The sequence below is a fragment of the Thunnus maccoyii genome, chromosome 19, assembly GCF_910596095.1.
Source record: "Thunnus maccoyii chromosome 19, fThuMac1.1, whole genome shotgun sequence".
NCBI classification, from domain to species: domain Eukaryota; kingdom Metazoa; phylum Chordata; class Actinopteri; order Scombriformes; family Scombridae; genus Thunnus; species Thunnus maccoyii.
The window spans coordinates 17,887,023-18,129,369 of NC_056551.1; the positions used below are offsets into that span (position 1 = coordinate 17,887,023).

The following is a 242,347-nucleotide window of genomic DNA, read 5'->3' on the forward strand; positions in this document are numbered from 1 at the left end:
GTTAGATACCCACAGTTTGGAGAGACGATAGTGTCCATTTAAAAATAAATATACTAAGCAAATATTTCTTTTTAAATGTGGGACTTAGGCATAAATCATTGATGCTCATTTAAGGGTAAATTAGATTTTTGTTGATCTTTAATTCAGCAGGTCAACCTCAGCATAAACACCCCCGTCTGATCTTCTTCTGCTGGCTGGATGCTCAGGGGATTATGTTTTTTAACGAGCTTCTCCTCATAGGAGGTAGATCATCCCTAATCAATATTTCAACGCATATATTAACATTATCCAAATTGATTAAGTGCCCTGGCATCCTTAAATGTTGTTTATCAAAGGAAAGGTCACTTGATGTATTTGGCTGTCCAACAGGGTATCTTCCTGAGGACTCCATAGGAAGACATGGTGTAATATTGATCAATGGTTTACAGTAGCTTAGCTTAGGTTTATCATCACTAATGACTCATAAGAAAATGTTTACACATCCCTTTAGAGAAACAATCCAAAAAAAAAAGGGAGTCTGTGTGTCTGCATGCGTGTGTGAGTCCAATTGGAAAAAGCAAATCAAGAAAGACAGTTAAATCATTATAACTGCTGTTATGCAAATCAAAGTTCACATCAATGAAAAAGCATCAAATTTATGTTCAGAGCTAGATGACTCATAGTTCACACTCTGCAAAATGTCTCACCCCTGCAGCTGTATTAATCCGCTTCTCTGTCTGTGCTGGTGTGGTGTTCTGCAGGGTTTTAGGTTTTAAAGCAGCGCAGTAAAACTAACTAAGACGTGTTGAGAGGAGCTCAGCGAAACACAACGTAAAAGATGAGACAGGCCTTTTGTCTGATTAAGAAGGAATTAACTTTTGATGCACTGATTGCAAAAATATGCTTGTTGCGACAATAAAAATGGAATATAGTTGTTGTAACTAAACAATGGATGGAAGTACTTCTCAACTGCAGGCTGATGTAAGTTCACTCGCTGAGTCCAGTTGATATGTAACATTTGATTCAGTTTAAGAACAGAGCATTAAATGATTCATTCTGGCAGGGATAGTGATTTTGAATGAACACGTAGTGATGTATGATGCCTGTCTAATGCTCCATTTGGCATGTAGGAGGAAGTAAGATGATGTTACACGGTGAAACGCAAGCATTTAAGATTTTTTATTACTTCAGAAGATAATAAAGAACCGAGGAGTCGTTTGAAGCTTATCAGCGCACTCCTCAGTCATTCTGCTTCTACATCGACAAGGGATCTCAAAAAGTGAGATAAACACTTTGCTAAAGGCAGAACAGAACTTTTATGAAAGATTCTATGGGAGAAATACAACTAAAAGGATTGTTTTGGGTTTATATGAATGTGCATGCATCAGCATGCTCAAGTGCAAACAGTTTTTGTTGCTGATCTAAGGTGCCCCTTTATCCTCAGATCAAAAACGTGGCCTCAGTGCACTCTTGTCTGGAAAATTCCCATCCTGAATGAGAGATGTAAGTGAATTCCTCAGATGTAGAAGATCATGCCAAATGAATAAGTATACTTTTGACCAGCTGATTATGATTGCTTCTTTGGCTTTCCAAGTGAGGGAAAAACCATCCAGTTTGCAATCCACAGCGCCAACATGGTCAACTGAGGACACGGACGCTTGTGATCATTCTCATCAAGCGCTGACTGAAGTGCCGTTAGAGCACTGACACAATCTGCGCCATCTGTGCAGGTTGTGTCAGCTGGCATGTGTGATTAAAGACATGTCATGTATTTTGATATCTAGCCATCAAGCTTTTCAGTTTTCTCATCGCCCTCTGTTCTCTGCAGTGTGATGGAAATACAATATTCTGCTATTATAGGGATGTTTGTTTCTCATAGAAGGTATTATTCTACTACGCAGTACATTGGTAGAATGCAAAGTATGCTGTCCATAAGCTGCTAAACATCCACATTCATATAATTTAATAGGTAAAAGGTAGAAAAAATAGTGTGTGTGAATTTTGATTTATCATAAAGATATATGATATTCCACAGTTTTCAAAAGAGGCCAACGTGTCATGATTTTCTTTGATAAATCATCATGTCAAATGTATTCCGAGATGTATTTCTTGTGAGCTTGTAAATGCCGAAATTCATGTCTCTGCGTCATACACTTAATCCCCATTTTAAAACATAGGCCAGATCTGAAGTCATCATAAGATTCACAAAGCACTAAACAACGCTTACAGCACAGTGGAGACAAAACTGTGTCGCAATCACATTCCACATTCTGAGCGAGGCTTTAAAATCCAACCCTCCCTGTCTTTCACAAACATTAACAGGCCTATGGTTTGTAGCTCATTCATGAATCTACAGTTCGTCTTTGGAGTTCCTGCTTGAAAGTGTAAGTCTACCAGTTCTGACTCAAAGCCAAGGGACGCCCTTTTTCCCTTTTCTCTGTCTCAGCTTTGAAACCATTCATGCCCTGTGGAGCGTGTGCTCCACCCAAACACTGGAGTATCTCCATGGTGACACACATACTGTACATATACCAACCTTTAAGGTGGGTGTCTGTGTGTCTTTTCTCTTTTTTTTCGTCTCTACCTAAGCAGCCTTTGAACCATGACAACGTTTGAACGACAACGTCAGCAGATAAGGGGTTTCCCTCTTCACGGCCTCCGGTCACCCAGGCAACATTCCTGAGTCGACAAACATTGGCCCAGACTTGAGCCTGCATACCAGAGGATCTCCCAGGAAGTCCAAAGGCTTTCCTTGCGTGTTGTTGTTGTTGTTGCTATAGTAGTGGCTGTCAGCCAGAGAGTGTGTACAGGTGAAAACAGGTACATATACTGTACCCGCTTCTACTTGTTAACTTCATTGAAAACCTTTGAAAGAAATATAACACCGTCTTTATATATAGACACTGACACACCTGAAAGGCGTCACATCTGACATGATGTTGCAGGCTTTCCCATAGGCAGAACATTGAAGTCTGACATGTTTGTATTTTAGATATTAACAACATAGCAACATGGAATCTGCATTAACTTCATACAGTAGTTTATGAAGAATAGTAACTGTGAAATATGTGAATTTGCATGTTTTATCATGTTCGCGGCCTCTTGATCAGCACACAGCTACAGCAGACATTTGGAGAGTTTTCTGACCCGACTCTTAAAAAGTCACTGCGTGGTCCTGGGTGTGTGTGTGTGTGTGTGTGTGTGTGCGTGCACATGGTTTGTCATAGCCACTATAGGGAGGCGAGAGGCTTGCAGCCGCTCAGTGCAAACACAAACCAGGGCCATCTGCATGCCTGGATCCCCTCCAACAGCAACACTAGCACACGCACAAACACATCCACACACACTATACATGATATCATGAACTGGGTTTCAGTGGCTGTAGCACCTCATCTGTCGACGTAAATGTATACAGCCTGGGGCCAAAGCAGATGTTCTGCATACTGTGATAACGTAAAGAAGTTTACAGCAACACTTTCTATCCAAATCTCTGAGATGTTGCACAATTAATGTTGTAAATTAGATTATTCTTATAAATGAAATAACAGCTCCTGCTGTGGTTGTTATTATTTTACGTCACACAGACTGTGATATGTTTCCAGATTGTAAGATATGTTTTGCCTTAGGTCTTAGTTTCGCTGTTGTTGGGTAATGTTGAGAAAACAAGTGAAGCATGTTGTTATGAAACAGTGACTGATGCTGTGTAGCAGCAGGCCAAAGTGAAAATGCCTCTTTCCCTGCCAAAGATTTGTATTGGAAACCACAGATTCATGGCACAGAACCACATAGGCCGTCCTCACTACACAGATCCAATTCCACAGGAACATTTGTGTAAGTGTGTGTGTGTGTGTGTGTGTGTGTGTGGTGGGATCAACATGCCTATGGGTCTAAAAAGGTTTCATTTGGTTTCAATCGTAACTGTAACCGAGCGGCTTGTTGATTTCACAGCAAGAAATCAAAAGCAAAGATAAAGGACCTGCAACAGGTTGCCATGCCACTTAATAGACATCTGATGAATTCACTGTCATGTTAAAATTTGTGAGCGAGCCTCGAGAAGCGCTTGGCTGACGCACAAAACTCCAGGTGAGCATAATTCAATTGGTCAACACAGGAAAAAGTTTGTCGATGGAATCTTCACATGCAAGCTGCTTTGGATTTCAGAAATTTAAAGGAATCTGCTATGGACAAAACAGCAACTTGAACTTGGTATCTCTCTCTACTATCCACATTTGTCTTCTCTCATCTTAAATGGAAATGTTTTGAAGTAGACATCCTTAACTAATTAGGACTTTGAGGTTGTCCTCTTGGTCCAAGTTGCTGGGATACTTCAAACAACAGCAGTGGATTCCCGGCTGTATATACTGTACGGTTAACCATCCATCAAGCTGGTCCCCTTCCCTCTGAAACGCCACAACTTCCCTTTGAACTTATCACTATGGACTGAGAAAGAAAAACATATTTGACAGACAAAGTGTGCGAGTGAATTTTCGTCATGACTCAAGACAGTCTGCTGTGTCCTCTTATCAGCCATGCAGACAGCTAATACATATGGATTATTAGTCACTGAGCGTCCAGATTGTGCCAGAGTCTCTTGAGCTGCACAGACTGTCATTTAGTGGAGAATTTTGTTTACAAAAGGCTTATTTGAAGCAAAGTTTCAATTTAACCAAGTTGACGGCAAAAGAAAACCAAAATGAAACATTTATTGCTCACTGAGAACAAAAGAAAAAAGGGTGGTGTGTGTTAAATGAGACACTGAACATTATGCTTTTCTTATGCTGATTCCTTTATCCACAAACTTCTTTAACAAACACAATATCTTATTTGAGCGACATACCTTCAGACACAAAGGAAGATATGTATATTGTAGGTATTTCTTTTTATCTTTAAATATACAGTAAGTGATTTGGGGGCAGCGGAAACAAACTGTAAATACAAAATGGACATATTAGCTATCACCTTTGGCGAACAGCTAACAGTTGCCTATTTACACATCCATTAGCAACATTAGTAACATTTATGTCACCTGGCAGAATATTCACTCTCCCTTTAGATCTGTTTTGGTCTCCACCACCTCCTGAGGAAAATATCTGGCTCTTTAGCTTCTAAATGCTACACTGTGTTCACTAGCTAGTCGCTAACTTTGTCTGTGTGCCATTTGGTGCTTGGCGGGTAGCGTACAGTTGTTTTTGAGAGCTTTTTCTTTGAGAACAGCTGCCTGCTGTGGCGGGAAACAAGTGAAACATGCTGAGAGTTAACCAAAACAGTAAAATTGCAGGGCGTAAAACCAAAACAACGAGCTAAAGACGTTTAAAAGCTCCATAGAAGCAGGAACTACAGTCAGGGGATAATTATTGGTGGGTTTGTCACTATGAACAACAGCTTTCACATTATACATGTCATTTGATCCATTGTTAATATGAAAAATACTCCTTGTTGCAGTTTTAACACAACATTAAGATTTCATTTAAGATGTGACTGAACAGGAAAATACTGGCATCACAAATGGTATTTAGTGCTTTCATGTTCAGAGTGATAGAACAACTTGCTGCAACACATAAGACACTGTGCCAACTACTATTAAATCTTCACAACATTAAGAGCCTAGTTCATTAGAAATCAAACACTAGAACAGTGAGGAATTTTTGTGTTGGTTGTTGTCTTATTTGTCATTATTGTGCTTAGTGTAAGAGCTGCTCCTGCTTATCATAGGCTCTGTACATAATATCCACACTTCACCAGGCCTTACATTCATGCCATTTGTTGATTTGTTGATTATTGTCATGCTATATTGTCAATTTTGTGTGTCTTCTTTGTCTCTATGTAGTGCAGGCTCTGTTTGTATCTGCATATTTTCATTGTTTTTATTGTTGTTTGTATTTCCAATGCTTTTATTCATAACATTTGTGCTTTCAACTATTTGCCTGCCCAGGGAGAACAGATGAAAATTAGCCTTTCTGGCTAACTCTTTCAGAAATGTTATTAATATACACTGCCCCTGTCAAATAAAATAATAAAATACAAAACACATCAGATTAAAACACATCTAACTCACAACTGTGAGAGTTATCGCTTCAATCTGACTGTCAGCAGTCCCTGTTTTTTCAGGTGGGTTTTTGGATGAGTCATCCAGAGGTTCTGCAGGTTCTGCTAGTTTTGTGTTTGGATTACAACAGATACACTAAATTGCTACCAGCATGTGCCATTCATCTGATATGACCTGTGGAGGAATCTTATCAGATGTACCGTATGACAATCCTTACTGAGGAAGGACTAAACATAGTTTTGTGCTTTATCATACATCCCAGTCACACTCTCACTTATTCCCTTCTCCGGTTACTGAGATGTTTTCATGTTACCAACCGTCATCTCAGTGGGCATGATACTGCTGATGCTTTCTCTTTATGTAGTGTTATATAAGAGCTACCATTTTGAGAATTTGGGTAATGTCCTCAGAGGCAAACAAGCATATTTATGACATTCGTTAAATTGAATCTTGATTTCCCAAATTTAGAGTAATTTAGACAAAACAACCCTGCATACTAGATTTTTTAGTATTTGTGAAATATCCCCAATTTGCCTGATTGTGTTAGGATCAGTCAACATTTGTACCATCTGTCCATTATTATAATTTGAATGGGAAAAGGAAGAAGTTAGATAATTTGATAAAATATCAGTAGCCTTAATATTTACTACATCATGGCATAAAAAAAAGGCAAAATCGCTGCCCCAGTTTGATCATTAGATCCTTTTTTCCACCTTTGTTGACCTAAGAATCCATCAGTTATACACCTTACTAGGTTTTGGAGATCTCTGTGTTCATCATATAGCTTTTCCTCCACTGGGAGTCCATGTTGGGCTCTCCCTTCTGTCTCTCCAACACTGTCATCAAAAGATATAAATTATATTAACCTTCCTCTGGTGTTCTGATGCTGAGGTTAAGCTGTATTCTTCTTCTTCTTCCCGAGGTGACATTTTTTTGTTAAATGCCTGCCAGCTACAGCAAGCTCCACACCACCTGCAAAGACCGCTAACAATCTCGGGGTGATTGTGGACAACAATTTGATGTGTCAGGCCGATATCACAGCTGCACAATTCAGTCATCTCTCCAAAGATCTCTTAAAGAAATATTCCATTTTTAGTACAACATCCCCCACTCTCATATCTCCTATCTTGAATATTTTCATTCTCTATTTGTGCTGTTTTCAAATGCACCTAACTTATAGCTTCTCTACATATATATAGGAACTGTTCAATCAGACTATAACAATTCTCTTCTGTTGCTTTAATTGTTATTATTTGCTCCAAAAAATAATGTAAGTTAAAGTGAACAAATGTAAGAGGATGTCATACAATAATTACAGATATGTGTCAAAACAAGCAAGTTCTTAATGCATGACACAGTCTGCTTTTTGGTATCTTGTAGTGCCATCTAGTGACAGTTCCTCTGTGTAAACTGTTGTCATTTGTCTGACCTGAAAGGAAAAAAAGTGGGCCACAGCCACAAAAACACACATCCTACTCCTACAATATACAGAGCCAACAGAGTCTTTTACTGTGAGAATGTCCAGGTGGGAAATGTCAGGCCTGTTCCTGGGAACTGTAACCCTAAAACTGGTCAGGCGTAACCATCTGGATCTCAGAATAATTGCATTAGATTTTCACCAGTGAAACCAGAATGTTTCAAACCGCTCCTGTGATTTAAAGATGGATTGTGTAAGAGTTGATCTGTAAAGTATCAACCCACCAGTTAAATTACCTGAGTCATAGTCGGTGAAAATTCATCAAGCCAACCACTACATCCTGAATGACTCACAGTAAATATATAAAGTTTGCTTCACTGACTTCATTTTAAATATCAAGTCAAGACAATTTCACATATATTGCCTTGAATCCCCAAAATGGCTTTACAAACTGGAAAAAATCCAAAAAAACAGGGGAAAAGGGGTGAATCCTTCTGCATAGATGGACAGATATGCAATATTAGCTTATGTTATGTACTGTATTAAGTATTATTCAAAATACCTCATATAATATTTGGTAAATATTAAGAATAAGATCATGAGTTTCAGGTAGAGTGTAAAAATGTTTGCTGTGAATATCTTAGTAAAGGAGCTTTCAGGCACTGTGAATAATTAAACAATGCAAAATGAGGTGTGAAACCACATTAAATGTAATAGAGCGCCATAGCTTTAAACAAATACATCGAGGAACTGGTGTATTAAGTATCAAAACACAGATGAAACCAGTAATCATACCTTTCAGCGCGATCGCAACAAGACCCTCTGTTGTGCATGTAAAGGAAATAATAGAAAATGCACAGAGGCAGTACAGATGATCACCTTTTCACCTCTTGCTGCTGCACCCACATTGTAACATGTACCAACGCCCAAGGAGTGACTAACTAACTAACACCGTCATCATTCCTCTGCGGTCTGCCAAGTGTCTGATGATTCAAAGCATGGACAATGTCCAGGCAAATGCAGTGAGAGTGAGAGTCAGTGAGCCATTATTGGGATGGATGTGTCACCAAAAGAAAAGAGAAAATGCTCCCATTGAGATAGGATTGAAGGAAAAAACCTAAAATATTCCGCCTTAAAACAAACAAATCAGACAGTGACTTATGAGGGAACATGTTATTTAATTTTGACAAATTAAACTAAGTCACAACAGATAAATGTCTGAAGAAGACTCAATTATACATGAAAATGCATGTAGTAGCATGTTTGTGTTTAAGTGTGTGTGTGTTTGCTTGAGTTTTGAAAGTCTAAATCTGTTGATCCTACTACTAGAATTATCATGTAATGTTATAATGTTTTTCACAGCAGCTCAAAATTTGCATGATGGACACCCATGCTCTAAATTTGAAGCCACAGAAAATATTTTCTGAGCAGCTGTTGATTGTTTTTTTTTTCTTCTTGGCAGTCTAAAAACCTTGGGATTTCATCATGAAAAAGCTCTAAATATTGGAGGGATTCATCACCCTAATATTCCCCCGCTGGTTCATCTACAGAGCAAAATGCTCCCGCAGCCAGAGGAAACAGAGTAATATGATAACAAGCATGTTGACCATATCTTTAGAAATGCTCTGGACCGGTCTGAAATGTACTCTTAAGACTTCCTTTACCAGCATAAATCAGCTTGATAATGTGACTGCTAAGACAATTAAATTGCAGTCAGAGTCACAGCTTTCTGTATCTGAGTAATCAATGCCTTTTATTAACTGTGGCTGTGCTCTTGTCCAGGTCAGTGGGTTCAAACAGCTATAGCACACATCCCACAGTAGGTGGCACTACACCACATGAAATAAATTCACTTTTCAACACACCTGAGCACCTATAAATAACATCCATGCAATAAATTCGACTTAAATTGAACTGATGATGGTATATTTTGGTGCTACATGCATTAAACTGTGTAATTATTGTCACATATCATTATTAATATTAACAGCAGTAGTGGGAGTGGTGCGGCTATTTTTATCCTAATAAAATAGGTTTTTGTTTTATTTCATTATCAGTATAATTTTCATTTTTCAGTCTCTACTTAGCTTTAGATCTCAGCCAGTCCATCTGTAATGAGGCCAGACTAGAGACATAATCAAAGTTTCACTGTGAAGTTCTGCTCGTATTTCATCTGGTTTGGATCTTCCATGCACACTCCCACACATACACACACACACACACACACCCGTGCACAAACACACACATGCATGCATGGAAAAAGAAAAAGATGAAGAGACACAGCAATAAGTGTGTGACCGCTGGTGACAGCAGGCCAGAGCTGCACAGTCATACTGAGATTTTGATCTGCCTTTATCCATTTAAGTCTCTTTATTCCTCGCTGGCCACCAGACTGTGTCTTCCTTCTCCTCGTGTACACACTGCAAAATCCTGATAGCGCTGCATTCAGCTCTAACATAAGAAGTAGAGGATTTCAAAACCTAAATCAATACTGCAAACAGTGTAATAGATGCACAAGGGATGGCAAAAGCAAGTCCTGTCAAATAAATCTGGATGTTACGAAAAACATATTGTGAGATTCTTTTTCCTAGCATGACTCATGTTATATAATATGCCTTAATTATGAATCATTGAAGACATTATGCTGCAGAGGGTGGTCATTTAGAAAGAAAAGAAACTGAGAGGAACAAAATAAAAAAAAATAAAAAAAATGTGTCTCTTTCTGTTCTTTATGATCATTTTGTCTTTTGAATAAAACAGAACAATTAATACTTTAATAGGTGTTTTTTTTTTAAAGTGGGCTCATTGTGACTAGAACTAGCAGCATGTTATTATGGACCGCTCGTTAGTGATTGACAATAGGTGATGAAAGAAACTGTACTTACATGACACACTTCTGTCTAAGCTGTTAAGTGAGGTTGTAATGTACTACTTTTATCTGAAACTCACTATTTTAGACCACTACTTCAGCGATTTACAATAACAAACCAATCATTCTTTATCATTACAATGATTTATGATGCTAGAGCATGTTGGAGAAAATGAGTCCACCGTAACGATCTGTAAGAGTCCAGATGACAGTAGGATAAATTACATTGCTTTACTGGCACTCCTGCCCTTCCTGCCCTAAAATGAAAAAAGAAAACTTGCCATTATCTCTAAGAAAGGCCACTGATTTCTGTAAAAAGTAAAAAAAAAAAAAAAGCAGCATTTACAGTATATGGGCTGTGGTGAACAGTGCTTTCTTAAATAAGGTGGAACAGGACATCACAGGTTCAGCTGATGAAATTCAAAACAAGAATCTAGCCAAATTTCAGCCAACAGTTGGTTTAATTTAAGATTAGTGAGTATTTTTACTATTTTCTCTACAGAAATTATAGATAGTAACGCATCATTTAAGTGAGACCCACCATTTACGGTTAATATCTAACAGTTAATATGCATGTGGGCAGCAAAAATGCATGAGGTGAGCCCAAAGTTAAGATGTGACTGCCTGGTTGAATAATTTAGTATAAAGATGAGACATCAATGTCAATTTAAATTATATTCCACAACTTTAAAATGTCTGATTTTAAAGCATCTATGATCAATATTTTTATAATAACATTCGATCACATGTCTCTGTATGTAAAAGATGTTGCTCGTAGTGACAAACCCAACGATAATTGTCACTTGACTCAACTCAACTTTATAGCATATTTCCGCTCATTGTTTTGGTTTTATGGGCTGCAGCCTTAATATATTGGCTCACTGGCTCTCACTGCTCTCGTAGCGTTATTTTTGGTCGCAGCTGTTTTCAGCGGAAACACTCTAAACACCCACTGTACGCTCCCTCCCCAGCACCAAAAAGCATACAGACATTAGCAACAGAACTTAGAGGTTAGCTGAAAAAGCCAGATATTTCCCTCAGTAATTGGTGGAGACCAAATCAAATGGAGAGTAACTATTAGACATTCATTAGTGGCCAGAAACCAGACTCCACACGAATGTTAATGTTTCTTCGTGTCTACTGGATGTATAAAGGCAACTGTTTGCCAACAAGTTAGCTATATCAACTGAAAAGGTGATCATATGTAAGTGTTGTGTTCACAGCTTGTTTCTTCTGCCCCCATGTGGCCAAAAAATCTCATTTAAGCCTTCACCTTCTCGTCTCTGCTCCACAACTTACTAATATTATTATCCCAGAGGGGAAATTTGAGTTGCAGCCAGGTGAAACATAGAACAAGCACACAGACAAAGGTATGTAAAACATGCACAAAAAAAAAGTAAATGCATGAAACATGTATATCAAGTGACAAAATTTGTGTGTGTGGTCAAATGCAGTCCCACAAGAGTTCATCAATATCAACAATGACAAAAATCATTATTCTCAGTAACAACAATATAAACTCCAATATACTGTATGGAAATTGTCAGTATAAAATGTAAAGCATGTGTGATTTGAACACTCATCCAGACCGAGGGAGGATTACAGGATTTCCACATACATTAGTCTGAAGAAAAGTCGATGTTACGTTGCTATTAGTGTGGAATCCATCAGGTCCTTTAATTGAGCCTGCGGGCTGCTGTGCTGCCGCCGCCTCATATTGAGCCTGGGGCTCACCAGCACAGACAGTAATGAGCCTGGCTTGTCCCCTGTAGCTAGTGATAAATGACATGGGGCCATAATGCTTCTGCTCTCTCGTGTCTGATTGACAGCACGGTGAAGCAGGACTCGACCCGGTGATACTGTGAGCGTTTGAACACATAATATGCATTGAATCTTCATATAAATGAGAAATATTGCTTTGACAGTGACAAGAAATGTGTGTAGTTAAACTGTTTAAACACTAAGATGTTGTGGAACATCCCTCTGATCATGTGCTGTCTTCCATGTAATTAGCAATCTATCTTTTTAATTGATCAATGACTTTCTCCCTGCAAATGATTGAAGTTATTTTTCATCTGAGGCTTCATGATGTGTAGGTGTTGTGCGGGTAATTCTTTGAATATCTGTCTTTAGCTAGCATTAGCTCAAATGCTTAAACTACAACATATCAGGAACACTGCAATATACCAAGCTACAAATAGAAAATCAATAAATGCTTTGCATACTTATAATAGCTCTACATACGTGGTGCACCATAGGTCATGTGCAGTACATTTATGCTCTAGTGTGTGCTGAAAAATGTTCCATTGTTCAGCTGATAGAGTTAACTATTTAAGCTCACAATACGATGAATATTAATCTTACAGTCTAATCCAAAACAGTTTAAAATTAGGTGCCTCTTATGGTTGTAATGTTAGAACTACATGGACCGACACTGTAACCACTGCTGTCTAATTAGAGTCAGAGTCAGTTTGACTGATGTGTTACAGCTAAACTCAACATGAACTACTACCACTGTGTGTTGTCAACGAATCAATGCAGCAGTGCCTTCACAATTTTAAATACTGTATGTATAAATCATACTTGTGAGTGTGTAAAATATAATTGTCCATTATAAATTGTTAAATAGATTTTCTGCATCAAGTAAATTGATATGTGTACAGGTCAATACAATATTGTTTATATCTGTAAAGTTAAAAGTCCATAAATGCACGGACTGTATTCTCTGTCAGTCGTTTTTCTAACACCCTCATACCACTCTCATTATTATTAATTGCTTCTATTGATAGATGTTTTTGCCCTGCTTTGGATGAAGATGTCAGCCAATCAGTAAAAGGTTTGCGAGATATCTTGGCAACTATATGGCCATATTGCCATAAACTATGCTGTGGATTTTCATGGTACCAAGAGGCTGAATATTACAGTGTTTTTTTGTGACTGCCTGACCTTTACTCTAGCCATCGTTTGGCCGAATTTTTGAAACCGCAAACAGCTAATGGGGAGATTGCAGTACATGGTTGTCTGGAAACCTCACTGTAATGACAAGATTCCAAGTTTCTGCTCCCTGCCAAGAAATAGACCCACATATAACCCCCAGTAAAACCACAAAATGTCAGTTTTACACTGTGATTACTGTAGAGATTAAACAAACAAAATATAATGTGTCCATTAGTGAGCTTTTGAGGTGCTTTCAGACAGATTTTGTTCCCCTCAGACTGATGGGCTAGCTAAGGTAACTGTCTCCTGGCTGTAGCTTGATATTCATCATACAGATATGAGTGATATTAATCTTCAAGAGAGCAAATCAGCATATTTCCCCAAAATGTCAAACTATATTTTTAATGGCTCATATAACTGTACTCCAAGGGATGTTCGGGGACTTGGAAATTTTCTTGGATCCATCCGCTGACTTGTGCTTTTAAGGCACCTTTTCATGGAGTGTTTCATTGTCTTCTTTGTTAGTGTCTAATTAATAAACTCCCCAACAACAACAACAACAAGATGGGTGCTACTGTTTTACTTGTATGACCATCAACACATCCACCTCATGTACATCACATCATCAAGGACATCTGATCGGTTATTCACTCGAGGCATGGAATACCACATTCATGGCGCAGGTTTTGACTGACTCGCCAAAATTGGTGGGCCGTCCAGATACAGGTGTATTTACACTGCAATTAACTGAATCCCTTGACTATGCACAGGTGAACTCCATTTAACAAATGATGTGACTTCTTAAACCAAATGGCTGCAGCAGAAATGATTACGGTGTAAATCCTTATGCAAACATCTATTTTGTATTTTATAATTAATTCAGATCTGTGACAGCCCCTTCCTAACCTACCTTAAGTATATTGGTAATGAGTTATTGTTATATATTCTTGTGTCCATAAAGGTATCTGGGAGAATATGGGTGTGGCAGGCAGCTGAATTCAGAGCACCTGTGTCTAATGCTGCCATAGGATAAAAGGCCAACTCCCAGTATTGTTCGAGCTCTCTTTCTCACCTTGACTCATCCCAGCAAGCAGCTGCAGGCTTTTGTTTTTCATTTGATTCTAGTTTTGTTTTTACTCCACGACACCATACACTTCATTGTTCACACATTCTCACCTACATTACTCATGCTACTGATTGACACACTCCATATTTGCAATTATTTCTTCAGTTGTTTACTTTATTATAATAAATATCTTTGATTTATTGCCATCCGTTGTGTCCGTTCCCACGTTTGTCATGGCCTAGGAACCGGGTTATGACAGATCACTTTGTAGAGATCAGTCTTTTTCTGTTGATAAGTGTAAAAAAAACCACATTACTTTGATTCAGTTTTGTAAAACAATACAACATGAAAACTGCCATGGGCCTCTTTTTATATGTGCTATATCTGGAAAAAAAAATCCATAACAGGTATATTACAATATAATTGCCATAAAAGCAGATTACACTAAACCACCTATTGCCATTTAATAAGTTTAATAATGCCATTAATAAGAACAAATTTGGGGTAAAAAAAAAAAAAAAAGAAGCTCACTGACAGGTTTTTATCCTTTCTTTATTGGTAATACTGCAGTTATAAATTGTTGTAAGTTTCTCATTGTCTAATAAGCAATCAAGTATGATGTTATAAATGTATGTTTATAAGTCATTAATGGAAAGTGTGCAGTTTTAAGTGTTAATAAATGGATTTTGGTCCAGATTCTCTGCAGCCCTTTTCTATAAACTGTGTTTGCAAAACATGGATACACAAACATTATAAATGCTTTATATCTGATCTGTTAATCATCATCAAGCATCAATAAAACCATTCATTACTAATCTATAAACCCTATATATAGGTACCATTATTAAAAAGTTGTACCACTGTCATGAATAATCAAAAAGTGTGTTTGTTTAATCAAAAAGTTGACCAACATTAGTGTAAAAAAACAACCTCAAAGTGAGTTTATTGATTGCTCACAGTTTGATTTATGAGTCGATTCCAACATAGCCTTAAAGGAAAAAAAAAAAACATCTTACTCACAGGTGGGAACACTAAACAGTCCACTAATGTTATCTTGCATAATTACACTGCTACTAATTGGTAGTTCAGCCGCAGATGCATTCAGCCGGCTGATGATTTTAAAGAGCCTGATACACGCTGTGGGCAACCCACGTACAGAAAAAGAGCTACGTAATCTTTGTGTGTGTGTGTGTGTGTGTGTGTGTGTGTGTGTGTGTGTGTGTGTGTGTGTGTGTGTGTGTGTGTGTGTGTGTGTGTGTCACAGACAGACAGAAAGACAGACAGAGGAGCATCTCTTCTCTCGCATCAGCATCACGGGGTTTAAATCGCTCTTTCTCCATCACTGAGGCGGAGGCGTCTCTCTCTCTCTCTCTTTCTCTTTCTCTCTCTCTCTTTCTCTCTCTCTCTCTGTCAGTCTGTCTGGAAGACACTACACATCGTCTTTGGAGTAGTAGTTGTAGTTTGGAGACAATAAACCGGTTGCACTGCTCTTTAGGGGAATCTCCGCTGTCATCCCGGAAGACTCACCACATTGTCGCCTCAAAGGAAGTTGAAGCAAACAGGTGCGTGAATCACAGCTGTATCTCTTGTTCTCTTTCTCCTAAAAAATATGTTAAAATCATTCATTTAAGAATACCAGCTTGTGTATTATTTTATCTTCCTTGTCGCTTTGCAATACAACAGCTCAGTTTTACCTTTTTTTATTGAAATTAATAGTAAATCCATTCATGGTTTCTCAGTTGGGCTGTAGCCAGTTCCTACAGGTGGGATTTTTTTCATCAGCCTCAGAGAGCAGGGCTGCTCGTACCATCTGCACAGATATTGTATTTTTTACATGGCGATACTGGCTTTTTCAAACCTGTCAGAGAAGAAAAAGTAGGGCGGTGGCATCGTTTTGTGTCTATAATACCGAGCGCTTCAAATCCGGGAGTGCCTTTTTCCCTCATTGCGCCTGTTTTCTAACATCTCCGCAGCTGCGTGTGCGTGTAATTTGGGAGCCAATCAAGCAGCCATGGACGCCTTAATGAAGGGCTTCTCTAAAGCCAAGGATGGGGTCGTGGCAGCGGCGGAGAAAACCAAGCAGGGAGTGACTGGAGCAGCTGAGATGACGAAAGATGGGGTTATGTTTGTCGGTGGGTGCTGGGAATTCATCTGATTAATGAGCTTTTTTTTATAACAGGATGCTGGTAAAAAAAAAAAAAATGGACAAAAAGCTTAAAAACGTTGTTCATTGTTAAAATATATATATTTAAAAATAATATTATCATTATAATTATTATTATTTTACACAACAATCACCTCTGAGCTTGAATGACACATATAACCTTGACAAGCCATCAGTTTTTAATTTTTTATTTATTTATTTATTTTATTTTACATGCTGACTAACTGAGCTTCACTTGGATTTTCTTTCAGGCACCAAAACGAAGGATGGAGTCACAACAGGTAACAGCATACATGAATGAAGGCTTAAACGCATCTGCTCCATTCCCTCCTCTCCTACACATTTTGCATTCAGCCCTTCTTGTTGACACTCGAGCGAGAGTTTTACTCCAAGTACATAAAAGCAAAAGTGGAAAATGATACCGGATCCTCAGGTGGTCAGTAAGAAAGATGTACTGTGTAAATCTGCAGGTGAGTAAGTGTCATATTTCACCGCCTAACTCAGGAAAACCTGTCGAACTCCCCATGGGCCATGCCTCGCCATCCCTCATACATAACAAGCAGGGAATCCAAGGGAGACCGCCTGCTATAGGCATCCAGGGAAATAGCTGTAAAGTAAAGCAATTAGCATTTCATAAACTGGGATTATAAGAGAAATTCGTGATGCTTGAATGTCTTATTAAAGCCTCTAAATGAGGGCGGAAGGAAAGGAGTAAAGCACCAGGATATCGTCTCTCCCAGTGGACCCAAGTGGCTGCACTAGACCTATGATCAGATAATCTGCTTTCAGGAGGTCCGCATAAGCAGAGATGATGACCTATAGCAAAGAGCAGCTGGGTCGTGATTAATTATTATGTGTAACACAGTTGGACTCCATCATGATACAGTGTGGAGGGCAAAGGAAGTGGACCGAGTGGCCTTTATGGCTTCAATCAAACACTTGTTTTAAATGCAGAGAATGTCCATGTTGATGACATTTTTAGCCTTAATTATAACAAGGAAGTCTCACTGGATTTGACATTTTTATTTGAAACTGCAGTTACACAAAGTTTACACATGAAAGTCTCAAGAAACACACATAAAAACCAGATGGACTGATATGCAAAACTACGAATGAGAAAGCAATGAGCTGAAACAGTAAAAGGCGGGGTGAAACTCGATCAGGCCTGTTGAAGGCTTTTGAAAGGAAAATGCCTCCAGGCTGTTCTGCTTGTGGTTTTTCAGTTCACCAAATGACACTAGAGGTGGTGATCCAGTTTTAGTAATGTAGGGTGTTCCAAGTAGAAGCAGCAGAGTATCAGTCTATAGTAATTAGTCTTTATTCAACTCTATAGACCTCAGGTAGCCCACAGTAAGGCAGGAAGTAGATTTCACCACATTTGAAAATACCGTTGCAAAAAAAGGAAGTAGCCAGGTAATGTGACAACAAAAGCTTTAGATCCTATTAAGATTGTTTTTAATTCTCATCCAGATTCATCTTTATTCAAGCAAAAGTGATATTTATTATAGAGAATATGGCATTTTTGAAACAAGAAACATCACAATATGTCCCAGTGTTCCCAATATTTCCAGATGTACTTTTACAAGGAAGTGGGGTTTATGTGATCACCACCATGAGTCTATTTGGGTTTTTTTGACTGTGATCACCATGTTGAAACCGCATCAATCGCATTAATTAATCATTTTTACTTTGCATATATGTTTTGGAAAGAAAGAACAATTCAGATTTTGGTGACCTTATGGTTGTTTTTAGCACCTCCGTCAGGTCAAACTTTGCTAGTAAAAATTCAGTCATTAACCCTTTATGTGTAAAAGTGTAAAAGCTATTAGACTTAGATTTATCTGCCATATATCGCTGATAACTAGAGAAACGTCACTAAAGAGCAGCTCCACTCACATTACATTTCCTTCCAGCTTTGAAATCCAGTATTGTGAGATCTGTATCGTGTTAATGTCTCTTTCTACATGCTGATCCTCAGAGGTATTGAGGCTCTATAGAGATACACCCTCCTCAGCTGCTCTTCTTCCATCCCTACAGTTGCAGGTAAAACTGTGTCTGGAGTGTCTCAGGTGGGTGGAGCCATGGTTACCGGGGTTACCGCTGTGGCCCAGAAAACTGTGGAGGGCGCAGGTAGTATTGCCGCTGCCACTGGACTGGTCAAGAAGGATCCAGCCAAACAAGTAAGAGAGATACCTGAAAATTGTTTTGTGCTAAGAAATCATATATATTGTATGTTGATGTGTAGGTGTTTGTTTTGACTTGCAGAAGAAATTTTACTTAATTTTCTATGGTAAAAGCGCCCCCTACGTTAATGCTCTCCACAGGCATGAATTTTTCCAACTGACAATGGAGATACTGTTTGATTGGTACCATATCTGTGTGGGCAGTCACTAATAATAGTTTATAATAACACTGACTTAATAGACCCTTTACACAGCAGACATTTTGACTTGTCAAAGCAGGAAAAAGCACAGGTGGAGTCAATAACATCAACGATGGCTGCATTCCATATAGGTGAGCCAGTTTCAGGGTCCTGGTATTGTGCATCCTTACTCACTGACTTACTGGGACAATCAATGGAATGTCGTTAATGTTATTATTTACACCACACATTTTTCCTGCTTTGACAGGTCAAAATGTCTGCCATGAAAAGGGCCCATTAGTCATGGTTGAGACTCCTCCCAAGAAAAACAACACTATAGGTCATAATGTCAGTTGGCCAAAACTGACCTATAGTTACGTTTGAGTGACAGATGCCATCTCACGGCCGTAGTTATTATGACCTGGAGAAGATGACATCTATATAAGCTGACAAATTTCTTCATTCAGAGGTGGCAGGTTGCAAAAAGTGGACTTTGGACTTTGCTGCAGGAGACTGTTTGTTTCCCGTTTCCAACCATGAGTCGGGACAGTTTTTAAAATTTTTTTAATTACAATCGTCCTTTAACCTTAACCCCATGGTGTTTACTGTTGCCATGACAACGAAGGTTGTCTAACTTTAAGGAAGTAGTAACTTTAACCCACACCACGTTTTTCAAACTTTAACAAAGTGATCATTTTAACCCAAACCATGATCTTTCCCTAAATCTAACCAAGTGGTTTTTGTGCCTAAACCTAACCAGACCTTAACCACAGCGTTTTCGCATCATAAAACATCTTTTTTTTTATTGTAACAGTTTTGGAAAGCACAGATAAATTATGTTGTGCTGCCAATTACTGCCAATAGAGGCACTATATTAGAAAATGCTCCAAAGTGACGCTCTGGAGTGTTTGGTCAAACAACGTATTTGGTCGCTTAAATTGGTGGACTTGTTGCATGGTTTGGGTCTTTTAGCACTTCATATGTTATAAAACTTGTTGCTAAATGTTTTGACAGTTTGGTCATTTGCCATCATCCCCAACTTGACCTATGAGAAAGAGACAGCTAACGCTAGCTAGACCCCCTATTTTTTTATAATAATAATTAGAAACAGTTTTTCTATAGCACAATTCATACATAAAATACAACACTAAGTGCTTTACATAAACATAAATAATTGTCACATTTAATATAAAACAATAAAAGAAGGATAAATCAGTAAAATAATGTACCTTTTCAAAAACTGCAGTGTTCAGGAGCTGGCAATGACTCAGCAGGTGTAAAGATTACATGGGCAAAAGCGAAAAAGTCTCATGAATCAGTTTCAAGCTAGGCTAACTAGCTTCCTCTAGCTCTCTAGGTTCCACTTTCCAAGTGGAAATTAGAAAGTAAACAAACTTAACAGTACAATGGGTCTTCCAAAACGCTGAATGTTGAAAAGGGACAGACTTCTTCAATTGCTAACAATACATGGCCTCATTGAAAAAAGGGGGAAAAAATGTCAGTAGGCCTCCAGTCTATAGCGCACAACTAGCCAAGCCATCCAGTAATCTGCTGCCACCCAGAGGCTTGAAGCTTAGACAGTTTCCACAAATATGTCAAACAAAAATATGCACAATAGCCGCAGTGTTAACTATCATAGTAGTGTCATAGTATATTATTGTTTCCTCACACAAGTGAGGAGAGCTGAAACTTCAAGTTGATTTTACTGCTTTGTGTGACCACACAAATGCGGGATGCCTCCACTTTTCGACAAAAATATGGATATAATGTTTATAGATTCAAATTTAAACACATATTTGAAGATTGTAGTTCGCAGCAGAGCACATTCCCTCCATTTCATGCCAGTGGCTGCGAGCCATAACTCTTCACTGTGTCAAAATGGCCTCCTGACCTTGAGTCATTTGTCATCACTTCTCATATCTGCTGGCTGTCTTTCTTGACTGAAATGAAAGCCATTACATATTGTTAGCTTTCCTGCATTGTTCATCAGTCAGTCTGGCCTTCGTTTGTCCAAAGGAGGAGGAGGAGGAGGTGAAGGCAGTTTACAAAAAAGTCAAATATGAAAAATGATTATCTTTCCTCTGTTTAATTTTATTCTTCAATCTCCGAATTTTTCTATTTCACTCTCTTCTTCTCTTTAGCAAGAATGTTGATAGCTGTTCATGTGGATTTTTGTAAAGAGTCAGACTAATTACCAGCAAGGTTATTTCTTTGGTATTTTGGGGGTTTTAGCAATGTAACTTTAGATTACTTTGATTAGATTAGCTACACAATGATTTGAGTATTTTTAGACTTAATATTGTATATTTAGCCTTACAAACAAAGAAAAATTGATAATATCATGTGAATCATGATATAATTTCACATTTCACATGATAAATTCACATGTGTTTTTGAGAAATTTCACATGTGACATGTAAGACAGCACATGTGAAAACATTTATTTCACATATAATATCACATGTGCAACACTGTTTCACATGTGCTGAATACACATGCAGATAAATGTAATCTATCACATGATGAATTCACATACACAGTAGGTACAGTATGAGATTTTTGGACATAAATTCATGAATTTCACATGTGATATTTTTTGTAAGGGTAAATTTGATCTCTTTTAGGCCAATAAAAATATATAAATAAATAAAAGATTGAGTATTTCTCCACCAGAAATGTAAATAGTAATTGACAGAAAACATAACTTAACATTTAACAGTTTAAATAAAACATTAAATTGCATTTGGATAACCTGAACTTCTACAATCCTGGTCACAGTCTAGGATTGTCTGTTCACATTTGGATTCAAAAGCCTTTGAGACCTATTTATACTGCACATTTAATTATTCCACTGTTATTTGAGATAATGCACTTTAATTACACCTTGCCCCCTAAATCTCTACATTTTCACTTTTACTTTACACTAATTCCTAAAAACAAACACGGAAACTCTTCAGCAGGCCCTCACGCTCAAATAATCACTGTTCTTCTTCTGTAGTCAGACCGTAGCAGCTACACTTCCCCATTCTGCCACTGGTTCATATCTGGATTAATAAGGTGTTAAAATCCTTAAGGAAGGACTAAATTTGCTTGTAATTACCCTCCTTGCTCATAACACTGCTGTGAGTAGCAGGAAATGATAAGCCAATCAAATATTTCCCAGGGCAATCCAAACACTTTGTTCAGTGTTTGTTGTGATGCTCAATCTCCCATTCCTTAATTAGCGATGGAACACAGGGGAACCCATAACAATAATTTAGACACCAATAGATAACAGCACACACGCACACACACACATACACACAGCTCTTTAGCTCTTCTTTAATTGGCTGTGATTAGTTAAAAGTACACTGTAAAAAGATAAGATACCAAAGAAATTATCAAGTTGTTTTCCTGCCGATGGCAACAACTGACACATGTTTTTCAGCGTGTTATTTTTGATTTTCATTGCCGGCAAAAAAGGCCTCTTACATTTGATTTCATTATCAAAGGATGCATGTGGTATTTCCCACAAACATCCAAGTCAAATCCTTTCATCTTCCTTAGTGGTTGAGTTATTAAGGCAGCTAGATAGCTAATCGTGCGTTTGCCCTGAGGGATAAAACACTGACGGAGCTCCACCTGGAATGTGATCCGACTGATTATGAGCAACCCTGACAAGCCAAACTGGCAGGCAGAACAGACAAACAGATGGACCAACAGCCACAGTAGAGTAGACTGACTGATGGAGATGGAGAGGTGGATGACTGGTTCGTTGGTGGACTTACTGACTGACTGACAGAGGCATAAACAGATTTTTAAAAATCCAGGTATTCCCAGCAAGAGATTGACATGCAGACAGCAGCAGATCGTCCTCATTAAGCCGTCATTCCCAGAGGGCTCAGTCATTAAACGTCATTTATATTGATTTCATTTTTTAAAAATTGATGCCAGGTTGAGAGAGCCCATCAAAAATTGTCTCCTGTGTCTGACACCCAGACACACACACACACACACCCACACTAGCAAACACAAGGTGGTGGGATGCTGAGTCTGCCGTTTGATTAATCTCCTCATCTGGCTGTTTCACCAATTCATCAGCTGCTGGTGACTCATATCAGGGCACACAAATGCCAGCAAGGTAGAGGAAGATGAAAATGGACTCAACAAACACATCTTATTGCTCAGATATTTTCAGCGGCATGCAATAAATTCTAGCTGAGGCTGCTGTATTCCCCCTTCCCAGGAGGCGATTTCTGCTCAGAAATTGCTATGAAACAATACAGTCATTGTAGGCGCGGTGTTAACTTTGATTTGCTTTGAAGATGAAGGTTTATAGTTGATATTTCAGGTTTGATTTGTTCTAAAAAATAGTGAACTTTTGGCCAAAGTTTGATCTGACCACAACAAATAGACAAGGTGGTGTTTATTGCTGTTGTCCAAGTATGTATGTGTGTTTGTGTGTGTGTGTGTGTGTGTGTGTGTGTGTATTTACACGAGCACATGTCTCTCTGGCTCGGCTGTGTGAACAGATGGAGGCTTGATGGGTGGTGTTAAATGCAACAGCAGGAGGAGAAGGTGCAATAACTGGTTTAAGGATATGTCAGCTGGCGAGCGCGTCACACACACACACACACACACACACACATATACACACACATACGTGCACACATCTCTGTGACCGCACCCCATTAAGGAAGGTCAGTTCAATGGCACGGTGTAATCAAGGCATCCTTTCAATGAGACAGGAGAGAAGTAACCCCTCCCTTTTCTTCATTAGCGCTTCATAGCTCGTCTCTTTCTCAGCAGCCTTCTCACTCAAAATGACCGCTAATCATTATAAACGTTATGAAACAAGAGTGTAAGTGGCTTTCAGTGTGTGCAGGGACAAGAGTGGGGTGAATTATGTGTGCTGTTTAGATATAAAAACATGTTTTCTTCTGTGGATTCATCAAAAGTTGTCCTTGGATAGACGTGCCTGAACAATCACTCGATCAGTGATTCTTTTTCTTATTTGAAATCTTACTTATTTCAATTTAAAGTGTCCGTGGCTCACCTGGCTTAAAGGAACTGCAATTACAAAGTGGTACAAAAAAGAACAGAAACTGCACATTACAGTCTATTCAATTACATTCTCAAGCTTTCAGTCATAAACGGTCTTATGTATATACACAGTAAATTCCAGTTTTTAGCCCCATTGCAAATATCTTTGTATCCCTTGTATATCAGGGTCAGGGTTTGTTATAATGGCCAAGGATGCATCCATACAAGGCTTGTGAAATGTTACAAAGAATATATGCACATACACGGAGATGATGAAAACTGTACGCATATGAGGAGGCATAAAGCCAAGGTTAATTTTAAAAAAAGAAAAAATATATAAACAACATCACACTTTCACAGTTGTTTAATATTATGTGTAAATATGTAGTATTGCACATATTTTATCATTTTGTTGGTATAACCACAGCCCTGTTCTTCATATGTGGATAAATAAGTTAGCTTGATTTAATTGTAGATGATTAGACACAAACCTGGATTTGATTTAAATGGATCTGGAGCTGTTGACAGGGCAATCTTGTTAGCTGTATTATGGTGATAAAGGCTGAAGCATGACAACTTCTTTTCAGATGCAGATGACTCTTTTAATTGAGTTTAGTTAGATACTATGAGCGAAAGGATTATGTTCAGGTAAAAGTTTTTTTTTTATGGGACTTTGTCATTTAAACTCTAAAATGTATGAAAATCTGAATCATAAATACAAATTGTATACAGTTGGATTGAGACCGTCTATCTTAGATAAATGTCTGCATGTTTCGTATGTTATAGGTAAAATTATAGCAATTACACGATTGATTTCTGAACTAAGTTTGCTGGAATTATTACAAATTAATCACAAAATCTAATCTGCTTTACGAGAGATTTTGGTAGGTTGCATTGCATAATTAGAATATGTTAAAGGTGCAGTGTGTTGTGTTTAGTGGCATCTAGCAGTGAGGTTGCAGATTTCAACAAACTGAATATCCTCCCTCCCCTTCCAAGCATGTTGGAGAACTTAAGGTGGCAGCGAAACTCAAAAAACACGAAATGCCCTCTCTAGAGCCAGTGTTCAGTTTGTCCGTTCTGGGCTACTGTAGAAACATGGTGGTGCAACATGGTGGGCTCCATGGAAGAGGACCCACTCCCTCTGTAGATATAAAGGGCTCATTTTAAGGTAACAAAAACACATCAATTCTTATTTTCAGGTGATTATACACTAATTAAAACATACTTATGAATATTATATTCCATCTCTGTTAAGTCTGTTCCACTAGATGCCACTAAATTCTACATGCTGCACCTTTAAAGGTGGTTCTTTAATACGTGCAGTAAAAATGTGTTGGCTGAAGCCACAGTTCCATGTTTGCCAATCATGAGTACAATCAATCATACTGTATGATTAGCACTCATCTTAAAAAATAAGATCACACTATTATTCAAGGTAACAAATCAAACCTCTAACTGTGTTTGAAAAGCTGATTGAGAATTAAAAGGATCATTCTAGCAGGTCATGTTAGACTGGATTAATAAAGCCTTAATAGGAGCCCAAATGTATCTATGTCCATTGCTTATTTGGCCATTAATCATACATAGATAACATAATGCAAGTTTGATCATATTCAGAGCAAAAAAGACAAAGTTTTCTTATTTTTTGTTTTCCAGAGTGACGACCCCTCAGCACCACAGAACATGGCAGAGTCACCGGTTGATACTGATACTGCTGATGTCACAGAGGTAAGACTCCTCTAGCAACTGGTGGACGCAAAACCACAGTCAGCAACATGAAGCATTATCTCAGTTTGATTGTTTTAGAGAGAATTATAACCTCAGTGAGAGTAAACAGAACGAATCATTGCAGTTCATGGATAACTATCGTATGTCTTACAACTGAGTCGGACTGGATTTAAGGGGAAATTTCTTCTCATTAGTCTTCCAATACAATTTGATAAATCAGCCGGAACAAAGATCACATAAAGCTGAAGGAGAAATGGGAATATCGGAAAATTCATTCCATGTATTTAGATTTTGAAGGTTTGTGTAATATATGACGTTGGGTGGAGACTTTCAATCATAACACTTAATTGATTGCATACATTTCAGTGTGGGTGGTTTCCCCAAACATTGATTGATGATGAATCTTTTACAATATTAGAAGCACATTAAGTCAGCGTTTCCTATGACAAATCCTTCTGAGGGCAATTAAAGACTAGCAGATTAGAGGTCTGTGGACTATGTGACCAGAGTAATAAATAAACCGTCCGTAATGGGTGTTGTAACATCATCTCAGCGATAAACAGGTGTAATATCATTATGCTGTATGTTGATGTTTTATTCAAGGATAAAATGGATCACATCACAGCAGTCATTTGTATGCAGGACGGTAAATTCACAGCTCACTTCTCATCCCTCTTCTCTCTCACAGGAGGACACCGATGACTAAGCTGATTGAGAGGCTTCACAATCAAAGATCAATGACCGAAAAACATTCCATGTCGCTCTGCCAAGTCCCATCGTGCCTCGTTTTGGTCCTTTATGAAGTCTGTGCCCAACGTCTGTGTGTGTGTCTGTGTGTGTGTGTATGCGTGTGTGTGTTTTTTTCTGTCTGTGCTGTTACGTATGTCCGTGCGGCAGTATCTGTGTAAATGTCGTAGTGAAAGAGAGGTGTTGTGTGATTGTGTGTATTCATGTATGTGTGCGTCTGCGTGTGCCTTTTGCACATCAGTGAAAGGGACCTCAGGTGTGTGTCGTACGTGTGCGACCGGCTGTCATTTACAGTGACTCCCTCCCACTGAGAATGCCACCTGGTCCATGTGTGTGTGTGTGTGTGTGTGAGTGTGTGTATGTGTGTTTTCTGTCAACTGTGTGACTATGTCAATAACTCAAACAAGGAAATATACCACAATTTACCACTTAAAGCACCTAAGTGTCTCTATACAAATGAACAATTTACAGTGATCTGTTTGAAATGGAAGCGTAATGATATTCTCTATTTTTGTCTGTATACTGTCGCTGTTTTTTGCGGTGGACTATAAAGTGCTGAGCTATTTGTGCATTCATATTGTATTTTTTAAGTTATCACTGCTAAAACAAATATATCTCATATTGAATGGACTTTTGAAAACCAAGAGCATGTAAAACAATTCAGCGTGACAGCTGTGATATGGATTTATTTGGATTTAAGTGTTGAATAAAATATGTAAAAAGTGTGTTTGTTGCTTAAGTGTTGTTCATTTATCTGTACTGTATGTTTACATGTGGGGTCAGTGATGTAAAATTATATATAATATAAACAAATAGTGAGTGTTTCGCTCGTCCATCAGATAAAAAGTTATAAATGCTTAGATCAGAGTCCCTGTACGATATTATAAAGATTATACAAATGTGTAAACATTCATCATAAGATATCAATGGGATTCAGAGATCTAATAATGTATCAAAGATAAAAATCTTCACAAATACAGAAGGATTTTTTTCCAGTCAAATAAGAATATATACAAAAACCATACACACCTTCCATGTATTTACTATTAATGCTCAATTATACACTTTCTAAACATAACATTGCCTTCATATGCAATTTATGATACAATTAAATCATTTGGTGCAAATCTTCAAATTGCTCATCATCTATAAACAGCATCAACAGTAATCACTAATCAGAATGAATTTGGCACCGGATACAATGACTTTTTCTTCCCCGTAACCGATACAAAATATTTTCCTGATTTCATCGTGTATTATCGAGAATTTACCTTGATCCTGTTGTTTATTTTATGTCCTGTGATGTATTTTAATGACACCATTTTTAAAATTGCTAACACATGTTTCTCAATTCTGAGTTTCAATTTTAGTCACTATGGACTAAACTGTGAATCACTTTTCACTGCTTTGAAACAGAATGCATTTAGTGACCACATCTTTTAACATTGATGAACTGTTTTCTCACTCAAACTCAACTACCACCAGTATTTACAGTCCATTTTACACATGCTTAAATACTATCATTATAACTGTTAAATTTACATTCAAAAGTGTAATATAACACCAAATCACTCTAAATTAAACAGCAATTTCTGCAAAACCTACATTAAAAAAGAAATCGAAAGAGGAATGCATAAACTCCTAATTGGGATATACAACACGGAGCAGAAGACAACGGTGAAACATAATGCTACCTGTTGTTTGTGTTTTTTTAGGTCATCGTGTAATGAGTGACAAAGTTTTCTTGTTATGAGTCAATGTTCTGGTGAAAGAGATGATCCTGAAATATGAAGTGTTTTGGTTGCATCAGTGCGTTTTGGACGTGAGATCATGCATTTTTGTAAACTGTGTTAAAAGACTGGAAAGTGATCTCAGCATAGAGAAATGTGTGTTAGCATTGTGAAAAACAAAACAAAACTGTAATATTACAAGTTGAACAACTCAAGAGGTTTACATGGTTAAAACAACTAAATTATTGCAAGTGTAGATTGAGAAAACATAAACACCGTGATGCATGAACTCAGCTAGATGTCAAGTCATTTATTCCATCTCATTATTTTTACCCTTTATGAGAAAGTAGGACAAATAACAGCCAGCAACAACCTCTGTGTGTGTGTGTCAGCTAGTTGGGAAACAATCACAGGGAGACAATGGAGAACAACATGTGCTCATGTGCACCAATAACAGGTTGCTGTTTTAAGGATTTCAATATCTGCCAAGGATTTTAGTGATTTCTGCCAAGGATGTATGATTAGATGATCTGTTATTATTGGTACATTTTCATCAGAGGAAAATATGTCTCCCAGCATTTGGTTTAAAGGGAGTAATAATCCTGCCTGTAGCCAGTGAACCAGTGTGTCATTACAATAAAGCGTGCTGGCCTTGACTGCGTGCTGTACCCAGCTGTCCAGCAGCAGCAGCAGCACACACAGGTATAGTGTGTGTTGTACGATAGAAAGAGGAGGTAAAACATGCTCTAACAAATGTCAGTCCTTGCAACCAACTGCTCCAAGATCTTTCCTCTGCGAGACAGTTCTGCTCCATTAACACCGAGAGCACCAAATGCATCAACAACCTATTGCTGATAAATGTCCCAATTTTAATCCCACAGCATCTCACCGCCTGTACTGTGATATTAGTTGTTCACATCCCTCTACAGCTGCAGTACATCTTCCTTGACTTTTTGTACTTGTGAGTTCTGAATCCTTGTCAGCAGGTGTGACACAAGACAAATCCTTGAAAAATGAACCACTTTTGCTAAGTAGGGGTACAAAAATCCTCTCCTCACAACATTTAGTTAAAGCTATATTACTTGCTGATATAGACAGGCCTTTATTAAGCCTGAATCACTTGAAAAATTATTCACATAAAAGTCAGTACTCCCAGGAAAACCGTGTGAGTCATTTAATTTGCTACCCTTTGTTTGTATTGCTTACTAATGAATCCCACAGAGAGGAATCAGCAGTTGTATGCCTCCAAACATTGTTTTCCATCCTCACTAGTTATCATCCATAGCTGTAAACTGCTGTTTCCTGGAACATCCCTGCAGTCTCAAAGTAGTCGATAACTCCTGGTTGGTTTTGTTTATTGAGGCTCCATGCAGAGAGTGACATGAGATTTAGGTTTTGTATATTTTTATTTATTCCATGAATGATAATTTGAAACTATGTGGAAAACTCCTGATGTAATTTGGAAAAAGATACTTGCATGTGTGGGAGATTTTAACCAGTTAAGTCCCAGCTCAACCAACACCTTCATGGCACTATTGATGGTTTTGACATTAATTTAATTCAATTTATTTAATTTTCTGCAGGAAAAACAGCAGAGCAATGTAAAACATCACCAGCTGTGGGCCCGACTCAGTTAAGAAACTGAAACTAACGATTGGTTTCCTGCTGTCCCACAGTGAGGACAAAGGCAACAAAATAGCATAAAAACAAGACAAACAAAGAATAAAAGTTGACAAGTTAGACAAAAAACAATCTTTATATATATAGTCTGAAAAAGATACTTATTTTAAGAGTGAATTCTCACTAAAAAGAATACAGCATTTGGCAAAAAATACCACGAAAGAGTTTAAAAAATTAATAAAAGATTGATTATTGAAACGTTAGACATTACAATTTTCATTCAGAAAATGCTTACAAATGCTTAAATTATAAAAAGGACTGCAGTATACAAACTGTGCACAGAAAAAGAGTCTTGAACCATAGTTATTGTTCACGTATGGGACATGTTTGCCAGTAAAACTGAGAGCAACAACCAACTCTTGGACTGTGTTAGCTGCACCTTTGTGGTGCAGGGAGAGTAATATCACACATTTTTACTTCAGAGATGAGTATCTTAAGAAGAATCAAAGTTTCATATTATCAAGTTTTGTCTGAGAGGTGAGAGAAAAGTAGCAACTTCCAATGTCACACCCTGGTACAAAAAGACCAAGGAGTAGACTCAATTACCAATGTCACATAATTGTGCCATGGCTCTCTAAAAAAACTGTCATGATCCACAATTAAAATGTGTATAAACCCTCAATTCTGTCTGAGACGCTCTTTGTGGCCCCATAAAACCCCTAAGAACTACACCGGCAGCAAAGAGAAGTAGGACATGCAGGACCTGAGTGTCAGGTTTGCAGGACAAATCCAGAAAGTCTAGGCACTACACCAGAGGAATGCTGCTCTACAAGCTGAGTTCAAAGCCCTGCAGAGCCACTACAAGGAAGCCCCTGCAGTCATCAGCAAGGACTATGAGCTGAAATTCAATCAGTGTAAGAAAGGAGCTGCTGATATCAAGTGAGGATACCTTGAAGAGGTTGAGGTAAGGACTTCAATGTATCTCACCAACCTCTATTTTCCATTTTTCAATCTGACTGCCTTGCTTGGCTTCTACAGAAGAAGAGGAGATGATCCTCAGATAATTTTCTCAAGATGTCGACAAGGCCACGATGTGAGACCCATCTGGACATGGCTTAACACATGCAGGAACCGCCAGGACCTCATCAAGCTGAAGCTGGATGCAGAGATTGCCACCTACAGGAAACAACCTGAGGGGGAGGAGAGGAGGTGTGGAATCATCACAGCAGCTGCAACAGGTAAGTAGAGTTAAAAGAAAAATACTTAAGTTAAAAAAAACCCTAAAAATAACCAGTACAATCAGTCTCTGCTTTTCTTCTAACCAACATAAATTGCACTCTTGTTCTGTTGCAGGTGAGTAAATGTCACTCCAGGCTGCAGAGACCTTTAAATCCAAGGTGGTGCTATTTTATTACCCTTTGCATAAGACATCAACAGAATTTATTGCTGTTTCTGTATCCCTGCACAGAATCACATATCTTTTAGCGCTGAAGTCCCAACCAAACTAACTTAAACCAGCTCTTCCTGCCAGACCAGTCAAACCATAACTCCTCTGTACCAACATACAACCCTTGAATGCTTGTTTGTGCTTGAATATCTGTGTTGATAATAAAATTAAACCACTGACATTTGCCTAATTTCTTTATTTCTGAAATAAACCCTTACAGTTGGATTAACCGTTACCCATTACCTGAATATCTAAATATTATTTATGATAATCACTTACTCTCAATACTTTGACATACAATTGTTTTCCCAAAAACAGAACCCAACAAATCCCACAAAAGACCAAAACCAACTACATTATCCTAATTTTAATCTATCCTATATGTGCAGCTAATGCCTGATAAAGCCTATTCCTGTGTACCATACACCTCCATTGTTGTGCAAACTATTAGTGCTGTAAATACTCTGCAAGCAATTATTAATCTGCAGCTAAAAATAGCCACAACTCCTGTTTGAGTTATGTTTTAAAGCTACAGTGAGCAGCTGTTACAAGAAATTACCTAGCCTTTAAAAAAAGATGCATTTGTGATCAGAAACCAATGGTTGTTGTCTTCTCCTGGGATTTGTTGACGATAAGGAAAATATAAAAAAACTGCCAAGTTTATCCTTTAAGCCACTTGGTAGAAAGTAGGTGGTAATCAACATGACTATTCTAATAAAATACTGATACTAATACTAAAAATAAAATAAAAAACTCTCTCAAGCCTGACTACACCCACTCCACTGAATGCCCTTGGCTAAAAAGTGAATCTGCAACACTTCTCTTACAGACCTTCTCCATATGACCACTACCATCTCCAAATTTAATTCAGTCCAAAATATATCCCAATTACCATCTTTCCTCCCACATCTCTGTTATCTTTCAACAGTCCTGTGGCTCCTGGCTTCACCCCCTGTAAAGACAGCTACAAGTAACCTTGCTCTTACTTTGCTGAGCTTACCTTGAAAAACATATTGTTAAGAGAAAATAAGAAAATAGAAAGGTAGTGTATTTTTGCACATTTTATTGATGGATTCTGTGGGGAAAAAAATGAGATTGCAAACAAAACATTCACCGCTGTGTAGACTGACACTTCTAACAACATTATCCGACTGTCAAACGCCTACATCAGAGTGTTTGACAACTTGGTGTGTGTCGCTGACAGCTATTTCTAAAACAGTATAAAATGTGTGTTGTGAGGAAGAAGGTTGAATTTATACTGTCTCATGATAAAAAATAAAGTACAAAACAGTTCCTGGTTCCACAAATTCTTATCCACAGCTGAACTGGAGAAGTCCATTTAACAGGGAACAGATGATGGAGAGAATCGAAGGAGACGTTTCTGTATTTCACTTCCTCTTCTTCCTCTTCAGAGCCTTCCACTCTCCCTCCTGAGTGGCCAAACTGCCGAAGAGCTCCTTCACTTTCCTCTTTCTCTCTGCATCTCTGAAACGCAGAATGTATCAAATGTTAGAGGCTTTTACAAACATGCAAATCATTGTGGCTCACTTCCACATGGACGCTGTGTTTTATCCGCACCTGTTCATGACCTCGTTGAGCTTCTCTCTGGCCAGGAAGCGTGAGTCCTTCCTGATCTCCCTCAGAGCTCCCTTGAACTCCTTCTTGTACTTGTGCTTCAATCGCTCCTTCTCTCTCTCTTCTCTGGTGCTGCCTCGCTTCTTTCCGTAGTCCAACCTGACAAAAAAAGATGCTAATTAGACACCGCCAGCAAATAGTTAAAAACAGCCTTCGCATTCATTGGGTCGCCACTTACACTTCAACAATCTTGGGTGTGAGCAGCTTCAGAGGAATGGGCTTCTTCTTCTCAAAAACTAACCGACTGCGGGTCACAGGAGCACTGCTGATGGCCTCTAGGATCTCACTGTGAAGCTCCTGCAGCAAAACAACAAACATTAAAATTAAGGAGAAATAGAAAATAAGACCATGAGGCAGAATATATGCACTTGGAGAGGGGTTTAAGTGTATCGAACCCTCTTTGGCACAAACCTTTAAAGGTTCAGGTAACGTTTGGGCTGAGAGATGTTTTGAAAGCAGCGTTCTGATTGGCTGGAAGATGTGCGTGAAGGATGTGAGGTCTTTGTAGAGAAGGCAGCATCGCTTCACTAGGTCCAGGCAGGTAGACAGACACATCAACCTGTGGAGAAATACAAACACACAGATGAACACCTCAAATGTTATAGTTTGCTATTTGTCCAATGGTTATTAGCCTTCCTACATCTGACTGTCATAGCAAGTATAATGTATGTAAGTATAAGTGGAGTTACATGTAGAGGCATGAAGTATACAAACCATGGAGACTATTTATTTTGTGTATCTAGGGCTTGTTTCACAAAAGGTATTTGCGAGCACTTACACAAAGAATGATGGCAGCATTATGGTTTCATAAATAATGGTTGCTTGCAAATTTCACATAAGAATATCATAACATAAGTCAGAACAATGCATGATTTAAAATATTTAAAGAATTGACTTTGCAAATGTTTCATGAGGAAGGAAATGGATTCAAAATATTTGTCAGACCCTACGGATACATACGATGTGTTTTGGTGAGTAACAGTCAATGTAAACATAACTTTTGTTTGTTGTAAGAGAAAACTCTACAGGGCACCTTTAACACAAGAGGAAATTATCTCATGTAGCAAATTGCAGCTTGCAAATTTCTATTTTTTTTTTAGTCTTGGATTAACTTTAGTATTCAGATTATTAGCACAGTATATCAATAGTGATGCAGTGACCAGCTCTGTGCTTTAACAACAACCAGATGATGAAGATAACAGTGTGTTTTGATTAGCGAGTGTTGCTTCATTGACTCGCACTCTCCCCATATAAATCTAGTTAGCATTTAGACATAGAAAAGTTTGCAGCAGCTGGCCAACATAATCATTTTGCTGCATCCATGTTGTAGAATCCATGACTATTTCATGTTGTTTTGTACCTAGTTATCTATAAAAAAAACTGACAACTAATTACTCTTCTAGTTCAAAGTTCTGTGTGCAAATACATATTTATTCCACTCTCATTTTTATGCAGTGTACACTCACTCGCGCCCTTCTCTACTGGACTACTCTGCAGCATCGCTGAGGTAGTAATTACCAAGGCTACGACACTCTTCACACACACAGCTGCTGGTGTGAATGTATCATTGTGAGGCCTGAAGGAAGGCAGAAATTAGAATATGACTGGACATCCAGGTGTGAGGAGCGGGCGTCACATGAAACGCTGCGTTCGTAACAGCGTGGAGGAGATCCGACTGCATTGGGCCCTCAAGGCCGAGCGTTTTAAAGATGATTTAACTAGGTGGGCGTTTAGGGTCGTCGCGAGACTGAGTCTGACTAATTATGAATTAACAGCTGTAAAAAAATAAAAGCTTTGAAATATTATATGACAACTGCAGCTTCCAAAAGAATAGATTAGATGAATATAAGACACATAAATGATTAAAATGGGGATAATATGTAAGTTTATTCTTCAGTTTCTCTCTAACATAACCACTTCTGAGTCTGAGTCACACTGTGTATGGCATGTTAGTAGCATTAATTTTAGTTGAGTACAAATGAAAATGTATATTCTCGCAAACTGTGTACAATCCTGATCCGCTGAAGCCTGTTTGCAAGCTTTGCTTTGTGCCCACACACCAGCTGCTGTGTGAAACCATGCTGGCGACTCATCAGAATCACATGAGTGTATGTATCAGCTCTGAGCCGCACAGTCTGTACAGGTAAACACCGTATGATGGTTTCTTAGGTTTCAATATGCGTACAGTGGCGGCCATTAATGAAGATGCTTATCACAAGTTGATTCTTTTAAAAGCAAAGCAACTGGTTAAAGGAGAGATCTGTACGAGTGTGTCTGTGTGCTTCCATTTTGTCGTCACAGTTTTATTTTTTGCAAAAGAACAAATTAGCTTGTCTTTTATTCACTTCAATAAAAGGTTATTAATCAGTCTCAGTTTTCATTTTTGGTGGACTTTTTCTTGTCCAAATTGAACTTTGAAGCTGTGTGAAGAAAAAACATTTTCTCACACTTTATTTCCCTTCTCCTATTCCTGCTGTGTCTATAATTGTCTCCAGGCAAAGGTCCACTCTTGTTATTACATGGTATTGTTATATACTTACTTCTGAATGGCCAATTAATGCATTCTGAGATTTTTCTTTCTGAAGACCAAGTCTCTGAGGGTAAACTGTATATACACAATATGTCTGGGGACACCTGTGGAGGGGTTTGGTTTATTTTTTAAATAATTTTGATACAGTGAACATATAAACCAAGTTTGAAATATCTAAAGCTAGCTAAATGCTGTATGAAGGTGGTGCTCACAGAAGTGGCAGTAATTCAATAAAGAAATTGACATTGAAAACATAAATGCTAAAATCCTTCTTGCTAGCTGCCTGGTTAACTAACGCTAGCTAGCATTAGCAAATAATCACTATGACAAACTCTTGTAAAATATTCAGATGTGTGTCGCACTTATGGAAAAAGAATAGTACAGGAAAAGTTCAGCATTGCTTTCTTGTCAAGACTTGGATGAGAAGATGGATACCACTCTCATGTGCTAAACTTGAAGCTACAACAAGGAGACAGTTAGCTTGGAGCTGAGCTAGCTGGAGGTAGAGGGGAAACAGCTAGCCGGGCTCACTAACTAACATGTTGCATGTTGTTGTTTTAATTTGTACAAAAACAAATTGTAAAAACATGGCTATTTCTTTACTGAGCTCAATGATTTCATGGAGTCATTAGTGAGTTTTAGAGGTGCTGGTAGGTGAATTTTGTTTTGTTGGAAAGAGCGAGGCTAGCTGTTTCCCCTTGGCTAAAAGTCTCCTGGCTGTAGCTTCATATTTCATAGACAGGTATGAGAAGTATCAATCTTCTCGTCCAACTCTCAATAAGAAAATTAATTAAAACAATCTTCTAATTCTTCTGAAATGTTCCTTAAACGTTGTACTAGACATCACTGCATTAAAAGTGAAACAAATGGTGATCTAGTGGCGGCTTCATGTGTCCTCTAACATTCATAGTTACACAATAATACAGCTGCAGCAAACCTAATGTGAAGAGAAGGGACAGATTTCGAAAACCTAATGTTATTTTAATGACTCAAACATCACTTATAAGAAAGGCGTTACTTCACTTGAGCTGTCAACTAGTCTGGACAGTAAATGTGCAGAATGCAGTTGTGGAGTTTCTAACAGAAATGCTGTTAGTGGCGGATTCAGCTGCTGTCTTTAGACCCATATTCTTATAAAGGTATGACAAATCATATGTGGCTCTGCAAAACTGCCCAATACAGTACCATTGTTTCACATTAAATCATGTAACTTTACTGTCTACCCTGTTTTCTAATCAAATTATTTTGGTAGCTTATGGCCAAAAGTTGTTGCTCCGAGGTCAATGATGATAGTCCTGTTGTTAATTGTATAAAAAGTGAAATAATGTAAGATCATTCTATTGTATTGGGGGGTTTTGACCAGCTTCTTTTCGCTCCTACCTGTGGTGATCTCTGTCGAGGTCATTTTTCAGGTCAAGGTGTTGGGTAGCAGACAGTGGCAGGCTCTTCTTGCTCCAGCTCTTGGAAGACTCTGAGTCTGACAACACCAGTAGATCACTGTACTTCCCTGATGCCCTAAAGGGTGGCACCACAGAGGAACCTGCAACAGAATATTAAAGTCTGTAGTCTAGTATTTGTTTCACCTTACGAATGCTGGCACCAGTACATGCATGATATGACCTGTGGAAATGTGTATGTTGTGCAGTTACCTAGAGAGGTCTTGTCCTGTACGGCCAGATGTAACGTTCCAGCCAGGAAGTTGATGAGCTCAGGCAGGAAGCGCTTTGAAAAAGAGACGTACTCCACTGCCAGACAGCACAGCATTAAACCTGATGTTACATCCTCTAATGATCTCACTGGACACTGCAAATAGTGCACAAAAATACAAACAATTAGGCAATAATTATGGCAGTGGTGCTAAAACCTGAACATCCATTTTTTCATTCTTCAGCTGAGTTTTCCTGCTCGTGTAGCTGTGCTGACAGTGCATACATGTACCAGGATGCATTGCACACAAGCTATTGACGCCCTTCCCCATACCCGCTTGAATCAATACGGCTGAATATCCGCGTCAGCCAAAGCAATGTAAAATGTATCCTCATCCTCTGCACTCATATTTTGGGATGCCATTTTTGCTGTTAGAAATGTAGCTAGTTTGCAATAAAAGCGAAGAGAACAAGGAAGTTTTGTTTTTGAGCAGCATCTAAAGCACGTGACCTGGCTACCCAGAGACGAAGACTAGAAATCCAAGATGAAACAGCCAAGATAGCTGGAGATAAGGTTGAAAATTGGAGAAACGGTCCTTTAAGAAGAGATTCATTTTAATATAAATGCCATGTCAATATGATTCAGCTGCAGTTCTGAAAAAGAAAACAACAGGACTGTTGTGATGTCAATGAATAATTGAGAATGTTTGAGGTGTATATATGTCAAGCCTCTTCTTATCCGGAGAAAACACAAGAAAGAATGATGATGAATAAGAGGATGAGGGATGGATTCAAACGAAATGAGGAGTCCATTTGTTCAAACAAAATGAGAGGCCCACAATGATTGTGTAACACACTGAAACACACACACATACAAAGGCAGGATCAGTCAAAACAGGGAAACACAGACAACAAACGCAGTGAAGGCTGTGTGTACCTTAGTGAGACCTTGGCTGATGTAAAGCAGCGCCGGAGTCGTGACTGGGTGTCTGAAGTCTGAGGTAGGAAACAGCAATGCCGTCACCTTCAGGTAAATAAGCTAAAAATACACAAGAAAGATGCGTCCTCGTTTAATGCCAAGAGCATCTGTAAAACTAAGCAAATTATAAAAGAAACAACATTTCAAGCTGAAGATAGAAGTGACACAGGCCTGTAAATTAACCCACACACAAATTTCTACACACCCTGGTGAATATTTTTTATGGCATTCACAGGAAATAATCCATACCATGTCTAGTGCTGGGAAAGCAGCATGCCCTTTGACCTCCAGCACCTCCTCCATGCTATGAGCGGCATCTCCGATGGTGCTCTGCATGGCCTTACAGGCCGCTTCTGGAAACATCTGACATAGAGTGTACAGCTCTCTACAGAATAAACAAATAAGTTTAGTTTCAAGGACTAAATATTCAAATCAGGGGACAAACTTGAAAAAGAAAAGCCATTTTTTCAACTCACGGTATGAGCTTATCTATGGTGGTGAGTTCAGGTGGACTCCTGGTGGCCAGCTCTCCTACGTACTCCAACAAGAAGCCAAACAGTTTCTGAGAAAAACAGAAATAAGATATTATCAGTTTGAACAGAACTAAACACAACCAAAGACAAACGTACGGCACTGATTTACAGAAGTGGTTCTTTATTGTACCTGCAGTTTGAGTTTATTGCCAACAGCCAAACTAGGATGGTTGCATTTCTGAGTCCTGGCCACGATGAGGCGCTGGTTGTCAGGGGTGTGTCCGTGGAGCAAATCTTTGAGATCGTCGTAGCACTCTGGAGCTACGAGAGGAAGACACAGAATATATAAGTAAAACAAATATGTCTCTATTTAAAATAAAACGCAAGCTCAACTAGAAAAAAGGCACGTTAAGTTTTTTTTAAAGTTCTGATCCTTATATCTTTATATTTGTGTGTCGTTACCAGTAAACGTGTACGGCAGCTCTGCTTTGGCTGCGTCCTGCTGAGCCTTCAACTCCTCTTTGGTCAGACTCTTCTTCACTTTGGCCTTGGTCTCTTTCTCTTCCTGTTTTCTCTCCTCATCCTCGCTTTCTTGCTCTGACTCCAGGTCCGAGTGACCATCTTCTTCTTCTTCTTCTTCTTCTTCACTGCCGCCCTCCTCCTCTTCCTCTTCCTCATCCCCTTCCTCCTCCTCCTCTTCTCCATCTCCATCTTCATCTTCCTCCTCTGCCTCTGATTCCTCCTCACCACTCTCTCCCTCTTCATCATCTTCATCTTCCTCAGAGCCCTCTTCAATGTTCCATTTTCCATCCTAGACGTATAAAAGAAAAGTGAATGAAACGAGTTCTGTATTCACATAAAAAACTACAAACAATGTGATGAATATTTCTGAGGAAAAAAATCTTTAACACACGGAGCGTCTACGCATCGTCTCGTACCTGATAAGACAGGGTCTTCTTGTCGTCCTTGTCCAGGATGAAGCCGTCATTGAGGTCATCAGCAGACATGTAGGTCTGTCTCTGTGCGCTGTCATCTACTTCATCTCCCATCATCCTCCTCAGACGGTCAGCCTGGAGAAACCACAGAGCACAAGAAATCTACTATCGCACAGAGGTTTCAAATATGTTAAAACAAAAATTGAATGTGACAAGATGCCGTCCGCCTCAAGATAAAAAGGCTCAACACCTACAAACAACAGGAGGCAAAGAGCCGCGCTGTGAACACACCTCAAGTTTCTGCAGCTTCTCCCTCTCCTCCCTGGCGAGCTCCTCTGGGGTTTTCATCTTCTCCGAAGGCTGAGCCTTCATCTCGAAGCCGAGCTCCCTGACCATCATGTCATATTCTTCCAGCTAGAACACATGGAGAGGAAGTAAAGAGAGATCAGGCTCCATCACTGATGAAAGAAAGCACCAAATGGAGGAACGACAACATTTCACTGATTGATTGGTCCATCCCTACCTTGGGTTTCTCCTCCTGTTTCTCGGCTTTGGGCGTCTTTTGCACCATCAGAGCCTGGATGCTCTTCCAGTCCTGATCCAGCTTCTCAGTCAGCTCCTGCGCCTCCTCTTTCTGCACCTGTCGTTCCCGCTGAGAAAGAACTCAAAAGTTAATCATCTGGACCACAAGCAACATCTCCTCTAGAACATCATTACAATCGTTTGTCAATAAAAAAACCAAAAGCCTTTATTACTAAGTAAAAATCCACAAGATAGACATTCACCTTCTCCTGCTTGGACTTCTGGATGAGCTCTTCAATGAGCTCCTGTCGGGACTTGGCCCTCTGGCTTCCCTCCTCCTCCTGCTGCTCCCCTGATGTCTTCTTTCTAAGGAGGCCCCCTCCTCCTCCGAAGTGGGCAGCCGTCAGCTCAGCTAGGTGAGAAAGCGGAATAGTGTCATTATTATGTACCAGCTCTGTCATCTATAGTATGACTTATAAAACCCTGATATGGGCTGGCATCATAAAACCACGACAAAAAAGCAACCGTGTTGAGGGGACACTGCATTTTGATATTATTACACTCACCCGACAAAAGACCTTTCTCTTCTGTTTCATCATCACTGTTCACAAGGTCATTGAATTTCTCCATTTCAGCCAGTGACTGGCCATAATGAGTCAGCTCCTCCTCCTCGTTCAGGTTGTACACATCCTTCTTATCATGGACGCGCTGAAAGGTAATGAAAATTAAGTAGAAGTTTGAAGTATGTCACATTTCAGGAGCCCAAAGCTACAGAACTGAGTCAAAGTAGGTCCAAACAGGGCTTTAGATGGTGAAATGAACTGATTGTAAGGTTGAAAGGTGATTGAAAGGTAATCTGAATGTCAGGTGATCTGATGTCCTGTATGTCCATCCAGGTAACTTCACTCACCTGCCTCTCCATCGCGAACCTCTGTAGAATTTTGTCTTCTGGTGCCATCTTGGTGTCATACTCTCCAAAGCGTCTGTCAATTAATTTGTTGGACTTGTTCTTGTGTTGGTATTCCTTCAGGAGGGTCTCTTTTCTCTACACATAAAACAAAAATCAAGAATTGCATATTATGTTTGTCCACCTCCTCTCGGGCAAACACACACACAACAGGCTACAAACATATTGGTTCTTTATTGGATTGGATTATTAGTCAAGACTGCTTCACTGACCAATCAATTTGATCTGATAAGCAGCAAAAAATATCATATGTATACATACACTACATACAAAATACATAAACGAGAAATAAAATGCAGTTTGCCACTATTTAGCTCGATTTGCAGATCCTTACAAAGCTCCCAATTCTTCCTGCAGAAACTCCCTCTGCTTCTCTCAGCATGATGCTGCGAGCACCAGCCTTCACAGCACAGATAGTGTTAAATTGATGATGAGCTGTGACCCATGACTGCCAGATACAGTGCTACAGCAGAAAAGTTTTTTTTTTTTTATTTCATAAGACCACAGAATCTTTTGTACTTTATTCTGAGAGTCTGTGTTCCTTTTCTTTATTCTGCCCACACTGGCATTTTCCACTTCTCTAGCTTCTATTTGCTGCAGTTCCGAGTGTTTGGTCAATTTTTGACGAAGAACCAGCAGGAGTAAGAATCTGGTTTGTTTTATTGTTTGTTTTTAATATATGTATGCAGGAGGACTCCCAAGAAAGCAGTCTTGATATTGAGGGGATTAAAATGGTGAAATAAAGTGAGCTGAATTGGTTAATTAACAGTTTCTTTATCCCAAATGATGAAGCCTACTGTGCCCTTATGAGCACTAAATGCTTTAAAACACTTCCCGAGATCTACGCCTCCTAATAACTTCTCTGCAATCTGTGTTCTGCAGCCATTAGGACTGAATTTACTGCACGTTTCAGCAACAACAAAAAAAAAACTCAATGAAAATGACAGTGAGCTTGAATACTTTCTGAAGGTGACAATATGAGACACACGTCTATACTGGCTAAGCTTTTGTCTTCTTACCTTATTGATGGCTTTGGATCGAGACACACCTGGCAGACCCACATCGTGCTTTGTTTTTCTCCCCAGAACATCAAATTTCTTCCTGTTGATTTTCACCTCAAAGGGGTTGTTCTTGATCTCAGTGGAGGTTTTGGTCTTGCGGACCTTGTCAGCAAGGCTCCTCTTTTTAGGTGCCTTCCCCATCTGTAACAGAGTAGTAGACTGATGAATATTCATCACTGAAGTCTGTTTTTCCAGACAATCTGTATCTGAGATATTGCATTAATCCTGTTATCTTTTGAAACTGTTGTAGGTAAAACAAAATATTTTTTAACTATTAAATCACATGTATTTATTAGGTATTTGGCTGCATCATATTCTGCTCTTCTATTTATGCAGACTTGTATTCTGGTCATTGATTTGTCTATCTATCTAGTTTCATCCTGAGCATCTGGTTAACATTAGTTAGCTTTTCAGGTGTTTTTATAAAGAAAACATTGTAATAAACAAATGTAATAAAAAGAAGGTTTATATGAAGAGAGGCAACATTAGGAGCAGACGGGTGAAAAATTAAAGGAAAAACCTGAATAAATGGAGAAACATCACAAGTGCAGATGCTTCCACACAGGTGCATTGCATGGTACAATTTAGAAATTAACATCCAATCTGTGGCACGTATAAAAATGCCACAGTCACAAAGACTGCTCAACTGGCTGGTGTTTCAAAAGGAACAGTGACTTAAGTGACATCTGCATTTACATCTATGGGAAAGACATCAGTAAGTCGGGTCAGACATTTGATAACCGTGATGCTCATGCATTAGTGTGATATGTAAGGAAAAAACAGAAGAGCAACTCTTCCTCAGTTGACTGAGAATATGAACACAGGACGTGATCAGATTGTCAGCAAGAACAGTCTGTTGATGATTACATAGAGAGAGATATTATAGTAGGGTAGCAGTGCATAAACCCCTCATTACAAAGATGAATGCACATTTGAGAGTTCAGTGGTGCAAAAATCATAGGCACTAGTTTACAGAGATGTGGAAAAAAGTGATATGGTCAAATGAGTCATCCTTCACCATATTCGTGAGCGAGAGCATATGTGGCGTTACACCGAGAGAACGGTACAGGTCTGAATGCTTGACCCCTACAGTGAGGGGATCTGGTGGCTGTTATGCTGTGGGGGGCATTTTGCTGGCATGGTTTGGGTCTACTTGTCCCCTTAGAGGGAAGAATCACTGCAAATCAATATAAAGTTGTTTTGAGTGATCACCTTTATCCTATGATGAAACATTTCTATCCTGATGGGGGTGGTCTCTTCCAGGATGACAATGCTCCCCTCCACAGGGCACGAGGGGTCCCTGAATGGTTTGATGAGTATGTAAATGATGTGGATCATATGCTATGGCCTTCACAGTCACCAGATCTCAACCTAATTGAACACCTATAGGAGATTTTGGACTGATGTGTTAGACAGCGCTCTCCACCACCATCATCAAAACACCAAATGAGGGAATATCTTTTTGAAGAATGGTGTTCATCCAGGGTGCAAATTAACCTTTTTGTCCACCGGCCGAGTGGATAGTAAACGTCACTGCCACTCAATAGATTACCTTTGTTTTTTTGGCTGGTGAGTGAAGCAAATCTACCAGCCACTTGCATATTTCACCAGCATTTGTCTGGTGACTGGTGCTAACTTTCTGCCCTGGTTTCATCCCTCCAGCAGAGTTCAGAGACTGTAGAAACAATGCCAAGGTGCATTGAAGCTGTTCTGGCGACCTTAGTAAGACACTTTATGTTGTTTTTTCCTTTAATTGGTCGTCCGTCTGTACCTAGATACACTGCTACTCGTTACCAGTTTGTAAACAAACCAACATTGGCGCACACCGGCAGCGTTTACCTTTGTTCCGGGTTGATGAGCCGAGTTATCAAATCCAGGCGGAAGAAAACATGGGAGAGTTACAGTCTGCCAACGCTGATTTTAACAAATAACGCTTTATTCTTTTACTGTCCACGTTGTTTCACTGAGGTACCATTTCCAGCGTGCACAGCCCGGTGTCAAAGTTCAAAACAAAGGAGCACACAGCGCTACTTCCGGTGTGTGTTTTCCTATGGCGCCCCCAGCGCTCAAACCCGGAAGTACACCCGCCATGAGGTCTGCAGGAGAGTAGCCTACAATTGCCAGGACAAATACATGAGGACTAAATTTATCTCAGATGAGCAAAGACTGGAGGACACTGATTGATTTATAGCCTTTAACCTTTTCCACTCCACCCCTATTTTGGAGCAAAAAAACAAAGATTCATTCCAAAATTATTACTGGCTGAACCGCAGCAGCCAGCTGCATAAATGAGGTCATTCCAGAAAGGAAACCTCCCAAAGTTTCCTGTGAAAGTGTCAAAAACATTCAGGGTGATAAAGATACAGAGCAGAAAGTCTTTGAAGGCAGGAAAAACTGAAACATTTTGTCCGCCTAAGATAAAAATGTCTTTTCAGTCCAAATAACAGCCCGTGTGTTTGTGTGTAAAGGTCAAGGACAGTATGGAGCTGTCAACTAAATACCAGTAAATACCTTCCTCATTTGAAGAGGATAGCACACAGTATGATACTTCTACAGAGTTTTTGTCATGAAAAGGTCCAAACGGATTTTAAAAAAGAACATTTGGAGACTGCTAATTTTGGTGGTCAAAGCTAACGCCACACTTAGCATGCAGCTAAACGAAAAAATCATGTTTCATACGAATACATTTTGAAAATTTAATCAAAAATTGTTTTCTTCATGTTTTTTGGGTGACAGGGTGGAAATGCTATGCATGACACAGAGGGTTTTGAAGGAAAAATGTGCCCAAAAAAGAAAATCAAAACTTCCCAGCATTTGATTTTTTTTTAACATAAGGATAATATACACACATTCAGGTAAACAATATCAGCACATACGAAACTTATGGACACACATAAATCATGGTATTTTAACCAAAATATGTTGTTGTTTTTTTAAATTGATTGACATATTTCCCACGAAGAGGGAAGCATTTATGCTCCTAAAAACAAAAAAGTCTGAGATTTATGCAATATTTATTCAGTTTTACCTCACATGAATGTGAGAAACATTTAAAAATATAAAAATTGTGATTTTATTTGACTTCAAGCTAATAAGCACACTTGAATTCATGTCTTCAGCCATTGAAAACAGTATTGGCAGTTCTATATTGCCTCATTTTCCCCATTAACGTGTTGGGGACCCAAACTTAACAGTTTTGAATGAGAATGACTCCATTATGCGTCTTCATCAGAGTCTAAACCAAACATCAGCCTGTTATTATTAAAGGCTGAAAATCAATCAGTGTGCTTCAGTCTTTTCTCACCTGATGCAGCTGCACATTGCTGGAAGATGCACAGAGAACCCCTTTAACTAATTTTATGTCTTATATAAGTAACATGAGAGAATAACTATACTTTTCATTATTATTAGACGTCACACAGACTATCTGAAATGAACAAAACACTTCCTAATAGATGTTCCTCTACAGTGTTATCTTGAAGGTCCAGAGTTCATGGTCATATCATAGCAGGCAAAACAATGACATTATTCTCTTAAATTTGGCACAGATCACCATTTATTCCCACAATAACTTAATCAAATCAAAGCTGCAGGAATGCAACAACCAAAGACATGATTTCTTTCATCTTTTACTGTGTTCATGCTCGTCTGTGTAGGTAAAATAGATGTTAGTAAATATAGCAAATATATCAGATTGTTATAATGTATTTGATGCCAAGACATTGGATTGACCAGTTTGATCTATTTCTTCCCCTTTTGTTGGTTTTATTGTTTATTTTCATCTGCACTCTAGTATTGGTTGCTGCAGAATTATTGCACAAGTACTTCTGGTGTGCATTTATACATTGTGTGTAAAATATTAAAAGTTAATACACATTCTCCTTAACCAACTAATGATTCACTGCCCATAACACTTATTTTGTTGCTGACATTTTTGATACATCTTCATCCTCCAGTGAGCAGTTATTCAGGATGATTCAAGCCACTAAACCTGAAGAAATACTGAACCTTTTAATATCGTCTCATATGTTATTGTTCCCTGACAAAGGAGATGGCTGAAATATGTGTGTTAATAGTCCATTGACTTAGAATAATTTAACTGCTATGGCAAATAAAAAAGCTTTTGTGCACCCTGGATTACAGTATATTCCTTCATTACTTGCAGTCAACATAAATGACAACAATCACAAAAAAACAGATTTTAAAGGTAGTGTTTTTTTTATTCATGGTTGTAAAAGAGGCAGAACCATGAGACAGGTGGAAGTATTAAGTCTGTAGATGGTACAATGATGAGACATTTAATTGGAAGTGGTTCAGACAGAATACAAATCAGCATAGCTGTGAGATAAAAAAAAAAATCTATGGTTGACTCGGATGAAAACTAAAATGGACTTTAGTATCGTTATCGGCACACTAGAGCTAAAATAAAATATACTTCAAATAAAAAAAGGGGTAGTTACAGTCATTTAAAAAGGACAGTACAAGCTCTAAGCACTCTAACACATGCAGTCCTCCAGGAGTCAGACATTCTCAGCTTGTATGTAACGCCGTACATACACCACCTGTGGTGAACAAAGGCCGAGGTTTACGAAGCATCTTGGATTTGGTGGTTTCCTGTTAGTTTTGCCTTTTAGTTCACCTTGAATTACATGGACTGGTCACCAACCTTTACTAGAAAAACAGGATGAATAAACACAAACTAGGAAGCAATGCACGGAATTGGCCTTAGTATCAATGCCCTGCAACCTGAAGCACAGCTCATCTGCAATCACACATCAGTGACATAAACATTAATAACAACAAAAAAAATAATCATTGCTTCTCCAGTGTACATTGTGTCTTTACTGCAACTGGAAACAAACAGGTATTCAGTGATAAAAAGTGGAGTTTTTACACAGGAAAATCCATGTTGAGAGTGTGGAAATATGACTTATTGATCATGCAGCTCTGTAACAGTGACGATGTCATTTACATGTTCTGCAACAACTGGATCTACTTCTATGATGCACTGTGATTATCTAAAAGTAATGTGTGTGGTATGAGTTCCCAAACAGTGGTTTTAAAAAAAAAAAACATAAGAGGAGGTTCACAGTGCTCTCTCACAGCAAGTAATCATGGCTCAATCTGCTTTGTGAGAAAAAGCGCAGGAGGTAAAAGAAAAAAAAACATAATCTTGAACAAAATGAAATATGTAATCTCACACAATATTCTGTCTTTCACAAATGCAGAGAGAAATCAAGGGGCAAATGCAAAACAAAGCTGAGCTCAAAAAAAAAAATTTGTTTTTATACATTCCTTCATACTAAAGACTTACAGCCAGTAGCAAATACATTATCAACCCTCGGAATAATCGACAAGCACAACGCTTGATGACGCTTCCCGGGGATGACTCACTCTTTGATGTGAACCGTACCCAACATCAGAGGCTCAGACAATACCATCTGCAGGTTTGCAGCAACGCAGATAAGATATTTTTCATGAATCTGCTTTGTGAATTATCCAACCAAACATCATAAGATCATCAAAAGAGCTAAAGCACTATTCAACATACCTGAAAGGCCGTGCCAAATGCTTGTGGGTAGAAGATTTTGAGGTTTAAAAAAAAAAAAAAAAGTCAACAAACATCCAGATGTGATTTAGCTTGTATGAGGCGGATTTAATCGACATATTGGATGACGGATACATTAATATGAGCTTTACATGACTGCATTTCCCACGGGTAAATAATTGAGTGAAAATATCCTTCTCCTGGCCTGCTAACATGTAATTACATGGATGCACATCTTCAGAGGTAAAATTAGCACTATGCAATTTGTAGTCGTCTCCGTCAGAATTAACCACCAGTTAAATGAGAGGGTACAAGCTTTTCTTTCTGCATTCACTGTTTTGTAAAAGACACTTTGACATATTTTTTTTTTGATACAATCCCAATACATTCTAGTGGTTACAACAGTTTAGTAATACTCTTCTTTTTAAAATTAAAAAAAAACATGAGGGCGATAAAACCCTAAAGACCTCACATCAAGCGTGTGGGCCTGTAGTAATAGACATGCATAAAAAGGCCAGATGGAGCGGACAAGACAGGATGCATCACTCACTCACAACTAAAAAAAAAAGCCTCTAATAATGAAAAAATCTTTATGCAATCAATCATTTTTACACTGTATATAAAATTGGCACACACTAACGAGGAAAAATAGGTTAATAAGCCAGCGACAAATGATATCAAAAACAACAAAAAGCATAACTGTGTGTAACTGTGGCTTGCTCGAAGGGTGCAATGATAGCAGACGAAAAAAAAAAAGCAAAAAAAAAAATGAAACGGAGACAGAGGTCAGCCTTCGGAGACTGATCCAACATTCTCCAAATCTAGGACTCTGTCTTTTTTTTGTTTTTCTTTAGGAAGGAAGGAGTGCGGAACTTCTTTTTCTTTTTGGAGGGTGATTTGCTGGGAGACTCGTCACCCTCCTGGTCGCCAGCGTCAGCAGCTTCCTCCCCCTCGGCTGCGTCTGCGGTGGCAGGGGCAGGGGCGGGGGCGGGGGCGGAGTCTTCGGCAGGAAGTGCTGGAGCGTCGGAGGGGTCGTCGGGTGTTAAATCTGGAAGGGTCTGTCTCAGGGTGGCTGCGTCGCTGTCGTCCTTATAGGTTTGCTCTGGCAAGGATTCTGGTGGGGGGGCGGGTGGGGGGAGGGGGAGGAAATGGAGAGTTATTGATCTCAAAGAGTAAACTGATGCATCTGCGCTGCTGAGCTTTCACACCACGGAAGCCGCTACGAATCAACCACTGGATAAGCTGGAAAATCCGTGTGACTTTCTACTTAAAAAGCATCAAACTGTCACAGCAAGAGTTCACACAAGCTGCCATCTTTAGTGAACAGCATCTATCAGACTAATGTATTTAAATCAGTTTAAGACATTATTGACTTTGAACTATACAGAGAATATGTGCTCCCCTGTTTATGAAAGCCTTTAAGGACAAAACTCTAACATTTCAACAAGCAAACTTCCCACTAAAAGCCAAAAGGGCCCTTCAGACACACACACACACTCTACTAAAATAATACACATCACACCAAAACTCACACCGTCACTCAGATCAAAAACCAAACAAAGATGCTCCGTTTCTCTTACATTACATATAGTAACCTCAAAGTTTTCTTTTTTATCTCTGAGAATGACAATAAGCAACAAAAAAATAAAATCCCAATAATTAATCAGGATTTTTTTTTTCTTTCTGACTCCTTTTATTCTCCTTATTTTGACTGGTGCGAGCTGGTACTCTTTATCTTTGTGTTACCTTCAATGAAACAGGGAAATCTTAATGAGTGCAGTTCCCTTGCTCATTTGCACCCTGTGTACAAACAAACAACAAGAAAAAACAAGAAAAGTCTACAACAACAAAAAATACAGCAATACTGTACTTTCAGAGGTTTTAATAAGAAAACCACACAAGAAGGATTAACGGGTCAGGTAACGAGTCAGGGGGATGAAGGTGAATTAATTCAAAACCTGAGAAGCTCTAAAAGTTAAAATTATTAACAGGAGTCAGAAAGTCTGAACCAGTGAGCATGAAACCAGTTGCTGGGAGTATAGACACTAGATGATCTTCATACTGAGAGCTAGAAGAGTGTTTGCATTTCTTTTCTAAGTTTCCAAATTACAATAAAGAAGTATACTGTCTGATCATTTCTCTCTCTGTCTTTATGTAGAGGTTGTTCTTGGAATGATATATCAAGGATTTAGTTTCTTTTTAAATTTTTTTTTCAAATGAATGAATAATCTTTTTCAGATAATCTACCTATAGCAGGAGAGTGATAGATCATTATCATAAAAGTGGAACATATTTGTTTGAATACACAAGCAATAAAGCATAAATCTAACCTTTGTGTTTGCCCAAGTATGTTTTCCTATAAAAAGCATCTAAACAGGGTTCTGTTGGAACAAAATACTGGTCTGATATTGAATTTTCCTCATCATATTATACTATAATACTAGGGCAAACAAGTCAAGCCATATGCTTAGTCTTTTTTGCATGTATGCAGCCGTCGAAACCCCTTTGTAGGTATTCAATTTTCATTATAGTCAACTTATGAGAGTAAAAAGTCAGAAGACACTTTGTAAAGCTTGACAGGCAACAGTAGCTAAGAGGGGCCAGGCTAACTAAACAGAAACAGCTTTTTTCATTAGTAAAATAGTCAAATATATTCAGAAATTTCTTATAAGTTTTGCTGTTTTTATTTTATGCAGAAATATCAGTGTTGATTTTGTTTGGCTTTTCTAGAAACTATCTTTTAAATGTTATTTAGGTGACTGTCTCTTCCTGTAAAAATACTCCCAGCGAAAACAGTTAAGAAGCACTAAGTGCTGACGCTGCATCGGCTTCAGTAAACTTCAGGGATCAGTGGCCCAAACAGCATCCAAACCGCTGCGTCAAGCTCACACTGTGCAGCCAGATGCAAACACAACCGCAGTACAGCTTTGTTCAGTTTTTAAAAAAGTTGCTCACATGCAACAGAGACCTTTTGTCAAGACCTGAGAAAACACTACACACCAGTCTTCATTTCAGATCTCTCATGTCTGTCAGGACAGAGATGAGGCCGAACACACCGACAGATAAAAATGGAGACTAAACACCACACAGCCAAGCTTTGTGCTTCAACCGTCTTTCAAGCTAAACCGACAGCGAGTCTCAGCAAAAGCCAACAGCAGGAAGTTTGCTTCCGAAGCCACACTTAAATAAAGCACTGATGTACCTGGTAAAGGACTCGTCTGCAAGACAAAACAACATTCAACACGTTTTTCGAAACATTACCTGATTTTTCCCATGAGACAGAAAATATACAGTGTCATATAACATTGATAGAATGTGCATATATGTGCAAGAGAGGTTGGTTAACTTGATAGTGAATCATTAGCAGGAAGAGAAGAAAAGTTATCTAATGTAAAAAGGTTTGGTAGGTTGTGAGGTTTACTTCAGGAACATCCTCCACTGGGCTTACTGTGATTTAAATGCATGATATTACTGCGATAAGTTTGTAAGGAAGATATCAAGATGCCGTCAGTGTTCAGGCCAGGATCGTTTTATTTTTTGGAGAGAGGGAGGAGCTCTGAAATAACCCCCAACAACACAACACAGAGAAAGAGATTCAGAGAACCGAGTTAAGACCGACTGAACAGTCACAAAACCCGGGCAAACAGGTTAGTTCAAACCACAAAACAGCTCTAAAACTGAAGCCATGCAGAGAAAAAAAAAAAGGGGGAAACACAAGCATGGAGGTGACGGGTATAGTAATTAAGAGGGTGGTGAGGTCAGGTGGAACAGTACGTACTTACTATGGCAACAGGTACTCTTTTGTATTTCCTTCTCCTGATTGTAATCGCAGCCACAAAGAAGAAAAAAAGCACAAGTAGAAACAAATGTCTATGCAGATCAAACCACAGGCACCGTGTTAAATTATAAAAGGAATTAAAAAATGTGAAAATAGAGAAAAAAAAAAAAAAATCAAACACCAGAAGAAAAAAAAAAATAAATAAAAAGAATGGTTGGGAACCATTCTTAGTAGACCCCAAAAAAGATGGAGAATGGAAGCGAAGGGGAAAAGGAGATCTTGTCCAGAGAGACATTTGTTATATAACAACATTTCAGGTATTAGATTACACCGGCATTAAAAGCTACTCATCCCCTTCCTCCCTCATGTTGACTTTAATTAACTCACACAATGAGGAAAACTTGTTGTGTATGACTGGAATAATGCCAATTATCATTTAATTAAAATGTATCAGATTATAACTTCCTGATTCTTTTTTTTTTAAAGAGCCAGAGCTGGTATCATTGTGGATGATACTGCTGACATACTGTAGGTGTAATCCAATAGTAATAAAGACCAAGAGGGAGAAAATAAAAAAGAAAAAACAAAAATAGTCTGCACTGGGGTCCATCAATTCATGCTAAAATACTTATTTTTCAAATATAATAATAATCTATTCAGTATATCTCACTGTTTTGTCTCTGGTATTAAACCTTGAGACTGCAGCAGATTATCTGGCCCTGTAATTTTCCATCTCTCATGGCATAAACCTAATTAAATAATCAAAACCTCTTGGCCTGTTATTACAGAAAACACAGCACAGCAGCACCTGTAGTAGTATTATTAAAAGACCACGACATGAACAGACCCCAAGACAGACAGGCAGATGGACAGGCAGGAGCCTCCGCATTCCCTCTTTAGAGCCTAGAAAAACCAAAACACCCAGCCACAGAGGACTGGGAAAAAACCCATGCTGAACCAGGCAGGACAAGGCCAGGCCAGGTAATACGTCAAGCCAACCTACCTTCCTCTGCTCTGATTGGGGTGCTGGGAGGCGTGGTGGTGGGTTTCTGGCCCATGGCCTCCTCCTCAGGCTCTTCTAGTTGTTCTGGTTCTGAAAGAAAATCCGCAGAAATAAAAACAGTGAAAAAAAACTATTTACCCCAAATAAATAAACAATATAAAAAAAAAAAATCAAGGAACCACTTAATAAATGTTAAATCGATCTACATTATTCAAAATACCTTTAAAAACGTATAAATTCTGACTAAAGCTTTGTCTCAGAGAATCTTGTGCAACATTGCAACACAAAGAAAAGGGAGGAACACAAAGAACCAAACCAGGGAGGAAGCGTTAATGAGGCGAACACTGCAAACCCTTTCAGATAAATCCCAGTAGAGTCAACTTTATTAAAATGTCCCAAAGAGCCAAACAAACCAAAACTACCATTAGTTTTAATCAGAGGCACAGGAGGGAGAGTGGACACCAACAGAGATATATCCAGGACAGGTTAGCAGGAAGAGAAGGAGGACACCATTATTCAAGTCCACACATGGGTTGCTCTGATTGGATGACTGAGCTCAAACATAGTTTCTGCAAAAGGGGAAAAAAAAAATAAAAAAAAAAAAAATCGCAAAATCGCTTTTAGACTTGAGGAGTGAGCGCGATGGGTTTAAACCTCAAGATGAGCTTGCTTTTAACTCTTAACAACCTCTCTTCTCAGCTCCTCGTCCAATCAAACGGCAGAAAGGTATTTGATCTGCCAGAGCTCTGATGCCTTTAGACAAGACATCAGAGAGATGGGATGGGGAGGGGAAAAAAAAAAAATCAAGCAAAGGCTTCAGAGATTGAACTGTGGGTAGGGAGGGTGCTTGGACAAAGTAAAACAACGGCAGCAGACTCAAAACCCCCAGAAAGAGGAGAGAACACAGCAGGCGGGGATTCCCAAAAGTCTCAGTGCAGTGGTATGTAGTGAGACGGGCCAGGGCTGAGCAGGGGGAGGAGGGAAGCGGAAGGCCAGAGTTTAGGCTGGACTCCGCTTCTTCTGGTGTACCTGGAGCCTGATCTCCCTCAGCTGCTTCTACTACCGTCGGCTCCTTGCTGAGGGCTAGCAGCACGGCGCAGTGGAACTCCTTGTGGGGGGAATCTGGTGCCGAAAAACACTCGTCCGCGGTCGAAAAAACTTCGTCTGTAACCGTCCCTGCGGAGCCCTGCTCAGAGGCCGGTGTAGCCGGGGTGGGAGCTGCGAGCGGAGCTTTCTCTAAGGTGGGCGAGTCATTCGCAGACTGTAGAGGTGTGGAGATAGAGGCTCGACCCCCTGGTACCATTTCAGGCTCTGGACAGGACTCACTGGAGGCCGATCCCTCCCTACAATCGTCTTGTCCCTGCACTGTGAATCCGTGTGTTTGGGTGTGTGTGGAGAGATAACATCACAGTCCGGCCAAACTGAAGATCATTCACCCCCCCCCCCCCCCCTTTATCACAAGTATGTTTTAAAAATACTTCCAATTTTATTATAACTATGTTTAAAATAAGTTTCCCATACACATTTCTTGAGGGACATTAAGGACACACACAAGAACACAATTCCCTCTTGTCCCTGCAACACAATGTTACCCTGAGAACTCAAACCTGCACTGATGGAAGTGCTACCTGCGTTAGTCATTATACAAAACAGTCAAATCATAACCCGAACTCATGACCATGGGAAAAAAACTGCAGATTTTTACACCTGAAACTTGGTAAAAGTGATAAAAGTGAGCCACACAGCTGTTCTTTGTCTTAATTGTGACTATTGTTCCATCCCCAGCACAATTTACATAACTCCAGATTCATTTTATCTTCTCAAGCTTCGTTCGTCACTTTTACCTTCGGGCCCTTTCTGTTTCTGCTCCACCTCCTTGCGGTATTCGTCCAGCTCTTGGTCGGTGAGTTTGGTGAAGGGGTTTGGACCCTGCTTGCTGACGATGACCTTGGGCTGGTACTCCTTTTCGATGATGGCCTTGGATGCGGTCACTAGCTCCCCCTTCAGGAGACAGACGAGAAAGAAAGAGGTGATCAAATATATGTTAGTCACTGCAGGTGGTTACACATTGCTGGCAGAAAATTTGTTGAAAATTAAAGTTAGATTTTTTTGAAAGGGATTATCAGATAAGAGGCGGTTAATTTCAATAACTTTTACGCAGCATGAGCAGAAATATCAGCCGTATTAGGTGAATGTAAAACATCAGAGCACATGTTAGAGCTAACAGGCCATTTCATAACGCAGGAAGCACCTGTGATGATGCCAAATAATAGCCTACTTCTTATTTATGGTGAATTATTCCATTCAAAAACATTTTTTATTAAATCCAACACTGACAGATTTGAGAAAGAGTCCAACATTACATCACCGGGTACAGAGAGAATGGCCGAGGTGAAGCCAAAAAAAAAAAAATGACTGCAGTAAACTAACAAACAGCAGTAGTTGTATTCTATAAAACAAAAACATTGACTCAGTTTTAACTTTACTTAATCTTTCGTGGACTTTATATTCTTTAAAATACATGCAGTCAACACCACCATCACTGAATAGAATACCTGCGCTCTTTACTTCCCACCTCAACTTGAAAATCTCTCCTGCAGACGGACTCGTAACAGCAAAATACATGTCTATCTTTGACCCAAATGATCCTAGCTGGCAGAAAGATACATTAATTTAACTGCATCCAAAGTTCTCAGGCTGTAGAAATGGTTAGGTCACATGACCATACAAACATAAAGGGAGAATGGCCTCATTCTAGCACCACTATTTGCTTTATATATACGGATATGTACAGGTGTAAAGTGCTTATCTGTGGGCTCGGGGGAACAGTTGGGAGGATGATGTGAAGTACAGGTGAGTAATATTTGTGACAGCAGCAAGTAAGTACCTTTCTAATTGATTTAGCAGGACTATAGGACCCCTCGGACACATCGAGGCCATCAATAGTGTCTGTACAGTCAGACAGAGGGGCGTCCTGCAATAGTAAACCCAGTGAGGTGGGGGCACAACCCAGCTCTTGAACACCAGCACATTCAAATTTGCAGTCTGTCAGGCAGGCGTGAATGTGTGCAGACATTCGCAAACATACCATCTTCCACACACGCAGAGGTGGAAAGTACTACGATATTCCCGCTAGATTAGAAATACTATTGCTTCCGTTTTATTACTCAAGTAGAGGTGAAGCTTCTTGTGTTGGAAACTGATCAAGTAAAAGATTAAAAATGACTTTTTTTAACACTACTTTGAGTAAAAGATGTATATGGTCAAAGTGAAACTGAGTCTTCCTGGTTGTACAACAACACAACTGCAGGCTAATCTGCAATTCTGCCTTGTTTTAAAAAGTAATTGTTCTCATTTATTTAATCAGAAACTCTGAAATCTTGGTAAAAGTAAGGTTACTTATTTCCAGCTGTCTTTGTGTTTAGTTGCTTTCCACCTCTGCATCCACACGTACCCTGACAAGAATACAGGAACATTGGAAAAGCATGCAAAGAGAGAGTGTTGTGGAAAGAGACATGGGGTGATGGAAAGCATAGCAGTGATGAGACAAATAGCCAGGACAGGATCATGCATTGTGAGGACAAACTATCCACACAAGGGGGTGCTGAACACTACGGTACAATGTACCGAGTCTTAAAACAACAACACATCAAGGCCTGCTTTGGTCTGCTACCTGATGTGCTGGGTGACGTTTTAAGTAAGCCATTTGATTAACACACTAGGAGAAATAATTAGCAGCTCTCTTTTAATATGCTCATCGTCCTGCTCCTCTGTGTGTCTGGGTTAAATGTTCAGGAAGCTTAGTCTCCAATGTGGAAAAACTGAGCTACCCGGCGTAGGAAGGGCAAACCATGCAAACTGTACTTATTTTTCCTCATGTTTTGCCTTTTTACCTCTTAAAAAGAGGATTAACAGTACATGCACAGGGAAAAAAAGGCATAATTATGGTTGATTGTAGTGGGGATTTTGTTGGAACATTTCATGGAACCAAAAAGACCAGCCTGCAAATGACAGATAACAGTCCTAACCGCAACGCAAAACAAATAAAAACCTCAAAGAAATGGAGGTTGGGAAAAAAACAAAAAAACAAAAAACCAACAACAACCAATGTATGAATACAGACACAACCTGAGCTGGCAGGTTTGGAGAGCAGAGTGAGGTTACCTCTCCCACATACTACTCACCTGCCAGATTGACAATCTCTGTGGTCAAAGAATAATGTCACAGTTATAAAGTCACCCCATGCTTGGGGACACAACATGGAGGACATGGTTTTTGCTCTCTGTTATTAGTGGTGAAGTTACTCCTTCAGAAACTGATGTCAAATCAGATTACAATGGGTGTAAAATTTTGATGGCAGCCAATTTTCTTTTATTAAAAAAGATCTTTAATTTAACTTTGCGCACAATATTCACACATTGCAGCATTTTGGTTTAGGGGTGACACCAGACCTGGACAGAATATATTCTTAAAATATTTTTTTTGGAAATTTGAAATGTATGTAGACTGAATAAAAAATAGACCAAACATGTGACTGTTTTCATTCATCTCCAGGTCAGGATGGCTGTAGCGGTGGGGTTTTTATGTGCCAGGTTGTTCACGGACTGACCTGGTTGAAGGAGCGCTCCACCACAGTGCCGGCACACAGAACCTGAGACTGGGGCCCTGCTGTCTTTATGTCCTGCAGGTTCTGCTCCCGGATCTATGAGAAAAACAAACAAAAAACAAACAAACAACATTTTAAATACAAAAAAAGAATATTAAACATACAATACATCCTGCTTAAGAAGCCTTCAAGTACATTAAGAGCTTTAAGTGGTCTAATAAAAGATAAGCCCCGATACCTTATTCCTCATTTCCAGGACTTCTTTCGGGTTGGTGTTCAACGGGATGAACTGATTGGCTGCCGCAGCCTGGCGGAGTCCGTCTTCTTTTGTCCACTGTAAACACCACATAACGTGTTAAGAAAACAAATAAAGCCAAGATATACAAAATGACATAAAAACCCAAGCACAAAAAAAAAATAGATTCAGACAAAATACTATGCAGGCTTCACAATACGAGAATCATGCTGAACTGAAATGGACAAAGTGAAATGACTGTAAAAATGTTTTAATGCAAAAAAGTGAACCAATGATGATGAAGCACATTTAGAAAATATGTGCAAGATTCATTTTTACTTTTATAAAAAGACTGAAGAAGTGTTGGTTTACTATGTGACTGTTTTACATCATTAACCTGCATTTCCTCCCTGATGCATTTCTCCAGTAATGTTATCATCTAACTGAATCTAGCATGTTTGATCTGTGCAGTGAAGTGCACAGACGCTGACCGGAGCAGGGACTCAATTCTCTAATCGAAAAGCATTAAGACGGTTTTGATATATGGTAGATTTTGCTTTTTTGTGTGTTTTTTTTTTAATGTGACATAAAATGTCACATGTGTCATAAAAGAGCTGAAATGACATTAAATGAATTAATGAGGAATTTGTCAAAAAATGCAAGAAAACTATTCTATAGATTACATTACTCATTTTACACTAAATAGCTAATGGCCGTCTTCCACTATCATTTTTTTGTTTTTGTTTTTTTACATTCATCCATAAGACTCAATGCTGAACTCTAGAAACTAGACGAACCAGAATTAGGCTGCTGGAGGCAATTAAGCACTTTAATACTAACAAGAAACCACATCTGACACTATGAAGGTTTCAGCAAGAGAAACATAATGTTTATGAACATACTGGAAATGAGAGGGAATTGTGGTTTATGATTTAATAGGCTGCTTGTACGACTGGTTTTAAGAGATAGTTATATGCTCCTTCGGGCGATGATTAGTCAGAAACTGCTAATAAGACAGTGTACTGAAAACCCATTTGTCATCATCATTGATATACCATTAGAATTAAAAAAAAAAATCAAAAAACAACAAAATCAACTGAAAACATCACAGAATGAGAATAAAAAAACAACAGAAAACGTGAAGGGGTAAGGGAGGGAGAAGTGAAGGGTGGTGGGTGGCGAGAAGTGAGGGAGTGTGAGGACAATGAGGCTGGCTTACGAAGCGAGAGTGGCAGTGAGGGGTGAGCTGGCATCACCAAAGTCATTTCCCAGGCTGATACACAACAACAAGGACGACAGAGATAAGAGAGAAACACACCCGAGGACATTCGCCCACGTTGGGACAAAAACAAAGCCATTGTCACAACGCTACACACTGAGACAAGAGTGTATCTTTCCAGCAGAGGATGAAACCTTTCATTGTTTAGTTAAATAAAAAATGTTCCTCTTAATGTGACAAACCCATCTCTTTTTTTTTTTTTTCCACAAACACGTTGTTTTTGTAAACCTGGTAATGCTCAGCATGATTGCAGGAACCCATTTCTTGCACCAAACTGAATGAGCAGCGGGTGAGTAATAGAAATCAAATCTTCAGCTTTCATGCAAAATGTTTTTTTTTTTTTTTTTTTTAATCATTTTTGAAACTAAGCATGTAATTCGCTGTGGAAAGCGGAAGCTCATGACTTCATTCCTGTATTTGCTCTGAGCTTGGCTGGTTAGCTGCCAAACTAGGGGGCTAGATGAAGAAGGGTTTCTTGATGGAGGTAGCTGGGTCGGGTTGGTTGAGTATGAGATGAACATGTAAACACGATATACTCACTGAGAAAGAGTCTCACAACACAACATTTCCTACTTTCCCAACAGGAGATAATTGATTTAAAAGTCAGGTCAAATTTGTTCAGTTTTGCTTTTTTTTTTTTTTTTTTTTGCTTTTAACAAATCCACTCATGCAGGCGATCACCTTGAGGTGTTCAAAACCAGAAGAAAACTAGAGAGAACAAAAACAAAAAAGGGGAAACGTACAACTGGGAGCAGTTGCAGGTATTTGAGGAAAATAAAAAAAATCAGAAAAGCAGGCTGCATAACTCTTTGCCGAGGAAATTTCATACTCAAGATTTCTGTTTTACTTTATTGTTTTTCTTTTAAAATGTCTGTCATATATCTGGCATTATTCAGGAAATTAAATTTTCTCAATTAAAGCCATGCCACCTCCCTTATTTATGCAAGCAATGTGTTAGAAGATGTATAATAAAGAAGCTCTGTGAGCAACCCACAAAGCAAACTGACACTAATGAGATTTTAGTTGATATAGCCTCAAATCTCGCTACACTCGCTTTATTTTTCCCACTGACTCATCTTTAAGCGACAAAGTAAGCTAACTAATAAAACCAAGAGTGCGTATTATGGTTAGCAGCAACATCACCGTGTCTTGCCATGTTTACCTGCCCACTTGAGGACTCATGCCACACCCCTGCTGCTCGCTCCTCTGGGAAAAACATCAACACCAACAATGCATTTCACTACTACACATGCAGTGGGGCATGCTGTGGGCAGATGGCCTGGCATCATGAAGCGTTAAGAGACCAGAAGGAAAAAAGGAAAAAAAACACCCAGCTAAGCTTAAGAAGTAATTAAAAGAGTAGAGGTAACTGCATCAGATAGGTGGGTTAATAGGACATCTTAAATTACAGTGAGTGAACCTAAAAAAAAGCTTAGCAGTGAAAAACAGGATTCTGTTTTTAGCCCTGCAATCATTTATGTAAAAAGAAAAAACAGCTTTGTGCTAAACTTTTACCCCTCACTGTCCCCGGAGCCTCAAGATGCCGACCACCTACCCGTTTCCACCAACAAGGTAGCTGTAAAATCTATACTATGAACAATAAGGTAGGCACAGACCAAGCAGTTGGTTATACAGCTTGGCACGCAGACACCGGACGAGAGAGACTGCAGCAAGGGTTTGACGTGATCGTGTGTTATGTTCGTCCACACCTTAGGCTTCGACTTGGGGCTGCTGCCGTCGGGCCCGTCCTCGTAGGGCTCGTCGGGCCGGCCGCCGGCATTGAGCCAGCGGGTCTTGTCACGCTGGCCGCGCTGGAAGCTGTGTTTCAGCGGGGAGCGAGCACCTGAGTCGCTGTCCTCCCCGTAGGAGTAACCACCGTGGGAGGAGGGAGCGTTCTCCACGTCACTGTACTTTTTAGCTTTGTCTCGCAATGCCGGGCAGCGGTAAGGATAGCCCGTCCTGTAGCCCTGGGAGACATGAGGACAAAGAGATAGAACAACAGCAGGGTTTAGAAAATGATTAATACAGTAACTATCAAAGTTTAAAGCGAGACTATTTACCTTTTAAAAGAAGAAATAACACATTCTTTTTCTTAAAAATGTTATTTATAAGCAATAAAACACACATTTGCTCAATGAAATCTTATCTACTTGTGTTACTCTTACGCAAAAGTTATTCAGCAGTTTGGAAGACTTCACAGATTAATTGTGGATGTCATCAAACAAGACATGTAATAATATATTCTCAGAACCTCCCACCTCTCCACTCTGCTGCAAAAAGTTTAAAGTTTCTCCCTTTTCTTTGTAGTTACCAAGTTGTCGAGCATTCTCATGAGAGCCTCAAACTCCTGCTCCCCGACTTGCCACTTGGGGTGTGTAGAGGACCCGTCGCCGGCTGGCTCAGGGACCCGTGGGCGAGACTTGTATTTCGCCGGGTCCAGCATCACCAGATTATCTGGCCCTCCAGCGCTGGCCAGTGTTCGCACCTGGCAGAAATGTTGGGGGAATACAGACAGACAAAAACACAGACAGATCCAGAGTACAGAAGGAAAAAAAAAAAAAAAAAAAGTGGACATGAGGACATACAAAGACACACAAACATCCAATAAAATAAACATGTACATGAAGAAATATGAACATATATATAGAGAAGTGGATAGACAAGGGACAAAGACAATTGTTATGAAAAATACAGACAAACATATGATACCAAATATCACAAAAACAAATGACAAACTCATACTCAAAGATATAGAAGTTATTTTACATAAATAAATGCCCTGGTGCTAGTCGCTATCGCCAACTCATATTACAAAGTGAATGTCCTTTACAGAGCTTAATGTGTGTCCTACCTGGATCTCACAGGCAGTGACCAGGTTGTGGATGTAATAGAAAGCTTCCTCCACTGTTTCACCTACAGACACCAAGCCATGGTTCCTTAGGATGAGCACCTGGAGGATAGGGAAAAATAAAAACAGAAAAAAAGTCTGTTGTTGCTCCAATTCTTCATGTTTTCATTTACACACACACACACACACACGGTGCCGTTACCTTGCTGTTAGGCCCCAGGTTCCTCTGTATGACAGCGGTTTCTTCATCATCCACCAGTATGCCGTGGTAGTCATGGTAGGCCACCTCACCCAGAGACAGCGCCTCAGGTGAGATGGGCAGCAGGCCGCATTTCATGGCCGACACCTGCGTCCAAAAAAACCAAAAAAAAAACAAGGTGACATAACATATAACTTACTATGATGTGTCCATTTCTGTTTGTGTATTGGGTATAATTACTACGTGTGCACTGTCACTTACCGCAGCACCCGCAGATGTGTGTACATGCACAATACACTTGACGTCAGGCCGTGCGGCGTAGATGGCGGAGTGTAGAGTGAAGCCGGCCTGGTTGACCCCGAGGTTGGTGCTTCCTCGGTCCACTACTTCACCTTGAAGGTTTATCTTCACCTGCAAAGGCGGGGCGGACGACAACAGATTTAATTTTCATGGTATCAGCTATGCATCTCAATCAGACTTCAAGCGGTTCATTTTTGTCAAATACCTCTGTGTTTTATTACATAAGAAATTAACTAATGGATCTAAAGAATCTCATCATTTACTGATAGAAAATTAGGAAAAAAACAAAAGTAAAGACATGCAGCATCAACAGAGATCAACACTGATTCTCACCAGACTGGACGCAGTGACTTCACTGTACAGGAGACCAAAAGGGACAATCAGGAAACGCTCCTGGTCTGAGTTCACCCTGACCTAGAGGACCAGATGACAGTCACATTAGATGATACTGTTCATAGAAAATGGTTCACATTTAGCTGAACTAATCAATCAATAAAGAACATTAGCCAGAACAAAGCTGATAAAGATAAATGGACGACAACTTTGTTAGTTTAATTTAACTTAAGTCACTGGATCTGTTGTATTATAAAGATTAAAATTTATCTTACTGTGAGATGGTTGTAGATGAGCTGGGACCAGCCGAACAAGTCGGTGAGGCGATAGAAAGCTGCCAGCTTGCAGCGAAGCAGCTTCTCGCCCTTGTCGTATGAGATAGAGTCTGAGCCACGCAAGTCATTCACTGGAGTCACCATACCCAAACCTGAAAGGTGAAGATGGGGTCAGATAGAGTTGACGTACAGTGAAGAGTTGACGGGGTTAATGGTGAGGAGCAAAGGACATTAGAACAGGCGAAAATGGATAAAATACATCGCTCTGTACAGAAGAAAAGACCCATTTGTGATTTCCTTGCCCGCAGGGAAGGAGAGAAAAAAAAAATCAGATGGATTCTTCTTACTGAAATCAAACTGGACTCTTTGTCCAGAAATGAATTCTGGCATGCAGTGTGTTAGTCATTGTGAGCAGAGACATAGCCGGGCTATGGAGGTCAAAAAGTCACACACACTCATTCACTTCTCTGCTTACTCATGTTGAGCGCTGCCATGCCTCCTTGTGGTGCAGCGGGATACATGGAAGGCATGCTGGTGGTCATGAAATCAGCGATCTGCTGCAGAGCCAACAGGCTCGTAGGCGTCTTCCCCTTCTTCAGCTGATCCTGGATCATCGTCTCCAGCTCATCGCAGAACGCCTGCCGGACATCGACGTAGACACACAGACAGAAGGAGACGAAAAGATCATAAGATCAAAAAGACGAAACACATAGAGGCATGGTGACATAAAAAGAAAACAGGTAGGGACACTAACACAAACAATAGGCTGGCTTGAGATTAAGATGAGCAATTTTGGAATTAAAGCAACATTTTGTCTTCCTTTCAGTCAGATATTTTAAATGTTTCTTCTTGTTGTGTTCTCTCCATGATATTAAAATGAATTTGCAGAATCTTGAACCTTTCTTGAGACAGATAATCCATCACGTGTCTGCTTCTACTGTTGTTAAGTGGAGATTCACTTGTAAAGTCTGAACTGTATTACGACAAAGCGATCATACAACCCTGACAAACACCGTTGTGACACCTTCACTGAGTTTCACATGTCAGCCAGTAAAACAAGGATACATAAAGTTGAGACAGAGAAAGGTCAAAGAAAAAAAAGGAAGCTCATATAAGCACCATTCTGGGCTCATTTTCAGGACTTTTCATACACACAATAAGCCTTTAAAAAAAAAAACAGTGTTGCATTCAGCTGGTCACACACACACACACACACACACTGTTTATGAGGGAATAAACTAGATCCATCATGTGATATTGAGAAGGCTGCTGACTTTACACTAACAGAGTCTATTCATGTTTAAAAACGCCTGCTGTGGTCGTGTGCATTGATCAACTGTGACCATATCATTTTGTCAGTTCATGTAGTTGTATGTGCCAGTAAATCTAGACATGTATTTTGTGATTTATGATGTTTCTGTTCCACTAACCGGGCTCTGTAGTATCATGGAGACCCTTTTCCTCTGCTCCATCATGTTGAAGTCCTGCCGCAGGTCGGGAGCCATGTTTCTCTCCCTCTGGTACTCCGGACTGCTTTCATCCACCCGGTCGAAGTACCGCTCCTTGTGGGGGGCTGTGGTGGGAGGGGGAGCCGTCACCACTCCGGCACCTGACTCGCCGTTCATCCTGGTTTGGCCTCCTGTAGATGTGCATAGAAAATATAATTATATTGCTGTAAAGTGGCCAATAATATAATATTTATTGACAGAAATTTCTAATTTAAGCAGCATTGAATATCAGGTGTTTTTCAAATGATAGCATGAGGATATTTTCTAGCAAAAGAAACATTAGCCCCTATGGCTCATTGGCCCAGAGGTTGACACAATAAAAATGTTTGTGTTACATTCAGGGCCATGATCTGTGTGTTTATATGACATGTCAACACATGAGCTCACAAACAGATGGGTCAGAAAAAGGATAAAGCTATTTCAACTGGCTCTAAACGTAGATTGATCAAAAATATTTGGCACCATTCGTAACAGTCAAAGCTTAATGTGTTGAGAGTCCAGATGTTAAACAACAACAACATATCAGTGTTGTTTTTGTAAAATTATGGATGGCTTGTTTCTTAAAAGGTGGGGAGGACTTTCTGAGAGGAGAAGAAATAAGAGTGAGAAAGATTATGAGATGCCGACAGAGGGACATATAAAGTTTTCCCCAGGTAAATGAGGAAATGAACGCTGCCTGTCATTAGACCTGAAAGCCAATCACAGTCAACACTCTACCCCACTTCCTGTCATGGCCACTGGACTCCTCTTCTCAGCTCGGAGAGGTTTTAATTGATTTTCACAATGTGTTTCCTGGCATCACAACACCACTCAACTGTCAAAAATAGGCAAATGAAAGTCAAACAAAAACTGGAAATACAGCCACAGGTCTATTTACCATTCAGCTTAAAAAAATATTTGATTAGAGGTGAACAAACTTCACCAAGAAGTCCTCAATTATCTCTCAGGAATCTCTAAAGCATTGTGGACGTAACTATTCTTGTATACTGTATGCTTGATAAACTATGCTCTCTTAACAAGCCCCCCAAAAATAAAAAACTGACAACAACAGGGAGGGGATTTCAAGACATAAAGAGAACAGAGAGACAGGTTTCCAATAGATCCACCTCCATCCAGCTGGCTGGGTGTATGCAGGGATAAAGAGCCTCCGCCTGACAGTCACAGCACAGACTACTCAAGCTCTGCCTCTGAAGGACACAGACAGACTTAAAAGCATAGGGAAGTGTGTGTGTGTCTGTGTGTGTAAGCATGCATGGGTAATGGGGGGTGCTCTGGCAGAAACTGATGCAGCCCATTAGTCTGCATCAATACAAATGTTCAGCCAAATCTACCATGACAACTGCAGACCAAACCCAAAGCATCCAGTACCACACTGAGCACCGACAGACCCTCTCTCTGTTTCTGCCCACTTTTATTGGTGTTCTGAGATTTTCCACAACATCAAACCCATCATTTTCACTAATCTCAGGTCACCTGTTTCAATCAAGGTTTTTGTGTTTTCATGCTGTTTGGCTAATTCTAGCCCAACAACGTTTTTGTCCAATTTAAGTTCATGAACACATTAAATAAAAAGAATTTAAATTATCTCAACATAACATTGTACATTGTAGATTGCTGCCCCGCAAAAGGCAGAAAGCAATAACACTTGTAATGTCTTTTTCAACTGGTTATTTTACAAAAAAAATCTTTGACACAGATACAGATAAGACCTAAAAACTGCACTCTACCTTCAAGAATAACTTCAGAGAATATTTGGGAAAAAAACACAGTATAATTGAACAAAATCTATTATTTCTTTCAGCTTCCCATCAACCATTTCTTAATAATTACCTTGAAACCAATATAATACATTAATTTAAAATGTAATACATTTAAATATAGTTAATTCCACTGGACTCACTAGGTGAGGCAGCAGTTAGCTATGACTACTCTGCTATGCTAGGCTAGTTACCTTTTAGCCGGACTAGCCAAACTCTTAATTTGCCATGACCGGATTTAACTTTTACCTTTATGTAATTTATGTGGGAAAACAAAGTAAATTACCAAGACATTGTTTCATCATCATTTATACATTTAAATTACACAAAACAGCTAGGGGGAACAAGTAAGCTAAGCAACTTTAGCTTTACCCAAGGCTAGCCGTCGCTATCTCATCAGCTAGCTTTAACTGATCTGGCTCTGGCAGTTTTGTTTGGTTTTAGCTGGTTTGTAGTACTGCAAATTTAAAAATTTTCTTTTAAATTATACATTTATACACACATAATAAATGACATAAAATATTTTAAAAATGTATGATAACAATTATACATAAAAAATGTATGTTAAAACAAATGTGAATAAGTTGTACTCTGGCCTACTAAATTTTAGTGTGTAATTTACTTAGCGTTACTGCGCTAAGTTACATTTTCAACATTATTAATTTAATAACGTTATTCAGTAATCCTACAATTATTGAGACAAATATTTAAAGCAAAAACTTAATACTTCCACCTTCCACGTGTAAAGAAACTCAGAAATGCGTCCAGCGAGGAGGTAGTTGGGGTTGACGTCCTCGCCTTTCTAACAAAAAACATTCACCCCTCATTATAAATCAAATCCTTCCACACTTTTCTTCTCGGTGTCTCCTCTCTGTTGTTTTCCTTCAATACTATCTTAAAACTACTACTATCTTAAAAAGAAAAAACAAATAAAAAGAGGAAAGCGAACAGCATTCTCTCTCTACAATCATTCAGGATGGAAAACTCACTAGGGTCTGTCGTGCTCGTGTGATTAGGACATCAGTTATTGACACAAGAATAAAGACATCAGCAATTAGTTCTGGTGCCAAATACACTCATTAGGGATAAAAGAGTGTGTCCCAGTCGCTGGCATGCTATTAATACAACTGTATCTTTTGTACAGCAAAAATATGCACAGAATCAGATTGGTTTGATGCGGGAAATTCAGCAACAAAAGTGAGATCCCCATCAAAACCTGTCAGTTAAACCACTTCAAAAATCTCTGCAACCCTTCCAAGACGGACTTGTGTCAACCTGGTTTACAGGAAGATGGTCTTAACGTTTCTCGACTGACAGTCAGATTCCCTTCGGTCTGATTTTCTTGTTGCAGTGTTTGCTGCTTGTTGTTCATGTTGGTGTTCATCGCTAGTGGCAACGAGACAAACCAACATGTCTGCTGACAAAGGGACAACTGAAAAAAAAAAAAAGACAAATCAAATCAAGGACAAAGCCCTGAGAGTTTAACATCCATGCAGTCCTTTCTACTGACCTTTTCTGCTTAGAGCGGAGAATACTACATTGTTCAGAGAACAGTCTGAGAACAGAATAAAGTCATCGGTATTTTAACTAATGTATCCATTTCTGCTACAAATTAAACCCCACAATGCCACAGAGCCCTCATCTGATGACATTTAAAAGAAAATTTTGTTGCACAATGTAAATACAGACTGTAAACTGGTATTTTATCATTTATTCCAGTCTAATGCCAGTTTTTGCTTAGAAATGAGAATATAAATTGTAACATTAACTCACAGCCAACACGCTTTATTTCACAATGTAAAAACACTTTGGGCATCATACACTTTCCCTCAATGTCCTAAAAAGACCATAATAACTTAAGAAATGCTTTTCTTGTATGTAATTTTTGTTTGAACTATTATTATCTAATGATGAGCCAATTCATTTTAGCTGTTTGATTATTAAATAGCCTCTAGGTTTACATAGTATGATATACCATTATGGCTGCTACTGCTGCTGAAACCATTTTTAAAAACTGAGCTATACTGACCTACTGAAGTTTCATCAAGAGCGCAGGATTTTATGTAAGCCCTAAAAATGGGAATTAAAGTTTTATTTGAATGCAAATCTTGCTTGCTCACAGTGGCCCATCTCTGAGCGCTGAGGCACTGCGGGAACTAACAGAGCTGTTGTGTAACAGGATCCTTTCAATCGTCTCCAGGCTGCCATCGGTCCAGACAGTGTCCAACACTGCAGTGCACACTAACACAAGATCTGCCAACACCTGCAACCATAGACTGAATGAGCCAGAAGTATCCATTAAGAGGTATCTCTAAAAACTACATGAAGGGTGAAAGAAAAAGGAGGAGCAGCAGGAGGAAGCCAGATGAAACGCAGACATCACCTCTGTAGCCTTCGTATATTCTCCTCTGTCAGTATTATCAACTTCATGCTGGAGTAAAGTAAAACTGGCGGAGGGTAAAGGGAATATAGATCATGTTGCGCAATATTACTAAAAGAAGTTCAACCGGGCCTCTTCCCCCGCCATCTCCGGGAGAAGTTTTTAAGTAAATTAATTTCCTGCTGCCGCAAATCTTAACTCAATCACTTCAGCTGTGCAATACTAGACACCGTTCCAGCAGGCACATCTCTAGTCCATCTATAAACTATGCTAAAACAAATAATCAAATCACAGAGCTCTTTATCTCTTGTGGACAAAGTAGCAATAACATTGGCTTTAGATGCAGGAAGCATTTCTCTTTCTACACAGAATGCTGTCATCTCACAACCACGGGCGCCCCCGCCTCGCCAGACCCCATGTTTCTCATCTCTCCTCAGAAATGTAGGTGCAGGGGCTCGGTGAGCCTCCGCTCCTGTTAAAGAGTGCAATCGCTATGGAAACCAAACACATTACCATGGAAACACAAGGACGGTCTTTAGAGATTACTGTTATGTAAGAAACAGCTGTAGGCCAACATCACACGGCAAGCCAGTCAGTGTCACAATGCGCACATCTTCAAGCTAACGTGTTACTCGTCTCACATTAGCTTCAAAACATCTCAGGGACTCGGCGGCTTCTTCGGTGACAGTAGGTCAGAAGTGAATGTGCATTTCTAGAGATACAATATCCGCTGGATTAAAAACGGCATGTTTGTTTTCAAGATAAAACCAAGTTGGGGATCAAATGCTTAATCTTAACCTGAAACATACATAACCTGGTTATAATCGCAACACAATGACTCTGATGTGCTGAGAAACTTAAGAAATTTCACTGTTTTATAAATGCACTTGTTCTGTATCAAGATGTTAACAGAAAACTCCACTCCGGAAATGTCGCCGTGCATCAGAAGCACCTGTCATCTTGTATCACAGGAAGGGTGGAGTTGCTGCCACAGTTGATTCAAATCAGGACAATAAGAAAGTGTTCATCGTCCACTTTAACTTTCTTTAAGAGACTGAATGTTTGAACATAATGTGGTGATAGCACAAGCGGTTACATCTTGTGACGGCCCGTCTCCCTAATGGCAGACTCACGCTCTTAACCACACCCGTTGGATGATCTGTATTGGAAAGTACATTGAACTCAGTAAGTGCAACCATGGGTGTGCCTGAAGCTGTAGCTCATACATCAAACTGATTGTCAGTATCTGGTCCTGGTACTGTACCGTCTGTCCTAACCAGCACTCTGTACTCTGCAGAAAAAGTATTTAAAAAAAGGGGTTTAAAGGGTACAACTTCTCCAAAGCTGCAAGAGAAACATGTTAAATGAGTGTTGATGTTAAAAAAAAAAATTAAATCCCTTTTCAAACACAGCCAATATTTATGGGTGTGACCAGTGCCCATAAAAAGATCACAGATTAGGGGGAATTCAAGAGAAATCTGAATCATCAGTTTTCTTTCATTAAACCCAGGAGACACACAATGACAAGTTAAAACCAGCCTGAAGGAGAAACCAGTCAGAAAAATGCAGACTTTGAGCATGTGAGCAGAGAAACCTGCTATAGGCTAGCTTTGGTACAGCTAGTATCAGACTTTCTCTCTATTATCTTTGACAAGATGAACTCATTTGAGCTCTTTTCTTCAGGCCTGCTAGGAAATACCAAAACAGTGAAGGTCACACTTGTGTACCGATGGCCACTGACAAGCAGAACATGTGACTGCTTATGCACATTAAAAGCTAATGTCGGTGCCTCCTTTTGCTCTCTGGATGTGGAAAACCCTTGGAATATATGCGTCCGAGGGTTTGCTCGTCTCTTAGCAACGAGAAAAGGTTGTGATGATGAATCAAGCCTCCTGCTTTTGTGTGAGAAATAAGAGAGATTTTGTTTTACTGTAAGAGTATATTTAAAACATACAAATGCTTCAAAAGTAATCAAAAAGGAAACAGCAGCTGACAACAACAGCCCTGTATATCTAGCAGACAATACTTCAAACCTTATCTTTACTACATGTGCTCATTAAGCAGGTTGTAAACTTGGTGGCCACAGACAGCCAGTGAAATGTCTTTACTTAGATCAAAAGGCTGCATTTACAAGAAACTATTGGCTTTAAAGTCAGGCACAGCCTACAGGTCACTTTCAGTAAACAGATATATGCATCTCCTTTTTCAAATTCACAATCAAGACATCCCTGATTATAAGAAAGACGTTTGGAGTCTTCTATCTATCAGTCCATCTATTTCACCAATATTTGAGGCTTTATTCCCATATGGAACAAAATGTGTAACATTGTAAGGGAATATTCTTATTCATACTAGAGAGTGGAAATGGGTGCTATGGACAGAATCTTCTGTGACAATATATACATTTCTATATTGTGAGATCAATACATATCCTAACATAGATTCTGGAAAAAATCAATTATGAAACTGTTTATGGATAAAAACAGCACCAAGAGTCACGCTAGCAGCTCTGTGAGGTTATACTTATGCACAAAGCTTTGAGCTAAATGCACACAATGACATGGCTCACATACTGATGTTTAACAGGTTTATGTTCACCATGTTAGTTTAACGCCTTAGCATAACATTTGCTAATTAGCGCTAAACACAAAGTATAACTGAGGCTGATGGGAATGACATTAATTTTGTACATATTGTTTGATCATAAACTAAAGTACTGGATAAAATAAAGTTTTGACCTGATGGTTGTGCTGGTAGACACAAAAGTTCATCTAAATCCATTTAATAGCTGCTGTTGTTGTTGCTGGAACTGTATTTCCATCTAGACCAATGACCAAAGCCCCATTCCTAACCACACAGGAACGTCCAGATTTGGTTATTCCAGTGAATTAAATACCTGACAAATAAAAGTTACTTCACCACATTCATGCAAAAAAAAAATCACACAAATCAAATATGGTCATAAAGCAGTCCTGCTCACTGATTTGCAATATTGCCCACAATGGCCTGATACACCCAGATAGGTACCTCAGTACTAACAGTATGGCAAAATATCTGACAGCAGACACATTTTTGTGGTATATATATATATGGTCATATTGCTCAAACGCACTAGAAAAGTCTATTGTCTCTTAAACTCTTGATCTGCGTGCCTACCGGGACGATGTCCATCTGTGCACCCGAAAAGGAAAATGAACAGGAAGCTGCTGCGTTAAAAACAGGTGATTGTGAAACAAACAGATGTGTTGAACTCGCTATGACACCACACAATACAGATGTTTCCAGCCTTGACAAAGGCTGCTATGAGGCAATGTTGAGTTAAAAAAAAAAGAAAAAAGGTAGAGATACTATATGAAGAGGAGTACCAGGCTCTCTGCTCTCCCTCAGTGCCTCGCTCTTTGTAAACTTTAAAAAAAACGCACCCGGGAGGAGATTGTACAGATTTCAATTTGATCATCTCTCTTTTGAGATGGCGGAAGCTTGCAGTGAAAACATCTTTTCAGCATGACTAAGCTCTCACCAAACGGAAAGCATTCTGTAAAAGATCCATTTAGTTCGGTCCAAAAATATGACAATCAAGCAATCACCAGTGAAAAGATCATTATGTGTGTATAAAAAAAAAAAAAAGCTGGCCTCAAACATTCACTGTAACAGTTTCAATGTATGTGTGTGTGTGTGTGTGTGTGTGTCCAGTTTGTGTTTCAAGCAGTTTTTAGACATTCAAGAGAGGCACTCAGACAAGGCTCTTTATATCTCTGAGCTGGATGCCTGTCATTACTGGTGACAACTGCTCTTTAGTGTGTGTGTGTGTGTGTGTGTGTGTGTCATGTGCATGTATGTGTGAGACCCTAACTACTGCAATGGTAGGAATGCATTAGGTGTCATTTCAGCATTGCTCCAAGTATGGTCTCGTGCCTTAGACAGTAACTGCGCCCCACACACAGAGAAGCTACAACATGAGCTAATTTCGGACAAATACAGTGTTAAGCAAAAAGAGGAGACAGCAGCAATACATGTGTTAGGTTCACTGACCTCACTGCTACTCAAACAAAACCTCATCACCCTAAGGAAAGAAAATTGGGTCTCATGTCATTTTAATATCCTAAATTCTTTTCCAACATCAAACATGTACAATTATTCTTGATTTCAGACTTTTCCCTCCTAAATTATTTGGGTTCATCCCACATTTTGGCGCATATTCAATCAACCAAGCAGGTCTTATTTAGCAATAAAATGTCTTCTTCCTACCAGAGTTTGTAGCAAGCATGGTATCTAGCTGTCCTCTCTTAAATTACTCCGTGTCTAGACAGCAAACGTAGCGTGAGCAGCACGTGAGCAGAGCAGCAGCGAGTGCTCCGTCTGTGTGTCTATACTGGAGGCGTTCAGGTGCGGTGTTGAGCGTGGGTCACCCGTGAGTTGGAAGAGCTCAGAGCCCGATACACGACTGTAATGACGTGAATAAAACAGAGGATGGAAGCATAAATCAATGCTTCAGGTGGCGGTTACGCCCGTGAGACGCGGCGAGCTCGCACGGAGCCGGTGCAGACAGCTGCATAGATTAAAATGAGAGCGTATCTGTCGCGTGTGACGTTCGCTGGGAAAAACACGTCTGACACGCTTGCTGCTGTCTAGACACGGGGTTATGGTAAAAAGGAGTAACTGGTGAATCAATTTCAAAAGACGTTTTATTGGCAAATGTTCTGTTGGGGTCATGTTGAAATGAGAGGAGGAAACACTATAGCAGAGGAAGAAAGAACAGCCAGCATCAACGCTGATGTTGGAATTACATTAGAAAGTCCTTTGGTGATATTTCACCATGACCCATGAATATGTTGAATATGTGAGTCACTTACATGCTGTGAACAAGTGAATGCAACCGCAGCTCATTATTTCACCTCACACTCATTTTAACTATTCAAAAAACTGGTCGATATCACCGTGCGAGTGTTTGTTTCCTCTTTGAAGTCAAATAGCGCCTTCATCATTGTGCCACCTCTGACATCACATCATCATCCACTCACTCACTATATTACATTACATTTAGTCTCTATCCATTATCCACTGTGTAATTATATCCCAGAATGCAGCTTCCATGTTTTTATGCTTAGTCAACTGATGCTAACCCTCTGAGAAAACAGTGGCACACATCAAAAGAACTAGGATCAAAAATTTAAAACAAATATTTCATATCATCACTGCTTTGGAAAATAACGTCCAGCTTCACCATCGATGGGACTACTGTATGCACAGGAAACATTATTATCTGTCGCTGACCGCCGAGGCCAGGCGAGATGCTATGTTGTGTTAGTGTGCAGAGTACAGTGGCTCGGGTTTATCTGGCTGTCGCATGTCTTATGGGACAGAGAGGCGGGAGATTGCTCTCTGACACAACACACCCCTCCCTGTACATGTTTCCCCTGTGTCACACTCTACCCTGTGCTATCAAGTGTACATCCTGTAATAGCATTCTGCCGGCTAAATATTAGACCCAAACATACTGTACATCGATATGATCCTTTGTGACCTCCGTGGTGTGAATGAAAGTTCAAGGATGACTGTTTTTACATCTCTAAACTTTAAAAAAAAAAAAAAAAGCCTCCTGAAACCCTGCTAAGTGATCACATATGGGGAGGAAGGAAGGAAAGAGAGAAATAGAGAGAATGGACTTGAAATGAGGAACACATTTTCAGCTGCACTGCAGTCAAGGGTGTGGGCGTGGGGAGTGGGAGTAAAACAAACACAGATCTCTGTATCTAGAGTGAGTGTGTATTCATGTGTGTAGTAGCGGTGTAGTGTGTGTCGAGGGTGGCAACATGGAGCCAGACTGACAGAGCTGAGCTCCGTCCTTGGGGAGTTTCACTCATTCTAACAGAATTACCAAATCCAGGGTGTTACCGTCCCCTAACACACACGCACTGAAAATGTATCTCGGCAGTTTGGCTTTGCTAATCCACATACAGTATGAGGGGGAAGGGACTTCACAGTGTACTTTAGAAAGGAGACAGCAACAGATTAGTGGTTATGTTGTTCAGTTTGGACCCAAAAACAAACAGCTGTCAAACAGCAAAGCATAGTAAACAATTAAAAAAGACTTACGCGCTGTGACACAAACTCACTGGGTATTATCACCTCTCGATCTTCTTTCTGATGCTATTAGTAGAGCTGGACAATTACAGCTGCATCTAACAATTATTTTCATTATTGCTTAATCTGTCTGTTGTTTTTTCTTTACTTTTAGCCTATAATTAGCAGGAATAAATTGTGAAAAATGGGCATTTCAAGCTCCCAGAGCCCAAGGTGACATTATTTGTCCTGTCTGGCCTACAGTCCAAAACCTGAAGATAATCAATTTACAATAATACAAAATGGTGAAAAGCAGCAAAATTCTCAAATTTGAGAAGCTTGAACCAGCAAATACTAGAAATTTTTCTCTGATGAAGGACTCAAAAGATTAACTGATGAATAAATACCATCATGTAGCTTTATTGCATTTATGACTTTCGCTTTATCAATACACAGTGTATTCATATGCACTATCATTGCATACTTTATATTTAGAGATGTGGTCCAAAGCTTATCTCAGTTTCTAGTTTAAAATGTTGGTTTGATGCATTTTATTTAGGATCGATAGGAGTTGGCTGCTTTAACAACACAATATGGAATTTAATAACGTAAATCTGATGCAGTGAGACATGGTGTTTCCTCTCATACTGTGAAAATACAGGTTAGCAAGTGAAGTGAAAAAAGTGCTTACAATTCAAATGTGATGTGCACAGTTATTATTATTATTATGCAGGATGTAGCGTCATATGACAAAAAGGAAACTGCTCCATCACCACACAACTGAATACAGCTAACAAACTGTCCTACACACAACAAACACACCCAGACTAGAAACAGACCCGGTGTTACATCGTGTTTGGTGACCCATCAGATTCTGTGATCTGCAGTGATGGAAGAAGTACTCAGATCCTTCACTTAAGTGAAAGTAGGGCTGGGCGATATATCAATATCGTGATATGAGACTAGATATTGTTATATTGTGATATGGCATAAGTGTTATCTCTTCCTGGTTTTAAAGGCTGCATTACAGTAATGTGATGTAACTTTCTGAACTCACCAGACTGTTCTAGTTGTTCTATTATTTGTCTTTATCCACTGAGGTCATTATATCCACATTACTGATGATTATTTATCAAAAATCTCATTGGGTAAATATTTTGTGAAAGCACTCATCCCTACAATATTGCTGTAATATCGATATTGAGGTATTTGGTCAAAAATATTGTGATATTTGCCCAGCCTTAAGTAAAAGTATCTGATATATTAAATACATTTGAGAAAGTACATCATTAATACTGATGAGTCAATGCATACGCAGCATTTCTGCAAAATTGGTACTTTTACTTTAGTACTTTAAGTAAATTTAGCTGGTAATACTTCTATACTTTTACTTAAGTATGATTTTAAATGCAGGATTTTTACATGGTGATATTGATAGGCTACTTTTACTTAAGGACCTGAGTACTTCTTCCAACACTGCAGGTCACAGAAATTGATGGGTCACCAAATACAGTGTAACATCGGTGCAGAACAACTACAGGAGGAAAACCTAGGCAGCACAAAAGCCCATATTTAAGAGCTACAGTAAGTGTGCGCCATGTGAAATGCAAAATAACGCAAACACAGGCCTGCTCGGGAAGCTGGCTAATGATACTCGGGGCAAAAACACACATTCAGTGTGGCCCAAGGCTGTTGTTTTTTTCTACACAGGAAAGCGTCCGAGCGAGAGGTGAATTCATTAAACCGTATTGAAACACACAAACAGTCGTTTACAGTATGAAAACGTGCCTCTCTGCAGACTCAACCGACCAGAGGCAACGTATTAGCAAAACAGTGAGAGCTCGCCACACCGAAACACAAGGAGACGACTGAGCCACAAACATATTAACACATGGACCGTGTCGCACCGGACAGACGCTGCAGGTGAAAATGCAAACCGTGTCGATTATTTTGGAGCTTACCCTCTGTTTGTTGAAGTGATGAGATATAAACAGTGGTCGGTGAAAGCGGGGCGGCGATTTTCACTATTTTTATCCCCCACCCTGGTGACTTCAGAGTGGGTTTATCGTCCCTGCGTCGCTCCGCCCATCCACCGTCATCCAATTTGGGTGCGCCGAATTTTTTTTTTTTCTAGGATAGCGAAGTCATGACCCGCCCTTCTCTGCCTCTGATTGGCTAATACTCGTTGCCTTCGTTGGTTGGATTGGTTAGGTTTAGGCACGAGGCGTGAGATTACGGAGCCGTATATAAGAGTAAACCAACCAGAGGCAGAGTAAGGCGGGTCATGACTTCGTCATCCTAGGGAAAAAAATATCGCCTTGGGTGCGGTAAACGAGTAATCTGCAGCCCAGCATTGGCCACCCGGAAACACCTGACCGCACCGGGGAGATTTGGTTGGAGCATGAGCATCTGGCCCGCCCCCCCTTGAAGGGGTTTTAGGTTTTCACTTTCTAGCTCAAGGTAGTAAAGCCATGCAGCTAAGGGGAGAGTAGGACGATGCCGGTCAGATTCATACACCTGTTTTATTGGTGGTAGTAATGCACCAATACATTGCAATGTTTCATAGCAACTGAAAAAACAAGGATTGTTGTGTGTATAAATTACAGCTGCAACAATTAGCCGATTAATCCATTAGTTGCCAACTATTGAATCTTCAGCCATCTTGATAATCGACAAATTGTTTTCTGAGACAAAAATGTCCAACTTCTCTGTTTCCAGCTCCTCAAATGTAAATATTTTCTGGTTTCTTTAGTCCTCTATGACTGTAAACTGAATATCTTTGGGTTGTGGACAAAACAAGACATTTGAAGACACCTTGGGCTTTTCACCATTTTCTGACATTTTATGGACCAAACAGCTGATCGATTAAACAAAAAAACAAAAAAAATCGACAGATTAATAGATAATTAAAAGTAATCATTAGTTGGAACTGTACACTGTGATGTAGTAAATTCATGTTGTTAATCTCCTACACAGAACAGAAACAATCTTTATCTGTTGCTCTATAAAGTTTGAATTATGAGCGCTCATAGTAATAGAAAATAACATCATTAGTTCATACAATTGAATTGTACTGCCTGAGAATTTCAAAAGACCCTTTAATGTTTGTCCTGTATTCAAGCAGTAATCATAACCATACCAAAAGTAAATCAGACTTGAATCCAAGCTCAGAGTTAGTTAGTTGGCTGAACAGGTGATGTGCAGTGTAAAAACACTGCAATCACTGCTACTATTGACTTCTAATGATTGTGAAACTGGAGATATTGCATTTTATTAATGCGTTGATCCTGCACGGTGATATCACTATGTGGAGAAAAAGTGTGAGATAATGACATATTTCACATGAAACCATATTGTACAATGTAGCCTATAGTCAGTGCAATACTGACAGTTAGTGAGTGCAATACTATTTAACCAAATTTTTAATTGGATATCTAATTTATGGCCTCCTTTGCACATCTGTATTTTTAAACATTTTTATTGTTTTTACTCTTTTAAATATGCTCTGCCACTTTACTGACCACTGGTCACTGTGTTCTGTTATTTTAGGAATAGTGTAAACTCTATGTACCAGGGGTACAATAGTGTATTTTGTATGTCTGTACATATGGAGATGATGTACCTATATTGCATGTACCTTTTATTTTTCTATAAGCAGCTGTATGCAACACTTTATATACAATAATATATATACCGTACACAATAATATCTTATCTTATACTAATATTGAGTTTGGACCTGTGGTAATGTTGTGGTTTCACACCAAAATTTAAAACATATATGGGGTCTGTGCATTCTTTGAAAGGTGATACAAAATGATAAAAGCATACATTGAATTTAATTGAATGATTTTGCTCAGATGCACTAGACGTGTGGTGTTATTTCTGAGATAACACAAACAACTTTGAATTTAGTTTAGCTAAATCATCGGAGCAATCAAACCCATTTTTAAGAGCATGTAGGGTTACACTTGAATCATTTAGGCCTCATCTCTTTATCCCTGTGCAAATGTCACATTATCCGTTTTATTTGTGCATCTTAGGTAACAAAATGCAGCTTCACCTTGATTTAAAGCCAAACTCAATACAGCTGTGGTGCTTATAATGACACAACTGTATTGCAGCACATGTTGACTTTATGGTGCAAGTCAGGCAAGCTATTTTAAAACCATGTTGATGGCACTCGGGGTCAATTACATCACACTGGACCCACAGCGAGTCTGCAAACATTGTACAGTAGAGCCTACTGTATGATGTACAACTGGGAAAATTTAGCCCACCCACCAGGGGGCGCAATAAACTGATTAGTCAGAGATTGGAGGCGGGACTTCCGGTGAAAACACTCCCCAATCGTCCCCAGTGTCCCCTCCCTCTCATAGGCTATTTATCTCCCAAATATATACCTCCATAGTCTTTGATGGAACAATTTGAGTTACTGCAGCACAGACAGCAAAGTGACTGCAGCAGAAAGAGGGCAACAAGGGGTAATTACATGATTTATGAGCGTGCAGTAACCTATAGAGCACAACATAAGGAAGGTATATTCACTATCCTAAACACTAGATGGTGCTGCTTTGCCACATTGGTGCAAGTCAATGTTTTGTTGCATTAATATGTTATTTCCTGGGGTCAATGAAGTACATGAAGTAACCAACCAGGCCAGAGTTTATATGTTTAACAGTATTATGAGTTAAGAGAAATAGGTCAGGTAATCATCAACTTGAAGGACATAAAAATATGTCTTGCATTTCATTGCACTGTAAATAACCAGGGGCCAATTTAGTGATGTGGGGGCCGCAGCTAAACGCTGTCTTGCTTCATTTTCACCATTTCTCTAACTGGGAATGTTGGTATTGGCAGTGGTAGGCTAGAATAAGTACTCATTATTAATACTGCACAGTAAAAACACTGTAAAAGTTAAAGTCCTGCATTCAAAGTTTTACTTAAAAGTGAAGAGTGAAAGAGAGGTATTATCAGCACGATGTACTTAGATTTACTTAACTAGTGTTCAAGGTGGAGCTTTTAATTCTTACATAATGCTGCATAGTTTAATCAATAATAATGTATCATATTTTATTTGTTATATTTTGTGAGTAAATGAATCTGCAGTATAACCAGTAACATTTATCTATGTATTGGTATAATGTTTTCTTCTGAAGTAGAAGTATGCAATTACATACTTTTTAAGTACTTTGGTGGACATTCTGTAAGGTATTTCAGGGTAAAATGAGTTAGAATCGTGACATAACTCAATATTTTTCATATCTAACCATCATAATAGCTGTTTGGGGCCCTTTTAGTTGGGGGCCCCAGGCAGTTACCTACCTTGCCTAATGGTAAAGTCTACCCCTGCACACAAGGAATGTGGGAGAGGAAACTTAAAAGAGAAGAGGAGAGGCCCAGCCACAGGCTACAACATAAGGTAGCTTATTATGACATTGCTGTTTGTTACATTTTCTTATTTCTTTAGTATACAGTGAACATGAAGTGTGAGTGAGAAACAGGACATTTTTGCTTCGTTATTCCGTTCCATTACAAACCAATATTTAAAGCTCAAGCTCATTTATTTGCATAAAAACATCACCAGTTATTTTTTTAACCCATAACTGCCAGGCCTTACTCCTTCATAACTGTATAATAAGAGTATCTTTTAAATTGTCGGGCAACAAAGTCAAAGTTTAGACTGTAACTAATGTAATAATAAACTCATATGGGGGATAATTTTCCACAAGACTCTGGGGTTTACAGCATATATCCGTTAATACGAGTAGACTATTGGCCCTGACCTCTGACTCTTGTGGTGTCAATCCTGTCCCGTACCAGTTGCCACACAAGCAGTCTCCCCTTGACTGATCTCAGACCAGTGCTAGCCATTCCAGTGTTGTGAATAATTGTGGTCTGCCTTGTAGCATGGATACACCAGCTAGGGACTCTAAATATATCCGAATGGTGTGTCTGAAGAGCTCAGGCATGGAGATCGTATACTTACACTGGAAATGCACCTTACTGTATTACTTTCTCAGCCATTGTGTGTGCATGTGAGCTTTTCTGACTTCCTGTCCCTGTTATATTTACATTTTGGGCTTTCGTCTGTTTATATCTGGATCAACAGTAAAATAAGGCTCACTGTGTGGTGCATGCGTGTCACTGTATCTGTCTCCTTTTTTACATTGATATGTCATGTATACACAGAGCAACTTTAAATCCACCATCAACAATGTCCACGAAGGAGGAAGGAGAACGAGAAAACACATAGAAAGGCTGATGAGAAAGACCCACGAGAACAGAGAAATTTATAAAATAGAAATCAAAAGAAAATATAGCCTATCTTTAAAAATGCAGATCTGCCTGAGCGGGCAACAAATCATTTGAGCTCAGCATTACGTTTGGGTTTCAGCACACATTCCTCGGTCACCTGTTTTCTCTTAGCTGCACATGTCACAGAGCGAGTGAAGATAAACCCAGCTGCTTTTCGTATTCATTTCAGGCAGCACTTATCGTCCCCTTTTAACTTCAGCCAGCCTTCAACCCTAAGCTCTCAAATCACTAGGGGTTGATATGAAAATAAACAATTTGTACTATAGCTGATGATGCCTGGGAGATGTATTGGCATATTAAGGGGTGCAGCCTAATTCTTCTTTGCTGAAGTGACAGGAGATTGTAGACTTGTGGCACTGGGAATGTTTTTTACAGATGAGTGCACCTCTCCAGCTCAAATAAGCAGGTAGATTTCTGAACACTTGTTATTCAATGAACCCACAAAGCAACCACAGAGGTAGACTGCAACGTTGTTCTGTCTTCCACCAGTAGCAATCTGTCTTTTTACTCAAAGATGGTATTGTATTCAGCCTGCAGTGCCATGGAAAGCCCCACTCCCTCCGCCTCTGCCCTGCACAATGAGACAAGGGTCAGCCTGTCTTTCCTTCACTGTGTTTTTGATTCACTTCTCCTTTAGGAAAATGTTGTATAACCTTTGACCCCCGACAGTGACCTTTTAAACCAACCGGCCCCACCTACAGAGTTCCTCGTCCAGGGTTTAAGGTTTAAGATTCTTCAACAGGCCCGTGACTAGCTGCCACAGAGGACACTGAGGTCATGTCCTCGGTCATATTTCTGGAAATTTGGGAGGTTATATGACATATAGAGGAGTTTACGATCACACATTGCACGTGTTGGGTTGCAAAGAAAGGTCACTGACAAAATAGACAAATGAAGAACCATTTTGCTATATAGTAAGTGTGTGCATTGTAGTAACCCTATAGCAGCTGTCTGTTAGGGTCTCAGCAGTGGTGGAAGAAGTATTCAGATCCTTTAGTTGAGTAAATGTAACGATACCACAATTTGAAAATACTACATTACAAGTAAAAGTCCACAAGTTTTAAGAGCAAAATGTACTTATAGTATTGTTAGTGAAAGTATTCCTTATGTCCTTATTCCTTAAGTGTTCAATTATTATTTATAATATTATTTTTGTAGATGTGAGAGAGTAGGAAAAACTCATTTTAACTCCTAACTTTAATGTAACATTTGGCAGTTTTCTCTAAAAATGCATCACATTTTATGATTTGATCATATATTTTGGATGAAAAGTTTACCTCTGTTGTCAAATAGTGGAGTAAAAAGAACAATATTTGCCTGTCAAATGTAGTGGAGTAGAAGCAAATATTCCTAAGTACATCACCATTGTACTCATGTACAGTACTCGAGTAAATGTACTCAGTTACTTTCCAACACTGGGTTTCCTATTGGAAATGGCCATTTTTATGAAATTATATTATGTAGGTCTATTTGTCATTAACTAATATGATAGAAATTCCTCATTCACTCTTGCACCATTTATAAATTCAGGCTGGTAACTTGTTACTTACTTTGATCAGTGAAAGAAAAAATACCAGTACCTATCTTTTGAAATACTCTGTTATGAGTAAAAGTTATGCATCTGAAAAAAAGCATTAGCATAACTCAAAATACAAAGTACCAAAAGTTCTCATTGTGCAGAATGGCCTATTGCAGAATGATTGAATTATAAATATTGATGCATTAATGTGTACGCTTCACAAAATTTTGCAGCTGGTAAATGTTGGGTTTATTTTAACTAATTTATATATTGCTGGGTATCTTAATCCCATGGTTCTCAAAGTGGGGTCCAGGGACCCTCTGGGGTCCTTGAGAGAGTTCCAGGGGGCCCCCAGAGAAAAGGGGGAATAATTTATTTTCACTATAATTGCATCCATAAGTAACACAACAAAAGAATATGTGACTATTTTGGTCATGGGTTTCATACGCCTTCTGCGATAAAACATTTAAAAGCAAAAATCTTATCAGATGGGAGACCCTGGGGCAAAATCCTATCAAATGGGGTCCAGGGTCTAATTTGTGTCAGTTTAGGGGTCCTTGACGTGAAAAAACGTTTGAGAACCACTGTCTTAATCTATAATACATCATCTAATTGTTGATTATTATGTATATTCATAATATAAATCTGCAAAATAACTAAAGTTGTCAAATGCAGTTGAGTAAAAAATGCAATTAAATAGAAGTAGCCTATAAAGGTTTACTCAAGAAAAGTACCACAAAATTGTAATTTAGTAAAGTACTTGAGTAAATATACTTATAAAATTTCCATCTATGGCTACAATGGTTGCTGAAAAGAAAAGAAAACGTCCAGGTTGAAGCTGCTTGTGGACTTTCTGAAGGATACCTCGGTTCCCCCACCACCACCACCACCACCACCTCCACCCTGTGTGCCCTCCCCCCTGTCTGTTGATATCACAGCCCGGAGAGGTTTGAATGCAGCCTCTGGCCCCCGCCGCCATGCTGCGCTGAGCTGAGAGAGAGAGAGAGCGAGCGACAAACCAAACTTTGTGACGCTGCTGCTGCACCGACACTCATCTCCTAACACACCGGGACAAAGAGGAAAACTTCCCCTCGGTGAGTACCAGCCGCTTTCGCTTCCGTGCAAAATGAAATTTGCGCCAACTAGCCGGTGAAAGCGACGCTGGCGGAACTTTTCTGTTTGAAATTTGCGAAGTAATTTCAGCCCCGCTGCTCGTACTCATGCGTGCTGTCGCGGACTTCCAGCTCAGCTGCACTTGTTGCACTGTAGCCGAAACCCCTGCTGAGACACAAAAGAAGAAAAAATTACATCTTTGCAATTCTCTATTTTGAGCTGTCCCGCGTTTTGACGGCGCAGAAAACTTATATATCACTTTCCCGCGACGTTTCTGGGCCGAATTGCAGAAAAATGAGATGTTACCAAGCGCTGTAGTTGGCTGACTGTTGCGTCCACGCAGTCGCTTGTCACTGTCCTTGAAGCGCTAAATAACTCCTGAATATAATATTACGTGTCCACCAGCAGTGGTCACACAAATCTTTTTAAAGATTAAACTCCCCTTGCAATTTTAAAATGCCATTCTGGCACCCAGAGGTCACTGAGAGGTTTCTAACCTTGGCATGCATAAATCAAGGGTGCTCTTTCATTGCAACAACAAAAGCCCTTTTATTGACAGCACTGAAGCACATATCCACGTTACCACAGTTTATATGTGGACTAGTTGGACCATCAAGTGAAAAAAATACCTGCAACACGTACTGGTTTGATTTCACATAGTTGACTTGCAGCCCCGCAGTCTCTCAAGACGTGTGTTTCTTTTTAGTTGTTTTTCTTCAGCCTTGAAGGCATCTTGTGCCAAGACAGGAGGGCAGTGCAGCTGGGGCTCATCAGCAGATGGTCATAAACCTTTCACCTGCATGCATGTCTAGTCTTAGTTGGAGCTGTGTGGACCGGAGGGAGTAATAAGAAGTTATGGAGCTGCTTTCTGTCTCACCATTTGCCCTCTGGCCTGGCTAACCCAAGTCCTGCGTCTCCATGACTCTCTTGGCTCGATGCAGTATAATTCAAACTGCACCATCACCACCCTGTTACTCCTCTTGACCTTTACCCCTTCGATAGAGTACATGCCTTCACAGGCTCAAGTTCTCTTATCTTGTGTATTACTGCTGATTAGAGCTGAAACAATCAATTGATTTATCTGATCAACAGAGAGTGAATTAGGAGATGTTTTGATCATCGTTTTAATGCTGTGAATACTTTCACTGTCGAGTAATGTGCCGATTATTTTCCCATCTTATTCATTTCTGGTCTATGAAATGTGAAAAATGCACATTGCTGTTTCCCTGAACCCAAGGTCACGTCTTCATATTTCATATGTTGTCCTATCGGAGATCCAGAAACCACAAGATATTGAGTCTAATACCATAGAAGACCAGTTATTTACATTTGAAGATGAATTTGTGGCAGTTTTGCTTTGAAAACTAATCAATTATCAAAATAGTTGCAGGTTTGTTTTCTGTCGATTAATCAACTGAACGTTTCAGCTCTAAATTGGAATTTTTCAAGCAAAAAATGGCAAACATTTGATGGTTCCAGCATCCTAATTTCTAGGATTTTATGCTTTTCTTTGAATATCTTTGGATTTCAAACTGCTGGGACACAAAAGTCTGACAATTTGAAGACGTCACCTTGGGCTCTGGGAAATCGTGACGGGTGTTTCTTCCAATATTTCGTGACATTTTACAGACCAAAAATTAATGTTGTTAATTGAGAAATAATTAGAAATTAATTGATAATTAAAATAATCATTAGTTGCAGCCCTATTCCTAATAAAAGAAGACTTTGTTAAATGGCAGCATTTGTCTTTTCTACATACTTGTTAACATTTCAGGCTCATAATGAATGAATGGATGCTCTTAACTTAAGAATAAATAATCCCCCTCACATTATATGGGAGGGTTACATTGCATAAGCACTGTGGAATTTTGAAACATGCCAGCTATTTAGTTGCTCACTAAATACAGCTGTTGTGCTTTCTAAATCTGTTTTCCACTGCTTCGTTAGTGACATTAACCGCCCCGCCTCAACCTCCTCTCCTCCCCGCTCAGCGTTTCGACAAATGCAGGGGCCATGACATCCCTTCCCTCACGGCCTCAATAAGTAATTCTTCTGCCTCATCGAGTTTGATTCCACAGGTCCTTGGCTGGGTCATATCAGGCATGGGGCAGCCACTCGGATCTTGTCAATATGATGGGGCTGGCTGGCGCTTCAGTGGCACCCGGGCAAGCCACAATCATGTCAGCCAGACCCTCAGGGGGGGCCCGAAGAACTAGCCAGAACAGGATATTGCTGTGTGATCATTCACCAGCAGCAGACAAATCATTAAACCAGTGGCTGCGTGCCACTGAGTGGTCTAGGCATTTCTGTCTGTCACACTGACTTTCCCTCAGGTTAGAAGTAGTGTTTGTGTTGTAAGGTTGTCATTGCTTCTTGCGGAAGGAACATTAAATCATGTAGATTTATTATTTTGTGTGAAACAAGGCAGGTTACAAGCATTGATACAATCATTTTTGATCCTCAGTCATTGCAGTGAAACTGTAGTCTTGATTTGTTTTGTAGATTTGAACCCGTGCTGTTTAACTTACCTGCTTTTTATGGGAGGTATCTTAAAGGATATGGCTGGCAATTTTCAATATTTTCAACAAATCTCATGTGCAGAGCCAAACCAACAATGAATTGGATGAATTCCTACTTGGAATTATTGTGTGTGTATCCAAAGCCTGATTATATCTTATTCTTCTGTGCTGTTGTTGTCCAAAAACTGTAAAAGACACGTCAATGGGCCACACTGTTGCACTGCGGTTACAGTGCTTTGCTAGCTTGTTGTGCTACATGTCACAACCGATTTTACAATGGGAAAATGTAGCACAAAGTCAAGAGGTTGTGATATGTAGCACAACAAGCTAGCAAAACACTGTTGCACTGTGTTTACAGTGCTTTGCTAGCTTGTTGTGCTACATGTCACAACCGATTTTACAATGGAAAATGTAGCACAAAGTCAAGAGGTTGTGATATGTAGCACAACAAGCTAGCAAAACACTGTCAAACGCAGCTGTGTTCCCGCGTATGCTAAGAGGTGTCTGCTGTACACAGAACTACTCTCCAGAGACTGAAAACATAGTTGCAGTTATTAGTCTTTGGAGCTGTTTCTAAACAAACTACCGTGCCCAAACTCCTCATAGCAAAGGAACATGTCACCAAGTGCAGCAGTTTGGCTCACTGACATGTTTTTAATAGGTTTTTTACTACAACGGAGGTGTACGGCACAGAGGAATAAGATATAGCAGGCTTTGGATACACACACACAAGACTTGTAAGCAGGATTAATTCATTATTGGTTTGGTTCTGCACATGAGATTTGTTGGCACTAAAAAAAACTGTAGAAAAATCGCCAGCCTTTCTGGGACTTCCCATATTGGGAAAGCTAATTGGTCTATTTTTAACATGTGTGTGTCTGTATTTGATTTGTTTGAATTCTGTTAGCGGAGAATCTGATCTATCTAGAAGTTATTCTTTGTCTTTTTACACACTCAGTGGAAGCACAGGATTCACATGTGCTAAATTAAATTACACAGACCGCCCTTGCTTGTTAATGATAACCATACTTGCGCACGCAAACCCATCTTTAGAGTCCTTTTTTTTTTTTTTTTTTCATCAATAATCAATTTAAAATGGGTGGGAAGTGGGAATCCAGTCAGGAGCTACATAGCTGAAAGAGATCTTTGTTTTAAACCTGAACTTTGTGCAGAAATGGCGCTTGTTTTGGATGTCAGGGGTTATTTACTTGGATGCCTTGTTTTGGGTTCAGACCAAACCCTGGCTGTTTGTCAAATTTCTCTCTTGTAAAAAAAAAAAAAAAAAAGTTGGAGCATTGAAATCGGTTCTTACTGGAGCGAATCCAGTGTTGCTTATAGGAGCGCACATTAAGCACACATGCTGCGTTTGTGTGCTACTCCTCAGACCCAAATGCAATTATTCAACCACCTCAACGGAGACCCAGTTTTAAGAGACGTCACTTTTCTTCACATGCCTACAGTGAGTGACTGTCAGGTAATTGAATAAACTCTAATGGGTTTGAGGGTCACCATTCATGAGCCGTCAGAGGCTTTCTTCACAGACCACTACTACACTCATCCCCTCTGCTGAGTTTGCTCGTCAGGCAGCCCCTCTGGTAGAATAATACCTGCAAATGGTCTGACAGTGTCTGGGCAGCAGCACTTCCCCCCCTGCTGTGAAGGTCACTGTAAAAGGTGCTACGTCTTCGACACGGACACACACGGCCCTTATTGTTCCCTCCTGCTCATTAGCAATCTAATTATCAGGATTCTCCCGCAGTCGAGTCAGCAACCCACTTTAATTTAAAATCATATGCACCGCATACTGAAAGAGGAACCAATGCGATTCAAATGACAACAGGGTGACCTTTTTTATACAAGCCAAATAGATGTCCTGGTATTAGGAAACAAGGTAGGAGAATTTGATGTATGAGTTGCAGCAACCTCATTGTTCTGGTCCTGCAGGAGTTAAAGGGTAGAGGTCAGGGGCCAAGTCTGTGGTGCTCTGATGTTGAGGTGTGCTGTGCTGGCTCTGAGAAACAGACATCTGGGGCAACCCCCACCTCCTTTTGAAACACACACACACACACACACACACACACATACACATACAAACCTCCCCTGCCACACCCTAGTACCCCAACACCCTCAGGCTGGAATAATTTCCTATTGGCAAATAGAGTAGCATCTGGCTGCATATCAGAAGCAGACAGCAGCATGTGTAGGCACTTTCTGTGTGTGCTTCCGTGTTACCGGCCATGCATAATGCATTGCCGCATTCCAGAGATGTCTCAGCAAAATTGTCTCATGATTGAATGGTAGTTTCAAATCAGCTGATGCAAAGATAAACACTGGATGTTTTTTGCATTTTAAGTATAATAAGTTGAAGAACAGTCCTCACCCTGCACGGCTCAGTCACTTTAGTTCTTTTCAGTGAGCAAAAGGAGTTATTGCATTAGGGAGCGCAGCACAGCAGCTGCTTGTTTGTTTGAAAATGCCGACAGTAATTGCATTAATGAAAACTGTGCAGGGAATCCAGGAAGATTCCCAAGACACTTCACCCACAGCCATGACTGACCACAGAGAGTGCAGGAATCTACTGATGCAAGGCTGCAGTGCTATTGACGGCCTACTTGATGTTTTGAAAAGGTTCCCAGCGTTGTGTTGCTGAGAGCAGGGAGCTGGAAGGGAATGGAGTGGGGAGCTAGCCTACATACAGTACATTCTGTTGCTGTGGTAGATATCACTGTCTGACACAGCTGAGAGGAGAAGGTGCTGTCTGTCTTTGTCCAACTTTTCATCTTTTAATGGGGTAGCATTTGTTTATAGGCGATAGTTTTGCCTAGGGAAAGGTCTCGCATGACAGAAAGTTAATTTGCAATCAGCAGATTTTAATCAGTTTTCTTTTTTATCAGCTTGTTGTTGATTTGTTTAGTGTTTGCATAATGAGATGTAGCCTTCAAATCCCGACGTCAGTGATCCATCGCCCGAGGATACAAACTGTCTTTACAGTTAACGCGTGTGTGTGTGTGTGTGTGTGTGTGTGTGTGTGTGTGCGCGCAGTCCACATCACCTAGGGCTAAATACAGTGCTGAGAGAGGGCAGCAGCTGGACCTGCAGTCCCCATTCATTCCTTTTTAAAAGAGAGAAAAAACGTCCCCATAACAATAGACACACTCCCACAGACACACATGCACACTACCCTAACCTCAGCCCCCTCCCCCTCTTCACCCGCCACCCCAAATTACCCCTCCCCCCCCCCTCTACACCCCCACCCCCCCTTCAGCAATTGTGTGCATTGACGCTTTCCAGAGGCGCGATCCAATGCGCTGTCGCTCCTCACTGGCGAGCAGCGTGTGACTGCTGTGACAGGGGGGGGAAAGGCAATCCTAGCCGTTTTGTTACACACTCAGACGGAGACAGTCTGCCACTCACATTCGTTAAAGTGAAACAGGCCTTTAATGCAAGCTCTCCACTGTTTACAGCCTCTCGTGCGCTTTTTTTTTTTTTTTTTTTTGAAAGTGTTTATCGCGCAAGATAGAGGGAGAGGCTGAGGGAGACCGAAGGAGGAGGGAGTGTGTGTGAAAGAGAAGAGGCACGACCGGGCAGTAGGGAGGAAGGAGGTGACAGACAAGTCGTGCCAGATGATCATATTCTATTTTTTTTTTTTCATCTGTCATGCAAACCATTGGTGACTTTTCCAGTAATAACAGTGTGACTGAGCCGAGTTGGAAGAGCGTCTCTCTCTCTCTCTCTCTCTCTCTCTTCCTCTCTCTCTCTCTCTCTCTCTGTCTACAGCATTCTTCTCTCTCAACCTGCAGGATCCTCCCACTCAGATTATGGTAAGATTCACCGCACAAACATCTTGTTGGAGCACCCGTCTTACAATGTCAACACCTTTTTCCTTTGCCTTTAGAAATCAGATGGTTTTTTTTTAAGCTGTGCAGTGGAGAGAGTGTCTTGTGCGGTGCATGCTATTTTTACCCAAATCATCAACTGGGAGGTAAATAATTCAGTGTTTTGGTGGATGGAAGGTCCTCATGATGCAGTGAATGGGACTCTAATGTGACTTATTTTGAGGAAATAGCCACACAGTTCACTTAGATAAACTGTTTTGTTGTTGGCTGCATGAGTTCAGATTGATAATGTTTACAGACAAGAGGCAGCATCTTTATTATTTTCACCTATATCTGTTGTTTTGTTTATAGTAAGGTGTGTAGAAGGAGTTGTTTTTTTTCCTGGCTGGCTGCTGTCAGGTCATAAATCTGCCTCGAGAGTCTTAAGGAGTGGCATTATCCTCCCAGCTCGGACATTTCAGATTTTCCCTTTCACCACGCCACAAGTTGTTCATCTAAACTGGGCATTGAAACACTTGGAGAAAGATATTGGTGTAATTGTTTGTGAGCGCTGGGTTCAGACAGATCAAAGCTAGCTAACATGTCTTTTCAAGTGCTGCTGCTTTTACTTCAAAGAGCACTGTTCTTCCAGCTCGAAGCAGGTCCCTATCTCCACTGTGAAACCACTCTATCTGTGTCATTCACCTGATCTTTTTTAGCCACCAGCTGCAAACCTATTGCAGGATGATTTTAACTGCTCTTTATCATTCACTGGTGTGTAGAGTTTCGAGCCAGGATCCACGCACTGTATCATTGTTTGCACAAGGAAGAGAAGGCAAGAGTTTAATTTTGGGTTTTGGGTAAGGAACTCTTTGCTTAGCAGCAAAACACTACATGCATCATCACCACAGTGAGCATGGGACATTTCTCATATGAAGCTCTCATACTCGGGTGGGACTTGCCACATTGTGCAAAAGCACAGACTTTTGCATATTTAAGCAATTTAGTTATTTCATTTGGAAATAGGCTTATTGTGTTTCTTCAGGAAAAGGCTGCAACATTTCATCCGTAACATTCTGGTGTAGCCTGCACTTTTGCAACAAAGACTGGAACAAGAACATTTGGGAGGCATTCGTTCAAACGTAGGCATTGTCCAAAGCCTTCTCGGAAGATGACCCTGATCTTTAAAAAAAAAAAATTTCCCATAAACACGGTGTGATGAGAGACCAGAGGAAATGGAACTAAACTGATTACCGGAAATGACTTGGGTGTATACAGCTAATGTCTGTCTCCGCATGGAAGACAGACACACAAGCAAAAGTTTAGTGAGCAGCTATTAGACAGGAAAATCAAAGTGACATACTGACAGGTAGGCAGATGCACCAGAGCATCAGGAAAGAGGGGAGGTCTTGATGTAGTCGTGTGAAATGGGGAAAGGAAAGCAGGAGGCACATCAGCCCGTTGAGCCATGACCCTCCACACACACAGACAGACTGCCACTGGCTGTCTCCGATGCTGGTGGCTGTCTGTCTGGGTTCGGGGGCTGATAACACTGGGCGGGGTCGAGACCCTACCTTCACTCCTCCGTCTCCCTCCAGCCCTATCAGCTGACCAGCGATAAAACCATTAATACCTCTTTGGTTAATCTGCGGTGGATTATTAACTGAAATCGACATGTTTTTGAGTGAGTGTGGTATAACATATGATTCAAACGCTCCCATTTTCTGCTTCAGGTCTTTTATAGATCCCTGACAGTGGAATAAATTGGTATCTACCTTTTTATCTGCTTATGGAACCTAAATCCCATTCTGGCAGGTCACAATCTGTGTTACACCAGCGGAACAGCAAATAATCTATAAATCTAAAGTGATGTTATTGTAATCTTTTAGTGGTAGATAAGCTGAAGAGTTAATGCCATGTTTTGGATATTGCTCATCATCAGCCAGCAGGATACAGGATGTGCCTGCTCTCATTGCCTCATTAAAATTTCAAAATCAAAATGCCGGCTGTAAACGTCTGCTGATTTATATGCATTCCCAAATAATGCATCATCAGCAGAGGTGTGTTTTTACATATGAATTTTGCATTTTTATGAATTTATTATTAGTGATAATTGGGGGATTATGCATGCTTTGATTCGCCTGATAACCAGCAGCATTGTTCCAAAATTGTCATCATTGCCTCTTTGTCACACAATCTATTCTTCATCTGTGATTGGATTCATACTGTCAGCTCGCTACCCGGAGGATTTCTTGGTGCACTCTATTTATACTAGCAAGCTGGCTGGTTGGCTGCCTTGGTAACTATGGTAACAGTATCCCCCAGAAAGTTGAAGAGACCAGTCCTTGCTAGGCTAATTGTGAGCAAGTGAAGCATGTCTGCAAAGTTAGACGTTAGTCCCAGCCCGGACAATGGCTTGTTGCAGTGGATTTTTTTTTTTTTGGTTTGTTGTCCTTAATGTCTTTTACAGACATGCATTATCCATCACAATAGAAGTGATTTGCTCAGAGCTTTTTGTTTTTATGAAGTATTTGAACACTGAATCATCTAGCTGCTTGACCTACATACACATAGAACAAAATAATGCACATAAAAAAAGGTGAAAAAAGGACTTTGAACTCAATCACCATTGCAAACAGTGTCACAAAGGTGGAGCATATAATGTTTCACACTTGTATTTATCAATATGCTGAATATATTTGGTGTATCATTGTTATAACTGTAAATAAGTTACTATAGTTTAAGTCATTTTCCGTAACAGGGTTTTTCCTGGATTTTTCTGAGACAAAGGTGGCAAAGGCACGTGTGGTGTTGTGTACACAGTTTGCACCTTCAGAGTGTTGTGCGCTTAAGTGAAAAATTAACGATTTGACAGACCAAAGTGTCCAAAGAGATTTAATTTTATACCAAGATGGAACAAAAAGCTGAAAAATAAGGGTTTTGACAAATGACAGTGTTTACTTTGTAGGCCTGGGACGATATGCTGATCTCCTGATACGATGCTATTATGATACTTGGGTGTTGATTTGATTCAGAACCGATTCTCAATGGAATGAATAGAAGAGGGGGCAATATTATCAGTAGGGATATTTTTTCCACCTAATTGCATTTTTTCCCCACTTAATTGCAGAGAACATTAAGTTGTATCTGTAGTGGAATTAACATATTATTATGCCAACTCTTATCGTGATGGCCCTCTGGCAATACAATGTTCTTCAAAATGTTCACATTCACTGTGCAAAACAAGAAAACTACTTCAACTTAGTTTATGTAAAACATGCCATATTTATTTTAATGTAACATTTTCTTCCAAACAAAACTGCAAGATTCATCCTACTTAAACAGGCTTGGATGAAACTCTCCCTGAGATAATCCTGGCAAAAGCCACAACCAGGGCAAATTTGACCTATTTCACAAGCTGCAAAGTAAATAAATGTAATCTCTGTCCACAGGGATCATGTGAAAGTAAGAGCGTTGTACAGCGTTTGGGCTTTATCAAAGGACAGGTTTTTTCGCCGGTGACTGTTTCTCTTTGTTTTTCACAAATTTGTCGTAATGATCAGGATGATGGTTCTTAAAATGGGCAAGTGTTGAAGAAATGCTCCTCCTCACATGACCGATGCTGAGCAATCATTGCAAATTTGCTTTCCGTGTTGGACACTTTTAAAAAAAAAAAAACCTCCACACTGCAGACATATTGTTGCACCTTCTTTGACGCTTGACGCAAGAAGACGTGATGATGTCGCGCTGCGTGCACACCTTTGCATCGGGGTCATGGCGTCGAGCATTTAGTCAAGCATTGAGCATGATCATATCAGCAGAAAAGTATATTTTGGGCTGATGCCGATATTTCATTTTAGAGGACCAGTGTGTAGGATTTAGTGGCATCTAGCAGTGAGGTTGCAGATTGAAACCAACCGAATATCCTCCCCCTCGCCTCACAAGCTTGTCAGAGAACCTATGGTGGCCACATAACTTGACATACACAAATGACCCTCTCTAGAGCCAGTGTTTGGTTTGTCCATTCTGGGCTACTGTAGAAACATGGCAGTGCAACATGGTGGGCTCCGTGGAAGAGGACCCGCTCCTTATGTAGATATAAAGGGCTCATTCTAAGCTAATGAAAACACAACCTTTCTTATTTTCAGGTGATTATACACCAATAATAACACACTTATGAATATTATATAATATTTCTGCCAAGTCCGTTCCGCTTGATGCCACTAAATTCTACACACTGCACCTTTTTAAAGCCTTTATTGGCTGATACGGATGATGTGCTGATATTATCATGCATACCTAATTTTCAGTCTCTTTCTCCAGTATACCGTGTGCCAAACCATTGACTGGTGTCCTCAGTCCACTGAAATACAATATGAAACATAACTGGCAGATAAGATAAATGGACCACAACCTTTTTATTTTAAAAAGTTTACTGCATTATTTAATGAATTTGAAAGCAACTTACAGTCTCCTGCCTGTAACAAAATGAGAGGGAGGCGGAGTGCTCCCCTGTTATTAACATTATATCTCCAGCAGTTGAAAGCAGCCTCTCTGCTGCACCATTAGCTTCAGGGAAAGCCATCGCTGTCAAAGATGCTGAACAGGCGCAGGGTCTTCTGAGGTGAAACAGACAGAGCACTGAGTTATTTTCTTCACCTCAGAGTCGGTTTAAGTTGTTAAAGTGCTACAAAGGCAGCTGCCAATAATACAAAGGCCTGGAGTTAGATTGGAAGGGAAAACCCCACATAAGATTTTCAACCTCCTGCAGGTGTGAATGAGTGATTTCCTCTAAACTAACTCGCATCGCTTTTCTATCTTTTGCAGACTGGCGTTGGGACGTTAGCCCTTGCCCTCACCCTCAACCATTTCTAACTGTGTGAAGAAAAGTGAAAAGAAGTTTTAATGAACCAGTATTCGCTAGCCGACGCCATGACAGACAAGTAAGTGATTTATCTTTTCTCAAGGGTGTGATTTGTGTATACCGCCTACTGTGCTCTTTGGCCTTTTTGTTTAGCTTGAAGTAAGAAGATGATGCACTGCTGTTGTGGTCACTTCTCTCGCTCTGTGCAAGATTGTCTGACTGGAAGTGTGAGAGTGTTTCAGTACAGAACTGGTGGAGAATCGGGGGGTGGGGGGTGGTGGTTGGGGGGGGGGGGGGGGGGGGTTGATAGCACAGAAAGAAGTGTGTTGTGGTTGGGGGTTGGTATAAAGACAGTCTGTTTTGCCCCTGAAGACGTATGACATTTGCATCAGGGCTGATTTGCATTCTTGTTCACTGTGCTGGTATGTCGCTGCTGCTGTTACTTCGTCTTTATTTCCCCGACAAAACACAGTCATTTAAAGGGCTTTGAGCATTTTGCTGTGTTACCTCTTCTTTTGCTCCTTCTCTTCTCTTTTTGCGGTTCCTTCATCTTTTTCCCTTCTCTTTTCATTTAGGACCAGTTCTCTATACTCTCTATCTCTTTTACTCTTTTTTTTTTTTGTTTCTTTTGTCAACTTTGCCTTTGTCTCTCAGTCCGGTATTTGTAGGATTTGATCTATATAGAGGATGGAGAATTTGGGTGCAGTAAGCAAAATAATCTGCTGTCAGTGTTCATAATAAGCGGAATAAGTGGTGCAGGCCAGTCAGCTGAAAGGGATAGGCGCAAACATAGTGAGGGCCAAACAAGGTCAGGCCTATTATGTGCTTGAGTTACAGAAAATGAAAGGGGCAGTTAAAAAAAAAAAAAAAAAGTTTGGCCCATAACAAAACCAAAAAAACAGGTTGTTTTTTAGAATACTTTGATGGCACAGATAAATCGTAGTGATAATGGAGGCTTCTGCAGGATTTAGTGAAGAGGCAGAATAAATGTATACGCAAAGAGCGAAGTTGGTGAATGAGATAGCGGTGGTTCAGTGTTTGTATGCACTTAGTCAACCCCCCAGTATCTCTCCACTTATTAGTTATGCACCTGTTCACCCTCTCAGAGAGAGAGAGAGAGAAAGACAGGGAAGGAGAGGGGGGGGGTGTCTGGTGAGTCACTCAGTCTTTCTGTGAAACAGGCCTCAGGGTAGTTCTCCTGGCCAGCACACTATAATGTCACAAGAAAATATTGTGCATCTAGCTGGTTAGTCAATCTGTATAATGCTGTATTTGCCCAGAGGGGAATTTCTCTTGCAAATTAGTAGGTTGTACAATTTCAGCCGTTCCCTCAAGGTTGCATTCCAGTTTTTTTACAGAGCTGGACATTCAGGCTCGGAAGTTTTTAAGAGTTTTGGACATAACATAAAATTTATTAAGGCTCTGCTGGACCAAATCAAAATGAAAGTGAAGATTGGGAGTTTCTAAGTAAGTGATGATGTTGTTGACAAGCTGTCCCGTTGGATGAAAGGTATCCCAGCAACCAGAAAGGGCACAAGAGGAGGGGGGGGGGGCGGTAGTTTATTGTGCGCTAGATGCTAGTCCATGTTGTAGGATGATTGTTCATCGGGGGAAGAATGATAAATGTTATGCCAAAAGGAAGTAAGGGGAAAAGTTGGAGGACGTGCCCCCCAACGGTGACGGCGAACAAAGCCTCCCTCCACATGGGACTACTTAAGATTCATACAAAGGCTGAAGAAGACGGCTACTTATTTTCCTTACTAACACACACATACACACGCACACACAGAGGCACGCACACAAATGCTCCGTTATTTTTCTCTAGCTCGCTCATGAGCAAACATTTACACAAAGCGGGATATCAGTCGACATTCCTTTTTAGATATGTGCATTCCAGTTGATATTCCCAGATACAAGCTGGCACGCGGACAAAACAAGAAGTGGAATAACATTTTACACCGTGACTGCCAAGTGCGCAATGTTCACATTGGGTTTGTTTAAAGAGCTTTGTATCTGTGTTTTCCACGCAGATGTTGCTGTTGATTCGGGGAGCTGATTTTATCTGCTCTTGCGTCCTCAAAAATGAACATGTTTCAGTTGCAGGATTTTAAGTTTAGCCTCCTATTGTACCAGGATGCCCTGGGATGAGGAAAGTTTCAAAAGCCAAATTTGCTCCGTAGTGCTTGTAGACAGGGATTCTTTCTGTTGAAATTCAAGCCTGCATAATCCTCTTCAACACACTGCTTTGTGTGTGTGTGTGTGTGTGTGTGTGTGTATGTGTGTGTGTATGTGTGCAAAAGTACAGAGTCCATGCACCCTCCATCCAGGATTTGAGTGAATAGGAATTTCATCTGGATTTTCTTTTTTTTTTTTTTTTTTTTTTTTCCCTTTCAGAAAGATTTTCACCAGGGTTTACTGTATTGCATCATTTATGAAAGACAATATCCCAAATGAACAGAGAGGATGTAGTCCAATGAAAATGTTGCTTTTAATGAATTAAAAAAATATGTTATTTTGTCTAAAGTGTTAAACTCTCAGTTAAGTTCACCGTTCTTTGGGGAAAAACACAAAAACAAAAGAAAGATGTAAAAAATGTGTTCCTTAAGCGCTCAAGCCACACTATCATATTTCTTTATGCAACTGTTCCATTCTTGTTTTCCATAAGGAGAATCTGCCTCCTACTCATTTCTCCTCGCTCTTCTTTGTCCTCGCTCTTCCTTCTCTTCAACCACTGTATGAATTTGCACGCTTGAATATCCTCTCTCATACCAAAGCCTGTTTTCTCCCTCTTCTTATGTCCTCTCTCGTTTTTCCTTCCCTCCCCCACCTGTGGTGGTGCACACTGACAGCCCTGTCAGAGGCTTGGGATGTTTATAGATGGACAGTAAGGATGGTTGCACAGATGAGAGTGTGTGTGTGTGTGTGTGAGATCGGATGGTGGTGTAGGGTTTTTTTTTTTTTTTTTTTTACAAGAATGACCACACGGTCATAGAGATGAGTGGCCTTTGTCAGTTTACTGGATGTCTGTGTGCTTTGTGTATCTGTACCAGTCAAAGTCCCACGTGTGAGTGTATTCATATCAGTCTCAGGGGAGCGAGGATCCAAAACCACTAATAGGAGCTTGTTAAGAGCTTTCTGTCAAGCAAAGCTTTGAAAACTGCAACACTTTGTCATTTGGGGCATTTTCACACCTATCTGGTCTGAATCAGTTGAGTTGGTTCTCCCCTTGGTCGGGTTTCTTTTCACACAGAGGAAAGTCCAAGCAAGCAAAAATGCAGCACCGCAAGCCACATGTTCACTGGCCAAATACAGCGTACTAGTCCAGGTCTTACCTCAATTCATTCTCTAGCTAGTTTCTAGCAGCATTATTTTTTTATCCCACTAGCATTCTGCGAAGACTCGCACCTACTTTGCCTCTGATCGGCTTTGACCCAGATATTTTTACCCTAACCATCTCACTCCTTATGCCCAAACCTAACCAACGAAAGCAACGACTACTAGCCAATCAAAGTGAGAGTGGGGAGGATCTTCCTGGGATGCAGGTGGGGAAAAAAAAATAAGGCTTGCTGACATCTGTTAAATTTGCTCATCTGCATCCCGCTATGTACAGCTCACCTGGCTACGGGAGCCGTTTTACTCAAACTTGCAGAGTACACCAAGTGTTCAGGGCGGATTGAGGATGGATCACGTTCCCACCACAAACAAACCGCCTCCTCTAAAGGGTCTTGGTGTGGTTATTGCACCCAAGTGCGATTACTAGGGTTGGGTAACAAACTTTTAAGGGTACCAACCAAATTACATTGGTATTACCTATTCACATTCAATCAATCAGTGCCAAATTCCAGTTACTTGCGGGACTGAGACTGCTTGCAGCCCCAATATAAGTTTTAAAACACACATTTACCAACCGAAGTATCTTACATCGAGGCTCCGACACTGACAGGAGCACCAACCTGTGGATACAGAGAGCCACAACTGATCCATTTTTACTAGCCCGCACAGTGGCTAGCAGCTAATTAGCATGGCTAGGATCATTAGCATAGCCGTACTGTGATGTGTGTAGCCCATAGACTGTATAAAAAAATAAGGTGTAGCTGAGGTGTTTGGGTTTAACAGCACTGTGCTGGGCAGGTGACAGGTGTGTTTACGCTGTTTGTGTGCTCTGAAAAACGTCACAGCGCTGATATCACTGTTAGCTTAGCATGCTAATCTTACATAAGCATATGATATCCATACATATCCATTTACATATGGTCTCTCTGTAATAACGAAGTATGTATTACTTTATTATTACACCCTAAGAAAGTTGCCAAACACCCAAGCTGTTTTTTTTGTCAGCTTAAACTGTCATGGTGTGACTTTCTGTTAAGTGACAAGGGGGGAAAAAAACTCCTGGAGCCAACCGGAGACTTTCGGTCAAATGATTTAAGGAGCGGTATTAAGGCATCGGTTTAATATACCTGAACCAGTGTTGTGTTACATAGGATACTGGTAAGAGGAAGGGAGTGGTGGTCATAAGATACTGACAAAAGCTCGAACTTGGACCTTTTTATCAGCACTTGGGAAAATCAGGTGTCACAGTGGAGAGGGCTCAATAGCCCATCCTGTCAATATGTTTACCATGGGCTGGGTTTCTGAAGAAGGGCCATTAATAAATTTGTTCTGGCTTGAAGGGTCCTCAAAAGGCCAGCTTTGGCCAGTCCTCATTCAAGTCCGCTCATCAATTAAGAAAACTCAGACCCGTGACATTTTCACTTCCTCTCTGTCCCCTCTCCAGACCGCTGTGTCACCAAAGGCGTGGTTTGGGGGGCACCGCAGAGCTCGCCCACAGGCCCGACACCCACTCAGCACATCTTGAATTAAGACATGCGAAGGCGTGGTGTCACTAATGTCATCGGGATTCGTGGGTGCATAGTAAAAACTCTGTATCAGCTGTCACAGGGTTTTGTGGGAGCCGAGGGAAGCCGAGTCAAAGTGCTTCCTAAGGATGTCGAGGGGGATGTAACCTTTGGCCTACGGCTCATCAATCTTACGCAACTGTCATCTTCTCCCAGTGCTGCATTGATGCTGTCAGAGGAGGCCGAGAGGCAGGGACTCGTTGTGTCGTGTATTTGTGCTTGCTTGCATACATGTTTTTTTTCTTTGTGTGTGTCTCTGAGTGAAGGAGTGACTGAAGAATGGGGAAAGTCTGGAGGAAAATGGAAAATCACAGGGTGATACTGTGCATATTGAAGGTCCGCATGGCTTTCTCATTACCGTCTTTTAAAAGTGGCTATTCACTGCAACCAGCAAGCTTGACCTTGATCTATGTGAATAGTCGTCTGTGGCTTCGGAAATCATGAAACTGATAGTAACCATGAAACTGATCTGAAGTAATGTGCTATCATTTATGGTCAGCTAAAATCTATACTCGATGACAGAAATGCAATAAAGCGATCTTAATACGGAAAAATATTCCTCACCGCAACCAACTTCATTACAGGATACTGTGGTCAACAAGCAGCGGAAAGACAGTAACATACCGTTATGGTCCCTGCACATCCAAAGCTTTCTTTGTCTTAATGTGATCAGTTGTAAGTGAAACTGCCCATGTCTGTTGTCTGGTGTGTATCATCTCTACTTAACATAATCTGATTATTCTTTTATACAGGAGAGCAGGGGGCGGTTGCATTACAGTAGCTTACCCCCACCAAGCAAATGCTAATGAATCTGCATATTTGGGTTGATTTGGGTGACCTGAATTCAGTTGTCTGGAAAAATTTGTCTACTTCTTCTCGGACAGTATCTGTTGCTTTGCCGGCGTCATCCATACTGACAGATTTAGTCTGCTATCTTGGGATTTTACCAACTTTTGCTATATAACTCATCTTTTTCTCATTTGTTTAAAGATGGATTGAAGATTGTTTGTGATTTAGTGATAATTAGACGTCGATTCTCTGTTTAAACTACCAGTGGAAATTGACCACGAGTCCCAAACTGAACTATAGTCAAGGCAAAGTAAATATGTAAGCCCATGTTTTCCACTCAAACAGAGTTGGACTGTAGTGGACTGTGGGAAATAAAGCTTGTGTACTTGTGCAAGGAGAATGTATTCAGCCTTGTTGTAAGAGTTTTCATTTAGCTCAGGGAAGCAGTCTAAGGGAACAGACTGGAAAGTGTTGTGAATGGAGGCCCAACCATCTGTCACAATGGCAGTAAGAAGATTTCAACTTACCCTCCCTTTTGAAATATACAGTCTTGTTTTCATGCACTAAAAAGTAAAGCAAAAGAATTTTTCCAGCTGACTGTTCTGTTGTGGCTTGATGCAGATTATTCCTCAAAGTCTTTTGTTCTCTTTTTGTTTCATTAGTGATGCACAACTCCAGTGCTGACGCAGAACAAAAATTTTAAAGGTCCTGAAATCCTATTCTCTCAATTACCTTCTTACTGTGAGGGATGTGGTCCTACGTGAACACAAAAAAATGTTAGACCAGCTTCGGTTATTTCAATTGAAAGATTTCTCCCTGTGCTCTTCACAGTGGATTAAGCAATGTTTAAATCAAAATTTATTGGCTTATGTGCTTATGTTACCAGCACTGTCTATCAAATGTGATCAAACACAACCACAGAGTCCTGATGCAGCAGAATAGCTAAGCTTTTGAGCGTTAAACTCAATAAATGAGTAATGATGTTTTTAGTCATGCTAGATATGTGGTTTTAGGGATGACGATTGGTCGGTTGCACAGTCAGTTATGGCATAGAGCTGCAGCAATTAGTTGTGATCGCACAAAATAATTGATTAATCGTTATTTTTCAAGCAAAAATGCCAAATATTCTCTGGTTTCAGCTTCTCAAATGTGAAGATTGGCTGCTTTTCTTTGTCATATATGACATTAAATTGAATATCTTTGGGCTTTTGGTTAGTCAGACAAAGAAAGCGAATTAAACACATCGCTGTGGGCTCAGACAATTATTTAAGATTTCATAGACTAAAGGATTAATTGAGAAAATAATCATTAGTTGCAGCTCTATTGTCGTGATTCCCAAAAGTCACCACAAGTTGAACTCGACACAAAATGTCACTGTTGTAAACGCTGGTGTGCTCAGGTCTTAAGCCTTGTTTCAGAGTGGTGTTGATGACAAGTGGTTTACCTGCAATAAGGGAAAAAACATGTAACATTTCTAAAAGCAAAGTATTAAAACAATTAAAACTGTGTATATGAGTCATTGCATTTCTCTGCTCTCCACTATTGATAATTTTATCAAACGTGATACTCGTTTTGACAATAGAAGTTGTGCTCGGCTGTGTCTGACCTCTCATAGTTGAATCTGTTGAATCATAGATGATTCAACAGCGTTGAAGGGAGAGTGCTTTCACTTTATTTACAACTGATCCATCTACAGACATGGCTGCCCACAGCCTTACATTTGTACTCCCCAGGCTGGAAAATGGTGTGAGGCCACAGCGAACAGCCAGTTCAAGACACTGAAGAGGAAATTAATATCGTGGTCACAGACCTCGGGTTCCTCTGATGGTATTCGTACAAAATAATGTTTATCATTTGGCTGCTCACCATTAATTTGTCCTTGGTTATAAAAAGTACACATGCTGTCCTGACAGACATAACAGTATATGATCTCACCAGCTTGGTGGTCAGAGGATATGTAGCTATGTAATTGTTTTGTCCTTCCCAGAACACTTATCTACCTCACACACTGTGTGTGTGTGTGTGTGTGTGTGTGTGTGTTTGTGTTTGTGTTTGCTTGTACGGGTGAAGCGGTGGTATTCTTTCCTGTGAATATATTATTGTGCAATGTGTGTTTTCATTGGTTCATCATTTTATTGTGCAGTGTGTGTGTTTTCATTGGTTCATCATTTTATCTGACCATGGTCTAGACAACTAACCACACATGCACACACTCAACACATCCACCCAAACTTCTTCCTCTTTCTCATAGGCACTCACACATACTACACAACTGTCTTGTCTGATCTTTCTGTCTTCTCCCCCCTCCCTTCCCTAGCTTGAGGATTTTATAATTCTCTCCGGAGGAAGAGCGTCGCATCTTGTAAGGATCCACAGGTCAGAAACTCTACTCCTTTCTCTCCTTCCCTTTTTTTTTTTGCTGTGCAGAGCGATACTGAGCTGCTGACGGGTCTGCATGCTTCAACACGAATGCTGCATGCTTCTCTGACTCCCCCCACCTGTAACCACCTTGGGGCTTTTCTCTGTTTTTTTTTTTTTTTAATTCCCCCGTGCATGACCACACCTGGGCAACCCAACTTTGATTCTGCTTTGCTTTGGTGCCTGTGGAGAAAAACTCCAAATTTGCATTTTTTTGGAATGATACTTTGCTTTTTTTTGTTAATCATTTTGACATTTGCATTCACTGTGTGATTTTGGGTTTCTTTTCCTCTTTTAAGTTGTGATTCTCTTGTTTTATATCTGCTTGAAAGCAACCTGATGGTCCATGTTGTGTTGATTATTATGTTGTGTACATTGTGTGCCTGCTTCCAGTGGGCTTTAGACAACCAGCTTACGCTTGGCTCTGTAGCTTTGCTCTGCAATTGACTATTTGTTAAACCTCTCTCCTGTCAAGCTTTGAATTACTCCAAATGCCAAGTGCATGCAGTGTTGCCAACTTAGCAACTTTCTTGCTGGATTTGGTGACTTTTAAGACCCTTATAGACTTTTTTTTTTTCTAAAAAAGTGACTAGCAACAAATCTAGCGACTTTTTGGGCAGATCTTAATACCTTTTTAATCGAAGAAATTCACACATTTTTCTTAGTGAATGTGCACTAATGTGGCTGTGGCTCTCTGGACTGACTGTGTTCAGAGAGCGGAGACAGAGCAACAGCACGTTCAGTCGACCAATCATCAGTCAGACAGAAACAGGAATAAGCTGTGAATGTACGTAACAAATGACTAATCACTGATCCCCATTGATTGTCCGGGGAACTCCTTCTTTGTTTTTATTCCAAATTATTAATCTTGACTGTCAAGACACACAGTGAGTTTACAAGAGTGAGTTTACTCCAATGTCCGGATCCTCTGTATTCACAACACTCAATTTACAGTCTATACAACAGCCTGCATACAAGTTTTTTGATATTAAAAGTCGATTTTAGATGCATTTAGATGAAACATTCTCAGCTGTAAAAAGCAACTCATGATTTAGCTAGTTAAGTTTAAAATGTTTTAAATCTTGATGTCATTTATGCGTAAATAGGCGTATTACATCATCTAGTGACATCTAGCGACTTTTTGAACAGGCTTTAGCTACTTTCCACTAAAATAGTTGACAACATTGTCTACATGGGGCTCTAGTAAGAGCAATACTCAGCATCTAGACAGATAGGAGGGTTTTTTTTTTATCATCTTCCCAAAGCCAAAAACAGGAGTAATTTTGTAAGGAATGGATTAAAGTGTGTTAGCTTGGCTGGCTAACCAGCTTTCCTACCTACAGTAGTAATGTAATGTTCCTCTCAGCTCCAAGGAGCATATCACTAGCTAAATATGTGGGGTGACAAGTCACCTTACAACATATTCATTATGTGGATCCCGAGATGCTACTATATCAAAGTTAGAGTAACATTAGCGCCTCCATCCTTTATTTGGATTGTTCATACTCCTGTTTTTCTTCAGTAAGCATGTTAGCTAATTGTATAATTATATAGTTTAACATTTTTATTTATGATACTGTACTATAATACCAGGGCTAACTAGCTCTACTCACAAGAAAAGCTGTTCATGTCTTCTGCATGCCTCATCAACTCATGAGGAAGTTGAGGTTTTGCCGGAAACATGTAGACGTAGCCTCAGTCTTTTTGTATTAAATCTTGCATACAGCCACCGCGTGCGTTTTTAAGACCTTTCTCCACGGTTCTTGTTTTAGACAAGTCAGCTGGAAACATTAAAAAGTCAGCTGGATATTGTTTTCAACCAACTCATGCAGTTTATTTGAGTTATCGAACAAGCTACGGCTAATAAAACCTGCTAGCAATAATCTTCATTTTAGCCCCACTAACTCAACTTTTATCTGAAAGAAATGAGAAGCCTGCTTTTGTTTACCCCTGTGTGAAACTGGGGAACCATTGTTTCAAAAATTACTAAAAATTTCGAGTAATAAATTTGCCACCGCCTCTGTAAACGTATGATGTGCCCTGCAAGCATAGAAAGCTTTTCATGTGTCGCAGCAGGAACCAAGGTGATTTACATTACTCTTAGACGGATTTAGATTTTTTTCAAGTATTTTTTCTACATAAGCTGCTTGAATTTTAAGTGTCCTAATTTTCCCAAATGGATTCAGTTATTTTCATTACCGTCAGGATGTAAGTGTGCTCTAAATGTGCTCACCAGATCACGAGAAATCTGCGTGATAACTGTTAAAAGATTGAGGCTTGGCTTTGTGTTCTTTATCCCTCTCTCTGCTGTGAAGGGAGTGGTAAAATTAGTGTTTTATCTTCTGGTATGCCAAGTTCAGGAGGACACACTGTTAGCGTTGTGTGGTGTTTCACACAGCACTCCAAAGGAGGTTTTTGTCTCTGCTAGCCAAAATTACCACCATGAAATCAGTGCCTGTTGAAGACTGCTGAGAGAAAAGCAGAGGAGAAAGGAGCCCTCCTTAGAGGCAGAAAGGAGAGGAGAAAATATAGCAGGGTGTTTAGTGATGTTTACAGCGCCTTCAAATGTCCCCTGACTGGTGGGAAAGCCTAGCAACTGTAATTTCAAAGATGGTTTGTTGTGTTTTCTTTATTTATCTCATCATGTTCTTTCACAACCTCACCAAAAATCTATAAAATGTTTGCCATGTTAATCAAATGAAGGGGCATCATCACAGTTTTATTTCACATCAGTTGAATTGAAACCCAGACCCAGAGATTTATTCCACTCTGGGAGCTGAAGTCACCTGCCCTTGGCTATTGCTGTTTTTAAAAAAAAAAAAAAAACCTACCACCAGTGCGACTACCATTCACCAGCTTGGGACCGCAAGACCTTCAGCTGGGCTTTCGCAGCTTCCCAAAATAGCCCCACATTATACGCCCCAAGGCCTGGCTGCCATCACAGTTGCCTCAAGGAAACTACATCAAATCTGTGAATGGTGGCTTCCATGTGACCCCCCGCATGGATCACCAGTTTGTCACCCCAAAATATGTGACATTTTCCTTTCAGTGACATTTGAAGTAAAACCACCTGTGTGCTCTTTATCATAGCAGCTCAGCATAGTTTTGGAAGCTTGAATTGTCAGGAAATATTGTTTTTATCCACTCAGAACGTGTGTGTATTGTTGATTAAAAAAAACATTTTGTTCCTAGAAAATTTATAATCTTGTGGCGACAGAGATACAGTGCTGTTTGACTACTGTCTACATTCGCTGTCTGAACACTATACTTGTGGATGATGACATAAAAGGTAATTTTCGGATGTGTAAATGTAGAAGTAGCTTCAGATTCTCCAAACTAAAGTTCCTCTATTGTTGTTTTTGCCATTGCAAATGTCAGTAGTAAAACTCCACTGTTTTCTCCTTTTTAATTAAAAGAAGTGCATGGTGATTATGTTTTCATGTTAGACTACAGAGGCACAGTTTGTGCTTAGAAGGGGAACGCCACACAGAGAGCCTTGTACCTCTAGTTAGCTTACTTCACTTGCCTGTATGTTTATAGGGAAGTTTTTCAGATCTTCCAGAACCATATGACTCAGGGAAAGGGCGTGTTGTTTTTAAAAAGCTTGCCATCGGCAGACTAAATATACCCTTTACTGGACCTGACCCCTCATTTGCCTTTGCTGTGGCCACTTTAGGTCGACATGCTAGCTCAGCAGGGGCCCTACAACCAGTAATTATATAGGAGGGCTTCAATTTTACATCCCTTGTATAGTGTTGCCTTCACACAAGCTCTTTTCCTCAATTTAGACATTTTGGTTGTCACTGATGGTTCACCTACGTTTTAATTCCACCTACTTCTTCTCAATAGAACCAGAAATAGTTTATTTCCAGCACGTTGTGCTTCATAAAGGAGTATCATGTGCTGCTTGTCATCACTCAGCCTCTAACTTAGTGTAGTTAATGTGTATTAATGCTGTGAAAGTAGTAGATTGTGTCCTCGATCTGGCTTTTTAAAAGTTGAACTTTTCCTCCCATCTGTCATCCATGGATGATTCTCCATATGACCAGCAGTCAGCTGTCCGGTGGCGGTCATACAGCTGTTCACTGGATTTAAGATGACTTTATGTTAACATGATGTGGCTTTGCACTTCACAGCTGAAGCCCTGATGTCTATCTTCAGTGAATTCCAGATGGTTTGGAAATGGATCAGAGCTGCAGACTGTTATGCGCTCTGAGAAATTGAGCGGATAAGACTGCTCTTGAAAGTAAAAGGAAAAACAGTATATTGTGGGTTTTTTACTATTCTTCTTAAGAGGTTTCTCAGGAGTGGCACATTACTGGAAGCCGCCTGAAATGCAGCTTCATTAATCAGATGGAAGCATGATAGTCAGCTGGAGTTGTCATGCCAATAGCTTAGCCCAGACCGAGAGACTGTAAAGCCCTGGCTGTCTACGTGAAATGTCAAAAACAGTTCATCAGCCTGTGGCGAAACACAACCCAAAACTCTGATGCAGCTGGCAGTATTTTAAGATGGGCTCGTGGTCCCTGTCTGGTCTTATAACAGGGATTTAATGCCCACAGTTGGCATTATCATGTACACATGTGTGCGTGCTCGAGTCTCTGCCGCATCTATAGCCAAACTCCATTAATCTGTAAATGACATTGGAGCAGACATCTGTCCCCATCAGTGTGTCATCCTTCGTGCTCTCAGTATTTTGTTTCAAGAGGAAGGCTCTCTCTCTCTCTCTCTCTCACTCTACTTTCTCACAGAGGCCTTCCTCCAAATAACCCACAATACCCCTGGAGAATATAAGTGCAAGCTGCTGTTGGAAGAAGAGGCAGCAGCTGTAGTTGGAGTCCTTCAGACACTGTATATTCTAAAGAAAGTTTGTGCGTACACTTTCTGACAAAGCATAGTCTAATCATTGACCTAAATTAAGAATGCAAATATGCATTATATTTAAATGTGGGGAATTCTGGAGGCATTTCTGTTTAATTAATGATAAAAAGAAAACATTTCAGGACAGATTGTCACAACGAAATCAATGTAAGTATGAATTATTAAGGACAAAATTAACATTAAGTCATTATAAACAAGATCTAGTGTCCTCGGTCATAAACTGGCTTTTTTTAAATAATGCATCCTGCGCTTCCACAGGATTATTATTACATTAGTACCAGTTATGATATGAAGCTATATGATCAGTCTATTAGACATCCGTCTGCAAAGCACCCTGATTATCACAAGCAGCTGATGCTGTGCTATCACCATTCCCACAGCTTGGGTGGGTACTTACAGATGGTCCTGATGATTAAGTCGGCAGTCGTACAACAAAAAAAATGTGCTGTATAGTTTGTTTTGGAGAAAGTAGAAAGACAAACTGTCATTGCTTGTCTCAGTTTATATGCACACAATATTCTGGTTTTCGCTCTTATTCGAAAAAAATGGCGGACTTCTTCGACCGTGCGAACACAGCCTCCCTCTTTCATTCGTTCAACCACCTTCTTGAAAAGGTCGACGTCGCGATATTTGGGTGTATCCCAAAAACCTGTTGATATCCAAGTCTTTCAAAATGTTTAAAAGTAGGTGTGTTTCTCCTTCTGACCAGAAATATGGGCTTTTTTTTGGGTGTGTATCTCTACCACAGCGTTGCAAACTGTTTGCTAGTTGGTTTGTTTACAACGTACAGAGCTGACCATAAACAGGCAAGAGGCTGTGTGTCGCAAACTGCGGTAGACGCATATTCTGAATGCTCTGTATACACATCCAAAGAATTCCCCTAAAACCTGAATAATATCCAACATCTTAATCAGAAAATGCTACATTTGGAATAAGGCCTAATTCGCAAATATCCAAACGGAATATCCTGTTTACATGACTTGTATCAAATTCGGACTATTGTCATATTTAGAATAATAGTTGAAACACTAAGTGCATTTAAACATGGTCATTGAGGCTCTTAGGGACAGCTGATGTGGATAAATGAATCATATGTGCAACATGAGAGGACAGAGGATTGGTTGGAATAAAAACAGGCATCATGGTTAGATTAATTGTGTCCTTTGTGTTTAAGGTTTCTCAAAAGGACAATTTCTCGTCATGAGGGCTGAATTTACTACTTTAACTGGAGGTGTGAATGGCGACATGAAAAAAGCAGAAGTTATTTTCAACAACTTGGTGTGCAGCACAGCATGGTAATGTCATATTGAACTGCCAAAAGAGACATTCTTTCCACAAAATTAGCTACTTAAAGCACATTTCCCGTTACAGTTTGTATGCACGCGGTTAGGCTCATTGGTATTATAGCAACAGATTGTGGGGGGAAAAAATGAGTAGCAGCCTCTTGGCTTACTGCCGCAAAAGGAAGAAGAGCATCTCTGTGAATTGATGCTGATGATGAGTGAGCACATGGAAAAGAGAGCAAGAAGGAGAAAGAAGTGAAGGGTTGCAGTTATTGGTAGGCACTGAATGTCCAACTCCCTCACATCGCCCTCCATTACACTCTGTATCCTCTCCGTTCTCTCCGCTCACAGGATGTGGAGCTTCTTGTCGGCACTCTGCTTTGGAAGTGAAGTGGCAAGTGGTGAAGCCGCTATCTGGTCCTACGTGACAAGTGCTATCATTTCATCAGGGAATCTAATTATCTAGAATGGCATGGTTTAGTGAATAAAGCTTGAGTCCACTCTTACTATGAACTTAGTATCTCTTTCTTTCCCTGTCTCCTGCCTTTATGCAAGCTGTAATACTTCATTTCCTGTGGACCGCTCTGGTGTCATTTAGTGCTCCCACACACACCAACACTGCCTCTGGGTCAATTTAGTTCCCCCAGTCTTATCCTTTGCACAGGGATTGACAATCACCACCAACAAAATCAAATGACTGTCAAACCAAACGGCAACTACCACAGCTTGAGACGGAAGCAGGTGCAGAAGCACCTTACAGTGAAATGCCACCGACGGCTCCTAGATGCTGGCTCCAAAAGATCCCTCGCCTCAGTTGAGTCCCATTCAATAAGAGTCAACTTCTCCGTCAATAATCTTTTTCAACTTGTCATTATGGTCTCAATCACTAAATTCAGGCCCTCTAATGAATATGATGGTGGTCATTTTGGAAAAATTGCTCTGTGAATAAGATTTGAAGAGCTTAACATGTCTGCCATGTGGGCGTTGAGTGACAATTTTCAGACTATTGTCACAATATACTACATGTCATAAGTTTAATGTTACTTGATTATGATAACTGCCCTGTTAGCACAATGTAGCAAAAGTAGCTAACGTGAGGCTAGGTGTGCACAGCTTGGTGTTCCCAGTAAGCTAACATTCACTTCTATCTGAGGTAGCAGGGCGTGTTCAGAACATGAAAAGTGACACCTCGCACTGTTACTGACCATAAGCAGAAACCCTGGGCTTCAAACACATGTCACACCTCACTACGTCCATCTTTATTTACACTCTGTGTCATATTCAGGGTAAAATTCCACTTTAATTCTGACACGCTTCTTTTTCACAAATTTAACAGCTGGTGTGGTTTTGTCGTCCATGTTTATTAGATACAAACAACCAGTAGATGTGTACAATTATTAATAGTTCAGATGTTTGCTGTAGCAACATGCCCCAGCTCTGTGTGGATACATGAGGGATGCACTGCTTTGATACACCAGATTGTACATCAGTATGAATACTGACCCTATTAAGCAGATTAAATATCATTAAAGACACAAGAGATCCACTTTAGATAGTTTCTTTGTCAGTGTCATTTAGTTACATTCAGTCAGTCATCGCAGGAAACAGACTTAGTTTTGAGTTGAGTGCCACAGCCAACCCTGACCTCATGTGACTTTGACATAAAATGGTCCCAATGATTTCCACCCAGTGAAGTGTACAGATTTCATATTTGGGTAAAATGAGTATCGGATCAGTTATTACATAGCAGGAGGGTGGACTAGACTGAAATACAGACTTCCTCCTCTAAACTCTGAAGAAATACTTTTTTTTTTTGAGTTATATCATCAACCTCCAGGGAGAGAGAGGCCCTAGGTGAGTGAGCAAATTAAAGTTGATCATGAGATGAGATTACAGGATCTGGCTGGCTCGGCTCAGGAGATGACACTGATTAAACTAACTTCATATCATATGTTTGCTTCATTGTAAGTAGTCAGAGCAGGGAACTGAAATGTTGGGGTGAAAAGAAAACGTTTGAAGTTTTTACGGGGAGGGAAATGTTAAGGTGCACACCTTAATCAGACACAATCAGGTTGGGATGTGTGAAACCAAGAAGGGTTATGGTTACAGCTCATACTTGATTATTGTTAAACATTTTCAGACTCTTCCAGAAAATCCTGTTTATTTGTCACAAGGCTCTCCCCATTTACAGTAAATGAACATTAAGGATAACTGCAAACTGTGAGCTCGGCCCCAACCTTGAGCCCAACACCTGCTTGGAATCAAGCCGGTGTTTTTTTTCTTTAATGCATCATGCAAATTTGTCGAGTTTCAACTTGACTGGATTCGTCCTCACCACTATTTTTGCTTTTAGGTTGGAGTGTGCACCTCTTTAACTCTTTTGAGTTAACTCCTCCTAATTTCACATAGTTTCTGCACTCACTAAGATTTTTTTTTTCTTTGGGTTTTCCCCATGGTTTATAATCCTACAGATATTTTTTTGTACGCCTGTTTGCTGTGAAGACTCGACACTCTGTATCTTATTTTGTCCTGAACAAAGACTCTGCCCTTCCCCCCAAATAAGAAGTGGAAAACAAACTTCCTTTTTCTCCCTTAATCTGGCAATGCTTTTCACAGAAATTGCGTGTAAAATAGCTTAATTAGCTTATCAATGTGAACTAAAGGAAATACAATGATCAACATGTATTTAGCTTTGAACCCCCCACCCAATGGGGACATCTGGTTATTCTTCCCTAAATTGTTAAAAGTACTTTCTAGCTAAAGTTGAGTTCTCTTTTTCCCTCTTTCATACACAGTAACACATTGAAGGTTATGGTGCACAGATAGGCAGAGCTCCACTTCCCCCCCCTCTCTGTCCCTTGTCCTCAGTGGGCAGCCTGCCAATATTTGTGCCCAGTTAACAGTGCAGTGCTGGGAACCCCAAGGCCCCAAGCAGGTGTCAACCTCCCTGCCCAGCCAAAGGAGCTGAGAGGGGAACACAAAGGGCTCAAAGAGACCTGCCAGCATGGTAACCGTCTTAAATATCCGAGGCCAGTATGGCCACTCCTCTAAATCTCTCAGCAGCATAGGGTAGCTGCCAGTCTGCTCTTTCTGCTACTGTAACACTGACTCTCAAAGGGGTTTGAAGCTTTTTTTAAGCTTTGCCCTAAATGGGGTTCGGAGTGGTAAGATTGATAGAGGGCATCAGGAGTGCACAGATAGAGGGATGAGTCTAGTTTGAAGCTTTTATTTGTGCAGTGCCCCCAATAGAGGGGTTTTTCAGAGGACAAAAAACCAAGAGAAATGTGGTCTGCTTGCGGTTTTCATCACAGATTGAGTATTGTTATCTCGTCCACTGACCTCTCTCTGTCTCTCCTCAACAGTCACAGTTTTTGCTGTTGTCATCGGACTTTTTTTGTGGATCGTCTTTACGGGACGCTTCCAGATCTCATGGGCTTGTGTGATCTTTGAAAATACTGGCTTGCCTCACAGCTAAGCTGTCCTGGCATTTAGATTGGCAAGACTGTAAAAGAACTGGATGAGAGGGAGAAGTGATGCCTTCGTCCTCTGTCCTCTCTCCTTTCTCTCTGTCTGTTCATTGTTTGCTACTCTGCAGTGATGATGTGGATGGGACTGGGTGGGGGGGGGAGTAGAGTGGAGGCTACCATCATCTTCAGTAAACAATAGGTCCTTGTGTATTTGACCCCCTCTCTAGTCGAGTAGTCCACGGTTGGAGCTGAAACTAGAATGGAATTCCATCTTTGCTAGATTTCGGTCGGTGGAAGCTCTCACGAAAAAACAATCTCAGTCGTACCTCTGGGTCCATTTGTTCTCATTTACAACCAAATCAATAATCAATTAGCATTTTCCCCCCTTTTTTCTCAAGCTGTGATGACCTCCATTGATTGTCCATGCATGCTGTGCCATATGATATATCTCCTCCCCCCCGGCTGTGTAACTAATTACTAGCCTATATGTTGGTGGGATGAGCCACAATGGGGCCACTAGGTCATTAAAAACTAGCTGACAATGATTTATTTGTTCTATGAGCATATAATGTGTTGTGTAATTTTGGTTAAAAAACCTAAAATGAGGACAAATGACGTGATGATAAAGCAGTTTATTGTTTTCCTCCTTTTTTATTTTACTGAAGTCCCTTTTTAATTGTGTGATTTCTCTTTTATATACACCTGGAAGTTTTTCTTTGGCCTCTTAAGAATAAAGTTTACTTCAAACAAGTCTTCATCTCGTTAGCTTGAATACAAATTAACTCCATATTGTTGGGACATTGTAGGACTTTAGTTTGTTCCTGTGAGTGAAAAGTTTTGTTATCTTAACCCTTGTCTTACAAGACATCCGATAACCCTTTATCCCCTCCTTTCGCGTGACCGGCCCACCCATTTTGCGGATGTGTGCTGCGGGTACTTCAGTTTCTTTTGAGGATGTTGTAGAAAACCAGAATAACCTGCTTTGTGTTGGATCCCTTTACTCTCACAGGAGGAGAGAAGTACACACAGCCACCTGAGAGGCCAGATCCACCCACTTTGTGCTTACTACAACATCAGCCGTTCAATGAATGCAACGCGCATATTTGTACGCACACATGCAGGCAGCACACATTATCAATCTAGAGTCGTCTCTAATATTGTCAAAGCCAACTATATCAGTGAGAAACCACAAAGATACACCCTCCCTCTCACATGATTGGATCAAGAGACAGGAAGCACTTCAGCCTTATAACCGAATTATATCAGTTAATCACTTTCTGACTTAATACCATTTCAGTGTTAATAATATTTAGTAAAAGAAGATAATCAGCCTTCCGTTCATGTCACAGTGAATTTGATCAGTCATGAAAATTGACCTGAAGATTATTTTACATCTACCCTGCGTCACAGTAAATTTGGCAAACATTGCATTTATTACAAGCCGGATTGAGAACAGATTTAGAGATTTATTTTAATATTTTACTTAAGCTTTAAAGCTTCCCCCCGGCTTTTCAACTGACCTAAAATAGGTGACTTGAAACACGGTTTGTTCAACCAGGAGATATTAAGTATTTTAGATAAAAATGAGTCAAACGAAATGACACAAAAATGTTATTAAAGTAACTGAATCATCTGTATTTGAGACATATTCAAAGAGGGTTTATACTCCCAAAATAGATACACAGCATTTCAAGATAAAACCATTTTATTGCAAGTCATGATTGGTAGTAAACCATTATAAACTTGCAACCATAACTTTCTTTAGTAAACACAGTTGGTTATCTCAGTATTTTGGAGTAATACATTTGATTTACCAGTGTACAGAAACTGCAGTGGCTGAGTGTCCCAGGAAAAAAAAACAACAACTTGTTTTAAACTTAACATTTTATTGAATATGACATCAATCTCCTGAGGTGGATCTGGATAAGTTTAGCTCTTGAGTGTGAAATAACACTGAGCAGCTTAATGGAGAGCTTATCAGGCACATCCTGAAGTGAACGAACCAGGAGAGAGCCGTTAAAAGGCAAAAAGATCAGGAACGCTCTGCGAATCGGCGAATGGAAAATGACACCCACATCTGATAGCTATCAGGGATGCTGTCATCATCACAGTCATTGTCATCTTCACCATCCGAGGCAAACGGATACGCCTTTTACTGTGTCGCAACAATGGTGTGAAGTGCAGAATAACAAGTTTTTAATAAAAGGGGGATTTTCTTAAGCCTGAGGTGTTATTGCATAACGCACATACCAACAGCAAACTGAAATGTCATACAGCGGTCACATTAACATTAACTGCACTGCTAATGGTCATCTGTTGCCAGAGTGTCATGCCAGCTGTGTATATGTGTGTGTATCTTCTCTGCTTGTTACAAATATAAGCGGATGGTTTTCTGCCACTTTCAGTCATGTTAGTTCAGGACCTCAACATGTACTGCATCCCCTCCCATCTCTCTCCTCCTTACTGCCCCCTCTCTCTCTCTCTCTCCGAGTCCCCAAGTGAAACTCCACATTCATCTGTTTTCCTGTTTGGTTATTTAACATTTCAGAAATAGATCCAAGTTCCAAAAGAAAACCAAGGTAGCCTTTTGTTGTGCGCTGGAGTGAAAGTACAGTACGGGGAGTGGAAATTGCAAATGTCAGAGTTGTTTCTGAACGTAGGCAAGAGTTTACTTCCCTTGTTTCGTGTTGTTTTATAACAATATGACTGCGGATTCATGAAGGTGAATGAGTAAGGACGTGAGTAGCACTAGTTCCTTATTTGTAAGCGGCTTTTGTAGAGCCCAGCTGGTTTAAAAACAAAAAAGCAGAGGAATAAAAAAAAAAAATCACAATTCATGTGATAAAAAATATTACAGAGAATATACAGAGGTCAGAACCTGTTTTATTTTTTTAAATATGTTTTCACATAAGAAATATCTGCATTTCATATGTGCTTTTATTATAAGAGAGATGTTTTTTTTTTTATTGTTCAGTGTCTGTCCAAAAGATATTTTTTCACTGATTTTATTCAAATGCACGTGACATGCTACACTAACCTTCTAAGCGATACAAAAGAGGATGAATCAGCCCTGCCAGCTTTCAGTATGAGGGAGGTGGATTTGATGTCCTGTCCCCTTTTAGCGCTTGTGCTCGCATGATAAAATCAGCCTGTGAGAAACTCGTTCATTTCTACATACTTGTGCAATCCCTTTTTTGGTGCATCAGGTTTCAGTGTGTGTGGCTTTACTTTTTGTTTTTTGTGTGTGTCTTACAGAGGAAACTTCACAGTTCCGAAGTTATCAGAGTCTAATATGGGATTCGGCGTGCTGGGAGTGTTTCTGGGGCTGCTCCTCGAGGTCTCCACCCATGGACCCCACGCTGTGCCTCGAACGTCCTGGAGACACCAAGGTAAGGTTTAAGTCATATGACGTAATTTACTCAAACTGTGTTTCTCAATCAACAGAGAAATTAATAGTTTACAGTTTGATAACTAATCATTCATTAGGTAGAAATACCAAGAATTTACTGATAATAGTGAATTGTATAAGTTTACCCATACTAGTAATATCATAGTAATAGTATAAACTTAAGCAAATTAAAGATGTCAATTTTGACTTGTAATTTCTAATTGCTATGTTATTTTTTTCACGTCTCATCAATTGATTTATGATTGTATCAAGTAATAAAATATTTTAAATATTAATGCTTTTTTGTTAAAATATCTTTATACTTCTGTGACCGTTTTACAGTAAATTCCATCCTAAGAAATGCAAACCATTTCTGGCAAATGTTCTTCAGAAACCACTATGCCGATTTAAACTGAAACTTCGAGTGTATAAATGCACTCAAATTGGGAAGTCGTGCTTGTTAATCTCAGTTGGTATTTATGGTCTTGCACAATCTCAGAAACAAGAAACAGGAGGCCCTAATGTAAAGTTCATTTGCTCCACTGGCAATGGATGGAAAACTGACTTTGCAGATTCCTGTGGTGGAAGTTTACATCCCAGTTAGCATTAAATTATGAGTTATGTAGTAAAACAAATAGAAAGCTTTATACAGGTTGAACCTTCAAGTTATACAGATCTGTATCATACACCAAAGCTCTCTTAAGCATCAAACTCTCTCAAGGCTCACAATAGATTTCTTAGTAACACCTATTTACTAAATGTATCTCATTAAATGTCCCCCAGTCTCACCACAAGCTCTCAAACTGGAACACTTTACTATCATGGGGAAGTTCTGTTTACATGCTGCTGTTTACATAAATAGCTCCAAGTAACCAAGTCGCTCTGTGAGAACCAGTACAGCTCACCCTTTAACAAAGTCGACTTTCTCAACTCACTGCGATACAGTCACAGCTTCAGTCACTCAGTGTGGGTATTTGCTTTCAACATTGTGGTGTTTATGTGCAGGCACCTGCAACCCGAACCCACTTGCACCTGGCACAACTAATGCCAGCCGGATACAAACACTCCACTAGGTTTGCCATCAATCACAACAACACACAGTATAACAACAGATGAACTCACATCATATTAATACATCGGACTGAGAGAAACATATCAGAATCTATGCTTGAAGGTTTCGCCTTTTTGTCACCTTTTGTTGATATTTACCTGTTTACAACATGATATTGATGATTTCAAGTGCATGTTTAACCTATGTTAACTGTTTGGTTTTTTCTGTTTGGTTTTTTTTTTGGCTACTTGGAGGCAGCGGAGTTTTTGGCAAACAATTGCTCAATTATACAACCAGAAAAAAGCATTCATTTGGAGCTCTGTTTTTGGCCACTTGATGAATATTTACTTTCCTTTTAGCTCTGATCTCATCTCCACCAACTCCTGGTGGAAATATGTCGCTATTTAGCAACTAAATGCTCCGCTTTGTTCACCACATAGTCGCTAACTTTGTCTGAACCAAAACAAGCTGAAAGACACTAAAACACTCCGTAGAGTTGAGAGTAACTGCAGAGTTTGGGGGAAATTATCTGTGGGTTTTGTCACTACAAGCACCCTGTTTCATATTACATTTAGTGATTTGATCCTTTGTTAATATAAAAATATTGATTATAGCAGCTTTAAAAGGTAAATTTTGCTATAAGTAAAACTGCATATTTAGTGTGTGGTCATTTTGGACGCTGAAGTAATGTGATCCAACACTTTTGTATTCAGATTTAGATCTGATGGAGTTTTCGGAGCCTGGGATCTTCAACTACTCCACATTGTTGCTGAGTGAGAAGAGGGATGTGCTGTATGTGGGAGCCAGGGAGGCGGTCTTTGAGCTCAGCAAGAAGAATGTGACCGTCAAAAACAACAAGGTATCAAAATACGATTGAAGATTTATGACTAAGGGAGGAAAAAAAATGCTCATACAAGTTTTAATTCTTATCTTCCTGTCAACAATTTAAGGTTCAGTGGACAGTTGCTGAACTCCCCATGATGATGTGCACGCTCAAAGGAAAATCAAAAGAGGTTTGTTTCATCATTGCTATTTTAATGTGGTTTTATCAGCCACTCTTTCAACTGCCATGTATGAACAGTCTGCAGCGTATTTCAAGTTGTTTATCGAATGTTGCTCTCCAGAGGGATTGTCTGAACTACATTCGAGTGCTCCAAGTCGTAGACGAAGAGCGTCTGTATGTCTGCGGAACACACGCCTTTCAACCTCAATGTGATTACTTGGTAGGTTATTGCTCGGTCTGCTTCCTTAACGCTGAACAGCACACTGCACAAATAAACATGTGTTTGAGCTCACCAATCAACACAGCGGCCTTTGAGCTGAAATATAATCTTGAACTCCTCACAGAATCTCGCTGACTTTTCGCTGAAGGGTCAACCCGAAGATGGCAGAGGAAAGTGCTCCTTTGACCCTTCACAAAGCTTTACTACTGTCATGGTTGGTGAGTTATGGCCCATTTTATCTAATTTCACAAAGAGCACTTTTGGTTGCCAGCTCTGCTGCAGTAAAAGGCATAATAATCCTCAATAATCTCTTTTTTTTTTTTGGGAGGGAAAATGGACTCGCTGGATAATAAATTGCCTCTTTTTTTGTTTGCTTTTCTATCAGATGGAGAGCTGTACTCAGGGACAGCTTATAACTTCTTAGGCAGTGAACCGATTATTTCCAGATACTCCCCATCCCAGTCTCTGCTGAGGACAGAGTACTCCACATCGTGGCTCAATGGTGAGTTGGGACAATATGGGACAAATATAGATTTCTTGAATCAATTGAAAGATTGTTGGGGTCGTCAGGACAGGAAAAAAATCATTAATCACAAAGGATGATGAAAGGTTTTGTGTCTTCTTTTTAGGGTTGAGAATAAGTTTCTAAAGATTTCTGATAAATTATGTAGAACCGCAGGAATACAAGAGGTTTATTTGCTTACTATGCTTTCCTTGCAGAGCCCAGTTTTGTTTTTGCCGACGTGATCAGGGAAGGGAAAAACAGAGCAGATGGTGAGGACGACAAAATCTACTACTTCTTCACCGAGGTGTCCGTGGAGTATGAATTCTTTGGCAAGCTTCTCATTCCCAGGGTGGCGCGCGTCTGTAAGGTCAGCATACGTCATGTACCATCTGCACATACCAGCAGCATCCCTCTTTAGCCCCGATCTTCCAGTTGTCAGTGTGTACATGTCTCTCTTTACCCCCTCTTCCATTTAACTTTTCTGTATCTAACCTGATCTCATATCGGAGTGCTATCACAGTACAATCATTAGACTTTACTGCTGTTGTATCATCAAAAATATTATCTTTTTTTTCCTTTAACCTCTTTCCTCTCTCAACACGGCCTAATGTGCTGATAAAGCTTTCTTCCATCTCCCACCACAGGGTGACCTCGGAGGTCAACGGACACTGCAGAAAAAATGGACGTCTTTCCTGAAAGCGAAGCTGGTGTGCTCCATGCCTGAACTCAACTTTGTTTTCAACGTAGTGCATGATGTCTTCATCCTTAAGGGGGCAGACTGGAGAGACACGGTTATCTATGGCGTCTTCACCTCCCAGTGGTCAGTGATTTGAAAATCTTGATCCCGTAATCCTGTAAATGCACTTTGAAATTCTGTTTTCTTCTTTTAACTCTCACCCATTTCCCTCTTGTTTTTCTTCTTCTGTTGCGATTCCCATGATCCTCCTCCTCCTCCCTCAGGGGTAATGTGGGATTGTCAGCAGTGTGCGCCTACAACATGACGGCTGTGGAAGAGGTTTTCTCCAAGGGCAAGTACATGCAGAAGGCCACAGTGGAGCAGTCCCACACCAAGTGGGTCCGGTACAACGGCATCACTCCGTCTCCACGTCCTGGAGCAGTAAGTACCTTAAACACACAAATTAGCCAGTTTTGCATAGAAGTTTGTGCAAACTTTATGTGATATTTTAGAGCTGAGAAATACTTTTGAGTATTTATAATACTGACCTGGAAAAAATACAATAAAAAGACGGAATAACATGTCTAAAATTACACTGTAAAATCAGTTTACTGTCTTACAATAAATCTCTTCTTCCTTCTCTACAAGTGTATCAACAACCTCATGCGGCAGCAGAACATTAGCAGTTCTCTCCACCTGCCAGACAAGACCCTGCAGTTTGTTAAGGACCACCCCCTGCTGGAGGATCCTGTCCTGCCCATCGGCAACGGGCCTCGCCTCATCACCAAAGACGTCAACTACACACAGATTGTGGTGGAGAGGGTCCGTGCGCTCGACAATAACATCTATGATGTCATTTTCACTGGAACAGGTAACAACACGGTTACGTGGCAATAGTTAACACTTATGTGATAAGAAAAAAAATGTTATAATTAGGGATGTCCATGCCCAGTTAATTAACCCTTGATACTGATTAGAGTCATTTGATACTAGTAGAGTGTCCCAATCTGATATACACCCAGGTTTCAGTTTATTAGGTACATGTAACTAAGACTAATGCAGTCTACAGAAGCCCTGCATGTTCATGAAGTTTATAATATTTTTAATATTTTATCCACCCATTTATATGAATGAGAGTAGTTCAGTTCAACAGCGCCACAAACTACAGCCTCTAAAATGACCATAATGTTTGTTCATGTGAAACACATCTCTAAATCTGATAACTTTCATGAAAGTAGAATTTGTTGCAGACTGCATTAGTCTTAGCTAGCTGTACTTAAAATTAAAACTGGCAACTTGTGTGCATGAATCTTTCTACATAATAAAGCAGTAAAATTCCCTACGCTAGTACAGTTAAGTAAAATTAAACTTATTAAGGTAAGATAAGACTCATTTTACAAGTGGAAAGTTCTTCATTATGAAAAAATACCCTGCACCACAGTTATACTTTATTGGATTTGATATATATCATGACATCCCCAATCACATTATTCTAAAAAGGTTAAACTCTGGCTTTTGGCTTGACTGAATGGTTGATATTTTTCCATTATCATCTTTAGATAAGGGAGTCCTGCACAAGTCAGTGGTGTTTGGCGGAGAGGTCCATATGGTGGAGGAGATCCAGCTCCTGAAGAACTCTGAGTCCATCAAGAACCTGCTGCTGTCTTCTGAGGTCAGTCTTTACTATGATAAGTAGTCAGTAGCTGCTAGTAACAGCACAAAGAGACGACTGCAGCACACAAGAAGTAGGAAATGTCTTCTGACCTCAGTGAATATAAACACCTAGATAGTGAGGATATGTGTTTATGTGTTGCTGTATATGTGCGTGTGTGTGTGTGTTCACACGTTTTTCTATCGTGCTTACTCTGCCTTGAAAAAAAACCTCACCAAAGGAAGTTACAAAGAAGATGGCATGATAGTTAAAAACAAAACCATCATTTCCTTTTAAATGAGTTGAGACTGCACATTTAGTGTGTGTTTGTGGTTGTCTGGTGTTCGCAAATAAAATTCTGCAGACTGTTGTTACTTTCGAAGATGCTTTTTAGAGTTGTCGAGTGTGTAGTTAAGTTCCAGAAAGCTCAATAAATTTTATTTGTAAAATGTTCTTTTTTATGTGAAAGTTTGTGCACTCTTTCTCTAAGATATTCATGCGAATGATCTTGTGCTTCCACAGACACGATCCCTGTACGCTGGTTCAGACTCGAGCGTAGTCCAGTCACCCACAGCCTCATGCGGCAGATATCTGTCCTGCGACGACTGCGTACTTGCACGAGACCCTTACTGCGCCTGGGACCCTCACACTGCTGCCTGCGTCAGCATCTTTGATGCCCCCAGCGAACGACTCAGGTAACTCGCCACGGACCTAGATTTGTTCACTTTCTATTTCTCCTTCTACACACCCGCATTATTGCACTGCTTAACAAAAGCAAAACTAACACTGAGAGAAATCTTTACTGATACTGTGCCATCCATCCAGTTGAACCTGCTTTACTCTCTGACTAGATACTGTGTGCATGTGCATGTTTTAGACTCATGAAAATAATGCTTTGTTTGTTTTTTCAGGGAGCTGATTCAGAGCCTGAATGGTGACGCAGACAAGTGTCCTTCAGGTAGAGTGCAACATGCACACACACAGCCTGATAAAGAAACTTTATAACAGTGATAGGGAGAATTAAAATGTGGGCATTATCAGCGCTTAGTCCCCTCCTGATGTTTTTTCCACTTATTACTCTAATTAATATAGATCAAAGTGTAGATAGGCTTAAATATCATAACTTGAATGTTGTGTTTTCATGCTCAAAACTTGCTGAGTGCCCAAAAGTCATCATCTCTCTCTGTTTTGCCTTGTAGTGTCAGGTGTGTCTGTGAAGGACTACCATCATGTTAAAGTGAAACGGGGGAGCTCCGCTGAGCTACCATGCATGGTACACTCCAACCACGCCCAGGTGATGTGGAAATCCAACGGCTCGGCTCTCACCGAGGCCTCTCGCTTCCACCTCATTGGAGAAAACGGTCTCCTCATTTACAGCGTGGCTCCAGAGGATCAAGGTCACTACGAGTGCTGGTCAGTGGAGTGGGCCCCCGCTGTCGGGAAGAACTTCAGCCGCCTCCTGGCTGGATACGTCCTGACTCTGGATCGCCCACCTCGACCCCCGCACCAGGCAGGCCACGTGACCACCACCCTCGTCAGCCAGGAGCCATCTAGCTCACATGCCGCTGAAGGTAATGGTAAGACAGACAGAGCCCCACTAACTTCGGCCCTTGCCCCTCCCAGCTTCACAGCCACAGTCCTCTTCACCACTCCACCCCAAACTGACGCATCACTAACCCCGCCCCCCAGCAGCACAATCAAGTTCCAGCCTAAGCAGCATCCCTCCAGCTCCCTCCCAGAGAACCGGGACCCATCAGCTGAGTATTTGCAGCACAACAACAGTACTGCCCTCCTCTTCCTCTTCCTGCTGTTTTTCCTCCTCTTCCTGGCTGCACTGGCGTACAACTGCTACATGCAGTATCTTCCTGCTCCCTGCCTGCGGATGCGAGCCGCTCTGCTGGGCAGTCACAAGAGCGCCCATCAGCCTGAGTATCGGGCCTGTGAAGCGGGTCTGATGGAAGCATCCGCGACAGACAAAATTAACATGACAGAGCAACCGACTCAGAACGGCAGCCAAACCACTCAAAATCTGCGGGCGCTCCGTGACACAGGGTACGAGACCGAGCCGGAGTGTGGCAACGGTAGGATCCCCTCTCACAGTTACGGAAACGACAGCCCATCCCAGGAGAAACCCTTCGATGTGGACTGTGATTCTCAGCCCATCCAGTTTGCAGATGCAGATGAAGCTTACTGATACTGCTTTTGTTTCTCTTTGCATAGAGACTATTTATAGGGGGAGGGGGGGGGGTGTCACCTTCTTGCTGCATCTTTCCACAACGCAAGTCTAAGTGGTGTCCTCTACATGGAAGTATGTTCAGCGCGCAGCATTTCATGAAGTTTAATCATTACAAGACTTAAGTCAGGCATCCCACTTTCCTGTAGGGATTGAACTCCTGCTGTATGAATTTAGGGCATACAGGAGTTACTCATGGAAGCTGCACCCTCTCAGCTTAGTCCAGCAAAAAAAGCTATTTCTTAAATTCCAAATTGGAAACACTGTTTACCAAATTGGTAAGTTACTGTGATGTTTTCCAAATTGGAGTTGTTGTTTTTTTGTTTTTTTTGTACAGCCTGGGTGGGAAATAATCTCTTGAAGCTTTTGCATCTTTTTTTTTTTTTTTTAAGCAACGTGTAGGCTATCTGACTTTGGGTAAATGCTTCAACATTATAGTCATTTCTCAGGGAAGATTTGCTCAGTACGTTATAGCCTAGATTTTGTTGTACAGCGTTGGCCATCTGCGGCACCTGGTATGTGGGCCTTAATCTCACCCAGTGAGGTGGCAACGTAGAGTTTAAAGAACAGAAAAAGAGACGACTTGCATGATAGAAAAATGCTGGAATAAATCAAACCACTGTCTTCTGAAGAGTTGTCCTGAGAGAGAATGTTTAGTCTCTATTTTATTCCCCTCCACCCCCCCAGTGAAGTCGACATTCCTACATGGATACAAGGTCAACTCTAATGATCCTGTGTATTAACCTCTACTAGTCATCTGTCCTTATGTGGTCTGTTAATAACATAAATATGTACAGTATGACATGATGCTTGATAATATCAATCATCAGTTCTTTTTTTTTTAAAAACTGGAAACCTGGAAACAATCTGAAGTTATTTTTGTATTTTTAATGAAGCCTTTGGTTTTAGAACCTTTTCAGAGAATTATTATTTAAAAGGAGTCACATCTGTGGTAATATCATTTTGTCCATTTGTTTTTAATTTATTGCAGCAGATTTAGTTTTTAGAGATCCTAGCCCTCATTCGTTAGTCTCCCCTTTGTCTTTTTTGCATGTCATCCCCTGTGTAGATTTCCTGTTTTCCTCAATACTATCTCTTTTTCCATCACTCCCTCCCTCACAGCTTCCTCTCCTGTCGGCACCTCATCTTCACTGTCCTTCTCTGGAAGTAGCACTCCCTCTGCCTTCCCTTCCCACTCCTCCTCCTCCTCTTCCTCTTCCTCCTCCTCTTCTTCCACCTCCTCCTCCACCAAGCCCCACAATGTGGAGGCTCGAGAGGCAGAGGTGAGACTGTTGCCTCCCCTGCTGAAGGACCAGGCCTGGGGGATTCATGCCCAAGAGGCCTTTCTGCTCTTCTGCCTGGCCTTGGGTGAGTGGTGCCTATGACAGCTCACACCCTGACACCCACTCTCACTTTCTAACCCCCCCCCCCCCTCCCTCCCCTCTTTTTGCTCTGGACCATAATTTTTTCCTCTCCTTTCTACACCTTGCATGTCACCATTTCCTCAACTTGAGCTCTAACCGCGAGTGTGTGTGTGTGTGTGTTTCTTAAAATAAGCCTGCCCTTTGCTTTATGGTGTCTGACTTGTGGAGATCCATTCATCTTTATCATAGGTGGTGTCTTGCAAGACCAATATAAGAAGCAAAATGTAGTTGAATGTTTAAAAAGACTGGGATTCTTCTTCTAGGAAGAAAACCTGAAATTCTTAAATAAAATGTCAACCTCACAGTGATCTGGTTGTCTCACAGTTCTCAGTTGTATGTCGATGAAGACTACAGTTTTGTGTATATTTTTGTAAAGCAGCAGTCTGACATGAAACATGTAAATGTTAGAAGTGGATCCTTCTTTCCACAGTGTTGAGAATCTCTCATCAGAACAAAAGAGTTATTGTAGGCTTGCTGTCTTTTTATTTCAATACTTCAACTGGATCTTTTTTTTTTGTGCCTGTAAACAAATGTAAATATATTTGTATATATGGAAAAATACCATTTGAAGATGTACATAAATCTACGGGACATTTTTGGGCTACAGCAGCTCATGGTAGGGAGGCTAAATAAACCTTGTCAAATGTTTTCAACTCTGGCTTGTTTTCTTAAATTTTTGACTTCAGTCATCACTTGTGTTTTTATATGGACTCATTAGTGAAGATAACAGCATATAGTGGTAGAGAAAACTACTGTATGTGGCTGAGATTAGGACCCTGTTGCATATATTGAAAATATATACATGTAATCTCACTAGTGGTGACGTAGCCTACAAAGTTTTATGCAAAACACAGTATGTACAGAATTGATTATCAGTGCTGAGATCAGCCATTGTACATATACAGTACCAGTCAAAAGTTTGGACACCCCTTCTCATTCATTTTGACTGATACTGTACATGCCACACATGTACTGTATATTCAGTCAAGAAGTGTTAATTGAAACTGAACACCTCAAATGGACCCACCAAAGGCAAGTATTCCCATTTCTTGTGTGTCTATGTGGAGTGTTAAGCATCTCGATCGTCACGGGTCAACATGAAGTTCGATTCTGTCCCTCAGGTCCCAGTGATGTCCACATTCACTGGCTAATAAATGGGCACAGTCTGGACACCCCCATTATGGAGTACCGCCGCCCGCTGGGTCAGAGCGAGGTACTCGTGAGCAGCTGGCTCCGAGAGGGGCCGCTGATCAAGGACGCCCGTTACCACTGCGTCGCTGAGGCCAGCACAGGAAATGACATGTCTGAGATCGACCTCCACCTCTCTATTGGAGGTATCCAGACCTGGTGGTGTATAACTACCTTTTAAGTGTGGAAAATTGTGGATCTTTCTATGTTTTTGAGTATTAAAACCTGTTACATCTCCAAAAAGTGAGATAGTGATCACAGTAATGCATGTACAGTGGTAGTAAAACACAATGAGAAGTCCAAACCCTAGTTTTGGTTGTCAGAAATGCTCTTTGCTATTTTTATTAGTCCAGAAATGGACATTTGTCATAGTTTATATCCATAAGAGATGTTGTTATTTGACAGATGAGGAGAGCATACCATCCAGGGATTTGAACCAATGGAGAGGTGCACTCACAGAGCATGAGCAACTGCTAAAAAGATGGGAAAAGGCCTGGGTAGGTTGTACGCTCTTGCATGTGAGTGTGTTTTCTCCCGATCTCACAAAAGTTGGTGTGCAGTTGCCCGGGTTGACTGACATCGTGTACCGGTTTTAACCTGATCTACATGTTTGGCTTTATGCGAGTGGCTTGAACTCAATGGCAGGTTGCGTAGTTTTCAGGATCATAAGGAAAGAGCAAAGTCCAGCTTCATTGTGCTATTGGCAAATAGTCAGGAACTCAAAGCCAAGTAACTTATATTATATGAAGCAAAAGTTTAAATGTGCAAATGCTCTTTATGCTACAATGTATTCAATAGTCTGAATAAGGTCTTTGTGAGCAGTGATATGCTTTAAAGAACACTAATTCAATTAGTAGCTGTGCCTGAAGCTTTTGGTTAACTGCTTTTAACCATTACATTTAACTACATTTCCTGTACCACATGATCTATTAACTGCATTCACCTAATCGTGTTGTAGATAACTAAATACTTACATGTTCATTTTGAAAGGATTCCTCCAGAAATACATGCAGTCATGTGACTTGTCAGTATAGATTTGATTTCACATTTCACCTATTTCTGCTTTTTTTTTATTGAGATCAACACATCTAGTTTCTTATTTAGTTTCAGTGCAGATGTGCTTTTTACTTGCACGTTAGTGTGACCAGAAAAACATGCAAATTTCCTTGTTGCAAAGCAGCGGTAAACCAGTTTAATAGGAGCCTGATAATCAGACCGAATCACCACTTTGTTTCACTTCATCGCTAATTCAAATCAGACGTCTGGAATGAGGCTAGTTTAACGTCTGTTATTAACTTGATGAATGTCTTTTTTTCCCCAAGTGGATTTAGTGAGATCTTTGTACATTAAACATCAATGTTTGCGTGCTCCTCTTCTTGTACAACTCTAGTTTTTCCCTCCACAGGAAAGCTGTGATGGCCACCGAACTCTGTGAAGACGTCACGTGCTTCGCTTGTGTTGGCTGACTCTGGTTGTGAACATGGTCCTCAGCCCGGGTGGACTGCACCTTTGACACTGAAACGATCATAAACAGATGGAATATGATGTCCCAGTGTCACTTCTTACAAAGGAGCTTGATGGACCGCGAAGCAAAGCTTTCACAACACCTGCCCCGTGCAGAGGCTCTGCTGGTTGTGATGATGGTTTGATGGTGACTCCTTCCAAAAACTGACATGGAGATGAGGCTCTTTGGTTGCCTCAGTCTGAGGACGTGTGGGCTGCCTTTCTACCAAATATGCATACATTTCTATTTTTATTGATGAAAATGAACATCCTGAAAGCAGTGCTTGTATGGAACATTAAAAATTTAAAGAAGGGTACAACTGGTTGTATATGAGGAGTGCTGATCTGTATTTGCTGCATCTGTGACAGTTCAGTCCTGTTTACAGTGTGGTTTATTTTGCAAATGCCACAGAGATGTTTGCACCTTCACTGCTTTCCAAAGCCTCGGTATGGTCCTTCACAGCTACCTTGCAGTTTGACATTTTCACTCGAGATTATCCTGTCTTTAATCTTTAATGGACATTTCTTTTTTCCTTCCAGAGCCCAAGCTTCCTCAGCAGGCTGCTGTGGGTCTTTTCAACCACAGTATGTTTGACATTAAGAAAGATTATATCATCAAAAGTGAAATTCAGATTTTAAAAAAACACCAGCATTCAAACATGGAATTTAATCCAAGGACAGCGTAGGTTGTTACAGACCTTCCAGCTTTTTGTCTTCACGTTTAAACTGTGGCTACTTATTTGCCTTTAAAGCAGAAATAAATGGGAGTTTGTTTTATCTGTCGCGTCACACGTTTTTGTCATGTCTGAATTAAGCTTGTTTATCACTTTTGATGTCAGATAAGTTAAATATTTAATGGCCTGTTTCAGCCATTTATAAACAGGTTATTATTCCTGAGTGGCATGATGACATGTCAGCCTTTTTTCCTGCAGGAGCACTTCCTACCTTCTGAATTATTAACCGACCTGCACCAAGCATTTATCCTTGGAAGCCAGTTATGATATTTTCAGATGATACAATAATGTCCTTGACTGGAAACTAATTTGACACAGAGAGGTAAATTGTAGACTAAATCTGAGAAGCTGATGCCTCACAGATTATAGACTGGAAATCTAATAACAATATAACCAGGAATAAACCAAAATAAACCATATTTTAAATAGCTTACGTCAAGTAATTAATGGATGAAAACAATGCTAACTGTTAAAACGGAGAAATCCTAAATATGGTGTTTATAGGCCTCACTTCTGTATCTCAGCATGACTGTGATGACTTCATATTTTGAGAGGATAGCATAGCACCATAGCACCCTCTTGTGTCCAAATCAAGGAGCACTAAGTGAAAAAAAAAAACATGGCGTGGATAGTTTATTGTCAAATCATTAATCAAACAGGTCATGACTGAATTGTCACAATTTTTTTCCTTAAATGTGACACAAATCTAAACATTGTGATGTAAATCAAATCCTCTCTTTCAGTGGACACTGTCTGACACTCAGAATCAAAAGGAAGAATAATAAATACAAGCCATGTAGATTTTTAAGTTAAAACATCTTGAAGAGAAAAAAAAAAGCAGCAGTAGTTCAACTCTGTATCACTCACAAATTCAGCTGATTGTCAACCTGCCAATTTTGGCACAAAATCACAAGATAGTTCTCTTCCTCCTGACTTTACAAAATCTATGTTAACTTGAACTAATGTAAACTTTTGTAACATATCATCAGACATAGATCAGAAACAATTTCAGTGCTATGTGATATCTTTTCTCAACAAGTTGATAAATCAGGTACTTTATAGTGTTTGTTTGGCAACCACAGGACTGGTAGGATTCCATAGAAATGGATCACATCTTTATACAAACTGAGCTCTTAAGGCTGAGAAAATACAGCTAATGCACAGCAGACGATAACTAGCAGAGCTAGAAAGTATTCACTCTTCCAGGTAAATAACCAGATGAATGAGTGGGATGATGTCAATGCTTTGGTAGAGGTCTTCTGAACAGGAGGATATGGGGCTCTGAAAAGTTAATGACAGACAAATGATAAACAAGTCACCACCCGAGGCTGTCATTCTTCTCACTACGTGCTTAAAGGCTGTTGACAGATGATTTGGGCAACAAAGCAGAAGAACAAAGAATTGCACAGTGTTTATAATGTACACCAGATTAAATTACTAATGTTGGGACCCAGTAAGAGTTATTACATACAGTACCTGGCTCGTGGATCATGTAGTGGATCCATCCTTGGGACTGCTGTACACCCAGTTGTCTCCACTCGTCTTCAGACATCAGGTGGGATCTTGGAATACATTTAGCCATTTCCCGAGGCAGAACAACATGTCTGGTGATTAGAGGGAAAAAAGTTTTTCTTAGTTATTGGTGATGACTGATTATGCTGTGAGGTTTGATGTATTTGTTAAAATGCAGCAAAATAACAAAAAATTTAACAGTTACATCAACTGAACCAAGTTAAAATATACATACATATGCATGCATATATGCACATGACAGTATTTGTACCATATCTTGTAAATTACAGAGCAATAAGGATTGTAAAAGACACTATCGTTATTCATATGTGCTCTGTAACTTACATTCCTCATTTTCTATTAGTTTAGTTTATTAGGTGCACCTGTGCTGTCTGATGCGCTCCAATACAATTCTGCAATAAATCCTGTGTTTTGTGGACACTGTCAGAAAGCTGTTGACTGATTATACAGATTGTAGTTAACCTTGTGATTGAGTTAAATTGATTGCTTTATTTTTTTAAAAGGTATTTCTAATGCTTTGTCAGTATTAGAAACGCGCTACAATCTCAATTTCTAGGAAAACAATAAAGACTTGTAGGTGCTAAATTAATACATTCAAGGTAGAGTCGGAAAAAAGCTCACAAACTATTATTGAAATTAACATTGGGCTACTGTTGCTAAGGCAACAGTGGAAAGAAATTAGCTTAGTTGGCTAGCTTCCAGGTTCGCGGTAGACGTTTCCGACGCTATAAATATCTTACCTGTACTCATAGTAGTCGTCATAGTACCTGTCTGAGTAGTAAATCTGATTGCGGGACATGTTTTCAGACAAGGTCTAGTTATTTAGATAACTTTTACACCAAATTACAAAGTGACAACAACTCACGGTCAGTTTACGGCTTTTAAAGTGCACGAAAGCTCTGATTGGATGATTTAAGTCATGTGACCAGATTCTACTATAAGTAAGCGTTCCATAAACTTTCACTCGCTCATCAAAACACAGGTGAGTTAAGTTTACAAACCATAATGTTTTCAAATAGGTTAGTCTGTCGCATCTATATGTTTAACTAGAGTTCATGGAGAAGTGACACCTGTCATGTTGTTTTGGGGATATGATTTCCGATAGTTTATTGCAGGTTTGCATAAAGATCTTCAAAGCTATTCCTCCTTAGAGGGCAGGACGGTTATGTGTCACATGTTCAAAGACCGTTTTTTTTGTCTGGCCTTTCCAAAACATTTTACCTCACTGAAATGAAGCAAGGGCGTTTTTTCTTCTTCTGGGGGTTGTAATTTTGTTTGAGCACCCATGCAATGTGGACCACTGAATCTTTAAGACAAGCGCAATGTGCTGAATGGTGCAGAAATTTTGGGGGCTGCACCCGCCTACATTCTAATGTTGCTGAGGACATTTATATTTAGCACTGTATATTTAGCAAAAAATGACAGCTGGTCAGAAATGCACTAATACATTTGACAGTGCAAAACGGTTCACACCCATAAACAAAGCTGGAGTACCAATCAGGCAAAGTGGACAAATGCCCAGGGGCCCCAGACACTTAGGGGGCCCAAAAGCCCCTTATAGGAGTACCCTAAGACTGTAACCAGCAATTATTTTCATCATCAATAGGTCTGACAATTATTTTTAATTTAATAATGGATTGATTGTTCAGTGTATAAAATGTCAGAAAATTGTGAAATATGAGAAATCATCATTTCCTGGAGTCCAAGTTAACATATTCAGATTACTTGTCTATTACTAGTCTGAACAACAGTCAAAAACCCAAAGATTTGGAGTTTAAACTAGTAAATATTCACATTTAAGAAGCTAGTACTAGTGAATTTTGGGCCTTTTTTTCCTTTAAATAATGACTTTAAGATTTAATCAGTTATCAGAAAAGTTGCCAATTAATTTTCTGTCCACTGACTAATCAAATAATCATCTAATCATTTCAGCTCTAGAGTTCTACCATGTATTGTGGGGGTCAACAGGGGCCCAACAACATATATTCGCCCCGTGGCCCCATAAGTATATGCTGTTATATAAAATATGGTTTAACTCAGGAGAGCCAGCACAAAATAGAATAGAACAAAGGATTAATTGACTATTTAGATAATCGAATGATCATTTTAATAAGTCTTTAAAAAAAAAAAAGTTTACTGGTTTCAGCTGCTCAAATGTGGTAATTTAATGTTTTTCTTTGTCATTCACTATAGTAAATTGATTATTTTGGGATTTGGACTATTGGTCAGGCAAAATAAGACATTTAAAGACTTCACCTTTGACTCTAGTAAATAATAACGTGCATTTTTCACTACTGACCTGACTATCTGACATTCTATAGAAAAACAAATCAACAAAACCATGAGCAGATTAATCCAAAACAAAAATGATTGTGAGTTGCAGCCCTAAATACATGGAATAGCTGTTGTACCTTTATGAATTTTGGTAGCTGTTGCCCCCCAAAAAAAGAATGAAAAAAAGAGAGAGAGATTCAAAAATATTGACTTGTCTCATGGTCACAGTTTGTATGTTATGAAACATTACCTCTATATCAAATGTGAAAGCAAAGAATTTTAAAACAACCAATTTTTGTGTGAATCTTGCACAACAGTAGCAATACACAGGTGTGCTGTATTCACTGAAGAGATTTACTAATTAATTTTTCTATAACCTGCTTTTAGTTAGTTGATTTACAGAGGTACCTTGGATGGCATACAGTATAAGGTTACTCTGTCTATAGGGCTACAGACACACACACACACACACACACACACACACACACACACATATGGTATCTGCTTGTGCTTCCGCCGCTTCTGTCACTCTTTTAATGAACCATTCACAGAAAGCTCAAATGATGCCCCAGATATGATTATGAAAATGAGCTCTCAAGGCTGTGGATGTAATTGTCCACACAGGAAATTCTTACATCACTCTGCTCCCCTTTAAGTAGGCTATCAATATTGCTTTTCTTTGCTATTCATTTTATTGTGCTCCATTCAGCCTTTAAAAAACATGACACGGGATTGTATAACCACAGGCAATAATGCTAATGAAATATGGTCACAAACAGGCTCATAATAGTCATGGATGTAGGGCGAGAATATGACACTACATTGAGATTCCATTCATGAAAACCAAATGTTGTGTAACTTTTATCTATATTTTAATCAGATGTATAGGTGTCCCTGGCCCATATTTTGTGTATGTGTGCGTATATGTGTGTGAAATATAGATAATAATTATCAAATATATACATTAAAGACTAAAGAGAGAGAGGGAGAGAGAGAGGTTTAATGACAAAACAATTATTTCATAATATTTTCAGCATATGGCTTATTTGTACATTTTAAACAAATTACAATTGAACCTGTGAATTAAAATAAATAATTTTAACATTAGTAACTTTTACTAATCAACTTCCAAAGCATAGGCTATATATTAAAAGTCAAATGTCACATTTCACCATACAATTAATGGTGCTGTTTCATTTCATATTTCACATTTGGGCTTCCCTTTGTTATTGTTTATTATTGTTATTTCTCATTTTAGCTACACATTGTCACTCTGTCACTTTTCAAATAGACAGTATATACAGCTTTTTGGGTTTTTTTTTGCTATCATTCATTAAATTTTAACAAAAGTGGTAGCTGGATGTAACCAACAGCCAAATAAATGGATGGCTGTGTTAGAAAGTTGCAGTGTTGGAATATTACAAAGAAGAAAATGATCAGCAAACAGTGGAAATGGACTGTTAAATAGTCCAGTCTAGACAGTCTATTAGTCTAGACTATTTTCAGTTTTATTGAAGATTGGGCGACAACACTGAAGTCTTATTTTAATTTTAAGATTTCAAAACTTTTTGAATTTTAAGGTATTCAGTCTTGTTCCTGTTTCTGCTTCTATCATGCATCAATTTTTCTCACTTAGTGCAGAAAACTGTCTTCTCAAGTAGATATTTCCTCCACATATTCCATTAAGATAGGTGAACAGGTAAAACTAAACAAGTGGGTTTGCTGTGAATACCTGGTAGCAGTTTTTGCTCAAAAATAATGACATTTTTGGGGACATAGAAACAAAGAATGTTGTTTTGTGGAAGCAGTAATGTTGCCGCCTGAAGCTCTGCCTAAAAGAAAGTAGCTATTTTTCATGGGAGCAACCCGGTGAAGGATACCAATTGTCAGGGAAGATGACAAGCTAAAGAGGTATTGGAGATTTTGGACAATCAGGGAAAAAATGCTGCAGCAGTTGTAGAAAGGAAATCTTGGGCATGGGGAAAATTTATGGAGAATGAAGTTCAGATGGCCTCAAAGAAAATAGTTGGGTTTTTTTTTATTTATATTTATATTTGACAGGACAAATAATTGCTACAATAATGTAGTCTGCCTTTAACTGAACAATATTGCTCATAGTCTATTGTCATCCGTACCTTATATTCATGTGTTATTATGAATGTTAAAAGACTCTCTGCAGACACTGCAAACTGAAATTACAAGCCATATCTCTTGTGATTTCACTGCTACTGGTGAATAATACGTTTTTTCATAATGGAAAAAAAAAACAACAACAACTGAACAAGTGGTCACAGTTTACCAGTTGAGTGTATCTGCCCTTTTCGTAACATTGGTTATTTTGCTTCAAGCTAGTCTGAAAATAACTCTTTCTTTTTTGAATGTTTTTGGTAACCGGGCAACAGTAGTCAAATGGAGAAGTGTCTGCTGCTTTCCTTGCCAGTGGATGCTCTTTTCCTCTGTCTTTCCTTTCTCATTCACTCTTAATGTTATGTCTTAAAGAACGAGATAGAAAGCTGTTATTAAATCACATGTTTAGTTGCAATGGAAGACATGTTCCAGTAGTTATTTTTACACTTCTCAAATGTTATGAACATGTCTGTATGACTTCATATGTAGCCTGTTTGTTTTGTGTATGTTTTTTTTAATGTAATGATCATGATTTCTAAATTAATGGAAGATACATTTATGTTTAAGTTGTCAGCACAGTCTTATTTTAAAGTTTTACCTGTCACTCACCTATGTTAAAGGAAAAACTTAAAGTCAATCCCTTTTTATGTTTGTGCTGCTTTATTTTTTATTTATTAGATGCTCTTTGACCTATCCACAGATGGGCCCCATCATACACTACAGGAAGTCCTACTCTGTGGTCTGCGCATCCTACTGCAGCCTCAACTCCTGCTGAGGGATGATCGGGTCCCTCAGCCTTTTCCGTGACAGCAGTCAATAAGCAGGAAACGCCCCCGAGTGACCAGCCATCGTCCTCCGTTCCAGCAGCAGTAGATATAACAGATATTCTCGCCCTTTCTTTTCAACTCTGCGCCCTCGTGTTAACTCTCCACAGTGGCAGGGAAACGGTGGGTGGGTCTTCAGTGCTTCAGGGTCTCTACCTTACTGCCCACCAGCTTACAGCACACCACAATGCCTGAGTAGAGCTTTGTGTGCTTCTGTCCTCATGGCTACACAGTATACTGAAGAACAGCTTTGTGGTCCAATTCAGCCGTGTGTCTGCGCCCTTCTCTCTGCAGACTGTCCTCACTTGCACATTTAAATTAAAGAGCGATTGCGTAGGAAAATAATCATGTTTTGGGTATTATACTGTATATGTGAATAACAGTGTATAGCAATAATTGATACATTGCCTTCCTATACTAAGGAATGCATAAGAGAGAAGGACATAAACACTGGTTTCTATTTCCCATGCTCCCTGGTTCCTAATTTAGTACATAACAGCTGTCTGCCATTGCCGTAGCTTCTTTATTGTTGGTATTGGGCCTTAGTTCAAATGGTGGCGACTATTCAATGTCCACTGCTTGACCTGCAAGTGGCTCTGATGTCTGAATCGGGGGGGGGTGTGTGCTTAGTAGAGGCTGAAGTCACAAATCACTTCACTGATTCAAATCACTTTGTTCAGCTGAGTTCAAAGATTTGTAGTCATTCATTGTGTAGTTCGTCAGTTAGCTTGCTGACGTTATAGCTCCGTGAGTTGGTTGAAAACGTTGTTTCTGGCTGACCAGGCATTTGTTCCTAACTAACCCCGATTGTGTGCTTATTATAGATACATTTATTTATTTATTTATTCATTAATTTATATATTTTCAAAGAATAAGTCTCACTTTTACTTTTATAAAAAGAGAAAAAAGCTTCCAGAATGAGGAATAACTGATGTGTTGTTTTTTTGTTGTTGTTGTTGTTGTTTTTTGAGGACCGACGTGTTTAGAAACACAACAATCCCCCGGGTAACGAGTTTGGCTGGGGTTGCTGGAGTGTAAACATCCCCAAATCCAGTTAAGAGCAGGACAGAGCCGCTTACATTAAACTCTGATGTAGTAACATCTGAGCCTGGCTCTGGATGTTCCAGTCATGAATTGGGATTTTTATAACATAATCTGTGACCTCACAAAATAATGTAGTTAGCTAATGATATGCACACTGGCATTAAATGTAATGCTACTTTACTACTAAAAGTATTGAGTTAGCTAGGCATGCTGGGCAGGTAGCTAGGCAGACTGTTCAATCCATTCCTTACACTTTTGCTCTTGTGTTTGTGGTTTAGAAAGGCAAAACAAAAAGACAGAAAAACACTACCCACCACACTCTTTGTATAGCAAAACTATTTACCGCCCACTTTTTTTACAATGTGTAGAAATCATGGCTTTATTATAAGCACTGGTTACAATATGGCGCCTATTTAAAGTGCATAAGCCAAAAAAGTTGTTCAGCTTCCAGGTTTACTTCTGCATCACACACATAACAATAGGCTCTGGGAAAGTTTTACAAATAGAAAATAATTGACCTTGTTTTTAGGTGGAGATGTCCTGTCAACAATTTTATCAATGTCTCTTTCATAATGGAGAAAAATGCTCCTTGGGGCTGCGGAGGATTTTTTTGTTGCAGTACCGCAGTTGGCCACAGGGACAAATTGGAGGCAACGCTGAGTAGCTGCACCATATCCAGCTGAGCCTAGTTATGGTTGCTAAGATACTATTGGATAATCGCTGTTAGGGGGAGAGGAGGTTAACAAACTGTCAACTGGACGTTATGTCCTGCACCTCTGATTTTTATCAGTGACTTTGACTGCAAACCTGCCAAATTCTGCCATTATTCAAAAAACACCAAACAATTTTATTTTTATTTCATATTAGCTAAAATCATTTTATATTTAGGTTTTTTAAGTTTAGATAACTGTCCATTTCATTATAAATATTGCAGAGTCATACAAAGTTATATAGTAGGTACACTGAAAACGATTTGGCAGTGTTGTTAGTAGTTTTAATTTTATTTTTTTCAATAGTGATGCATTTTTAAGAAATTGTAAAGTAAAAGTAAAAATGAATACTAGCAAATTTTGACATCCCTGAACTCCCATACCATACTGACTCAGCTTGCACTGTTTACAGCTTAGCATACAATCATACATTGTGTTTGGTTGAATGTTGAAGCCAGTTGATGCCAGTTTTTAGCAGTCTTCAAGTTAAGAAGAAACTACTTCACAAACAGCAGCAAATACATATATTTTAGTGTAGTCTTTCCTGGAATGTTTTTCATAGCAAGTTTAAATAAAAGTAGATGACCAATACAAGAAGTGTTTGCTGATAATTTAACTAGTGTATCAGCTGATAAATATCTGCTGGTGGAAAGAAAGATAATGATCACTGTCTGTCAGATGTGTGTCTTAGAGGGTGATAAAATTGCAAAAAGTGACAATTAGGACTTTTATGCAACAAAGATTTAGAATAAAAATCCCAACAAAAACATATAAACTATTCTAGCATACAGTATGTAATTCTAATGGTTAAATCAAAACCCAAATACAATGTAATATGCTAAATAATGTATTTTCAAAATACAAATGTTCACATATATGGCTAACCACATCTGTCAGCTCAAAGTATATGTGTTGTTCTAGTGCATTTGTACTATCTGCCTCATACTTATGAACTGTAAATTACTAATTAAATGTGTAGGTGGTAACTGTTCACATGAATGTGGAGAGAAAAAAAAAGCTGATAATGGTGACAATCAAAAACACAGGGGTGGCATTTTACTTCTGTTCTCTGGTCTAGGCATTTTTCTTGCTTTTTTATTCTTTTAAAAGAACATGATCTCATTAAATTATGCAAAACATCTCATATCTGATGATGTATGCAGCATTTTTAAAGGGCAGTTAAGAGAAAACAACATGTACACCTGCATTCGAAATGGTCTCTTCCACTATTCTGCAAGCCTCCCCTGAATGAGTCATCCAGCTGGCTCCTCATTGGATAAGACCATGCCATCCCTAGGGATTGCCTTGCAGAGGCAGAAAGGCCTTGCTTCCATTCACAGAAACATTGGTATGCCAGCCTGCTATTTCATTCACATAAAAGACTAAATATTGCATGCTTTTTTGTCCTCTGCTCTTTTTCTCCTTTGTCTTTTTGCCTCCTCTTTTGATTTGCGAGTGCCTGCCTTTTTCTTCTCTGCTTTTGTGTTTGCCTTTGTTTCTGAGGAGAGAAGGCAGACGTGCTGTCTTTTTTTTTTTTTTTTTTTTTTTTTTTCTATATTTGCCAGGCAGGAAAGAGAGATGTTGGGAGGGACTGCAGTGCGAAATCTGCAGCAGAGTGAGAGCGGAAGCTGCTTATGAATGAGTGTCAGTCTTTCAGCTTTGCTAGATGCTCCTGAGGACATTTTACATGAATGGTGTCTGGCTGTGTGCTTTCCGCTACCGGGGAGACAAAGATGCTTCATTGCTGCTGGTTTTAAGGAGACTCTTGGGCTTCTTCTGTTATCCTTTTGTTTTTGTTTTTCATTGACTCATCTGCCTGAGAAACATGTCGTTCATACTGTGTTTTTTTGAATCGTACCATTCATGTAGTTCAACCAGGACCAATTGCTGGGTATTTTAGACAGGCTGTGTATCTGTATCTGCTTCCTTGTTGTGGAATTGAAATTTTTTATTCCTTTGTTGCAGAATGCTTATAGAGAATTAGTGAGACACATTTAGACAAATGGTCTCAAAACAGAGATTTTATGGAAAATGGAAAATGTTCTTTTTTTCTTTATTGTATTAATGCCTGATGATTAATATTTTGTGCAGAAACAACAATAATATTAAGTAGTCATATGTTTTTGAAAGTAGAAAACCGGAGACCAGGAGTGATGTCTGCCCATATTCTGCAGCTGTTATAAATTAACATGGACAATGTATTAATGATGTTACGTTTTTCTAGTCATGCTAAAATCTCACTATATTGTTTCTTTCAATGATTCATAGAGATTTCTTTTATAACCTTTTAAGGAAAATTACATCTTTACGGTACATTTAAATAGAGGAAAAAAAGAAGCCTGTAATTTTTGTTAGAGAAGATTTTGGCAGGCCGCTCTGCTCATAACTGTCTATATCATGGATGCTAGTTTTCATTACTTATTTCACTTCATTTATTATTAACTCTGTGATTAATTTTAATCTGTGTACCATCCTTTTATCACAACTTTTATCAGTTCATCCATTTCGTTGGACGGTAATTGTGCTTAACATGAATTCAAGCAAACTATTAGGAATAATTATTTTACTGAGTTAAATAATCAAGCTACCTCTCATTCTTCATTTCCTTTTTCTCGGAAAAACAAATAAGAGGGTAAAAATTACCGAGAATAACTATCAGACTGGGGAATTTAAAAATTGATTGGTTCTAGTGTGCTGTAAGTGGGAGTTTTTTTTCTCTCCCTCCAACAGGAAGTGATTTGCAGTGTTCAGCAAGCCTTTTGTTGAGAAGGTTTTCTCAGATCAGTGAGTCATGCTTCAGCTCTGAGCCGGCAGGCAGGCAGGCAGCAGTCAGTAGAGAGTATTTGCTCTTCCCTCGCAGTATCCGTGATCATCGACAACATAGACCTTTCTCTGTTCTCTTACTTTTTGGATTTTTGAGGCTAGAAATAAGCAGCAGCAGCAGCAGCAGCAGCAGCAGCAGCAGCATCATCACAGCTGGAAACCAAACAAGCTGCACCACAACACTGGCAGCCTTTTAGAGACCTTTTTCCTCTCCATCCTCTTCTTCCTCTGCTTCAATGTTGTGTTTCCATGGATTGTGTCTGTATATTTCTCTCTGACGGACTGGATTGCAGCTCTGGATTTTACTGAAAGCAGATTGGACTTTGGCGACAGTAGCAGCAGCAGCTCAACACAACCACCACTGTAACCTCAATAGAGAAAATTACAGTCAGGTGGCCTGTGATTGCTAAAAGGCGTTTGCTGCCTGTACCGCTGCTGCTATGTTACAGGAGAGGGTAATCAGCACGGCTCAGCCACGTCTGCCAGCACACTTGTGAAAGAGACAGGCTGTGCGTGTCGGTTGGTGGAGAGAGGGGAGAGAGCAAGAGAGAGAAGGGTATGCTTCACCGTACCAAATACAACCGCTTCAGGAATGAGTCAGTAACATCCGTCGATGAGCTTCTCCACGGCCTGTCCATGAACCCCAAGGTCTCGGCCACCCCCCAGTCTGCTGCCGAGACATCTTACACACCCCCGACTGAGGTCCAGCCCTCCTCCACCACCAGTGCTTCCAGCACCCCCACCAGCCACGGCTCTGACCACCTGGAAGATGGAGGCACCACCCTCTGCACCCTCATCAACAAGGTGTCCAGCCTGAAATTCAGCAACTCAGGCAGCTTGCTGGGCATCAAGGGTCTGCCCTCGGCTGTCAAGGACCTGGCTGTGTCTAAGCTGCAGGGGGGTGGGGGATCGGGCTCAGGCAGCTCCAGTGGCTCGAGCCCCAGTGCGGCGACAGCAGCGGCAGCAGCCTCTGGTGTGGGCGGCTCTCTGTGCAGCTCGGCCTCCCATTCAACCCCCTGCTCACAGCTGGAGCCAGCCGTCAGCATGAGCAAGAAGAGCAGGCTGGATGAGCTCCAGCCTGGTGGAGAGGACTGGAATCCAGGTGGAGGTGGTGGACTGGTGAGCAAACCCTCTAGAGGATGGCTACACTCGAGTGAGAAGATCTCCGGTCCAGGAGTAACATACATTGTGAAGGTTGGTGGTCTTCCTGTCTCCTTCCTTCTGTCTCATTTCTGTTTTTCTCCTCTCTCTTCTTTTCACAGTCTTTGCCAATTGTCTCTTTTCTTTCAATGAATCAAGCTCAGCTACCTGCAAGGGGGGAAAAAGGAGAGATGTTTCACTTGCACATCACAACATGCCCTTGAGTGGGTGTATGTAGGTTGGCTACAGCAGAAAGAGCAGCGACCAGAAAATATAACATTGAATAATTCAGGAAATAGAGAAGGTCAGCATCGGGGGAAAAGTAAAAGAAAAGCTTGTGATAGCAAAATAAAAACAGCGTCATTTTGAGCATGTTGTAAACATTTCAATCTATACAGTATTTCTGTCTTGTGTATGTGAAGCCTCAGCGTTATGCTTTTGTAACCATGGTGATGTGTTATTTCTGTACATTGTGCATCTCTATGAGCTCTATGGCTGTTTTAGCTCGCAGATAAGTGAAATGGTGGAATCGGGGGGCAGGGGGGAGAAGAAAAAAAAGACATACAGTTCATGTTTATCTCATCACATCCATATCTCATGTTAATGTTGGTGATTTCAGCCATCATACATCATTTAAAGGAGCACAAGTTGGCGCACAACTACGAGAGCTGTGAATGTCATCATGCCGGCAATGAGTCACTAGCATGAGGAGTGATGATGCTGAGCCCTGGCTCTTCAAGGTGTGAAGTGAATAAGAAAAAAAATGGAATAAACCATTTTCACTGAAACCATAAAGTAACAGTTCATTCACCTGAAGGTTTAGTCTTTTTTATCTTCCTTTTATTCATGCAGCACATTAAAGAAAAAAAAAGAAAAAAGAATGAGTATACTGAACAGCATTGTCAGGAGAAATGTGTTGTATTCCAAATCAAGTTACACTGTATGATTGCAATCATATGACACCTACTACAACTTGTCCGAACAAAGCCTACAGTATCTGTGACCAGCGTGACATTCCATTAACGGCATTAAGGCCAAGAGCGCTTATTTGTCCGGTCAATGCTGCTGAAAGCATCCACACTGTGAGAGGGGAAATGGGTCTGGTCTGCGCTTCCCCAACCCCCTGCTTTTCCTGTGGTTTGGGTCCTGTGTGTATTGAGTTCAACGTGGTGTTCTGCTCACAGCGCTTTTAATTAGCGTCATGTGGTCACTCCTCACACATCATGCACCATTACTCTAAAGGGACGTTGATTGACAGTGACACTGTTTACACTTTTAGCCCATGGTAGCTGTTTTTGTTCCCATCACATCAGATAGGAAAAGTTTTGTCACTATTGCACTGTTTTGATTGAGGTTAGAGGTCAAAATTTGCAAGATATTGTTTCTCCAGGCTATCTAGAGACGTTATGTGACAAAACATTCACAAATTATTCAGATGTATGTTGCAGTTTCATAATAGCTAAATAACTGAATGGTGTAAAACCCTTTTTCATGAACTCTCTCAACAGTTTCTTGCAGTATACTGTGATTGTTTACTGCACGTTATAATCCGTGCCTGTTCATCATGCGTCTTTGGTGTAGATTTTTCATGTTATTCAGCATTTATTAATACTCATTTGATCGACTTATTTCATTTAACCTGTTCATTGATAAAAATGTTCTGCCCTCATGACCTGACATATTCTATCAAGACTGTACAGAACTGGACTGTATATATAATGTAATGTTGTCTAAAGTAACAGCCATACACATCACAGAACAACACGTTTTGTGACAACTTTAAAAATCTTTAACTTAATGATGTGAAAGCCGCTTTTTATATATTTAGATTAATGATTACAGTAAGCAAAAACTGTAGTCAGTGTGATATATGACTTCATGTTTTACAAGTCTTTACTAGTCTTCTTAGTGCATTTGAAGGACTACAGATGTAGCTATAAAGGTGATCACTCTGATGTTGTGTTGTTTACTGGGATCATTTATTGGTTCTTCAGAGCCGGCCTCCCATCGCTTTTCATAATTAATCTGGAGTTCAGTTTTACTGTGCAAGTCATGTACTTGTTTGTTGTACAGCTTGAGAGAAAGAAGTGTCCATGTTGTGCTCAGAATAGGTCTCTACCAATTTTAGAACTGTTTGATATATTTTTGGCCTTGCTGAACTGTTCAAACTCACTGTTCTAATAATAGATAACATCAAAAATTTGCAAACGTCATGTTGACAAAAAGGCGTTTGTTTGCTGGCGCTTGCAAAACTATCACCGGAGGGAAACGGCCTCATAATATGAAAGTTATGACCGTAATAACTAACTTCTTTATGAAAAGGAGTGGAAATAGAAACGTTAGACTGTGTGTTTTGTTTACAACCAGATTATGAATGTGATTCTTATAAGGATAGGAACTCGTCAGCACAAAATGTTCCCAGTCTGTGCAGTATTAATCAGAAGAGGTGTTGTAATGTGAGTAGGTGGCTGGCACTGAAGATGATTTTATGGGATAGGAGGACTACAGTCACCTTAGAGGCTCATGTGGCATAATAACACTGATGCAGATTCAAAATAAATTAATGGTGAACAAGCTATTGGTTTGTTTTTTTTTCCAACTTTGCATCAACTTTGTGCCAAACCTTAGCTTTATGAATTCCTAGGTGGTCTAGGTGGATGTTTCTATTTTTAGATAGAAATTAGACAACCAAGATACCAGCTGAGTGGGAAAATCAATCAGTACACAAGTTACTTAATGAAAACACATTTCCTAGTGTAAGATGGGTTTAACTTGACTCGCAACTCTTATTTAAGTGCACGAGAAGATGAAAATGGGATGAAAGGATAATTACTAAAATTACCAATTTAACATTCAGACACATTTCTTATATATTAATTATAAGATCAGTGTAATGCTCACAATCTAAGATTAAAGACATTGAAAAGGTCACTGGATATAGACATTTAACTGACAAGTTAAAAGAGACAAACAACAAATCTAGATGTTAGTATTTACAACATATGGAAGTGGTTGTTCAAAGCAGTTTTTTAATCATTACCAATCATGCAAAAAAGAAAAAGATTCTGGTTGTAAATCCAATATAACGATTCAGGATGTGCTTTTTCTGTACATGATGATGTGCTAGTCATGAGAACCTGAATGTAACTTTTTGCATCTTATTGAATATTTATTTCACACAGGCTTTTCATTGTTTCTTTCCAGTACCTGGGTTGTATAGAAGTCCTACGGTCGATGAGATCTCTGGATTTCACCACAAGATCACAGATAACAAGGTATGTTTACACTTGGTTTTCTAACTTTTTTTTAGGATTTACTAGATTTCCTTAACACTGGGATTTGTTCATTATTAAGACTCAACCTCATTTTTGTTAATGAAAAGCTAGAGACGGTTTAAATAAAAATTAGGATTTTTTTAACGCCCACTCACAGGTACATTTCTTGTGCCAGTAAAGTCACATAATACTTATTGTCTGGGTGTCACTGCAAAGAGTTTATCATGAAACACTTAACCGATATGTCAGATTCCCAATGTATATGTCTTATGTCATTGCTCATGTTTTATTCTGATGCAGAAAATATAGCAATAGACAGTGCAATACAAAAAAGTGGTATTGCTTGAAAGTAATTTTAAAAAACCTGTAGTAGTCTTGCAAATGAGCTATTTGCTTTTTAAGAAGTCTTAAAAAAATTCAATTCTCAAACCAATCTATATTATCCTAGGTTTAGCAAATGTAGGCACACACACTTTTGAAGACTGAATCTCATTTAAAATTGTTTTGAAATGTATCTTGTGTAAATGCTTCCCACTAGTGTATAAATACAACATCATCATCAAATTAATCAATACAACATCTACATCCCAAAAAGGATAATAGTAACTATTTGCTGCCCAATTACTATTTTTATCATAATCAACTCAATGGCATGTGGCTCTTATCCATCATGAAACATTATTTCTAAAAATAACTTGTTTGCTTCTAAAGGGCAGCCTGAGCTCAAGCCCACTTTCATTGATATATTTCATTAACTTTCTACTAACTTGTCACATTAATGGAGATTTGAACTTTCAACACACTAGTCAGGTGACACCTGTCCATCAAAAGCTATACTGCACTAGCCTCACATTACTAAACATTTAAAACATTACTAAACACTGCATTTAAAAGGGCATCATTTTAAACTTTATTCACAGCTCCTTGAACCTACAGACCAATTTCCAAACTCACATTATAGTAGGAAATAATATTTAATTTGCCATTTTCTGAATGAACTTCATGGAAAGCTTATTTTTACCATTAGCTACCATGCTAGCTACATGCTAACGTATGTTAGCGAGAAATAATGTAATTATAGGTAACTCAAGTTACTGTCACTAATTTAGAGTCAAGTTAGGAGACATAAAGCTTAACTTTTAACATGTAGGAAACTGAGATAAATTCAGGTTTTGTAATTGGCTAGTTGCTTAACAAGACGCTAACTGTACCATGCTCCTAACTGGGTTTGTGTTTGTTTTTAACTGCAGCAGACACTCAATGATGTTAGTGTTTCAGAGACTGACATTGAGTAGCAATGGGACTGGGAGCAGCAAGTGACAAGATGAAAAGAAGAGCAGCAGACAGAAAAAAATGTAGAACAAGGAGAGAAAGTTTCAACAGAAATAAGTAGAGAAACATTTTTGAATTTGACTTTGAAAAATTGGATCGTATCAGTTCAAATTTGTCTTCAATATGACCAAATGTTTTGGTTTCAACATTAAAAACATGTATCTGAAATGTTGTGCCCAAAGGTCTTATATCATAACTACTAAATACATTAATTTTGAGTTCTCATCTACAATCTAACCGTTCTAGAAAATTCAATTTAAAGATGTGAATGTGTTTTAATATAATATATTTAGAGTACATTTGGGGTACGGTGCTTGTTATTTTGACCAATAAAAAACAACAATTACTGCATGTCAGTTTTGCTACTTAGTATATCTCAACTTTGAACCTCAATATCTCAAAACCTCTCAGATCGCAGATATAATCTTATAATTTCAAGGTCATGATTTGTTTACATGGAATTTTCTGTGAGTCCATCTCCTATCTTTGAAATCATTGACCAATGTGCAGTGAGCCAAAGGACAACAGTGAATCGGTTTGTGTCATGTCCACTTTTCTGCTTGACTTCCTGAAGTCAGTCCAGTGTTGACGTTAGCTAGCAAGGCCACACAGTTGTAGCCTCTCTCTCTCTCTCTTTCTGGCTCGCTGTTTGTTTCCTTTTCTCTCTAATAAAGAGAGTGATAGTGAAGAAGAGATAGAGACAGAGAGAGAAAGCATTTGTCTTGTGCCATTTCTATTATTAGATTTCTCCTTAGGATACAGAAATTAACATTTCTGTTTCTTTCATGAAACCAATATTAACTTCTGAATCAAAGCAGCTGTATCTTTAGCCACAGTTTTATTCACATATTATTGTCTTTTACATAAAAAATGTTAGCATGGTGATGGCTGCTACAGATAAAACTCTGTGTCTTAAAGAGTTTTGAATGTCACTCTATGATGTATAGCAATGAACACATACCAGATACAGTTGTATGAGTTCAATTGGTGCAGGGCATTCACTTTTGACCAATGCATTTTCATTCTGCCAGTAACAACCTGCAGAGTTCAGGGACACTATCAATACTATCTTTTTTTGTTCAGAGTATTTAGTTATTGATGTTTATTCATGGATAAGTCATATTTTATCCTCTGTATGTTAATAGACACAATATGAAAACAGACTGTAGCACCAGCAAATTAATCAATACAACTCTGATCCAATTCTAGCCCACACAAAAACATACATAAATAAATATACAATAAATAAAATGTACATCTTAGTGACAAGCTAAATACAAATAAAGCAACTAAGTAACTAAGTAAAACAGTAACAACAGGTACATTAAAAACAAGGCATTCAAACATTTCAAATTTGAGAAAAAAGGTGTCAGAAAAGCCCAGCAACTCTCAGATCATCCCCATGCAAAGACTAACAGTAAGATCTATAAATAATTGAAGGGTAAAAATCAAAATATCGAATTATTAGATATTACCTAAAGATTAGAAGCAGCCACAACACCCGTGTACCCTAAAATTAAATCTACCTGACAGTTCAACGCCCTCTCTACAAATGAGTGAAACTATAAGTCCTCACTTAAAAGTGAAACTGTCAAAATATGAAATTTTGGGGCCCCAGAATATATAAAACACATTCCCACTATTTTTCTTTTCTTTATTTAACTCCAATATAGAAAAATATATTTATTTGCAAAGAAATCATCTCGATTAATGACTTTAAATACAGTCTGACTTAATGCCAAAATAACTGTGATTCTGTGGTTGTCTATGGTCACCATATTGGCTTCACCCTCCTCTCTCCTTCCCTCTAGGGAAGCCATCAGTCTGGTTTGTGAGGCTGTTCCAGGGACCAAAGGAGCTCTGCGGAAGAGAAAGGTACATGGGTGGACAGAGAGGGAAGGAGGGAGGGAGGGAGGGATAGAAAGATGGAGTGATCACAGGCGAAACGATGCCCACACTGAGAGAGCAGAGAAAATGAATGTTAGTGAAAGGTACAGTAGACAGAAAAAGAGGAAACAGCATTAGATATTCATTTACCATTCCACGTTCTATATATAGTATTGCCTCTGTAAGTTCTTTTTCTCACATCCTTCCTTCATGTAAAAAGAAAGAAAACAGAGACAGATAGAGAGAGGAAGAAATGATGAGAGAGAGAGAGATTGTACTTGGGAGAAGAGAGCGGCTGAGGAGAGAGGAAAGAGATGAAGAGGTATGGGACTGTATGTGCGTGGGCGTAGCTCCAGCCCACGATGCATTGCACACCGCGCACAGTGCTTAGTGACTCATGTAGTGCACAATATCTGTGATCAGGAGGCTGAGCTAGTGTGTGTGTGTGCACGCGTGTTTGTGTGAATGTCTGTCTTCTGTGTGTGTGTGTGTGTGTGTGTGTGTGCATGTGCATGAACATGTTGTGTGTCCACAGCGTGTGAGGAGACTGTGTCTTAATGTGGGGTGTGAAATGAAGCATTACTCTGCTCTCTAGAGCTTGTTCAAATGTCAGGGAAGAGTATATAACACAAAATCAGCGCCGACTAATTTCCCTCTGGGAATAGATAATATAAGATATAAGCTAATGTTATTTTGGTTGTGTGACAGATGCACTATGGCGACATCAGCTTGATACTGAGAATTATGAATTGGTTTGGCTAATTTTACCTGGCCTCTCTGCCTCCTCTATTCATCAAAATCACCATTAACAACAGTATTTAAAGTATCCAACACTTGTGTGTCCCAGACTATAATCAATACAAATTGTTCAGTATTCATTCTGTAGTGGTGAATGTAAAATACTGTACAGAATTATTGGTAAAAACACACTTTAACACTGTGATTTATTTTATTTTTGTCTCTCTGTGTCCTCCTCTGATCCTCTCAGCCACCGTCCAAAGCTCTGTCCAGTATCCTGGGAAAGAGCAACCTGCAGTTTGCTGGCATGTCCATCAACCTAAATATCTCCACCAGTAGCCTCAACCTGATGACCCCTGACTGCAAACAGGTAGGTTTGCAACCTTTGTAAACAATAATAAGACTATATTAAGCCAAATACATGTAGTAAAAAGGTTACTACTAGTAGTACGTGTAAAAGAAATAGTAGCACCATTGTAAAAGAGGCTCTGTCACAAACCACATAGTGTATGGTAGTGTCTAGACATAGTGTGTAGACCACGTGTAAGTAGGCCTTACGTCTTAGAATATTTACCACACGTTTTCCCCAAGAATGAATCTCAATGCTCAACTGAAGAAAGATTGTTTTGCTGTGGGAAAAAAGTGATCAGTAGACATTTGTTTCCAAATTTAGGTTACTGCCATAGAGGAAATCTATTTTTAGCTGTTGCTAAGGTGATAAGATGTATTTTAAAATTCAGGATGTTTTCTTGGGGGAGGGGAGGTGGGGGGAGCATGTAATAAAAGAGGAAGAGAAGCAAGAGTATATGACATTTCCAGATGTCCACAATGTAACTTTCTCTATGCACTATATATGACTATATTTAGTCAGTTATTTGGATAATAGAATAGTTTCCTTTCTGGCAGGGCTGGTCAGTGGTAGTGTCATGTATTTCCGTGTCCTTCTTGTTACTATCAGCAGATGGTGCCAGAGTGAAAAATAACCCAAATCCTACACATAGTAACTCAGACCAGACACAGTAACATTTCTGATATCTTAAGAAAGCCGAAGACACGTCGCTGACAAAGCATCAGAACTGAGGACTGACCCTGATTCTCCGTAACCCCTCTCTCTCTGATCCCAACCTCTGAATTGTAGCTTCAGAAAAGTTGCACTAGTTAAGATAAACATGCAGCTGTTTTTTTTGTTGTTTTTTTTACCTTTGTTGGCTCTCATCGGGCTGAATTGATAAAGCAGCTGATAATGTAAACTTGCAGTGTTCTTCTAGATATTGTAGCTGCTGCATTTTTTCTAGATAATCTGTAAATAGCATTGAAACAGAAAGTTATTTATATGTATCGGAAGTTAAACTATCACTATCTAATCAACTATACTGGTTTCATTCTTTTGAGATAAAGTCAGTCTATCAAACCCAAACTTTTTGCTTTTACATTTCCGTTCAGATTAAACAAACAAGATACAAAGTGCTAACTACTGTATGAGCTTTAGAGGTTTTGACAGGCATATTTTTGTACTTTGGACAGAACCAGGCTAGCTGTTTCCTCCCTGCTTCCAGTCTTTACGCTAAGCTAAGATAATTGCCTCCTGGCTCCAGCTCCATACTTAACGAACAGACATGAGAGTGGTATAGATCCTCTCATGTTACTCTCAGCAAGAAAGCAAATATTTCCCAAAATGTCGAACTACACCTGAAAACTTCTGATATGGCTGCCTCACAGATACAGGGTGATAGTCTGTTGTTGAAGTAGTAGTGGGTAAAAGAAATTAACCATATTCTGATACACATTTTAACACATATACAGTATGTGTATAAAATGTGTGTACAATGAATGCATGTGCATCTGTGTGTATGTAGAAGCATTGGTTAATATGTATCATATGCACTGAATTACTTGTATAATTTGTCTCCTGACAGATCATAGCCAACCATCATATGCAGTCCATCTCGTTTGCATCAGGTGGAGACCCTGTAAGTAACTCAATGCCCTGTGTTTTGCTATAATGAAAAACTATCTCATGGCAAAAAGATGTAATTTACTAATGATTTCTTTCATATATTTTAGTCTAGATTTAATTACTTTGAATGACATACTGTTCAATGTTCACCATAGCCCTGTTCCATAAGAAGTTTATCTTTAAACATGACAACAAGGTTAATATCCAAATGGTATTACATTATTAGTAAGTTATTCCATTTTTATAAAGTACAAATTTCAAACTTCTTGTTGTTGTTATCAAAAACACTGTGTAATAGCTGTGACTTGACAGGAAAGTGGTGGTATTAACTTTTAAAATATTGTATAATATAATATAATGTGTATTTTTTTCAGGACACGACAGATTACGTTGCCTATGTAGCAAAGGACCCTGTTAACAGAAGAGGTAGGTGTTCATTCCCTTAATACCCTTTAGGGTGTTTCATATCTTGCATGCAACGTGCTCATTTAAATGTGTTGTTCTGACCCTCATCAGCGTGCCACATCCTGGAGTGCTCTGACGGTCTGGCCCAGGATGTCATCAGCACCATCGGCCAAGCCTTTGACCTTCGCTTCCAGCAGTACCTGCAGTGTCCCTCAAGCAAGCTGTCCTCCACACATGACAGGTGAGGTGTCTATTGTAAATCTAGTAAACACCCAAGACACAAAGCACAAACAGACAGTATTTAGTTTCATGGTCAAAACATGTTTTTCTCAGGGTATTAAACATGGAGGAGTTAGCATGGACTGAGGAAGAGGAGGAGTCAGCAGAGCACCCTTACTATAACAACATCCCCGGAAAGATGCCACCCCCTGGCGGCTTCATCGACACCCGGCTGACCAATCAGAATGCAGCAGATGGATGTCAGGTAGAGGAACCTGAACAGAGTAACGTTTGCTCCCATGTGGACACATTCTGGACATTTGAGATTATATAATAAATATTTCTGAAATATGAGCTCATAATTCCCCATTTCTTAATTCAGAAATATCTTAAACATCCACTATGTGTGTCTGTCTGTCATCAGATGGGCCCAGGCTCAGTCGATCAGACATATTATCAGGGGCGGCACTGTGGAGAAAACTGGGGAGATGAGAGAAAGCCCATCTTCATACAACAGGGTAAGAAGATCCATACAGTTCACTACATAAATATATATATATACATATTTAATTTAACATTTCATCAATTCATTATTATGATTGTTTCTCCACATGTCTAGGATCATTTGATATAAGCAGTCTACCCGAGAGTAAAAGTCAGGCACCAAAAACAGGAGAGATGCCCACATATGTGAACACCCAGCAGATTGATGCTCAGGTGCTGGCAGCACTCCAGGCAGAGGCAGAAAATGTGACAAAGGGCATGGCAGCTGCAGCCAAAGAGAGCCCACAGAAGGACCTGTTTGACATGAGTAAGTCTTGGTTGGAGTGCATTGAAGTTTCTGTTGGGCATGTGGTTTGAATAGAGGATTTAGAAGCAGTTATTGATTTAAAATGATTTGGAAGATTACCTGTTGAAGCATCAGAAAGTTTCTGAGCAGAATCTGTGCGTTGCCTTTTAGAATAACATCATCATAAGATGACTTTCCAATCAGAGTTCTTAATTATAGAGGTTTCCTAGCTTCCGTTCCTCAGTGACTTTGGTGTGGAAAGACAGTATAATAACATCGTGTCAGCATGAAGACAATAGGAGGACAGTGTTACCGTCAATGAACAGCTTTATTCTTTCCTCCTTCAACTTCGAACTAAGCTTTGCTATTTTTATACATGAAAGATTAGTTTCATAATGATGTGTGTAACCATGTACGGAGAATCCATGACACAAATTACATGTGAGCAGTGAATTAAACCTTTTAAAACTGAACTGTTCTTACATGAAATTTAAGCAGCCCTGAATAATAATTGTGGGTAGAGAAAGTGGATGAATGGACATAGAGAATAAATCATAAATCATTCAGGCTTACACATACAACACAGTGTCATCAGCATATCATTGCCTCACTTTACAAATGATATACAATGACATATGATGTAAATAGATATCTATATCTGTACATACAGATATGCACACACATTTTTAAGGTACTCCACTAATGAGACTACTCTGAGGATGAGAAGTTATTTCCATGAATAACGTCCTCTTTAGTTTGAACAATAAATCTTTGTGTACTTTATGTATACAACAATTGTTTTTTTTTTTCAAATTATTGCAGGTATTTTTGTGTGTTAGGAAAATGTTGCATGTGCACATTTATCAGTGGATTTGTTAAATAAAACTAAATGGCTAAAAGAGGTCATATCAGTTGTACCACAACAGAAAATGATATTCATTAGATGCCATAGTTTTGTGTATCCTCTAGATGACAGCAGGGTATTTTGAAAATCTGAGTGTCTGATATTGATATCCTGATCTGGAAATACTGCTGTCAGGTGCCCCGAGTCAGAGAAACAATGCATTTTCATTAAAGCACAAATTTAAGTATACTTATATATTCAACACATCATCTTCTTTTGCTTGGTTTTAGGTAAATCCCTCCTTCTGAAGCTGATAAGCTAATGGCACAGAAATTTCACTTTTTCCTTTCTTTCAAACATGGATCTTATATAATGATGTTCTAGCACCATTACAATTTTTGCATGCTTTATCCCATTTGGTTTAAACACTAATGAGTGCCAAATAAAAAGGATCTTGAGGATCTTGACTTCTTTAATGTGATGTATTTCCTGTTGAAACGATGTTGGTGCAGGATATTACATTACACAGGATCAATTTAGACTGTAAATCAAAGGGATATCAGTAAGGGGGTCACCAGATTCCCTGTTTCCTTGGAAGTGACAGTTTTCCAGGAGGTTAAAGTGCCCACTTCATGGGAAATAAAGGTCCCTAGCCAGATTCAAATCTCAGATGCTGCGTCTACTGAATGTGGCATGTCTCTCTTCCTGTAGAATCTAGTCCTCAACAGCAGTCTTTTTCTTGGAGGACAACATTTACTAAATTCACATTATCCTTCTGACAATTACAATATTTTTTTTACCATTATAAAGAAATGAGGACACTGTTCTCAAGCAAAAGAAATGGTTAACAACCATGTAGTTTTGAGACATGTTTAGATTTTTATACCAACAATTATAGCTGAATTTTATTGATTAGCACACCTTATATGTTAAAAATTCAGTTTTCTGTTGTACATACCCTTCCTCTCATAATTCATCATTTCGGCACCTATACCAGAGCCCTTCGAGGATGCCATTCAGTCTCAGTCCCATCCGCCGTCCCAGGGGCAGGCCCAGTCCCAGGTATCCAGTCTTCACAAGGCCGCATCTGTGGACAACTCAAGCCCCCTTCTTGTGCGCTCGCTGGCCTTCCGGGCACAGGAGGAGCTCGAGGGCCAGCCTTGGTACCATGGCAAAATGAGCCGCCGCGATGCTGAAAAACTCCTGAAAGAAGACGGGGACTTCCTGGTTCGTAAGAGCACTACCAACCCAGGGTCCTACGTACTGACGGGCATGCACAATGGACTTGCCAAACACCTACTGCTGGTGGACCCTGAGGGCACGGTAAGAGTTGAATAGAAGGACATGTAGAGTGTGTTACAGGGATGCAGGATGCTAGACACTGAGACGAGACAAAGAGAGAAATGACAAGTTTGAGAATGTGTCAGTGAGCAGGAATACAGGAAATGAAAGATTTCTCATTTTGCAAGAAAAACCACTCAACTTTGCCAAAATTAAACTCCTTACGAGGCCAAGACAGACTTCTAACATCTTTTTCTCTTTTCCAAGGTACGGACAAAAGATCATATATTTGACAGCATTAGCCACCTTATTGGCCATCACCGTGACAACAATCTGCCGATTGTGTCAGCTGGGAGTGAACTGTGTCTCTTACAGCCGGTTGGAAGGAAACAGTGATGCTTGCAATGCCTGATGGGAAAGAGGAAGCTCTGAACAGTCTCTCCTACCATCCTGAAACTTGAAGATGAAACAGAGAAGAGAAGATGCTCAAAGGCTCAACGCGCTGACAGTGTTTTTTGGAGAATTTGGCCACAGTTACTTTACTGGAGGCACTGGAAGGCGCAAGATTTGTTTAAGATAAAAAAAAAAATATTTATAGAACTGTTATTATTTTGTTGTGATGATGACTGAAATGCTATATTTTTGAGAAGACATAGGTGCATTTGGACATAATATCTTGATTTGGTGTTTTAAAAGATTAAAAAAAAAAGACAGTTGTTCTTGTAGTTTAGATGAAGTGCAAATCAAACCTCAAAGAGGTATTAACAAGAGTATTTTAGAATAAAAACCTGAAATTTTAGTTTTGTCTGTCAAGCACAACCACATTTCTACAGGAACCGTTGGCTAAGAGGTTGAGGAAACAAAAACAGTTTGGACAACAAATGCTATTTATATTGAATTACTTTAGGAAAAATGTCCTTTAATCTCACCAATAGCGTGACAGCTCACTCAATTAGTCACTATATGAAATCTGCTTTTATCGGGGATTAGAACTGAATGTGTTTTGCTTTGCAGTAGTCACAAAGTGTTGGGATGCAAACAGGCATCCTTCATAGTGCTGTCAATGGCTTTAAAGATAAACTTTTTAAAAAGTATTTTCTTGTGTCACTGCAGTCGCATGACTTAAAAAATCAACTGTTCTTGTGGACATTGTTCGTAGACCTTGATACCCCTTTATTTGAAAGAGGTGCTTGTGTATGCTGACACTGTAAAAATATTTATGCTTTTCAAACGGTGATTATTTCTGAATTGGTTTTCTCTGGATTCTTCTTTTAGGTGTGTAGTCGATGATTAGTTTTGGGGCTTGAGTCATGCAATGGATATTCTCACATTCTTAATTGACTTTTTTTTGTGAACTTTTAAAAGTTATTATCATCATTATTTGAATGACCACAAATGAATAGCACAATCAGAAACTTCGATCATCTGTGTCAGTTGTACCAAGACAATTCACCAATGTGTTGAGATGTAATTTACACTTTTTATCGAAGAGGCTGAATTAGACAAATGTGGAGTTTACACGGAGTGTACTCAATACAGAATGTTCAATATTAGATATATAGATCACTTTCACTTATTGATGTTCAACAAAAAGATTTTATTTCTCAGTGTGTGTATACATCTAATTGCAAGACGATTGCCACTAGATGTCATCACAGAGATGCTTCTTCTCTTTTTTACCCCTGTCAGTCACAATCACTTCAATTCTCTTGTGTTATCACTTACTGTAGTAGTATCAAAGGATGCTATCTGGCTGTGTATAGCTTGAAGTACAACAGTACAGAGGGAAATCCAATTTTAGGAAAGCAAGTTTTCAACTATTATTGCTTGACAGGTCAAGAATTAATTTTTGCATTTTTCAGTCCACTGTACACAATCGTTCCTCAGAACAGTTTCCTGTATTTAGGTTATACAGACTGTTTTTGTAGATTGGGAATCAAAATTTTGAAATGGCTCCTAGAAAAAGTACACAGCAGTTCTAGCAACATACTTTTTAAATGCTCTCATCCTTACTTATTGTCAGTACTCTGATGGATACCAAATGAATGGGGGCATTGTATTTGATATGCACTGGACCACTTCAATTGAACCAAAATCAGCATGTGTTCAATGAGTTTGACAAGACAGATGCAATGTAATATAACGTGCCTGTATTTTGCTGCAAGAGGGAGTGTACAGTACATGCATCTCACAACAACACATATTTAGCAAAGAGCAGTATCGGGCTCGTTATAAAAATATCCACCAGATTCATTTCGGTTTAAGCCGATAAGACTTTTCCTTGATTCTTTGTGTCCCATGTCCCAGTTTGCTTCTCAGGATTCCTTTGAGGAATTTTTGTTCTAAGAGAAAGGGGAGAAGAAAAGGGTGCAAAGAATCAATGAGGTTTTTTTCGACAGTTATCCGTTGATTTTTACTTTGTCCGATTCTTTGTGACATGATTTCATCAAATCTAATATCTTGGAAGAAGACATAAATGCGCTAATTGAACTTTTGAAAAAAGCACTTTGCTAATGTAATGAATAATTTTAAGATCAGTCTTTATTTCTGAAGAGCAAAATTGTAGAACTTGGCAAAATGTGCAGTTTTGAACAAAGCGTATATATATATATATATATATACATATATATATAGCAGGAAACAACTCCATACTTGAATCTCTCTGATAACACGCTGATTAATTATACATCCAAACAAGCTGGGACACAAATAAGAAACATGGCTTTTTCCAGATTTCTGTTGATGAAAATGTGCCTTTTATTTGTACAAATGGTGTTTTTATTTCTTTTTCTCTCTCTCTTCAAAGTGCAATAGCTGATCTTCAATGGGGCATGCCTGTTCACTAGAGGTTGTGTTTTGCCCTGCTGCGTGTTGCTGCTTGAGACTACTGTTTTCTCTCTCTGTCTCTTTCTCTCCCTCCCTCTCTATTATATATTATAAATGTATCATTTCCAGATTCTAAATATAAATCTTTGTCAGACAGAATCACACAAAAACTCACTATTTTGGAACAGGTATAGAAAAAAAAGGAAATAAAAACAAAGAAACGAGTCCAAATGATGTTTACAGATTTAATCTTTTGGTTGTATGGGTTTATCATTATTCTGTATGACTGTTGGCAATAAAACCGTGAATGTGTAGAATCTCTTTTGTTGTCTGTACTGTGATAATCAATAACACATTTATTGTAGACGCAGCACTTAGACACACTGTCATCTCATTTTCCTCTAAAACTCTAAAGGGTCGGTTGATGCAAATTATGAAAAAACATGTTTTCTCACTTATTTCTGGTGATATCTAGCCACGCAAATGAATTCAGAGGAACATCTCACATCATAAACAATATCCTTGTAACTTTGGAGAAGTTTTCATAGGGACTATTTCTTTGGTAGAAAGTAGTTCCAATGAAAGCCGTCCGCAGTGGTTGGATTATATCTGTGAAAGTAACAGGGATATTTTTTCATTCATTTTGCTGGAAGCAGAAATTAGAGGGGGACTAAATCTCATGTGTCCAGGTCTAAACCTGGACACATAAAACAAGTAATATCTGCATGGCTAGATAGATACCACTACAAATAATTGAAAAAATATGTTTATTTGTATTTTGGGTGAACTGACCCTTTAGGATACTCTCTCAAAGAAGCGAGGAGGGTATTGCGCATGACAAGGCAGAACTGCACTCTCTACTGGCCACATGAGGTGATCCAGGTAAATAATTTTTATACAGTACGTTTACCCTTTAATTTCACTTTATAATATCAAAGCTAATAGTTTGCATCATATAAATAGCTGCATCTATTTTAACTGTTTCCATTTCACATGCTAAACTGCATTCACATGCCTTTTAAGACAGTTTACCTGCTTCATGCTTTTAGATTCGATACAAAACATTTCAATATCTGTAATAAGCCCACAAACTCACATTCACAACAAGTTCAATTTGGTGCAAAAATAAGATTAAGAGATTCTGTCCTGAACATGCATGTTGTGAAAACATCTAGTCAGCATTGAGGATATTAACTACCATTACTAGCCAGCAGAGGGAGCCCTGGTATCACTAAAAACGACTGATGTTGAACGAGCGACATAAGAATCATGAAGCTTTTGTAGTGAATAACAGATGCAGTTCTGTCATTTTGAACATGATGCTCCTGATATAGTGAAACAGGTAGTAGGTTTGAATCTCCAAAAGGTGTTTTTATCTCCTTTTATCACATCATCTCTGCACAGAATACTATAGTAAGTATTATTGACTAAATATAAAATTACAGAATATACTGCATAGAGTAATAAATAACTTCTCATTACACCAATAACTGTTTACAATCACTCATTCATCATTACATAACTTGCAGTATTATAATTGCACTTTTACTGTAATTCATTGCAGGTTTTTGTCACTTCTTAATTGTCTGGAATGTTCACACCTGTAACCACAGAGGTAAATGATTTTTCTGTCAAGGCTGAGACCACCATTCATTGGTAAATATGAGCTAATTGACAAAAAGGTGATATTCAGTCATTGAACATATTGGCCTCATACATTACTCAGTGTAATGCCAAGTGTAGACTTTTAACGAGCTTCCCAATCATGGATGATGCAGACATATCAATATCAAGCACAAAGGAGAAACCATTTCCTTGCAGTGTAGGCCTTTAGTCAACATCTCATTCAAGAAATTATTCATTCTATATTAATCACAACTCAAATTTCTTTTTGTCATCAATTCTGTCCGCTGTGAGAACTGCCCATGAGCACATAACCTTCCTACTGCAGGTATCTTTGTCCCCCATTTCAGTCTTTTCTCTCACTGTCCTGGACGATCTCAGCAGCACCTCTGCTGGTTCCTGCCACCACTGAGACCTCTCCATGATTCGTGTCCGTTTCCTGCCCCTTCTCCATCTCCACCTGCCTGGAGCTTTGTTGGTTCTGGTTGGGATTGTTCTGGCTGCTCCACGACTTGCTCCTGCTGCGGCTGGGCTCCAGAGACTGCTTGTTCCCGCTGCCATTGACAGAAGCCTTCCCTCTGAAGCAAATACCACACACCAGACCCAGGAAGGCCCGTCTCATCTCACGGCTGGCCAGAGTGTAAATGACCGGATTCATGGCCGAGTTGAGCACAGCCACTGCAATGAACCAGTCAGCCTGGTAGAGGATAGGGCAGCCCTCGCGGTGCACACATGCCACATCTACCAGGAGCAGGATAAAGATGGGCGTCCAGCAGGCAATAAAAACCCCAACTACAATGATGACAGTGCGCAGCAGGGACATTGCATGCTCTGAGTTGCTGTGCTTGCTGACCTTTTGGCTGCTGGACTTCACCAGGATGTAGATGCGGGCGTAAAGGATTGACACGGCTGAGAGCAAAATTATGAAAACAATGATACAGAAAGCTACATATTTCTTGGTGTAGAGGGGGAGGACGGTGGAGCAATCAGGGAGGTTGTCCAGGCAGTTCCAGCCAAGAATAGGCAAAGCTCCAAGAGATATAGCTATCAGCCAGCAGGTCCCTATGAGCAGAAACACTCTGTAATTCTTGTTGGCATCATAAGGCCTCATTTTGATCATAGTCAGGTGTCGTTCTATTGCAATGGCCAGGAGACTGAAAATGGAGGCACCGAGTGCTACAAACATGCTGCCCTCTCTGACAAACCAGAGAGCAGGTGACAGCTGCAGGGTCTTCTCTCCTGACAGCAGCAGGTTGACCAGGTAAGCTACTCCAGCGAGCAGGTCGCACAGCGCCAGGTTAGCGATGAAGAAGTACATGCGGTTGTGGAACCTGTGGTTTCTCCATATGGCTACCAGCACGGTGAGGTTCTCCAAAACGATGAAGCTGCATATGATGAGGAACACAACGGTTTTGGTGTCCACAGTGCCAGCGCTTGTGTCCGTGCTGGGCCGGTGGTCCAGCTTACCTGTGTAGTTGTAGTGGAGGCGTATCCGAGAGTTGATCATCTTCAAAGCACCGGATGCTGACACTGGATGTCAGAAGTGAGCAAGGAGTCCAGTGTCAGCAGTTCCACCGTGTTCAGCTGCAGTGGAAGATGTGAGGAACATAAGTTATTATTAAAGAAAGCAGCCAATTTATTGCTCATTATGTTGACCTTATGAGGAAATTCAGTTTGTCTGATGGTTTTAAAATGAATAATCTAGTTGCTCTAATTCCACTGGAAACACATTGCCTAATTGTTTGGCAAAATACCAAAACTTTAAAAAAATATATATAGAAGATAACATGTAGCCTACACCATCATTTAAAACACCATAAAATAGACCATGATGCTGTTTGTTTACACAGGAATCTTGGACTATTGCCTAAAAGGCAAACTACCAAGAAGGCTCCTTTTAAATTGCAACTTAATCTTTACCTCTACGTTTCATACACGACTAGACATTTTGAATCACAGTAACATACTGTTAGCTATAAATGGTCGATTTCACTTACAAGAAATTAGACAGCATATTTGTAATTAGCCTATTTTTGCCGACTCAAGCAGCTCAGTTTTTTCCCCCAAATGACAGCCTGAACACAACTCACCGTGGGATGCTCGCAGTTCGGTTTTAGTTGAAAGTTAAACTCACACTCAAAGACACACATTGCATTGCTGAGTTAGTCGTTTCTCCGTATTCTTGTGTGATAATGAACTTTAATTCCTTGTCGCTCGCCGGAGGAGAGCAGCTCATCATCTTTTACTGATCTCTAAACTCCGGAGCTGTGGACGGTTGGCTGGAAGTCAGACCCCTCCCTCCCTCCCTCAGCCCCGGGCAGAGAGAGGCTGCTTGGCGGGTCAGCTCAATTCATGAAGCCTATCAAAAACCAGGAGGTATGTGGAAACTCATCATGCCTGCAAGATAGGCTGCAGTGACTCATTATCACAGTTTTTGTACCACATATGGTTACATATGGTTCTAACCATTTTTTTTTCGGAAGTTAGCCTGCTGTATTTCCTCCAATTATGTCATTTATCTACTCAAAGTTACATGAGTCAGAAAATAGTTCATTGACATGATTTCGGTTCCTTAAAGGGATTGTGAGTGGAAATAATTTAAACTAACTAACTGTAAAATTAGCTAGCTAGTTTAGCTAGCTAGTTAACCAGTTAGCTAGTGACAAAAGTGATAAGTGACTAAATGAAGTAGCTGTCCATAAATAATAAAATAAAGAAATGAGAATGGGAACTGGAGTAATACTAGAACAATACTCTCTAATACCTCTCAGTAATATTCTGTCCAACGTAGAGTAAACTAACTATTAAATTAACTATTTTTGTCCAAACTCTCTAATTTCAGCTGATTTCAGTTTGTTCAGTCTTCCATGACAGTGAAGTGAATATCTTGGTGAGTTGTGGATAAAACAAGACATTTGACGACATCACCTCGGGCTCTGGAAAACAGTGATCGGCATTTCTCACCATTTGCTGACATTTTATGAACCAAACAACTAATGTATTAATCGAGCAAATAAACGGCAGATGTATTGATAATCAAAATAATCGTTAGTTGCACCCCTAGTCCAAAGCTGAAGCAAATGTAATATGAATACTAAGCAGCCAGCTTTGACTCTGCAGATTTACTTACACATAAAAAAAACATGAATAAGAAACGATAAAAGAAAAAAAAATCAGAATAGGACGTGAAAAAAATAGAAAACTAAAACCATACTCTCTGAAACCTCTAACTATCCAGTGATATTCTGTCCAAAGTTCAAGAAAATGTAATATGAGTACCAAGCAACTAGGCCTAAGCCTTGTCTCTGCAGATTTACCAACACATCATAAGTATATTAACAAAAGCTTTTAGTCTACCAGCAGTGTTGCTGCGGCTGATTTGACATTTTCCCTGCTGTGATTCTACTTGACATGTGGACAAGAGCAAGAAAGAGAAAACGAGCGAGCATAAGATATGCTGTCAGAGTTTAAGTTAAGATGACTGCAGTCCATCCTTTGTTCTGGTCCGTCTGTCATGACCTCATATCCAGGAAGGATGGGCAGGGCTGGCAGCAAGGAGTGGGGCTCAGAGAGAGTCTGGGAGGCAGAAGGACAGATGCTGACTCTCTAAAATAGATATGACAAAGTGGAAACTACACTGCTGAGATTTTAAGACTTCCCTGACTGAAACTAAACATAAAATGACCGAAATGTGACTAAGAAAATAAACTTTATCTTCAAACAAAATCCAGAACTTGCACCAAGAATAACTGAGTCATCGTGCACTAGAATATGACTAAAAGGCTAAGAATCCTATTGCTTTACTTCATAGAGTGCAACACATTTTCCCCAAACGAAGCACATACTGTACTGTGTGTCAGACCAAATCATTAAATAGTAGATATCTTCCCATGTCTGTGGTTATTAACCCAGAAGAATGTTGTGTGTGGTTGAATAAACAGCTGTGGTCTGGCATTGGTCCATTAGCATTGTTAGAGTCACAATTCTCAGTCATTTCCTGCAGGTCGCACTGTGCCAGCAGCAATGGGAAAATCTCAGGGAAAAAGCCAAATAGTTACTCTGGACCCACAGCAAATCTGGGACCAATCACAGAGTGGGTCTACGTAAAGGCAGCTGGATTAACAGACCGGGAACATGGTTGGAAAAACCTTGGGTTTTTCAGCAAACTACAGTGATGTGGGGCTAGCATCTGCATTTACATAAACTTTGGGCCAAATATGAAACCATCAGCAAGTACAAACCCATAATATGTGGTTAGAGTGAGTCTATGTCTATGTGTATTCATAGACTACTGAAGAAGAGCATGGGTGGAGGGTTTTCACTTTTGCAGGACCACCCTCACTAAACTGTTACTTTGTAGGCAACCACTTCTTTGGTTTCAGCCAGGCCGACTTTTCCTGTCATCTTTGTCAGCAGGACAATAATTAAAGTTCTCCAGCAGCTGACATTTTTCCACCTTCAGGAGCTGCATGTCTCGCTTAAATCATCAATGCAGCATATGTGTGATTTCCTGCTATTATAATGCTATATTATTTAAGTATAAACCTACAAGCTGCAACCCCTCATTTGAAAGTACTGCGCAATATAGCCTTCCTTCCCTCACAGTAGCTGGCCTCACAGCTGGTAAAACCATCCCTCAGGGAAAGTTTCCACTGCTCAGCTACTGCCGGCCCCAGACTTTATACAGTATACAGTTTCTGTGTGTCACTGTCAGTGGTGGAAGAAGACTTCACATCCTTCATTTAAGGCAAAGTAGAAATATCACACTGTAGAACTGAGAAATTACTGGTTATAGCCGTGCAATCAAATTTGAACTGAAATAAAATACAGAAGCAGGCTATTATAAACAACATGTACTAAGAATCAAAAGTAAAAGTTCTTAACATGCAGCAGAATGTCCCCTTTATATGGTACATTATTATACTGTATATTACATCGTTTAACTAATAGTCTCAGAATCTGTTTTATTAAGCCATGTATGTAAGCAGCAGTTGATTGTTGCAGCCATCCTTTATATACAGTTGGATAGTCTAATTTATAACAATGCATCACATTTTATAGGATGATCTGCAATGTAACCAAGATTTACAGCTGTCAAATAAGGAGTATAAAGTATAAATTGTCTGTGAAATGTAGTGGAGTAGAAGTATGAAGCAGCAAAAAATGGAAATACTCAAGCAAACATTAAAATTGTACTTCAGTGCAACAACTGAGCAAACTTGGAACTTGACATTTTGATGTTTGTTTGAGGTTGACAGTGAAAAATAAAATGATACAGTAGAAATTGAAGATAACATATTTATGACACAGTCTATATTAATACTGTGTATATTTTCTCTCAAAGATGCTTAATACAGGATCTGCTTGCTGTCTGTCGATATAGATATAGAGCATTTAACTAACAACCCTTGACTCAGGGCATTAACATATAAAGATATTCATTATTAATCATAATGCAATATAAAAGCAGCGTGCACTTAAAAAAAACGCCTACATGTATAAAGCATAACAGCCTCTCGTTCAAAGCAGAGAACTAATGGTTAAATGAGAAAGGCCGGATAGAATAAAGATAAGAGCCGCTTAGTTTAGTACTATAAGAACATTACAAAATCTATTTGGCCAGCATCATTGTAGCCATTACCCTGCCGGGGTTTGCCTTGTTCAGGCTCTCAACCCTTCATTAGAGTGCAAGAGCTGGGGTCAGAGCCGTGGGCAGTGGGCACATCCATGTGCAATTACATGAAAACCCTGCCTTTAATTTCACCCCCGCCATTTTGAGGCAAAAACACACCCCATGAGTCTGGGCTACAAATCTGAGGCGGACAGTCCCCTCCTGCCTTGTGGCTTTGTGGCAGCAGTATTTCTAGGCTCGGCGGTCTCTTGCATGAAACCTAACAGAACAAGGCCTGAGCGGCGTTTCTGAGGCATAATTTCAGCTGTGGCACAGTTTAGTCTAGGATCTGCCAACTTTAGAAGGCCACACAAACTGAAATAGGTCTTTAGTTCTGTCATTTCCCTCTGCTGCAGTGATATTTAGTGCCCTTACCTTTAGTTCTATCACCATTAAGTGCAGTACTTTTAATTTTCCATTTTCATTTGTTTCCAGCTGAGAGATTAATCGCATGGTTTTTATTGAGATTCTGCCAATGGGTCTGACTTCAATAATACTACAGTGGCTTTTCAGTGTCAAACTGGCTGACATTACCATATAAGCATGAAATTAATGGACTGAAATCACTTAATACTGAACATGTAAAAAAAAAAAAAAACCCAGAAGCCACAGTTTTTCTGTAGTAGGCTAGTTTTAAGGGCTTCTGTGATAATTGCATGGTTCCCAGTCAAGGTTGGTGCCTGCTCTACTGCACGTGAGCACTCATAATGTTTTGCCCACCCCCACATACAGTACATATTGAACAAGAATACCAGAAATACAGTGTCATATAGTCCTGTCAAATTCAACCCCACCCAAAAATTTAAAGCTCTTGTTTTCTTAGTGATTATAGCATCTATGAAAATATTCTGATAGTATACGTTTTTGTGGTACCACTTTCTAATTAGGCACCCTTTATAAAGGGCTTATTCATTGTAACTAATGGCTTCATTAATGCCTAATGAATGACTAACTAACGCCTTGCAGATCAGTTATAGGCCATTTAAAAGAACAAATTTGGGGTCGGTAGATTGTGAAAAATTCAATTTGTGGATATTTTTCCTTTCTGTTTGGTAATATTGCAGTTATAAAGGTTAGTAAGTCATTAATAAGTCATAAATAGGCAAGTGTTTATAAAGGTAAGTGTTAATAAGTTGTTAATACATGGATTTTAGTCCAGACTGTGCACATCCCTTTTCTAGAAATAAGTGTTCAAATGGTCTAATGGTGAAATAGTCTCTGATCTATAAATTAGTAGATGAATTATTACCTGTCACTAAAAGTTCAGTGAGAGAGAGCTGCATTGTGTTTGTTAGTAGTGATGGTATGAAGAATATGAAAGAACCAAAAAACAGATCAAAACATTGTAAATAAAGTGAATCCAAGTGATCAACAGTGTGCAGGGTTTTTTGGTTCTTTCACAACAATTTACAAACAAAACATATAAGAACATGCAATGAATTTAACATAAAATAATGTCCAGTGAGCTGTCTTAAACTTTAAACAACCAACCTGCTTTTGTTTGTGGTGTTTTCAGTGTTTTTGATGTTGGTTCATTTGCAGGGAACAGCAGAATTATTTAGCTATTCTGCTCAGGTTTATACAGTGTACATTCTTTAGCTTTAAATATAAATTGTACATACATAAATATGTATGTCTAGATTAACAATTTAATATGCTATACTTTCCAAAATGGTCCAACTGACTGTTATACCTTTTAACAATGTGCCACTTTCAAGATAATCTTGATAATAAATTATTTATAATCAAACACACAGCAAACACATTAAGTAATTTAGTAAATACAAGACATGCATCATTTTTACTGAATCGCGCTGAGTCAATACTGCCGTGCAACAGTATTTTATGAAGATAAACAAAACAGGAAAGGATAATCATCTAAAGTACAACTTCCTGTAGATAATCTTAACTCTTTTAATTCCATCTGATGAACTTCGCTCCAGTTTCCATTAAGATGTTGCAGCAGGCTAATGCTAATGCTACAACCTCAAAGCATGTCTACATAATACTGTACACATCTGTTTAAAAGAAACTTGAGTTGATTTTCATGATTTCAATTTATGGTTTCTGCCTTCAGATAAGCGATACCCCCTGCCGACGTGGATAAGGCACTGGCAGACGGCTGTCTACCTCTGACCAAGGTATCGAATGGGTTCCCAAAATCTACATGTGAGACCATCCTAGCCTTGCTTAGGGAACCAGAGTTCAGCCTGGCTTCTATAATCACCAGCTGTCGTTGAACCATTCTAAACGGGCCTATGTAGTCAGGAATGCATGACAGCATGGGTCGCAACGAAGTGTACTGGTGCAAATAGGTGTTAGAGGTTTGAAAGTTCTCCAAGATGGCCTTCTAACAGGTCATCACTGGAGGAGGTCCACTCTGACAGTCGAGGGCACTTGCCTGGTTTTATAAGGCGGCTTCGATGCCCTGGCCCTAAAAGTTCAGCCAATTAAAGACCTATATTAAACCTTTCAACCTGATTCTGTACTGATATTATACCTCTATCACATGTGCAGCAAGTTTATCCTTAGAAAAATTCATTATAAATTTACAATTTAAATAAAATTTAAATCTCATGTCAGCCATATCCCAGGGGTGCGCCCTCTTACCTGGAAAGAGATTATAAGACCTCAGAGATGAGCGCTAGTCAGGAACTTTGGTTGGAGTGCATAAAAATACAAGCCAGTTTTATTTGGTTTTTACAAAAATGAGTAATGCAAAATACAAAAAGTAAAATACAAAAACTTGAGTAAATAGTTAGAGATACAAAAAAGGCAAACTGACAAAAGGGCCTCAAATGACGACCCAAAAAGGAAGCCCAAAAAGAGAGACCATGAGTCTCTCTTGGCTTTCCTTTTTATATCAATACATCCTCCTCTTCTTACATTCTTACATCCATATATATTCTTCCACCAGGACATCTACCAGCTTCATACTGATGTTTTATGACTTTGCACTCTGATCATCACTTACAACACTTTTCGCGGAACCTTTGAAATTCTGCTTTTTTTATCATTGAGATTAAAATTTAGGGATGTCTGCTGGGTACATGAAACCACAGCTTCTCCTTTGGCCTCAAGTTCTCTACGCTTTTTCTGTGTCCTAGGTGATTATTTGTGTTTGTTTAGTCACTTTTGAAAATTCTGATGTGGTTCCGTACAAATTGTGCAAGTTCCGTGCAAATGGTGTAGGACATTTGATCATGTTTTGACTTATCACCAATTATAATTTAATAATTTAGTCAGAAGGAGGCTTGAGTGGAGTTTGTCTCGGCCACTTATAGTAGAGCTTTCAGCAGTGGTTTTTGCCATCCAACCGGGATCACTTTTGTCCAGGAACACAACATCACCCACCCAACCATTGTTTGTTGGGAACCTGTAGAGACCTGGTCGATCTCAGTAAAGACTTTATGACACAGTGATCTACAACAACACCTGAAAGGTTTCTAAGTATGTTAGGCTACAGTTATAGCTTTTAGAAGAACTTAGTGGTTACATCTTCTGGCCAAAAGTGAAGTTCAGTATGTCCCTGTCAGATTATGAGACTACTGTTCTTAGAAAAGCTTAAAACTGTTCCTTGTATTTACTATTACACTATCGTGACCTTATGTTGAGACTTTATTTTGGCCCTGATAAGCCTCAGTCTCATCCTCAACTGCATTAAGTAGCAAGCAAAGCCGTTTCCTTTCCTTTTTGTTGAGAGAGAGTGCAATTGCATTGGCCTCCCAGACAGTTAATGCGAGTGTACAGCAATAGCCCATCTATCACGAGGTCGAGCAATGCTTTTCACTCTCAGACCCATTAGGACTACAGTGCTCAGAGCTTGTTGTATTGATGTCCAGCAGTCATTGGTCATTGCCTGTCTTACTGCTGAATGGATGACTATTATATCGTCGTTAACTAGAGAGGAGTCTGCAGTCTGTGGAGAACAGGACAAAGTTCATATTGAGCCCTTAATATCACTGAGCTATATGCATTATATTTATTGATCTTTCACTCAGTTGCCCTCCCCCCTCCAACTCCTTCTGTCCTGTAATCCAATGTATTAATACAAATATAAATATATAAAGGGGAAATCATTTTTAAAATATTTTTCATAGTTCTAGCAATCATGAAATAATCAAGCAACTCCAGTTCAGCTAATGTATCTAAATATGGTAGCAGACCTACATCTTCACTTTTACTCCAGGGAAGACTCTGCAGCAGCAGAAAAAACAATCTATTTATTTCAGCCTGAGAATCTAATATCTATCTAGAGAGAGAGAATCTAATATTTGGGTCTCAGTGGTTCAGTGTAACCATGAGACAAACTACAGTCCAGACTGTTAAGTATTTGGACAGTTAGACAAACTGTGGGCACTATGTGTTAAAAGGGCTGTATCTCCAGCATAGTTCTTTCAGTGTTGACGTAAATCTACTCAGTCTTAAGCTGAGACATGGCATTTAAATGTAGTATCCATTATTTTATTTCAAACTGAATGTGCTGAAGCACAAAGCCCGAAGAACAAAAAGTGTGTAACTGTCCAAATACCTACTGTCTGGACTGTATATCTAAGTTCAAAATTGTAGAGATACACCAAAACTTAACCTAGAATGTGTTGAAAGTTTAAGCAATTTATTTTTTTAGGCATTTTTTTATAATTAAAGTTATATTCATCCACAACTGACTAATGACATGAGAAAAAAAACATTATTTTGAGAGTTCAGCCACCATATTGCAGGTGAGTGAGTCCTGAAGTCTAAAATGCATTTCAAATCAATATTGTTATCATCCCTGCTCTGCCTTTTCATCAATCTTTCATAATCTACAGTATGTCTATCGAAAATGCACCAGTGAAAGCCACCATTAACACGAATTACTTTTCAGCAAAAGTCAGACAACATCAGACAACATTAGTTTTATATAATAAAATTATCTAAAGTAGATGGTCTGTTGGATCAATATAATATCATCTAGGTTGTGTAACAGCCTTATATATGGTTCTTTACAATAAAACAATTTTTAAATTTGATTTCTTTTCTATGTCTGTCTTCATACCTCATAGTGACATAGTTAAAGAATAAAATGTATTTTTTTATTTGGGGTCGAACATATTCCACCTGTGATTTAATCTGACTCTGCTCAAGAGACATAAAGACTATTTGTTATCTCTTTGCTTCCTGGTGATAGAATCAATAAACCTGCTCTTTAGCTAGGTAGGAAATGACTAAGATGCATAGTAAGTGTACTGGGAACCATTATAGCTTGGCAGATTATATGTACTGTAGCTGTACATTAGTGATTTATACACAGCAGCATGCATGCCAGTATTTCATATGTATCTCACATATCCACACATTTAAAAGAATCATGCAAACATGTGACTGTCAGTGAACTAGAGCACAGACCAGTATGTCTGATCTAGATGTCCAATGACTAAAATTCTTCATCTGGTCAAAATATATGGTTAAAAATGATCAAGATCTAAACAATGAATCTTAAAAATGTAACTTAAAACTGAACAAGAAGTCAATTTATGACAGCTTCTGGTGGATAACCACAATGCTGAAGTATGCACAAAGGGATATAACACCATTGACAGGTGACAAAATGAAACAATCTGCTGTGTGTGTGTGTGAGAATGTGTCATAGGCTACTTTCACAAACAAATTTCAGACTAAATCCGCAATCCCCAGTTGCTAAATGTCTGATTTTTGGGTCAGTGGTTATGTATTGTATTTATTTATCAGGGCAGTGCACAGTTTTTAACATAAATGATGCACTGCACCAGAGTTAGCTGAAAGCTAATTTACATCTTCACTCCCCCACTATCAAAACATACAACAGCACAACAACAAACAGTACGAAGCAAAAAAAACACACAGAACACATTATACAAAATACAAAGCTACACACAATAGCACATCACATACAATGGTTGGGGTCTCTGGGAAACTAATGTAAGTCTATGTAATGTCCCCAGAGGGACCTAAGCAAATGTTTGTATGTGTGTGTGTGTGTGTGTGTGTGTGTGTATATTGTTTCCAGCAAGAGGTGGGCGATGAGATGGTGAGAACGATCAACATGTGATTAAAAAAAAAAATCAAATTTTCCCTAGTTTCCCCAGAAAAGAGAACAATATGAAAGTGGTTTTATCACTTATTGTATCACGTCATTGTTAAGAATAGATATGAATGAACTATAAAGAGGAACTGGTCCTCCTGGAGACATTGACTTTACTGTGCTATTATCTTGTAGATGTCAGCTTATTGTACCTTTTGTACTGAGGGGTTTTGTCATGATTTAGGCTGACATGTTAAATGGTGGACTTGACCTCACAGGTAACAACTGTGAAAATGCTTTGTGTGGTAAAACCTTCCAGAGGAAACTGTTTGGGATACCATACCGTATACATATTTCATTAGAGGCCATATGGCTGGTGCCTTCCTGACCCTGGCGCTCTCAAGGCACACACACACACTTTAGTTTAGGCTGCCATTGACGATTATAGAAGGACTGTCTCGGGGTCGGAGTGATCTCCTGGTGCCGATGAGCAAAAACTGTCACTGACTGTCTACAGCTGTGAAAAATGCTGCTCCTGCACTAAACTCTCTAATAATGTGTGAAAAATGCTGCTCCTGCACTAAACTCTCTAATAATGTGTTAACTTAGATGTGTTTAGAGATTGGGTTATGTCTCAGAACAGCATGATGTCTAATAATATAATAGAGGGCATGGCTGTAAAGTCAAACAAGACACAGGAAGTGACTGCATGTACTTCTCTGCTCATAAGAAGTTGATCTAGTCTGGCACTGCCTCAAAAAGAGGTAATGAAAGTTACCTCATCAATAGCAGCAGTTAACTTCTCAGAAATTTAACAGATTCCTCCGATGGTGACACCAAAAAAAAAAAGAAAACCTTGAACATTGTCTCTAACATGCACCCATGCTGTAAAAGGAGAACAAGCTTACCCTTGAATGACTTGCATTTCAAGGTAAAAAATTTTTTTTCCAGTAGACAAAAGCCTGCACCAACACTGTCTGCAAGCTGACCCGCAAAGCGAGAGTTTAGATTTACTGTCCAGCTTTTGCTCTAACCTGCAACTGGAAAGAAAGGAGAGGTATCATCTGTTCGCTGACATTACTCTTTAAGATTGTAGAATTTATACCTCAGTAGTCAGAGAAAACTAGTATTAGTCCTCTGCTCATTCATACTGAGTGGAGAGAATTGTAGTGGTTTGAGCAGCTCGTTATGATTAGAGCTGAAATTGACTGGTAAAAAATTAATCAGCAACTGTTTTAATTAATTAATCGATGGATTAATCATATAAGTCTGTTTTTTTCTTGCAAAAATGCCCAATATTTTCTGCTTTTTCTGTTTTATATAGTTGAGGTTTGGACTTTGGACTGTTGGTCAGACTTAACAAGACATCTGAAGACATCTGTTTATTGTTAATATGTTTATTTGTTAGCATCTTCATTAGCTGTGCCCTAAAGCACAGCTTCCTGGGGTCCATGTCACCTTAGTTAATTGATGATAAAAAATAATTGCTGCTGTCCTATGTGATCCACTGCAGACATGCAATTCTTGAAACGTTCTGGGCACAATGACTGGGAGGAGAGTCTTTACTGTGAATTTAGGACTTACTGTAATGATCTTTTCTTTTTTTGAAATAGCTGTGGAGAAGTTGCTTTGGGTAACACCACATTACAACACTATAAATAAAAAATGACTCTGCTTACCCTCCCAGTCATTTTGAGCAAAATAAGGACAAAGGAACGCATGATATTAAAACTTTAGAAAACTGGATGAAAACAAATGTTTTTATATTAACAACTGATCAAATCACTATGTGTAATGTGAAATGAGTCGCTTGTAATGATGAACCCAGAGAATTATTACCCAACTCTGCAGTTCCCCTTAGCTTTATGTAGTGTTTTAGCATCTTTTAGCTCTGTTGTTAGGGTTTTACAGCACACTACTTCACTCCACTCTACACTACCTTCTCAGCACTAAACAACAGACAAAGTTAGTGAATGGCTGGTGAACATAATGGAGCACTGAGCAGCTGAAGAGCTAGATATGTTTCTCATGAGTTCACTCATCAGAGCTAAAAGGAGAACGAATATTTAATTTACATTTTCACAGACTTCAAATGAATGACAAGGTTGCATCACATCTACAGGATGTGTTTGCAAACACATATCATGTCAACTTTCCAAGGTGATAATATGTCAGTGCTGTGTTTACAGCTCAGTACAGCTGCCACTGAGTAGAAAAATAATCACTTATAGCAAGAAATTAGCCATGTGTAGCTTTTTGTCAAATATGACATCTGTCATGAGCCTGTTGCTATATGTTTATTACAGGTTTGTTCAGCGCAAAATGCTTTCTAATTATGTCATGCATATTGTTCTTTGTATTTGAGATATTGTCACAGAAGAATTGTTGCTTTTGCAAGGCCTTTTGTTTTGAAGCTGTTTCCTCATCGGACCCCCAGAAACCCCACAGAGAACATCAGACTGCGTTACCTCCAACAGCCCCTGTGGTCTTACTTTTAGCTGCATTGTGTACTTGCATTGTCTTACTGCTTCCTCAGAGGATGTCCCATTAGAAATGCTGCAGGCATTCCTTTGTGTGTGAAAGTACACACGCACACACAAAACCAGACACGGCAAGGACCACTCTGTGTGTACCAACAGTGGGCCTTGAGGATCATCAGGGGGGTGACTACGTAAGTAGTAACAGAGAGAGGAACCCAGAAAGGACTGCAGGTGAAAAAGTCAGGAAGTCACACCTCAGGAGGGTTGAGGTTCAGGAAGTCGTGTGTACACACACACACATACGTATTTAACACTTTGTCTGCTTGGTGCAAATGTACAAACAAACCAAAAATTGTGTGCTTGTCTCACACTCTAACTGACGGCTGAGATGAAAGACCATTTTATTTTCAACAAGAGTGTGTGTGTGGTTGGATAATAACACTTAAGTTCAGTGGTGTACTGGACCGTTAAAAAAATCCATAAAGGTTATACCGGCCCTGTCTGTCTCTTTACCGGCTCTCTCTGTGTGCTTTGAATTCGGGGTGTGCTTGAGAGCGTGCTGTGTTCATGTTCTGGGGCTGAGTTCACTGGCCAATCACAATCAAGTTATATACTGGACATGTATACACTCCCCGGGCCAGTCCCAGCGGGTAAGTCCAGGGCCGAATTTCTTTCCCAGTACACCCCTGGTTCCTGACACCTGACTTTTTTAAGGTTAAAACACATATAATGTGTGATATATGTTTTGTATCTATCCTCAATGATCAAATCTTCAAAATTCATATTCAAGTGTAGAGAGGAAATTCTAAATAGCATATCCTGTCAGCATTTGTCATCTATTTAGGGGCATGACCTGATGAATGTAATTCCAATATTCACTCTGTTTTAACTCCTGAGGGTAACTGTTGCTAACTGTCATGACTATTGTCTTTCTCATTCATTTTGCTCAGTCTGCCCCTTTGTCCTGTCTCCAGCCTCTTTTCACTTCCCCCCTGCATTATTTATTGAATTTTTCATTCCTGCCATTCTTCGCCTGTCCACCAGATGCCGGACTTTCTCACCTGATTCCCTCTCCAGGCCTGCTCACCTGTTGCCACTCCCTCATTATCCTCACCTGCTGCTCACTATCCCATCAGCAGCAGTAGCATATATACCAGTCCTCTGCCATACATTTCCTCCTGCAGGTTCACCACTGTTGCCACGTGCCTTTGCATTCGAGCCATCTCATCCTGTTACCTGTATTCTAATCCTGATCACCTGTTCTGTCTGTATTCTGTAGTTTTTGACGTGTCTGCCTGCCTTGCCCTCTGGACCTGGTGCCTGTTTGGACTGCCTTCCTGTTACCGATCTGTAAGCCTGTCTTTAGATATTGATTTATTTAAGTGCTTTTCATTTACCTGCCCTACCTTGGTGTCGGATTTAGTTCCCTTTTGCCTCGTTCTGCAAACATGTGACAGTTAACTTTGTTTATCTACTATTTGGTGCTGGGCAGGTTGTGTATCGCGTGTTTATCACAGCTTTTTGTTTTTACTGAAAATATGTCCTCGCAGTGGTTGCCACTGGTGAAAGGGAACCAAAACTGTTAAGTTGCAGCCTGTAAAATCAAAACAGCAGGCTTTTCTCACGGCAGACAAACACAGGTGTTACTAATGACATCAACAATGTCCCAGCAGTGTGACAGTGGGCCAGCATGCACAAGATGTAATCATATGTTCTCATCAGTTTGAAAGGCACAAAAAGATGAGAATTCTCTGTGGGTTCATTAGTATAAGGGACAACTTTCACATTACACATGGTCCTCTGACCCATTGTTAATATACAAATATTGATTAGAACCGCTTTAGGCAAGTTTGATAATGTTACTTGATAATATTTGCATGTCACATGCTGTATGTCATCCGGATCTGTTATGCTGGGATTGTGTCATGAGCTACTTTTTACTGAACTGAATGAGAATTATTGCTTGTTACTGAAACTTAATTCTAAAACTCTGATCATATTTTTTTTCTGCCCTTTTTTTTTTTTTTTTTTTTTTTTGATTAACCTGAAAGATAAGTTCTCTTCAATATGCAAAGTACTTTATATTAAGATCTTTGCAACCAGATAAGACTCGCAGTGACAAAAATAAGAACAGACGCGTAAAGATAAGAGTAACTCCTGCAAAGCTTTTCTTTATTTAATTACTTCCTGTGACATTCTGTGAGTCATTGTCACTCCATTACTGAGTAGGTGCACAGTTTATCACAACAACTCATCACATCAGTAAACCCTTTGCGGAAAATTAAATGAACCACCAGGAAGCAGCTGCTGCAGACCTTTTCTGCCCCACATGAAGGATGTGGTTTGCACTCTACGTGTGTCCCATAAAATGATTCCACCGCAGTGTCTTTAGTCTATGTCTTCATTTTATCTTGCTATTATTTCACCAGGTGTTTTTAGAAGAAGGAAAACCTCTTCCACTGAATATAAAATATATTTTTATGACGGTGCTTATTAATATGTAGTTAGTCATTAGCTTTTAAACTAATTTGAACTGTATATTTCACTGTAAAGGAGTCACTGAAGTCAAATTATTTTTTGACTTGCTACTGTAGAGATCAATCTTAACTCTATAGTGCCCCCCAGAGGGATAAAGTCATATTATTAAGGTGGAAGCATTTCTAATATGTCCATCTTATATTCAGACATTGATTTGAGCCACTTCAACATCAATTTTAGACATTCATTCACTACATATTAAGTGTCACATGGTATATCAATTTAGATAAACATACATATTCTTTTTTTTAATATGAAGTTCAAACAGGGTTGGTTACAGTACCACTTGTTTTCCACTAGAGGTCAGGGCGGAGAAACAGACAAGTACTACATGAGTCAAAACCAATGAAATTAGCATTTAAACACATGAAAAAGAGTTGAGTGACGAAACCAAAACTTTGGAAAAAGTAATTTCACCTTCTTTGTGGTAATCATGCGTTTACTGTAGAGTATCAATAAACTCTCAGTCAATGTCATAACTACACCTCTGTGAATGCTCTGGCTGTAAACACTTGCTTGGCAGACTGAATGAGTCTCAGCAGCATGATCATCACTATTGTAAATATCAATTATTACCACCTCTTTAAACCACATTACTGTGCAGGTTGTTTAAAATATTATTAATGTAAAGCCTTATTTGTTGTACACCTTTCTGTGGGAGAAAGAAAAACATCTTAAATTCCCCTTAATAACCTTATTAAGTCACTACTTAAATGTATCAGTATTGAAATGATATTTATAGCTCACGTATATTGTTGGTTTGAATCTTTTCATCCTATGACTCACTGTGAACTCACGCTAAAAAACCAGAGTGGATTTATCTTAGAAAAGGTTTCAGTGTTTAGAGGTTTTGATCATCTGTTATATTTTATTTATTCAGACACATTTATCAAATAAGATGTGACGTTAATCAATCACAGCTAGGTTCTCCTTGTCTACTTAGCTGTCTGTCTGTCTCCCTCATCCTCCATCATGGTGAATGAAATCCTCTACAACCTCATTAATGACAAGAATAATACTTCATACATACTGTAAGACACAAAGTCAGTGTTGGCCTCCGCTGCACCAACATCGCAGTAAATACGACCTATCAGTCTCCAGTTCTGTGGTCTTATTCATGTGGTTACGAACAACATACAAGGTAGTGGCTGGTAGTGTTGAGTGCCCTCTTTAATGCACTCATTTACTTTATAAAACTAATTTTACTCACCTTTTTATGCTAATATAGACATTAAGTTATCGTGTAGGTTAGCTTCTTGGACATAAGAAGACTTTACAGAACAACAATCAAGCTTCTTAAGATAATAATGCAATTAAAATTTAGGATAGGAAGCTGATAACATCTACTATATATATATACTTATCTTGCTGCATGCTCAGTGGCATAACTATACCTCTCAGGGTTTCTGGCATCTACAGTATGTGACTCATTTGGACAGACGTCTTTCTCTGTTTGTGCAATCAATATGTGGAACTCATTGAGCACAGAACTCAAATTGGAAAGTTGAGCTTTTAAAGGATAGGTACACATTTTTTCTGTCTGTCTTAAAATAATAGCCACGTGTCCATATGAACACTGAAACAGGCTTTGCTTGATGCAATAATTTCTTCCGTTCATACTGGCTGTGAGAGGTTTCTTCCTAATGTGCTTCAACAGTTTGAGTTAGTCAAATCAAGTGGATATCTTCCAAAGTTACTGTCTTTTTAGTACAAAATTCTGTTATCTACTACTATCCCTCCACTGCAACTCGGCACAGAAACACTGTGTGTAAACACAAAGAGGGAATTTTGTACTAAAAAGACCGCAAGCTAGCTTTGTTGGCCCATGGTCCATGCTATATACGTGTCCCTATAAAAACAAACATTAGATAAAGTAAAAATATGAATTACCCTGGGATTGACGTGAGCTACAACAAAAATAAGAAAGTAATCCAATTAGTAATATTACCTACCAGTTCATTTACCACTAAAACGCTTTGCAGAGGAAGCATTAGTTTTACACAAAATGCAAAAATGTAAGAAAATTATCTAAGGAAAGTGATTAAATGCAGATCTTTACACAAAACCCACTTTATATTTATTAAACACCATGTCACTTTGTCCAAACTGTAAAGAAAACTGAAAATCAAATTTCTAGTTTTCAAATATCAAATAATTTTCGGTCTATCTACTATGTTGATAATAAAGGCTGATATTCAAACACACACTACTGGCAAGGACCTTTACTGACATAATTTTATTTTGTTTCTCCTAACTCTAACCATCACAACCTCACTTTGCAAAAATGTCGTCATTATCAAGGTCCAAAACTCAAATTGGTCACACACACACGTTCACACACGTACACACATACACTTTAGTAATTTTAAGGAAATAATACTCCCAGACCAAAACGAAGTTCAACATTTAGTGTCTTTATAAAACAGATTTGCAAAATATAGCCAAGGCTCATTCATTTAAATACGCATAAATAGCAAGAAAATACTTTCCCATTTCAATTCAAATAATTTTTGAACTTCTTTATACACAAATCAGAGATGAACATTATATGAAAAATGGGGCCGAAACCCTCTTGATTTGTTGCAGCCGAAAAACACAAGCACAAAGCTGAAGCGGCAGTTGATTAGTCAGAAATATACATCCTCTGAAGACACATAAACATTAAAACAAGTCTTATTCAAGTCTGTGAAATATCAAAGTACACATCTTTGGATGGATGCCTCAAAGTCTTTTTAAGAGCAATATATGTTTTTTTGTTGTTTTTACATCATCAGCAACGCAACCGTAATTAACACCACCATGGCCAAAAGTTTTTCTATTTACAATAGTGCAGACAAGGAGCTTAAATCAGAACAAGGCAGTGGAAGGATAATTATACATTATAAAATATCCTGATTTTTTTTAAACTTCAAGTGGGTTCCTTTTGTTTTGGAATATCATTAAATAACCACATATATCCAGGACATGTGCCAGACTACGTCCTGCTCTAATTCAAACCATTTTTTAATGTTTTTTATAGTACTGATCCATCTTTTTAACACTTAAACACAGCTATCCAAAATTAAACTCACTGTGAATTGTTTGAATGGAAAGGCTTATTTATTTTATTTAATTAATTTGTCTCCACTTCATTATGAGACTGAAATGTTTATGTTACAATACCAAACATTTGTTGATTGGGTTTGTACATGTAATCACGTGTTTTACATTCATCATAGTCACTAATTTAAAAAATGTATCAATTACAATGTTCTGGATGTAGATTTATGTCTTCTTGCATATTAAAACTTTTTAGTATAAAAGCCTCATCTCGTCTTGCTTCAGAGGGCATAGTGGAGTTTGAATTAATAGTATTTACCTTGTAGATAAATAATGCAAATAATATATATATAACAGCATTCAGATATGTTTTCCTCATTAGCAGTGTCTCCTCTTACTTAAATGCTATCAATGTATTTGTAAACATTCACAGGGCAGAAATAATTATTTATTATGAAATCTGTGAAATTATTTAATTGGACTGTCCCCGCCCCCCCAAAAAAGTCTGTGTCATTGCTGCCACATCAGCAGGCTTCAAAAGGTTCATTGATCTCACTCTTTCACTTTTTAAAAAGGTGCTTTAGCTTCCTAGAGCAGAACAGACACAGAGATTAAAGAGACTTTCTTTCTTGTCTTGTCTTTCTCTCTCTCTCTCTCTCTCTATCTCTACAGGCCAGAATTCATTTGGCTGGCTCAGGGATGGGTGGAGCACACTCCAGTCTCATGGTCCAGGGGTCAGAGGTTGCAGCATAAAATGGAGAGTGGGTAAGCACTTCTTCTCCAGCGAGGGCGAAGGCAAATACTCCCCTCTGCCTCCCTGCTGCTGTCTTCTCCTCCTCTGCGACGTGCTTCCCCTCTGCTCGCCGTTCCTCCCTGCCCTCCCTGCCCACACCGTCCACGCTCTTAAATCCCACACCCCTGTTACCGAGGCCGAGCATCTCCCCAAGTCCGTGACTCTTGACTCCCTGGTATGCAGAGCTTAACCCGTTCTCCTCAAACCGGTTAGTAGCAGCAGGTGGGGGGCACAGGAAGTTGCTAGTGGGTGTCGACCGCCAAGCAGCTGGCTTTCGTCCCCGCCGGGGACGGGAGATGCGGCAGCTCTGCCTCTTGATGTGTCGATGTAGGTGGTCAGACCGTGTGAAACTTTTGTAGCAGTGCTCACACTGGTACGGACGGACGCCCGTATGGATACGCAGGTGGTTCTTCAGGTCGTAGTTGTGGACAAACTTTGAGTTGCAGTGGAGGCAGATGTAGGGGCGCTCACCTGTGTGCTTCCTCATGTGGATCTTGAGTTTGTCTTGTCTGGGGAAGGAACAAAACCACATGTTTTCAAATGTTGTGGGTGGAAAATGTGCCAAAGAAGGAGGATGTAAGTGAGTGAGATATCACTAATGCAGAGCGGAGGGGCTTTCCACTTAAAGCTCTTTGATATTCAGATGAGGTGAAAACAGATTAACCTCACTCATGAGAGCATGGGGTATTTTTCCGTTAACCTTGCTGTTTCACACAACCTGTTTCTTTGTAGTGAAAACACACAGAAAAACGAAGATCTCAAGATGATCTCTGTGTGGTTTATTGATATTAAACATTTGTACAAAGTATAAATGGTGTGATAAGAAGTGCTGCTTCACATACCTGGTGAACCGTACTTCACAGATAGTGCACATGTACGGTTTCTCTCCCGTATGCGTCCTCATGTGTCGTGGCAGTTTCCCAGCCCCTTGGATGACCTTGTTGCAGATTGGACACTGCTGCGATGCTTTGGGCTTCATCTTCCTCTCCTCCTCCAGCTGCCAGGGAGGGAACAGTGCCCCCAGGTGGGATGCGGAGCTCAGGAAGCTCAGGTACGACCGGAAGTCAGCTTCATCCTTAATCGGACCCAGAGGGTGACCCTCTGATGGCACTGACCCAGCGTTCATGGTGCTACCCAGCCCCGAGCTGACAAACTCCTTCAGGAAGTCACCGTGGAGCAGGCTGGGCGGGACTTCCTCTTTCAGCTCCTCCTTTATGATCTCTCTTTTCACAGCTAGGTCGAGGGGCCTGGAGGCCTCGAGCGGTGCGGGTGTTGGAAAGGCATGGAGAAGCCTGGTTTGCGGTGAGGCTCCTGTGTGGGGATGCTGGTGATGGTTGGGGTCCAGGAGCTGTTGCGGGAAGGCCGGGAACTCGGCAGCCCACATAGAGGGGTAGAAGCCTGGGAGGAGGGGAGAGAAGTTGGCCCTCCTGTCCAGTGTTGACATACGGGGGTACAGCCCCTCCTGGAGGAGAGACTCGATGGAGAAATCCTTCAAAGCCCGACTCTCCATACTCTCCTGCAACACAAGATGACATTATGACCTTTTCAAACTTAGGAGTAGTCTTCCTTTTTGCCTTGAAAATACAAAGAGCACAAATAACAAAATGTCTAATGAACTATACCTGTTTTCCTCTCATGTTGTCTGGAGACTGCGACTGGGACTCTCTGTGCAGGTCAAACTGCTGGTGGTACGTGGAGGTGCTAGGAGGCGGCGAGTCCTCCGTCCCCAGAGGCGTCTGCTCCCCCCTGCTTTCCGACGACTGCAGCGACCTCTCGCTGACATTGTCCTCCTCCTGCTCATCTTTCCTCGAACCCACGTCCTCCTCCTCTTCCTCCTCCTCTTCTTCCTCCTCCTCGTCTTCCTCTTCCTCCTCCTCGTCCTCTTCCCCTTCCTCCTCTCTCCCCCCACCGCCACCACCCCCGCTGTCCATGATCTCCAGGCAGACGTTGATGATGCAGGGAATCTCCAGCATCTGAGCGGCGTTCAGGATCTCTTTGACGTTAGACGCCGTCACCGTCAGAGTAGAAGTGTAGGCAAACTCCAGAATGGCTGTGAGACACTCCGGAGCGACAAAGTCAATTTCATACACGGCCGCCGTGTGATGACGGCCGCCGTCAGTGGTGGCCACTGTGAAGAGCTTCTTGAAGTACTGGCTGCAGGCGGCCAGAACGGAGCGGTGGGTCCGGTACTCCTGGTCACGGACAATGAGGATGACATCGCAGAGCAGGCCATCACGACGCTGCTCATTGAGGCTGCAGAGGACGTCGCTGCTGTGATTGGGGAAGGGAATCCCAATCAGGTCCTCCTCTCTGTGATGAACCATTCTCCGCTCTCTGCCTCTCTTGGTTATCTAGATAGAAGGCGGTAAAAATGAACTGTTTAGTGACAGTTAAATAAAAAGGTCAACCTTAAAAAGACATCATTATATATTTTCCTTTTACTGATTTACTGATTTACTGAGTCTTTTATTATTATACCTATACTTCCTGTTATCATCACATCTGGCAGAGTTTGTTTTTATGAAAAATGACAGAGACTCATTAAACCCATTTAACAACCGCAGTTTATAAAAAGCCATTTTTAAGGCATTTTAATGCAGAGAGTAGAGAGATTAACAAAAATTAGGATAGAAAGACACGAGTTCAAGTTTTCAGGCTGAACGCAAACCTGGGATGTGTTTCAGGGTCAGTAACTTAACCCCTAGGTCACCATTGTGCCCTTCTTAACGCAGTTTTGAAGGTATTTTCAGAAACCTTAGACACTCTTCTATCCATAAAATATTCTGTCTGCTGCACATAAAAAAAAGATTTTGCCAAGTTGATTTAATTCAGTAAAGTGAAGTGACATACTCTGTATTTCCTTGTTCGTTTTGTATGACACAAGAAAACAAAAAGGAGTGATTATGTGTGAAAATGTAAAATAACATGCTAATATAGGATAATATAACTGATAATAAAACATTGGTTTGTACAGATCAAGAGTTGTAACTTGGGAAACAGGTCAATAATTATTTTTATTGTGCAGCGGACTGAATATTTTTTTGGTTTCAGATGGTGAAAACAATCTTTGAGGATTCTGGAAATATGTGATAAAAGTTGTTAGAATGACCTTCTGTATCATCAGGGGTTTATCTTTCAGGAAAGCAGGTGCTTACCTCTGAATGTAACACATGATAAGAAAACTGATTAATTTCAACAAGCCCTGTTTGATTTCCTGTTGGCATTTAATCATTTGTCTCATTACGTGTTCGTCACTATGACACACAGCAGTGAATAATACTTTTCTTAATGTAAGTCTATACAATATTTGGTGTCTTGCTCCCTCAACAGTCGAAAGGTCAGAATCATAAACTCCACTTGAGTTTTAGAGGGATGCAGCAGCACCTGCGACTGATTATACTGAGGAGGAAGTGCCATTACGAAGCTGATGAGGGCATGTTAAAGTAAATAATGAAACTGGGTCACAAAGCACTGATTTAAAAAGAGCAAAAGGAGCGACAAGTGTTTCTTGTCTGGTGCCTCGTTCTCACACCTGTACCTCATTTTGAAATGTGAGTGTCACGGACAGTAAAGCAGCGTCCATTCATTAGATGAAGGATTTTAAAAAATGTGATATTTGAATACGAGGAGGCTCTTCACTGAAGCTGATATTGTTAACACAATGAGCGACAAACTCGCTTTATGAAAATATACTGTAGGCATGCTTGTTTGTGTGCCATCTGTGCAGCAAAGGCAACAAGTGGTAAATACAGCATGTCTCATTTTGAGCAAACATCACATCGGGTAATATTTATTTTTGAATGTGCTATCACGATTTCTTGTTGGAACGTGTTGCAACTGTGTGAGTTAGGGAAACCCATCATCTTGATAACATGAATAAGACTGTTTGGCTTTTTTAGATTTTTTTTTTTGCCCCTGTTTTACACTCAAACACGCAATGAGATTTAATGATAAAGAGAATGAGAATTGTCCATCTCTTTTTTACAAGATACATGCATGAAGTAAGCTGATACTTTCATTTGAACAATACAGTGTGTGATTGGGATGTGGTGAGAAATGAAGAGAACGACAAAAGAGGTCAGATTGTGCACTCGATAGGCCTACTGTATCCTGTCAAAATGCTTAGTGTGCAGTCTATTCCCCCTACACTCATTTGATTACAGCACTGTGACGAACAGCTCGATAGAGCAAATCTCTGCTCACTTGGTGGTTTTCTTAAAATCTTCATTCCACAGCTTCCTGAGTTCCTACCTGTTGATTCACTGTGCTGTTGTTTACAGTTACAGTGACAAAACTTCCTCTGGCAGTCTGCTCATTCATTCACATCTATGAATAGAGCTTAAACTTAGCCGTCTACACTCGGTGGTCACTGGAGGCATGTGTAGAAAAATACTTTGAAGCAGCCCCGTTCACCACAGCTGCATTGTTGACTGGCTCTAAATGGGCCAGGACCGAAGCCACACAGACTCACACATATACACACACACACACACACACACCCTGAGTGTCTCATTTTCTCGTTGGTGCTGCAGTGGATCACACCAGAGGAGGGAGAAAAAAAAAAAAACTATTTCAGAAAATCCCATAGTTCACCTGCAGGTATATAACTTGGATACCAATCTTACATGTAGTTTATTCTTGTCGATCTTGTTGCTAGGTAACTGTTGCTATGTTCATGCTATTGATACAGTGTGGACATAATTAAAATGTCTATAGAGGGGGTGGTGCTATGGGATATAGGCCCACAGACCCACGCAGCTACCTCGGTGGGAAAACTGGAACAAAAGAGCAACAGAGTGTCAGTGTCCAGGCCAAGTGATGAGATAGTGTATTTAAAATAAAAATAATGAATGAAAGGGGGAAAAAAAATCTCTCTGTATTCAATTTCAAGTCTCACAGTGTAGAATGAACTCAGAGCACAGGTAACAGACACTACATTAAAACTTCTGCCATTGATTCTGTTGTGTCCTCTGAAGATTGATGTTGCTCCCATAAAGAATAGAACGATATCCTTTTTCTATTATATTTCACACCACATGTACAACATTCATAAAAGTAATAGCCTGGGTAAAAGGTGAGAGAATCTCCAGTGAGAGAGTAAGGGAGAGATCAGATGGCCCTAAAAGTTCCCTAACAGGTTGCACAAACACCAGTGGAGGGGCCCCTCCCTGTAACAGCCTGCCAAGGCAAACAATAGTGCAGAGCTTGGCACAACACCGAGTGGATAAGAGGGAGAGAAAGAGAGCAAGTCTGACTGGGAGGGCTTGGCGAACCCACTGTCATTCGTTTGCTCTCGATCCATCCCACCCACTCTTGGAACTATGGGCCACGTGCTGCTGTTGCTGTTTGTTCTCTTGGTGCCCCAGCGAGCACCACTCCCCTCTGTTCCCACTGTTTGCCTGCCACTAGCTAGCGCTAGCTCTTAGCGGCCGGCCCCTAATTACAATGTGGAGAGGATCTAAAGAGGATGTGCCACATAGACAGGGAGGGGAGGAGGGCACAGCTTTCCCACCACAAGGTCCTGGAGCGACATTTCATCAGCCAAACAGCCTTAACCCTTTACACCCCCCACCACGCCCCCCCCACCCCCCCACCTCCACCCCCGACCCACAAGAGCAGCCAGGGTGGGGACGCCTTGTGAAAGGGCTCTGATAATTACTGTTCAAGTCATTTCGCTCCATCGTACTCTCCAAGCAGAGTCATGGAAAGAGAAAGTTTTTTTTATGGACCCAATAAATGGTTGTCAGCCTGTAACAACCTGCCAGTACTGAAAAAAATAAATAGTGAAAGTCATATTTTGTTGCAGTCATCAGCTGTAGCATCTACTTCTGTTTATCACACAAGCATCATACTGCTTCACACTGACAGCAGTATCAACTCAATTATCAAACTGACCTCTAATGTACAGTCTTGCCTTTCTTTCTGTCTCTCCTTCCGGCTGCCTGTACCGGCCACGTCTCCTCTCATGCTTCACTTAGTCACTAACACTTTCAACTCAGCACTCCCACCCCAAATTATGTGTCACCTCCATTCAATGTCGTCTTCCTCCCAAGAACTTCATCTGCTTTCCGGGCTCTGACCACCACCACCACCACCTCCTCCTCCTCCTCCTCCTCCTAATCATTCTCCTCATCCTCCTTCTTCTTCTTCTCCTCCTCCTCTTCCTTTCTCGTTCCTCTTCCCCCTGTTGCAGCTGTATCATCATTATGTCCAGAGTAGAGCAGCTAACTTGTCCCCATCCCTGACCGCTCAGGCCACAAATCAGCAGCTAATGTCCATCTCAACCCTTGTCACAGGCAGACACTCATTTGGCCTGTAAGCTACAACAGCTAAAGCCTAGTTTATCCCTGTCAGGCCAGTGCATCCACCTGACCCACATGCTAAATCACCAGCAGCCAAAGTTTTCCCTTGTCACCAACTGCCCATAGCAAACAACTGCTAAACAACTGTCACAGATGGACAATTGCATGGCCAATAATTTATAGTATTGACAACCAAAATTCACCCCCTCATTAAGAGAAGACATTCATTTGACCTACTGTGTAGGCTAGTCCATTATCACCAGTGTAACACCGGTGCACCTGTTTCTCTAGGAGACTCTTCCTCAGTTGGCGTTTTTAAATGAGTGCCTGCAGTTCATGTATGGAGCACGATTGTCTGGAGCTTATAGGTCGCATAGGGAGAGTTTTACATTTTTATCTTAATTGCTGTCACTTCCAGTGGTGAGCAGGACATAATAATGCCGCTTAGACAACATGGATTGTGTATTTATCTGTGTAGTAATGATGAAATGTCAGAGCCAAAAGTGAGCATTTAACTGCACAAGTTGAGGCTTGTTTGGAACTTATTTATGTGGACTTTACAGAGTTTGGTGCACATTCATACCACATTTACACTGCACAACAAATAGGGTTTAAGGAAATGAGTGTGCAGCCATATACATTTTTAATGTAAGTATAGAAAGACTTAAAATAAATATTATTACCATTTTGGTAGAAAATAAGCCCACAAGTTCAACAAATTTCTGCAAATCTTGCAAAACAAACCACTCTTTAAACAACAGAGGTGTACCAACTCACTGTTATATTTAATTATTCATTAAGATTACTTTAGCAAGTGGTCATTGATTTATGCCTTTAATTACTGTGGAATTTGTATTTATTAGAAGTATGATAAGTAAACACTGGACTGGTCTTAAGAGCTCTGGAGGCCAATTTAACCCACTTTGCCCCTTCAAGAGCCTTTTTGCGCTAAGTGTCATCTCTTGAGCCTTCAGGGGGGCCCACAGCTACACACCATTATCTCTCTCACCCCAAAGTAAACAAAAGTTTACGGTTCACTGCTGAATATCACTTCAGTGATTAAGAATGTTGCTTCCAGACCCTTCGCCGTGAAACAAAGGACAGATTATTTCTTTTTTTTTTTTCTGTGTCTTTGTTTTTCTCTGAATAAAGACCACCAATTGAACAGAGGAAGGTTGTATTCAGTACCACAAGTGAGGCGAGGATGATACAATGTAAAATTAGAAAGCATCCTTTTCTCATTGAAGCAGGAGTGTTTTGCGGTTTTATCATTTAGCCTCCATTAAAATGCTGCTAGGCTTCTTTATTTGAATTCTTCTAACATTCACAAATGGCGCCCTTAAAGAAAGGGTCCACTCGCTAACATAATATATTTTAAATAATTAAAAAACAAATACGTAAAAGTTTCTGGGCACTCTGCCTTGAAGAACAAAAGTTATTACACACTAGCAGGTGTACTGACTGGAGCTAATGAGATATAATCAGAGTTACAATATGTGATTAAGCAAACATGTCATTGGTATGACAGTGATCTATATTAAATTACCTGTCGCTATTTTTGAGTCTGTTGAGTGGGTGTGTAACCACATCCACTCTTATAAAAGGACTAGATAAATGTTCCACTGTTTGATAAATCAGCAGCACAATACAGTACAGAGTATACACTGATTCTATGTTACATTTTTACATGTAGATAGATTCTCTGTATTTTATTTCATATTCAGGTATACTGCATTTTTAGGTTTTTTTCTTTTCATTTTTTTTAAAATTTATTTGTGTGAATCATTTGAATAAATAATAATTCCATGAGCACAAACACATCGCTATGCCTGAATAAAAAACAACTGGTAAACAAATGTAATTGTAATATTGGTCATGGTATTTAGTAACTACATGAGGTAAGAGGTCTATAAGCTGACTGACAACAAGCTGCTTGTAAACAATAATTTACAGCTCAGCCTTAAATCCACAACATGTTTTTTAATTTTTTTTCTCCACACTCCCAAATGTCCCCTTTAACTTTTTTTGAATTACCTGAGCATGTCTCCTGGAATTAAAGGAGAGTGACATATAGATATGGAATATCAAAAACTGAAATGTGTAATTACTGTTGGAGACAAAACACATACTTAAGTCTACTAAAACTACTATGTTTAACATTTCCAAGATGTGCTGTGATGCTATAAACGCTCGTGCTATTTCCAGCGTTTTATAGCACAATATTTACACCACAAGCTAAATAATTACACGAGTCATTGAGTGACTTTATTGACCTGTTTGCACCTTGTCAGGCCTTTATGATCTAAAGCAGTAGGCTAAGCCTCACATAAATAGGTACACTAACTGATGCACGTGTGCACACTGTAACATAACGCACAAGTGCGAGCTTGTTCTCACACAAACACACTCTGAAACACTGTGACAAATTATTACGGACATATACGAACAGACACACACCCATGTGCATGTTCCAAAACTCTGGCATCCACATAAATTCACACATGTCTTGATACGTTCCCCTGCATTCCACAGCTTTCAGCAACCATCACCTACCGTACCTTCAGTTTCTCGATTCCCCTCACGTGTCTTTGTATTTCCAGACTACCAAGAGGCTCTGTGGATCCTTGCTTGACCTCTCAGCATTGCCCTTTTTTAATGGAAACACAGCTGCCTCTCTCTTTGCCAGTCTGTCAATCAGTCAGCTAAGGCAGTCAGTCCATTCACAAGCTCCTCACACTGGCCACGGATGCCCATTCACAAAAATAAAAAATAAAAATAAAAAATAAAAAACACCCAGAGTGGAATATCCAGTGGAGGGAAGCAAAAGCAGAGCAGCAGAGGAGAGCAGAGTGTGATTCTTGGGTCTGTCTGTGTAGCAGAGTGGCTAGTGTGGAGTTTAGAGTCAGGCTCACTGTTGTGTGTGGCTCATGTAGGACGAGCTAGAGAGTGAGAGGAAGGGAGGGAGGGCAGCAGCACTGCGCTGTGGAGATGTCACACCACTAGTTTTTATAGCAGGGTGGGTAGCTGGAAGATAATAATACCCCATCCTCCTCCACAACACAAGTTTAAGCGCACTGTGTAATAAGCCCATGGCGCAGACACCCTCTGATTTAGGTCAGACAAAATGAATTTTTAGTTGTGTTAGAGTGGATTTTGGTATAAAGGGACCGGGGCAAAGAAACTCAAAGGGGTTGTTTGGGGAGACTGAGGGAGGGTTAAAAAAAAAAAAAAAAAGGAAAAGAGAAAAAGAGAGAAAAGTTGGGAAACTATTTTGTGCACCTCTGTTGGTTTGTCTCAAGCTGAGATGAGGAGATGTACAGGACTAAAAGTAGTAATACAGAAGCAGAAACACAACTGCAACTTAAAGCCTGTTAGTTTCTCTTTTACACCTGTTAAAAAAAGTGAGTCCTGCTATTCTCTTTTCCTGTTGTTGATATAATTCCACTAAAAAATAAATTCCAATTTAACGTTGAGAAACTGTAGGGTAAGAGACGGGAGATAAGGTACACTGGGCACGCTGGGCATTTCCCCCCCCCCAGCCCCAGTAAATTCTTATTCACACCCTGGGTTCAGAATCCTATTAAACCGACTGATTCAGTCAATGGTGCTAGATTGAGAGGAAATATCGCTTAAAAGCTGACTACATGTGAAAGAGAATTAAAACCACAGATGCTCTAAAATACCACGTTACCGCTTACTTATTTTCTCTTTTGTTAAAACGTCTTTTTGTAACCAAGGTTTCAAAAAGCAGGTTGCGGAGAGCAGAAGGCCAACGTTAGACTCCTGTTTTGAGTCAGAAAGCGCTGAAGCAGGGGAACAGTTGGTGAGCACACCACCACCTCGGTCTGAGTAGAGGAGGAGGAAGTTTACGCAGAAATGTGTAGAAATCAGATATACATTGGATGTATAGAAGAGGAACCATGTTAGGCTTCTTGTTTTGGGGAGATTTTCACCGTCAAAAATTTGTGGCAAGCAAAAAAAGAGAGCAACACAGTTCATGGCAGCAAAACTAAATGGCAAGGAAGAGTGACTTACAAAGCCACATCCTACGTTGGGTCAAAGTGTTTCTGTGTTTGTAGCACAGCAAGAAACATATAGAGAGGAAGATGAAGGGAGAAAGAGTGTTTCCTTTGCCTTCACAGACAGGCTAAACTTTTTACTATGACATAGTACATTCATAGGATCTGAAACAGCTATTGGGTGAGGGAAGGTTTCCTGTATGACATAATTTGTAATACTTTTTTTTTTTTTTCAATTAAGCTCGCTTACAGCAGGAAGCACACACCGCCTGAGTGATATATTTTCCTCTTAAACACTTCTTTTTTTGTGTGACCTCAAAATATTCAAAGTCGTGGTGCAGATAATAAAACTAAATTTAATGACCTAACATACAATTAAGAGCAAATCATAGCTTATCTAATTCATAAAGGTAGAGTATGCAGTGAGCCATTGTTATTTTAAGTGGTTACTGGACCTTCCAATCTACTAAAATATTTCTAACCATCCATAAATCTTAACCGACAATCAGGCTGTGAAAGCAGTCAAATTGTGTCGAGTTAACCTACACAAACAAGTAGACATCAGAGTGTACATCAGACTGCTATGCCCACTTCCCCCTGGGGAAAACATGGACCAAAGCAAACCGCAGCCCATGCCCTGGTGGTTTACACTGTTTTGTAGAGGGTGAGAGCTGAGGCCAGCTCACATTGGCATCTAGTATATATAAACAGGGTTAGCCACTAACTGCTAACAGGCCAGCCAGACAGCCAGAAAAACAACATTTGCCATCCTATAGGATCGGCTATCTATTCTAAACACGTCGCTGCCGTCATAGCAACACTGTAAGTGGTACCTGTGTGGATTGCTTTGTTCTAAACTCAATGAAACTGCAGGCTGTTGTACTGCAAACTGTCAGAGGCCATGATTGACACAGACCAGTGGTCTAATGGGGTAGCTATACTGCACATTGTGTAAAATGCACTGCTCAGTTTATGGTATAGTTTCAAGTGTCTCGGGCCAATTAACAGGCTGTTTAATTTAATCACAGTGTAGCAAGGCTGAAAGGCAGATTCATGTTGTGATTATGCTATTGTAATACATGAAATCAATTTTATTGTTGTCTGAAAAACAAGAAAATGCATCTTGGTGTTTCAGGATCAAATCTATATTTCTGCTGTATAATCATCAGGCTAAACATTGGATCCTTTCCATTCCTCTCCTTCTATCCTCTCTGAGTGTAAGCTTACACCGAGAAATGACAAGTCTTGTCTCTCGGTCTGAGTGCAACAGTCACAAGACACGAGGATTCAAGGGGCTGAGTAATAGTCATCTGTTTTGTCTGTCTGGCATGTCAACGTACCTGTTTACTGCCACCTACTGCGCCCAGCAAGATACACGTACCAGGGCACCAGATTGGCACTTTGGAGGGGGGATGGGGTGTGAAGCATCATTACATGATGATCATGGACACTTTGATGCTGTTCTCAGCTTGGCTCACTGTGAGCAGAAGTCTATCATAAGAATACAAACTTGTTTTAAATCTAATCTTTCTCCGTCTCGCAGAAAAGTAAGAACTCATCAAATTGCAGCAGCACTTTAGCCCCTTATCATAGAGCATCAGTGTTGCATGTGTGTGTTGAACACAAGGACACACTAACTAACAGTCTCATCATTATTATAAATTCAGTTCCCTGAAGGTGAAGACGTTCTAGCCTTCGATGCTGATCACTTAATACTGTTAATATTATTAAGTCATAGAAAACGTTAAAACCTAAAAGGTTTTTACCCTCTCTTGCTTAATGTAAAAAGCTCCATTGAGTGATTCCAGACTGCTAGACTGTCAGGCAGCAACCCTATCACTGTTGTGTGAATAATCCACCTTCCTACACAGGCACATGGCTGTATGCATTCTCATATACACACATAACCACAAGCCCCAAGTCATATTCCATATTCAAACCTCCTCTCGTTTATTGTGCATAGTGTGTTACTACTTTCAAAATCACTGAGCTGTTCAGTTATCAGCTGAACATTTAGGAAAGAAAAAACAGGACGTGTGACTAGCACACTTGTGGCTCTGTGAGGCTGTACTTAGACACAGCCATGCACTAAATGCTAACATCAGCATGTTAACATGCTTGCAACGACAATGCTAATGTATTGATGTTTCGTAGGTATAACGTTTACCATGTTCCCCAGCATGCTAGCATTCACTAATTATCACTAAATGGCAGCCAAGGCTGACAAGAATGTCATTGTTTTGCAGGTATTTGGTCATGAACTAAAGAATTTTGACCTGATGATGGCGCTAGTTGGTACAGTTCATCCTGATGGGAACATGCATGTGCGTGTGTAACATCCGATAGTTGCTGAGAAATTTCATTCAAAACAACAAACGTCAACCTCATGATGGCGCTAGAGGAAATGTCAGGGGATCTCCAAAGTCATCACGATACATCTTCTTAGAACCATGAATGTTTGTACAAAATTTTGCATCAAAAGAAGTGGAGATATTTCAAAGGATAAGCGGAAGCTTTGACCTGCTGGTGGCGCTACATTAAAAGTTGGGGGTTCACCAAAGTCACAGGGACCATGAATGTCACTACAAAATTTCATAGTAATCCATCCAATAATTGTTGTGATCTTTCAGTCTGGATCAAAGCGGTGATAGACGTTATCATTCATTCAGTTAATAATACATATTTAGATAATAAGACATAATTTAAAATGACTTGATAGCTCCCGAGCATTCACCTCTGACACTGTTTTGATAAGTGTACAGTAATTGCATTGGAGTTGCAACATCGACCACAAAATTGGTTAATGTTTACTTAACAAATAACATGTTCAAACTGTTAAAATGGTTTCTGTCAATTCTTCTAACAACAAAAACAAAGTGGAGTTTCAGCTAAATCTCAGATTGCTGTTGACTAGAAAAGCTCACTGTATAGAACAGGTTTAAAATGATGTAGCAATGTTTGCATAGAAAAATAACATTGAAAAGGAGTTTACGGAAGTACTTAGTTGCCCTTCCTTGGATTAATAACTGTACAGTCAGACAAATACAACCAGCCCAGCTTGTGCCCTTTACCCTGGTGTCTGGAAAGCCAGGTGTGGCCTGGTGGAGGAGAGACGCAGGAAAGGGAGGCAGTCATCCCCCCAAAGTTCAGAGATAGAGCAATGCAGCAGTCTACACCCCCTGCCTCCAGAAGTCCAAGGACAGGGACATACACACACACACACACACACACACACACATAGATGCAGTGTTGCTCAAACACAAAGGGAGGCTGGAATCTGCGCAAACCTACTGTACACTCACACAAGCAATAATTCACTCTGCCTCGCTCAATCGAAGACAAACTCTCAGACATGCTCGCACACACTCACACACCCATCTGTCATTGCAAGTGAGGTCATTAGAACTCACCTTGGAGCATGCCATCCGGGTGAATGAGGTGAGGGCGTTTACTTTCTGCTGGCCTGTCTGTTTGTGCTTTAACTTTCTCGTGTTTTGTCTTCTTTTTCAAACATTCTAATCAGTATTGGAAGCTTTGCCAGAAGGGAGGTAAAGTACACAAGCTACATATTTAGAGCTGCGAGTTACAGTGCTTCACAGGCGGCTATAATATGTTGCATGAACCACAATGACGGAAAACAAGAATGTCTGTGGTGATGTTTTGCCGAGTATGAAACATGATTATTCTTTATGTTTAAGGCCACTCTTGTCATTTTTGATGTTTTTTGTTCTCACTACAATATAGAAATTTATTCTGGACCCAAAACTGCAAACAAAATGTACATGGAGTCAACCCTCCCTCTGCCTCTGAATGTATCTCGGTATTGTATTGTGTTCATTTGATTGGCTTGGTGTGAATATTTGTGTGTGTGAGCGCGTCTGTGTGTTGGGAGGGTCGTGGGGTGAATGAGGACAACTCCTTATGGTGATAACGAGAAGGAGGCCAGCCTTGGTGGGACAGCCTCTGTCTGCCCTCAGGTAGTGTGTGTGTGTATGCATGTTTGTGTGTGTGTGTGTCAGCAGGAGAGCCCTAGGGCACTCTGGCACCTCCTAATTAAAACCAGACAGGCTGCAGGGCAGGGGAGACAGATGCCTGTCATGACACACACACACACACACACACACACACACACACACACACATGCACGAGATGGCGGACCACATTCAAACACATGCTCACAAATATACAAGTGTGTTGCGCAGGTCAACTATTCTTGGACTCACACCCAAACTCATCACACCCACTCAGGTATCACAGAGGTAAGTAATATGTATCTGACCGAAATCAGCCAAATGACAAAAGAGAAGCAGTGAAATCAACACAGTGGTGAGACAAAGAAAATGTGAACCTACATGTATGTTTTTGTTAACTAGCCTGTTTCTCAGTTTCATGAGTGAATCCACTACTTGTTTTTAAAAGATTAGCCTTAGGTTAAGACCAGTTTAGCTAATTAGAAAAAAAACAAAAATGAGTCAGTGAACTCTCATCGATTTTCTTACCACCTGAAAACCTACTGGATTAGGACCAACTTGTTCATTAATGACACACACAAGCGTACGCTCACTCACACACACACACACACACTTTCACATGCAGTCGTGACCCATAGTAGCTTCTAGACTGACACATCTATCCTTCCCCCCAGCACACAATGAGACATGATTGTGCTGAATGCGTGTTACCTGCAGACTCTGTCACATTTTATCTCCGTTCCCTCATGTACGGCCCAGAGCTGCAGGCAACCACATATAGTACTTAGCAGGCTAACTGCTGTTTGTCTGGGGTGGGTGGGTGGATCAAGGCATGCTGCTCTCCTTTCTCTCCCAGTGATTAGATAGCATAAGCAGGCCAGCTAGCCTAACCCACACACTCATGTCTCTAAAACTGCCATCCAGCCCTGCTTTCTCTCTCGCTGCCTCTCACACACAGGTGGGTGGACCCACTTATTCAACCCAGATCTTTCTTTTAGACATTATGAAATTGTGCTCTGTTTTTTTTTCTCCCTTTCTTCTCTTCTTCATTTAACTCCCTAATGCTGAATGACATTCGAGCTCTTTACCATTAAGTAGAGCTTTCGTTTTCTAACTTACAAGGTCATCATTTTTTGCCTGATTGCCAAGCTGGGAATCATGTCTCTTTGCATTTGTCACTAAGGTGGGTTGCCAGTGGTTACAGGGGGCCTGTTGTCTATAATCTAGGTAACATTCAGGAAACACCCACAAATTTGTATGTGAAATGCTTTGTTGAACAACCACATTACAAACTGTGGCTGACACTGACATTTCAGATGTTGAAATGTATGACAAATAAATATTTCTCTGATGACTGTGACCCTGCTAAGGAATATAGAAACCGCTGCAAGACACATTTCCACTCTGATATATAGTGCTATCAGAGGTGACTCAATACGAAAGAGAATCAAATAAAACACTGTAATTAGGTAAGGCTTTAAAATAAACAACACTTCAAAAATAATGTTATGTACTGATGTGAATATTTAATTTTTTGCATGGATTGCCATGCAAATCTTGTTTTAAGCTAATTTCTAATATTGCAAATGGCATTTAGTTGTGCTGTGTGCTTTGTGTTAAGGTGGAAGCTAAAGAGTTAGTTTGGGGCCTGATGTGCTTCCAGGTGACCTAGTTGTTAAAGTGTGTGAACATAATCAGTCACTTTGTTAACGGGAAATGCTGAAAAGTGAAGACAAGCAGCAGCAGCAGCAGCGAAAGAGAGGGAGGAGGAGAGGAGGAGAATGGTGGAAATTGAGAAATTGTAAATGCAAAGGAAGAATATAGCTTGAAAAGCAGAGAGGGTGCGATCGAGCCGACCTCTGGGAGTGCGAGCGCCTGCCTCCCTGACTGCTTTGTCGTTTGAGCCAGGCGCTGTGTTTCGTGAGGAGCGCAAAAGTACACAAATCCCACAGAAGGAGCTTTTTTGGCAGGGCTCGGGCCTCCCACCCACGGCAGCCTCTTCAAGCCTCCTCCCATCCTCTATTCATCTGTGAGGGGCGGCTTACTCACCCAGCCCAACTCCACACAACAAAACCTGGACCTCAGTCCTACGGAGGAGGGCGGGCACGCACACATAAACACGCACAAATGGCTACTCGGCCATTGTAGACACACAAACACCCTCAACCTGAATGCAAGCTGGGTTTTTGAGGGTACACCGCATATGTCCTCACGACACCTCGGTGATTGGGTGACATTTTGTGGCAGAGATTGTCTGAGCAGGATTTGAAAACACTAAAGCTGATTTTAGACAACTGTGACAAGATGACATGTGTGTCATAGGAGGTTAAAATCAGATTGTGTATCCCTGTGTAAATGCTGTTACATGGGCATGCCCACACACTGTCAGGTGGGAAGAAGGCGTGTGGACTCATTCACTCTGTCAGTCTCGTAATGAACACGTTGCATCATTTTGCAATTATGAAGCCACATTCTCAATCGCTTGACACATTCATCCACTACGCTTAAGTCTCTCTTTCTCTCAATCAGGTACTTTACATGCGATTCATTTTTGTGCGAAATAAAAGGTCAATTTCCTTATAGAGTTAGTTGAATGTCGGCTTATCGTATCCTGTATGCTATAGGTGAGATTGTACAAACATGAATGAAATCTGCCTCGGGTAATATTTGTTAACCACACTGATGTAAGAGAGGCCTTATTACAAAAGACCAGCATGGATCAGGTTCAATTCAGATAATCCTGGAGAAAGATAAAGACAGACAGAGGGCTCTAGTTATGGTGTGTGACTGGAGTAGGTGTGGTACTTAACTTTATCCCTATCTAACCCCCTCTGTGACAGGAAGAGAGCTCTGTACTGTAGGTGCTGCTTGCTTTTTTCATTAATGATGAAGGCTAATAAACATTTGAGGGTAAAGCACGTCTGTTTTGCAAGTTAAGAGTACACTTGAAGTAAAAGACATCTTTTATGAATCATCAATCATGTGTTTGCGTCTGAATTACTTGTCATTAATGTGATTCAACTAAAGATTATTTGCATTTTCGAACCACAACTAGAAACTGAGTGATTTATGAGCAACTGCATCTAGTTTATATACAATTTTAAATGTATAATCATTCACAGAACAGTTTCCATTAACCACCGAAACCTCTTCAGTTAAAACAATGTCATTCTCACTAACAGGAAAAATGTAGGACACTTGACACAATTACAAATTCTGACACAATTGATTCTACTAATGGTTCAGTTACAGAATAATATCTCGGATTCGGAGAGAGAATGACGCAAGATCAGTATCTGATTGATCAGTGAGTGTGATATATTAACACCTTTGAACATTATGTTAAAGGTTAACAGTTAGTCACGCTATTCGATTGAGGGGTCACAGACAGGAAGAGTGAAATAATTTTGAATGTCACACCTCTGCCCCCACATCTGTTGCGCCGAGAAACAGAATATGGAGTTAAGAAAACAGATTACATCTGCGCGCATGATAATAAACGTCTCATCTGAGAATGAAAGTGTGTTTCAAGATGAATTCCTGGAGGACAGATGTCATCCTGCCCGCTTAGCTTATCACTGCCATGTCAATTAGAAACGTGAAATACCATACATTACATTTAATTTTACAACCACTCGCGCTTGGTCTTGATGACAGAAGTGTGAGGATGAAAATGAAAATAAATGATATTGGGGGTAGAAATAACGCACAATAATTCATCATGTAGTTATACACGCTGCGGCTTCAATAACAAGTAAAAGAAAAGATGATATCAGTCTTTCAATGTGTTCCAGCTTTGTCATGCTTTCACTTGCTTCCTCCTCAGTGTGTGGCTGTTATGTGAAGGGGGAGGCTTTCACTGAGTGCACATCTGTTGCACACAGATACACGCAGGAAAGTTTCTGGACAGCTTCTGAGAATAACTGACATCCCTTTTTAACTGCATGTCCTGTTATAAAAAGTTTTGAGACGTGGAGCAATTTGCAACTTAAAATGGGAACACAAAGGAACCCGATTCTACAAAAGGTCAGCCATCCTTTAGGTTGATTCTGGCACTCAGTAGGTAGCAGACAGCTCTTGCATGCTTTGAAATTTTGCCACAACACAGAAACTATGAACCACTCATTATGACTTTTTTGGAGGAGGATATGAGGAATAGTATTGCTATGAAATAAAAAAAAACAGAAAAGAAATGAGAATGAAAGAGACAGTGAGATGTTACTGACCTTTTAAGAAGTGACGTTTTGATTTCAGTTCCTTTCTCGTGCACTCAGTCCTTGTCAGGAAACTCAACACTGTCTCCGCACTGGCAGCAGACTTGTGAAAGTGAGAGCGGGTGAGATAGAGACACGAGAAGCTCAAATTTGCTCTGAAGGTGTGTCAGTGATTTGGGGGAGTGAAAAGGTACCGTTCTACAAAACGGTTATCTAAGAAACACAACAAAACAAAAACTGCTACACCCACCAGCCTCAGCCAACACCCCTCCCTCCTTCTAAACCAAAAGTATTTGGCAGCGTTCCCTACAAGTCCACCTGTGCTTAGGGGAGGGGAGTGACACACACTCACACTCACAGGCCAAGCCTTGAAACGTGCTTGCGAGCTTGGACTGGGTGGTATGGTTATAGCTGGGAATAAACCTAACTGAGCTTTGGTGCTAGGACTGGAGGGTTGGTTGGCCTGACCAGTGCCTGAAGGTCTGGAGCCAGAGACAAGGTTGGAGAGCTGGGGGAAAAAAAATCCAGCCAGGAGCAACGGCTGCAAAACTTAAGCACTGACAGAAAAACTGAGGCTGATGTGCAGCTGGATGACTGGCTGAGATTTCAAAAAGGGTAGAGGAAAAAAAAAAAAAAAATGGAGAAGAGGTTGCAGCAATATAATGCAGGGTTGAACCAGTGGGTGGGTCTTTGCCTGTGCCAAACAGGAGCTAGAGGGGTTCATATCAGGTATCGAACAAAAGACATATCAGGGGAGAAATGAAGAAAGGAGGTGTGATAGAGAGTTGGTGACAGTATCTGAGTATATTTGGGTGTGTGCTTCAGTGTACCAGCTCGTACCTGGCAAGGAGTTAGGACCATTGTGCTGTTGCAAAGCCCATAATGCAGCATAATGGGAATATAATAAGAGGGTGTAATCAGCAATGTAAATGCCGCTGAAAGTGTCATATTGGATGATACAGTAGCAACAGACAATACAATGTGGGGTCTTATGATTCTCAAACAAGCTCTAGAGAAAAGATTGAGAAACATTTGGGAAATGAGGCAACATAAAAATGAAAATATCTGCTTTATTCTTGTAGCAGTGTTAGTGATTAAAGCTTGTCTGTATTTCTTTCCCTTTTTAAAATGGACTTATTAAGATTTCATCAAGCTTGTTAAATTCAAACTGACAGTATTTATGTTGTTGCTTTTTTTATTAAGAATCCTAGAGAGTCCTGTAGGGCACACTAAACTGTCATAGTGTATATACTGAAGGTCCTAGTCCAGTTGTTCCCAACCTGGGGGTCAGGATCCCCTAAAAAGTCACAAGCTGAATCTGAGGGATCACAAGACAATCAACAGGAAAGAAAAAAAAAATAACAACAACAAAAAACAGATGCACAAATTAATTTCTTAGATTGGAGTTATTTGCTACGCTACTTAAAATAAATATCTTGACAGCTCAGGATTGATCCATAAAAGCTGCTTTACTATAAACAATTCCACCTTATAAAGCTGGAATCTGTGTGTAACAGCTGACTTCTTTACATACAGTCAGTGGTGTAGATGGATAGCAGAATACAGAACATTAATTAACGTCACATCCTGACCGATCCTTTGTTTCAGCTGCTGCGTGATGCTGCAGGTATTTAATAAACTCAAAGGAAAGAATCTGACACACAACCAGCTGTGGACAGCAAACAGAACATCAGTACTGATGTTTCTGCAAAATCCTGGATACGTTCGGTGACACCTGGAAGACATTATTGTAAGAGTCAGACATTAATTTAACACATTTCAGACCTGCCTGAGTCACTTCAATAGCTGTAGCCTATTCTGATGGACATTTCAGTAGATTATATTATAGATGCGAAATATTAGAGAAGTAAAAGAAGGAAAATACATGGAAGTTGGTTTGTGATTGTGGAGAGCTCTGTGTACACATCTCTGTTAATTAAAGCCACGGAATTTGGGGCTTTTTTTGCTCTCTGCAGTTTTCATTATATCTGTGCTGAAATGTGGAGAAAAGCATGAAAACCTGGAAACTTTACTGCATACTTTACTGTATGTGTCTTGTTATGTGCAGCACCATATTTGTCCCCCTCCCCCCGTTGCTCCACGTTAAGTTCCACTCTGTTATATTAAAATACCAGTTTTAAGGACAAAAAATATGCGGGGCTCGGCTCAAACAGGACTTACAGGATGGACCCAAAGCTTTGGCACAGCACTCACAACTGTTGTGTTCACTGTTGCTGTTGACATGAACATAAACAAGATGCAGCAGGTTCTCTGTGATTCACAGAAAACCTGCATCTTTTAACTGTAAGTGTTGCAACATAGGGGCATTTGAGGGGATACAGTGATTCGCGACTTAAAAAGAAAGAAGAACAAAGTGGGAGGAGGGTAAACTGAGGGGCCCCTTGGCTTTTTACTTCCAGGGAGCATTTTTACATACATTCACCTCAAGTTTTTGACCTTTAACTATGTTTAACATAGACATCTTACATCATAACAGTATAAAAATAACAGAAAATTACAAAAAGCATGCTATGTCCCCTTTAAAGTAGATCAACACAAACATGAGGAGACTCCACATAGAAGGAACCAGGAGCAGAAATCCCACATTTGTTTCTGTGAGGTGAAAATCCAGCTACGATTATGTTATCTGGAGAGAAAATATTTGCACTTCCTATGCAAACTATGCCATCAAGGCATCACATGGGGGGGGTTTCTGTCCTAAAGGAGTCATAAACTACAGGATACAATACAGGATATAAGTATGAGAACTCATGGCTGGCTTGTATTTAAACCTGAGCTTTCAGGACAATTCATTCCTAATTTCCCAAACAATGAAAAGTTGAAAATAATCGTCAATAGATTATGGTTCGAACCAGTTAAATTAAGATTTAGCAGGTATCAAGGTGTGTTGAGATTACAATAGCCCTGCCTTCTTTTCTAGTTTTGTCTTTTGCAGGATCTTAGAGTCAATTCAGCCATAAGTACACTGCAATTGTTTACAGATGTACACACCCAGCAGAGGTTTGATCATTTTGTATCCTGTCCCTTGCAGTATCTTGTTAGTGGTATGAGAAGTACATTATGAATTCTCTTGTGGATAAACAAAATTGCTTGAGCAAATTTGCTCAGTCAAAATATCATCTGAACTGAGTCACAAGAGAAGCTGATGTTAAATGTGCACCATTATACTTTTCACTCTGTGTAGCTCAAGATCCTTGTTTTTTGGTTCGACTTGAATAGTACTTCACAAAGTCTGGTTATTTCAGGAAATAGATACTTGAGGTTGTGTATTGTTAAACCAAAATGTACTGTACTTACCTCTGAGAGCACAGATTATTAAACCCTAAATACAGACTCCCAAACTCTGATTATCTTAATTTTTGAAACATGCTCTCATTATGAACAGGCTACAAAGTGTACTTACAGTCCGCTCATAATGAAGTACTGCAATTCCAGGTCATGGCAGTATATGAGTACTTCAGTTGTTCATTCTGAGGGGTAAACTTCTTAAAAGAATTGATTAAATGAGATGTCGGTGCCACAAACCTTCTACCTTCTTTTTCTGCAGAATTTTGTCAGTCCTGCCAAAAGTGGTGGAAAGTAACTAAGTACATTTACTCAAGTACTGTACTTAAGTACAATTTTGAGGTACTTGTGTATTTCCATTTTATGCCACTTTATACTTCCACTCCACTGCATTTCAAAGGGAAATATTGTACTTTCTACTCCACCACATTTATTTGACAGCTTTAGTTACTGTTCAGATGAAGATTTGACACAATTGATAATATAACAAGCTTTTAAAATACAACACATTGTTAAAGATGAAACCAGTGGTTTCCAACCTTTTTGGCTTTTGATGTCTTACAAATAGCAGTGTGTAGTTGGGGTCACATTTCAGATGTCTATGAGTTGTTAACAGCTCTACCAAATAGTGATTTTTCCTCTAGACTTCTCATATGTTTTCATTACAATAAATGTTCAAATGATCCATTATCTCACCTATAATCAAAGATTAGAGAAAAAGTCCAAAAACTGAAAACAGATTTGTGTATCAGAACTTTGTTTTTTCTTCTTTCCTCTCCTATTAATCATCTCATGACCCCTCTGATTTAACTGGTGACCCTTTGGAGGGGACTGACCCCTGGGTTGGGAACCACTGGACTAAACTAACTAACTGTATATAAAGTAGTTCAAACTAGCTCCACCTCCAGCAGCTACAACAGTAACATGCTGCTCTAACACTGATGCTTCAGTATTAATAATCTAATGATGTCATATGTAATAATATATCAGTCAGAGGGATGAAATGAGTAACAGTTACTTTAATACTTTAACTACATTTTGCTGCTGATACTTATGTACTTGTACTTAAGTAGGATTTTTCATGCAGGACTTTTACTTGTAATTGAATATTTTTACATTGCTGTATTGGTAATTTTACTTGAGTAAAGGATCTGACTACTTCTTCCACTACTGCCTGCCAAAGACATCTTCAATTCGCTCAGCACGGCCTTATCTTGTCCAAAGTCCTACCATGGAAAACCCTCTTCTTCATATTGAGAAGAAAGGTGATTTCTTCTTTTAGGTTAGGGTTTTCTTAAAGGAATAGTTTGACATTTTGGGAAATACAGTACACTTATTCATATTTGTCCATTCAATATGAAGCTATAGCCAGCAGCCAGTTAGCTGAGTTTAGCATAAAGACTGGAAACAGGCTGGCTTGCCTCCATGTGAAGATAACAAAATCTGAAAAATTTTATATACTGCTTGTAAATGGGGAGGGGTCTAAAGTAGAATGTCAACTATATGATAAATTATAATAAAGCTCTAAAAGAGTGAACACAAACACAAGGCCTTAAGTTTAAATGAAAATAAAGTTCACACAAAGTCCAATCATGAAACTCTGAGATTGTCCTAAACTTGGGCTCATAGCGGCGTCGAACAACATGATGGGGTGGTTCTCATTCATTAACATAAATCCGTTGGCAAGGTTTCCCACCTTGTTAATTACTGGGGCTTCTCAGAAACTTAAGCAGGAGGAGACACATCAAGGGCAGTGCAGCAGAATAACGGCAGACTTTGGACTAATTTAAATTTCTTGCCAAATTAAAAGTGAATAATTGAGCAAATTCTGTTTTTGTGTAAACAACTTCTCTCTACAGCTTGCAAAAATATCACCTCCAACACTGATTAAAATCTGGATTTTTAATTTAACCTGGTGTTTTTCTGGGGGGGAGTGTTTGTGCATGAGGCTTGTGTCCAGAGTACAGGACTATCCCTTTTAATACAGTAAAGAATAATGGTTTATAAAACACAAAGTAATAACTCTAAGTTACACCCACATGCTTGTGACTACCCGATCCGCACCGCCTGCCTGATCCGTTCTGCACATGCACGCGCATGCACAAGTGGGTCCGCCATCTTGGACAGCTAGGTACGGCAACACCACTTGGACAAACCACAACCAGAACTGCAGTAAAACCAGCAATTTTTTAAGTATAGTAAATAATAAAAAATAGTTCATTTCAATTCAGTTCAATTCAAAAGAGCTTTACTGGCATGAAAGTGTCAACAGCAACAATGCACTCCTGTCCAAAATAATCATTAGCAAATGTAATCATAATCATAACTAAACTTGACAAATTGTTGGTTTTACTGCAGTTCTGGGTGTGATATGTCCAAGTGCTGTTGCCATACCTTGCTGTCTAAGATGGTGGACCTGCTCGCACATGTGCACACATGTGCAGAACTGATCAGGCAGCAGGTGCAGGCCGGGTAGTGACAATGCTGTTGTTGCTTTCATCCTGCCACCTGTGGGGTGGGTGACACCATCCTATCCACCGGATCTGTCAGATAGACCTGTTTCTGAGCAAACTCTGAAAAAAAAATTATATACTGCTTGTAAATGGGGAGGGGTCTAAGGTAGAATGTCGCCTATATGGTAAATTATAATAAATGCACATATACACCATACATAAATATAAACTGCATCTTTTTATGTGGACCCCTGAAGGAATAATATAGAAGATCTCTAAAGGAGTGTACACAAACACAAGGCCTTAAGTTTAAATGAAAATAAAGTTCACACAAAGTCCAATCATGAAACTCTGAGATTGTCCTAAACTTGGGCTCATAGCTGCTTAGAACAACATGATGGGGTGGTTCTCATTCATTAACATAAATCCGTTGGCAAGGTTTCCCACCTTGTTAATTACTGGGGCTTCTCAGAAACTTAAGCAGGAGGAGACACATCAAGGGCAGTGCAGCAGAATAACGGCAGACTTTGGACTAATTTAAATTTCTTGCCAAATTAAAAGTGAATAATTGAGCAAATTCTGTTTTTGTGTAAACAACTTCTCTCTACAGCTTGCAAAAATATCACCTCCAACACTGATTAAAATCTGGATTTTTAATTTTGTCTCTGTGAGTGCATGTCTGCTAACCTGGTGTTTTTTTTGGAGGGGTGTTCATGAAGCTGGGGTCCAGGGTACAGGACTATAACTTTTAAAGGACCAGTATAGGATTTAGTGGCACCCAGAAGTGAGGTTGCAGATTGCAACCAACTGAATACCCCTCCCCTTCCAAACATGTAGGAGAACCTACAGTGTCCGCAAAACTCATGAAAAACGCAAAAGGCCCTCTCTAGAGCCAGTGTTTGGTTTGTCCATTCTGGGCTACTGTAGAAACATGGTGGTGCAACATGGCGGCCTCCATTGAAGAGGACCACTCCCAATGTAGATATAAAGGGCTTATTCAAAGGCAACAAAAACACAACAATTCTTATTTTCAGGTGACTATCCACTAATTAAAACATACTTATGCACAAACTATATTCCATTTCTGACAATTCTGTTCACACTAAATGCCACTAAATTCTACATACTGCACCTTTAATACAATGAAGAACAAAGGCTTACAATACACGAAGCAACAACTCTAAGTTACACCCACATGCTGCTGTTGCTTTCATCCTGCCACCTGTGGAGTGGGTGTCACCATCCTATCCACCAAATCTGTCAGATAGACCTGGTTCAGCTCACAGGCCATGTTTTGGGTGAATCTGTTTTATGAATAGCTTTTGTTGTGTTTTGAGGTTTTTTGTTATATGTAGGCTCCTCTTGTCTCCCCACACAGTGATAAGAAAAGAAGATACAGTTGATACTTTTAACACTGTTATGTTAAAAGTAGACCGGTGATGTTCATAAATTAAAAGCAGGTGAAGCAGGTGAAGTTTTCTTTTTAGTTCTCAGAATTTTCTTTTTTTTTTATTTCCTAGAATGAAATGGTCAGTTCCTCTGGCATCCAATCAAAGGTTTTCATCTTGAATAGCAGAAGTCAAAGTTCTTTCAGGATGATTCAGCAGAGTATGCAGAGATCAGATGGAAGTCATAAAGGAAAGAATTAATATGGTGCAAAACATGTCAACAGGAAGGAGAGGAATACATAAATGATGCAGAGAAATTAAGCAACTGACAATAGAACTGTGTTATTTTATTGATTATGCAGGTGAACTAAATTTAACACCAATAACATTGATTAGCTAAACTTGAAAATATTTTAAAACATGTATATTGTGTCACAAGTTGCGTCATTTTTACTTTTTCGACTAGACTGATACAAAAAAGCACAAAACAACAAATCACCACCACCAAAAAATGAAAACCACTTCCAACTTTTTGTTAATCATTTTAATGATTTAAAGTTTTTTCCCATGTTACTTTCTTGGTCCATTCTTCTGTTATATGTTGCATGCCAAATATATGTCCGCCCTTTTCTCTTTCTGTAAAGAGTCAAAATTGGTCCATCAAGCTCAATAGAAGAAGCAGAAACATGGGTCAGAGGTGCGTAGGTGTGTGTGTGTGGGAGCTGTCAGTTTACATCAACATCACCATCATTTTATCGGCAGCTCTTTTTGCTTCCAAAGGTTCAAACACGCATGGCCCGATGCCTGGCATACAAACATCTACCACCTCCTTGTCCTCCTCCATCTCCTCTGTGAGTTGGGGGGGTTGAAGCATGAGGTGTCAGGGTCCAGTTTTCAGGCTTCATCCTTTCTGCTTTTGAGCTCCAAGTGCCTCTCGATGTTACAGTAAGTACAAACATGTATCTCATGCAGAAGCTTTCAGCAACCTACATGGTCATTCCAGGGCCGGCCCTGACAGTCTGGTGGCCCCAGACAGTGATTTTAATTGAAGCTCCCCTCTTCGCTTCCTGCTGTTATGAAACTACCAATATTTACTCAGTGCAGGCCCAGATTGTGTTTATCTGGCTAGCATAAGTAATTGTGTATTTAGTAAGTAATTGTAGAAAATTGCAAGCCATATTGGTCTCACTTTATTTTACGGTACACTAATAAGACGTAATAAGCCATACTTTGTATAAAATTAATTAATTATAATTATATCTAATTAATAAGATAATATTAAATAATAATATTTATTAGATAATAAATTAACACAGTACCCTATTTAGACACCTTACACCTAAACCGCATTTAATGCCATATTAGACCCCAAATATACTATACCTAGACATCATTTTACAAGAAACCAATAGTAATTAGAAACCAAATTGGAGATCCTAATAGACAACACATTAGATGAATTCAATGCTATATTATAGACAAATTTAATGCCATACTATATCGGGCATAGTATTTATAGTAGTCAGACAAAACACTGAGAGCTCAGAGGACGATTTATTTATTTGGCCTTTATTAAACATAGTTTCACTTTCTTAAAGGGTCATTTGTTGCTCATTAGAAGAAAACTGTACCGCAAACCAAAGTCATACCACATCGGGTCACATCTAGTCACTACTTCACACGTTCGTCATGGCCTGGATGTTCTCCGGAGTCCCGTGGAGTTTGTAGGTAGTAACATACATAGCCTATAGTAATACTTGCTTACTCACCACTCAACTCCCATACCAGTTAAGACATCAGACCATTTAATGCCATGTCACTATCCGAACCCAGTAACATTAGGCTATGGAAGCTACCAGGATACTGCATCTTTATTTCCCACTGTTAGACCCTTATTAGACTTTCTTAGAGGATAATCTGTGACACATTACAACAGAACTGTACTATAAACTAAAGTGAAATCGCATATCTGCTACTTGAAACATACCAACACCTTTTTCAGCTGGTCCCGTGCACTGTAGTTTAGTAACAAATGCTGCAGGTGACAGACATCAGACCATTTGATGCCGTGTCACTAACCCCGCTAACATTATGGAAGCTGCCAGAACATCGCATCTTTATTTCCCACGGTTGGTTACCTTGCGAGGCAGCTGGATTCGCGAGATCATGATATCACAAGATCACACAAGAATCCATCTTGTCAGGCTTCAAGTTATGCGCTTGCATCCAAACCACCAGTGGTTTGGACCAATCAGCATCGCAAATCCAGCTGCTTTGCAAGATAAGACGGTGATAGACGGTTCATCCAATCACCTGCCAAGTATTTTTTGAAAGTACCTGCCTTTTTCCAAACAGTTTTCGTGGATGACTGCTCAGACGATTCTGTGTAACAAACCATCTGGTGCGTCAGGTTACACTGTTAGTCCTTTATTAGACTTTCTTAGAGGGTAATTTACAACACATTACAGCAAAACTGTACCATAAACTAAAGTGAAATCACATATCTAAGCCTAACCCAAAACTCATATTAAAGCTGTATTGGTGTAACAACAGGTCACCTTTACTGGATCTCTAGTTAAATAGTGTTACTAGATGAAAATGGATAATTGATGCACAGATTAGCATATATTAGTACATGGGTTAAATAAACACAGGTGTGGTATTTATTGATTGATTGTTTGTGTATTACAGTTCGCTTGAGTCTGGTGTTTCACAGCAGGGACGCTGAGCTGTTCCACCTCATCATTCACCTTTGAACAAGCAAATAACACACATTGATTTATGACTCAATAGTAGCAAAGTATTTGTTAATTGAGGAGTATAATGTAAGGGTCATGCTAAGCAAATTGTAATAGTAAATTGAAATCTGCCTGTGTCATGCACAAACTTATCTCTGACTGTTCTCTTTCTCCCAGGGTGTCAGGCAAAAGAATTCCCCGGGGGGCTCGAACACCAATTAATAGTTCCAGGAGGGTAACAACAAGCGGGAAGTGGGTAAAAGGGAGTTCAGTTGTTCAAATGTATTTATTTATGTAAGATATTTATGGGTTTATATTTGGGTGTTTAAACTCCCCTCTACCCAATCATAAATGGGTTGCTGTAACAACCATAAAACCAGTTCAACACGACTTACCAAAGAAGAGATAGGGAGGAACCAAACATCTTTTGAAAGAAAGAGGTGAAGACAGACACACCAGACACAAAAGGGAAGGTGGGGATGAGTGACAGAAGGTGGATCATGAGACTTAAACATCTGAACAACATGTCTAAAGTCTTAACAAAGCTTGTAATGGACTGATTTTCTTCAACTAACAGAGAATTGCAGGAGGTTGCATGGATTCTTCTTCTTACATTTTGCCAAAAAGAAATTATTTGGAGAAGATGATCAAGGTTATTAAATGTGGCAACACAAAAAAGCATAAGTAAACATGTCCTCTGTATGCAACATGTTTCAAAAGCATAACAGGCCCTCCTCAAACTCTGCTATGTTTTCTGTGGTGGTGGTTACTACTTGCTTTTTTCTCCTCAACAATACAGACCATTTAAACGTTTTATTTTGAAGTTTCCAGGACCTGAGGGAGATTAACTACTATTGAGAAAGATAAACTCATCATTATCTCAGGATACTTACTCAATATGTTCAAGGAAAATGCTGCTTTAAAGGTAGTGCTGGAACCTTTTACAGATGAGATCTGCTGTTCGCACAGACCCTTGATGGCCATGGTCACCATGGAGACTGTGGAGTACTTCACTGCCTGGACGGGTCACCTTTATTACCACTGGAACAACCAGGTATGTATCTGATACCACATTAAAGTTTGCTAACTTGAGTGCTTATATCTGGTTTGGACTTAACTGTACAGAAATGAAGACTAGAGGCAGTCTTTTTTTTACTTTGCAGCATTGCAGAGGCCAGAGGACATCCAATTAAAGGAATAGTTTGACATTGTGATTATTCACTTTTTCGCCAAGAATTAAATGACAAGAATGATACCACTCTAATATCTGTGTTTTAAGTATGAAGCTAGAGCCTACAGCCAATCGGCTTAACTCAGAGACTCAAGATTGGAAGCCGGGGGAAACAGCTAGGCCGGCTCTGTCCAAAAACCAACACCTCTAAATGGTGTGTTCAGACAGGAAGCAGAGCAAATTTTTTGCTAGTTTGACCACTGGACCATTTGTATTTATTCGCCCCAAACTGGCCAATATGAGCTTTCACTTCTGTAATGTTTTGTAATGTTACATCCAGAAACAGGTGTACATTCCATGTCACTGTCGCCACTACCAATTATCCAACTAAGTGGGCGTTCAAGCTGACATTAGCTCTGGGTGAAAAAACGCAGCCCTCTCATTCATTTGAATAGCGGCAGTGTGTTGACTGTAAAATCACGTCTGAGTATGACAAACCGCTGTGCTGTGTTTTGGCACCTGATTAGCCTTTAAACACATTAATCTGTTGCTCCAACTCCACTTCCTGGATTGTATTTAATTGTTTCACTGGTACTTTAAACTACACACACCCACCAATGCAGCTCCCTGCATTGTTTTAACACAGGGCTGTTTTCAGTCTGAACACCGCCTAATTCTAAATCTGACAGAGTATCCTCAATAACATCCAGAGAGGATGTTGCTGTCATCTGGGTGTGGGACTATAACTCATCATGAGCTTTGAACTGGGGTCTGAAAATCAGTCACGTCAACAATATGTGCTAGCTGAAGATACACAACCTTCTTGTGCACATTAACTACTGGATTTTTGGCTTTCCCATTTTCTAGTGAGAGCACAACTCTAGAGGAGAGGTGATTTAGCAATTACCTTTGACCTGTACAGATGGAACTCAAAGATGTACAGTAGTACTCCACATTTTGTTAAAATTCTTTACAGGATTGTGACATCTAGCTCTATATTTCCACTAGTGTCGACAACACATCAGCTGCTGGAAGAGCAAGTTGCAGTTTTTCAGTTATGGCCTGTCAGAGAAGGCAAGCAGCCTCTATGCCCCCTCATTATTAGGTTTAAAAGAACAGAACATTTGCCAACACATTCATTTCATAGGTTAAGAATAAACAGGATCAGAACATGAGCCAAAGCTAGTCCCTCAGTCTCTTCATCTGTCAGGTTCTGACACAAAAGGCAGGTGTCAGCTTCCTCAATCCAATCTTCAAGACAAAGGCCATCGAGAGAATCTGTATTAACATACACATATATGCAATGCATTCAAACCTGACTACAGAGACTGTTCATGTTCTGCTTACAGGGACTGTAACTGCTCTCTTAACATTTCTATTTGTTCAGTTTCTGACAGGGTAACACTAAATGAAACAACCCTTAAACAAAGACAAAATCTATAATAACTTAGCATATCTTTAACAAAATTAATGGCAGTGAAATGCTGGATTTATAGCATCTTTGTCTTGCAGCTCATGGACTGAAAACGGGAGACCTTCTCTATCTTTGATGCAGCTTACCGTTTGCTGTACCAAAGCCTTCATATAAAATCTGACACTACACTGGCAACCCTCCACACAATGGCTGCATATATCCTGCCAAGTACACCAAATGTAGCCAATGCAGATATATTTCACAACAAAAACCCATCAGCATGCTGTTTACTTCAGTGAAGAAGCTTAAAATCTAATTTCAGAAATGTCTTGCCCCCTTAATAAAAATATAAGCAGAATATAAACAAGACTAACTGTGTGTTCAGACTGATTACATGCAAATCAATGGAAAGATGCAAGTAGATGTGAATTTGCCCGGGGCGGTATGATCTGACGCACCCACACTAGTTGAAAATTTTTCAAATGTTTCGGTTGGTGCATCTGTTGCCAGCTAGCTTACAGCTAACATACTATTGGTACATTGGCTGGGCAAATAAAAACAGTCCAGTGGTCAAACTTCCATGTGTACATGTTGTGTTGAGCATAATTTACATACTCTGCTCTGACTGGACAGTTGTTTTCTAACGTAGCCGCCATACTAATGAACCAACAATGTCAGCGATTTGTTTCCACATGTCATCATTCTTTTTATGGTCTAGGAAGCTCTTTAAATACACATCGTAGAGAGACCAGACACCACGATGATGAGCTTTTCCTCAGTTTTGTCGAATTAAATGTCAAAGTAAACAATTCTGTGCTTCTTTCTCTACTGGAATCAAAACGAGCGCAATTGGCTCTTGCTGGTTGTCGCTCGTACTACGCCTGAGGACATTTGCATAAAGTTGAGCCTTCCTCAAGTTTTGCCTGTAATGTAGCTAGGGACTTTTTGACTCTCTCTAGCTCAGCTACAAAGGTAGACTACAAAGCCAGGTCTTCTCCAGAATGAATAGCAGCCATCACTGTCCCAGCTTTTGAGTCCATGAACACCCCGTAAGTATCTACATGCTAGCAGCTTCATAGACACAGCAGTGCTTTGAGCTAAATGCTAACATCAGCATGCTAATATGCTCACAATGACCATATTAGCATGCGTATGTTTATCAGATAGTTAATACAAGTTTACCAGATTAACCTTATGCTGTGTCTCAAATCGCATACTTCTGTACTTACACTTAACATTTTGAGTGCATAAGTGCGTTCACACCATAGACTGTATAAAAATATGGACGTAGTTACCGTGACGTCAACCGTTGGTTTCTGAAGAGTGGTTTTGAAGCTCAAAGCAAGCCACTGCGGCCATCGCCATCTTGGCTGTGCGTGACGCTGCTTAGCTCCCAGCTAATCAAAAATGGGCAAAGAGGCGGGCTGAATAGCTGAAACAAGCCACCTAGCAGCTAGCGGACCTGTCACTCAAAGCAGCCATGTCCTTCATTGTGCAGAACTTTACAGCTTAATAAAACTCAAACGGGTGAGTTATAACAAAATTCCCCCCCCGTACAGTTGTCATGAAAGGGGAAATTAGCTATAGAGCCCAAAACCGTTTTTTGTACCAGGCTGTAAACATTTTTATTTCTGCTGTAAAGTTGGGCGTTTTAACATGGGGGTCTATGGGGAATGACTCGCTTTTGGAGCCAGCCTCAAGTGGCCAGTTTTTGGCACTTCCGCATTGGCTTCATTTTACAGTCCCAGAGGTTGCCACTTGGTTCACACTGAGAAGAATGGAAAAATGCAGTGCACTGTGAGTACCCGGATGGTGCACTCAAAATGATCAAAAAGTTGAGTGTGGAACTATGGACACTTCTCGCCCTCAATGGTCGCCATCTTGGCTACGTAGCGGAAGGGGAGGGACCACTTTTCAAACTGGAAATGGCGGCCGGGTACGTTGTAACTACGGTGAACATCGCCACATTATACAAATGTAAGTTATACATGTGTTTTTAGTACTAAGCACCACTATACTGTTGTCGGATATAAGCCATCAGTATGTTTTTTGGGTTAATTTAGCAGTCTGTAATGATTTGATGGCGCAAATGCTAACGCTAGCTAATGCTAATTTGCGATCGTAATTTCCGGTAAGTGCACAACGGCTGTGTTTGATTTGAGACAAGACTGCCCTGTCAAAATTTACACACTACGCCAGTAAGTACATAGTGTACACAGTGTACTACATGAAAGTGTACTAACAGAAGTATGTGATTTGAGACACAGCTTTAATTGTGTTAGCATGCTAACATTTGCTTATTAGATCCCAGGGATTGGAATGTCATTAGTTTTGAAGGTATTTGGTTATTAAAGTATTCTTTTTACCCAATGATAAAATGTTAAAAGATCACCAAACATATTACATTTTATCCTGAGGGGAACATGAATGTCTGTAGAAAATTTCATGGCTATCTATTTAATAGTTGCATGTGAACCTCATGGGGCACTAGAGGAAAAGTCAAGGGATCAATAAAGTCATTATGATTCATCAATTGGGAATGTTGAAAGTCTGTTCAAAAATTCCCAGTAGATATTGAGATATTATAAATTTTAACCTGCTGGTGACCTGCCTTAGTGGAAAAGTCAGGGGATCACTAAAGTCATTATGATTCATCATTTGGGAACGTTGAAAGTGTGTTCAAAAATTCCCAGTAGATATTGAGATATTATAAACTTTGACCTGCTGGTGACCTGCCTTAGTGGAAAAGTCAGGGGATCACCAAAGTCAGTATGCTTCATTCTCTGGGCACCATGGTTAGCTGTACCAAATTTAATGGCAATCCATCCCATTTTGTTCAGATACTTCAATCTGGACCAAAGTGGTGGACTGACCAACCAACATAGACCCACGCAGTTAGCATGACCAAAAATATTTTAGTTACCACATGTATTTGGTCATCTGCAAAAAGTCTCTGTACTGAAGAACCTGCAGTAGAATTAACTGAATAAAGTGTTGCCAGAGTTTGAGAAACACTGAGGAAAAAAATAGAGAAAATTGATTAATTTGAGTGATTTCTGACAACTTGTGGGTTCTTGTCTGCTTGATATGTTTCATTAAATTTTATGTGTAAATTATCCAACTTATATTAAACTGTTAGCAGCTGGGAGGAAGCATGAAAAGAAAGAATGACAGAAAGAAAGGCATTGTTGAAAGAGCTCGTGTGAACCAGTCTTGCCACTTCAGGGGCGTAACACTGGTGCTGCTTTGGTGAGAACTGTCGGCACTGCCCATCTCTCAACCCCCTCCACCCAGCCTTCACTATATCCCTTCCTACTCTTTCGTTCTGTATCTCTCCATCCCCTCCCTCTCTTCCAGCCGGCCCTACCACAAAGCCCCACCCACAGCATGAGAAGACGGGAATATGATCTAACCACACTCCCAGAGATATTACCTCAGCAGCCACCCCCACCCCCCTACACACACACACACACACACACACACGTACACTCCTACCTTCCTCCCCTCCGTCATACCCATACCCATGCACTCCCTCCCCCCCACCCAAGCATTCCCTTCCCTTGCTCCCCCTGATCTCCTCCTCATCCTCCACTCCCTACAACACTGCTGCCAGGCCGTAATGTTTTTCTTAGCCTCTCCTACACAGTTTTCACACAGTTTCCCTCTCCCTCAACATACAGCAACATCCCACACACCCTGGGCCCAGCTGACCCACTGAGAGAGGAGGTGGGAGAGCTTTGGGTGGGCAATAACACCATCAGCGAGTGACACGCACTGTGACTGTTTCACTAAAAAGACAACTGCCAAAAAATGATTTTAATCAGCAGGAAATGTAAACATGATTCCATGCTCGTCAGCCTTGCTTTCAATGAACTGAAAAAAAGTTGTGGGCTCTCACAAAGCGTCTTTTCCAGGTTTCGATCCTTCAGCTGGCCCACATTTTTTGCTCTGCTTATTGTGTGCTGTTTTCGCAGCAGTCTCTTTGAGGCCATGATGATGTGGGGTTGACAGGATGTGGTGTAGGATTCATTCCTCTCCACAGAGAGAGAGAGAAAGACAGCTTTAAAGGTTAAGGTGTCTGTTATCAGCAGGTCTCGATACCTGCCATCAGTCTGTTGTGGTTTTCTCAGTGGGGCCCTTAAACAGAAACAGCATCCATCTGTGGGTCTCAGCACATACACTCACCTGTTGTAGATGAGAAACAATAACTCAACAAATATTGAAAGTCAGAGAAAGTTGATCGCCACAACTCTGATCTCTTCCAATGGTCTCATGTAAAATGAGTTTAGTTTGTTGGTTATGTTATGTTAAACACTTGATTTATCCCACTTGGGTTTATAAGACACCACTACACTATATATCAAACATGAAAAATATAAAAAGACATAAGAAAGACAGAAAAACATACATCACAGCACTATATCTACATACTTTAGAGTAATGTGTTTATGTGTAAAATTTCAAAGCAACTGTGCACTGACCAGCAGAAAAACAAAAAGAAATCCTACAAGCCTTCAAGTTTATCCTGATAAAAAGCTTTTTTACACATCTCCCAGGCTTTGTGTAAGTAGTTTACAGTCATGTGAGGGTCTGTGAGGCTGCACTTTAGCTAAATGCTAATGATATTATTCTAACATGCTCACAATGACAGTACTAACATGCTGATGTTGTATTTGGGACCAATCTTTGCCATTTTCACCATCTCAGTTTAGCATGTTAGCATACATTCGCTCATTAGCACTAAACACAAAGTACAGGAGGCTGTACGGAACGAAATTGGGTTCATGGTGATCAACATTTCTCATAATAATTATTGTATTAATTTTGTATATGGTAATTTCAAAGAAGGAATTGATTATGATGATTTGTGATGAATCAGTGAAATGTACTGTATATAAGGGAAACAGAAGCAGCCTCAGACATCACCCTGACGAAGGCGAGGTAGCCAAAAACATTTGGTGAATAAAGGACGGTGTGCTGGAGAGGAGTTATGTGATTCATTTTGATGGACTTGTATTGACACTGGTCTGCACCATGCTGTGAGTGCGTCTGCAAAGTAGAAAACTGTAATATCATTAGTTTTGCAAGTATGCAAGTATTTGGCCATAAACCAAAATATTGGAAAAACTTAAATTTTGAGCTGATGATGGCGTTACTTCAATTAATCCTGAGGGGAACATGGATGTATTACCATTTGTGAAGACATCTCATACAAAATCACAAATGTCAACCTCAAGGTAACGCTATCAAGAACATTTTTTTGCCTCACGTTTGTGAATAAAGCATGGTGTACTGGAGAAGAGTTGTGCAACGTGTTTTCATTATGAAGCACTAGACAAAAAGTCAGGGGATTACCAAAGCTATCAGGAATAATCATCTGGGAATCATAAGTTTCTGTGCCAAATTTTTATCATATTATCCAACAGTTGAGATATTTCAGTTTGGATCAAAGTGGTGGACTGAACGACTGCAGCCAACCGACATTGTCTTCTATATATCCATGATGTCAGTGTTGTTTTTAAGTTTTTATCTTACTACACAAAATATTATATGGTTTTCAAAGGACAACGGAAAACAAAATGAAACTAATTTTCAATATCATCATTTTCCTCTTCCAGGATGACATTGAGTGCTTAATTCCAGATCTCAACTGGGCCCATAATGAATCACTTTAGAGCTTTTAGAATATTTCCATTTTATGCAGCATACAGTGCTGGTTCATCAGGGGACAGATTCCAACTCATGGTTGTCTAATTAACCACTGGCCCATAAAGTGGCTATATTGAAAATGTTTTAAATTAAACTCAGAAAATGAGCAAGTAGCTGATTTTCTTATAAATTTATGAACTTAAATTAGCGTTCTAAAAATATGTGAGCTTTCTGTCTAAAGAAAAAAGAAATTCATAATTTTTCTTTGTTACTAAATACACTCTTGCTCTTGCATTTTTTGTGAACTTTTCACATTTACATTTCACTCTTTATTGATTATTTTAATTTGACTTGAACGCTTTTGGTAATTATGATTTGATGTTTCAACTGTGCTGCACATTCTTTAGCTAAAGTAGTCCAAACATACATAGGCCCTACTGTAGGGCAACTTCGGGTCACAGGGGAAGGGACCAAAAAAAGAAACAGAGAGTAAAAGACGGATACAGCGTTCCTTCATGATTACTTGTTTGCTGTTTTCCAGATTGAGCCAGTCACGGGACAATACAAGAGTATATTCAGTGAATGATAATAATCCCCCTAGTCTATCAATATCCACATAATCATTATGGCTAGCAGAGAGGAGAGGGCGCTGGCCAGTGGAGGATTGTGGGTTTTGCAGTTCAGAGCAGCTAAAATAGCCATGCCACTGGTGGGGCATGTGACTACAGGGACCGGCGAAGCTCGAGAGCGTCCTGGCAGGGTTGACAAAACCACACGCAGACATAAATGACTGGCCTCGATGCCTTTCATCTCCACAGGGAATCACAGGGCCTTGTCAGAAACAAGCAGGCAGTTATAGGCCACAAAAGCACAAGTTATGGGTGTCAAGCCATGGTAGTGAGAGGGAAAAACACACACTACTGAAAGGACAGGAAATGTTTTATTTAAACATCTTCATGGTAGTTTGATTGAGGAAGATAGCTGGCTTTTGTTGGGCAATGCAGTCCCTCATTTTCTCATCAGTTACTGTAGTATAGAATTAAAACATATTACAAATATTTTCATATTGTAAAGCATACAGTACCGTTGGTCAAATGGGAGTCCATATATAAAGATGTTATTGTAGTTGGTGTTTATATACATTTTTATCATCTGACTTACATAAACTGAGAATGAGAGCTGTTTTTGAAGGAATAGTTAGAAATTTAGGGAAACATGCCTAATGTGCTCAGCCAAAAAATAGACCCACACACTTTTTCATTTTTATACAGATGAGATATAAGTTGTTAATCTATGAATTTCATAGGTGCTGACAGGTGGATTTTGTTACCTTTGGCAGAGGCAGGCTAGCTGCTTCCCCCTGCTTCCAGTCTTGATGCTAAGCTAAGCTAGTCACATGCTGGTTGTAGCCTCATATTGTATTTAGCGTATAAATGAGAGTGGTGTCAATCTTCTTGTCTAACACTGTCTAACAAGTAAATAAATGTGTTTCCCAAAACATCAAACTATTTCTACATCATCTTCTGTCTCCTCTTCATCATCATAATATTCCTTGATCTTAACTATTTATAATTATGTATTGTATATACTGTATATTTAACCAAAGCATTTTGTATTTTCATATATTTTATAGTGTCATTTTCCTCTTTTTTTACTTTTATTGCACATTTATTTTTTTAAAGTACGATTTTATAATATATTTTGATATTATCTTATCTCATTTTCTCTGACAGTGTGTCGACCATAGTATGTTGTTTACTGTTATTCTCTGTGGAAGCCAAGCTTCATTATGTGACAGGTTTAGGAGCTGAATAAAGCAGGACTAACAATTGATAAAGAGTCGATTGTGTGTATTTAACATGGGAACACTGTTTGACTTAACATGCAATGATTTTTTAAGTGTGCACACCTGCAGGTGTTTGTGCTCCTGTGTATGAGCATGTGCTTTTGCATGTGCATGCTGCCTTGTGCTGGAGCCCCCTCACTGGGCGGCAAAAGGGCTGAGGTAACATCACATGTTTCTTTCTTTCTTTTCTTTTTTTTTTTTTTTTTTGGATAATATATATAGCTGGAAGTAAAAAGCTCTCATAACTACCGTGGTTTTTAGTGTTGCCAGGTCAATCTGCCCACTCTACACTCAACAGCGCTGGGATGGGATGGGTTGAGCAGGGTAAGAGGAGAAGTGGGAATGATAGCAAGAATTTGGGGAGGGAAAAATTATGGCAGGCATGAGGTAGAGTGGGAGAGTAAGAGGGAGGAAGGGTGAGGGGGGAAGAGGAAAAGTGAGAGGACAAATGAAAGGTTAAAAGAATCGAAAGAGGAGACATTTAATGCATTAAAGAGATTATGATGATGAAGAGGAGACAGAAGATAACGTAGGCTGAGGTGAGATGGATAATAATGAGAATTTTCTGCACCATATTGGCTCCTTTTGCTCTTTAACCCCAGCACTTCACCCTGCACTGTAGCCATCAGACAGCGCTGTCCTGGCATACCCTCTATCCACTTATTTTACATGAGATAAAATGTGTGCCTGCATGCGTGTGTTCATGAATGTCACTGTGCGTGTGTGCATGTGTGTGTTTGCACTGCCCCGGCCTGCCAGCTGCCAGTGTGTAGCACTCAATCCAGCAAAGGCGAAGCCTAATTACAGACGCACGGCTACAGATTTAGCCAGCATGCTAACCATAACGGAGGAGGCAGCAGGGAGGGGATCGCTTGGAAAAGTCACGGCTGGACGGGAGCTTCACAAGAGCGGACCACAGGGACAAGGGAGGGGGGGTACTCTATTTCAGGATCTGCTGCTCTCATTATTTATCATAGTAGAAGTCTCGGCAAGAAGAGGCAACCTACAATTGACTGCATGCATCGACGCAAATGGGTAGAAGCTTAGCAAACCCCCACCCCACCCATGCACTCCCACCCGAGTCAACCGTTGATTTTGTGTGTTGCCATCTACAGAGTGTCCTAAACATCAAATAAAACAAGCACACAACTGCATTTCACTCATTTTTATGCACCAACACTACCATAACTGTAGGTATAACACACTTGTCTCCAACAATGTGTGAGCAAGGTTACACAGAAAGCAGGGAGAGATTCCTCTCATGTCTAGCATATACTAATCGAGTTGGAAAGTTTTCCGGATTGTCAAGCTAAAACTCTTCATGCAAGTGTGTATGTATGTACAAGTAAGCTTGTATGTATGTAAATGACTGTGTGTGTGCATACAAGTGTGTGTGTGAAGGACAGTTTGTGAGACCAGGGAGGGTTGGCAGTTAAACTCTGAGCTCACCCACGACTCTACCACTTCCACCCACAGTGTCCTCTATACAGCTGCTCTCACTGAGCCAAACTCACACTTCATCCTCATCCCTCTCTCTTTTTCTCTCTGTGCTTCTCTCCATCAATCTCTCCCTCCTTCCTCTCCTCCATCCATCCATCCGTCCGTCCATGCGTCCATCCATCGTCCATCCACCTCTTCTTAATGTACTCCTTTCTCTACATCTGATCTTTCCTTCTCCTTCCCTCCATCTGTCTTTCTTTTTCTCACTTGTTACTCTCTACCCACCTCTTCCAGCGTGTTCATTTTTATGCAGTCTCTTACCATTGGCAAGTCTTTTGCTTACTATATGAAACTTTTGGACCTTGACACAGCCTATCCCTGCACATGGTCTCAGCGTAGGAGGAATTATTTCGCAGGAGAAGGAAGCATCAATTTGAGGGTAGGGCAGTCCACTTAAACACGTTTTTATTAAGACAAACTGAAGATTGTGAGGGGTCACGATACAGAGTTGGAAGGAGTGCAGGATAGCAAAGAGCTTGTCAAAACTGGTGCGCAGAAGGAGGATTGCGATTACATCCAGATCCCGTCATCTTAATTATTAGGGTACAAAGTTATAGTAATATAAGAACTCTTCATTAAATTCATATTTAGTGTCCACTCAGGTTTTAACACTCTGTGTGTTCATTCAATTACTGTATAAATAATCCATCAACCGTTTGAACGAAAAGATGATTCAGCGATGAGAAGGAAAAAGTCATCCACAAGAACAGAGGAGTTGACTCATAACAACAACTCATAAGCAAGCCCAACTCGGTGTTTGTCCTTTGCTTATCAGGGATTAGTTAACCAGAATTTGCTCTGTTTTATCATAATTAGTATTTCATTGACGAAATGGGGAATTTGCTGACAGTTTTTGTAGACTCCCTGAATGCAACCTGCAGATGCATCTTCAACACTTCCTCTCAGCTTTATAAAAAATGCCCACGGAGTAGCAGCTACCCCTCCTGAAGCTGACAAAATTGACAAAATTGGCTCTTTTAGGATATGGCAAGAACAATTGTGATAGTGGTAGCTGCCAATTTTTTTTCAAATATTTTTTTTTTTTTGTGTGCCCTTAAACCAATTGTTGTCATTTAAAAATAGGCCTCACTCTCTCTCAACCAACACACACAGGTACACACAAAGATCCACCAACTCACATACACACACGCAGACACACTGAGGCTGATTTAAGGTTTACATGGCCTCTAATGGTTTTGTGCTTTGCACTCAGCGAACTGGAATACTTTGTGCTACTAACAAAGTGCAGAAGGGTTTGTCATTCCTAAAATAAGAACAGAGCTTGCTGTTTCATAAAAATATATGTTGGTTGTTGTTTTTTTTATCAGAATCAGGTTTGTAGCCAAGAACATTTGCACATGCAAGGAATTTGCCTTGGTGTTGTGGCACATAACAATCAAAATATACAAGCCAAGTAATCATAAATAATATAAAAATAGAAATTTACAATAGCAACATGTAAAATATATTCTAAGCTGAAATGAGCTGTTTAAAAAGAGAGTTTAAAATGAAGACAATGGAATGAACATACAATATTTTGACTGGTAATGTGCAAACGTTCATAGTATAAACAGCATATGCAATGGGTAAATGTGCAAATAGTATTAATATAGAACTATGTTAATGTAGCACATCATGTCAGATGTGGTGGGTTCACAGATGTGCAAATAATGAGATTTTTAATTTAAGTTTTATTTAAGCTTCTGAATGTAAATGTAAATTACAAAAGCAGAGGTTGAAATGAAGATCTTTTCTTTTCTTTTCTGTTTACATTTCATATATTATACCGATATATACCGATATATTTCATACTAAGTGGCCTGTCAAACTATGTTTTGATTTTGATTGAAAACTTGTTTTGTTTTTATCTTCTGTCAAACTTTTTTCAGTGTTTCAAACGTCAATTTATTCATGTTAGGCCAATATGGTATTGCATGTATACTTAAAAGTACTTTGTTGACTTTTACTACTTACAGCATTTAGACGTCTTACAAAAGGTCAGTGAAAAAATAATCTAAGAAATCATATATGTATTTATGAAGAGGAGTTATTTTTCACTCATGAAATGTACAGTACGTGCACAAACGCAACCGTATAGACTTCTTCTCTGTTCTCCACTCTGTAAGGACCCAGGTGTTGCTGACAAATGTGAAGCACAGCAGCAGCAATAACACACACACACACATATATATATATGTATAAAACTGAAACCAATAAGTTGCAGATAATGAAGATAAGTCTTAACCCCAAACCTCACCTTGAAAAGCAACGCCCACCACTGGTTTAAGCTCTGCCATGTCAGCAGTGCAGTATGGGAAATGAGGAGTGGGTGGGTGTGTGACCCGACGACCTATCAACAACTTGCTCAGGGCCCAGCCGCACACCATCAACATCTTACTGCACTCAGCTCCAGCTCAATCGATCGCCCTCATTTTTCACATGTGCAGAAGGAAAACCAACTGTTTTACAGTTGTGTTGTAAGACGTGTGAACTGGGGGAGGTGAAAAGGAAACTACATCGCAGATGGTTGTTGTGTTTCTTGAACACTCAACAGTTTACTCACCTTCTAGGCTTGTTAGCAGTTTTGCATGGTAGTTTTATGAGAGAGAGCGGACATGAGCTTATGGCTTGCTAGAGCGTATTATACTTAACCTTATCGTTAGCATAATTGATGGTGTGTAAAAAGCACATTTCTGCATTTAAATCATGCAGTACTTTGTTATTTTTACCTAGTGGGCTTCACATTAGAATTCAGTTTTAACATTCAGCAGCTTATTGCCAGATGTATGTGTATCTTGCCCACACATTATACAAATTGGATGCCTCTTGATGTAAAGTATATTAATGCTAGTCAGGTTTGATGACTATCTGATATCCTCAGGTCTAGGTCATCAGAGAGCTTCATCAGCACTTCAGGCATACATGTTTCATTTATTGGAATGGGTCAATCTTCATGTAGAAGTTGTGGTTGTGCACATGTGCATACTGTACCTGCATACAGTGGTAGTAGTATATATAAGTGAGATATTGTCTGCTACTGTTGGTTGAGCAATGCCCTGTGTACACATGTACTGTATGTATGTGTTTATTTATAGTAGAATAACATGGAATAAGAATAGTTGTTGGCTCAATTTTGGCTCCGACAAAGCAAAGTGAAGTGCGCAAAGGTTAATGAAATGATCATACATCCATCTTTCACTGTTCAGGGTGGCCTCTCCCAGTATGCAATGGGCCAGAGGCAGAAGCCTGGACAGGTCATCAGTCCATCATAGGTCTCAAACAAGCCTGTGATCGTAAACATATTCGACTGAGACGCCTAAGGATGTCAGCCCACGATCACGGACGTCATGTGCTGACAGTCAGGTAGCTTGGCAGCGAGACAGATGGTACTGGTGTTTCACTCTTGCTGATCACAAAACTCACACTCAGCAGGGTGTCTCAGTGTTTACAGAGATGATCATTCAACCAGAGAACAGAGTTCAAGAAGCCTCCGTGGTTCAGTTTTGACACTGAGCCTACACTTCTCTAAGCTTCAATAATGTGAAGTATGTTGTTCTATTGACCTCATTTGGGACAAAAAATAGGTTATGCTGGAGGAATATGTTCAGCATCATCTTTGCAATGGAAGATTTCTGCGTGGGTTCTGGCTAAGTTGGGTGACAATGGACCCAGAGGTGGCTGGGTGCTTAGGCTGCTATTTATGTATTTATTGGGACCATGTACAGTGTTAAACATAGATGTTACCATGATGTACTGTGCCAGAGTTAGCTAATAGCTAATTTTCATCTCCAGTCCTTTCTGCAGATCACAATTAAAACATATAACAGCACAATAACAGCCAGTACAAAGTACAGACAGTACAAACAGTACAAACCAAAAAACACACAGATGTGATGATATGATCCACATAGACAGATCAGAAATGTCACCCATGAGTCACGGGGGACTGGAGAGTTTCAGCAGGTGCACCTTTCACACTTTCTGTCAAACTACTTGGGCTCAGGAAAATTAAAAGAAAATCCAACAACAGCATAGATTTTTATCAACCATTCAATAATCATATCTGATCAGAATTAAATTGATAAAAAGGTTCCCATCCTGAGTTTAGATTCTGCTACAACAAAGTACATTTGTTCATTTACTTCACCTCAGTACAATTTTAATTTTAAAGGTTGATCATTTACTTAATAACAACAGTGTAAGATACCCTTACATGCTTATTTGACTTCATTTCAGAAGGGAAATTGCACTTTTTATTTACATTTTACCAACACAGAAACTGACATTTTTCCTACGTAGTGAAATGCACGAATTGAACCGTGACGTCTCTGAACATCTTCACACTTTGCAGAAGGACTCTCAGAATAAAATCGGTACTTTCCCTATAGAAGCTGAGGTTGGGCCTCATTCTAATCAAGTGTGTTCATCTTGAATAACAAACTGAAAAGGAGAGGAGTCAGTGATGCTCTTTTCCTGACTTTGAACAACGGACAACACTGATAATGTCCTTATCGTGGAGGGCCAAACAATACATGCAAACATTGCTGATACAGTATTTCCTCTGATTAAGGTGCAACATAAAAAGAGAGTGACAGCTCATCTGCCTTGTGCTCTGCTGCATATCAGATTGCATTACTTTCATCTAGATGTACCTGATAAACCGGCAACTGTGCGTATGATTTTAGAGGGAGTATTAATTAAGCAAAAAAACAACTTTAAAACAGTCATGCATTGATGCACAGTCACACAGATGAGTCAAGAGTCAGTGTTTTTTTATGATAGAAACTTTTAGCTACTGCTACAACACAAAGGAAACTGTAAGATAATGCTAAGAGTAACTTTGTGTAATTTCCTCAGATTGTCTTTTGAATCCAGTATCTGTATTAGATTTCAGAGTATCAGGCTATATAACCTCTTCACAAATGTGAACATGTGCTCCCAAGTTTGAGAAATTCATAGGAGGCTATGTGAACCAGCAATAATGACCAGGGTTGAATACCGGGAATAGAGATCCTGGTATTTCCTGGCAATTCTCATCAAAATCGGTTGCTTTTTGGAAACCGATTGGGCGAACACACGAGCACTACCGAGGGAGTGCTCGTGTGTTTGCATACTAAAGAATATTGCATGTACTAAAACAAAGACGCCTTCTCCAAACCTCATTAACACTAACCATTGTAGCTTTAGTCCAACCTTAAGTTGTTGTTATTACAGCAATATAACTGGATCAACTTTTCTACTGCAATGATTTCTTCCATTTACGTTTCATGCTGAAATGGCCGTTCAGCACAGTTCAGCAGTGCTGGCGAAAATATGTCTTAGATTAAGGAAATGAAGCGAAGAGTGCAGAATCTGCAAATATAATCTATGCAAATGGTTGTGGTTTAATCAGATCAAATCAAAACAGTAGGGCTAATTGCAGAGCGATATTCAACAGGTGGAGCATGAGAGCAGAAGATTGCCCTGAAAGTTACAACTAAATGTCTCACAACCATTCACCCGAATCGTTCTGATTTGGTATGAATTCAAACCAAAGAAATAACACACCAAAAGATGTCCAGGCTCTCTCATATAACCACTGGTAAGAGCATATGCTGAAAAACAGTGGATCAAATGATTCAATATGGTTGGTACGGTGTTTTTTTGTCACCTGAGAGGTCGTGTACTTCAGCAATATTTGTCATTCTACTAAAAAAATGTCTCCACATGATTTAACAAATTTGGAAACATGTGTCTGCAATTTGGAATGATTGAATAAATGTTGCTTTATTTTGTTTTATAATTACAGTTCTGTTCTTAAAATCAAACTTCATTTATGGCAAAAAAAAAAAAAAAAAAAATCCAGGAAATAATCATTTTAAAATTATGGAAAGCCTTCAACTCATCATTTTATTAGTCTGGAAGTTAAGAGACAAAAGCAGAAATGGAACAAACGGAAATACTAGCAAGCTGCATAAGAGCGGTGTGATTGCAGTGTCATTTATGTCAAATAGAAATGACATATGAACGGATTAATAATTTGGAATAGCAGTGAAGCTGGATAGAAGTGATAATTGAAGCATATGAGTGTATGGAGCAGTTGGGCCTTTGTATGTGGGTCCCTGTATGAGAAGAATGAAGAAGGCAGAACAGGAGCAAGCTGAGGACAAAGGAAGGAAGGAAGGAAAGGGCATCCTGGGAAAGAGCTGTGACCAGAGTATGCAGCTGATGGGCTGTGCTCTCTGTCTTGGGGTGTAATGCCAGAGGTGAATAATGAACTGGAGAGAAGGAAACAAGTGAATGGGAAAACTGAGGCTGATGTGCAACTCTGCCATAAAAAAGTCAACTGAGGCTTTTGCTTCAAATGTTGGGAGCGTGTTGTTATTTGAGCTGAAATACAAGTTAGATGGAGGAGATGGAGGACTGGGTCTGACTTTAATTTTTTTTAAAAAGTAAGTAAAAAGAAATATTTCAATTACAGTATGTTAAGTGGTCACAATGGGGAGCAAACTGTGTGAAAGAAGAACTGGTCTTTTTTGTGATATTGCATTTACATGTAAGATTTATACATACTGTTCACACCATCCACATGTGACTTATACATGTGATTGGTTTCTCTGGCATATGTCACGCTGTAGGTAGCTTGAAGAAAATATTATATCCTCCCATCTTCTACCCACTCAGCTTGTATGAGTGACAGGTGAGAGAGTTTTCCTCAGCTGCTCAGAAATAACCTTGAAAGCAAACAGCAATGGTGATACACCGTAGGGCTGCAAAGTATATAAGCATTTTGTCTGTTAAGTGCTGGATCCTACTGAGATACACATAATTAATTAATTGGTTTGGTATATTTCTATAGTGACGTTTTTGAGTATTTTACATAGAATACCAGTTTTGTCCACACACATTTCCTGTGTGCCTGCTCTGGTCATTGCTGCTGTGTTTTGTGGTGTGGATCTCTAATCAGCTTACCTCCTTGGGCATCAGCTTCTGGCCGACGGCACAAAAGGCCATGCTGGGACCACCAGAATCCTTCCTGGGCCTCTCACTACCCCATTAAATAACACAAACATACCGATACACACAAATGCACACACACACCTTTTGACAATTTTGACAGTGCAGGTCATACAGTTGGTTAAGTAATTAAATGGAGGTTATAAAGAAATATAAAACTTTATACTTTTCATTAAACCTCCAAATTTACCTCCAGTCATTTGATAAAACAACTGAAATCTTTATTTATTTTACTCTTCTATTAGTCTTTTACGAGCTCATTTTATCTTTGAACTCATTAGTTTTATTTTTTATTTTTTGGTCTTAGCACTCTGCTAATCATTTATATTCCCTATTTTTGGCTGCCTACTTTTTTGATAAGTAAAATACATGCTACATACTTTCTTTAATTTTCATTTAAGGTTCCCAACTGTTATAAAAGTAAGTGAAGTGTGTACTGAACACAGTGATACACAGAATGAGGCCAACTAAAAGGAGCAGTACAAAGCATCTAATGGACAGTGTTGGCAATTTAGCTGAAAAATGTAATCAACTATTTATTAATTGAAAAATATATGATTACACAACAGCATAGGTAACTTTGCCAAGCAAACAAAATGTCAAAGTAATGAAGCGTTACTGGGATGAGTATCTGTAAAATCTGTAAAAGCATAATCTCTTACAAACCATCACTTACGAGAAAAGTTGACACATTACTATATTGTACCACGAAATAATAGTAGTGTGGACGTAATTCATACATAAAATTCAATACCTCGTAATTATGGATCACAGCATAGAGGCATACAGTGAGGGGGCAGACGGGGGAGGTTGATCAGGAAAATGATATGTTTCAATTTTAGGCTTTTGGTCTTTTGAAGAACAATAAAGCAGAGGGGAGAAGAGACAAGAGAGGTATTGTTAGTGCCAACCTGCACAATTTCATTCTTTAATCAGGAGATCAATAACCATCTGCAGATTGCGGTGTTTTCATAAAACTGAGATAGCATTTCCTACATTTCTGAGAATATCAGTGTGAACACCCAGTGAAAGTTTTGCTATCTGTTGCATTTTTGTAGATAGTTGAGAAAGGGTTCAAGTTTCTGGGTCAGTGCTGCGGGTAGGCCACGTCAGGCCATTGTGAGGTGGGCCTTTCCACTTTGTGTGTGACTAACACATTGATGGCAGAGATGAGAAGGATGTGTATGTGATGACCCCTTTAGATTAGAAAAGATCTTGTATGCATTGTGTGTTTGTGGATGTACTGTATGTGTGTATGTGCACTGTCCTTTTTTCTTGATTTCATTATTACTTGATTCCTCATTTGTTGAACTAAAATTTTATGCTATTTCTTAGGAACTTCTTAGGAAAAAGTGCTCTTTCTCACTGCACTTGGTCAGCTACTTGTACCACAACTCTTTTTGGGTTGATTTTGTCATTTGACAGAGATAAAAGTGTCTTCCAAATGACAAAATGTAAATGTAAAATTAAAATTTATTTTTGCTAAGAAGTTACAAAAAAGAATTCTGAGACATACTGAGATATAAATATAGATAAAGTAATTAAATCAGTGACACGACCACCACAACATCCAACTTAATCCGTTACTACAAAACCCACAAAGAAAGATGCGTGAATGTGTCTTTTTAGCTAACTTATTGGCTGGTCAAACGTTATCTAGAAAGCTAACATTAAGTTTAAGTTATGTTGGACTTGGCCTCAAATTATGCATTTTATTGTATTGTGCACACGCGCAGTAGATCGGCCTCTATTGATTGTAGTGTCATGGCCACATGATCACAACAAATTGGAGGCCCCCTCTGATTACGAAATTTACGTCAAACAGACCTAGCGGACCCTCGCAGATGTGGAAAGTATAACACCGGTGTAAAACTTGAGACTTGCTTGTGACTTGTACATGTGTGATTTATTCCCACCTCTTCGTACCTGTGTGAGCAGCTGTTCTCTGTCATGAAAAACAAAAAAACATCTCACAGGACGCATGTCACTGATAGATACCCTCACTCCATCCTGAGAGTTTCAGCAGCTCAGAGTTTTAATGAATTTGCAGTAAAGAAAAGATGGAAGGCCCCATGGACATACAAAGCTCCTGAAGTAGGAATTTATTTGTATTGTTGATTGTTATTGTTGATTGATATTTGTGTTGTTGATTGCTAGGCTTGCATTATTTTATGATGTACAGTTGGCCTATATTTTGTTATTTGAGTTGTTGAAATATTTATAGCAGTAGACCTATTTATGATGTTTTATATTTTGAATATACATGCACAACTTGACTATATTTTGTTGTTTAAGTATTTACCCTGATATTTTGATCAAACTACACCTAGAACTATATTAAAAAAATATTGCAGTAATACACTAATACACCCCTTCTTATCTGGCCCACAAATTCATTTTAATTTTTTAAGATGGCCCCTTCAGAGATTGAGTTTGACAGCCCTGGTCTAGGTAAACCTCACTCCTGTCTATAATGTGTATGATTCAGTAGTCTTGTGGGAAACACTGCTAACATTAGCAAGCTATGCTAACTGGCTTCGACTTTCCAAGTTGAAGACAAACTTTACAGCACAGTGGATCCTCCCGAATTATTGAATGTGGTAAAGGGGCAGAGCACTTAATTTGCTAACAGTTGATAGTCAGTGCTATGGATATAGGGCCTTGTTGAAAAAGGGTTAAGAAATATATTTTGTTTGCAGGTTTTACAGCATGACGTTCTCCAATTAGCACACCGCAGTTTACAGCAGGTCTCTTAACCAACCGCTGCCATATAAAACACCCGCCCAGAGGCTGAAACTGTTTCCACAGATATGTCAAAAAAACAATTATATCCTTGTTTGAAAAATGGAAAAATATGCACAATAGCTGCAGCATCATATTATTGTACTTTATAATTCCTTACACAAAAAGTGTAGCCTAGCATTGCCAGACTAATTCACAAATGAGTATTATTTGCCAGAGAAAATAAAACATGAGCTCAGCAGTTTGGTCTCAGGCTACAGAAACTCAGAAGAATTCAAATTTCTTTTTGACTTTAATAGTTGTGGTCTGGTGTACAGTGTTTCCTATTTCCAACCAATCTGGATAACATTACAAAGGCCTACTTGAAGTAATTGATTAAGAATTTCTGATGTGGTTGTGGGACATTTCACTAGTTGCTATGGTGACACATAAGCACTTCCCTTTTGTGTCCTGTTAGATGAGACTTCACAGCAGGTAACTGATAAGAGTGTGTGTGTGTGTGTGTGTGTGTGTGTGTGTGTGTGTGTGTGTGTGTGTGTGTGCGTGTCCTGATGCAGGTGTATTCAAGTGTGTGCGTGCACAGCAGCCAGTACAGTCAGACACACTCTCACCAGTTTCCCTTTACTCTTTCCATGTCTTCATCCCTCCACCCCTCCCCTCCTAATGCCTTTCCTGGCCGCCTGAGAAGCGGAGGCGCAGCCTGGTGGCGTTGACCTCACCCTTAGACCCCCAGGAGACACTGACCATTACTGTGCTTCCGGCTGTCTCACAGTCCAGTCCAGTTATCCCTGCTCAGACTGAAATAGCATCGGCTACATCCTCTGCCTATTAGCAGTTACATATGCCCTTACCACTGTCACTATCATTGTTGACGACTTACAGCACTTGCTTTACAAAAGTGAAAATCAAACAGGAACAGGAAAGGCAGAGGTGTGATGGCGCTGAATTTTCTCAGAGTAAGCAAATTGGTTCTCTTTTACAATGTTGATAATGTTAATATATTTACTTTTCATTTCATATTTATTTCTATTAACCATTTCAAGACAATGAGCTGTTTCTAGAGAGAGATAAATGAGACATACTGGAACATGAGGTTTAACATACGGGAAATGGGGCATAACTGTGTGCAAATCTTGTTCATCTTCCGCACTGACGCAGTGGAATGAGGTCACCTCTGAGTCTGAGCTGAGTTGATCCATCGCCGCTGGATTATGTTTGACATGGCTGAGGAGGAGGATGAGGTTATGAAGTGACATGGAGAAAGAATAGGGAGGAGGTAATACAAGAAAGCCAAGTCTGGACAAAATGATTTAATAATGGGTTTACAGCTAAATATCCCAAATGGAAATCTGTCAATATCTATATTTCTCTCAGTGTATGAATGCGGTGTAAAAGATGTTATTTATCTTTGAGAAAACTGCCCAAGATTTACAAAGAAACGTTGGGAAATGTTGTGAAGGAGCTAGAGAAGCATAGTTGTTAAAGCATCTGGGTTGTCCTGTGGGCCTAGAGGTACGTGGGTATGTGCGTGATCCGCAACCACAGTTTCAAGTGGTTGTCTCCAGATGTGTATTCTTAGCACAAAGTGACAGAATCACGTCTGGCTCAGTTGAGACAAGTGTCTGTACAGAGCTGGTTGTTGTACGGAGGACTGTGAAGCCGCAGGTGGCAAAACATACGATATGAGGCTGGCAGGCAGGAAGGGAGGGAGGGAGGGAGGAGGGGTGTTCAGGGTTTCGTTATCAAATCGCCTCATAAGACTGGAGGATGTAATAGAGAATCAGCATAGGATCATTTACAGATGTGATGTACAGTAAACAGAGTATGCAAAAAGGTGAGAAAACTGTAAAATAGAGGTGCATTGTGAGTGAAAAAGACAAAAATGTTGTTGAAATGTTGGGAGAGAAAATAGATGTTGGGTTGTGCATACTGTAAAGGTTGTACATCTAGTTGTGTCTGGTTTACTACTGAAAGAATGAAGATCGGACTCAAGATTATAAAAAGTTAAATAAAAACACACATTCAAACAATTTCTGGCAACACACTTTCAGTATCACATACACCGTGATGTCCTGCCCTATACATAGAACACACACACATATATATATATATATATATATACATATATGTGTATGAAATATCAGTGTTGTAAAAATATTTGTCTTGAGTGATATACATGTAGAGTAGGAACCACTTACCTAAATCAACTGCTTAGAAGAACATGGAAAAGTAGTATTTTAAATCATTAAATTTTAGGACCGAAAATTGAATATGGTTCTAACCCCTTGCTGTTTTATAGTTTTTATGTTTCCAGTAGTACAACTGCAGTTTATTTTGGAGCAAACAAAATAAGAAGCTAGTAGTTAAGCGAGAGCAGAGACAGCCCACAAGACAAAGAAAAAACTGCCACCTACAGAAACTAAAGGAAATGATTGTATCACTTAGGCAAACAGTGCCTTTTGTTTAATAGGTTAAAAGTGAAAGATTGACTCATGTTCTTATAAAAAACACATTATTTCCTTCCAGATATTCTGTGCGTCATTAACTTATTGTACTTTTAATTGGATAGCAGACTGTTTAACGTCACTTTTGCTGCAGGTTTTTGGTCTTAGATGGCAGTGTAGACCGAGAAACTCACTGATACTCCCTGACTAAATAATTGACTGACTACCTGCATCACAGACTGACTGTTTCTCTCATGGTCAAATATAACAAACACCAACTGAAACATACATAACGATTTGAAACTGAACCATTAGAAACTCAACAAGCCTAATGACGAATGCAGGAGTAATTTTTGCTGGAGTTAGCGGAGCCCCTGAATCATTCATTTTGAGCCCCGCACTCAAAACTTTCCCAAAAATGAATTGAACCAAAACTGTTTATGCATTCATTTCATATACACTGTGGCACATTACATTCTGCATTGCAAATGGGGGTGCAGGTAATGAAGCTTATGCACTGTGAAAAGGCCAATTACTCTAGTGTGTGGTGGCTTGGACTAGAGTGTGCTTGGGCTCCCTCCAGGCTAGAGACAGAACCTAGTAAACACCTCATCAGCTGATGAGACACACACACACACACACACACCCACACACAAATGCATTTTGCTGAAGATCCTCATGCCTATTGTGACACACAAAAACACACACTCCAATGAAACTGTCATACATATACAAGTCACGTGCATGTAAACATAAATATAAAAATGAAGCTGTGTATACAAATGACAAAAAAATCTATCTGCATATTCACAAAAAAGTAACATCGTCAGCGGATGACAAGAGGAGAAGTGGAGAAAGATCCCTTCTTTGTGTCTTCTAATACTTGAGATGTTTGCTGTCTTTTTGCCATATTGCTTTCCTGTCCTGAACGAGGACTTGTTGTGACTTGTTTTATGTATACACATGATAAAGGTTTTTCTTTCCCCCACCGGAGACACGATAAAATCTATAGCCGAGAAAAATAAAAAATGCCGGAGATGAGAGGAAAACTGAGGAGACAGGAATAGGGGGGCAGACGGGAGAGGAGAGACGTGCAGCAGGAGGCCACTTGTGTCACCAGTTGCAGAGGGTCATGGTGGGGGAGGTGAAAATTAAAGCATGCAGGCGGCGTCTTGCACCTCAGCCCAGACTGAACCCCCCTCCCTTGCCCTCAGTGGTGTAGGTGGCCTGTGTGTGTGTGTGTGTGTGTGTGTGTGTGTGTGTGTGTGTGTGTGTGTTTGTTTGACGGGGGGAGGGATATCTCAGGGGCACGGACATGCACAGGTGAGTCACAGGTGTAGCCGCTGTCATGCGTGCTGCATATTTCAGGAGTATCATCAGTGGGTGGAGGGGCACTTGAGCATGGGGCGCGCCATGTGCTTCCCTGCTTATCAGACAAATTATTCTGATGTCTCATTGTGTAGGGCAGGGAGTGTGGACTGGAATTAAGCACAGAAGTATGTCGAGAGGCACCCGTGCAAGAAGAAATATTAGCTGCAATCACACTCTTAACGCTTTAAAAGAAGAGGGCTGGTCTGTTTGTCAGCAGTCATGTTTACATGCGCATGAAATATATGCTAATATGGTTTGTTTTGGCTCTGCACACAGTTTTTTGAAGAAGCTGAAGGAGAGATAGCAAGTGTCGCTTTTGGAGGTTAGAGGAAACAAAATTTTAATTACATGCAGTATGTAGAAGGATGTGCAACATAGTGTATGTAATGAAAATTAATGTAATGCAAGTATATAATGCATACAGGTTTGTAGAAGGATATGTGAAAAACAAACATAATTGACAACATTTAACATAACATTGTATATGAACAACATACATTATACATTCTGCAGTTTTAATATGTATTACATTAATTTACAATCAACTTGCGTGCCATTTCCTACATAGCAGTGCAGTAAAATTATCATCATTATTATGATGTCTTTATTTATTTTCTACAAAATATGTTAGAAACTGCTCTAGGAACAAGTGGAATTATAAAAATGTATCCATGAAACTAAATTACATGTTTATGAGATTATATTTTTTGAAACATAACGAGACAGAAAATTAAAATTTTCAATACAACTGGATTTGTAAAGTAAAAAGCTAAAAAATGACAAATAATACATGGATTTTATTTGAATACACACTTAGTCAAGTCAAGTTTATTTAAAGAGCACATTTAAAAACAACCAGTTGACTTAAGTGCTGTACAAATTACAAGTGCTGCGTACTTACACATATAGCAACAATAATTTAACCCTGTATACAAAATTACAACAGCAAATTATAATGGTTTTTTTCAGACAAGAAAAGTATTGTAATCAACATATTGTGAACATGAACAACATAAAGTGTGTTTTAACATTCTGCCATTTTAATGTGTAGATTAGATTAGATTACTGGTTTAGTATCATATGTTTTAGTATAATGTTTAGGGCAATAGTCCAAAATACACAAAAACTGTATGTAAAATACAAAGTACTGAAATTGTACAATTTACAAACTACATATGTAAGATATAGTAGTGAGTACATGCAGTAGTGAGTAAGCCTGTGATGAGCACTTGGAGGTTTTATGCTGCACAGATAAAAAAAGTAAAATCCAGCTCCCGACTTCCTTTGGGAAAATTATTCTTTTGCATTAAAACCACAGATTCCCGACTCCAGCACTTCACCAGAATTATTAGTCTGCTTTGGATTAGCATGAGTAGAACAAATTGCATAATCAGGCTGTTACCCTGCTAGAAGTTAAAATGTGTCTGGAAAACGGCTCATAGTTTAAAGAAAAAAAAAAACTGAAAAATTGAAGCTGATTTGTAAATTTCATGTAAATCATGTAAGAAAAAAAAATGTTCATATGGAGATGAAATGATCAGAGAACATTTCACTCCACCCTCCAGCCGTGTGTGTGTGTGTTTGTGTCTTTATGTCTGCGTGTTTGTTTCATTCACATCCTATCTTGACCTATGTGACTCAGCATGGGTTTTTGTGGTCATATAATCGGGATGCCCTAGCACATAAACCATAATCATCTCCCTTTCCATCTCTCAACATTAAAGGCCACTCATTTTTTCTACCATGTAATAATAGGGAACTTCCAATTCATGCCTTACAACGGCTTGTAACTTTGTACAAATCACATGCCCATCAAAAAGCTGGCGCTTCCCCGTTAGTGTTTATTTCACTTGCTCTGGAGGCTACGAGAAGTCAAAATAACTTGAACAGAATTCTCAAAGATGTTCTGTAAATTTGGTCAGTTAAGTCAGTCAGTTGGCGTTGATATCAAAAGGGAGTGAAATTGGAATTGAGAGGGATGCGGATCAAGAGGAAGGCAGGGGTGGAAGAGAGGGACGGATAAAAACAGACAGTGAAGGTCAGTGTTGTAGACAGAAGGAGTGACAGGAGACGAATCTCTGAGAAACACTCCAAATAAAGCAGCGAGAGGGGAGGGAGGAGGGAGTAATCTCTGCCTCACCAGAGGAGAAGAGGGTGGGGAGAGCTTGGACCTCACTGCATACACACATACACACACACACACACACACACAAACACACACACAGACGCGTTTCCATGCAAACAACTTGGCCATGCCGGGCGGTTAGGTGGGAGGATGTAAGGGAGAGGGCTACACCCTTGTGCAAAGCTTTGTTGTGTGACACATAGACAGCCCACCCTAGCATTCCCACCCCTATATTTGGCCTTGAATACAATTGCAGGTTTGAGAGTGACAAATCGGACTGGGGCAGGCGGGTAGGCAGGCAGACTCAGGTGAGGACAAGGGCAAAATAACATGAATAGAAGGGGAAGCCGCTATAGGGGAAAGGCTGTTTTGCAACAATATGATAGATTAGAGATTTAGTGGATTATATATTGGGCAAATTGATTTTTAAATTGTTTAGAAGCTTAAAAATTATGAGCAAAAAGGTGCTATATTCAAAATTTCAGACTTGGTCCAACTAAATACTCATTAGCAGGTGTAAATCTTGGAAGAGAGACTTGTGTCTATCTGTATTCAGCCTGTAATGGATTTCTGTTAACCTGCTAACCATAATTGAATGAATGCTGGTAAAGGCTACGGACTCCTGTGACTCTCAAACATATAAATAAAGGCAGATTATACACAGCGTGCAATCAATGTGATGCTTTTTCTGAATATGTTTCCACACATGTGGGTTTACGATGAACTTTTCACCCCTTTTGTCATTGTGGTTCCAATACAAATCAACTTGTTTCACATTTTTTTTATAGTCAGGTGCCATTTCACCATTATAGCAGCATAGTGAGCTCCCTTATTCTGTCTTTCTTAATACGCAAAAATTATGTATCTTGAATTTATGTGCTTGAGTTTAACAATTCAATGTGAGCAACTTTGTTTTTACTCATAATTTTAGATCTGAAAGAAATTAAATCTATGAAACTTGAATACAGTTTTTTGAATACTAACCTTTTAAAAAAAAACCTTTTCACAACTTGAAATTACCCTCTGGAAAATTCAAAGAGGGAAGTTCAAAGAAAAATCAAAGTAAAATATTTCCATACTATAAATTCAGTGGTGCTTAATCAGTACTGATTATTTTCACAGTTAGGTGTTTAATGCTTATAAAATTCAAATTGTTATGGTCTTTCTTTTATTCCACAGTTATACTATATTATCTTATTTCTATTTTTCTTTTGTCAGGGGTTTAAGGATAGAGGATGTTGTATTGCTCTACAGATTGTAAACCCCCCCCAGGTCAATTTGTGATATTGGGCTGCACAAATAAAATTGACTTGACTCTTGTTTTAAGCATAAAGTCACGTTTTACGTCTGAATATGAAACTAAATTACATGCTACTGAGATATTTTCGCAGCATAGCCGGACATAGACAAACCAAGTTTTCTATCTAAAATGATCATTTTTAAAAATAAGTTAAAAAAAATAATAAGTAATAACTGAAAATAATTAAAAATGTAAAGAAACACAGTAGTTGTTGGAATGTACACATAGACACACAGTAACAATAATTAAACCCTGCTTGCAAAATGAGAGCAGAAAAAACCCATACACACCAAAGAGCTGTCAGTGTGGCAGCCATGTTGGTGCCCTTGTATTGTTTTTTCATTTATTTTTCTACCCTTGTGCTACACGTTTCATCTGTGTGTGTAGTATAAGTGTATGCTTGTGCTGTGTGTGTGTGTGTGTGTGTGTGTGTGTGTGTGTGTGTGTGTGTGTGTGTGTATGTGTGTGTGTGTATGTGTAATTCGGTGCCTATGTATGTGTGTGTTAGGGTAATTATACAGTAGTGGACTGGTGGTGGGACAGTAAATCAACTGTAGAATGACTTGGATTGGTCCGCTCCGCCGGCAGCACTCCTCACCCTAACCGGTCATCAGGGAGGGATACACTCTTAGAATAAATACTGTGTGTTTGTGTGTGTGTGTCTACAGTATGTGCATGTGTGTGTGTGTGTGTCAGGGTGCAGGCGTGCATGCGTGACTGTATACCTATCTAAGCACACATACTGTATGTCCCTCTCCACGTGTATTGTTCGCACATATTTTTGTCAGTATGAATAGGTATGTGTGTGTATATGAGCATCACGGATATATATGTGTGTGTGTGTGGTGTGTGTGCACATGCAGTATGGGCGTGTCCGTGCATGAGTGTGTTTGTATGCGCACGAATGTTGGTGGTGTGTCAGCAGAGTTCCTCACCCAAACAGGTCATGAAAAAAAAAGGGACTCTTGACTGCAGCCTTTTCGCCGCAGTGGCCACTCGGCCTGCAGCCATACGGTTAGCTGCTATTAAAAACACTCTCCACAACCCCACAGTGAAAGAAATATTTCAGTGCATCACTCACAATCTAAAAGCATTTCTCAAATTTTATGAGATGGCCCTGCCTACAGGAGTATAATCAGTTACAGTTGTTTATTTTTGTGTTGGTTGTTGTTATCTTATGTCTCACTTACCTCGTGTCATATCTAGCCGTGCAGATAGTTTTGGTTTTATTTGTCCAGGTTTTGAGATATCTAAAAACAATTACTTTTTTTTTTTAATTAACTGCAATATGTTTTTTTTAGAAACTAAGTCTTGGTCACTCTGGATTACCTACAGACCTCTCTGTAAACAATTTTCACAGGAACTATTTCTTCAGAAGAAAGTGGATCCAATAAAATCTCTTCCCAGTGTGCGTTACAGGTAATTTTTTTGAATGCCATGTATATTGAGACGTGTGTATGTGGCCTTATTTAAACTTGAGTACTGTGTTTGTATGTTTGTGTATGTGTGCATCTTTGTGATGATGAAACAGCCACTTCTGCCAACACACAGAACGTGACTGACTACAAAACCCTGAAATGTGAAACACAGGCATGTTCCAGCATGAGTCACAAACACACACACACACACAAATAGACAGTCCAAATTATTGGAACCACCGATTATTGGCAATAAACACCAATCAGCTTGCTTACACATCGAGTCAGTGTGTGTGTGTGGTGTGAGTGTGAGTGTGTGTGAGTGTACCTCTTCCTTTACAAAGCATTAATGTGAAACTTGGATGCATATTTCTGTCTCCCTCCACATTCTGTGTGTTTTTGTACCATTTGTTCATGATGAAAAGAAACCACACACACCCCGTCCCTGCTGCACACACGACCCATAAAGCACCATGCGTTACTGTATGGGGGTGGTTCACTGAAGCCACGGCACGCACACACACACACACACACACACACAAATTCTGTACTCTTGATCACGTCTTTTGCCACAGCTACAGCTCAGCCCCCAACCTCCTCTCACCATGACGACCATGGGCCAACCGCAGACACACACACACGTGCGCACACTTCTGCCCTGTCTCTCCAGGGCCATCATTAAGAGTCTGAATTTGGGGTGACGCCCCGCAGGTGCTTTAGCACTTTGTTCAGACGTTGTCCAGAGTTAAATCATAGCAGCCATGACTCTCGGGTGTATTTCTCTATGTTGATTAATCCAACGTACAGGTTCGTGCTGGACTATGTTGGTTTTTGAGATTGAAAGATTACAGTTCATATTAATGCACCACTGGAAACCACTTATATTCATACCTTTAAACTCATTTTCAAACTCAAACTTGTCACATATTTAGATTTAATTGCCTTTAAAGCGACATATAAGCTTGTATGTCTTACACTGACGCAGACACAGTTTTAAAACAAACCCAGACTTCAGTTACTAAAGATATCTGCAAGGATAATGGTAAAACCATAGCAACCTGAGTGAGTTCAATGTGCGTGTGAATCAGTTGATGACAATGCTTGATCTATAAGTAAGTTTTATTTAAGTTAAAGAGTTCAAAGTCAAATATCAAGAGATATAAAAACCAGTTCTCACAAGCAAATTCACTGCGACATTATCGAAAGATAACGTGATATTGAAGGTGTTGGCAGACAAAATTAAAAACAACCTCACAGACAGGATCCACCAAATTTTGAAGGTACCAAATAAATGAATGGATATATATCCTATTTTTTTATCTATTATTGTATATTTTATGTTATAACAATGGAATCTAATTTCCTTTCAGTTCTTATAGATCTATTTATTGTTTTAATTCATTTAACCATGATAATGATAAAGAAAATAACAGCAAAACACATAAACACAACAAAAACATATACATAAACATATTCAGTGATTAATGGACTTTTTTTATTTATATTGCTCACATTGCTCAATGAACTCACCTGCCCAGATTACAGAAGTCTGGAAAGTATCATTTTTAGCATCCATGAGAAGTGAATGCATTAAAATGGAAAATGATTGCTGCCATGACACGTTCGCATGCACACATATGGAGTAAAGTGAGGAGTTTTAATTAAAAAAAGGTCCCGAGAAGCCCACAGTCTCTCAGCCTTGTGTGGGATGTAGTTTGGCTGGGCATGAACGCTGTATAACCAGACACACTCCTTTCATTCCCCCCCCCTCCCCCCTCCCAGACATGACACAAACAAGCGCGCGCACACACACACACACGCACAGATGTTATGTTGGGTTATTTTAACACCCTACTCTGACCTGAAGGCCCCTTACGCTATCACTGTACAGTTCAGACAAGGTCAGTTAGTGGGCAGAGATTTCTGTTTTAACACCCCTAGTTGGTGTCCTCCTGCTCAACACATACACACTTACACACACAAGTGCGCACACACCCATACACACAAGGAGCGAATGTGAAACCATGTAGCCACTGCACGCAAAGAAATATGCATGGGAAAGCAAGTTCTGACAAAAACACTTCAGTAATTTTTTTATTTTTTTTAACCAAAGTTGAAGACAAACCTCAGTCATATCAGGAAACGTGAGCACAGTGTGAGAACTTTTCATTGAGAATCAATAAGAGAGACAAATGTGGCAAATTTACAAGTGATCTGTAAGCAGTTTATACAAAGTGAACATAATGGGAATTAACAAATATCATAGCAGGCTTTCCCAAAGGAGGTTAAATGCAAATGTAAATGCTGTAAATGCAATTCCTCACAATTTTAAAAAAAAAACTTTCCTTTTTGTCTCCACGTGACTGAAATGACTCCAATACTTATTCATGTCCAGACAGCATAATGCCCCTACGTAGCCTATAAATGAGAGCGACTAGACTAGATTAAACTGCCACCACACTGTCACGGGGGAGATGGTATAATTAAAAAAAAAAAAAAGTCTCTGAGGACTGACGTAAATGAGCTAACTCTGCAGGAAACAAGTCATCGACATCTGTCACAAATGTACAAATGTTCAGACTAAAGTCATTTTAATAGATTTAAACAAACACATTACATCGTATTGGGTAGTGTCTGTTTTTGACAAGTGGTTACATAAGAATACAAATCAAGTAGGTTTTTTAATCCTCTTTACTTTATTAACTATATATTTTTACAGGGCAAAAAACTTTTATCTAATGCTAATCACACATTATCTTGACTTTTCATAAAGAGAAAATATTTCAGATGTCCTGTCTCACTACATTCAGCTATCAAAACTATTGTTGAAGGTCAAAAGTATGTTTCTCCCTCCCCATCCTTCCACCGTCCACCCTTCCCGGTATCCTCCTACACCTGATATCATTATCACCCCCCAAACCCCAACTCCTCCACCCTCCATCCCTAGGCTACCTGTCACCCTCCCTCCTACCCCTGCTGCTCGTGCCGTCTCTCTCACCTCTCCCTCTGGTACCTGACACATCTCTCACCCCTCCTACTCCCCTCTCTCTCTCTCCATCCTTTACTCTCCCTCATTGTCTTACCACCCTCCACCTTTTCATCTCCCTCTCTCTCTCTCTCTGTCTCTCTCTCTGCATATCTGTCCCCTCATTCTTTCAGTTCTGCTCACCCTCTAAGCTACCTATCACTGTCCCCGTGGCTCTTGCTGAACCCCTCCCTCTCCGTCCCTCTCTACTTTCTGACACTCTATGTGTCGCTGGTGAACTTCCTTCTGTGTTCCATCTGCCCCTTTCCCACCTCTCCCACTCCCTTCCAGCAGACCCACCTACTCAACGGGTGCTCACCATACATGCAGGCGGGCACACACACGGGCCCAGAGCTGTCAGCGCCCTCCTCGGACGGTCCGCGCTCTACCGCAGTTCAACAGCAGGGGGAGCGTCATGCTGCCGAGGACAAGACAGAGGGAGGGGGGAGAAAGCAGAGCGGCCCCTCGCCCTCTGCTCTTGGAGGGGGAGGCTGAAGGACGAAGTACAGAGCGAATGAATGGATATTTTTTTTTTTTTTTTTAGAAATGACTTATCTTTGAACTTATTATTATCTCTCTATCTCTGTTTTTATGTCTGATCCACAAAGAGGATGAATTCACTCCTCTCTTCACTCAAGCACTTTTGTGCAGAGACCCTAAAATGACACAACTAAAATAAAATGGTTAGTGCGCTTGAACCCTTTTGGTCTTCTGAAAGTTGGCTTTGTTGGGGTTTACAAACCACAAAAAAAATCTGATTTAAGTGAAACTGAACCAAATTTACAGAGACACAAACCTGGTAAAAATGTTTTTTTTTCTCACTACTTTATATGTCTTACTGTTCTGTCTGGTATGACCTCATGCTGCTGAGATCATGAGGTTTCGAGGTTTCAAATAATGCGTCGTTTGCCGAGGTTGCGTGAGGATTCATCTCAAACAAGGTAACAAACCCCCCCTCCCAACCGGCATTTAGGCATCTGTCTGTGAAAGTGTTTAAATAATGTGGGGCCATTTTTTTAAATTAACCTGTGTAAATGTTTTATTATTTTTGCCACATAGTTCAAAAAAAATTGTCTGACACAGTCTCAACAAACAAATTAACACTGTAGTTCCACATATAGCACTTATATAGCAGCACTTATTGCAGAGATACTGTATTGTGTTAGATCACATTAAATTGTTAAGTTTTTCATTCTATCCACCCCCCTTGTATTTGTAGGCTTCAATAGATCTATGACTTACAAAACATTATAATAGCACAGCAACATTCCTATGATCTGTCTACTGCCCCCACCTGCTGGTTAGAAAGCTATCATGTTTTTGTTACTCAACAAATTGAACCTTGGCCAATCTCAGTGTGTTTATTTGTCTGAGCGTTAATGTGTGTGTGTGTGTGCGCGCATGTGCGTTTTACACAAAGAGATGTTCAGTCACTTCCACCCACTTAGTTTCTCTCTATCTAGTTCACAGTGATCTTTCTCCCACACCTATCTCCTGCACCCAGTCAACCTAACAATAAAAAGCAAAACTGCAGCAGACCACTGCATCAGGGCCACTGGCCTAATGAACTTCACATACTGACAAGCACAAATAATCAGCCGCCCAGTTACAAAACCTGCACGTACAGTAATAACAGTTTGCTGGCCAGTGTTGTTTATATCACACCGTTGCTCTCCCAAGCCACAGGAGGGGAGAGTCTGTGACCTTAAGAGCTGTGGGGCCTGTACTGTCTAATTCCATGTTTATGGTTTTGCCTTTTATAACACACACAGACGGAGCTGCCCAGGCCACAAGCACACGGAAATATCATCATGCGCCCTCTCCACTGCTAATTGGTGCCTTGGTACCATCCCTCTGGTGAGGATTCAGCTTTGTGCCGGGCAACCTGAGGAGCAACGCCAATTTCAGCCTTAACTCTGCTTTCTCTCGCACCACGGAATTTACTGCACCGCCATCAAACCAACATTAAAATAGATATTAACAGCAAAGTTGACTTGAACAAAAGGAAAACTGACAAAATAAACTTGCACCGTGATGCATGTTCTTATATATTCTGCTAGCACAAAGAAATCTTACTGAGAGACTGAGATTTGTGTGACCTTGGTTGCTCACAGCATATACATTTCTAGCTAAGCACATTTAAAACAATGACATCTACGTATAAAAGATTCAAATTCTGTCTCGTCTGTGGGTGTCTTTATATTGTCATTGAACACAGAGTGCTGAGAAGCTTACAGGGGAAAAACATAAAGCAGAAAATAATGATAATGGATTTGTTTTTGTGAACAACTCTTTAAAGTATTGCACACTCTGCAACAAGTGTTTTTAGAACGTTGAAATTATATAGCAGTCCATCATTATGGTTTCCCTGGCAACAGTGCAAATTACTTTGAATCTTACCAACTTTTACAAGCTTCAGACAAACCTCAAACCTATTTGCAGTTCCAGAGAATCATTGATTTAAAAGAGATACAAGATTTATAAGACATAGCTGTTACTTTCTTATTCGTTTTCTGATATTTTCTGTCTGTCTTTTCTGCTACAGCTCAGATTCAGCTCACGATCAATGTGTGGAGATTTCAGGATAACACCTCAACTCTCTAGAAAGCTATAGGCAAAGGACACATGAGAAGCGAGAACGGGAAATGGAGCATCTGCACAGAGAGAGCGCACAGAAGTATGGGAAGCAAATGGAAGGATGAATGGCTTGCGGTGCTGCGGGTGTTATGAAGAGGACAACAAAGTAATTATGGGATGACTAAGGATAGACACAGAACTGGGAGAGGGAGTGATATGGAAAGGGAGACTGAGGAAAGGAAGAAGAAGAAGAAGAAGAAGAGGAAGAGGAAGAAGGGGGTGGGGGTACAGTGGGTGCAGAAACCTGCTGGAGTCTCCATCACGCCATGCTAGTTAATTAGCCTCTGACTGTGGTGGGAAACATATTTTTGCAGCCATCTGGAGCAGGGAGTAACTTTTCCCACTCAGCTGTCTGTCTACCTGACTGCTATCGGATGTATCTGCCTGGAAATTTATCCAAAGTTTAGTTCGTCTGTCTGTCTGTGTTGACCTGTCTCACAGTCTGATTCTCTGTCTTTATTTCTGCCTCTTTTACGTCTAACTGACTCTTGGAAGCTCTGTTGCGTGTTTATAGACATGTATGTCGATATGTCAGTCAATCTGTCTTGGCTCCATCTCCCAGCTGTCTAATAATGACTAATGAACCTGACTGTTATACATATTCATAATATGGACACATACACATAGCTGCACTTTTCTTATTATC

At 39.7% G+C, this 242,347-nt stretch overlaps 8 protein-coding genes and 1 long non-coding RNA gene across 22 annotated transcripts; 4 read left to right on the forward strand and 5 right to left on the reverse strand.

Annotated features, from left to right (window-relative positions):
• Positions 1-15,579: 15,579 nt before the first annotated feature.
• On the forward strand, positions 15,580-27,065 carry LOC121885849 (alpha-synuclein-like). Of its 3 annotated transcripts, none has more exons than XM_042395631.1 (6): positions 15,580-15,876; positions 16,288-16,446; positions 16,730-16,759; positions 18,516-18,658; positions 25,522-25,593; positions 26,282-27,065. In XM_042395631.1, the coding sequence occupies exons 2-6, from the start codon at positions 16,326-16,328 to the stop codon at positions 26,297-26,299; spliced, it is 384 nt and encodes a 127-aa protein (XP_042251565.1). In that variant the 5' UTR covers positions 15,580-15,876; positions 16,288-16,325; the 3' UTR covers positions 26,300-27,065. The 3 variants fall into 3 exon arrangements, with proteins under 3 accessions (XP_042251565.1, XP_042251563.1, XP_042251564.1); XM_042395629.1 differs by lacking the exon at positions 15,580-15,876 and adding an exon at positions 16,015-16,189; XM_042395630.1 differs by lacking the exon at positions 15,580-15,876 and having other exon boundaries at positions 16,083-16,446.
• Positions 27,066-32,185: 5,120 nt separating this feature from the next.
• Positions 32,186-43,992, reverse strand: nop14 (NOP14 nucleolar protein homolog (yeast)). The gene is made up of 19 exons (XM_042396135.1): positions 43,725-43,992; positions 41,844-42,026; positions 40,768-40,902; positions 40,424-40,565; positions 40,121-40,269; positions 39,859-39,987; positions 39,627-39,749; positions 39,339-39,470; positions 38,863-39,211; positions 38,591-38,721; positions 38,404-38,489; positions 38,177-38,312; positions 37,886-37,987; positions 36,952-37,105; positions 36,683-36,842; positions 33,184-33,331; positions 32,951-33,069; positions 32,716-32,871; positions 32,186-32,622 (listed from the first exon to the last, which is right to left on the reverse strand). The coding sequence occupies exons 2-19, from the start codon at positions 42,024-42,026 to the stop codon at positions 32,526-32,528; spliced, it is 2,631 nt and encodes an 876-aa protein (XP_042252069.1). The 5' UTR covers positions 43,725-43,992; the 3' UTR covers positions 32,186-32,525.
• Positions 43,993-46,080: 2,088 nt separating this feature from the next.
• On the reverse strand, positions 46,081-76,084 carry add1 (adducin 1 (alpha)). 4 transcript variants are annotated; one of them, XM_042394878.1, is made up of 18 exons: positions 75,959-76,084; positions 63,720-63,928; positions 62,765-62,927; positions 62,290-62,441; positions 62,015-62,095; positions 61,643-61,792; positions 61,385-61,528; positions 61,186-61,284; positions 60,646-60,819; positions 60,044-60,301; positions 57,059-57,154; positions 56,824-56,916; positions 55,102-55,188; positions 54,059-54,215; positions 53,515-53,579; positions 53,244-53,475; positions 52,215-52,298; positions 46,081-48,547 (listed from the first exon to the last, which is right to left on the reverse strand). In XM_042394878.1, the coding sequence occupies exons 2-18, from the start codon at positions 63,912-63,914 to the stop codon at positions 48,255-48,257; spliced, it is 2,523 nt and encodes an 840-aa protein (XP_042250812.1). In that variant the 5' UTR covers positions 63,915-63,928; positions 75,959-76,084; the 3' UTR covers positions 46,081-48,254. The 4 variants fall into 4 exon arrangements, with proteins under 4 accessions (XP_042250812.1, XP_042250809.1, XP_042250810.1 ...); XM_042394876.1 differs by lacking the exons at positions 53,244-53,475; positions 53,515-53,579; positions 55,102-55,188 and adding an exon at positions 51,216-51,249 and having other exon boundaries at positions 48,458-48,547; positions 52,215-52,304; positions 75,959-76,080; XM_042394877.1 differs by lacking the exons at positions 53,244-53,475; positions 53,515-53,579; positions 55,102-55,188 and adding an exon at positions 51,212-51,249 and having other exon boundaries at positions 48,478-48,547; positions 52,215-52,304; positions 75,959-76,080.
• A 3,270-nt stretch (positions 76,085-79,354) lies between these two features.
• sema4d (sema domain, immunoglobulin domain (Ig), transmembrane domain (TM) and short cytoplasmic domain, (semaphorin) 4D) lies at positions 79,355-127,499 on the forward strand. 5 transcript variants are annotated; one of them, XM_042395444.1, is made up of 20 exons: positions 82,754-82,927; positions 94,108-94,223; positions 115,136-115,269; positions 117,033-117,178; positions 117,270-117,332; positions 117,444-117,542; positions 117,667-117,760; positions 117,928-118,044; positions 118,263-118,414; positions 118,692-118,867; positions 119,008-119,164; positions 119,372-119,594; positions 120,283-120,395; positions 120,897-121,069; positions 121,286-121,332; positions 121,574-121,945; positions 123,730-123,975; positions 125,153-125,365; positions 125,625-125,716; positions 126,625-127,499. In XM_042395444.1, the coding sequence occupies exons 2-20, from the start codon at positions 94,186-94,188 to the stop codon at positions 126,652-126,654; spliced, it is 2,685 nt and encodes an 894-aa protein (XP_042251378.1). In that variant the 5' UTR covers positions 82,754-82,927; positions 94,108-94,185; the 3' UTR covers positions 126,655-127,499. The 5 variants fall into 5 exon arrangements, with proteins under 5 accessions (XP_042251377.1, XP_042251378.1, XP_042251379.1 ...); XM_042395445.1 differs by lacking the exons at positions 123,730-123,975; positions 125,153-125,365; positions 125,625-125,716; positions 126,625-127,499 and adding an exon at positions 102,149-102,207 and having other exon boundaries at positions 82,762-82,927; positions 121,574-123,716; XM_042395443.1 differs by lacking the exons at positions 82,754-82,927; positions 123,730-123,975; positions 125,153-125,365; positions 125,625-125,716; positions 126,625-127,499 and adding an exon at positions 79,355-79,418 and having other exon boundaries at positions 121,574-123,716.
• Positions 127,500-128,074: 575 nt separating this feature from the next.
• zgc:86839 (Cyclin-dependent kinases regulatory subunit 2-like) lies at positions 128,075-129,887 on the reverse strand. The gene is made up of 3 exons (XM_042395453.1): positions 129,730-129,887; positions 128,933-129,060; positions 128,075-128,737 (listed from the first exon to the last, which is right to left on the reverse strand). Exons 1-3 carry the CDS (start codon positions 129,786-129,788, stop codon positions 128,694-128,696), a joined length of 231 nt encoding a protein of 76 aa, XP_042251387.1. The 5' UTR covers positions 129,789-129,887; the 3' UTR covers positions 128,075-128,693.
• A 28-nt stretch (positions 129,888-129,915) lies between these two features.
• On the forward strand, positions 129,916-153,907 carry shc3 (SHC (Src homology 2 domain containing) transforming protein 3). 3 transcript variants are annotated; one of them, XM_042395447.1, is made up of 14 exons: positions 129,916-129,971; positions 134,091-134,337; positions 138,699-139,985; positions 143,136-143,206; positions 146,350-146,413; positions 147,414-147,533; positions 149,080-149,133; positions 149,495-149,546; positions 149,637-149,766; positions 149,859-150,009; positions 150,169-150,262; positions 150,364-150,555; positions 152,376-152,701; positions 152,927-153,907. In XM_042395447.1, the coding sequence occupies exons 3-14, from the start codon at positions 139,350-139,352 to the stop codon at positions 153,053-153,055; spliced, it is 2,019 nt and encodes a 672-aa protein (XP_042251381.1). In that variant the 5' UTR covers positions 129,916-129,971; positions 134,091-134,337; positions 138,699-139,349; the 3' UTR covers positions 153,056-153,907. The 3 variants fall into 3 exon arrangements, with proteins under 3 accessions (XP_042251381.1, XP_042251382.1, XP_042251380.1); XM_042395448.1 differs by having other exon boundaries at positions 138,894-139,985; XM_042395446.1 differs by lacking the exons at positions 129,916-129,971; positions 134,091-134,337 and having other exon boundaries at positions 137,541-139,985.
• A 1,275-nt stretch (positions 153,908-155,182) lies between these two features.
• Positions 155,183-159,393, reverse strand: LOC121885737 (sphingosine 1-phosphate receptor 3). The gene is made up of 2 exons (XM_042395452.1): positions 159,199-159,393; positions 155,183-158,692 (listed from the first exon to the last, which is right to left on the reverse strand). The coding sequence occupies exon 2, from the start codon at positions 158,613-158,615 to the stop codon at positions 157,455-157,457; it is 1,161 nt and encodes a 386-aa protein (XP_042251386.1). The 5' UTR covers positions 158,616-158,692; positions 159,199-159,393; the 3' UTR covers positions 155,183-157,454.
• A 5-nt stretch (positions 159,394-159,398) lies between these two features.
• Positions 159,399-172,653, forward strand: LOC121885739. The gene is made up of 3 exons (XR_006092608.1): positions 159,399-159,484; positions 164,857-164,920; positions 172,582-172,653. It is a non-coding gene; the product is annotated as an uncharacterized LOC121885739 (long non-coding RNA).
• Positions 172,654-176,061: 3,408 nt separating this feature from the next.
• Positions 176,062-196,326, reverse strand: LOC121885735 (zinc finger and BTB domain-containing protein 7C). Of its 3 annotated transcripts, none has more exons than XM_042395451.1 (4): positions 196,191-196,326; positions 179,295-180,023; positions 178,515-179,188; positions 176,062-178,181 (listed from the first exon to the last, which is right to left on the reverse strand). In XM_042395451.1, the coding sequence occupies exons 2-4, from the start codon at positions 179,994-179,996 to the stop codon at positions 177,560-177,562; spliced, it is 1,998 nt and encodes a 665-aa protein (XP_042251385.1). In that variant the 5' UTR covers positions 179,997-180,023; positions 196,191-196,326; the 3' UTR covers positions 176,062-177,559. The 3 variants fall into 3 exon arrangements, with proteins under 3 accessions (XP_042251385.1, XP_042251384.1, XP_042251383.1); XM_042395450.1 differs by lacking the exon at positions 196,191-196,326 and adding an exon at positions 186,533-186,938; XM_042395449.1 differs by lacking the exon at positions 196,191-196,326 and having other exon boundaries at positions 179,295-182,868.
• Between the last annotated feature and the right edge of the window lie 46,021 nt (positions 196,327-242,347).

What these genes read in the sequence shown, in the direction of transcription:
- LOC121885735 (XM_042395451.1), bottom strand. Translation starts at nt 179,996, where the DNA reads ATGGTTCATCACAGAGAGGAGGACCTGATTGGGATTCCCTTCCCCAAT. An exon ending in ACAACATGAGAGGAAAACAG is followed by an intron (nt 179,189 to 179,294) that starts GTATAGTTCATT and finishes CTTGTGTTGCAG; the next exon opens with GAGAGTATGGAGAGTCGGGC. An exon ending in TGTGAAGTACGGTTCACCAG is followed by an intron (nt 178,182 to 178,514) that starts GTATGTGAAGCA and finishes TTCCTTCCCCAG; the next exon opens with ACAAGACAAACTCAAGATCC.
- LOC121885849 (XM_042395629.1), top strand. Translation starts at nt 16,042, where the DNA reads ATGGTTTCTCAGTTGGGCTGTAGCCAGTTCCTACAGGTGGGATTTTTT. An exon ending in AACCTGTCAGAGAAGAAAAA is followed by an intron (nt 16,190 to 16,287) that starts GTAGGGCGGTGG and finishes ACATCTCCGCAG; the next exon opens with CTGCGTGTGCGTGTAATTTG. An exon ending in GAAGGATGGAGTCACAACAG is followed by an intron (nt 16,760 to 18,515) that starts GTAACAGCATAC and finishes CCATCCCTACAG; the next exon opens with TTGCAGGTAAAACTGTGTCT.
- zgc:86839 (XM_042395453.1), bottom strand. Translation starts at nt 129,788, where the DNA reads ATGTCCCGCAATCAGATTTACTACTCAGACAGGTACTATGACGACTAC. An exon ending in GACGACTACTATGAGTACAG is followed by an intron (nt 129,061 to 129,729) that starts GTAAGATATTTA and finishes TCTAATCACCAG; the next exon opens with ACATGTTGTTCTGCCTCGGG. An exon ending in CTACATGATCCACGAGCCAG is followed by an intron (nt 128,738 to 128,932) that starts GTACTGTATGTA and finishes TTAACTTTTCAG; the next exon opens with AGCCCCATATCCTCCTGTTC.
- shc3 (XM_042395447.1), top strand. Translation starts at nt 139,350, where the DNA reads ATGCTTCACCGTACCAAATACAACCGCTTCAGGAATGAGTCAGTAACA. An exon ending in CTGTCCTCCACACATGACAG is followed by an intron (nt 149,767 to 149,858) that starts GTGAGGTGTCTA and finishes TGTTTTTCTCAG; the next exon opens with GGTATTAAACATGGAGGAGT. An exon ending in GAAGGACCTGTTTGACATGA is followed by an intron (nt 150,556 to 152,375) that starts GTAAGTCTTGGT and finishes CACCTATACCAG; the next exon opens with AGCCCTTCGAGGATGCCATT.
- nop14 (XM_042396135.1), bottom strand. Translation starts at nt 42,026, where the DNA reads ATGGGGAAGGCACCTAAAAAGAGGAGCCTTGCTGACAAGGTCCGCAAG. An exon ending in GGTTCGCGATGGAGAGGCAG is followed by an intron (nt 40,566 to 40,767) that starts GTGAGTGAAGTT and finishes ATTACCTTTCAG; the next exon opens with CGCGTCCATGATAAGAAGGA. An exon ending in ACACCCAAGATTGTTGAAGT is followed by an intron (nt 32,872 to 32,950) that starts GTAAGTGGCGAC and finishes TTTTTTTGTCAG; the next exon opens with GTTGGACTACGGAAAGAAGC.
- LOC121885737 (XM_042395452.1), bottom strand. Translation starts at nt 158,615, where the DNA reads ATGATCAACTCTCGGATACGCCTCCACTACAACTACACAGGTAAGCTG.
- add1 (XM_042394878.1), bottom strand. Translation starts at nt 63,914, where the DNA reads ATGAACGGCGAGTCAGGTGCCGGAGTGGTGACGGCTCCCCCTCCCACC. An exon ending in TGAGAATGCTCGACAACTTG is followed by an intron (nt 60,302 to 60,645) that starts GTAACTACAAAG and finishes CATGTCTCCCAG; the next exon opens with GGCTACAGGACGGGCTATCC. An exon ending in CCTGTCCAGAGCCTGAAATG is followed by an intron (nt 53,476 to 53,514) that starts GTACCAGGGGGT and finishes ACACCTCTACAG; the next exon opens with TCTGCGAATGACTCGCCCAC.
- sema4d (XM_042395443.1), top strand. Translation starts at nt 94,186, where the DNA reads ATGAACCAGTATTCGCTAGCCGACGCCATGACAGACAA. An exon ending in AACCTCAATGTGATTACTTG is followed by an intron (nt 117,543 to 117,666) that starts GTAGGTTATTGC and finishes AACTCCTCACAG; the next exon opens with AATCTCGCTGACTTTTCGCT. An exon ending in GCCCCCAGCGAACGACTCAG is followed by an intron (nt 121,070 to 121,285) that starts GTAACTCGCCAC and finishes TTGTTTTTTCAG; the next exon opens with GGAGCTGATTCAGAGCCTGA.